General features: G+C 52.0%; 4 protein-coding genes across 12 annotated transcripts in view; 2 read left to right on the top strand and 2 right to left on the bottom strand.

Annotated features, from left to right (window-relative positions):
- Nucleotides 1-2,339: 2,339 nt before the first annotated feature.
- On the bottom strand, nt 2,340-14,662 carry DENND6B (DENN domain containing 6B). Of its 2 annotated transcripts, none has more exons than XM_063134454.1 (20): nt 14,479-14,662; nt 14,307-14,345; nt 14,190-14,232; nt 13,592-13,704; nt 12,885-12,965; nt 11,892-11,997; nt 10,640-10,719; nt 10,448-10,510; nt 9,711-9,766; nt 8,150-8,272; nt 7,812-7,907; nt 7,590-7,684; nt 7,167-7,232; nt 6,927-6,991; nt 6,072-6,161; nt 5,665-5,718; nt 5,188-5,297; nt 4,317-4,419; nt 3,672-3,746; nt 2,340-2,982 (listed from the first exon to the last, which is right to left on the bottom strand). In XM_063134454.1, the coding sequence occupies exons 1-20, from the start codon at nt 14,599-14,601 to the stop codon at nt 2,860-2,862; spliced, it is 1,704 nt and encodes a 567-aa protein (XP_062990524.1). In that variant the 5' UTR covers nt 14,602-14,662; the 3' UTR covers nt 2,340-2,859. The 2 variants fall into 2 exon arrangements, with proteins under 2 accessions (XP_062990524.1, XP_062990525.1); XM_063134455.1 differs by having other exon boundaries at nt 2,892-2,982; nt 3,672-3,769.
- A 1,181-nt stretch (nt 14,663-15,843) lies between these two features.
- PPP6R2 (protein phosphatase 6 regulatory subunit 2) lies at nt 15,844-85,132 on the top strand. 3 transcript variants are annotated; one of them, XM_063134446.1, is made up of 24 exons: nt 15,844-15,882; nt 33,880-34,125; nt 44,746-44,932; nt 45,512-45,649; nt 46,346-46,411; nt 47,237-47,349; nt 48,153-48,266; nt 52,807-52,933; nt 53,741-53,893; nt 54,118-54,321; nt 58,958-59,022; nt 59,914-60,029; nt 63,402-63,487; nt 63,727-63,807; nt 65,888-65,985; nt 66,502-66,559; nt 67,853-67,980; nt 69,969-70,138; nt 70,990-71,152; nt 72,580-72,671; nt 73,836-74,043; nt 77,294-77,317; nt 82,176-82,322; nt 84,927-85,132. In XM_063134446.1, exons 2-24 carry the CDS (start codon nt 33,899-33,901, stop codon nt 84,976-84,978), a joined length of 2,817 nt encoding a protein of 938 aa, XP_062990516.1. In that variant the 5' UTR covers nt 15,844-15,882; nt 33,880-33,898; the 3' UTR covers nt 84,979-85,132. The 3 variants fall into 3 exon arrangements, with proteins under 3 accessions (XP_062990516.1, XP_062990518.1, XP_062990517.1); XM_063134448.1 differs by lacking the exons at nt 15,844-15,882; nt 77,294-77,317 and adding an exon at nt 24,624-24,735 and having other exon boundaries at nt 82,179-82,322; XM_063134447.1 differs by lacking the exons at nt 15,844-15,882; nt 77,294-77,317 and adding an exon at nt 24,624-24,735.
- Nucleotides 85,133-94,017: 8,885 nt separating this feature from the next.
- On the bottom strand, nt 94,018-199,869 carry SBF1 (SET binding factor 1). 5 transcript variants are annotated; one of them, XM_063134439.1, is made up of 42 exons: nt 199,708-199,869; nt 159,203-159,288; nt 139,749-139,886; nt 139,372-139,509; nt 137,671-137,781; nt 135,987-136,092; nt 134,832-134,964; nt 134,479-134,587; nt 133,128-133,241; nt 131,304-131,381; nt 116,806-116,919; nt 115,601-115,729; nt 115,398-115,496; nt 113,916-114,120; nt 113,214-113,326; nt 112,317-112,466; nt 112,129-112,197; nt 111,552-111,710; nt 111,148-111,425; nt 110,745-110,917; nt 110,548-110,621; nt 110,172-110,367; nt 109,469-109,605; nt 109,123-109,301; nt 108,001-108,140; nt 107,612-107,819; nt 102,882-103,081; nt 102,641-102,778; nt 101,794-101,886; nt 101,416-101,493; nt 100,867-101,051; nt 100,556-100,732; nt 98,225-98,326; nt 97,955-98,140; nt 97,711-97,837; nt 97,488-97,618; nt 97,107-97,340; nt 96,142-96,255; nt 95,822-96,039; nt 95,614-95,701; nt 95,378-95,509; nt 94,018-95,235 (listed from the first exon to the last, which is right to left on the bottom strand). In XM_063134439.1, exons 1-42 carry the CDS (start codon nt 199,760-199,762, stop codon nt 95,137-95,139), a joined length of 5,793 nt encoding a protein of 1,930 aa, XP_062990509.1. In that variant the 5' UTR covers nt 199,763-199,869; the 3' UTR covers nt 94,018-95,136. The 5 variants fall into 5 exon arrangements, with proteins under 5 accessions (XP_062990509.1, XP_062990510.1, XP_062990511.1 ...); XM_063134440.1 differs by having other exon boundaries at nt 111,148-111,422; XM_063134441.1 differs by lacking the exon at nt 101,416-101,493.
- Nucleotides 199,870-228,968: 29,099 nt separating this feature from the next.
- LOC134403428 (germ cell nuclear acidic protein-like) overlaps nt 228,969-244,899 on the top strand; it is a 23,670-nt gene continuing 7,739 nt past the window's right edge. Inside the window, exons 1-8 of one of the 2 annotated variants that reach the window (XM_063133582.1) lie at nt 228,969-228,993; nt 229,625-229,662; nt 231,438-231,501; nt 232,457-232,525; nt 236,502-236,921; nt 237,613-237,758; nt 241,843-241,984; nt 242,864-243,002. In XM_063133582.1, coding sequence (XP_062989652.1) covers nt 236,535-236,921; nt 237,613-237,758; nt 241,843-241,984; nt 242,864-243,002 — 814 coding nt within the window. In that variant the 5' untranslated portion in view covers nt 228,969-228,993; nt 229,625-229,662; nt 231,438-231,501; nt 232,457-232,525; nt 236,502-236,534. Of the gene's footprint in view, nt 228,994-229,624; nt 229,663-231,093; nt 231,502-232,456; nt 232,526-236,501; nt 236,922-237,612; nt 237,759-241,842; nt 241,985-242,863; nt 243,003-244,899 lie in introns of those variants that run through there. The other variant, XM_063133583.1, reaches the window with a different exon arrangement.

Genomic DNA, 244,899 nt, shown 5'->3' with positions numbered 1-244,899 from the left:
CAGGTTCAGGCCTCTTCAGGAAGCATTATGGACTGCTGGACCCTTTGGTTCTTGGTGGGAGATCCAGGACAAATAAGACCAAGTACTTCTTCGCACAAGTGCCTAGTTAAATCATGGAACTCACTAACACAAGATGTAGTGATGGCTGCTCATTTGGATGGCTTTAAAAGGGCATTGGATAAATTCCTGGAGGCGAAGGCTATCCATGGCTACTAGCCCTGATGGTTGTGTGCTATCTCCAGTATTTGAGGCAGTCAGCCTGTGTGCTCCAGTTGCTGGGGAACATGGGTGGGAGGGTGCTGTTGCACCATGTCCTACTGTGTTGGTCGCTGGCCGGCCACCGTAGGAACAGAGTGCTGGACTAGATGGACCCTGGGTCTGCTCCAGCCTAAGGGCACTTCTGATGTTCTAATGAGGAAGCCATTAAAATACATCAGTGATGCGTGCATGGCCTGAGCCCCCTGCTCTCTCTTCCCTTTTGGTAGGTTCAAAGGGGCCGTGTGGTCAGACACGGGGCCTGCCTCTTCTGAAGAGGGTCAGGGATTCACCGCTAGCAGGAAGGGGAGGGCACCCTGGATGAGTGCGTGTGGAGCGGGCGCACCAGGACTGTGGCCATGGAACGCTCCCCCGGCCTGACAGGTTCACAGCTGGGCCCGTGCACTGAGGCCTCCCCCTTCAGAGGTTAGGCGGGTGTCAACAGCTGCATGGGACGAGCCTGTCTCTGGGTGCTCTTTCCTGGAGGGGCTCAGCTGGCGCATCTCCCCCCTTTCAGTGCTAGGCAACGGCCGCCTTAAACATCCGCTGAACGTGGTTTTACTCCGACGGTTACCTGCTCTTACGGCCTGGGTGTGGGTGTATGAGAAGCGCTTGTCCTGCCATGGTTTGTTCAGACTGTTCGCTCCCCTGCGAGCATATTATTGAGGGGTGGGTTACAGTTTAATACATTTCTCCAAGCAACAGAATTTGGGGAAATCCCACCCCTCACCCCAGCACTTTGGCTGTTGCTCTCCTGCCCTTAAAGCTCCCTTCCGCCCTTGGCTGGGTCCTAGAGTGCAGGGAGAAGGGAGAAGGGCTGGTGGCACAGGAGAGGAGCAGGGCACGGGCTCTTCGCACGCAGCCACGTATGGACCCAGCATTTTCCTCAGGGCTTCACCGGCAGAGAGGCTGGGGCAGCAGAGGCGCTCACCTCGGATGGCCACAGATGCAGAAGCGGCACGATTCCCCTCTCAGCAAACGTGCTCTTCCCTCACCTCCTCCGGCCCTGACCGCCTCCCTGCAGGGCTTCCCACACAGCCGGCTCTACGACAGAACTTCCGCCCAGGTCTTCAAGCTTGCTGTGACCCCTCCTTGGCCACCTCCAGCCAGGACTAGAGCAGCTGCCCAGACCAGCCCTTGGCGGACCGTAAGTCCCACACCTGCTGCAACGTGGGGCTTCCAAACCCCTCCAAGTCCCAGTCCCAGTTGGGCACCCGGGCCATTTGCTCCATTCTGCAAACCTGCCAGGATCTTGGGAACTGCAGCAAACCCGGCCTTTTGAATTGGAGGAAGAAGAACCCCAAAGCCAAAAGGCCGGCCGGCTTGAGCTGCTCGGAAGCAGCTCCGCGCTGGGTCACACCACAGGCCCTTCAGGCGGACCACCTTCTTTCCACACTGGACAGCCGGGTGCTCCCAGGAAGCCCACAGTAGACCTGTTTGGCCCTAGCAGGAAGGTCCAGTTGAGCTATGGTGGCAAAACAGCTGCTGCTCCACATGTAGAAACCTCAGTAGCCAAAGGAACCCTGAAGCCACTGCCCAGTGGAGTGCTGCCCCCCACCCCACCCCCTTTCCCAACCTGGCCCCCTTCGTCTTCCACAGCCATGCCTGCCTTCAGTGTTGCTGCTGGCCTTGGCTGGAGACCTTCACTATCAGCCCCCTTCCCCAGGACACAGTTCAGCTTGTGAGTTTAGAAACAGCCTTCAGATAAAAACCAGGCAGGCGAGAGCGGACGCCGCCCTCCGCCTTGTCTCTCACTTCACAACCATCTTCCATTTGCATCTGGGCAAGCATGGATTGAGGCAGCAATGGGGGGTGGGGTGAGAACGGATTTGGGTGGAGGTAGGCAAATGGGGCTGCTGAGGGAGGAGGATCCACCGTCAGCTGGACACGGGTGAAGGACCAACTCTTCCCAAGAATCCCTGGGGTGCTCTGGGTGGGCTACTGAGGCTTCCACAAGACAAGCTGGTTTTGTTCTGTCAGCCCTTGGCTGGATCACAAGACTGTGTGTGCCTGAATACATTCTTTTCGTAGATCGGCTTGGACTAAAGTGGTGCAAAAATACAATAAATAAATTGCAAGGCAAAGTTCAGTGGTGAACGCTTCCCAAAACAACATTTACTAGTTGATCATGGGCACATAAAGTGTCACTGCACAGCAGGTCCTTGTATATATATACACACACACACATCCCTCTTTTGGGAGGAGGAAGGCAAAGGGCTGCTCCCCCCCCCCCCACACACACCCTGAAGCAGGCCCAAGGAGTGTACTTGAAGCACAGCAGGAGAAGATGCCAGTCCAAGCAGTGGCCACCCACCCACCCAGGGCCACATGTCCAGTCGAGTCCTCCCTGTTTCTGGGGCCAAGACCTGCTCCGTGCTGAGGCCACCTGGGGCCCGGTCACTGCTGCGAGAGCCTAGGGGCACAGGGGTGACAGCCGCCCCAGAGGCCTAGCGGACAGGAAGCTAGCTGTGGGGAGGACCGCCCCCCTCAGGGCAGCCCTGTCCAAAACAGAATCGCACCAAGCCAGGCGGGGGCTTACAGGGAAAGCCCCCAGCACGACGTGGGCTGCCGCCTTGAGAACCTGGCACTGCAGGCACGGGCTGCTTACTGGTGGCACAGAACAGCCTGGAGATCTTCCGGCAGGGACCCAACGATGGTGCTGATGTGCTGACCCACCCGCTGCAGTGTCTCCCCCTTCACAGGGAGGGAACGGCACCCGGCTCGCACCTGCAAGGGACACGAAGAGTCAAGCAAACCAATGCTTTTGGCAAGAGAACCGGGGCTCCTGGGCACTGAGCCAGGCGGTGAGTTGAATGGCGAGCAGGGAACGAGGTGCCCGTGGCCCCCCAGGCGCCTGCCTTGGCGCTCACAGAGACTCCCTGCTCCTCTCAAGTTTTCACGGTAAATGCTTTTAATTTCTTCCTGGCAGCTGGGATTGCTACAAGGCCACAGTACGTACATCCGCAGAATTAAGCAAAGCCTTTCCACAGAATCCCAGAGTTGGAAGTGAGCTCGGAGGTCATCTGACCCCACCCCTTGCTCCCTGCAGGCTCTGCACTGGGGGTGGGTGGGGGTGCGGCCACCTCTGCTGCATTTGGTGGCCGCCCACAGCCTCTGCTGAAAGACCTCCCCCTCCCCCTCCCCAGGCAGAGCCTGCTCCACTGCTGAACAGGCACTTGCTGTTAGGCGGCTCCTCCTCATGGTGAGCTGAAATCCGATTCCCTGCCTTCTCCACCCCCAGCTTCTCATCCTGCCCTCAGGAGCGACAGGGGACGAGTCTGGCGGCCCGCCTTCTGCACAGCAGCTGCTCAGGCATTTTTCCTTCCAGGCAACAGCGGGCCCAGGCACACACACAGGCGCCCGCACACGCCTCCGGCTGCCCCACAGGCGTCACCGGGCAGGAAGCCCCCGCTTACCAGCTTCTCACGGAGCTTCAGCACAAGGTCGACCACCTCCACTTCTGACTTGTCCTTCCTCCAGGCGCTGATATTCTGGAGAAAGAAAGAGCAGCAGGCTGAGAGGAAAAGCCCCTCGCTTGCCTCTACCCCGGGGAGGTGCAGGCAGGCAGACAACAGGGCCCCGGCCATTTTCTAGTGGGTCACCCAGCACAACCTGCCTGGATATTTAAGAGACTGCTGGGCCTGACCCAGGCAGCAAGGCACGGGGCTTGTTCCTAAGCCGGAGCGCAGACTCACCGCCACCACGCAAGGGTTTGCTACACCTTGCTTCTGAAAGAGATGCCAAGAATGCACTCTGGCTTTGAAAACACGAAAGTGGGCCATGGAAATGCTAGCCCAAAACAAAGCAGCCCACGGAAGGCTTAACATCAGCAGCCGCAAAGCAGCCGTGGGGACGATCCCGTCACAGAGGCTCCGTAATAAGGCGTGGTGGGACACGGCCCCGCCAGCACGCACCCCACCCTACACCCACACCGGGCTACGGAAATGGCACCTGCCCAAAGGCCGCTCTAGGAATGGACTGTCTCCTCTGCCGAGCCGAGGCTGAACATGGCCCCCCTCCCCACGGGCCGGCCCCCTCCCCACTGCCCCTCCCCCACACACCGCCTCAGAGATGGCCTCCAGGTGCAGGGCTTCCAGCTTGTGCATCATCTCCCTGTGCCTCTGGCGGTACCAACCATCGAAGTTGGGAGATCTGAAGAATCGCCTGGCAGAGAGAGAGAAAGAGAGAGAGAGAGAGAGAGAGGTGGGGTGGGTGGGTGGGGCGGAGGGAGGGAGGTGCAAGGGAGGCCCCTTGCTGCCAGCTCAGAGAACTCAGCGTGGGCTGGTCGAGCCCTTGCCTGGCAGTTTTCAACAGCAGCCAGCCGGATGCTTCTGGAAATGGACAAACTAGATGGCCACCCCCACCCCCCTTGCCATCTGGTGGGGGTTCTATCTCTGGCCTGGGAAGCTGAGCCCACTGTCAGTGCTCAGGGCTGGTGACAGGCGCGGCGGTGGGAAGCAGGCTCTGTCGTCAATGGCCACCCATCTCCATGGGGTCCACATGCTAGCAGCTATAGGCACAGGGCTCGTTATGCCTCCAGCACCTTTGTCAAGCCCAGAGAGCAGCACGTGCGGACTAGAGCACCTCTCGCGGAGGCGAAGGCTCTGCGTGTCGCCCAGACAGGAGGCGCCAGCAGCGGCGGCGGCGGCCAGAGAACAGTCCTGCCACTCGAGGTTCCCCCACGCCGCTAGGCGGTTGGGGAGAAATGCTCTGCCCAGCCCTGCTCCTTGGCATGCGAGCTGCCCACGTCCAGGGAACGTCCACGTGGAGGAGGAGGAGGAGGAGGAGCAGCAGCACTGAAATATGGGTGTCCCCCACCTCCCCGATGAAGTGGTACAGCCCCTCCCTGCTGGCACTGCAGCCTCCTGCTTTTTCGGAAGGGCAGCTCAGCTCTGAATCGCCGTCGGATGGCTGCGCAGCACCAGGCCTTACCTGTACAGGCCCATCCAGTCCCCCTTCAGCACACAGGTGAGTTGGGGCCCAGCATGCTCCAGGGTCTTGAGGAAATCCTCCTGGCAGAAAGGACGGATCTGGGGAGGATTCTGTGTGTGTGTGTGTGTGTGTGTGTGTGAGAGAGAGAGAGAGAGAGAGAGAGAGAGAGAGACAGAGAGAGAGAGAGAGAGAGAGAGAGAGGATGATCAGATGCCAGCGTGGACGCGGTGTTCACTGGGGGTGGGGGGGGGGAGGCAGCCTGGCACCTTGGGTCCATCATCCCTCCCTCTACTAAGGGAGGCTCCCCTGGCAAGGGACAGGCACCACAGAGGCCAAGAGCCTTGGGAAGAAACCCAGTCCACAGGAAGTTGTTTGGTCAGCAGACATTGACCCTGCATGCAGAAGGCCCCCTGCCAGCAATGCCCCCGAGGGCTGTGGTGGTAGAGGGGGCTCACAACGGCCTGGGCAGCCACGTACCTTCCACGGGGAGATGGCCCTTTGCAGAGGCATGAGGCTCGCCATGTAGTGCTCCTAGAAAAGCAGAGGAGGAGGAGGAGCGGGGGGCGTCAGAGGCATCCCCCCCTCCAGAGGAGGAGGAGCGGGGGGCGTCAGAGGCATCCCCCCCTCCAGAGTGTCTCTATTCCACCCACAGGGGATGAGGCAGAACCACAAAAGGGCCAGCAGCCCCCCTCCCCACATAAGCAAGGATGGAGAGGCACAAGAGGCACTCTCTCCACAGGGGCAGGAGGCTGTCAGCACCCTGGCACCAGAGGGGCCAGGCAGCCTGCCCTTCCGCCCCCTCCTGCCTCCCCCACACCTTGGCTCTTCCCTTGGGACAGGAGGCCAGGATCCTGCCTCAGAGAGAGGCCATGCCTCCGACTCACCAGCGGGATCACGAAGCTCTGCGTGAGCTCCAGCAGGTGCCGCCTCAGCAGGGCACTCTGGGCCTCCGGCGAACGCTTCTTGCGGATGCCCTGTGGAGAAGGGGCCCCCTCCACACGGGGGGATGGGGGGGAGGCGGTAGCTGCACAAAGCGGTCCTGGCAAAGTCACGATCCAACGCGCCCCCCCTCCCCATGCACGCACAGGACAGCCAGAGCGACTCTGCTGCAGCCAGCCAAGAGCAGGGACGACCCCTCGGCAGCCCTGCCGGCATTTGGATGCAAGCGCTGCCCCAGGGCGCCGCTTCTGAGAGGGCCGGACCGGCCTCCGTGGCTGAAGGGCGGTGGCAGGGAGGGCGGTGGCGCTGTACCGCCACTGGCGCCGCCTGGCCCACGCTGGCTTTCTGTGCACTCCCAAGCGCCCTGCCCTCACGAGGAGGCCTCGGAGCCTGGTCCACCCCTGCTCCTCTTTGGGGCTGGCGTTTCACAGAGCCCAGGCTTGGCACGCAGAAGGACCCGGGTCTCCAGGGAGGGCTGGCCCGAAACCCCGGAGAGCACACTGCCTGTGGGGACCCCGCTTGGGGAAGGCTGCTGTGGGCGCTGCTGGGGTAAGTGGTCTCGATGCGCCCCCCCCCCCGCCCCCGGGTTCCATGGGCCTTTGAGCCAGCCCAGCTGCTCCGGCAGCAGTGCTCCAGAACAGGACCAGAGCAGGCTGCTGGGGGCTGGCCCAAGGCCTCCAGCTGACTGTGCAAGGGAGATTCAGCCGTCCCCCGGAAGCGCTCTGGCGCCAGGCGGGCTGCCGTTCCGCCTCCTCAACCCACGGCCCCTGCACCTCTCCCCGGCTGTGACTTCGGCTCACCTTTAGGAGTCTCTTGATCAGGGTCTTGTCTTTGTGCAAAAACGTTTTGTATGATGTGTAAAGTCCTGCAGGCAGAGCAGGGAGCAACAGAAGGGAACAAGCCGTCATGAGGGACAGGAAGCTCCAGGCCGGGTGGGCAGGCAGGCAGGCAGGGGATCTCCCAGGGTCGGGTGGGGAGGGACGGCAACCGCCCCGGTCTGCCAAGGGAGCTCGAAAGCAGGCCCACACGAAGCCTCTTACCCGGCTTAGCATCCAGTGTTTTCAGCTTCGTGAGTTTCTTCATCTTGACCTGCTTGGGCAAGTCCCCTGCGTGGAAACACAAAGCCGTTGCAGCACCAGCTCCACGCTCATGCGCCCCCCCCCCCCCCCGGCAGCCTGGTTCTGCCTGCGGCAGCCTGGGCCACTGCAGAGATCCTGCCTGAAGATTCGGGCAGCGGGGGGAGGGGGGGATGGAGTGAGGAAGAACAGCTCGGTTCCCCCCACTGGAGAAGGCAGAACCTGCACTGACCCCCAGAGGCTCCTCCGAGGCAACGGGGTCCTCTGCCTCAAGAGCCAGGCTCCCCCCTCCTGGCATTCCGCTGGGCTGCCCATCGCTGCCTGCCTGCCTGCCCACCCCCGGCCGAGTGGCCCCCGGCTCTTCCTAGCCTCAGAGCATCTCCTTACCAGCCATCTTGAGGCCTCCGAGGCGAAGGACGTGGGGCCAGTGCTGCAGCGTCTTGATAAAAAAGGGGTTTGTGACTCCCAGGACAACCCTCGGCCTGAAGAGAGAGAGAGAGAGAGAGAGAGAGAGAGAGAGAGAGAGAGAATAGAGAAGGAGGGAAGCCTCAGCGGACCCCTGCCCATCCCCAGCAGCAGCCCAGGGCTAGTCAGCCGAAGGACACTTACGGGGCCTGGGTTCGAGTAGTGTACTCTTTGAACTCGCTGTCATGGATGGTGAAGTACGGCCGGTAGTCGCAACAGTACTTCAGGGGAGCCAGGCAGCTAGGTGAGGAAGAGGTCGGTCCCCGTTAGAAGCCCCGGCGCTATAGGAAGCCCCCCCGCCCCCAAAGCCAACCAACGGCAGCCGTCTGGTTGGGGAGGGGAGACGCTCGGCTCCCAGGCTCGCCACCTCCAGGCACAGCAGCTGGGCCTCTCCTTTGGCCGAGGCCCTCGTGCAGACCTTGCGCAACACACCGGCCCCTGTGGAGACTCGCTGGGCCGCTGCAGCCATGCAAGCTCCTCACCTGGTCAGGGCAAGCACCACCTCGGAGGAAACGGCTGGCGAGGGGGCCATGACCACCATGGGCTCCCCGAGCAGCATCAACTCCCACAGCAACTGCACGTGGATCAGCACCGACTGGAAACACCTGTCACAAGACCGGAGGCAAGAGTGGGCGAGGGGCAGGGCGGGCTAGGCAAACGGCTCACCGCTCCCGCTGGGGGTCAGGCATGAGATGGGCCAGAGATGGGCTCTCACAAAGCCCCAGGTAGCCAGGTGAGGGCAACTGCAAGCCAAGAAGCAGCCAGGAGGGCCACCGGATGAGGCCCAGGCCACCGCCTGCATTTCTCGGCCACATCGCCAGAAGCGGACGGGATGGAAGAGCTGCATTTCAGCCTCTGGGAGGGAGCTGTACTCCAGAGGTTCCAATGGAGCTCGGCCCCAAGGTCTGGGGTCATGAGATGAGCCCTACATTGCCTTATCAGGGGGAGGGGAGGGGGCTTTGGCTTCTCCCCGTGACTTTTATCCACACAATCCTGTTCTTCCTCCTGCCACATCACCTGCTAAACCTGGGTTGGGAACCTTGGGGCTGGGTGAAAAATGGTGTGGGGGGGGCGGCAGCAGGGGGCTGCAATGTCACAGGGCAGGGCTCTACCCTGACACGGTCAGCTTCTTGGCTGACACGCCCAAAAGGAGCTCCTCTGCCTTGCGCCTCACTCAGGAAGCCTTGTGCCCAGGCAAGCTCAGGCGAACTGCCTTCATCCCTCCTTCGCATTCCCCACAAGGGAACCCAAGGGAGAAACGCAGCAGATTCAGCTATGGCTCAGATGCGCCCCCTCCTTCTACAGGGGCAAGGCTGTGGGCAGGAGGAGGGCCTCATCAGAGACCCACAGGCTCAATGGCTTGGCCACATTTGGCCCACGGGCTGATTTCCCTATCCCTGTGCTGAAGCTGCAATGGGGTCCAGGCCCCTGCCACTGAAATTGGCCCTCACACAGCAAACACAGTGGAGAATCCCTTTTACTGCTGACTTAACACGTTTTACACCTCTTCTAACATTTTAATCTGAGGCTCCACCTGAGGCACCAGGAGCAGAGCCATCCCTGCCATTTCTATTTTAATTCCAGCTGAAAACTAGGATAAGGATGGGGGGCTGGCGCTGACCCTTTTGGCATCTTTTGCTCTAGAAGAAGCCTCATGGGCTATTCCAGCTGGGGCTCAAGGTGGGTCCTTCCTGGACCCCCGTGACCCCCCCCCCCCCCGGTCCTCCCAGCGGAAGGCCAAGGCGGTTCTTGCTCCGGGGCACTGGGAGCAGAACAGGGCCTGGTGGTGGAGACCCATCAACGCAAGTCGTTTCTCAAGCAGCCCAGGCCTGCACAGCCGCCATACTCAACCTCTGGCCACCAAAGCTGGCTCCCCTCGGTGGCTGTGGAGACCCCTGGCCAAGTGGCAGCCAGTCTGCCCTGAAAAGCCTCGAGGGGGGAGGCGCCCCCCTTGCTCACCGTGGGTGCTTGGCAACACTGCTGAGCCGCCTCCCCCTTTCCCTTGCCAGAGCGGCTTTAGGGGACGGAAGGCGGGGCACTCACCCGAAGAGGTCCAGTTCGCAGATGCTAGGGAGGATTAGCGGGGCTGGGAGGAGGTTCTGTGTCGGGAAGGAGAGAAAGGCGGACAATTGCCTAGCTAGAAACACCAAGGGCTGCAAACGCAACAGTATGGCTCCACCCAGATCACACGGCCTCTACCCAGAACACCCTCCGGCTGCGTAAGACATCCCACCAGCTCCAGCAGGACGTAAGCCAGGGAGAAGCGCACCAGGGCTCGCAGCCCAATTGGCATTCAGGGAAAATAGCCAGTGTTCAGCACCTTCACCTTGGGATGGCACAATCTTGCCACAGCAGAACTACCTGTATCCACCCCAAGCAGAAACTAACCCACGGCTACTCAAAGCTAACAGGAAATCGAAGCGCTCTCTAATAGACTCCCATGCCGAGCACGGAGGCCACGGTGGGGCCTGGGCGTGCTCAGGTGGCCTTTGGCCAGCCCCAATGGAGCCACACCATACAACCCCACCTGGGTGCAACGTGGCGTAGCATTACTCTGCAATCTCAGCACAGACTCTCAAGAGCAGAGGGAGCCAGACGTGACCCACTGGCGTTCCCAAACAGGGCTTGCAGGCGCCCCCCAGCGTTCCAGGTAGGCCTTCACTGCATGCTGCAAGTAACGAGGAGAAGGCACCCTCGGTGTCTGGGAGGCCAAGTGGCCCACCTGGAAGAAGAGCACCTTGACACACGCACGCACGCCCCCAATTCCGGATGACCCTTACCTCTTGGCTCAGTGGCTTGACAGGGTCGGAGCCAGGCTTGTCCACCCGGGACGGAATCCTCACCTGCGCCGCAAAGAACAACATGAGCAGTGGGCTTCCTTTTTCTGGGAGTGTGGCAGCACTTGGACAAGCCCCAGAGGACGAGGGCACTGGAGACACACCCACACACCCGCCTTTCCCACCACCAGGTACCTGAATGACAACACCCATCACCGGGAGGTTCAGCATTTGGCCAGGCACAGGAAGGGGCCACTGATCAATCTCGCTGCACACTGAAAGAGGCAGAGAGGTCGGAGAGGGAGGGGCACAGCACTCTTCAAAGCCCCGGACCCTCCCTCCCTCCCTCCCACTCACCCCATTGCAGCTTCTTTCACTCCCCGGTGGAAGAGCCAAACTAAGGTACAGAAGTCAAAGGACTACGAATGAGACCGCTGCCCATCAAGGGGTGCCTCACTGCTACGAGTTGGGACCATCACGCATGCAAAGCCACTGCGCAGAGAGCAGCAACCACATGAGGCAGCCAACCCAACTGATTGACTCTGGAAGAAATGGCGAGGAGTCAGGCGAGGTGTTGAATTAACACAAGTGTCCTGTTGATTAATTGTATACAGGCCTGTTTACTATAGAATAAAGGGCAGTTCTCCTGTTTCTTAAGAGTACACCAGCTTCTGTAGGTTTCTCATAGAGACTCGTACCAAGCTGGCACCAACCCACATACTAACGATTCCAAGTTGTCTGACGCCATTAAGGGTGTAATCCTCGTTTCAGCGGTTACGCAGCTGCCTAATTTCCTCTTTTTGCTTTACCATTTTATCCGAAGAGCTGGAGAGAGTCCCTGTCACCCGCCCACTGCTCCCTTGAAATCCCTTAGTCACAGAAGAGGTAAATTATTACTTTGCCTGCAACATTTTCTGCATGTTCTAAATATCGAAAAAGGGCATAAAAGATTGGGCTGAGGCCTAACCAATTTGGCCTTGCTGCATGGGGGAAATGTGCACAGCCGGCCTGGCAAACGCTGGGTCCAAGAACAATCTCTAATAAATAGGCTGTTAATTAGGGCCACCCAGCATATACCAGCAGTGAGGAAGTTGCCAGCTTCCATCGGTTGAAGAGATGTTCTTTATATTTTTATTCTGTATCTGTTTTCTATCAATAAACTGCCATTCCTTTCATTACTATCCCAGTTTCATCATGGTAATCCAAAGAATCTATTCTGACTGGGCCCCGAAGAGATCCGTCCTCTAGATTAAGACAGACCAGTAGTGTGGGGTGCAGGCAGGGCTGCTGATAGAGGAGCAGCTCACTGCTTCTGAATTTGGGGGAAGGAAGAAGGGAGAAAGAGAGGGAAAAGGTCCTGGAACGGGACCCACAGAGGGGGCGCTTCTCTCAGCGACCGTCCATCCAAGCCGTGCCCCACAGGGCTGCCCAAGGGCACACTCCTCACCTGCCTCCAGGCATGGGTCCAGCTTGTCAAAGTACTCGGGTGCAATGAGCTGCAGCAGAGACTGAAAGAGATTCACGTAGGGGAGGCGAGACACCAGGACCAGGGACTGGAAGAGAGACACAACCCCCGGCCTAAGAGCGGGCCGCCACAGGGCCCCCCCAGACCTTCGCCCAGAAGGACAAAGCCCCCTGGGGCTCTCTTGCAAGCCGATGTGGGCTCAAGGTCCCTAGCAGGGCTTTTGGCTGCCACCACGCCCCATGCACAGCTTTGCCTCGGCTGGGCCAGACTCAGTCGGGTCGCACTGCGTAGCTTGCCCTCTGCGCCCCGCCTGCAGCCAGTATTCTGAGATGGGACGCTGGAAGGGGCATCTCTCTCAAACCACCGGGGATCAGCCAGGGAGAAGAAGGTCAGTGGTTGGCAGTGGCTGCATCCTGCCAGGCTGAGCTTTGGGGGTAACCCGGGTGGTGCTGGGGTGGTGGTAGAGATAATGGAATTCTCTGGCTAGATTAATTTAACTGCTGTCAATCCACGAAGACTCTCCTTTTGAGTGAAGAGCTAGTTCTAGTCTCCTCTCAGTGTTTCGCTTTTTCCACAAGACCCACAAGCCAAACCTATCCGGTCATGTCTAGTGTTTCAGAGCCACAGATGCTTTGCCCATTGGCAGGATCAGGAATCCCCTGTGCAGGGGTAACGGCTTCCCCAGTCAGCCCCAGGACTCGCTTTGCTACACCACAATCTGTGGGCCTCATGCAGGCTTTGGCCGCGAACCCAGAGAAGTTAGTGGAGGAGCGCGGAGAGCAAGAGGCAGCGGCGTTTGCGGTCGGCTGCCTTCTTTCATTCCGCCTGCTCCAGCCAGGGACTTCCCCCCCTCCCTCATTCAACCCACTTGGTGGCCTCCTTTCAAAAGGCCAACTGCAGCCATGCCCAGAAGAGGCCAGGGCAGTCGCTTGGAGGCTTCCATCTAGACATGCCTCGTAGCATCACATCACTCACCTTCTGGAAATAGCCTCTCTTCACCGAGCTGTCTTTGACTTGCCGGAAGTACACGTAGCCGAAGTAATGAGCGGATTCCCGCTGTGTGGGAGAAACACAAATGGCCTTGGAATTCTGCTCATTTCCAGCACCAGTCCTAAGCGCACCTTGGTTCTCATCCCAGGCTGCCGTGTAGGGATGACCCCAAAGCTGCAGCCCTCTGGGGGAACATGGCTTTTGAGAGGGTTACTTTGTGAACTGCCCAGAGAGCTTTGACTACGGGGCGGTATAGAAATGCAGTGAATAAATGAACGAATCCTCATACGGCCCGGCTCACACATCACTGGGCATCTATGGAAGGAGGCCGCTCTCCATGGGATAGAGGGGAGAGGCTCTTCAGGGTTTAGCTGGGACAAGGGCTGCTGGGGCTTGAGAGGCGGTTGCTCCCCACCACGCACGGGCCTGAGCCTGCCTGCTGCACATCATGGGAGGACAGCAGCCGCCGCCAGGCGTGCCCCACCCACTCCTGTCCTGTCACTCTCCGCTGGGCAGCACCGGTCTTTTGCTGGCCGGAGATGCTGCCAGGAAGAACTTCCAGCGGACTGAGCGCCAGGGATGCTCAAAGCCAACTACCACGAATGGAAGGCAAAATTCAGGCCAAGGCCTCCGGAGGGCCAGGCAACCCGCCCCTGCCCTTTGCTCTGAGTTCTGTGCATGCTGCAACTAACCTGTAACGATATTGGGGCTTCCCTGTCGTACTCAAAGTCATCCCCAAACAAAACGCTTCGCTGCCCCCCAGACTGGCGGAAGCGAAAGCTGAACTGGGTGTCTCCTAGGCTACCTGAGACAGACCGTGAAGAGGGGGTGGGGCGGAAGAAGCATGGAGCTGAGGGTTAGCAGCCCCCCCCCCCAGCCCTATCACGGAACATACACGCACCCCAAATCCCGACCATCATGCAGGATGCCTGGCTGTCCTGAGCAGCAGCCGCCAGCCCAGCCCTCCCTCAGCACCCACCAGCCCTGAGGCCTTCCCCAGGGGCCGCCCAGGGTCTTAGGGGGGCCAAAGCGCTTAGGACTTTCCCCCAGGGGGGTGGGGGTGACCCTCCCCCTTCCCCAAGACAGCCTCCTGGGGTGGACCAAAGTCTCCCATCCCCAATTCCCCCAGGGCAGACGCCTCCCCCGCCACCCAGACCTCTCGGCGAGGCGCTTGCCAGGGTCTCCCCTTGGGCCAGGGTCGTGGGGGTTTAGGGTTAGGGTCTCCCCTTGGCCCAGGGTCGTGGGGCGGGGGGGGGGTTCGCGGGGGCTCCTCTCTCTTTCTCTCCCTACCTGAATAGGAGTCCGGGAAGGACAAGTAGCAGATGCTCGTCTTCTGGAAAGAAGCAACAAGGGGCGCGTGAGCCCAGGCCTCAGCGCGGGAGGGGAGGGGAGGGGGGCTGGGCCTACCTCTTTCTCGGCCAGCGCGCAGTCCGGCGGGTACACGAGCTGCAACAGAGCACACGGCGGGCCTTCAGGGAGGGGGGGAGAGGGGGCGCCCCGCGAGGCCATCGGGCCGGGGCCGCCGGCGCCCTCCGCTCCCTGCCCGGCTCAGCACCGCCCCTCCCTCCCTCCTATCTACCTCTATGGCCTGGCCCAGCTCGAGGTCGAAGGTTACGGCGCAGACGCACTCCAGCCAGGCCGAGAGCCGTCCCCAGGGCAGCGCCGAGCGGGGGGACAGCGGGGGGCGGCCGGGAGCCTCCATGGCGACGGCAGCGGCTCCCTCGGCGCGGCCACATCCGCCGCCCCGCCTCTTCCGCCATAGAGCGCTCGGCCTAGAGGGAGCGCAGCGTTGCCCGAGCTGCCCGCAGCGCCCCCAGGGGCGGGAGGGACGCGCGGACAGCGCGGCGACCCCAGGCAGGCGGGGCGGGGCTCCGTCCCGGCCGAGGAAGGCCCCGTGGGGGGGGGGGGGGCGCCGGTGGACCCCCCCCTCCGGAGGCGTCGGACCACGACTCCCAACACACCGCCTGCCTGGGGGGATGCTGGCAACTGTAGTCCGGCGCCTCCGCAGGGCTCCAGGCCGGGGAAGGGGCAGCTGGGGATGCGGAGGTGCCCGCGCAGGCCGAGTCCGGGCGACGCGCTCATCCGCTGTGCGGCGGCGGCGGGGGGGGGGGGACGGGGGCAGGGCGCGAAGCCGCCCTTGATCCGCGCGCCGTCCGGACTCGGCCTGCGTGACGTCCCTGTCGCGCCCCCCTCCGTCCTTCAGGGACCCAGGGCGTGCGGCCCGCCTCCGCCTCCCCATTTATATCCTCGCAGCAGCAACAACAACCCTGCGAGGCAGGCTGGCCCGAGAGTCTGTGGCCGGCTGTCCCAGAGTCACCCGGTGGGATCTCCCGGCTCCCCGTCCGGCCCGGCACTCCACCCACGGCGCCACGCCGACCAGCAGCAGCAGCAGGGCGCAGCCGCTGCGCCCCCGAAGCCGCCGCCTGGGATGGAAGCAGCCCCCGCGGGTGGGCGGGCGGACGGGCGCGAAGGCCGAGCTCCTGCCAGGCGCTCAGCCACGGCGGCCCCCACTGGCTCGGTTCGGAGCCCACGCGAATCCGCTGCGGGGGGAGACTCGGGGCAGGGCGGGGAAGCGCCGTGGACTCGCGCGTCGCCCGGACTCGGCCCAAGGCTCGGCAGGTGGGCCCAGGGCGGCCTCTCCGGCCCGCGGGAGCCGCGTCACGCCCTGCAGCGTCCCCAGCCAGCCGCCCCAGGGGACCAGGCCGCCGAGCTCCCTTGCAGTCCCGGCCCGGCTGCTCGGCCGCACAACCACCCCGCGAGGTAGGCCGCCGCCGCCGCCTTCCCAGAGGCACTGCGCCTGCGCCTGCCTGGCCCCGCCCCCTCCTCTATCGGGGCCGCCGCCATTTCGGAGCCGGAGCCGCCACCGCGGCGGAGCAGCCAATCGCGCGCCCGGGGCCGCCGCCGCCGAGGAGGGCCCGGCAAGCCCAGCGTGCCGCGGCCGGCGCCGAGGGGGCCTCGCGAGGCCAGGTGGGCGGGCGGGCAGGTAGGTGCGCCGCGGCCCCGGGCCCGCTCCCGGCCTCTCCTGCCGAAGGGAGCCAGGCCTTTGCTCCCGCTGCCCACCGGGGAGGGGAGGGGGACTCCGGGGGCGCCGAGGGGGCCGCCTGCAGCGACCGGGACTGGACGGCCGCCGCCTCCGGGCACTCGGGGCTGATGCCCCCCTTCGAGGCGGCCCCCTCGGGCAGCCCCCGACTCCGCGGAGTGTGAGTGTGTGGCGGGGGGCGGAGGCGGAGCCCCCCTCGGATCTGCCCCCCTCGGAGAGAAGCCGCGCTCGCCCCCGTGCCTGTTCTCGGGAGCTAAACCAGCGTGGCGTGCTGGACTGGGAGTCGGGAGATCGAGGTTCTCGTCCCCGCTCGGCCATGGAAGACCGCTGGGTGACTTTGGGCCAGGCACAGACTCTCAGCCCAGCCTACCTCACGGGGTGGTTGTGGTGGTGAGGACAACATGGAGAGGAGGAGGAGGGTTATGTGCGCCGCCTGGGGCTCCTTAAGCGGGAAAAAGGCGGGATAGCGACGCAATAATAAATACAATGAGCCGGCCCGGATCTTGGCAGGAGGGCGGCTTCGTAAGAGCGTCGGAGGAGCCCTGGTGCCGGGTCAGAACAAGGGGTCCATCCAGGCCAGCTCTGTGTTCCCACAGCGGCCCAGCCCCAAGCCCCCACAAGCAGGGCGGGAGCGCAGCAGAAACAGCCGCCGCCTCCTCCCGCCCACGCTTGGGCGGAAAAATGGGCACCGGGGTTGCACACTTCCCCCCAGTGGAACAGGCTGCAGGGAAAAACGCAAATAGGAGCGAGGTGAAACAAGACTGAAACTGCATTTGGGAGGGTTTTTGGTGAGCTGGAGAACTGCTGGCCCTCGGCTGTGTGGAGACTCCGCCTCCTTCCTTTTATCTGTCCCCGTTCTGCCCTAACCCCATTGGATTCTGGAGAGAGGGAGGAACAGGGCGCCCTCTCCACTTCCTCCACGCCAACCCGAATTTTGTACCACTCCGGCATGTCTCCCCTTACCCACCTCTTTTTAAGCTAAATAGTCCCAGGCATTGCAACGTTTCCTCTCAGGGGAGCTGCTCCAGGCCCTTGGGCATTTTAGTTGCCCTTTTTTGCACTTTTCCAATATACTTTTTTTAGGTGTGGTGACCAGAACTGTAGACAGTATTCCAAGCGTGGTCGCCCCATAGATTTGTTTAAGGGCAGTAGGAGTGGTGGCAGTTTTACTTTCAGTTCATTTCCTAATTATGCCTAGCGTCAAAATGGAGGTTTTGCATTTTGGGTCAACATCGGCATTGAATTTATTTATAAAACTACCTGCCTCTACTCTCCACTCGGTTCCTCAGGTATCCTCATACAGCTCAGCCTTTCCCTGCTGCCAGTAGTGAGGAAAGAGGAGTCTGTATAAGGACTGCTGATGTTTGGGAGTGCACGCTCGCGCATGTGAAGTGCCGCCACCCCCGCTCACCCTCCGAGCCATCATCATGTGTGGCTCTCGAGGGCCAAAAGACATTGCACCCCTTGCCTGCTTTAATGGAAAGTTGGCTTTGCAGACCAACAGAAGCCGCCGTTGGGAGCAGTCGCCAGGAGATTTGGGGCATGGGGTCACCAGGATACTGACGACACCCAGCTCTGCTTCGCTGTGACATCTGCGTCAGGAGAGCCTGTGCACAGTCTGAACTGGTGCCTAGATGCAATTATTTAATTCTTCTCACACAGCGCATAGTTAAACTATGGAATTCACTACCACAAGGTCTGGTGGTCGCCAGTTTGGATGGCCTTAAAAGGGGGTTCGATAAATTCCTGGAGGAGAAGGCTTTTCCCTGTTCAACTGCTACTTGGCCACTGTGTGAACAGAGTGCTGGACTAGATGGTGCATGTACACTGATGGTGCTATATAAATAATAATAATAATAATAATAATAATAATAATGGACCCTTGGTCTGATCCAGCATCAGGGCCCTTCTGATGCTCTTATGCAATCTAGTCCTGATGGCTGTGTGCGAACTCCAGGATCAGAGTCATAAAGCCTGTATACACCAGTTGCTGGGGAACATGGGTGGGAGGGTGCTGTTTCACTTGTGTCCTGCTTGTTGGTTCCTTGTTGACAGCTGGTTGGCCACTGTGTGAACAGGGTGCTGGACTGTTCTTGCTCTGATCCTGCATGGCTCTTCAGATGTTTTTATTTATTTTTTATCTTATTTCTGTACCATCCAACAGCTGAAGCTGTCTGGGCACTTCACAAAAATTAAAACTATAAAGTACAGTGTAAAATATAAAATATGGAAGCTTAGTTATGGCTTGAATGAAGGCCAGTAAAATGAATCCCGATAACACAGAGAGCCTACGGTTTGGTAGTTCCCAGGTTCAGGTACCAGGGTGTTTACCTGTTTTAAATCATGTTGCACTCCTGAAGGAGCAGGTTTGTAGGTTAGGGGTGCTCCTGGATAGATCTCTGTCACTGAGGCCCAGGTGGTCTTGGTGGCCCAGAATGGCCATTCATCATCTTTGGTTGGTTTGCCAACTATTTCAGTTCCTGAACTGGGATAGCTTTGCCATGGTGATCCATGCCCTGGTAGCCTCACAGCTAGAGTACTGCAGTGCAATCTGTGTGGGGCTGCCCTTATGCGTGCTTCAGAAGCTGCAGCTAGTGAGAACGCAGCAGCTAGGGTGCTCACTACGACACCCAGCTATGTTCATGTAACATCTGTATTAAAAGAACTGCGCTGGCTGCCTATTAGGTACAAGCCACGTACAACGTTGTGTTACTGGAATACAAAGCTCTAAACAGCTGGGTACAGGGTGCTTAGCAGGCTGCCTTCCCTTATGTATACACAGGCGACCTTTAAGATCAGCCAAGGAGGCCTTGCTGGTCATTCTGGAACGAACGGAAGGTCAGCATGCAGTGCCTTGATTATTATTATTATTATTATTATTATTATATTTATTTGTATCCCGCCTTTTGCCCAATGCTGGGCCTCCCTCATGCAGATCAGGAGGCAGAAAATGTGGCATCTTCCAAACCTCCTGAAAACGTGCTGGCTCTCCCTGGGCTGTCACTAAACTAATCACACTCTTCCATTTTACTGGTCCTTGTAGTTATTGGAATTGGAATTGCTTCTAATATTGTCTTTTAAATGTGATTTTAATATTTGTGAACTGCTTAGGGATTTTGTTATATTTAGTGGCCTATAAATACTGCAAATAAATAAACGGGCATCTTGGAGGCGTCAGGTGCCTTTAATGAGAAGCTCTTGAGTTCCTGTTGGTCTCTTCGTCTGTGTGCTCTTTCTGCGTTCATGCTGTGGGCAAATGCGTGTTGGGAGCCCCGTGACCCTTTGTCGTGTCCTTACAGCTTCGGCTCGTTTCATGTGGTGATGGCCACTCGCCAGTGACATCTTGCGTCCAGTGCAGCGGTGCTTTGGGAAGGGCGCAGGGAAATGCAGCCCACACAGCGCAGCTGTGACTTTTAAACCGAACCAGAAATGGCATTTCAACAAAGGAAGCAGCTGCCTTGCGAGGTCCATCTACTCTGACTTGCAGCCAGGGATCATTCGCATCACCTGTTGTTGTCGTTGTTGTTTTCAGACCAGAGATGCCGAGGGCTGAACTTGGGGCTTCCTGGCTGCAAAGCACGTGAGCTCTGAGCCTGCCAGGGACAGCCCAGCTCTGAATCCCAAGTGCGGGGGAGAAATAGTGTGGCAGGAGGGCTGCTGCTTTCTTCAGGCCTCCCTGGCAGCGCTCCGGAGGCTTCTGGCTGCCCATCCCTTTCCCCCATGTCAGTTCAAGGGGCAGCACAGAAGAGGCAGTGGAAGCAGGTTCAGCCCCACGGTGTGGCGAATGGGTTGGCCGTGGTTTTCTCCTTTTGTGGCGTCTTCTTCCATTCTGACTTTCTTCCTTTGCACTGGGGCTTCTGGTCTGCGGTTTGTTACAGATCTTTCTCCGCTTCGTATTTCATAGCTCCCCTTCCATCCACCACGCAGCTTGACGCTTATTCCCAGCAGCTGACCCTGGCCAGAGGGCTACAGGCTGCTGGGGAAGGTGGAGAGGGCCCTGCTGCTTCCTCCGATGGCAGCGGAAGGGAAGGCTGCTCTGTGGGCTGGAGGGACAGCGTGCTGTGGCTCACCTTGAACCCTTGCAGAGTTTGAGGGATTCTGGAGCAGCAGGTTCCACAGCAGTAGCAAAGCGTCGCCCCGTTCCCCCACCCCTTGCCACTTTGGTCTCCTGTGCGGGTGGGTGGGGGACCTTCCAGAGCTGGACAGAGAGCAGGGCCCCGCCTTGGCCCGGATGTCCCCACATCATGCCAGTTATTTCTGTAGCCTGTTTGGGGGCATGGAATTAATATACTTGGTCAACAGCTGACATCCAAAATTATGTCTAAATGATGAGATGTTTTTTGTTTTGAGCAGCAACTTGGTTTTTCGACCCGTATTTCATAGAATCATAGAATAGCAGAGTTGGAAGGGGCCTACATGGCCATCGAGTCCAACCCCTGCTCAATGCAGGAATCCACCCTAAAGCATCCCTGACAGATGGTTGTCCAGCTGCCTCTTGAAGGCCTCTAGTGTGGGAGAGCCCACAACCTCACCAGGCAACTGATTCCATTGTCGTACTGCTCTAACAGTCAGGCAGTTTTTCCTGATGTCCAGTTGGAATCTGGCTTCCTTTAACTTGAGCCCGTTATTCCGTGTCCTGCACTCTGGGAGGATCGAGAAGAGATCCCGGCCGTCCTCTGTGTGACAACCTTTTAAGTATTTGAAGAGTGCTATCATGTCTCCCCTCAATTTTCTCTTCTCCAGGGCGAAACATGCCCAGTTCTTTCAGTCTCTCTTCATAGGGCTTTGTTTCCAGACCCCTGATCATCCTGGTTGCCCTCCTCTGAACCCGCTCCAGCTTGTCTGCATCCTTCTTGAATTGTGGAGCCCAGAACTGGACGCAATACTCTAGATGAGGCCTAACCAGGGCCGAATAGAGAGGAACCAGTACCTCATGTGATTTGGAAGCTATACTTCTATTAACGCAGCCCAAAATAGCATTTGCCTTTTTTGCAGCCATATCGCACTGTTGGCTCATATTCAGCTTGCGATCTACAACAATTCCAAGATCCTTCTCATTTGTAGTATTCCGGAGCCAAGTATTGCCCATCTTGTAACTGTGCATTTGGTTTCTATTTCCTAAATGTAGAACTTGGCATTTATCCCTATTAAATTTCATTCTGTTGTTTTCAGCCCAGCTCTCCAGCCTATCAAGATCACTTTGAAGTTTGTTTCTGTCTTCCAGGGTATTAGCTATCCCACCCAATTTTGCGTCATCTGCAAATTTGATAAGCGTTCCCTGCACCTCCTTGTCCAAATCATTAATAAAAATGTTGAAGAGCACTGGGCCCAGGACTGATCCCTGCGGTACCCCACTCGTTGCCTCTCCCCAGTTTGAGAAGGTTCCATTGATAAGTACTCTTTGAGTTCGATTCTGTGTTTACAGATTGACTTCTTTATAATCTATTCCAGAATTTTCCCAGGGATGGATGTCAGACTGACTGGTCTGTAGTTCCCAGGTTCCTCCTTTTTGCCCTTTTTGAAAATAGGGACTGTGAAGGAGGGCTGAGTTAATCAGTCCTTCCCCAGGGTATTTTCCCCAACTGCTCCCACCCAAAGAACCAGTACTTCCTTGGAATAAAACACACCAACACCCGCAGTAACCAAGATAAAAAGTTTATTATAAAAGAAAACAGAGAAACAGTCACTAAATAGGCACTTGGTCGGTAGCCGCTACAGACAGGTAAATAAAATAGAAAATAAGAGGGAATAGGGGTAAGGAATGGATAATACAGATACAAGTCATACAAAACCACCCATAAATCCATTCATACAAGAACAAACAGTTTGCCCACTAAATTTCCCTTCCCTGGTCAAACCGACCAACTTGCCTTTAGAGAAAACCAGCTCGCAGCAAATAGCCTCGGGGCTAAAGACCTGCCCCAGCTTAATCCCATCAACCTTTTATCTGTTTGTCTCTTAATGGGGGAGTTGACTCTTTCTTCTTACACAAAGCCCAATTAGCCCAGGCAGGAGATAACCCCCAGGTGTAAAGCCTCAGCCTGACCTCGGTAAGTTTAACTCCCACTTTCCCACATCCCAAAAGCTGGGTCCTGGCGCCGGGTTGCACCATAAACAAGCTGGCCAGATTCCTCCCATAAACATATCAAGTTGGACCCTTCTCTATCCATCACCACTATGGTTTACTGCCTAACAGGAAGGCAAGGTTTATTACCTACAGGAAACAAATTACTTCGGAAACAACTATATTCCAGGGCTTATTGCATTTTATAACTTTCCCAGTCCTTCACAGGGACAACGTTAGCCCTCCTCCAGTCGTCCGGCACCTCACCCGTCTTCCATGATTTTGCAAAGATAATAGACAAAGGTTCTGAGAGTTCTTCCGCTAGCTCCTTTATTATTCTAGGATGCAGTTCATCGGGCCCTGGAGATTTGAACTCATTCAAGGAAATTAGGTGTTCTTTGACCATTTGTTTATCAATCTCAAACTGTAATCCTGCCCCCTCAACTTCTGCTTCACTTTTTCCAGGGGGGTCATAGACCCGCTTTTGGGAGAAGACGGAGCCAAAGTAGGAATTGAGCACTTCAGCCTTTTCTTTGTCATCTGTTATCAATTTGCCATCCTCATTAAGCAGTTGACCACCATTTCTTTCTTCTGTCTTTTACTACTCACATATCTGAAGAAAGCCTTTTTATTTCTTTTAGCATCCCTCGCTAACCTCAGCTCATTCTCAGCTACCTGTCTGTACTCTTCTTTTGTAGCCTGGCCTTCCTTCCACTTCCTATATGTATCCTTTTTTGTTTTCAGGTCATCTCTAAGCTTTTTGTGGAGCCACATTGGTTTCCTCTGTTGTCTTCTATCTTTTCTCCTTGTTGGAATTGTTTATAACTTTGCCTTTAAAATTTCCTTTTTTAAATACTCCCACCCATCCTGCACTCCTTTTCTCATTAGGCTCACTTGCCACGGGACCTTACTTATCATAGTTCTGAGTTTATTAAAATCAGCTTTCCTAAAATCCAGAGTACGTGTATGGCTACACTCAACTTTTCTCTCCTTCATAATCAAGAATTCAAGTATGACATGGTCACTTTCCCCCAGAGTTCCTGTAACTGCCACTTTATCCACTAAGTCATCTCTGTTGGTCAATATCAAGTCAAGGATTGCTGATCCTCTAGTTCCTTCCTCCACTTTCTGAAGGAGAAAGTTATCACCCACACATGTCAGGAATTTCTTGGAAGGGCCGCTTTTGGCAGTATTGGTCTCCCAACAGATATCAGGGTAATTGAAGTCCCCCATCACTACTACATCACACGTCCTTGAAACACTGGCAATTTGTTTCTCAAAAGTTTCGTCCTCGTCTTCTCCTTGATTGGGTGGTCGGTAGTAGACTCCGATTATCATATTCTTTTTATTCCTTGCCCCATTTATTTTAATCCAGATGCTCTCGACGGGGCTCCCAGTCTGATCCTCCTGTATTTCTGTGCAGGGATAGGTATTTTTAACATATAGTGCAACTCCACCTCCCTTTCTATTTCTTCTGTTCTTTTTGAACAAGTTATATCCTTCAATTGCTATATTCCAGTCATGGGAGTCATCCCACCAAGTTTCAGTTATACCTATCAAGTCGTATTTGCCTTCATGTAATAAGAGTTCAAGTTCATTCTGTTTGTTTCCCATGCTCTGGGCATTAGTACATAGACATCGAAGACCATGTGTTTTATCGTCTGGCTTTGTTCCTACATTGTTGCGGACACTATTTGGGGGCACTGTTGGAGCATCCTTCCTTCCTTATATGTGGGTTAAGCGACTTCCCGGGAGGCGCTTCTCCTGGTCCTTTTGCCAGGGGAAGCTTCTTGCCAGGGGAAGCTGCTAGGCAGAGGGGGCCTCGTGCCTGCTGCCTCGTGCCTACTACTTTTTGAAGTAGTATGCTGGGGTTTATTTAATTTCTCTGCTGTTTTATGTTTCTGATTTGTTTTTATTGGAATGTTTTATGCATTTATTGTATTATATTGGGGCGTATTTCGGTCTTCCTTTTTTTATACCACCTTGGTATCATAAGATGAAGATCCTGCCTTAAAATAAATTTAAAAATAACAAATAAAGCATTTGTTAGCTGCTTTTTAGAGCTGCACTCCTACAAAGTGACATAGCCCCCCCCCAAAGGAGTGAAGAAACAAGGTACAATAGATCTAATAGTCAACATTGAAAGAAAAGCCATGAGCCCTACTTTGAGGAAGCCGCCCTGAATGTGCAGGGAGTTTGTGGGCTCAGTTAAAGGTCTCTCCTCTAAATATCTGCTGTAAAGGGGCAAAGTGAAAGTCTGTAAGTAATACAGGAACTTGAAACAATTAGGCCAACTATTGGCTTCCAGTGTGTCCCCATAGTATGGTGATATTAAACTTTGGCTGGCAATCCCAGACACTTCATTAGAATCATAGAATAGTAGAGTTGGAAGGGGCCTACAAGGCCATCAAGTCGAACTCCCCTCTCAATGCAGGAATCCTCCCTAAAGCATCCCTGACAGATGGTTGTCCAGAACTGAACCTGTTGTTAGAAAAGGAGTGGAAGAATGGGGTTAAATTCCTGGAAGGTTAGAAATGCTCTTACTGTGGATTCCTCTGCAGATGCTGCATTCAGATGTGAACACCTTTCTGCATTCATGCTTCTTGGTACTAATAATGTTTTCGTTTTCTTTTATTCCTCAGGAAAAGGCAAAAGGTAAACTGAGTTAAATGGAAGCTAATCTCAAAGTCAAGTGCTCTGCAGAAAGGTCTCATTCTTGATTTGCACAAGAGGTAAGAGCCATTGCTTTCTTCTCTTTACATCTTATTTGGATTGTGGGAAACGGTCCAAGAAGCAGGCTTGGAGATTTATTTGGTACAGAAGAACCCCAAACGTTATGTGAATGGGGTGTTTAAGAGCTGCCTTTCTGACTGTGGCAGCCGACGCTAGGACATGGGTGGGGAGACGGCGGCCCCGGCCTGTAGTTCTCCTGGACCTCTTGGTGGCGTTTCCTACCCTTGCCGTGAGACCCTTCCGGACTGCCTGGCGGGGCGGGGCCTTGGAGGCACGGCATTGTAGTGGTTCCTGTCAGGTTGGTGTTGGGAGAATACTGTTTGGTATTGCAGCCATGAGTCTGCAGTGTCCCACCAGGTCCTGTTCTGCCCCTTCTGATGTTTAACATCTAAATAAGACAGCTGGGAGAGGTCGTCCAGAGCTTTGGAGTGAGGTGCCATCAGTGTGCAGATGCTGCTCGGCTCTGATGCTCTTTGTCATCAGACTCCAAAGAAGCAGTCCCTGGAGTCCTTGAATGTTGCCTGAGTTTGCACATGGGCTGGATGGGGATGAACAAGCTGAGATTTAATCCAGAAAAGGTGGGGGAGAAAAGGGAGTGACTTATCTGCACTGGTTGCGAGTTGTAGTCCAGGCTCAGTTTAAGGTGTTTGTGTTCACTTTTAAAGCTCTAAATGGCTCAGGGCCTGGCTGTCCGAGGGGCTGCCTCTCTTGCTATCAACCTGCTCAGTTACTAAGATCAGCAAAAGTTGCCCTGAAGAGGCCCTCTTGTCAGGCTCACGGGGGGTTGGGCCTGAATTCTGGGTTGTTCCCGAATTCTGGAATGCACCCCCTTTGGAGTTGGGATCACTTCCTATTCTCCCTAGGTTCAGAAAGCAGGAAATACATCACAAGCAGGAAACCAGCTAGGGAAGCAGTTGGACCGTTGGATGACAACGGAGTTAAGGGAGTGCTAAAGGAGGGCAGGGAGATTGCAGAGAAGCTGAATGAATTCTTTGCATTGGTGTTCACTGCAGAAGATACAAGACAGACGTCTGTGCCTGAACTGATGTTTTCAGGAAGGGAGTGTGAGGAACTGAGGCAAATAGTGGTGACAAAAGATGAAGTTCTCAACCTTATTGACAAATTGAAAGTAAGTAAATCACCAGGCCCGGATGGTATCCATCCTAGAGTTTTCAACTCAAATATGAGGTTGCGGACCTTCTCACAAAAACATGCAACATGTCCCTAAGCTCAGCCTCTTTATCAGGGGACTGGAACATGGCCAATGTAACACCAATTTTCAAAAAGGGATCCAGGGGGGATCCGGGAAATTACAGGTCAGTTAGCTTGACATCTGTTCGAGGTAAATTGGTTGAAAGCATTATTAAAGACAAAATTAGTAAGCATGTAGAAGGGCAGGCCCTGCTGAAGAAGAATCAACATGGCTTCCGCAAAGACAAGTCTTGTCTCACTAACCTTCTAGAATTCTTTGGGAGTGTCAGCAAACATGTAGTCAGGGGTGATCTGGTGGACATTGTTTACTTGGACTTCGAAAAGGCTTTTGATAAAGTCCCCCACCAAAGACTCCTGAGCAAGTTTAGCAGTTATGGAATAAGAGGAGAGGTCCTCTTATGGATCAGTAACTGGTTAGAGAACAGTAAACAGAGAGTAGTAAAGTCTCCCGATGGAGGGAAATAAATAGTGGGGTCCCACAGGAATCGGTATTGGGACCAATTCTTTTCAACTTGTTCATGAAAGATCTGGAATTAGGAGTGAGCAGTGAAGTGCCCAAGTTTGCAGATGGCACCGAATCATTTAAGGTTGTTAAACCACAAAGGCATTGTGAAGAGCTCCAAAGGGATCTCTCCAAGCTGGGAGAGTGGGCATCCAAATGGCAGATGCGGTTCAAGATAAGCAAGTGTAAGGTGATGCACGTTGGGGCAAAAAAAAACCCCAACTTCAAGTATAACCTGATGGGATCTGAGCTGGCAGTGACCAAACAAGAAAGAGATCTTGGGGTTGTGGTGGACAGCTCAATGAAAATGTCCACCCAGTGTGCAGCCATTGTAAAGAAGGCAAACTCCATGTTAGGCATTATAAGAAAAGGAATTGAGAATAAAACGGCCAGTATCATACTGCCCTTATACAAATCTATGGTGCGACCACACTTAGAATACTGTGTACAGTTCTGGTCACTACACCTAAAAAATGATATTATAAGAGCTGGAAAACATGCAGAAAAGGGCAAGTGAAATGATTAGGGGGCTGGAGCATCTCCCCTATGAGGGAAGGTTACAACAGCTGGGATTGTTTAGCTTGGAAAAAAGGACGCTAAGGGGAGACATGACAGACATGTACAAAATTATGCATGGTGTGGAGAATGTGGATATGGAGACATTTCTTTCTCAAAATACTAGAACCCAATGGGGTCCTATCCCATGAAGCTGATTGGTGGGAGATTCAGGACACATAAGAGGAAGTACTTCTTCACGCAATGCAGAGTTAAATTATGGAATTCAGTACCACAAGATGTAGTGACGGCCACCAATTTGGACAGCTTTAAAAGGGGGTTGGATAAATTCCTGGAGGAGAAGGCTATCAATGGCTACTAGCCCTGGTGTGCTGCCTCCAGTATCTGAGGCAGTAGGCCTGTGTGCACCAGTTGCTGGGGAACATGGGTGGGAGGGTGCTGTTGCACCGCGGCCTGCTTTGTTGGTGCCTGGTCGACAGCTGTTTGGCCACTGTGTGAACAGAGTGCTGGACTAGATGGACCCTCGGTCTGATCCAGCATCAGGGCACTTCTGATGTTCTGATGTTCTTAAAGGAGGTGAAGACACATCTTTTAAATATGGCTATTTAAATTGTAGATAATTTAATGTTATCCGCTGTTTCCTGTCATGTATCAGCTTTATATATACTATCTATTGTATCCATCGTTGTTATCTAGAGATACATGCTGTTGTTGTTTAGTTTTTTTACAAAGACAAAAAAGTTAGCCTCTATAAGGCTATGCGTGAACAAAAAAAGTAAACTTTCTCTATTTGTACTTAATTTTGGGTTTGGTAGTGGTGTTTTTTCTAAATGTTATAGATAATTGTGCAAGAAGAATATTCCATACTCTTCCACCGGTTTTCCCCTGCATTGTGAAAGGGATAATTGACCCATGCTAAGTGGTTATGGGTTGTTGGATGCCTGCTGGGCTTTGTGTTTCATCAGTTGGGCTGTTCTGTGTTGTGAACAAGCAAACGTCCTTCTTGGAGAGGTGGTTGTTGTTGTTGTTGTTGTTTAAAACTAGGTGAGATTTTATAGGCTGCCTGTGATGAAGGGACCGCTTGACACATTTAGTCCCTTCGACTCTGCTTTGAGGCCGTGTTCGAATCCCTCTCCATTCAGAGGCTTCAAAATGGTTGAGACAAGGCTGCCACCTTGTGGCTTTCCCCCCCATGGGTGGTGTGTGGGAGGAAAAGGGGTGCTGAGAGCACGCCTAGAGAGCTTTCTGCCTCTTCTTTAACAGGAACTCAGAGGGAGGTGATGTTTGCCTCCATCAGACGATGGGAGAGCAAGGCGGTCTGGCATTCGCGATGGCCGTGCTTCTCTGGCAGGCTACTCTTGGCCTGACAGCAGCCAAAATGCAAAGGAGACCATCCTGAGGGGCAGCTTTTGAAATGCTGATTGGGCCTGTGCGAATGGGGACCATGGTGGAAACTTTGCAGGACGTGAGGAGAATTCAAAACGATCTCCCCCAGCCACAGAGACGGTTTCTACAGGTGGGATGTGTTTCTCTGAAGCAGGCTGGGAAATGACCTGAGGCCACTGTCGATGGCTGGCTGAATGTGAGTCAGAAATGGAGGTGAAGAAGATGCAGTTGCATTAAAAGGACAATCATGTGGAAGCTTAATCTGTGTAAACCACCAAGAGAGCTTTGGCTGTTGGGCAGTATATAAATGTAATGAATGAATGAAGGTCTTCTCTTCAGCTCAAGATTGCCGTGTTCCTTTGATCATAGAATCGTAGCATAGTGGAGTTGGAAGGGGCCCCTAAGGCCATTGAGTCCAACCCCCTGCTCATTTAGGCCTAGTGCAGCAGACATAGTCCTGCTGCTCCCTCGGCCAGTGACCCATGAGATGTGTTCATCCGCTTGCCAGCAGTGACTCCCATTTTTAACCCACTGGGCCAGATTCAAGGCCAGGTGACTCTGCGTTTGAGGCTGGAAGCTCAGTCCCATGTCGAGTGAAGTGTACCTCGTTGTGCGTAATGTCAGGTTGTTAGTGGAGCAGCTGGAGGTGGCGGAGGGCCTTTGGCTGTGGACACGTGGGCTTGGGGATGGGCTCAGGAGGGGAGGGACCTTGCGTTGTACAGGTCAGGGGCAGTGGCCAGAGTGGGATCTTGAAAATGCAGCTGTTTGTCGCCTTCCCATTGTAGCCTTTCAATGGAGAAGCTCATCTTACCTTCCGCCCCACCCACTCAGGTCCTCTTGGAAGAATTTACTCCAGTCAACAAAAACAAGGCTGGCAACTATTACCCAGAGGACCTTCTCTTCTGCCACTCCCAGATTGTGGAATGGCCTGCCGGGAGAGATTCGTCAACTTAACAGTCTTCCAGAATTTAAGAAAGCCATAAAGACTGATCTCTTCCAGGAGGCCTACCGAGTTGAATTTTAAGATGCCTTTTAATAATGTGCTGCTTTTAATAAAGTATTTGTTTTATATGTTTTAATCAATTATATGTATTTTATGGTGTTTGCATTTGTGTTGTACCCCACCTTGATCCAGAGGGAGAGGCGGGTAACAAATAAATTATTATTATTATTATTATTATTATTATTATTATTATTATTATTATCTCTTGTCACCACTATTTGCCTCTGTTCCTCAGATATCTGTCCTATCTTCTGCAGTGAAGACTGATGACGATAACGATGATAATAAATTTATTTCTTACCCGCCTCTCCCTCTGGATCGAGCTGGGGAACAACATTAAATACAGTACATAAAATTGGTTAAAAGTGCATATAAAACTGATACAATATTAAAATAACAATCACAACATCTTAAAATTCTTAGGTTTAAAATTCATCTGGGTAGGCCTGCAGGAAGAGAGTAGTCTTATGGCTGTCTTAAAGTCAGAGAGAGTATTAAGCTGACGAATCGCTACCGGCAGGCAATTCCGCAGTCTGGGGGCAGCAGAAAAGAAGGTCCTCAGGGTAACGGTTGACAGCCTTGTTGTGGTTGGCTGAAGGAAATTCTTCCCAGAGGACCTGAGTGTGTGGGGCGGATTGTACGGGAGAAGGCGATCCCATAGGTAACCTGGACCCAAACCACGTAGGGCTTTAAAGGTAATAACCAACACTTTATACTTCGCCCAGAATAAGAGTTCATTCACCTTCTGTGTAATTGTCTTGTCGTCCTTCAATACTCCTTTGACTCCACTGGTCCTGAGAACACGCTAAGCCATGGTTAGGCCTCTAATCCTTTTGCAGCAAAAGGATCGTAACCATGGTGTGGCACCATGGTTACGAAGGGTTCACATGACACGCTACTGTGAGGGGAGAGTCGACTGCCCTGGAAACCCCCACAGTTGCTTAACTTGCTTGATTGCTGACGCTTCATCATCAGTGGGGCTCCTCGCGCTTGGAGGATTGGTTCCCTTGCCAGCGTGCCTCCCTGTGTAGAGAGGCCCAACTGCTACCACGATCAATGTTTGCCACTCTGTGCGTTTAGCCGTTTGCCATGTTCATACCATTGCAGGGGGTCTCCAAACTTTTTGGACCACTGGGCACATTTGGAATTTTGAGAAATTGTCATGGGTGCTGTCAGAAAATGGCTGCCACCATGGAGGGAAGGCCCAGTCACAGTTCTGTGTCCATCCTGGCACACCCCTGCATCTGCATGCGCACTCTCCGAGAGGACTCACCACCTAGGTCTTGGTGCTGTAGCTGGTCTTGCCGTGGGGTTCGAACATCCAGCCGTGGTAGGACAGCAGCAGTTTGAGTGTCTGGCGGCAGAGCAGGATGCCGGAGATCCAGACGCCCGTGGAGAACAGGATGGCGCTCAGCAGGGTTCGGTTGCGGAGGCTCAAGCAGCGACTGCTAGAGAAGACAACAGAAGGAACCAGTGTGGCTCCACAAAAAGCTTAGAGATGACCTGAAAACAAAAAAGGACATGTTTAGGAAGTGGAAGGAAGGCCAGGCTACAAAAGAAGAGTACAGACAGGTGGCACAGAAGTGCAGGAATGGCATCATGAGCTGAGGCTAGCGAGGAATCCTAAAAGCAACAAAAAGGCTTTCCTCAGTTATGTGAATAGTAAAAGACAGAGGAAAGAAATGGTGTTTAAGCTGCTTAATGAGGGTGGCAAATTGATAACAGATGACAAAGAAAAGGGTGAAGTGCTCAATTCCTACTTTGGTTCAGTCTCCAAAAAAACAGGTCTATGACACACACACACACCCCTGGCAAAAGTGAAGTACATGCTGAAGGGGCAGGATTGCAGCTTGAGATTGATAACAAATGGTCGAGGAACACCTAATTTCTTTCAATGAGTTCAAATCTCCAGGGCCCGATGAACTGCATCCTAGAGTAATAAAGGAGCTGGTAGAAGAACTCTCAGAACTCCTGTTGATTATCTTTGCGAAGTCACGGAAGATGGGTGAGGTGCCGGACAACTGGAGGAGGGCTAACATTGTCCCTACCTTCAAAAGGGGCAAAAAGGAGGAACCTGGAAACTATAGGTGGTGGTGGAAATTGCCCCATTGTCATGGTCAGACCACTTCCTCGTAAAGTTTGGTCTCACAGTGCCAGTCACTTCTTGCAGAGGTGAGGGGACCCAGGCGGACTGACGGGATCCAATGGATTTCTGAATGCTTGGGGTGTGCCGTTCTGCCGAGGCACTTGTCATGCTGTGGGATGGCGAGGTGTGCCGGGCTGTTGAGACGATTGCTACTGAGCGCCCACTTCAGCCCCATGGAGCCTGATTTACTGGGGACCGCTGGACAGTGAAACAGGACAGAAGATGGTTGAAGCACAAGTGGCGTGAGACTCATCGCAAAGGTGTTCAAGCACATGAAAGTGCACAGAATCATGCCCGCTGCTACATGTCATTGAAGGTGGCAAAGTAGGCCTCATTTTCTACTTCTGGCGCATCTTCGAGTAGCCGTCCAGCTGAGCCTTTTTGTCCAGAGAGGATCAGATATGGGCTGGTATAGAAATGTAACAAATAAGAATCATCTACCCTTTTGGAACCCGTGCCGGAGCTCCTTGGAGGCTTACTGGGATCAGTTTGCAAAACACTTTGAGGAGAAAACCGCCCACCTTCATGCTGATGTGAATGCCACTGTTGATACAGTTGCCCATTGAGGGGTCCACTGCATTGTCTTGTCCTGTTTGGTGGGATCAGTGTCAGTTTTTGAAGCTGGAGGGTGTAGACAAGGTCTTTGCATCTGTGCCACCCACCCATGCTCCCTGGACCCTTGCCCAGCATAGCTTGTTTGCGCCAGCCACGGGGGATTGAACGGATGGATCGGGGGTATGGGGTGGAGTGGTCCCCGCAGCCTTGAGGGAGGTTGTGGTGCTGCTTCAGTTACAGGGTTACTTCTACTGGGATTTGACGGAATCAGAACCCCAGATCAATACAGGGGCCTTCTCAGTGGCTGCACCCACCCTCTAGGAAAGCCTCTCTCTCCCAGGCACTTTGGGAGGCAGAAAATGTAGTATGTTTCATGAAAATGCAGTTATTCATCCCAGCTTCTCTGGCTTATCAATTAATTGTAATTAATCATATGCTGTTCTGTTACTGCTCCTTGTATTGCTTTTGTTGTTATTGTTGTTGAAATTGGGGAGGGGGTAGCAGAGAAGAGCTAGAGGGTGGATTTCCCAACCAATTGGCTACGTGTGTGGAAGTTATACATCCAAGTTTACAAGAAGGTAAAGGTGACATCTCATGAAAAGCTTGAACTAAATTTCATCTGCTAGAAGCCAAGGAGCCGCTGCTGCCTGTATGCTTGGCCTGAATGGAATCTGGGAGATCCACCCTTGCGGCCGCAGCCCAGGGATTAGGCAGCTGTGGCACAATGATGGTGGCGACGCTCTTACACTGTGTGATGTCTCCAGTGCCCTGCTGCGCTCATGGGGCTTTGCAGGAACACTCCAAGGGGAAAAGACCGGGCTCCGTCCCAAGGAGTTAGGCCAGCAGGAGATGGTGGGAAGGGAAGTCAGGCCAGGCCAAGCCCAGATCGAATGGGAAGCCTACCCCAGGTGCTGCTCTTCAGTTTTACTACAGTTGCAAAATATCACGTAATTAGGTTGCTTCACCAGTATTGTCTTATGAAAAGCTTGTGGCCATAAGAAGATACTATATTAATTCCAAAATTTCAAATTTCATCCTTCTCCTAAGTCCATTAAAGAATGAATGGTGTTTTCGGTATGATTGATCCGAGAATATCTATCAGTTTCATCAGTTTTATGCCCAAACTTCAGTTCACTCTAAAATGTGAATTAAATTGACGGGAAACCCACCCACCCCACTTTAATCACCTTAATTGTGAATAAAACTGCTGACGAGTGATAAAAGGAGCCCCTGGATTGGCACCCTGTGGCCTGGAGTCGGCAGAGTCGTGGGAGGATGATCCATCCTGACTCGGAAGGCCAGGAAGGGAGCCAGGCTCCTCAACTTGCCGTCAGCTCAAGGACTTGCATAGTTCCTGACAAGAGGCCATACGTCACACAGAGGGCGATCTGTCCGCATGCCGAGGTGTGTGTGCGCGCCAGTGTGATGGGATGGAAGTGTTTTGTCTTCCTAGGGAGTGTGACACTAGGAAAAAGCGAAAGCTCTGGGTGTTGGGGCGTCGCGAATCTGGGGCAGGGTTGCCCCATAGGAAGACGTTTCCCCACCACTCGTTTCCCCACCTGCTCTGCAATTGAACCATCCGTTAGTTAATTCTCAGTAATCGAAGGTCCACATCGCTTGAGTTATTGCCCAAGTAGTGAAACCTGGAATTTCTCCAAGGCTGGCTTCCCCTGTGTTCCAGTGTGCCAGGAGCATATCTACTCATGTGAGGATCAGGCGTTGAGCCAAAAGTAGGCAGAGCCTTGCAGGAGGAGAAGGGGATATAGGGAGCTCTTCAGTCATGGCGTGGCCTTAATTGCAGGGCTGCTCTCTCCTCCTTGCAGGTCAGTGTGTGCCCTCATCATGTTCTGGAAGTTTGATCTGAACGCAACGTCGCACGTTGACAAGTTGCTGGAAAAAGAGGGTGTGACTCTGCATGAGTTGATGGATGAAGATGACATCCTCCAGGAGTGCAAAGCGCAGAACCGCAAACTGGTGGACTTCCTGTGTCAGCAACACTGTATGGAAGAGCTGGTCAGCCTCATCACCCATGAACCCCCCGTGGACATGGACGAGAAGGTCCGCTTCAAGTATGTACCTAGCTTCTGGGCAGCTGATTGCAGAAAGTCATGCCAGTGGGGCAGCCGAGGTGGGGTCTCCCCTCTGGTGGCAAGGACGCCCTTCTGTTTGCTTACGGATAGAATGTCTAGGCAACTGGGAGGTACTGTGGGAGAGCGCGCCCCATCGGGCCACTCCGTCATTGTGGTGGCTCCCCACGGCAGAGTTGGCTCCCTGAGATGCCAGCCCGGGAGAGGCCTGCATGGCCCATGACCAGTCTGAGCACCAGGCAGTGGAAGGCGGGACAAGAGCTAGGATGAGCGGAGAAGGATGGCAGCTTCGTAGGGCGGAAAGGAGCGACACGGCTGCAGGGAGAGGCTGAGGGAAGAGGGCAGGGCAGGCAGCAGGCAGGGCAAAACAAGCCCGAGCAGGGCTTTGCCCCCCCCCCCCACTGCTTCTCTGAGGGACGCACAAGACCAGACATGGCCTGGCCAATGGAGTCCCCTCCCCCTCCAAGGAGGGCCCAGTGGCAGCTGAGGGGAGCTGGAAGGCCCCAATGCTGCCAACGAGGATCCAGGAGAACCAGTCGGATTCCATTTCTGAGAGGCGCTCAGTGGCTGCATTGCAGCGGTGGGTGGGGTCACAGGGGAAACGCACACAGCGGCAAATTCAATTGTTTTAGTGCTCAGCCAGGGAAAGCACTTAGAATCATAGAGTAGTAGAGCTGGAGGGGGTCTCAAAGGCCATCGAGTCCAACCCCTGCTCAATGCAGGAATCCACCCTACAGCATCCCTGACAGATGGTTGTCCAGATGCCTCTATAATAATAATAATAATAATAATAATAATAATAATAATAATAATTCTTGCCCGCCTCTCCATTTTGACCAAGGTGGGGAACAACAATAAACGATACAATACATAATACTCAATTAAAACATAATATACATTGTTAAAAACATCCTAAAACATTTTAAAAACATCTTAAAATTCCACTGGGTAGGCCTGCCAGAAGAGATCAGTCTTGATAGCTTCCTTGAATGCTAGTAGACTGTTAAGTTGACGAGTTTCCTCCGGCCGGCAGGCCATTCCACAGTCTGGGAGCAGCAGAAGAGAAGGTCTGCTGGGTAACAGTGGTTAATTTAGTTTTTGCTAGCTGAAGTAGATTTTTCCCAGAGGACCTGAGTGTGCAGGGCGGATTGTACGGGAGAAGGCCATCCCGCAGGTAGCCTGGACCCAAACCATGTAGGGCTTTAAAGGTGATAACCAACACTTTATACTTTGCCCGGAAACCAATTGGCAGCCAGTGGAGTGATTTTAATATTGGGGTAATATGCTCACCTCTAGATGTACCGGTGACCAACCTGGCTGCCATATTTTGAACTAGTTGATGTTTTCGAACTAGGTACAATGGTAGCCCTATGTAGAGCGCATTGCAGAAGTCGAGCCTTGAAGTTACCAGCGCGTGGACTACTGTCTTTAGGTCTTCTAACTCTAGGAAGGGGCGCAGCTGGCGTATCAGCCGAAGCTGATAGTAGGCACTCCTGTCCGTCGCATCTATCTGGGCTGTCATTTGGAACGACGGATCCAGAAGCACCCCCAAGCTGTGAACACAGTCTTTCAGGGGGAGTGTAACCCCATCCAGAACCAGTTGACACACCTCCAAACCCAGGTTGCAGGCTTTGACAGTGAGCACCTCCATCTGGTCTGGATTCAGCTTCAATTTGTTTTTTCTCATCCAGCCCATTACTGACTCCAAGCATTCATTCAGAGGAGACACACTATCCTTAGCTGACGCTGTTATCAAAGGCATAGAGAAATATATTTGGGTGTCATCAGCATACTGATAGCACCCCGACCCATGCCTCCGGATGATCTCTCCCAGCGGTTTCATGTAAATACTAAATAGCATTGGGGAAAGGATGGCACCTTGTGGTACACCACACGGCAGCGCCTTCTTTGAGGAGCAGCTATTATTATTATTATTATTTATTTATTTATTTATTTATTTATTTATTTATTTATTTATTTATTTATATAGCACCATCAGTGTACATGGTGCTGTACAGAGTAAAACAATAAAATAGCAAAACCCTGCCGCATAAGCTTACATTCTAATAAAATCATAATAAAACAATAAGAAGGGGAAGAGAATTCACCAAACAGGCACAGGGTAGAGTAAAACTAACAGTATAAAAGTCAGATCAAAATCAAGTTTTAAAAGCTTTAGAAAAAAGAAAACTTTTTAGCTGAGCTTTAAAAGCTGCAATTGAACTTGTAGTTCTCAAATGTTCTGGAAGAGCGTTCCAGGCGTAAGGGGCAGCAGAAGAAAATGGATGAAGCTGAGCAAGGGAAGTAGAGACCCTTGGGCAGGTGAGAAACATGGCATTAGAGGAGCGAAGAGCACGAGCGGGACAATAGTGTGAGATGAGAGAGGAAAGATAGGAAGGAGCTAGACAGTGAAAAGCTTTGTAGGTTAACAGGAGAAGTTTATATTGGATTCTGAGGTGAATTGGAAGCCAATGAAGAGATTTCAGAAGTGGAGTAACATGGTCAGAGCAGCGAGCCAAGAAGATCATAGAATCATAGAATAGCAGAGTTGGAAGGGGCCTACAAGGCCATCGAGTCCAACCCCCTGCTCAATGCAGGAATCCACCCTAAAGCATCCCTGACAGAGGGTTGTCCAGCTGCCTCTTGAATGCCTCTAGTGTGGGAGAGCCCACAACCTCCCTAGGTAACGGATTCCACCGTCGCACTGCTCTAACAGTCAGGAAGTTTTTCCTGATGTCCAGCCGGAATCTGGCTTCCTGTAACTTGAGCCCGTTATTCCGTGTCCTGCACTCTGGGAGGATCGAGAAGAGATCCTGGCCCTCCTCTGTGTGACAACCTTTTAAGTATTTGAAGAGTGCTATCATGTCTCCCCACAATCTTCTCTTCTCCAGGCTAAACATGCCCAGTTCTTTCAGTCTCTCTTCATAGGGCTTTGTTTCTAGACCCCTGATCATCCTGGTTGCCCTCTTCTGAACATGCTCCAGCTTGTCTGCATCCTTCTTGATTTGTGGAGCCCAGAACTGGACACAATACTCTAGATGAGGCCTAACCAGGGCCGAATAGAGAGGAACCAGTACCTCACGTGATTTGGAAGCTATACTTCTATTAATGCAGCCCAAAATAGCATTTGCCTTTCTTGCAGCCATATCGCACTGTTGGCTCATATTCAGCTTGCGATCTACAACAATTCCAAGATCCTTCTCATTTGTGGTATTGCTGAGCCAAGTGTCCCCCATCTTGTAACTGTGCATTTGGTTTCTATTCCCTAAATGTAGAACTTGGCATTTATCCCTATTAAATTTCATTCTGTTGTTTTCAGCCCAGCACTCTAGCCTATCAAGATCACTTTGAAGTTTGTTTCTGTCTTCCAGGGTATTAGCTATCCCACCCAATTTTGTGTCATCTGCAAATTTGATCAGCATTCCCTGCACCTCCTCGTCCAAATCATTAATAAAAACGTTGAAGAGCACTGGCCCAGGACTGAGCCCTGCGGCACCCCACTCGTTGCCTCTCCCCAGTTTGAGAAGGTTCCATTGATAAGTACTCTTTGAGTCCGATTCTGGAGCCAACTGTGAATCCACCTAATAGTTGTTCCATCTAGCCCACTTTTAGCTAGTTTGTTAATCAGAATGTCATGTGGTACTTTGTCAAAAGCTTTGCTGAAGTCAAGATATATGACGTCCACAGCATTCCCACAGTCTACAAGGGAGGTTATCCTATCAAAAAATGAGATCAAATTAGTCTGACAGGATTTGTTCCTGACAAATCCATGTTGGCTTCTAGTAATCACTGCATTGATTTCAAGGTGTTTACAGATTGACTTCTTTATAATCTGCTCCAGAATTTTCCCAGGGATGGATGTCAGACTGACTGGTCTGTAGTTCCCAGGTTCCTCCTTTTTGCCCTTTTTGAAGATAGGGACAACGTTAGCCCTCCTCCAGTCGTCCGGCACCTCACCCGTCTTCCATGATTTTGCAAAGATAATAGACAAAGGTTCTGAGAGTTCTTCCGCTAGCTCCTTCATTACTCTAGGATGCAGTTCATCGGGCCCTGGAGATTTAAACTCATTCAAGGAAATTAGGTGTTCTTTGACCATTTGTTTATCAATCTCAAACTGCAATCCTGCCCCCTCAACTTCTGCTTCACTTTTTCCAGGGTGGGTCATAGACCCGCTTTTGGGAGAAGACGGAGCCAAAGTAGGAATTGAGCACTTCAGCCTTTTCTTTGTTGTCTGTTATCAATTTGCCATCCTCATTAAGCAGTTGAACCACCATTTCTTTCCTCTGTCTTTTACTACTCACGTATCTGAAGAAAGCCTTTTTATTGCTTTTAGCATCCCCCGCTAATCTCAGCTCATTCACAGCTTTAGCATTCCTGACGCCATTTCGGCATTTCTGCGCCACTTGTCTGTACTCTTCTTTTGTAGCCTGGCCTTCCTTCCACTTCCTATATGTATCCCTTTTTGTTTTCAGGTCATCTCTAAGCTTTTTGTGGAGCCACATTGGTTTCCTCTGTTGTCTTCTATATTTCTCCTTGTTGGAATTGTTTGTAACTGTGCCTTTAAAATTTCCTTTTTTAAATACTCCCACCCATCTTGCACACCTTTTCTCATTAGGCTCCCTTGCCACGGGACCTTACTTATTATAGTTCTGAGTTTATTAAAATCAGCTTTCCTAAAATCCAGATTACGTGTATGGCTACGCTCGACTTTTGCCTCCTTCATAATCAAGAATTCAAGTATGACGTGGTCAATTTCCCCCAGAGTTCCCGTAACTGCCACTTTATCCACTAAGTCATCCCTATTGGTCAATAACAAGTCAAGGATTGCCGATCCTCTAGTTCCTTCCACCACTTTCTGTAGGAGAAAGTTATCACCCACACATGTCAGGAATTTCTTGGAAGGGTCGCTTTTGGCAGTAATGGTCTCCCAACAGATATCAGGGTAATTGAAGTCCCCCATCACTACTATATCACACTTCCTTGAAACACTGGCAATTTGTTTCTCAAAAGTTTCCTCAACCTCTCCTTGATTGGGTGGTTGGTAGTAGACTCCGATTATCATATTCTTTTTATTCCTAGCCCCATTTATTTTAATCCAGACGCTCTCGACGGGGCTCCCAGTCTCATCCGCCTGTATTTCTGTGCAGCGATAGGTATTTTTAACATATAGTGCAACTCCACCTCCCTTTCTATTTCTTCTGTTCTTTTTGAACAAGTTATATCCTTCAGTTGCTATATTCCAGTCATGGGAGTCATCCCACCAAGTTTCAGTTATACCTATCAAGTCGTATTTGCCTTCATGTAATAAGAGTTCAAGTTCATTCTGTTTGTTTCCCATGCTCTGAGCATTAGTATATAGACATCGAAGACCATGTTTTTTATAGTCTGGCTTTGTTCCTACATTGTTGAGGACACTATTTTGGGACACTATTGGAGCTGTTCTCTGTACTGTGATGCATTGGCCTTCATCCATTGTTGCCTCGAAATTTACGTCTCCCGCCCCCGTAAGATTCAGTTTAAAGCCCTCCTGATGAAGTTCTTCATGCTGTGGCCGAACTCATTCTTTCCAGCCCTTGTGAGGTGCAACCCATCCCTTGCCAGCAGTCCATGTTCCAAGTAGCGTAGCCCGTGGTCCCAGAATCCAAAACCCTCACGATGGCACCACCTTCGAAGGCAGTCGTTCAGATGATCTTAGCAGCAGAGTGGTGAACAGAAACCAACGAACTGATGTGAGAAGAAGGAAGGCCAGTGAGAAGAAGGTTGCAGTAGTCCAACCGAGAAATAACCAATGCATGAACAAGAGCCTTGGCAGAAGAGACAGACAAAAATGGTCGAATCCTGGCAATGTTATACAGGAAAAAACGACAGGATTTAGCTACTGCCTCAATATGAGGAATAAAGGAGAGCGAGGAATCAAATATAAAGCCAAGACTACGAGCTTCCTTGACTGGAGTGAGTGTAACATCATTGACAGTAAGAGAGAATGAAAGATGAGGAGAAGGTTTAGGAGGAAAAACAAGCAATTCAGTCTTTGCCATATTAAGTTTCAAACGACGATGAAGCAACCAAGCTGAGATATCTGAAAGACATGCCGAGATACGATCGTGAACATCAGGAGAAAGATCCGGAGATGAAAGATATAATTGTGTATCATCGGCATACAGATGATATTGGAGGCCATGAGATTGAATAAGATTACCCAAGGGCAACATGTATAAAGAAAACAACAACGGGCCAAGCACCGACCCTTGTGGAACCCCTACTGAAAGGGGAAAAGAGGAATTCGAGCTGCCATGAGCCAACACGTTGAAAGAGCGACCCGCTAGATAGGAGGCAAACCAGTTATAGACGGAGCCACAAAATCCGAGGTCATGAAGGGAATCCAAAAGAAGATCGTGATCAACCGTGTCAAAGGCTGCAGTAAGATCCAGGAGAATAAGAACAGAATAAAGGCCTTTAGACTTGGCAATAAGAAGATCATTGGTAATCTTAGTAAGGGCTGTTTCAGTGGAATGCAAAGGACAGAATCCAGATTGAAAAGGATCCAGAGCAGAGTTACTTGAAAGAAAATCAAGCTATCCTCAAGCATCACCATCTGGAACCTGCCCGAAAGGTAGGACTGGAACCACTGAAGCACAGAGCCCCCGATTCCCAATCCCCTCAGGCGATCCAGAAGGATACCATGGTCGATGGTGCCGAAAGCCGCTGAGAGGTCCAAAAGTACCAGCAGGGGCACACTCCCCCCTGTCAATACTCAGGCGTAGATCATCTGCTAAGGCGACCATAGCTGTCTCAACTCCGTATCCTGCTCTGAAGCCAGTTTGAAATGGGTCTAAGGAAGGCCCCCTTGGTCAGGGGTTCCATTTTCGTACTGCTGTAATAGTCAGGAAGTTTTTCCTGATGTCAAGACGGAATCTAGCTTCCTGTAACTTGAGCCCGTTTTCCGTGTCCTGCACTCTGGGAGGATCAAGAAGAGACCCTGGCCCCCTGTGTAACAACCTTTCAAGTATTTGAGGAGTGCTGCTATGTCTCCCCTCAGTCTTCTCTTCTCCAGCTCCTGTTCAGCTTGTGATCTACAACAATTCCAATATCCTTCTTGCTTGTAGTATTGCTGAGCCAAGTATCCCCCATCTTGTTACTGTGCATTTGGTTTCTTTTTCCTAGGTGTAGAACTTGACATTTATCCTTATTAAATGTCATTCTGCTGTTTTCAGCCCAGCACTCCAGCCTATCAAGATCAGTTTGTTTCTGTCTTCTGGGATATTAGCTATCCACCCAATTTTGTGTCATCTGCAAATTGGCTGCACCTCCTCATGCAAGACATTAATACAAATGTTGAAGAGCACTGGGCCCAGGACTGAGCCCTGTGGTACCCCACTCGTTCCCTCCCTCCAGTTTGTGAAGGTACCGTTGATAAGCACTTTTTGATTCTGATTCTGTAGCCAACTGTGCATCCACCTAATAGTTGTTCCATCTTGCTCACTTTTAGCTTGTTTGCTAATCACAATGTCATGGGGCACGTTGTCAAAAGCTTTGCTGAAGTCAAGATATATTATGTCCACAGCATTCCTACAGTCCACAAGGGAGGGTACCTGATCAAAGAATGAGATCAGATTTGTCTGGCAGGATTTGTTCCTGACAAATCCGTGTTGGCTTCTAGTAATCACTGCATTGATTTCAAGGTGCTTACAGATTGACATCTTTATCATCTGCTCCAAAAATTTCCCAGGGATGGATGTCAGACTAACTGGTCTGTAGTTCCCAGGTTCCTGAAGATTGAACCAAAGTAGGAATTGAGCACTTCAGCCTTTTCTTTGTCATCTGTTATCCATTTGCCATCGTCATTAAGCAGTTGAACCACCACTTCTTTGCTCTGTCTTTTACTATTCACATATCTGAAGAAAGCCTTTTTATTGCTTTTACCATCCCTTGCTAGCCTCAGCTCATTCTCAGCTTTAGCCTTCCTGATGCCATTCCTGCACTTCTGTGCCATCTGTCTGAACTCTTATTTTGTAGCCTGGCCTTCCTAACACTTCCTATATGTGTCCTTTTTTGTTTTCAGGTCATTTCTAAGCACTTTGTGGAACCACACTGGTTTCTTCTGTTGTCTTCTATCATTTTTCCTTGTTGGAATTGTTTATAATTGTGCTTTTAAAATTTTCCTTTTTTCAATACTCCCACCCATCTTGGACTCCTTTTCTCATTAGGGCCACTTGCCATGGGAGCTTACTTACCATAGTTCTGAGTTTATTAAAATTGGTTTTCCTGCAATCCAGAGTACGTGTATGGCTACACTCAGCTTTTGCTTCCTTTATAATCAAGAATTCAAGTATGACGTGGTCACTTTCCCCCAGAGTTCCTGTAACTGGCATTTTATCCACTAAGTCATCCCTATTGGTCAGTATTGTCAAGGATAGCCAATTCTCTAGTTCCTTCCTCCAATTTCTGTAGGAGAAAGTGATCACCCACACATGTCAGGAATTTTTTGGAAGGGCCGCTTTTGACAGAATTCATCTCCCAACAGATATTGGGGTAATTGAAGTCTCCCATCACGACTACATGACACTTCCTTGAAACACTGGCAATTTGCTTTTCAAAAGTTTCATCCTCGTCTTCTCCTTGATTGGGTGGTCAGCAGTAGACTCCGACTATCATGCTCCTTTTATTCCTTGCCCCGTTTGTTTAATCCAGACGCTCTCGATGGGGCTCCCAGTCTGATCCACCTGTATTTCTGTGCAGGGATAAGTATTTTAACATATAGTGCAACTCTGCCTCCCTTTCTATTTCTTCTGTTCTTTTTGAACAAGTTCTATCCTTCAATTGCTATATTCCAGTCATGGGAGTCATCCCACCAAGTTTCAGTTATACCTATCAGGTCATATTTGCCTTCATGTAATAAGAGTTCAAGTTCATTCTGTTTGTTTCCCATGCTCTGGGCATTAGTACATAGACATCGAAGACCACATGCTTTGTAGTCTGACTTCATTCCTACATTGTTGAGAACACTATTTTTAGGTGCTGTTAGAGCTGTTCTCTCTGTTATGGTGCATGAGCCTTCATCCATTGTTGCCTTGAAGTTTTCATCTCCCTCCCCCATAGAACTCAGTTTAAAGCCCTCCTGATGAAGTTCTTCATGTTGTGCCCAAACACGTTCTTCCCAGCCCTTGTCAGGTGAAACTCATCCCTTGCCAGCAGTCCATTTTCCAAGTATTGTAGGCCGTGGTCCCAGAATCTGAATCTCTCATGTTGCACCACCTTTGTAGCTAGTCGTTCACCCAGAGTATTTTTCTTTCCTTTTCTAATCCTCTTCCAAGAACTTGGGAGGATGTATGAGAAAACTGTCTCGGCCCCAAAGTTCTTGAGTTTCCTTCCCAGAGCTTCAAAGTCTGTTGTGATTTCTTCGTAGCTCTGCTTGGCAATATCATTTGTTTCCACATGGATGAGAAGAAAAGTATATGTGTCCGTGGGCTTTATGAGCTCTGGCAACCCTTCAGTCATTTCTCTGATCTGTGCTCCAGGGAGAAAGCACACCTGGCGAGTCCATGGGTCTTCGTGACATACTTGGGTGTCAATCCCACGCTGGAAGAGTACTGGCATGATGTAGCCAGTTCCTGTTAACAATCTTGCTGCTGCCCTGTTTTGTACCAGCTAAAGGTTCTGGACTGTTTTCAAAGGCAGCCCCACATATAAAGTGGGGATAAAAGAGTATGGCTTGGCAGGTGCGGAGGACCTGCCCCTGGATCAAGACCTGAAGTGGAGACCAGAGTACAGCTGAGTACAGGGGAACTGGGATGCGGGTGCATTTTGCCCAGGCCGACAGGTGCCAGGCAGGAGATTCCGTGGCCTGGTTGCCCTGGGTAAGGAGGCAGGCGATGCCTAAAAGAGGCTTGGAGGCAACTCTGGCTGATGGCGGCTGAGCCAGGGAGGTGGCCTCAGCCTTCAGGAAAGTTGCCCTGACTGTGGGGCCACCACCACCACCAGCATGCCCCTGGTTCCCTCTCCCTGGGAAACATATTCCAGAGGAATTGCCATTCATAGAATCATAGAATTGTGGAGTTGGAAGGGACCACAAGGATCATCTAGTCTAACCTTCTGCAATGTGCAGGAAAACCAATTAAACCATCTTAAAAACCTCCAGAGATGGAGAACCCGTTCCACTGTTGTACATATCTTATCATCAGGAAGTGCTGTGCAATGTTCGAGGCATCCTCAAGAACGGCTGTGATTCCCAAGAGGCGAGTTTATTTTTGCGGCTTGTGGCAAGCAAAGCCCCATCTCGCCCAGCCGTGCCTGGTGGAGCAGGCTTTTTCGGAGGAGCTGATCCTGAAAGCACCACCGCACCTTTTGTCATGGAGGCATCTTCATTCAAGCGGCTGGCCCGGCTGCCTGTTAGTGGGAGCGATTGGACAGCCCACGCCAGTTCCCTTCGCGTTGCCTGCTTCAAAGCTGGCTGGCTGGCAAGCCTGGCCCTCCTCCAGCCGTGGCGGGTCGTCATGGGCGTGTGGGCTTGTTGCTGCTGGAGGGAGGCCTTCCTGAGCCTGCTTGATGCTGTGGAAGGCTGGACCTACACTCCCCTCCTTGCCTCTGCTTGTGTCCCTGCAGGTATCCCAATACGGCCTGTGAGCTGCTGACCTCTGACGTGCCGCAGATCAATGACCGGCTCGGAGGGGACGAAGCCTTGCTGGACACCCTCTATGACTTCTTGGATCATGAGCCCCCCTTGAACCCTTTGCTAGCTAGCTTCTTCAGCAAGACCATTGGCAATCTGATAGCAAGGAAGACGGAGCAGGTGAGGGTCAGCCGCCAAGCCTTTGACTCCCTCCTTTCGATTCTGTTTCTTCCTCTTTTTGTCTCTTCTCTTGTCAAACAACCTGCTTAGAGGAACTTTGCTCTTCTGGGTGCCATCTTTGGGCTAGTCAACAAAGGGTTAATTGCCAAGGAGAGGGCCTTCTCTCTGGTGGCACCCTGGCTTTGGGAGGAAGAGGCGATTGGGGCCGGCCTTGTTTTCTTTTCAGTGCCAAATTAAAACGATCCTTTTTGCCCCGGCATTTTAAATTCATTTATTTAAATAGGTTTGTTTGCTGTCTAGCTTTTATGCCTCTTGTTTTGTCATGTTGTCGTTGTAAGAACCAGATGCCCCAGTGGGAAGGCCCACAAGCAGCGCATGAGCAGCGCAATCACCCCGTCCCGCCGCCCTCTGGCGATACTGGAGGTAGCGTTGCGCCGTCATGAGTAGTAGCGTTATGATCGTCGTGTTTGTTTTGATAATGCCGTGTACAGTCCTCCTCTGAGATTTGTTGTGGATGATGAGCAGTTTCTAAACTTAAATAGAAGAGCTTAGGCTGTGCTCTTTTCTCCTCCTTTTTAGGTGATTTCCTTTTTGCGGAAGAAGGCCAAATTCATTGACCTGGTTCTAAAGCATATTGATGCGTCTGCCATGATGGACCTCCTCCTGCGACTCGTGAGCTGCGTGGAGCCAGCCCAGCTGCGCCAGGAAGTCCTGAATGTGAGGACTTCCCTTGGGGTGCTTTTCTCTCCCCGGGCTGGTGGGGTCGGAAGGTGTAGCTGAGCCTGGGGTGGGGGTGGGCTTCTGAGGCCAAAGACATGCTCATTGGCCTTTTTACAAATGGCAGCACCGGCCTGGAAGCAGGAAGAGCGCAGGCGTGCTCTTACTGGCTACTTCTGGGGTTGTATCCAATTTTCACACCCTCACTGACTGAGAACGCCCCCTGCCCCATTCCTAAATTAAGCTGGTTAATCGTGTGCCTTCTATTTGCTCTGGCCCTCTTGAGTTCAGGACGGGCTGTCCTCCATCCCCAGTATCACCCTGGGGACGGAGTGCTCCCCTTTGGCTGATACTTAACAGTACCAGGTTGAAGTATAATTTTCTTAGTGGGGTGATTCCATGTTTGGGGCTGGGAAGAGAATCCCATGGAGCTGCTGGTCTTCCCTGCATTGCGTGGTGTGAGTTACCTGGAGCTGCTTGTTCTGCAAGCTCCCTTTCCTACAGTGGGGAGTGCTTGGTTTGTGGCACACCACGGTCCATCAGCTGGGTGGGTGGGGAACTGGAATGCCTTTGTTCTGGCTGAGGTAGGGAATCTCTGTCCACGAGACCTCTGGCCTCTTCCGGGTCTTCGGCTGACCGGGGGAAATAAAGGCCCGAAAGTTCTGAGCAGGGCTGTTTCCCTTCCTGTCCCTTTAGTGGCTGAATGAAGCAAAAGTCATCCAGCGGCTGGTGGGGCTGATCTGTCCCAGCCAGGACGAGGAGGTGAGTGGAGCGGGAACCTGGGCAATGCCACCACCTGGTTCTGTGGTCAGCAAAGGGGGCCGGGCCTCATTTCTGTGCCCTCGCAACAAAGAAGAACGGGTGGCCGGAGGGCCTGCTGTTGCTTGGGGTGGGGGGTGGGGTGGCACAGGGTCCTTAACTCTGGGGGCCTTTTCTTTGTGATGCTTCAGCTGTAAATCCTCCCTGTTGCCCCTGAAACCTCCTCAGCAGCTCAGAGGTGGTCCGTGGAAGGCCTCACGGCCTTGACGTGCTTCTGCTCTCCCTTCCCCACAGTCACGGAGAGCATCTTGACCGGAGCCTTTCCTTTTCGGAGGCCGTAGCGTGTGCTTGGCTCACGTTTACTTCCGAGATAGCCCACCGGAATCCGGGGGCACGTGAGCCTGTCTTTAGAGGAGCTGCTTAGCTGGCTGATGCCAGAGCAGTCCGGAGGCATGTGCCGTGCAGCCCTTCTGGCACACGCCAGGACCTGGGCCCTTTCCACCCGAGGGACCCTTTTTCTTTGTAGAGCAGAGGCCTGGCCGGATGGGTGCAGCAGGCAGAGAGGAGCCCGGGGAATTCGTTGCAGGACTCCTTTGACGCTTGAGATGCCCCCCTCCTGATGATTCTCCTGCTCTGGAGAGAGGGCTGCGGGGATTTAAGTCAGGACTGGCAGCCTCGTTGGTGGAGGGGCTTTCTTTGAGGGAGCCCTGCCGGCTTGCCTCCATGAGCCCCGTGGGCTGGGGTCTTTGCGTTGCTGGCAGCTGTGCTGTCTTCTGACGGTCAGAGGAGGCCCCTTCTGCCATGGCTGACTGGTCTCCTTGTTGGCAGAGGCAGTCAAATGCTTCCCAGACCTTGTGTGATATCATAAGGCTAAGTAGAGACCAGAGCAACCAACTCCAGGAGGTGGCTGAGCCTGATCCTCTCCTTGCAGCGCTGGAGTCGTAAGTACTGCTGGCCAAAGCCTTGTGGGGGTGGGGGGTGGGGCAGCAGCAGCTGCTCAGTGATGCAGCCGGGGTGGGGTGGGGTGGGGTAGGGTGGGGTGGGGGTGGAGAAGCTACTGTCGCCTTGTGACGTCTCTCAAAACGGATGCTCTGAGGGCTTCCACAGCCGGGCTGGGCAGGCTGAGAACTGTGCCGCTGCTCCCCTGCCAGGCCTGGCCAGTTGGCGGCCGTGACCAGCAGAGCTTCTGGGCACGGACTTGCTGCCCTCGCTCAGCCCCATTCGTGTGGCTGCCCCATTGAAAGGCGGTGCGGTGTTATGGTTAGAGAGTTGGGCCAGGACTGGGGCGACCCAGGCTCCTGCCTTTCCTCAGCCATGAATCTCCCTGGTTTGCCTTGGCTCTTCCTTTCACACTAACCCTCCTCACAACGTTGTTGGTGAGGATGACACGGTGGGGTGGGGAGTACCATGCGCCTCGCCTTCAGCTCCTTGGAGGAGGAGGAGGAGCAGGAGGAGGAGGAGCAGGTAGCAAATGCCCTTTGCTACCCGTGAAGAGGCTGCTGGCGGCTCACCTGCCACCAGAGGACCCAGAGGAAGAGGAGAACAGCTACTGGGGGCATTGGGCGCATGTGGGTGGCCCGCCCCAGAGGCTTCCATCGCTCCGGGGTTGGGGGCAGGGGAGCAGGAGGCAGGCGTCTGTTTCTGGGGAGTGTGTGGAAAGGCTGCTGCATCCTTGTTTGGGAGGTTTCCTGCATGGGGATAGGGAAACCCAAAGGCCACTGTAGCTGGGACGTGGTGTTCTCAGGCAAGAATGTGTGGAGCAACTTCTGAAGAACATGTTTGATGGAGACCAGACGGAGAGCTGCATCGTGAATGGAACCCAGGCTCTGCTGACACTACTGGAGCTGAGACGTGCCGGGTAAGCAGGGCGGCTTTGCAGGGGCCTCCCATTGTTGTTTTGCTTCATGTGGGGCAGGTGGTGGTGGTGGGGAGGCAGGTCCTCCTGCCGCGCTTCTCAGCAATTGTTTGCCCAAGCCAACCGGACCCAAGGCAAACGTCAACAAATAATTCTAGCTATTGGGCCTTTGCCCCTGTGCTTTGTAGATACCTTCTACAAAATAAATGGGTGAAGTGTACAGAATCCTGTAGGTGCTTTGTGAAAAATCCTAAGTGGAAGCACTTTCGCTTCCTCCCGAGGGGTCATTTGTCAAACGCTGTGTCCTTCGTCTGTTCTGTAAGGGCTCCGGCGGAGCCCTCTGGCTGCATCCGCCCAAGATGGGGCCCTCTCACCCAGGATCGTGTTCCTCACAGTGACCAGGCCAATGACACCGAAATGTTCCCAAGCAGGGCGTGGAAGTGATGGCCTCCTGGGGTTCTTATCTCCAGCATGTAATCTGAGGTAGACGTCCTCTGAACAGGAGGCTCTGCCTTCATTGTTACCATAGAATCATAGGATAGTAGAGTTGGAAGGGGCTACAAGGCCATCAAGTCCAACCCCCTGCTCAATGCAGGGATCCACCTTAAAGCATCCCTGACAGATGGCTGTCCAGCTGCCTCTTGAAGGCCTCTAGTGTGGGAGAGCCCACCACCTCCCTTTGTAACTGGTTCCATGGCCATACTGCTCTGCTCTTGTTATGGGCAGGAGCTGTGGTATCTCGCTCTGTAGGCCCGATGCAGTGATTGCCTTTGTCGTGTGGGACGCAGAGGCGCTGTATCCCGCAGAAGCACGTCCACAATTTTTAGTCCACAACAGTAGTTGCTGCTCCAGATTTAGTTTGGCCTTGGCCAAAACGTTTCACATATTCATGGCTAATATGTGACCCTCCACATCCACAGATGAACAAGAGAAGGATCTTGGAATTGTTGTAGATTGCAAGCTGAATAAGAGCCAACAGTGTGATATGGCTGCAAGAAAGGCAGATGCTATTTTGGGCTGCATTAATAGAAGTATAGCTTCCAAATCATGTGAGGTACTGGTTCCTCTCTATTCGGCCCTGGTTAGGCCTCATCTAGAGTATTGCGTCCAGTTCTGGGCTCCACAATTCAAGAAGGATGCAGACAAGCTGGAGCGTGTTCAGAGGAGGGCAGCCAGGATGATCAGGGGTCTGGAAACAAAGCCCTATGAATAGAGACTGAAAGAACTGGGCATGTTTAGCCTGGAGAAGAGAAGACTGAGGGGAGACATGAGAGCACTCTTCAAACACTTAAAAGGAGGGCCCGGATCTCTTCTCGATCCTCCCAGAGTGCAGGACACGGAATAACGGGCTCAAGTTAAAGGAAGCCTGATTCCGGCTGGACATCAGGAAAAACTTCCTGACTGTAAGAGTGGTACAACAATGGAACCCATGACCTAGGGAGGCTGCGGGCTCTCCCACACTCGAGGCCTTCAAGAGGCAGCTGGACAACCATCTGTCAGGGATGCTTTAGGGTGGATTCCTGCATTGAGCAGGGGGTTGGACTTGTTGGCCTTGTAGGCCCCTTCCAACTCTGCTATTCTATGATTCTATGGTCTTGCCGGCCAGTCCTTGTTAGTTAGCAAACGGGCTGCCCTGTTTTGTACCAGCTGAAGTTTCCGGACCATTTTCAAAGGCAGCCCCACGTATAACGCATTGCAGTAATCCAAACGAGAGATTATCACTTTCCCAATACTTTGTACATGTTTGAAATATCTCAGGCAGGCAAATAAATGCATTACCTGTCCCTGTGACTAATAAATTCCAACTCTCCAACATGGAGGGTGGGGAGAGAAATCCTCCTCATTACCTCAGCGTGATAGAAAAGCAAAGCAAACAGAGGAAATTAGGTAGATGCTTAACGTGAGGATTGAACCCTTGTCAGCGCCAGACAGCTAGCAATTGTTCGCATGTGTGTTGGTGCCTGCTTGTTGGATACCCATCCCTCTCTATGAGAAGCCTGCAGAGTTGCCCAATATATCTGTGGCCTACTCTAAGAAACAATAGAACCGTCCTTTAAACAGTCTTTATACATTTAATAAACAGCCTATAGGACAACTGTGTTTGTTCAATACCAGACCTGACTCCTCGCCATTTCTGGGGTCACACTCACTACCTTAGAATACGATGACATTAACCTTATTGGTTAATTGCTAGGGGCGGGGTGGGTGGGGTGAACCTATTTAGGCTTGGGAATCCTGGTGCTGGGAGGGGCCACGGCTAGCTCTTGGAGCACTTGCTTTGCATGCAGAAGTTCCAAGGTTCACACCCAGTATCTCTAGTTAAAGGATCATAAGTGACAGGGGTGGGGGAGAGATACCACCACCACCATCCAACCGCCTGAGGACTCGGGAGAGCTTGCTGCTGCTGCCGCCATTTAGAAGGGGAAGAGTACCAGCATGGACAGCCCATTATTCAGTCTGGCTTGGTACAAAATTTTCTTTTTAAATCATGCTACGCAATCAGCACTTCTTCTTCCCAAACGTCACGGAGTTCCCAGAACTCATCTGTGTTGTAGCCGTTGTTTTCTCATTTCCCGTGGAAGCTCTGGCTCCTGAACGCCCCCAGCTTCGTGGTTCCCTTTTTTGATGGGCAGGGCTGGATAGATGGGGTGCTCAGGTAGCTTCCATCCCATCCCTTTTCTCTCCTTCCAGTACTCCTCTTCTGTGTGCTGACCAACTCCTCTTTCAACCGCACCACGGCAGTTGCGTTTGTGTACAGCTCCCCATCTCCTCTCAGAGCACAGACGCTGGGCAGCTACCTGGGGTCGGCCGTAGTGATGTAGTAGTGATGGGGGACTTCAGTTACCCTGATATCTGTTGGGAGACCAATACTGCCAAAAGCGGCCCTTCCAAGAAATGCCTGACATGTGTGGGTGATAACTTTCTCCTACAGAAAGTGGAGGAAGGAACTAGAGGATCAGCAATCCTTGACTTGTTATTGACCAATAGGGATGACTTAGTGGATAAAGTGGCAGTTACGAGAACTCTGGGGGAAAGTGACCACGTCATACTTGAAATCTTGATGATGAAGGAGACAAAAGTTGAGTGTAGCTATACACTGGATTTTAGGAAAGCTGATTTTAATAAACTCAGAACTATAATAAGTAAGGTCCTGTGGCAAGGGAGCCTAATGAGAAAAGGAGTGCAGGATGGGTGTGTGTATTTAAAAAAGGAAATACAGTTACAAACAACTGCTTAATGAGGTTGGCAAATTGATAACATGACAAAGAAAAGGCTGAAGTGCTCAATTCCTACTTTGCCTCAGTCTTCTCCCAAAAGCGGGTCTATGACCCCCCTGGAGAAAGTGAAGCAGAAGTTGAGGGGGCAGGATTGCAATTTGAGATTGATAAACAAATGGTCAAAGAACACTTAATTTCCTTGAATGAGTTCAAATCTCCAAGGCCTGATGAACTGCATCCTAGAGTAATGAAGGAGCTAGCGGAAGAACTCTCAGAACCTTTGTCTATTATCTTTGCAAAATCATGGAAGACGGGTGAGGTGCTCTCAAGAGGCAGCTGGACAAGCATCTGTCAGGGATGCTTTAGGGTGGATTCCTGCATTGAGTAGGAAGTTGGACTTGATGGCATTGTAGGCCCCTTCCAACTCTGCTGTTCTATGATTCTATGAACGTTTCTTGCTTTTGTGCTTAAAGAGTGGCGCTGAGTTGCTGACCAGTCTCTGGGCACCATCCGAAGTGGTGGCTACTGCCTCTAAAGTGCCAGGCTGTTTGGGAGCTGGCTGTTCGAAGGACCACTTCCTTTCACACGAGCCCTTCCGGAGCCTCCTGTTCCTCCTCTGAGGCCCTCCCACCACCCAAGGGCCTTTTTAGTTGTGGCACACCCACACACACCCACACTCTGCCTTGTGAAGTGCCCTCCGTAGAGAACTTCTCCTGGCACCAAATGTGCCCTTCTTTGATCTGTTTGTGTGCTGGCACACTGTAGATCGCTGGAGGCACAAACAACGGGGGTCAGTGACGGGCATGTGGGGTGGCACAGTACAGGGGCCGGCCGGCCGGCCGGCCAGCCTGCCTGCCTGCCTGCCTACCACGTGAGACAGTCATGCCTGGTTGTTGGTGCTGGATGAACCAAAGCAGAGAAAAGCACTTTTTTTTAAGAAAGGAAAAACCACACGCGCAGCCTAAGTTTGTGTTAATTTGCAAACATTTGTTGAAAAAAATTACACTGTTTGCATTCAGTATTGAAAACATATTTTCGGATGAATTATGAATGTAAACTACTCGTTCATCCCTAGTGCTGGATTTTATTGGTTTTAATGTCACTGTTTCTGTGCTGTATACTTGTTTTTGTTTTTTTATACTGTTTCTTGTAATTTTATTATCAATTGTAATATTTCCCTGGAGTTCTATACTGTAGGGCAACCTAGAAAATACGTAAGGAAACTGGAATGTGTCTCAGAAAGTGAAGCGGTTTGGGTCTGGCTCTGGGCAGGAGTTGGCCTGTTTCATTCCTGTCTTGATCATGGTTTGTTTTTCCGCCCACAGCGCGGAGGGGCTGGTGGACTCCTTCTCTCAGGGATTTGAAAGGTCTTACACTGTCAGTGGCAGCATCTTGTGTGGCATTGAGCCACGGCTGAATGACTTCCACCTGTTGCTGCTCCACCCTCCCAAGGTATGGAGAACCTGCACTGCCTTGGCTTCTCCTGGCAGCCACAGGCCTTTCCGCTTTTCCTCTTGTGGCTGGGAGGTGGGATATATACGAATCCAGTACGTGCTGTGGAGGCTTTGTGATTGGGAGGCTGTTTTGCTAACATTGGGGTTCCATTTGTGGAAGACTGAGGTTTAACCTGAGGCTGACACTGGGCCAGTTTGCATGACACAACAGCCCATCGTGGGTTAATTTACTCTTGAGGAGCCGCGGTGCAGGGCATCCACTATTGTGAATATGGAGTCCTCCGATTGGGGGTTGTCATGTGCAAATCGAGCTGGTGAGAGTTAATTGAGGGTTAAACAACCTCCACATAACCCACGGTCTGTAACGGAGTAACTTAACCCACGATGGGCTGTTGAGTTGTGCGAACCAAGTCTCTGTGGATGAAAAGAAGCCAAACAAAGTGGCCTCGTCTGTTGTTTCGCAAGGGCATGTAAGCTTTTGAGTTGCACCAAACTCTTCATCAGGTGGAAATCTGAAAGTTTGCAAACTTCTACAGCAGTTGAAATGAGTACCCTATTTCATGACTTGGACCAGCCTGGATGAAAGGACGCGCTTTGGTTCTGTGCAGGCCGGTGGCTGCCCCTGCCCTGCTGTAGGCCATGGCTTCTGTCCCATTGGAATCTTCCTGCCAAGAAGGATCCCTGCAGCTGTGTGCTTCACGTACTGTGATCACCAGCTGCCTTGGTGGGGGCAGGAGGAGCGCTGGTGTCATGCTTCGGCTTAGTCTGGCCTGTAAAGCCGGTTTTCCTCTCTCGCCCTTGACAGGCGGCCTCTATTCTGACTACCATCGGGGTCTTGGAAGAGCCCCTAGGCAACGCCCGCCTTCACGGAGCCCGCTTGATAGCTGCCCTTCTCCACACGAACACACCCAGCATTAACCAGGAGTTGTGCCGGCTGAACACGATGGACTTGCTCCTGGTGAGTAGTGTTGGTGGTGCCCTCCTTTGGACGAGTGCCGAGAAAGGGCGCTCGTGTGCCTTTCAGCCTCCCTCAAGGCACCCCACTGGGAAGGGCGGGCTCCCTGTCCTTCATCCTCCTGGATCTTCCGAGAAGAATCTGTGCGGAGGGAAATAACCTTCCACCCCTGCAAGGACTGGTCATGTCCTGAGTCAACATTGGTGTCTTCCTTCCTTTTGTTCCAGGACCTGTTTTTTAAATACACTTGGAATAACTTTTTGCATTTCCAAGTGGAATTGTGTATCGCAGCGATCTTGGCACATTCTGTCAATGAAAGCAAATTGGCCCCGAATGACATGGAAACAAAGGAGGGGACGGCTGGGAACCCGTCCTCGGAAAACTCTGACGTGCCAGAGAACGGCAGCCCTGAGAACCTCATGGTGACGCATGTAAGGACCTTCACGTTGCTCAGCTGGAGCTGTGGATTGGGTCTTCAGGGGGGAAAGGAACGCAGCCTGCTCTGAGGCCCACAGGACCCCTCTCAGCACACCCCGAAGGAGCCCCCCTAGGCGCCTGGTCGGCCCTGTTCTGCATCCCCTGGCAAAGGCCAAGGGCCACCTCTGAAAAACGCCTGCAGGATGACTCCGGTCACCTCTTGTCTTCCTCCAGTCCTGCCCAGAGAAGCCAATGAGAGCCAGGATCCGAGGCAGTCAGCCTGGGTGCCCCAGTTGCTGGAGAACCTGGGAGGGAGGGTGCTGTTGCACCATGTCCTGCCTTGCTGGTCCCTGGCCAACGACTGGTTGGCCGCTGTGTGAACAGAGTGCTGGACGAGGTGGACCCTTGGTCTGATCCAGCCTCAGGGCCCTTCTCACGTTCTTGGTGTGGCATTGGTGGCTGCTTTCCCCCTGTGGCCCAGGAAGTGCTGCGCTTACTTTGCCTTTCCTAGGAAGCCATTGAAAGAGGATAGACCCCCTCCCCACCCACCCCTTTGCGCCTGAGACACGTGGTCTGCCAAAGCAGCGATGTCACAAAACACGTGGTTGTCTCCATCGCTGCGTGGAGGAAAGGAGGGGTTCTGCGCTGCTGCTGCGTCATCTCTTGGGACCTCTTGCCCGGCTGATTCATTTGGTAGTGCAATGACTTTAGGTGGTCAGCATAATAGGAAGATAAAAGAGAATAAGTCTGAGTCAGGTTATGGGATGATTCCCCCCCCCCCCCACAATTCCCTTTGGATTATAATGATACAATTAGTCCCAGGCTGAGTCAAGATCCAAACCACTATTCTTGGCCTGTTGCATCACAAACTAGGTATGTTAAATTACGAATACACAATTTTTTCCAGGCAGGAAGATTATCATAGTGAGGTAGAATAACCATTTTAAACTTGAAATTGGAATCCAGTGAATTTACATCTCATAGAATCATTGAATAGCAGAGTTGGAAGGGGTCTCTAAGGCCATTGAGTCCAACCCCCTGTTCAGTGCAGGAATCCACCTTAAAGCAGACCTGAGAGATGGCTGTCCACCTGCCTCTTGAAGGCCTCTAGTGTGGGAGAGCCCACAACGTCCCTAGGTCACTGGTTCCATTATCATCCAGAAGCTTTTCTTACAGTCAGGAAGTTTTTCCATGTCCTGCACTCTGGGAGGATGGAGAAGAGATCCTGGCCCTCCTCTGTGACAACGTTTCAAGTATTTGAAGAGTGCTATCATGCCTCCCCTCAATCTTCTCCAGGCTAAACATGCCCAGTTCTTTCAGTCTCTCCTCGTAGGGCTTTGTTTCCAGACTCCTGATCATCCTCGTTGCCCTCCTCTGAACGCTCCAGCTTGTCTGCATACTTCTTGAAGTGTGCAACAGTATCCTCCCACCCATATTCCCCAGCAACTGGTGAATATAGGCTTTCTGCCTTCTGTGAGGCAGGGACAGAGGGAGTGCAACCCTCTTCATTCTGTTTGATCTCTCATCAGCTTTGAGACCATCAACCATGGTATCCTCTTGGATCGACTCCGTGGGATGGGCATTGGAGGCGCTGTGCTACAGTGGTTCCAGATCTGGCTACGGGGTTGTTTTCAGAGAGTCGCATCGGGTGACCACTCCTCGGCCCCTTGGCAATTGAGCTATGGGGTGCCGCAGGGCACCATCTTGTCCCCAATGTTATTTAACATCTATATGAAGCCACTGGGAGCAGTCATTAGGGGATTTGGTACTAAATGCCATCAATATGCTGATGACATGCAGCTCTATCTCCCTGTGACAGCTGAATCAGGTGAGACTCTGCAGGTCCTGGACTGGTGCCTAGGCTCTGTAATGGGCTGGATGAGGGCCAATAAACTGAATCCTGGCAAGACGGAAGCCCTGTGGTTGAGTGGTTCCCGAGTCCGGGAGACAGGCTCATTGCCTGCTTTGGATGGGGCTTCACTCCCCCCCAAAGATCAAGTTCATAATTTGGGGGTACTCTTACATCCATCTCTGTCGCTGGAGGCTCAAGTGGCCACGACGGCTCGGAGTGCCTTTTACCAGCTTCGCCTGGTTCGCCAACTATGGCCTTTCCTGGACAGGGTCAGCTGGGCCACGGTGCTATAGGCATTGGTAACCTCAAAGCTGGATTACCACAATGCGCTCTATGTGGGGCTGCCCTTAAATCTGCTCTGGAAGCTGAAGCTAGTGCAGAATGCTGCAGCTCAGCTGTTGTCTGGAGCTGCCCCTTTCCAGCATGTAACTCCTCTGCTGAGGGAACTGCACTGGCTGCCTATTCGCTACCGGGCCAGGTTTAAGGTTCTTGTACTTGTGTACAAAGCCCTAAACAACTTGGGACCAGGATACCTGAGAGAGCGCCTTTTCCCTTACCAACCTGCCCGGTCACTGAGGTCATGCGAAACCCTGACCAGGGCGCTCAGGTGTCTGGAAACAAAGCCCTATGGAGAGAGACTGAAAGAACTAGGCATGTTTAGCCTGGAGAAGAGATGATTAAGTACATGATAGCACTCTTCAAATGCTTAAAAGGTTGTCACCCAGAGGAGGGCCAGGATACCTCCAGAGTGCAGGACACGGAATAATGGGCTCAAGTGATAGGAAGCCAGATTCCGGCTTGACATCAGGAAAAACTTCCTGACTGTTAGAGCAGTATGACAATGGAACCAGTTACCTAGGGAGGATGTGGGCTCTCCCACACTAGAGGCCTTCAAGAGGCAGCTGGGCAACCATCTGTCAGGGATGCTTTAGGGTGGATTCCTGCATTGAGCGGGGTGGGGGTGGTTGGACTCAATGGCCTTAGAGGCCCCTTCCAGCTCTACTATTCTATGACTCTATGTTCCTCATGGTTCCACATGGACCTATGGCCCGACTGGAGTTTACCAGAAGAGCCTTCAGTGTGGTGGCCCCTTTCTTTGGAACTCCATGCCCATGGAGGTCAGGGAAGCGCCAACACTGCGTTGATTTCAGCGCCTCCTGAAAGCAGCTCTATTCCAGGAAACATTCCTTAACTGACAGCCATGGCTTTTATTGATATTCTGTTTTCAAAAGTATCATTTCAATATGGTGTTTTAATCTTTTGGTTTTTTTTACTGTTTTACTTGTGTTCGCAGCTCTGGCAACTGTTTTAGATATGGCGCAGTATACCAATGTTGTAAATAAAATTAAATAAAGAATGAGTCAATAAAGCAGAATGCTGCAGCTCCCTCCAGTGCACCTGTAACCAGGCTTTGCCCTGTGGAGCTGCAGAGAGAAAAGGTGGTAGGAGGGAAATGGTGGCCGTGGAAGGGGGAACGAGGCAGCCCCCCGCTTCCCCTCAATCGGGACTCCAGAAACTGACGGGAGCCCGGGGGTGGGGGTGGGGCTTAACCCCGGTGAGAGCTCCGTCTCCTCCCGGCCCTTCCATGCTTTCCGGGCTGCCTGCTGCTCCCCTGCTCTTCTTCCCTCTTGCTGACCCTGAACGTGGCAGCCACACACACACACACACCCCAGCTCAGCCTGGCTCCTTGCACTCTATCGCATCTCTGTGCATCGTGTTGGGCAGATTGTGATACGTTGGCTTGCTGGCTCCATGGACTCTGTGGTCCTTGGGGGCCTGGATGCCAGCCCGCCTGCCCCTCGGGGGAATGGGACTAGAGACCTCCTGTGGTCCTTGGGGGCCTGGATGCCAGCCCGCCTGCCCCTCGGGGGAATGGGATTAGAGAGCTCGGGGGGGGTGTCTCAGGCTTGAGGAGGGGCTCCTGGGGGTTGGGGCTGGGCCCAGGGGAGGTCTGTGTCCAGGTAGCAGCTGGAAGTTGGAGTCATGAGCAGGGCTGTGGAGTCAGCACATAAAACCTCCGACTCCGACTCCTTTATTCATGGCACCTCCGACTCCTTTTATTATATATCGATATAGGAAATAAATTTCCTATATTTTTCCTACATCAACTGCAAGCACACAACTTTTTAGAACCCTGACCTGTTAAAGCCCGGGTCTAAAGGCTATAGCTAAGACATTCTGGTTTTTTTAAATTTTATTAAAGAAGCCCAAAAATGAAAACAATGGGGTTATATTTTTATTTATTTATTTAATTGCATTTATATCGCCCCACAGCCGGAGTTCTCTGGGCGGTTTATCAAAAGACTATAGAGTATAAAGTAATAGGATATGAAACTATAAAAAAAAAATCAGGAACAACTTTCTCTACTAGTTCAGAAATCTAAAGTATATACTTTGATATCAAAGCCAAAACTACAAAAAAGTAAAAAACAATTGAACACCTAAAACAACTTAACAAATGACCATTTTAAAAGAAATGAACTCAGGTACATAAGTAACATAAACCTTTTTCAAGATTAAAGTATCATTTGAATATAAAATTCAAGTGAATATACATATCGCAATTCTATATACAATTTAAATTTATTAGGAGTTGGAGTTGTTACATTTTTATCAACTCCGACTCCAGTAACCCAAGAATTGCTTCCGACTCCGCAGCCCTGGTCATGAGAGCCAGCCGCTGTGCTGCGTTGTTGTTGTTATTATTATTTATTTATTTATTTATTTATTTATTTATTTATATAGCACCATCAATGTACATGGTGCTGTACAGCTTGTCCTCTCTCTTCCCCCGCCAGCTGTTCCAAAAGTGCTGCCTGGTGCAACGGATACTGGACGCCTGGGAGGCCAATGACAAAATACAGTAAGGCTCCTGACCCTTGTGCAGAGGCCCTCGGCATCCCCAAATGCCCATTTTTGGGCCCGTTAGCTGTGTTAGAGCAACATGCTAGAGATGCAAGTGTTTTCCTGCACAGCATCAGCCCCCAAATGTCTGCTCAGGTGGGTGGTGGTCTTCCCCTGCCGTGCTCTCTTAGGCAGGTGTTCATCCTGGGGCCACCCACAAAGAGCCCGCTGCTGCTGCTGCTGCTGCTGCTGCTGCTGAAGAATCCTGAAAGTTCCCTGTTTCCTGCCCAGTTTAGTGGATTTGGGGAGGGACAAAAGAGGAGCAGAGTGGCATGAAGAAGAGGGTGGGCTTGGGATGGGAGGGTATGGTTAGGGCAGGGGGCTTCTGGACTTACGGAAAAGCAGTCCCTGGATGTTTAAAACAAGGGTTTTACTTTCGATTCAACTGTCCCCTTGTCCCGGACAGATGTCTGTGTGGTGACATTGAGGCTGAACAGGGTTTCCACGTCTCTGCAGGGGTGGGGGAACAGCTAGGGAGTTTCCTGCTGACATGGCTGCTGACACTCCAGGCGAAGCTGTGGCTGAATACCCGGAGCCGAGGGCGCCTCGGTCCGCCTCGCTCGGTGTTGCCTCCGCTGGCGGACGAGGCTCTGGGCAGGCGTCCTTCCCGTCCCTCGCTGGCTGTGCTGCCGGATGTTGCTCCCCACTTCTCTGCGGCCCCTCCCAAGGCGGGAAGGGCCTGGGCAGTGGCGCTTCGTCTGGCCTGAGCGCCCTCCCCCGCTGCCTCAGAACGCCTCTGCTCCGTGGAGCGGAGGGTCCTGGTGGCTTCCTGCTGCCCAGGCTGCGCGCCAGTGAAAGCCCTAGTTTCACTTTTGAGCATGGCGCTGCCCTTCACCATTTCTTTTTCCAGGGCAGAAGGCGGCATGAGGCGAGGCAACATGGGCCACCTCACGCGGATTGCCAACACGGTTGCTCAAAACATGGAGAAAGGTCCCGTGCAGACCCAGATCTGCGAGTTCATTAAAGGTAGGAGAGCTAGGGAGGGGGAACCATGGTTCTGCTGGGATCTCTTCCGAGAGCTCTGACGTAGGCAGACGCTAGGCAAGACGGAGGGGCTGTTGGTCGGGTCCAAGTGGTTCTTGTGGATGGGGCCGCTCTCCTCCTCCAGGATCCCATTTGCACTCGGCGGGGTGGGGGGTTTCTTAGACTTTGTTCTGCCTTTGGAGGTCCAGGTGGCCTCTCAGACGCAAAGCATTCTGGGGCTGCCTTCCTGAATGGGAAGAGCGCTGGGCCGCCCATGCCCTTTGCGATGCCTGCCACGCCTTGCACCAGGCACTGGGAGGTTGCATTGGTGCGAAATGCTGCCGCTGGATTATTGACTGGGCCGCTCAGAGCAATTCTGTCCCGTTTTCAAACAACTGCACTGGCTCCTGGTCTGCTTCCTAGCCCAGTTCACAGTGCTGGTTTGTCCTTTTCAATCCTTTTGCATCTCAGGGCCAGCCTATTGCAGGGCTGCTTGCTCCTTCATGAGGCGGGCTAGAGGAGATCTTCCCTGAGTGCCCGCCTATGGGTCTTCCTGCTGTTGGAGGTGAGGCAGGTGGAGAGCAAAGGCAGGGCCTTCTTGGTAGTGACTCCCCATCTCTGGAATGCCCTCCTGATGAGTCTCACCTGGCATCAACTTTCATTAATGTCTCAGTGCCTGGTGAATATCTTTTTATTTGCTCAGGCTTTTAAGTGACTGACCCTGTTCAGACAACACGCTAATCCACGGTGGTTAAGCATTTTGAGCTAAACGTTATGGCTTAGCGTGTCATGTGAACCATGACTTAGCATGTCATGTGAATCATTCCTAACCATGGTGGCTATGTAGCCACAGTTTAAACACACTCGCTAGCCATTTTCTGCAAAAGGGTTGGCAGCCTAACCAGGGCTTAGTGTGTTGTTGAGCAGGCCCAATGTTTAAATATGTTTGGGGGTGGTTTTATACTTGGTCCTTCTGTTGTATGAATCCGAAACGTTGCCCAGGCATACAGATGTACCCATGGACATGTCCTTTGTGCCCACCAGCCTCCCTGCCGCCTCCTGATTTTTACTTCTATTTTATTAAGGTTTATTATAATTAACGAGGATGAAACTTTTGATAAGCCAATTGCCAGTATTTTAGGGAAATCCCATGTAGTAGTGATGGGGGACTTCAATTAACCTTATATCTGTTGGGAGACAAATTCTGCCAAAAGTGGCCCTTCCAAGAAATTCCTGACATGTGTGGCTGATAACTTTCTCCTAACCAGGCCTGACCCTGCTTAGCATGTTCAGGGTAGTATGGCCGTACAGAAAGTGGAGGAAGGAACTGGAGGATCAGCTATCCTTGACTTGATACTGACCTATAGTGATGACCAGCAGCATTGAGAAGGCCTACGAGAAGATCCTGCTCAACGAAGCCACGCGGATGCTCTCCTTCACCCCCAAGAAGTTGACCGACTCTGCCAAGAAGCGTGGTTGGATTCTAGGCCCGAACAACCACTGCTGTTTCACAGGCCAGCAGCAGCAGCCAGAAGGTGCCACCATCCCCTCGACGGAGCGAGCCAAACAAGTGATTGAATACGCTCAGCAGCTGGAGATGATGGTCTAGCAGGGTGGGACTGTAGGCTGCTGCTTTCCCTCGTCTTAGTCTTTTTACTCCAATTTCCATCCAGCTGGTAGTCTTTTTACTTATATGAGAAGGATTCTTTCCTTTTGTCTATTTCTCCTGGGATGTCAGAGCAAACATTGCAAGCTGGACCTATCCCTGTGTCGTTAACAGTTACGTTGTTTGTTAGTCCCAGGTGGAAAGCTGTTCTGGATCCAGAAGGGAGACTGGTTGATCTTCTCCGGCCTCAAAAGGAGTGGAAACTCCCTTTTATAGGGGAGTCCGTACATGTCATGCACCAGCTTAACTTTGTTAACGTTCAGAAATAATTGCAGGAGCTTCTGGTTTCACTGGAAACAGATTCTCTCTGCTTCCCGGTCAGCACAGGCTTAAACAGGCCTGCCAGAATTATGATCAGACGTTTTGGGTTTTTAAAAAAATATTATTTGGTACCTTGCTGTCCTCTATTTGTGCAAGCCGCTTAAAGGGATGACTGTAGGTTAAGTAAACACAATTTCTTCAAAACAAAATGATGCTTTAGGGTGGATTCCTGCATTGAGCAGGAGGTTGGACTCGATGGCCTTATAGGCCCCTTCCTACTCTACTATTCTATGATTCTGTGACTTAGTGGATAAAATGCCAGTTACGGGAACTCTGGGGGAAAGTGACCACATCATACCTGAGTTCTTGATTTTAAAGGAAGCAAAAGCCGAGTGTAGCCATATGTGTACTCTGGATTTTAGGAAAGTCGATTTTAATAAACTCAGAACAATGATAAGTAAGGTCCCATGGCAAGAGACCCTAATGAGAAAAAGAGTCCAAGATGGGTGGGAGTTTTTTGTTTTTTGTTTTTAAATAAAATAAATAAATAAAAGGACATTTTAAAGGCTCAGTCTCCTCCCAAAAGTGGATCTTTGACCGCTCTGGCAAAGTAAAGTACAAGCTGAAGGGGCAGGATTGTAGCTTGAGATTGATAAAGAAATGGTCAAGGAACACCTGATTTCTTTGAATGAGTTCAAATCTCCAGGGCCCGATGAACTGCGTCCTAGAGTAATGAAGGAGCTGGCAGAAGAACTCTCAGAACCACTGTTCATTATCTTTGCGAAATCATGGAAGACGGGTGAAGTGCTGGACTACTGGAGGAGGGCTAATGTTGTCCCTATCTTCAAAAAGGAGGAACCTGGGAACTACAGACAGTTAGCCTGACATCAATCCCTGGGAAATTTTTTTGGAGCAGATTATAAAGAAGGCAATCTGTAAGCACCTTGACGACAATGCAGTGATTACTAGAAGCCAGCAAGAGCCAATCCTGCCAGACTAGTTTGATCTCATTTTTTGATCGGGTAACCTCCCTTGTGGACTGCGGGAATGCTGTGGACGTCATATATCTTGACTTCAGCAAAGCTTTTGACAAAATGCCCCATGACATTCTAATCAGCAAACTAGCTAAAAGTGATTTGCCTAGCTAAGCAGCCTGGGTAGGTGGAAGTCTTTTACTGAACAGTCTCAGCCTGTATGCCAGAGTTCTCTCTCCAGCTTCGTGAGGGATAGGAAATGGCCACCCTCCACTTCCTGCAGACGTCCTGGGCGGCCGCCTGCCGTTCCAGTGAAACCTAAGCGCCATTTCTTCCCCTCAATGTTGGGTCTTCCCCTCTTGGCTAGGCTGGGGTGTTGGTCCCTTCTGGGCTTGGGAAGCCCAGCCGCCCCAGTGGGAGGGGGCTCATACCTTGCCTGGCCACCTGGCCCCACGGCCTGCTTCTTCTTTGCAGGGCTTCCTGAGGATTGCCGAGGGCGGTGGGAGAGCTTTGTGGAGGGGGCCTTGACGGAGGCCAACCGGAGGAATACCGTCGACCTGGTGAGCCTGCCTGGGCCTGCCTCTGTTGTGGGACCGTTTCTTTCCTCGGCTCTCTCCGAACCCCCTGCTCCGGGGGTGTGTGTGTGTTTAGAATGCCCCTCCCCCCATTTGGAATGTGCAGGAGAGCTGAGTGGGGTGGTGGTGGTGGTCTTCCCAGTAAACGTAGGAGAGGGGAGTGAGGAGCGCGTGGCGCAGGCCTCTCACCTGGCTGCTGATCTGCACGTGGCTTTTCTTCTCAGGTGAGCAGCCACCACCTGCACTCCTCCAGCGAGGACGAAGACGCAGAGTCCGCCTTCCCCAACGAGCTCTCTCTCCAGCAGGTAACCCTCCTCGTTGGCCCCTGCTCGGGCATCCTCTTGGCTGCAAAGCCGACCGCCTTGCAGAAGACCTTTGGAATGCCAGCCTCCGAGGGCGGGCTGGGCTGGGCTCTCTCAGGGGGCCTGTTGAGGTGGGCCGTTGCAGCCAGCCTTCCTCCAGGGCTGCTGTGGGGGCCTCGGTGCAGGGTGGAGCATTTGCATGTTTGCTCGCAGGCCATTGTGTGGAGATGCCACGATGTGGGTTTGGGGAAGCCAGGGGGGTCTCTGGAATGTCTTGCCCTGTGGGCTGGAGGGAAAGGACCTGCAGGTGTTCTCTGTCTGCTAGCATGCATGCACAGGATGGGCGAGAGGCCCGCATCTGCCACCGGGGACTGACTGGTGCCAGTAGGAAAGGCAGAGAGGCCTGGATGGAGCAGCAGGCTGATTGGGCATGGCTCCCATGCTTCCTGCGTCTGTGGCCGAGCATGTGTCTGGGAAGGGGAGCGCATCCCGGCTGCGGCCCTTGGCTTGATCTCTGCGGGAGAAGAGCCCAGGGAGCTCAGCTGCAAGAGACTCCCCTCCGCCTGGGAACGCGGGGAGCCACTACCTGTCGGAGTAGGCAGAACGGGTCTATGTGGAACCCCCCTGCCCCCCAGAGCAGTGCTGCCATTTCACCTCTAAAGTGCTGGAAGTTGGTAGTCAGGAGCCCCCCCCCCAGCCCAACACAACCCCACACAGCTACTCGCCAAGGAGAGAAAATCCAAGGTGCACCAGAAAGGGGGTGATGGCTATAAAACCTCGAAGGGGTTGCAGGATCAAGACCAAACTTTGCACACAGCCTCTCGTAATCAAGAGGCACCCGATCCAACAGCAGAACCTGCCTGACTACTCACCAAGGAGAGAAAACCCCAAGTCAAGGGCACCAATCCCAGCACCTTGTAGATACACACAGGATCCCCCCCTCTCCCCGCTCCCACGTGTAAATGTACAGGGGGCTTGAGGGTGAATCGGGTTTCTTCCAACCGGGAGAGGCTCTGGGTGCACTTTGGAGCCCATCCTGCAAACCACTACGGAGTTATTGGTCCCAGCACCTTGCAGTTGCACTCTGGGTTTCCCCTCCTCAGCGTGCTTGAGGGTGAGGGGCTTTCCGTGCTCGGCCAGCGGCAAGAAGTTCTTTCCTCGCAGTGCGAAGCAGAGCTGGAGGTGTGGGGAGGAACGGGGGAGATCCCATGTTGCCAGGAGTGATGAATCCGTGGTGGTGGTGGAAGTGCGCATTTCCCTTCACTGACGGTGTTGCCTCGGTCACTATGCCAAGTGAGCCGTTAGGCGACCAAATTAACCCACAGTGCCCACCAGATGACACAATAACCCACGGTGGATTAAATAAACCCTACTGCAGACCATGGGTTTCAAAGTGGGTTAGCTGGGCAAAATAAGCTACCGTGGTTTAAAACAACCTTGACAGATGACACGTTAACCCATTGTGGTTTAATTAATCCATTGAGGCTTGATTAACCCAACACGGATTATCGTGATGTCTGAACCCATTCAGTATGTAACTCTTCAGTGGTGCCATTCCAAGAGTTGGTTTTGCAGCCTACAGCGCCCTGAATGGCTTAAGGCCCTGGTTGTTTCAAGAACCACCGTTCCGAATGGAACTTGCCTGGCTGTTATGAACTGCCTCTGGGTTCAGCCACTTGCTCGAGTGAAGTGGGCCATGCTGCATGTATTATTTTATCTGTGGTTCGCTATTACATTGTAAGCTGCTCTGAGGGTCTTCATGACATGGGCTGGGAAATGGGCCTAGCGGAGCGCCAGGCAGGCTGGCACCCTCCCTAGAGCAGGCCGCTTCACAGTGGCTCAGGGGAGCCACCTGCTCCTTGGCTCCGGGCTGGAGTGTGTTGCTCTTTTTGGGAATGGCCTGCGAGGAATGTGCAGGTCACGTGAGCTTTGATGGGGGGCGGCGGTGCCTGTGGCGCGCTTGCCTCAAGGCCCCCTGCCATGGTCCTGGCTGGGGCTTGTGGAGCCCTGTGAGGGGGAGCTGGGGCGGACAAGAGCCAGGCTGCAGTCAGGGTTCTCCTCCTCCTCCTCCTCCTCTTTCCAGGCCTTCTCGGAGTACCAGATTCAGCAGATGACAGCTAACTTCGTGGATCAGTTTGGCTTCAATGATGAAGAGTTTGCTGGCCAGGATGACGGTATCAAGTGAGTCCTGCCTCCCCCCCACCGCCCCTCCAGTGCAAATTCACCACCTCATTCGGGAGAGGGAGGCACGGCCTTGCTCAACCCAAGGAGGCTTCTGGGGGAGGGCGCCGATGGACCTTCTTGCACCCCTGCCGAGGGAGTGGGCAGCTATGGCATGCCAGAAGCTCTGAAGCTGACTCGGTAGCCTTGGCAAGTCCAGCCCCACACGATTCTTGTGAGGATAAAGAGGCAGAACCCCCCTGTGACCCCTGCCCTGTGCTCCTTGGAGAAAGGATCCACGGGGTGAAGACGTGATCCGGACTGGGTGGGTGGGCCAGAGCCTTCCTCCTCTCCCCCTGCCCGCCCGCCCACCTGCCTGCCTTCCTCCTCTCTGCCCTGCTGTTCCAGCCTGGCTTCCCCCACCACGGTGCTCTCCAAAAGCCAGTGGAGCTGTCCTGCTCATTCAGGAGTGGGGGGCTGGGGGGCCCTGTTGGGGAGGCCCTGCCTCACAGGCTTCTCCCTTTATGTCTGTTCCAGTGCGCCTTTTGACAGAATCGCAGACATCAACTTCAACATTGACGCTGATGACGACAGTGTAAGTAGCCGCACTCCGTGTGCCTTTGAAGCCCAGGGTCACCAATCCTGCCGCGGTTGCTGCTTGAACTCTCCTTCTGGCAGCCGGCAAGGAAAGCCTCCACAGGAGCTCTGTGCCCGTTTAGAAACCCCCCAGCTCCGCGGGGAACCTGGGAGCCGTGCCATGCCGTGTGCTGCTGGGACACAGCACCGTTGTCTGTCTGAGATGGCAGGGGAGGGCTCCTCCAGGTGCACGCGGCGCTCACTGCCCCTCCCGCCTGGGCCGTGGGTGGAGCAGTGCGTGAGACTGGAAGCAGGGAGTGGCTACAAAGGATTTGTGGGTCCCTGTTTGAGCTGCTGACTCTAGAACCTTTGCAAATAAGTTAAAAAGCAGTGGCCTGTACGAGAGCCTGCCCTCTTGTCCTGTGCCGCCTGCAGCGACGTAGGAGTCTTGGGCGAGGGGCTTTCGGAAGGGCAGAGCCTCCCCAGACTTCAGCACAGCAGGGCTCGGCTTCCTCTCACGTGGAGTTCGGCAGCTGGCAGCCCAAGGGCTCAATTTGGCCCCTCATCCCGCCATGTGGACTGAGAGATGGCTGAAGGGCGTTTCCACACTCTTTCCCCCAGAAATAGCAGCCGCTGCCGCCAGTGCAGGGCGTCGGGTGAGCTCTGCCCTTGAGAGCCCCCTGGCGAGGACCCTTGCCCCAAGGTTCATGGGCTCTTGGGGAGCGGTCGCGGGCCGCCGTTTCTCATCTCAGAGCTGGCAGTTCCTGGTTTAGGCGGCAGTTGCTGGCCAGGCAGGGCTCTCTAGGGAAGAGGGCGGTGGGTCCCAGGCCGCCTGCGATGGTGGAGACCCAGCGTTGCTGCGGAAAAGGCCCCAAGAGACGCCTGCCCACAAACGACGTGCATTTACTTTTGTCCCAGCTTCCCACTTTATGACGCTGCTCCAAGCGTACATCCAAAACCAGAGAAAAATCTAGGTGGAAAGACGTTCTAGCTGAAAGAGAAGAGTTAGGCTGCGTCTGTTTGTCTGCCAAATAGGCGTGAGCAATGATACTCACGGAGAAGGCTATCAGTGGCTACTAGCCCTGATGGTGGTGTGCTGCCTGCAGTGTCCGAAGCAGTGTGCCTTTGTACACCATTTGCTGGGGAACATGGGCGGGAGGGTGCTGTTGCACCGTATCCTACTTGTGGGTCCCTGGTCGACAGCTGGTGTGACAGAGGGCTGAACTCGATGGACTGTTGGTCTGATCCAGCATCAACGCTCTTCTTAGGGTCTTATCTCCTGAATCCTAACCTGTGTCAACCTTTGCTGTAGCCCAATGCATCCTTGTTTGAAGCCTGCTGCAGTGAACGCATCCAGCAGTTCGATGATAACGAGGAAGAGGAAGATATCTGGGAGGAGAAAGAAATAAGCTACACGACCCAAGTCAAGTCAAGGACACGGTAAGGCGGAGGGCAAAGCCCACGCCCCCTCTCCTGGATTCCTCCTCCTCAGATGCTGGTCCCGGGGCTGCAGGGAGGCCCTCGCAGAGCGGGGGCATTTCCTGATGGGCAGCTGTGGTGAGGCCAAGACTGGGGGCGGGGGGGGGGGGCAGCCATGGGCACAGGTCCTGTTGGCTGAAGAGCACGAGGGGCCCCTCCCCTCCGAGGGACGGCAGCTCTGAAGAGGGCTTGGCCACGCCGGTGGGACGAGGGTCTCGGGCGGGGACTCGCTGCTGAGCCAGGCTTTTGGGAGGGGGGGGGGGCTTCCAGGATTGCTTACCCCCAAACACAGAGTGCAGGCCGCAGCCTTCCGCCTGGGATCCTGGCCTTGTGGGCAATCTGAGGGGTCTCCTAAGCTCAGCCTGGCCCACAGCCCTGGCGGGCCCGTCTTCCTCCCTGCCACCGCTGCCTGCTTTTGGGCCTGCTCCGCGTGTTCTGCCTCGCTCCCAATGAGCAGGCACGGAGGAAGGGCAGCTGCTGCTGTTGCCTCGTTAGGCCTTGAGCGAGACGGGTGTTGCCTCCATCTCCCTTGTTGAGGCGGAGGCGAGGGGAACGCCTGTGCTTCTGGGTTCTGGTCGAAGTTGTGGCCTTCCTCTTGCCCCTTTCTCTTGCTGACCTTTCAAGGCCCCTTTGACTTGACTCGCAGGCAGTGCCCATCGCAGGTGGCCTGGCCCAAGCGTTGCAGGCGCAGGGGCGTTTGGGGACCCAAGGCGGAATGTCCGTGGTCACTCAGAGCACATAGAAGCTTAAAGCATCTACTCAGACTTAAAAATTAAAGGCATTTTAATAAAGAAAAGTGGAAGTTTAACACAGGCACAAATCTTTTGCTCAGGCAAAGAAAAACAAAACTCACACCCACAAACCTTGTGGCCGCATTCTCCCAAACACTGCCCCGCTTGTGCTAAATGAATTTCCCTTCAGAGCGGAGCAGCTAAGAAACGACTGTGAACGGGCTGGATGTTCAGGCCGGCCCCCAAGGCAGAGCTGTTTTCCAGAATGGACCGTTCTCTCCTCTCATGTGGGCATTGTTTGCAAGGAACGGGGCCGCTGGAGTCTCTGCCAAGGAGATGGGGCGTGTGGTGGCCTGGGCCCTCACGCCCCCTTCTTGCCACCCAGTAGTTGTATGGGGCTGCACGTCGCTGTGTACGTTTCCCCTCTTTCTGCATAGAAATGCTCCTGTACAGCGATGCTTTAAAAGCCACAGGCGGAAGAGCTCCCAGCCGCCCCCTCTTTCCCCAAGGGAAGGCAGCGCGTGGCAGGTTGGCCCCCGCTTCTTCCCTGGCTTGCCTCGGGGCAGGGGGAGGCAGCTGTTGGCTTGGCCCGGGGCAGCTGAGCTGCTTTGGGCCCCTTGCCGAGGCCGCTGGCAAGCAGCCCCTGTCGCCCTCCCGCCTCCGGAGCCTGGGGAGGGGTGGGCGTTGCCGGGCAGCAGCTCAGGTGGCCCCGCCCACCTCTTCCGGCTGGCCGCTGGTCATGCTCATCCGAGGGTCGGTTGCCACCAGGAGCACGTTGGTGAAATGTGTTTAGTTATCACATTTCTATGATCTCTGGGTGGATTACAAATAGTTAAGAACACTAAAGAGCAGATAAAAATATAAACTTACGAATTAAATTCTTAAAAGCATAACATGTAGTATAATGCAAAACAATAAACAGCATAGGAATCAACTATACAAACCAGGAACAAATGTCTCTAAAATGCCTGGGACTAAAGAAGGGTCTTTGAAAAGATAGCAGCGTAGGCGCCAGGCAGACTCTTTGGGGCATTCGTTCCACCCTTGGGGTGCCACAGCTGAGAAGGCCCTCTCGCTGCCACCCATCTAGCTTCCTTGGGTGGGGGCACCTGAAGGAGGCCCTCTGAAGACGAGCTCAGGGGCTGAGCAGGGTTGAGTGACCGATCGGGCAGCCCTGCCTCTGAGGAGCCTCCAAGCTCTTCTGCTTCTGTGCTTCAGATTTGGAGCATCTCATACCTCGGAGGGTTCCTCCAAAAGCGACCTGGAAAATGGAGATGGTGGCAGCAGTGTGGACTCGGGGGAAGAGGAGGCCCAGGAGGAGGAGGCCGGCCACGCGGATGACACGGGCAGCCCTTCAGTGAACCCAGGCGCAGAGCCCTCCCTTGAAGGTAACGGGGAAGCCGGCTGTGGTGCAGGGCGCTCTCCTTGAAAGTCCAGCCCCCTGCTCAGTGCAGGAATCCGCCTCAGAGCATCCCTCTTGAAGGCCTCTCGGGTAGGAGAGCCCACCACCTCCCTAGGTCGTGGGTTCCATGGTCGTACTGCTCTAACCGTCAGGAAGTTTTTCCTGATGTCCAGCAGGAATCTGGCTTCCTGTCACTTGAGCCCCTTTATTCCGTGTCCTGCCCTCTGGGAGGATCGAGAAGAGATCCTGGCCCTGCTCTGTGTGACGACCTTTCGAGTGTTGGAAGAGTGCTGTCATCACATCTCCCCTCAGCCTTGTGGGTTGGTGCATCCTTTCCCTCCGTGCTCTGCAGCATGTGGCCATCTAGGGGGTGGCACCTTCTGTTTTTCTCTCTCCCACTTCGGTTTTGGGGGGGAGGGGTATTTAGGAGGCTGTCCAGGCATGGGCCACTAGCATTCCCATCCTTGTCTCAAAATAGGATGGGTGCTCCTCTGTTGTGGCTGTTGTTGACTGTGGGGGTGGGGGGAGCAGGATAATGAAAAGCCATCTGCCTTCCCTTCCGTGGAGCGCTCAGGTCTTCACCTCCTCCCCCCCCTCCCCACTGCTGCTTCTGAAGCCTTGGAAACCTCCTCACGTATCCGTCCGTCCCCTGTGCACGGGAGCAGGTCTTGGGCCTCCTGAGCAGCAGAGAGGTGGGCGAGTAGGTGGGTGGGCAGCTGTCAGTCGAGGGCCGCCGCCGGTGCCGCTGGTTTGCCCCCTCCTTAGGGTTGTGCCGGAGTTTCACATCCAGGCAAGCTGCCCACTCCTGCTGCTGCGTTGTCCTTTGCCTCCCCAAAGGGTCTGGATGGACGGCTGCGTTTGAGCCAGTGAACGCCAAGCCCCCAGCCTCATGCGTGGCCGTGGACGTCGGATCCAGCGTGTGGGACTCGTCAGCCCCAGGCACGAAGGCTTCTGAGGAGAGAGGCTGGGCCAAGTTCACCGACTTCCAGCCCTTCTGTTGGTAAGCGGGGCTGGGGTGCCAACCGAGGCGGCCTGCTGCTGAGGCCTGGAGGAGCGGCTGCCGGGCTCCGGGAGAGGAGATCTGCCCTGCTGGGCCAGATCCGAGGTGCCTCCAGCCCACCCCTTTGCATCCCAGGAGCCAGGCGGAGCTCCCAAGCGGAGCGTGGTGGAAGCCGCCTTCTGGTGCGCTCAGTCCCGGCCTTGGCCAGGGGATCCCACCCGAGCTGCTGCCATGTGGCCCGTTGGGGGAGTGCCTGAGCGCCTCTGTGGCTCATCTCTGCACGCTTTTCCATGGAGTCTCAGCTGCTGCTCATCGTATCCATTTGGAAGACGCTCCCTGGAGCGCCCAAGGAGCTGGCTGCTCCTATTCATAGAGGAGGCGGTGCTGGCCTTCAGTACAGGCCCTTGTGGGAGTGAGCTTCTGGGGGTGCCTGCCAGCGCTTGCTCCCCCGGGGGCCCCCACAGGTGGCTGCAGTCCTTGCCCGGAGGCTCTCCCATCCAGCTGGGTGTTGAACGTTCCTCTTGTGACACAGCCAGAGGGCCAGGGAGTCCCCAGGGCCCCTTTGCCTGGCCAGTGTTTCAGAGAAAGGCGGTGCGGGGGTGGCATGATGTCGAAACGGAAAAGTCCCTCCGGGTTTCTAGGGCTCCGTAAAGGCCCTTGTCTCCACCCCGCTTGTCCGTGCAGTAACCTTTTGGACTGGAGCCCAGGGCGCCTTTCCTTTCTCTCTAGGGCTGGTCTGCCCAGTATGTTCCCCGCCCCCCATGCCAGAGTCCCTGTCGTTCCCAGCTGTTTTCTAGCTGTTCTTGCAGTCCTGGGAACGATGACTGAGTCCTTCTGGGTCCTGTCAGCATATACATGCCGCTTTTCTTCATGGGTGCACGTGGCTGGGGCAGGCGAGCGGAGCGTGCCTGGTGAGAGCCCGTGGAAGGAGGCCGCGGCCCGGTTTGAGCAGAGGGTTCAGAGCCGCTTTCCCTGGGAGCTGTCTGCCACCAGAGCCCTTGTGGAGCTGGGGCTCTGGGTGGGGCTCCTCCCTGAGTTGTGTTTGTGTGTGGCCCGAAACGGGTGGCTCCGGCCCAGCGTGGCTCCGTACACGCGTGCACCCACAGCCGCCTTCCTTGGTCGTTTGCCACCTGAGTGTTTGCGTTTTGATGAGTGCCCCCGTCCCAGCCAGGACGGTGGGCTTTTGACCCTGAGGGCCGGAGGAGAAGGCCTCCCCCAGGGCCTCGTTGGTGCTTTGGGGCAAGCGTCTCTTCTGCCGGCACCATCCCTGCCCCAGCCACCTCCCGCGCTCATGTGCTCATGGTCCCCTTTGGGCTTTATGCAGGTGGGTCCCCTGCAGCCACCCCGGGCGCAAGGCCCTAGAAACATAGGACGATATTGGAGAAAGCGAGAGCTGGCTTGAGGCTTGCGTGCCTTTTCCCTTCCAGCTCCGAAGCGGGTCCCAGGTGCAGTTCTCCCGTGGACACAGAGAGCAGCAGCGACTCGGAGGGGAAAGCCAAGCCGAGCCAAGGCAAGAACTGTGAGTGGCCCCACTGCCCCCGTCTGTCCAGGTGGAGAAGGGAAGCGAGCAGCTGGGGCCGGCTGGGCCCTGGGCCCGGAGGAGGGGCCTTGGGGCGGGCAGCTGCTCCTCTGCCCGCCCTCCTGCCCACTCCCGCTCCGGGATGCTTTGCCCTGGAGGCTGGAGATGGTGCCGCAGGAGCCTGCCTCAGGGGGTGGGGGTGGGCTCTTCCCCTTGCCCGCGTGGCCGTGCAGGGGGCAGCTAGCGCCAGCTTCCCCTGTCCAGTCTCCTGTGCTCCCTTCCCTGTCAGCAATGCTTGGGGGAGCGGCCGTCCCCTCTGCCTGCCTGCCTGCCTCCTCCGGTGTCAGCATCTGGAGGAGGCCGGGGGACCCTGCCCTGGAAAGGGGGGGCTCTTCCCTGTATCTAGCTGGCTGCTTGGAAATGAAACTACATTCCAATGATACAGATGTATTGGATGGCTTGATTGTAAACAAGCAGAAGCTATGGGGGGGGGGTTGCTTTTACAACCTCCTTAAAAGGGCCTTGGGAGTCGGCAAAGGGAAACTGAGCCAGTCTGGGCTTGAAAGGAAAGAGATTCCAGTGCTGAGCAACGCCAGAGGCGTCACACCCGCGAGCAGGTGGGTGGTGGCTCGCTTGCTCGTGCTTCGGGACAGGCGCTGCCCCACCTGTGTGGCGGCTGTTTCCCTTGAGAGCAGGGGGCCGTCATGCTGCCCGGATCATATAGCTGATGCACAAGTACTTCAATGGTTGCTCTTTTTATTGCGTTTTTGCCATTTTTAGTACTACATTGGTTTTTATTCCATGTGTTATTGTTGTTACGCCACCTTGGTAGGGCTGCTAATTAAACAAATGAATAAACTTTCTGAAGAAAATTGCCAGCTAGCAAAGAGATCTCATCCCCCAAAGGGAGTTGCAGCGGCCCAGAAATCTGCTTGGAGCCCTCAAGCCTCCCGATGCCCAGCCTTGAGGATGCCCGTTGCAAGAGCGGAGCCCGCCCAAGGGTGGGGTGGGTGGGGGAGCAGCAGCTTCCGACATCCTGGGCCCTGGAGAGACTCGTTGCCTTTGGGGAGGGGTGGGTGGGGGGACGACACACAACGGCATGCTCCCCCAAGGCAGAGAGTCCGACACGGCGGGCCCCTCACGTGACGCTCTCTCCCCGTGCAGTTAGTGCTGCCTCCCCGTGCGTGTGGAATGTCTGCGTGGCCCGGAAGGCCCCCCTGGTCGCCTCGGACAGCAGCTCATCCGGCGGCTCAGACAGCGAGGAAGAGGAGGAGAAAGCTGGCGTCGTCACGGAAACCATCAGCACAGGCTCCGGCCAGGAAACAATCAAGCTGACGGTGGATGCGAAGAATGAGAAGGCCCTGTTCACCAGGTGCGGACGGAGTCAGCGGGGCTGGGGCGATGCAGGACGGGGGCCGGATCTCTCGGGGGGGGGAGGAAGAGGAGGAGGAGGAGGAGGAGGGGGCTCAAACCTGGGCTGCATCCGTGCCTGGGGAGTCTTGCAGGGCCTTAGTGACAGCTCGCCGCCGCTCTTGGCAAGGCTGCAGGCCCAGCATGGCCTGGCCGGTCTGCTGGCACACGGGTGGGGGTGGGGGCGGGGGCGGGCACTGACCGTGTCCACGTCCCATGTTGCTGTAGGTGGGCGCGGAAGGTGCCTTCCCTCCATGCGCATTGCTCACCGAGGAGAAGCTTTGCGTACTTAAACATTTCCATCCCGCTCTCCCTCAGCAGAGCTCAGGGTGGCTAACGATAAAATTGAAAGACGTAAAACAATGATAAATGAGGACAAAGCACTAAAAGCAATGGGATAAAACAGTGGGGCCTAAAACCAGCTACAGTGGGGCTATAACCCGTTCCATGAAGGCCGCTTCCAGCAGGTGAAGGAACAATTGATATGAAACGTCCCGGCCCAAAGGAGCATCTAGCAGGTCTGGGGGAGGATGGAGTGCGGCGCGTTCTTTTCCTCCCGAAATGGATGAACTGCTGTGTACTTCCAGCCCTGCAGATCTGGAGGCTCCGGCTCTCGCGGCTGCAGGCATTCTGGAGGAGGTGTTTTGGCAGGGCTGGTTGGGACCTGGGTCCAGAGAGGAGGTAGGGTCTGAGGCAGGGGGTGTCGAAATGCCTCCTGCACGTCTCTCCCTGCCGCCTGCCCCCTTTCTCCAGAAGCGCTTCCCCTCTGGCGCACGCAGGCGCACGCCCTGAAATCCCCCCACCCCCCCGGTGGCTTCGCCGGTCTCTTGCGCAGCAGCCTAGAGGTTCATGAGGGGCGTTTTTGCTGAGACGACAGAGCTGTAGAAGAAAGCGCCTTCCGTGGAGGAACGGAACTGCTGACTGGCTGCATTTGTGGTTTCTAAAAACCACTTTTCGTGACTCCGTTCATGAGCGAAGGCGTCACGTGGTGCCTTCAAGAGGAATGGTTTTATTAAGGCATCAGCCTGGATGCTGCACACCCCCACACCCCCACCCCGGTGGCCTTGCCTGAGCAGCTGTGGGGACCCTGGGCGCGCTGCAGGCTCCAGTCCTTGCCTTTGTGTTTCCATGAAGCGGCGGCCTGGGGAGCATCGTTCCCGAGCCAGCTCCGCCTGGCCACCCGAGGCCGGAGAAGAGAGGGAAGGGCCCAGCACCTCGGAGCTGTAGGCGGCCGCAAGACGGGGGCACTGGGCTCTTTGCCTCTTGGTCTGGGTCCGTCCTGCCGGAGGTTGTTCCTGGGTGCCTGCCTGGCCAGTGGCCCGGCTCGTCTGCACGTTTGCGTCATTGGGGGTGGGTGTTTTGTGATGTGAATCCTTTGGGTGTGAGTCCCCATCGTCCTGCAGGCTGAAAGAACAGGCTCCAGGGAGCTGGTCTTCTGGCCTGCTCTGGGGGCAGAGGCTGGGAGCTGCCGAGAACGTGGGGCTGTCGGTGGCCTTCTGGGCTCAGGGGGGGCTCGGGGGGCCACCGCGGAATGGTGCAGCCATCTCCAGAAAGAGCCCCTGCTGCATGGCCTGGTCTCAGCCCACGTGGGTGGTGTGGGAGAGGGCTGGGGGGCACTGATGGAAGTCCTGCTGGAAGCCCCCGAAGGGCTTCATGCCTGTGAACTCCTTGAATCCCGGGGCTCCGCCGCCAGCCTTGTGACGTGCCACAGAGGCCACGGCTGTTCTCGGCCCTTTCCTTCCCTCCCCCGTTGCTGTCGGCACAGCCACGTTGCTTCTTTCGTCTTGGGCGCTCTGATGGCGGCGTCAGCATGGCCGATCCCAGGAGGGTCTTTCTGCCTTGCAGTTGACAGGGAGGGTTCTCTGCCTGGAGTCTGTGCCATATAGCATGCCGATCAAGCTAGCCGGAGCCGTGACTGAGGATGGCTTCTAAAATGGCCCTGGCTCTGGGCGTTGAGGGCAGTTCTAGGGTGAGAACAACGGCGAAGGAGGTGGTGCTGCCGCCTGGTTCTACCGGAGCTGAGCTTTGCCTCTGTTGGGAGTGAACTCTCCTCTCTGTTGTAGCTGGCCGCGCGGGGGAGAGGCAGCCCTCCCAGCAAAGGCACCCTCGGCCGGGGCTTTGGCCTGCTTCAGAGCACTGGGGCCCTCCCGCTTCACCAGGCTTGGGGAAGTCCCTGCCTTCCGTCTCCTGATCATAGAAGTGGCCCAGAATCGCAACAACCGTTTTTGCGGCAGGGTGGGCGCGTGGGCAGGAGGGGCCGTGTGAGTCTGTAGAAAGGCGCTCTGAGCAGCAGCTCTGTTTGCTTTTGATGAGGGGCCCAGGGCCGCCGAGGGCGGTTGGGGGAGTGGGAGCCGGTGCGCTCAGGTCTCGTCACGGGGAGCCACGGAAGCTCCCCTCCATCTCCCTCTGCTGCCGACACGGGCTGTGGCTTGGCACCCAGGGCGGTCCTGCTCCCTCCCAGGAGCCCTTTCAGGTCGGAAGAGGGCTTTGTGCCCTCCTGATCCCGAGGGAGATGGACCCCGTCCCTGCTGTGGGCCAGGGGACGTGAGGTGCTGCTGTCAGCTCTGGAGGCCCGGCTCCTTTGAAGCGTGTTTCTGCCGCTGCCTCCTGTGACACGCCGGGGCAGCACCTGTGCTTAGTTTCCGTGGGCTCCCTTTGTGCTGTCTCACCCGCTGCCAGGCCTCTTCTCCAGGGCAGCCCCTTCATAAAAACCCCGGACCCGAGGCCTCTCTGGCCCAACCTCCTGACCCCGAGGGTGGCCAAAGAGGAGCCCGTGAGCAGCGCAAGGGCAGCACCTTCCCCTCAGCCGGCGTGCAGAGGCGCACGGCCCCTGCTGCTGGAGGGCAGCTGAAACTGCCGTGACCGGTAGCCACGGGGGCCCCGATCCTCCCTAAACGGGCCTCAGTCCCTTCTGCAGCTGTCCACACAGGTGGCAGCGGGTTTTTCCTTCCTCGGAGGGTCCGCAGGTCGCGCTTCTGGCTGGGGGCCTGTTTAAGCCATTGAGCTTCCAGGTCGGTGTGTTCTCTGAAGGTCTGGAGCTGGCCAGTGGAGGTGGTGGCGGCGGCAGGGCGGCGGCGGCGGCACTCTGGGCAGCTGGGCAGGGAGGGGTTCTCTTTGGTTGGTCAGCAATCCCCAAGCGAGGAGCGGCGGCATTGGCAGCAGTTTTTACCTCTCTCTCTCCCTTTCTCTCTCTCTCTGTCTCTGTCGCTCAGAATAATTAGACGCACAGCTGGAGGGTACGTATATCAGCAACTCTGCAAGGGTTCCAAACATCCACCTGACAATTAGTCGCTCTTCTGATGAACTACAACTCTGGCTCATCCAACTAGTCTAAGATTTGGAAAAAAAATTTCTCTTGCTGCCCAGTTCAGTCTCTTCCCCTCGCCCCCCACCCCACGCACACACACCAGAAAGAGAGGTCTGTTCTCGTGGGGCAGGAACACGTCCGTGCAGCCGCGCGCATGGCCCCCTGTGCTTTGGACTTGGCAGGGCGTGGGCCTGCGCCTCTTGTGGAGCTCTTTCTACAAGGAGGGATCTGCCGGCAGGAGGGAGCGGAGAGCCCCTCGATGCGGTGGGATCCCTCACCTCAGTTGCTGGTGACTTCTGGCTCCCGGAAGGCCTCTCCCAAGTTCAGGCCTAATGAGAGACAGGCGCCCTTGCCCTGTGGGTGGTGGGCAGGGGAGCTCTTTAAAGGAGGTGTTAAAGAAACACCCCATGAACGCCGTGCCTCGGAAATCCTGCGGGCCCCTCCCTGTGGCTGAAGTGGGATGAAGCTCGTGATAGGAGCAGTCCGCCTTCGACGCTCCCGTTTTAGCCTGAGGGTGCTTCCAGGGAGCTGACGAAACAGCCAGGCGCCTGCGGTGGAGCAAACAGCCTGACCTTGCGAGGGGAGGTCCCGGCCGGGGCCTGGGTGCAGGAGGCCCCTCGCTCGACGTGAAGCAGCGCTTGGCTCAAGCGATGGCTGAGGCGACTCCTGTGGGCGCCTGGCGCCTGTGTCTCTCTGGCTCACCCTCCTCCTCCTCCTCCTCACTAGGGATGGGGATCTGGCCCCATCAGAATTCGCTCCCCAAGCTGCACCCATCGCGGGTTTGGAACACTCTTTGCTACTATTATGACATCCTGAAGCAGTAATAGGAGGTGATTCGAGAGCTTTCATTTCCTTCTAACTTCTGCCAAGGCAAATGCCTCCCTGAGAGGCTAAGAAGCCTATAAAGTCTGCTGCACGCTTCCAAAATTGGGCGGGGGGAATTGACCCTGGAAAGGGCACTGTGCGACCCCATAACATTGTTTCCAGATTGGGGGGGGGAGGGATTGCTGCCCCCATGGCATGACTTCTCTGTGTGTGTGTGTGTGTAGCGATAACCCCATCGTCATCGCCATCATGGGCTCTCAAGCGGACGTGTATCCCTGGCTTTGGCAATTGGCCTGGTCTGAGGCACCTCCTGCTTTTTCAGTCCTCTTGACGAATTGTGCAGGAGCTTCATTGCGCATCTGAGCTGCCTCCTTGTTGAGCGGCATGAAACACTTGGAGTTCCTTTGCCTGAAATAGCCCTTGAAGCAGGCGTTTGGAGGGGCCCTTCCCAGGGGATGGCAGCGGGGGGGGGGGGGCAGCGCATGAAAGAGCCCTGCACGTGGCACAGGGGCAGGAACCGCACCAAGGCATGTGTGGCATCTCACAGCCTTGTGGGTTGGGTTGTCCCCTATTCCCACTTCGGGACCTGGGCAACGGAGCCGTATTGTCACCGTGGATGTTTAGAGCTCTCCCTTTGGGGCACTGCCTGCCCCTCTCCATGCTTGCTCAGGACTAACCCTGCATGACACGTGGATTTCTCATCTTTCCCACCGCGCCAACCCCCCCCCCCCGCCCGCGCACATTGAGCACGCAGCATGATGCCCGAGCCAGCTCTCCTGTCCGCCCCAGCTGAGCCCCTGAGGCCGTGCGTTTGCCAGGCAACCTCCATCAGGAGTTCTCGGGCGGACGAGCCCCGCTGGGAGGGACGTACCCCCTGTGGCTCAGAGTGGCTCCAGTCTCCGCCCTCCCCTCCTCTCACCGGGGCCAGGCGTAGAAGGGGCAGCCCTCACCAGCGGCTTGCGGCCTGGTCCGTGCGCAGGGCTTGGTGGGTGGGCAGGAGCCTCTCTGGTGGGTGGGGAGGGCGTGGCGGAGCTCTGCCTCACCTGTCGCGCTCCCCTTGAGGCCGGCTTAGCAGCCTTGGCTCTGGGTTGAGAAGCCTTCGCTTGGCTTGGCTTAGGAATGGCCTTTGCACTGGTGGGGGTGGAGGGGGAGGCTGTTCTTCATCCTGCTCCTTGCATGTTGCTCCCAGGGCTCGTCCCTCATCACCGCTTCTGCTTACTGCGCCTCTGAAATCAGCCATCTATTTGTCGGAGCGCGGGGGTGGGGGGTGGAGTCAGAGCAAAGAGCCGTGCCGGGGGCTGCAGGGCCGGGGGCCCCGTTGACGCCAGGGCCCTGCTCGGCCCCCTTCCCTGGTGGAGCTTCCTCCTGAGGACACCGTGGGAGGGGAGGACCGAGTCCTTTCCTTCATGGTTCAGTGAGCTACAGACATGGCATGTGCCCGTGCCACCGCTGTCCAGGAGAGACGCCAGGCCAGCCCACACCGTAGCAAGCTGAAGTGATTCTCCTGGCTGGAAGGGGGCTGTAGCCCCTGCTGACCCCAGAGGGGCAAACCCACCTTGCCAAGGAGGCTAGAGAAGCTCCCAGGCACAGCAGCAGCAGCAGCACCGTGCGGGAGGAGGCCGTTGTGCTCCTGCCTCCTTGGAGGAGCCGGGAGCCTCCAGCCACACAGGTCCAGGCCAGCCAGTGAGTCCTTGGGCAGGCAGAGGAGACTTTCCTTTGAGGAGGAGCAGCAGCGGCCGTGCTGAGCTCAGGCCGCCTGCCGTAAGCTCTTGCGTCAAGGCAGAAATCAGTCCTGCCGTGGGCAGGCGTTTTCCTAGCGGGCGGGCGGGCTTGCGAAATGCCGATTTGGTCCAGGCTCTTCAAGGCCCCGAACTCCCTCCCTTCTGTAGCAAAGTTAGACGTTGCATTGGAGGCCTCTGTCTCAACAGACAACAGGAGCTTCAGTCTCCAGCTGCTGGGCTGGGGCAGGCAGACATCCAGGCAAAGCTCAGCAGCTGCTCGACTGAAGGCGGAGGGGAGCAACGGAGCAGCCGGGCTCCGCCCTCGGCCCCCTTGCTCAGTCTTGCCTGCAGCGATGACCCGCAGCTCTCCAGCCGAGAGTCTTCCCCAGCTGCCCCTGGAGATGCCGCCAGGGATCGGTCCCCACGGCAGCACTGGCTATGTAGCCGGCTCCTGGCGCTCTTGCACGGCTTGCCCGACTCCTTCCGTCCGGGGCTCTTCCTCAGAGTCTCGTTGCTAGACAAAATCCACGTCCTTTGGAAAGGAACTTGGCAAAAGGGTGGCCATTCAGGTTCTTTTAGCTGGTGTGTAGACTGGTGAAATGCACAAAAGATCCTTCGGCACCGGAAGGCCACCGTTGGGACGCTGTCATGCCAAAGGGCCCCTTTGTGTGTGTGTGTGTGTGTGTGTTTGCATCGTCTGCTCACGCTACTTGGCCGTGGGCCAGAGGCTTACTTGCGAATTTGTCCTCCCCAGTGCAGTTAAAGGTGTCCTAGCAATCCCTTGGGGAGGGAGGGAGGGAGGCCCGGGCTGCCTCCAATCAGAGGGGGGACCGGAGGGAGCCCGCATCTGCCCCCACTTCTCTCTCCCGGGACAGCTCAAGCCCTGGGAAGCCCCAAAGCCGGGCCTCTTCCTGGGATGGGAAGGGTTTCAAGCGGAGCCTCGCTCACCCCTCGGGACGCCTCCCAGTAACGGCTTGTCCAGCTGGTTGCGGGTAGCAACATGGCTGCCTTTGCTCCCCGTTCATCTTTCACAGCGGCGCCCAACGGAGGCAGCGATCAGCCCTTTCCTTCGTGGAAACACGGCTCCTGCGAGAGGACTGAGCGCCTGGCTCTCTGAAGGGGAGCTGTGGAGCAGCCTGGAAGTGGGCAGTGTTTGGGGCATGACCAGAGGGCCACCGGGCTTTGCTCCAGTTCCAAAGGCTCAGCAGCTCCTGACCTTTTGTAGCCTTGGGGGGGGGGGACGCATCGCTGTGTCCAGGTAGTTGCTCCAGCAGTGGAAAGGGCCACCTGTTCTCTTGGGAAAGGAAGAACTGGTGAAGGCTGGGGAGGCAGATCCAGGGAATCCCAGCGAGTGGGAAACTGGGTGGTTGGCCGGAGTACTCAGGCAATGCATTTCAGGGGCTGGCATGTTGTTGGCGTATGGAAGACGGGCAGGGCAGAGACCCGGAGGGTGGCTACGGCCTCCAGAACTCTGGCCAAAGCCAAAAGGCCTGCAGGTGGGGAGGGGTGGCAGCTGGCCGGTTCTCCAGCTGGCCTGCGGGCCCTGGAGACGGTGGGCTTCCCTGCCCAGGCCTCTCTGAGGCCATTCCCAGCATCCTGCCTTGGCCAGAGACTGTTGGGATCTCCTCCCCTGTGTCACAGGGATGGTGGAGGGGAGAGCAGGCTTCTCTCTGCCAGGACCCAGGCGGCGCAGCGGGGCAGCCGTCACCAGCTTCGCAAGGGCAGCAGTCAAGCGTCAAGGAACCCATAGCGTGCACACATGCACGCAGCTCCTGCTGTTGGCCCCTGCGAGGGATCCCGGCTCTGTGCGTGGCCCGTGGCTGTGGCCTGGAGGGGTTCCCCAAGCAGAGAGGAACATCCGAAATGCCCCGGTGCTGGGTCAGAGCCAGGGTCGCCGGCCACGACGGGCCCTTGGCCTGATCCCGCAGCACCAGGGGCTCTTTGGAGGCCCTTCCCCTCTTCTCCCCTGGCCAGCTCCCTGCCAGGGGGTGCGACTGCCTGGTTCAGCCACGTGCGGGGTTTCCCCACCTGGAATGGCCTCGTAGTGCTGCTGCCATGGCAGGCTGTTCTCCATGGGTCGGGCTCTTGCCGGTGACGATGCCATGCTGGCACCCTGGGGATGAGGGGCAGGGGGCAGGGCCTCCCCTTTCCCATGTAGAGCTGAGTAGGTTTCCCTCCTGTAAAATGGCATTGCGTGGCCCCAGGGTTAGCAGTTTAACGTGAGCTTCCGGTCTCCTTCAGCAGCAGTGACTCGGTGGCTGCGGACAAGCTGACCGGCGTCCCGGAGACTGCGCCTGCTCAGGCCCCGGGCAGCAGCCAGGCCCGGTGCCAGGACAGCCTCCCGCCTCCCGCTGCTCCCGCTGTTGCCCCGGAAGCCAAGAGAGACCGGTGAGTGGGGTGGGTGGGTGGGGGTGGGCAGCCTCTGCCCCAAGTCCTGGCTTTGCCCCTGCCGGCCAACCTTTCTGAGGTGCCCTTGGCCGGGGCCGGCCTCCGGATGGAGGGACTCACAAGACTTCTTGCCCTTTTGGCATGTGGCAGCAGGATTTGGGTCTCCGCAGCTCACCCACCTGAAAAAGGAGCTACCCCACCGCAGCCATGGCGGTGGCGCTTCTCTCCTGGTCCACGTGTGGCTGGTGGGGCTTGCAGGACGCTCTGGAGGTTTCCCTGAGGGCCACCACCACCACCCCCGCGCTTCAGGCCCTGCAATGGGCTTGCTCTCGGCCACACGCTGTGAAGCGGAGCCTCTGGCTTGAAGCCCGCTGGGATTCTGTGTCAGAAAGAAGCCCTTGAAAGCTGGGGTCCATTTCTGCTTGCCGGCTGAACGGTGATGGGAGCGCATCCCAGGGGGGTGGGCCTGTCCTGTCGGGGATCCAGCCTCTGCAGCCGCTGCTGCTGCCGCCTTGACACGCCTCCTGCATCGGTGGCTCCACGTTGATGCTCCCGGCCCCGTCGTGACCCCCCACTCATGCCAGCGGTGTCTCTTACTTAAAGGAACCCACCGCTTTGGAGAGGACGGAGCCGGGAGAGGCAGAGGCCCTCTGCTACAGCCTGGAAGACACAGGAGAGAGACCTTTGCATGCACAGCCCTGCCCGTTCTCCACCACTTTGTGTGGCGCAAGGGGGGCGGGGTGGGGGCGACAGATGGGTTTTTTCCGTGGCGGGAAGCCGCGGGAGAAGTCCATCCGTGGTCGGGCACTGCAGACGCAGGAGAGATCCTTACACCCCTCCGCCCCGATTCTCCATTTGTGCCCGTCCTGGGAAGCGCATGGAGAGCTGCAGATTGCAGCGCCCCACCCAGCCGCGGTGTGATGGGTAGCGCCCCACCCAGCGCTTCCCGGGATGGATGAAGCGTGCCGACAGGACCCCGCTGGGCAAGAACGGGGGGGGGGGGGAGGGTGTGTGTTTCTGCTGCTGTCGCCTTGCGACTCTGCAGGCGCATGAAAGAGCCGGCGGAGACCACCACACGATACCACGGCCAACGGTTGGGCAGATAGTCCCCGCTGCAGAGCGCTGATTATTTGCGCGGGTGATTTCTGGGAAGTGGCCCACTGTTGCACGGAGAAGCCTTCGCCAGGTGACACAACAGTCAGCGGTGGACCATTTAAGCAACGGTGGACTATTGCGTCGTCCGAACCCAGTCTTTAACTCTCACTCCCCAAACTCTAATTCTCCTCCAAGAGCCGTCTCCTCCTACCTCTCTCATCTCGCCCCGCCTCGTCTCTCCTCCTCCTCTCCTCCCTGCCTCCCTCACACAGCCACAGAACCCAGTTTATTCAGCACACGTGCGCCCCCTCCCACCCCCTGCTACTCGCCAATCAGCTCACACTGACACATTCGCGGTTCTTGCTCTAGAGAGACTTATGAGACCATAGATCTATATCACAATTACCCAGTTATAAACATAAACTCATGTGGACCGACGGGTAATGACACCAGACTGATTCCTAGTGCTGGGAGGGCACCTGCAGGAAGTCTGGGGCCTGTTTTCACCTCTTTCCCCCTCCCCCCCCAGCATGGGTTGCACATGCGTCCTCGCAGGTGCCGGGAACAAGATGCTGAAAAGGTCAGGGTTAGTTAAACTTGACTCTCTTGGTGCGCCTTAGTGGCTACAGTGTGCTAAAAGGGTCAAACTTCGCTTGCACCCTGCAGTTGCTCTGGGTACCATTCCCCCCCCCCCCTTTTCTTTCAGGAGCCACCTGTGGTCTGTGTGTCACCCACCCCTTTAAATTGCACCAGCTCCCCATTGGTTCCCCCTGCTGGTTATTATCTGTGACGGCCTGGACCACTTCCTCCCATGGGCACCGGCCTGTCAATTGGCAGCCATCACTTCTGAGGCCTGCTCTGTGATTGGCAGGGGAATGGGACGGGGCCTTTTCAGCGTCAGCCCCCTGCTTGAGGAACTCTTTCTTCTTTGACATCTTTAGGCAGGTGGTTAAGACGTTTCATTCCTCCAGGGTTTTATTATGCCTGTTTGGGCCTGTTATTGATTCTTAAGCCCTGGTTTCAGTTTCAATGTTTGCAAAACCAAATATCCCCAGGAGGCCTCCAGCCAATTCACTTCAGTCACCTGCTTGTTTGGAGATGAAGAAGTTCCTGGATTGAGGATTAGATTTCATATGCTAAGTGCTGAATTCGTTTACGTGTATATGGGGTGTTTGGTTTTGTGTGCTACCTGGAGTAAATGTCTGTTCAGGTTGCCTGCCTGCTGGGGAAACCGAGTTTGACAAGCCAGTGCTGCCTGGGGCGGGGGGGGGGGTGTCTCTAGCCCACCACTGGGGCATTCCCCTCCCCCCATTGCTGGCAGAAGGCAGAAGGCAGGCAGCCCCCACCCCAAAGGCATCGCTTTGCAAACCACCTCGTCCCCCGACTTGGCTGAAAGGGGGCGGGGGGCGGCCAACGGCAGCAGCTGCTTCAGAGCAATGTGGGAGGCCCCCCCCCCTTCCCTTGGCCCAACCCCTCACCGCCCCGTCCGCTCTGTTTCCACCTCTGCAGGAAAGAGGAGCTGCTTCCAGGTGCCGACGCCACGCTCAATGGCCCGGCTTGACGGAGGAAGAGGCCCCTCGCAGGTGCCTGACCCGGGCTGGGCGGCCTCCGCCGGGCGACGCAGCTTTGCCCTCTGGACAGTTTCGTTTTATTTTAATAAATGCTGCACTGATGAGAGAGACGGCATCCGAGAGCCACGGTGCCATTTCAACGTCGCTGCTCCGTTCCGAAAGATTCCTACCTTGTTGCCGTGTGGCCTTGGCCCGTTGTCATCCCGGTGTTGTGACCGTGGCCCCTGCCTCCCGGACGGACGGACGCCGGCAGCCAGCTTTGCGGCGTGATCTCTGCCCCCTTTCTGGTTTTGCTTGGGGGAGGGGGCAGGCGGGTCCTGTGCCCTCGCCCTCCCGCCACCAGGATCCAGCTTCTCTTCAGGCAGGAGGCGGCCACGTGGACAGTGCCCCAGGCACCGTGGGACCAGACCTCTGGATGCAGCTGCTGTAGCAATAATGCCTCCTCAGAAACATTGGCTGGCGAGAGGAGGCAGATGGGGGGGGGGCGCGGAGAGGCCGGCCGGCCAGCCGGCTGGAACCCGTGGCCTGAAGGCGGGAGCTTCTGGCCACCTCTCACTGTTTCAGGGAAGGAGCCCCCCCCCCCCCCGCGTGGGCGTTTCCGCCCAGTCTCATCCCCTTTCTTCCTTCCTGAAGCCACCGCTGCCAGCCGTGCGCCAGGGTGTCTCTGGCACTCAGGTTTGCAGCAGGCAAAGAAAAGAGGAGAGTGGCCGGACGCCTCGTGGGATCGGGCGGGCGCCTGGGGCCTTGTGCGGTTTTTCGAGTGGAGATGGGTTCTTCTTCTTCTTCTTCTGGTTTGTTTTCCTTTGTAAATGTTTTTCATGGATGCAGGAACTGCAACACTTTGCACTTTGGACCTAATGGCAGCCAGGGAGGTTGGAGGAGACGGCTGGACCTGTTGGGGCACCACCTGGCGGCAGCTCTGCCCAAGCACTGCGCTCCCTCCTGCCAAGCAGGAAGCTGGCCCCCTCTCTGCCCCCTGGCTGTGCTCCTGCTGGAGGGCCGAGGAGGGAGGGGGAAGCCCTCCCTGGGCGCTGCTCTGTCAAGACCCTCGTGAGAAAGCAGCGTGCAGTCCTGGAGCTTCTAGGCTGGTTTCAGCAGGCACCAGAGGCCCCGGCCCAGCCGCTGCCCAGACCCTGCGCATGCACGACTTCTGCCTGTGTGACCCCTTGTTCTGCACATGAAATGTTTCCTGTGAGGCTGGAAAGGGGAGGAGCCCGACGCCGGGGCGGCTGACCCTACTGCTTAGGCTGGCTTAATTCGTGGCCTCCATTCTTTCAGGCTAGCTATGGTGTGGCCTTGGGGAAGGCAGCCTGCTTTGTCCTGGGCCTGTTGTGAGAGCATGAGGCTCACGTGGCCCCATCATGCCAGCTGGCCGAGGGGCAAAAGCTGTTGAAAGCAAGGCGTGGCCTTGAGAGGCCAGCCGGGGGTGGGGGGGCAGACCCCTCTCCTGCTCTAGGAGAGGGCTGCTGTGCCATCAGGAAGGGGGCCTCAAGAGGGCAACTGGGGCAATCAGGCCTTTTCTTCATCCGGGATGGGGGGGGACCTGCTCACAACCGTCCCCAGCCTGGTGCCTTCCAGATGTTTGGGGGAAGGCTGCCACAGAGAGGTTTATCCAATTACATTTGGCACAAAGGGAGGAGGGGGAGTGTGGCCTCCCTCTGAGATGATGTGGTGCGCAGGAGGAGGGCGACGCCCTTCGCGCCACTTGCACAATGACCTGTTGCAGGGTGTGTGATGCGGGGCAGGGGGGAAGCTAGCAGCTTGGGCCAGGACAGGTGGAGGATGAACCAGGGTGGCTCAGGGGAACCTCCCAGCCCTGCAGGGGCAAAGACCTCTCCATGCCATGGGTGGGGGGGCGTGCTGGCTGTGTGGTGGAAGCCCCCCCCTTGGTGGGCTTCCCAGAGGCCTGTGCCTGCTTGGCCAAACTTTGAAATCTGAACTAGGTGGACAACTGCTCTCTCCCCCCCACCCGCTCCCCATCTGACCGAGCAGAGCCTTTTTTACATCTCCCCCCTCAGTGCAGTCAGTGCTGGAGGAGGACACTGCAGGGCGCGTCCAGGGCAGCCTTTTGAAAAGAGCGAAGTGGGAGGGCCCCCCCTCCGGCGCTCTGGCCACTCTGAGGCAGCAGCTGGGGTCTTGCCTGCAGCTGGGGTCCTGCCTCCTCCTTGCCTGGGGTGGGCTTGCCACAGAGGGGCAGGGTGTCGCTCTGCAGCGCCTTGTGAAGTCCGTGCACTCAGTAAAGGCCTCTGGCCGCTCTTTGGCTTGGACCAGAGTGCCCCAGGGACCCCCCGGCATACGACCCCTGCCCCTCCCAGGGGCTGCGGACACCTGTGCCCGCTCACGTTGCCAGTGAGAGGGCGGGCTGTCCACTCCTTCAGGCTGCCTTCCCCAGCCGGTGCTCTACAGGCGTCGACTGCGTGGCCACTGGCCAGGGACAGTGGGAGTTGCAGGCCCTTGCCCTTGGGGCCGGACTGCCCTTCTCTTCTGCTTGGGGGGGTCCTGGCCTAGCAGAGCCTGGAAACTCCCACCGCCAGGGCTGGAGGTCAACTCCAGGCCCACTGGACCCTGGGCGTCTCCGCCTCCTTGTGGTCCGTGTGTGGACGCGCCTGTCCTCGGGGCCAGGGAGTGAAGGGGGGAATATTCTTCCTCAAGGCTTTGCCCCTGCTCTTGAGCAGCGGCAGTGAGCGTGGAAGGCCCAAGGCTGGGGCGGGGGGAGCGGCTCCTCCCAAAGTCACGTTTCACTCTCCGCTGGCTGGCGGAGGGTTTTGGGGTTGGTAGCTCTGCAGAGGCAACGGAGCTGTGGCCCGTCTGACTGCTCCCTGGCCAGCCTGTTCTTGTTGGAGATGGAAGGGCTGTGAGGGACATCAGGACCAGCTTCTTCACACACACACCCCTTGCTGTCACCCATCACTGTCCCTCAATCTCCAACAAGAACCGGCTTGTTTCAGAGGACAGAACCACACAGATGGTGTTGAAAGAAAGACCCACGAACCGCCGCAGCAGCAGCGAGAGACGGTGGCTCTTGGGTATGGCGGCCTTTTCTTGGGAGACCGTGAATTGGGCCAAATCCCAGCAGCAGCCTCCCCAAGTTGAGATAGTGATCCGTGTCTTCCAGCCTCCAGCTTCTCTCGGTGGTCAAACAGCTGCCTCCGCCCAAACCCACCATCAGGGCATGAAGGCCACCACATCCCTCAGCGTCCAACGCTGGACCTTAGAGGCTCATTTGAGCCAGTGCAGCTTTTGATGGGCTCTCTTCCATGAATGCATCTATTGCTCTTCGGGGGGGCAGGGGGAGAGACGAGGTGGCACAGAGCCCTCCTGGGCAGCCATGTCTTGGGGGGGAGGGAGGGGGGAAGAGGCCCGCACCTCGCCTTCTCTTCCTCCACCCTGTGAATTCCTTGCTTCATGAGCAGGACCCCCAGGTGAGCCCCCACCCCAGTTAAATGCCGCCTAGCCAGTCATGCCAGAGCTCCCTGCCTCTTGCCCAGTGCCCGGGACTCCAGGGAGGCCAGAGCTGCGTCATTCCACACTCAGCCCTTGGGGGCACCAAGGCCCACGGCTGCTGTGGCTCCCTGTGCTTGCAGGGCCTTTAGCCATCTTCCTTGCCCACATGGCCCCTGCCCGGGGAATGGGAAAGGGGACTTCTGCTGCCACCATCTCGCGTGTCCATCACCCCAGTGCTTTGACAATGAATGCCACAAATTAATTAAACGTGATGCAAAACGTGGCTTCCATGGAATGAAACAAAGGGTGGCTTGAGGAGGGCTCGTTCCAACCAGGACTTCCCCTGAAGGCGGAGACCCTCTGAAGGAACTTAAGATTTCCCTGCCCCGTAAGACATTCTTCAAGAATGCTCAGCCCAGGATGTGGTACGGGGGCATTCTTGCTGCCCCCAAAAGAGTTCTAGAGTGGGCAGTGCTGGCTGGGCATGCACACATGGTCCAGAGCATTCCCTCAGAATGCCTGTTGGCTCTACTGGTCTCGCTTAGCTGTTAAGAGCTGGCACGTTTTGCTATTGCATCAACAGTAATTTTTGAGAGAAGGCACCTTGATGTCACCTCAAGGAGGAGGAGGGAGTCCCCTCCCCATGTCCAGGAAAGAACTTCCATGCTGTTTCTGCTGCCTGATTCCCCAAGAAGAGAGGCATCCCCGTGCTGAAGAAAGATGCACTCTTGCCACATCTCTGGATAAAAGGTCATGTGCAAAAGCTGGCCTTGGGTTGGGCCAACTGGCTTGACATTTCCCGTTGAGGGAGACTTGAAATTTGAAAGAGGGAGCACAATATATTTCCTCTTTTGGGTGGGAAAGGATGTGGCATATCACATGGCCAGGGCTGACCATGTGCTGCCCTTACGTGACCCCTGACCACAGCAGGTGCCGCCCCTCTGCTGCTGACCGTGAGAAAGGCAATGGAGTTGCATCCTAGGGCTCGGCAGCATGACGCCTGCCTATGCCCACCCACCAGCCTGTGGAAAGCTCTTGGTACGGGGGGGGGGGGGCACCCGAATGAGGCACAGCTGTGCTAGTGTCACACGCCCCGTCGATGGCATCCTAGGGCAGGAAACCTTTTGTGGCAGTTCACGAGACTGCAATAGCAAATGTTGCTGGCCAGTGGAGTGCTGAGCGCCTGGCCTGGTCCCTGGTTCAAGAAGGCCTAAGTACAGTTGCTGTGCCTTGCTGCCTGTGTGTGTGTACATGTACAGAGAGAGACGTGCAGAATCCACCGCTTGTGGGCAGCAAAAGACACCGAGCAATGGCTGCCCAGATGCAGCCTTGCTGAAGTGAAGCTGCACCTGTCCCACTTTGCCTTCAAGCCCTGTGTGTATCTGCAAGGCACAGCTGGTGAGGCCCCTCGGGCTCGGGGCAGGCAGCAGCACTTGCACAGCCTGGCAGGGATGCCCTTGCCCATCTAAGCCCTGCTGGGGGGCTGCACCAGGAGATAGCAAGCAATGGCCTTGGCGGCGGTGGTGGTATTACAGCCTTTTAGGAGTGGGGAACTTGTAGCCATCCAGCTTCCTTCAGCTGTAGCCATGCTGAGGGATGATGTGAGCTGTAAGCCAAACTTTGGGAAGGACACAAGTTGCCCACCATGTTTTATAGCATGGGTTGCTGCAGAAGGAAGCAGTCTTTTCTAGTTAATAGTACACCTCACTACCATCCCTGGCAGAAGGATGAAAACCCTAACCTTTATGGTTTGGTTGACTCACATGCCTTCACTTGACACACACCCAAAAAAGAAAAAAAAGAAGTCTCTGTTGAATAGTGAACCGCCCAGAGAGCTTCAGCTATTGGGCGGTATAAAAATGTAATAAATAAAAAACAAATAATTGAGGCATTTCAGATGTTCTTCCAGGCAATAAGAGCACAGTTGGGTCACCCATGTAGTGCAGCATGAAGATCTAGGGCGATCTATCCTGAGGGCTACCTTCAGTAGTGGCAGCAGTATGGCTACAGATGCAAGGGTGCTTTTCCACTCCTGTCCTGCTACTTGTGGATTTGCTGCACGCAACTGGTTGACGACGGTGTGAAGAGAAACGTTGGGGGGGGGGGCAGTTGTGCCAAAGGCTCCTGAGACTCCCACTCTTGTGAGTAGAATTGGAAGTGCTTCTGCTGAGCAGAGTCCCGGCCATTTCACTTCTGTACTAGATATGGTTTGTGATCGCAGCCCAAGCAGTAATCTAGTATGGCTCACAAGTTGGATGGAAATTAGCTGGTGCACATTAACATAATTCTTTTTGCTCACTGAGCATGTGTTTTGCCTTGCAGCAAGCCCATTAAAGTCTGGGGTGTCTTCTCAGCAGCAGGAGGGGCTTACTCTGATCCCTAGAAGGTGTGTGTGTGCGTGTGTGTGTGTCTCCTTCCCTACAGATGCTCCACTCCTACAAGTACTACTGCCAGACGTCCTTTAGCAAGCGCTCTGGCCAGGAGGGGCTGCTCCTTCCTTCAGAGGCAGATGGCTCATTGAGTAGGCCTCGGATCTCCCCCACAAGGTGGATCCAGGGCTGCCCTGCCTCCAGCTGCATCCCCTTCTGGCAAGGGACCAGTGCAACCTTGCCTGGAAGTAGAGGAGGAAGCTGCAGTGGGTGGCTGGACGCTGCAGTTCCATTGTCGCTGCAGTGTGGATCGCTTTACGCTGTGCTGCATCAGCGAGAGGGGAGAGAGTTTGCCTGCTAACGGAGATGGGACATTTTTTCTTTATGTGTGTACCTGTAACAATGGCCTCCTTTTTCTCAACTGCCAAATGTAAACCCACATTTTCAAACTCCTATTTCACCAATTTGCAGTTAGAGCTATTACAATGGGTACTATTACAACTTTTTTATAAAACAAAATGAAGTATGTTTTGTGTCTTGGGTCATTTTTGTTCAGTTACATTGATTGGTTTATTAAATAAGTTTTAGTTTGGCCACCTCTTTTCAGCTCCTAATCCAAGGTTATTAATACTATATTTTGGGTCTCATGTTAGCCCTACAGTTAACCGCTAAAGTAACTTAATGTCCTATACCAGAAACATTTGAGTTTCTGTTTATTAACATGCAAAGCTAGTCCTCTAAGCACTGCACACCAGAATTCACAACAAATCATTCAAATCCAGACCAGCACAAAAAATTCAATAAGCAGATCCCAATGGAGCACAATGAAATGCAATACAAAAAACAAAGCTAAAAGTCTGTTTGGAGTTAAAGGCAACTTTTCCCTTAGAGTTGATGTAAAAACCAAGGTTTTCCCATGTCTGATGATTCCTTAGATATGCATATTTACACACTGCCCATCAGATAGGGGCACTGCATTTCCACCTGATGAACTATCCTGCTCCAGGCAGGTCAGTGACTATCGGGCCTTACTTCTAACTATCAACCAGAGGTATTGCATTTTTATTTGTCATTTTTGTAAGGATGGAGCTAGCTATGACTGAGTGAAGCAGAAACGAGCAACACTGGGAAGAAAAAAAGCCAGTGGCCCAGAGCCCAGGATCATATATTCTCAAACCTCAACTCACAGACTGTCATGGCTGCTGATCATGACCAACCCTACATGGCACGAATGAGGAACATGCAGCCTTCAGAGGATGTTGGACCACAGTATCTGCCAGCCACAGCATGATGAATGGAGGGGGATGATGGCCATTGTAGTCCAATGGCATCTGGAAGGGCACCAGTTGACCCCTCCTTCATATGGGAATATTTTAAAGACATTAACCACTTTAAATTAATTTTTAAAAATGTGTACAGTGCAAGCTCTTGCAATAAGAATCACCATAGCTGATACACAATGTAAATTAGCATGGCTTGGTGGTCAGATTTATTATTATAATACTCCTATCCATTTTATCCTCACAACAACCCTGTGAGGTAGGCTGGGCTGAGAGTCTCTGACTGGCCCAAAGTCACCCAGTGGGTTTCCATGGCTGAGTGGGGACTAGAACCCGGATCTCCCGACTCCCAGTCCAGCACCTTCGCCACTGTACCACACTGGCTCTTTTTTGCAACATTGTTTAGGACATATATGAGGCAGCATCAATGGGAAGAAGCTTGATTTAGATCAATGACTTGCGTGCCCTTTCCTCTAAATGATTTAAGTGAATCCACTCTGCCTTGGGTCCATTAACAAATTAAAAATTGACAAGTAACTAGGTCTGCAGAGCATCCATCAAGTATTCTTTAAGATGTCAACTGTGCAATTGTTGATCTTACCTCAAAAATAAGTAGAGTCACTAAGCGCCTTTCTCTTCTCCCAGGCATTTAACAGCGTTTAACAACATATGCTGAGTTTGTTTGTTTTTAACGGATCCCAGAATAGCTGTTTTTATAAGAATACTGTGTTTTTATGCTTTCTATGTTTTTAAATTTTACTTTTGTAAACTGCCCAGATAGCTTCAGTTATGGGGAGGTATATAAATGCAATAAATAAATAAATGTAATACTGGAACTTGCATCACCCGAAGAAATTCAATGGATGAAGACGGAGGGCACAACACACAATGAACGTACGAGGACCAGGCAATGGCACATGCTCAAGAGCGACATCTAGCCCGTGCGAACACAGCACCATCGCCTGCAAGAAGGGGAGGAGCCAGATCCCGACTCCTAGAGAAGGGCAGGGGGGCACCATGGAGAGCACACACACACACCCCCGAGCGGGGAGGAAAAACTAGGAGCCTCAGGAACCATTGGATCCCGAGATGGGAGGCGGAGATCAGAGCTACCTCCCCTCACCTGTAGCATCGCCCCACTTCTGCCGCAAACAGCCTTTGCTACCAGGTTGGAGTCTGTGCAGAAGCCCCCTTCCCCCTGCCCCCATATCTGCTTACGTCCACATGGAAGCCCCTCCAGGCCATGGTCAGCAGCCAGGGCAAGAGGCAACTGGAACCTCCCCATGCAATAGCAGGATCCCTGCTAGGTCATGCCCAGCAAAAAAGCTCCCCTCTCCCTTTCTCCCTACTGCCCACCCTGCATCTCTCCCAAGGCAATGGAGTGAGGCTGTTTCCTTGGGGAGCCAGACTCCCTGTAGGCAGGAAAACCTGGACTCGTGTCCTGAGATGCCCTTTTGGACGAAGGAGCAGGGGTAACTGCAGTTGTTCCAGCTGCCAGGGCCATCTTCCCAGTCAGTCCAGATCCTTCTCCGCCCTACTCAGAGCCAAGGAAAGTGTCTCAACAGCTGAGCATCACAGCTCTATGGGGAGGCAACTTCAAGTGTTCCTTCTCAAAGGAAGTCAACTCTCTTATAACACACACAGAGCTCTCCCCCCCACCCCCACCCTCTCTCTCTCTCACTCTCTCACACACACACACACACACACACATGCTGTTCTCCAGGTATCCAGATAAAGTGCAGCAGAACGGGCTGCCCAAATCCAGTCTCCAAACACAGCAAAAGTTTCTTGCACTGCGTAGCAAGGGCATGGTGTGTGTGTGTGTGTGTGCGCGTGTGCGTGTGCGTGCATGTGTGCCTGAGGCACGATGGGCCTTTGGCAACGGGGTCCACCTGCACCGCAAGGCAGTGAGTTCCACCCAATCAAACACATGCTGTGGGTGTTGGTGTTGTTTTTTATTATTAAATTCAATTAGTTTTTCTCTTCATATATTTTTTCCTCTAGGCACAATACAATACAAGGACTCTGTAGCTTTGACACAATGTACAGAAACTTCAATAATCTACAACTGCTTAAGGAAGTTACAAAACCCTCCAATTCACACCAGCCACAGCCGTTATTGTACAAATAAAAAATGGGGGGGGGGGGGGGGAGAGTTGTGCTCCAGGCTATTTACAATGTCTCAGGGCTTGAAATAACACTCCTTACGCCTTTAAAAGGGGGTGGGGGGGGTGATAGCTGGGGAGGCTGTCAGACCAGACTTGGGCTCCAGTGGAAGTTGGCCACCGTCTGACCTGTGAGGAGAGCAGGTCACATGATTTGCTTTGGGATGGGGGGCGGGAGGCTTAGCTTCGGGGTCATTAGCTGCGTCCGAGAAATCATTCCCAAGCACATGACCATCTCCGATGACGCCACAGGAGGTGGCAGCCGGGCAAGCCCCTCCCCCCTCCCCCAACCTGGCTCTGGGCTTCCTGCCCAGGACAGAGTGCCCCTAGCCAGCCCTCAGACAACCGTATGAGACCAGAGGGCAGAGGCCAGGAGGGCCAACGAGGCGCCCCCCCCCCTCTCCCCAGAGCCCCTGGCTCAGAGGCCACAGCGCCCTCGCCTGCTAGACCCCGGGCTTGAAGGCGGTAATACTGTTTGCAACGCCAAGGACACAGCTGAGCTTCTGCCGCCTTCCCTGGCGGAGCCGACGGCGCTCTCGGTCAGGAGAACAGCCAGAGGCGGCAACACGGAGGTCTTCCGGCTACGCCTATGCTTAGGGAAGAACAGAGCGCAGGCCAGACCCAGACCCGTTTGGGGCTCCTCCTAATCACTTTGCTCCGTCAACCGAGCCTGAGCTGCCCTGGCAAGACATAACAGTAGGCAGGCTGCGACTTTCCCTGCCGAGCACGGTTTGCAGAACACCTTGGGAAGCCAGGCGGAGGTCACAGGGAAGGGAGTCCGTCCCACCACACCTCACACCCCCAGCGTGCGCCTCCTTCTGGCACGGCGCGGCACAGGCACAGCCCTGCTCTGCTTGCGGAGGCCCAGAAGGGCAGCCTTGGCGGCCGCCTCACGCATCCGACAAGCAGCTCTGGATGCGGTCAACCCACTGCTGGGCCAGCTGCACGTCCTGGGCACAGAAGTTGTAAACACGCTTCGTCGTCTTCACCTGCAAGGGAAGGGGAGAGGAGAAGAGCTAGCCAGGCGACCAGGGGCTGAAGCCTGCCTGCCTGCCTGCCTGCCTGCCTGCCTGCCTGTGCGAAGGTTCCGCCCAAAGGCAGGCGGGCGAAGGCGAGACAACCCCCACTTACGTCAAAGAAGGCCTTTTCATCCACCGTCTTGGGAGCGCCCATGGTGGGGGTGCCCGGAGTGATGGACTCGACCTCGGCCAGGTCAATGACCCCTTTGCACTCCGTGTCCAGGCGGCTGTCGTAGTACCGCAGCTGCAAGAAGGGAGAGCAAGAGTCACCAGCCCCAGAGCCAGCCGGCCCCCTGGTCAGGACAGGCCCCCCCTTCCCCTCCCCTGCCCGCCCCTGCCCCAAAATACCTGGTGCTTGGTCTTATCCAGCACAAACCAACGTGGCTTCCAGGGCTTCATGAAGGCTCCCTTCTTATAAAGAGACCCCTCATATGAGCTGCAGAGGGCAAAAGGGACTTAGTGAGCAGAGAAAGAGAAAACAGGCAGGCGGGAGGGAGGGACTCTCCCTTTCCAGGCGTTTCCCCTCCCTCCCCCCCGAGCGCTGCGCCTCTCGCACCGGTTCTCGCTTTCGGCTGGCTGGAACTGGCTGTAGAGGGTGCTGGTACTTTTGCGGCCCCCTTGCTTCCCACTGGAGGGCGTGGAGGCTCTGCTGGCGTCGCTGTCCAGGCCCAGATTGATGGTGGAGCTGCCACCGCCCCCCTCCTGCAGGTAGACGCCCAGGGAGCGCCGCTGGTGGGACAGGCTGGATGCCATCAGCAAAGAGCTGGCCGCCACCTGTGGGCGGAAGACCATGGGCATCAGCAGCGGGCAGGCAGGCAGGCAGGTGGCCAGGAAGGAGCAGCCCCGGCCCTCGCCACCCCGCTCAAGAGCCCTTACTCTGCCGCCGTGGTCTGCCTGGGCCTCCGACCGCTGGGAGGCCTTCGCCTTGTCCCATGTCTCCTTCCAGCGTTCCGGAACCTGCCCCAGCTCCATCTCCAGGTTTTGCAGCTCCTGCAAGGTGGAAGTTGCCGTCAGCATAGCTCCCAGGACCAAAGGGACGCGCCAAGGCCGGCCCGCATCAGCACAAGAGCAGCCCTGGACCCGGGTGCTGAGGCAAGCTCCGTCCAGCCACTGCTCCTGTGTTGCTGTTCTCCCACTGCTATCGGCCTGCACGGTTTCAAGCTCCTTCCCATGACCCACGATGTGGACTAGAAGCCTGCCGTTTTATAAATGAAAGTGGGGCTGGTGGCGGTTACCACCAGCCACGGCACACCCATGGACTGCTCTGGGGCACGGGGGCTCACGCTCGCAGTGGGGTTCCACGGGGAGGGATCTACAACGCCTTGCAGTGTCTCCCGCTGCTGCTATAACCCTACTACAGATGGCAACGGTGGTGGTGGGGACCTAACACGTCCCCAAAATTTAGTGGCCCAGAGAATGGAAAGCCTTCAGGTTGGCTTTAGCCAAAAATGAGCTGGAAGGAGTGAATCCGTCTTAAGAGCCACGAATGTATGAATTCAAGGAACTTTCTTCGGATGGAAGCACTCAGGAGCGGTGTAACGTGGGGCTGACCTTACTTGCGTTTAAGCAAGATCTCTTCCAGAGGGATTCGTGGGGGTGGTGCTGATGCCTAACACACACGCACCCTCCTGTATTCATACCCCAAAGATAATGGAATTCAAAGCCAACCTAGGAGTCTTGAGATCTATCCAAAGGCCAAACTCAGAAACGCAGCGCCCACCCCGGCGACACACCCACGACAGGTCGCCTCTCCAGGGGCTGGCAGAAAGCTGGCTTACCGTGCGGCCCCCTGAGCAGAGCCTCCTAGGACACTGCCCTCGCGGGTCGGGACCCAGACTCACCTCCAGCAGCCGGGAGATGGCGTCCGGCTCCGTGCGGCTGCGGTTGTCATAGCAGGGCCAGACGATCCTGCGCCGGCTCTGTGGGGCGCCCGTGTCCTGCTGGCCGTCCCCCTCCAGGGACTCCACTTGGCCCTGCACCAGCTCCCAGTCGTAGGAGGGGCCCTCGGACAGGGTCTCTTGCGTGTAATAGTCCCACACCTTCAGGTTGGAGATGTTGCTGTAGGGACGCAGCACCTACAGACGCGGGGAGACCGCCACCGGGTCACACATTGAGCGCCGCAGCGGGGCTCCCACTGGCCCACAAGGCTAGCCACTGGCCCTGCTGAGTGCCCCCCCCCCGCCAAAGCATGCCCCTCCCCCACCAACTGGGCCCGCACTCACCTCCCCGTCCTCGGGGGCGTACATGTAGTTGAAGAAGGCCGGCGTCTTCTTGTTCAGGCGGTCCATGTAGTCCCAGATGGATCGGAAGAGCGGGGGGGCCTTCCGCTCGGCCTTCTCCTCGTACAGGAGGCCTGGCACAGAAGAGCAAACACTGTGGCTCATGCCCGCCCCCTCCGGAACTGCCCGGCTGCCCCCCCCCCCCCGGGCCTGTGCTGCTCTTTACCCAGCTCTAGTCGCTCGTAGTCAGAGTCCAGCAGGAATGTCCGGAAGCGATTGGACACGTAGTGGTAGCCGAGGAACTTCAGGTAGTACTGGCTAAATTCAAACTCCATGGGGAACTGTGAGTGGATCTGCAGGGCCGGGCAAAGGAGGCCAGAGGGTAAGGAGGGTGGCCGGGCTGGCTGGCACGGCCACGGCTCCCGCCCCCCCTCCCCCTCCCTGACCGGCTGGCGCTTGGCTGCCCTCACCTGGTGGACGCAGTCGAGGAACTGCAAGAAGACGGGCGCGAAGCCGCTGCTCTGGCTGGCCAAGGCCTGGGCGCCCCGGTGGCTGAAGCGGTGCCCAAACGACAGCCACTCCTTCTCCACGAGGAGCCGGAAGCCCTCCACCGTGCGGTAGTAGGGGTCGGACAGCAGCTGCACGAGCGACACGACCTGGGCGAGGGGAGGGGGGCATCAATGCCAGCCTGTGGGCATGATCCGGGCACGGGGCGGGAGGTGGCAGCAGCGCACCCTTACCTGGGTGGTGATGTCCCAGCCATCCTCCAGGCTGACCAGCACGGAGGAGCCCGTGTCCAGCAGCTCCACCACCAGCACGGACATCTGCAGGATCTTATGGATCTGCCAAGAGAAGGAGGCCTCTGGTGAGAGCGGCCGCCATGGCCACGACACAGCAGGTGCTCTTTGCCGACGTGCATGCCAGGGCCCCCCGCCTCCCCTTGGCCACTGGCCCTATTGGTCTTTGGCCCTGGGCTCCAGGGGAGAAGCATCGCCTTGGCACGTGCAGCAGCTAACGGCCAACTACCGGGCTGCTCCGGGTGCCGAGAGCCGCCGTTGTACGTGGAAGTGGCAGGGCTTCCGGGAAGATGGCGCGTGCCTGTCTTGTGGCCTCACTGGCCTTGGGGCTGCATAGCTAAAACCTCGTTGCCGCATCTGTGCTAGCAGGTCGATTCCCAGAGAGAATTCCTCCAGCGTGTCATTCTCACAAGCCTGGTGTAGCAGCCAAACCCGAAGCCTGCCCGCTGCCCTTCGTGCCCTGGGCAGGTGTCCGTGATCGCTCGCTTTCTCCCCTCCGGTCCCCCTCCCTGAGTTTCCAAAGCTCTTCCTCCCCTCGCCCGGCCAGGGTGCCCCCGGGCTGCTCTCCTCTACTGCCTCTGAGAAAGCTCCGCACACCCCCGGCTGCCTCCCCCCACCCCCGGCTGCCTCCCCGGGCTTAGAGGATACACCTGTAGATCATGACCAAACGCTGCCTCTTTCCTCCTCTCTTCCTGACCTCATCCACCACGTTGACCGGGCAGGGAGCTTTGGCTTCCCTAGTGGACTCCTCGGCTCTCCACAGGCAGCAGTTCATGGCCAGATCGCGCTGCTGCTGCTCCCTTGCAGCCTTGCAGACGCGTGGCCCTTCCCCGCTGCCCTCCTCAGGGAAGACGCCGGCCCAGGCCCAGGAGAAGCCTCCGGCCAAGCGGCTGCACTCTCTTCCTGCCCGCTTTGCCCGGTCTCACCTCGTGTCACTCCCATCTATTCAGCACCCTGCTGCCAACATGGCTGAACCCTCTGATGGTTTCTGACTCCGGGGCTCTCCCTCCTTGAACCCTGAACTGGCCTCCTGCCTCCTCCTGGGTCCTGCACAAGCTGCTGATCCAGTCCGTACCTTAAAACCCCTCCAAGGCCTGGCTCTCCCCGGCAATCTCTCCCCCTTGCTATTCAATGTCTTTGCCTCAGGGCCCCCGACCCGGTGGCTCTGCAGTTGCCATTTGGCCTGGGAAGGGAGGCTCAGCTGGGCCAGGCATCTGAGCTGGCAGCCTCAGCGGCGCCTCACGGCCGGGCACACCGAGCCTCCAGCCTCTGGAGGGGCCTTACTGAGGCCCTCGGGCCATCCAGGCAAAGCCGTCAGCTGGCTTGCAAAGAGCCCTGCATGGGATGCCGGGGAACCCCGTGGCCGCCCATCGGCTGAGGGCCTGCACCCCAAATGCGCACACGGCCCTCCTCTTGCGCTCTGCGCCTGCATTAGACGCCCCGGCGGGAAAACCAAGCGCTCCTCTCATCTACGTCCCCACACCCATCTTTTGAACCCCAGGAAAAAACCCTCCTGCACCGCATGGATCCGCCCCAAGGGAACCAACAACCTGACCCCTCCTTTTCCCGGGGAAAAGCTCCCCTCCCAGGAGAAAGAGCAGGGCTCCTTCCTCTCCCAGCCAGCCGCCCACCTCGCCGTGGGGCCCGCTATTCACAGCCTGGTCTCTGCCTCCAAGCCAGCGAGGCCCCTCCTTGGCCTCCCCAGCGAGGCCCCTCTTCCCGCTGCCTGCTTTCAAGGGGCCTGGCAGTCGCGCTGTCTCTCGCTCGATCCCAACCCCGCGGTTCAGAATTCACCACAGAGCTGCCAGGCCTACTGGGATGCTGCCCGAGAACATGGCAGTTTCTGCTTCCACTGGACACCGCGGCTTCAGTCACTTCGTCCTCTGGCTGATCGACACCCTTCCCGTCTCCTCCTGCCTCTTCTCCTCCACCCCCCACCCTGGTCTTCCTGGTGCCTGTTTCTGGACTGAAAGTCCCTTGGGGCAAGGGCTGCCTTCTTGCTCTCGGGAAAGGACCATGCTGAAGAGAAGGAAGCGGCGGTGGCTGGAGAGCTCGGACTGCGACACCGCTCAGGACAAGGTCAGCCGGGCTGCTTGCAGCGGCCGGGGGGAGGCGGGCAGGCAAATGCCACAGACGAGGCCACAGGTGTACGACGCGGAGTGGGTGGCCACTGTCAGAAGAGCCACAATCCCTAGGATGCGCCCGCCCCTCAGGGCTCAGCCCCAGCAGCCAGGCAGAGAGGCCCGCCGTGCCGGCCCCTTCCCCACCACTGACCTGTGTCAGCCATTCAGACTCTTCGAGGGAGCGGAGGTACGTCAGGCCAGGCTCTGTGGAGGGGTTGCTGGGCACACAGGCCTTCATCAGCTTCTTGAAGCTGGTCTTGACCTGCCGGGCGTCAAACACCTCGATGGGCACCAGCTCCCAGTGCTGCAGAGGGTCCGGCTTCACTCCCTGGAGAGGCAGAAAGACACGCTCAGCGGGCAGCCAGGGACACTCCCTGCCGCTCAGCCGGGGAGGGTGGCGTGCCGGCTGTGGGGCAGGCATGGAGGGAGGGGGAGGCGTCTCCCGGCCCCACGGGACAGTACCCTGAGCTGAGACTTGTCGCCAATGATGTAGAGTGACGCACGGTGTTGGCGCAAGAAGCTGGCCTCAGACAGGGAGCCATTGGGCTGCGCGCTCAGCAGCTCCTTCCCCGCCAGCCGGGAGCCAATGTCCATATTGAGAGCATAGCTGCTCATGCGCCCGCTGGCTCGGATGCTGCCCCATTTGCCTGCAAGGAAGAGGACATCGGATGGGGAGGCGATGGTGCCCAACACCCCACTTTCCAGCTGGCCCCCAGATGTTTCAGGCTGGGACACCTGGCTGGGTGAAGCCCCTCCCTCTGGCTGGGGGCCACAGACCGGCTCACAGCCCCAGCATCACTCCGACGGAGCAGGCACCCCCAGGCCAGCCAATCCTTACCTAAGAGGGGCGGGCGGGCCAAGCCAGGCAGAGCATGCGGTAAGGCTGCGGAGTGGTTAGCGCGGAGTGGCAGATCAGTCAGGCTGCCTGACTGTCCAGGGGCAACCGTGGGGGGGGGGGGGAAGTTAGCAGTGTGAATGTCGCACCGTGGGAGTTAGTGCCCTGTACGGTACCTCGGGGGGAGTCCCATCCCTTTGCTGCCACGCTCTTGGGGCTGGAGAGGGTGATTACCCTAGCTCTGTGACCTAGGGCTGAGAGAGGACAGGACGGAGAGGGATCTCAGCAAGGGGTGTGTGGGGCCAGGGGGGGGGGGAGAGAAGAGGATCAGTGATGACATGGCAGGTGGCTGCTTGCTGGGGTGGGGAGGGGGGGGTTTGATGGTGGACAGACGAGACGGATGGACAAAGCAACCAGGAGCCCTGGGGTGCCCCCCTCCCCTGCCCCCTCCCAGGAAGCTCGGCCTCACCCCAGGTCCAGCCTCGCCTCCGGGAAGCAAAAACTACGGAGCTGCTCTACTCTACGTGCTGCCGCCGCCGCCGCAGGCCTCTCACCTCCACGGCTCACAGGGCCGGCCCCTTCGTCCTTCCCTCCCATCACCTGCTTCATAAGAGATCCCAGCTTGGGCTGCCGCTTCTCAGAAGAATCTGTAGCACCAATACAAGGTGGAAGTGAGCCGACCTCTTCCCACCCAACGTTCAGCAGGGCCACGGCCCTTGTGACTCCCTGACGCCCGCCCCAGAATGCTCTGTGTGTGCGTGAGTGAGTGTGTGCGTGTGTGTGTGCGTGCCAGAAAGCCCAGAGCCAACGTCTCCCCCCACTTCCACTCTCACTCCCCCCCCCCAGTGGGGACTTGCCCTGGGGCTCCTCATGACTTGGTTTGGGAAGCGCTCGGATGCCTCAGGGGGCAATTCCCCTCCCTCCCCGGGGACTGAACGTAAGAAGAGCGTTCCTGAAGCTGGATCAGACCGAGGGCCCCTCTCGCCCAGCATTCCACTCAGGGGCCGGCCAGGAACCCAGAAGCAGGACACGGGTCAAACAGGGCCCCTCCCTCCCCGCCCATGTTCCCCAGCAGTTTCCTGCCTCTTATCCTGGACTGGGCCCTGTTCTCCAGGATGACTCATCGGACAGACAATGAATGAAAGCGGAGATGTGCTGAGCAAATGACAAAGGGAATCGGGGGGGGGCCTCTGCTAGCAAGGGTGGGGCGGGGGGGGAGAGACGCAACGGCTGCTCAGGGCACAGGACTCACCTGGCGGCGGCAGCGGCTCCTTCGCCCCCTCCTCCTGCTCCTCAGGGCCAGGCGGTCCTGGCGGATGCCCCCCTCCCACCCCTGAAGGGCTGTTGCTGCTGATGCCCAAGCCCCCCTCCTCCCTTGGGCTCGCTACGAGGCCCCTTTACCTGAGCTGCTCATGTGGGCGGAGGTGAAGCCGCTGAGGGTGTTCCGGCCACTGGCATCCGCGTAGTGGGGCATGGAGTTGATGACCGCCTGCAGGTACTTCTCTTGCTCCAGGCTGGTGGAATCCGCTTGGGAGGGGCCTGCAAGGATAGGCACAAGGTGGGGGGGGTCATTCTCAGGGCTGTGCTGGGAGCGGGGCGGGGGGGTGGAGCAGTGGGGGGGGGGCCCTCCAGCCAGTCATACCTCCAGCGGCAGGAGCGTTTTGAGACTTGAAGAGGCCCACCACGCCCTTGCCGTGCAGGCCACCCGAGCGCAGAAGGACTGCCTTGGTGCGTGAGTTCCGCCAGCAGACGACGGGGAAGCGGTTCTGGCGGTAGCAGCGCGAGATCCGCTGAATGGTGTTGTCTTGGATGCTCTGCGGGACGATGAGCAGCCCAGGGTAGCTGTGGGGAGGCGAAGCAGAGGCTGCGGCCATGGGGGGGCGGAGAGAGGGAGAGCCCCGCATGCACGGACGCAGCGCCCCGGGACACCCCCCCCCCCGCAGTACACATGGCCCAGAGGGCAGAAGCCCTGGGCCTTCTCCTCAAGAGGCACGACGGAGCCTCTTGCCTAGACGCTGCTGCAGTGGCAGTGCTTTCCCCTGCGAGAGACGGCAGGCCCGTTCCGGCATTTGTTCACACAAAGTGTTTGCATGCCCACCTTCCGCCCCCAAACGGCTGACAATCCCAGTTAAAATACTGAAATGGTCCACATAAAAGCACAACACAAATAGAACCAGGGAAACCAGCAGCCGCAACAGACGACGGATCGTGACGTTACTCGGAGACCGTTTTCCTCCGCTCTTGAAAGGAGAGAATAGTAAAGGCCGCCGTGTGAGTGTCTCTGGGGAAGGTGCCGCCAGAGAGAAGGCCTGGCTTCCTAAGCCCTGGATCAGAGGGAAGGCACAAGGCCCTTCAGGCGCCTGTGGAGATGGTATAGTACTGTATCTTTAAGAGAGCAAGGATTAGATCCAGCTGGAGGCTGGGCAATCTATAAGGGGAGACTGGGAATAGCATTTGAGAGGGCTTAGTCAGGCATACGGCTATGCTGCCGGCCTTGCAAGGCATACTTTAAATAAAGGGTTTATATTTGTACTTTTACCTTGCCTCTTTTTGGATACAACATTTTGGCCACGAAGAATGGCTCTTTTATCATTGAACCCACCAGCACCTTTTCTTCAGAGCCCAGGTGAGCCTCCAATTGCGTTCCCTGCCTGGATTCGGATGTTTGAAAACTACTTGTTGGCAGTCAGCAATGAGGAACTTTCTCAAGCAAGTAAATGTGTGTTGCTTACTCATTGCTTGGGAGTTGAAGGACAACAGATATTTTACAATCTTCCACTTGCTAACAATAAATATGAGACTGCATGTATCGCTTTAAAGAACTTTTTTGTGCCAAAACTGAATGTGGTAGTTAACTGCTACAAATTTCATCAGCGTGAGCAGAAACTGAGGGAGTTGGTGTTACAGTATACTGCTGCTTTGAGACTTAATGAGCTCGTGTAACTTTGGAGATATGGCGGAAGAGATGATTAGAGACCAGCTAATTGAGAAAACATCTTTGCCTCGTATACGAGAACGCTTACTCCTAGAGACAGATCTCACATTAGAGGAAGCAATAACAATTGCAACTCAAACTGAGGCAGCCCTGGCAGAAGCTAAACTCATGAGTTTGGACAAAGGGGGCGTGGTGCAAGCAGTGGATCCATGGCATAAGCGTTCAAACAGAAGGCAGATAGAGGAGGATGAAGAGAAAGCTGGTCAAAAGCAATTAAATCAGCCGAGTCAAATTAAATACTGTCTTCGTTGTGGGTCTTCACAACATCTTGCAAGTCACTCAGGATGTCCGGCTAAGAACGTTCAGTGTAATTATTGCAAAAAAACGGGACATTTTGCTAAAGTATGTCATCATAATAACCAGCAAGTACATGTAGTTACAATACCAGACGTTACTATTTTGAGTGTGGACATATGAAATGGAATATAGACCAGGGACTAAAAATGTGACTGATTGCTTGCCCCTCTTGCTTCTGTCATTGTCTGAGAATTCATTGGAAAGTGATGAAGAAGTAGTTGCTATCATTACTAGTGCACTTAATGCAGTTACAAAAGAGCAATTCTTAGCTGCATGTATGACATGTCCAATCCAACAAAAGTAACGGGAATTTTTGACAGGTAGATGGCCTAGTAATTAGAAAAAGCTTGAACCTGTTTTGTTGCCTTGTTTTAGAATACGTGACGAACTCTCTTTCCGTGATGGGTATGTGTTACGGGGAGCACACCGTTTACTTGTGCCAGAGGAACTGCAGTCTATATTTATATGTTTGGCCCATGAGACCCATGAAGGGATTGTTAGAAATAAGCAAAGATTGAGAGATTTGTATTGGTGGCCAGGAATGGACTCTCAAACGGAAGCAGCTATAAAAGCATGTGTTACTTGTCGATTACATGATCAGACAGCAATAACACCTGCATCACCATTACAGCCAGTTCCACTTCCAGATGCTGCGTGGGAAAAGGTTGCAATTGATATTGTAGGACCTTTTGATGCTGCTCCAATTGATTGTGGTTATGCTATCACTTTAATTGATTATTATAGTAAATGGCCAGAAGTAGTATTTACATCTCTACCTCAGCTAGTTATTAGTTTCCTCTCCACTGTTTTTAGTAGAGAAGGAAATCCAAAAGAACTGGTTTCAGATAATGGAGCTCAGTTCACTTCAGTGGAATTTGAAACTTTCTTAGAAGAACGTAATATTATTCATTGGAGATCATCTGTGTATTACCCCCAAACTAATGGGGAGATTGAAAGGTTCAACAGAAGCCTGAAAGAGACTTTACAAACAGCGAAGTTAGAAGGGAAAGCATGGAAAACATTCACCACTGACTTTTTGCAAGTGTATAGAGCTACACAGCATGCAACAACACAGAGGTCACCTGCAGAGTTATTGCATGGCGGAGAGATGCATACAAAATTGAACGTGGCTGGAGTGTTAAACTCTAGACCAGATAGACCTTTGGAATCCGATATGAGAGAGAAAGTTAAAGAGAAACAAAGGAAATCTAAAGTATATACAGATGGACATCATGGTGCTAATTAACAAACATTCCAGTGCAACTCCTTTGTTTGAGTTAGGAAACCTGGGATTTTACGAAAGGGAGAACAAAGTTTCACATCTCCTCATAAAATTATTGGGGGGAAAGGACCTTGTACATATAAACTTTCGGATGGACGTGTGTGGAATGCTTCTTATCTTGCTCCAGTAGACCATCAAGATGATGAAGATACCCAATTTGGGTTAGAGGATTTGCCTTTTTCACCCACAATAGAGACTAGGCCAGCAGCTGAATCTGACCAACCGGGAGGTGAACCAGGAAGACGGCCAGTCCGTGTCAGACACCCACCTGCTTGGACTAAGGATTATGTTATGTAGTGTTGGGATGTGGGATTATGGAGGTTTCTTAAGAGGGGGAGAAATGTGAAGGTGGCATAGTACTGTATCTTTAAGAGAGCAAGGATTAGATGCAGCTGAAGGCTGGGCAATCTATAAGGGGAGATTGGGGATAGCATTTGAGAGGGCTTAGTCAGGCATACGGCTATGCTGCCGGCCTTGCAAGGCATACTTTAAATAAAGGGTTTATATTTGTACTTTTACCTTGTCTCTTTTTGGATACAACAATGCCCTCAGATGCCAAGGAAGACCTTGGCACGACAGGTTCCATTCAGCCGGCACCAGGCGGGGCTCCAGCCGGTCAAGGTGCCCAGATGCTCTCCAAAGGCAGCCCTGCCGAAAGGAAGAGAGGGCGGGCACGCCAACCGAACAGCGGGCGGCACCAGGAGCTGGGCACCTTTGGGCATCGAAACGGAGGACTGAACTGTGCAGCTACGGTCTGCAGAAGGATGACAGCCTTTGTGCGGGTGGATGGACGGGGCATCTAGATTTGACAGCCACAGTTGCAGGGGGGGGGGCAGGGCAGAGGCGTCTCCCCACCCCCAGGAATTCCTTGAATGGAGGTCCACAGCGCCCCTGCAGAAGCGCCAAAGAGCACACGTGTCCACGATGGCTCAGCCTGGGCAACGCGTCAAGCCGCCAGGGCCAGAGACGTCTGCCACTGGCCCGCCATGGTGATCTCGCATCCAGCCGCGATGAGCCCAGGGGCCTCCTGCTGGCGGGAGCACCTTGAGGCCCAGCATCGGGCAAAAGGCGGGATAATACTACGAATAATACTTGTGCTGGTCATTGGGCCGAGTGGACAGAGTTTGTTCTCGGATTGCCTCAGCTCAGGGCTTCACAAATTGTTTTGAGATAGAGGTTGTCTCTGTGGTCTTAGGCAAACACCCTCCCTTTTTGTATTTTGTATAAACTGCTTTTCATGGCTTCCAATTTTTGTAAACTGCCCAGAGCACTTTGGCTAGAGGGCGGTATAAAAATGTGATGAATGAAACGGCAATGAATGGATGCCAAGCTCTCCGTTTTTAAAGGACCCTGATCTTTCACATGGAAGGCTCCCAGGGCAATGTGCAGGCAGGCAGGCAGGCAGCCGGCCGAGGCTCCCAGGGGTTGTGGCTACAGAGTGCCCAGGGCAGGCGGTCACACCTGGTGGCGTTTCCCTTCTGGCTCAGACTGTCCAATGAAGGAGAAGCAGCCAGATTACTCCTTGGGGGAAACGTAGCTTTCAAAGCTATTTCGTTAATATCATTTAAAATGCAGTACATTTTAGCGCAATGAGACTGGGTGCCTCCCCCATCCCCCCCGCCAGGGATGGGGGATGGACAGCCCCGGGCACCGCCCTTGCCTGGCATGCCCCCCTCCGTCTAATCCCGCTGTCTAGCATTCGCGCTCTCCAGTTTGGCATTCATGACGACGATACATGACCTGCCCACCCTCCCGAATGCATGAAGGGGGGGGGGTCTCATCCCTGCGCTCCACCCACCTCCGGCAGATGGCGTACATCCGGTTGACGGTGGAGATGCGGAAGGGCTCATTCTTGGAACGGGTCAGGCTGTTGCTCAGCGTGCCCAGGCCCAGGCGCTGGTAATCCCGGCAACAGGCCCGTTCCACCAGATGGCTCATGGTCATCTTGTCTGCGGGCCGGATGGCAGCGGACGGGGTCAAGGTGCTTCTGTCTACATCTTCGGACACTGCAGAAGCCCAGGCAGAGTCAGGCCAGGCACAGGAAGGGTCCCCCGGCCCTCCCTTCAAGGTGCCAGGGCAGCTCGGCCACGGGCAGGCAAGAGCGTGTGTCACCCAGCCTCCAGGCACAGCTGCACAAGGGGCGTGCACATGCAGCTGGCCGTCCGTCCGTCCAGGCAGCCATCATACCTGAGATCTCGTCCTCGTCCTCCGGGACGTGCTGCTGGCTGCCACGGTGCTCCCAGGGAGGGGGCGTGTATTTCCTGCGTGTCACGTACTGGCGGCCAATCGTCTTCTTGGCATTCTTCACCAGGTTCTTGGAGATGGTCCTATAGCGGAGAAAGAAGGCACCAGCCAGTCAGGCTTGGAGACGGGGAACAAGACACCCTCCGCCTGGGGGCACAGGGGAAACCTGACCAGCTCAGCGGCCCCACGGCCAGGGAAAGAGCGGAGAGCCAGCCATGGGGGCCTTCGACATGAAGGCCACACACACACACACACACCGGCACCCTGGCACCAGGAAATGCCACCGCCGGGCCCCAGGGAGCAGGGAGAGAAAGGGCCCCAGGGGAGCAGCAGGGAGATGAAGAAGACCGCTCCCACACCCACATCTGGGGAGGGCAGGGAAGGCCGGAGGCACAGACACTGGAGCACCCTCAGTGGAGGCAGAAGCCGCGGCAATCAAAAGGCCAGCCGGCCAGGCTCAGATGCCTGCCTGGCCTGGGAAGCCGGAGCAACAGTGAACCGCAGCAGGAATAAGCTGCTCTGCTCAGCCCCTTGGTCAGCATGCGGCCCACAGCCCCAACTGCGCACTCGGGCTCCCCAGGGCTGCCGTGGCCTGCTGCAAGGGAGCACCCTGGAGGAATGGGAGCCACCGCCTGAGGCACGTGCCACCTCCACAGCCCCTGCCTCCTTATGCGGTTGAGAGGCCAGGCTTCCCAGGAGGAAGGGCGCCCATCGCCAGGCCTCACCACACGTCCGTCCCCTGCCAGGAGCTGGTCACACACAAGAAACACAACCCGTGGGGGGAGGGGGAAGTCATGATTCCAGCACCTGGGAAGCCCTCCCCCTCCCCCCCCGTCCCGTGTGGGTGCCAGGGTTTGCCAATCGCCCCTAGCCCCCGAACAGAGGCCCCTCGCAGCCACGGCAGAATCCTGAAGCGCAGGCCGTTTGGATCCCGGATGTGGCCGCGCAGGAGGCCTTGCTTCACTGGAGCAAGGAGGGCGGGGGCGGGGGCCCCCAGCACCGCTGCCTTGCCAAGCAGAGCTCCGTGAGCAGACGGTGCACTGGTCCCAGGGGCTCTGTCTGCACCTGAGCGATGGGTTCTTCTCCTTTGCTTTGGGCTGCAGGGCTTTGGGCCGGCTGGACTGGCCGGCGGTGAAGGCGAAGGTGTCGGACACGTGCTGGGGGTAGCGCAGCTTGTTCAGGTGTTTCCGGAAGGTCTCTGCACTCTCCGAGGCCACTTCTTCATCAAAGGCAATGCGCAGCAGCTGTGGAGCAGGCCAGCCACGCTCAGGGCGTCTTGTGCCGGAGGCCCCTCGGCGGCACGCCAGCCGACTGCGCCCCCTCAGCAGGGGGTGCCCACCCCAAACCGCCCCTCCTCTCGGGAGGAGCCCCTTCCGGGCCCCGGGGGCTCTGGACAGTGGCCAAGGCTCACCTGGAATGTGCAGGAGCGGAGCTGGAGCTGAGCACAGCCCTCCTGGATGAACTGATCTACCTGCGCCTGGACTGTGATCTTCTCCTCTTTGGTCAGGGAAGCGATGGGGAAGGAGCGGACCACCACCTGCTCCCCCACTGGAGAGGGGCCAGGGAAGGAAGAGCACGCGTGAGCCACGGGCCAGGCAGCGGCGGCAGCACAGCCAATGCACGGCGGGGCCCCGGGAGCTCTGCGCAAGGGACCCTGAGGCAGAGGCCTGCTCCGGCCAGCCGCCCGCCCAGAAACGTGCACCAGACCCGCAGCAGAGCCCTGCAGCCAGCGCAGCCCCACCGGGGGCATTTCTCCTGGCATTCTGCTCCCGCGGGGCCTGGCCAGGGAAGCCTTCAAGCGGGTCGGGAAGGCAAAACGTCCCCCGGCCACTGGCACACAACGGGCGCCGGCGAGCCACCCGGAAGTGCAGCCGCTCGTGCAGCCTTTCAGCTGAAGGATGCGCTGTGCGCCACCGGCCCTTTCGCGCGTGGGTGCTGAGCCTGTCCGCCGCACTCCGCTTCCTCAGGGGACCCAACTGAGTTCGCACACCGGCTGCGTCCCCCACACGCCGCCCCGCTCTCTTTTTCCAAAGTTAAGGCCCCCACCCCACCCATGAGGCGGCCTTCCCCCCCCCCGGGCCACTGCTGCCCCTCCCCCCGGGCCAGGCTCGTACCCAACGGGTCCGTCGGGGTGCCCTTGAAGATGACGCGGTAGGTGGTGAGGAAGACAGCGCCTTCCGCCGGGAGCAGAGGAGGGCCGCCAATGTTGCCCCCCGCCGCTTCTTCCCTGCCGTCTGGCATGAGGTAGACGCGCAGCCCGTCCATCACGCCCTCTTCACCCAGCAGCAGGCTGGGCCGGAGAAGCTTGGGCTGCAAGAAGCAAGAGGGACGTGGAGGATTGGGCCCTTCCAGCCCCGGGACCCCCATGGCGCTCCCCCTGCCCTCTGGAGGTCTCGGGCCCAGGGAGGAGGAGGCCGGCCGGCCGGCCCCCGCTCCCCCGGGGCTCTCCGCCCCAGAGAAGTTCCCCGCTTGCCCCCGCAGGCCGCTCACCTTCTGGATCGGAGGCAGCCTCTTGCTCTCCCTGTGCACGGCGTCCAGGGTCTCAATGTGCATCTGGACAATGTCTAGGGAGAGGGGGCGGGAAGTGTCACCCTCCAGGCAAAGCCCACTCCCAAAAACGGCGCCCCCCCCGGCCCCAATCCATCTCACCCCAGTGTGCCGCAGGGGAGGGGAGGGGGGGCACCTACCCGGGATCATGAAATGCAGCCCCTTGAGGTGCTCGTTGGTGACGCCACTCTCTGTGCAGACCTTGTCCACGAAGCGGTTGATGAAGCGGACCACGTAGTTGGCCACGTCAGAGCTTTCGGCCTCCTCAAAGCCGCTCTCGGTGTCATAGCTGTCCGCCACGCTACCGGCAATACTGGCAAAGGAGCGAACGGCTTGAGCCCTTTGGGGCCTGGACCGCCCCGCCCCCAGGCACACACACCCCAACAGCAGGCCAACGGAGGCGGTGGTTGCTCACCCGCCGCATGAGCTGGTGGCCACGGGCCCTCTTCTTCCCCAGGCAGGCAGCTGCTGCCCCACAGAGAGCCACAAAGCGGCCGCCCCTGCCCCCTGCGCAGCCCGGCCCCCGGCCCCCGGCCCTACTACCTGTTTGTGATGAAGCTATTGCTGACGCTCTCCGCGTCCCCGAGGCCAGAACCCCGCAGGAGCCGGTTCTTGCTGGTGTCCAGGGGCAGCAGGAGGTAGCTCATGCGGTTGGCGTAGTGGATCGCTTGGCTGAAGACGGTGCTCTCCTCCTTCTGGATCAGCTCCTGCTGCTTCTCGCGGCTCATGGTGGGCCACAGGCGGCACTGCCCAGCCGCAATCTCCAGGACTGACTCCTCCTCTTCCTCCTCCTGCCCTGCTGGTGCCTCCTCACCCACCTGCTGGGCCAGGGAAGAGGATCAGCCAGGAGACTGCGGGGCCCCGTGAGCACCCTCTCCTCGCTCCCCAGGCAGCCAAGCGGCGCCCTTCACTTCTCGCAGCTGCACCCGGGGCCTGCCTTGCCTTACCTCCCCCACGTGGTTCTCCTCATTGCCCTCCAGGTACAGGGCCCGGATGTGGTTCTGCACGTCGCAGTAGAACATCGCCTCCCAGAACTGGAGGTTGGTCCACACCAGGTGTTCCTGCACGCAGCTGTAGGCAAACTGGGTGATGCCGGGGCTGAGTTTCTGGGGGCAGCAAAAGAGGAAGGAAGTCCCCTCATCCGATCCCAATTTTAGGAACACAGGGAGCTGCCTTATACTGAGCCAGGCTGTGGGCCCACCTGGGGCCAGTACTGTCGGCACGGGTCGGCAGCCCCTCCAAGGGGTTTCAGGCAGGAGCCTTTCCTGCCCTCCCTGGAGAGGGCTGCCGGGGATCGGACCTGGGGGCTCCCGCCTGCAGAGTGGGGGCTCCGCTGCTGAACAGCCCCGGCCCTGGCCCCTCCCCTCTCTGGGACCCAGCGCCTGCCAGCGCAGCTCGATGGCTGGACGGCCAGCCGGCCGCCTTGGCCCAGCCCGGCTCCTCCTGGACCCCGAGGCATCAGCGGAGCCCGGAAGAAGAGGCCCCTCGGGGACCCACCCGGCCCGGAGCTCCCAGGCTACTTACACGGCAGAAGGCGGTGACCAACGGCAGAAGCGCTGCTGCGACCCCGTGCTCGTCTGTGGCACTGCAGTCCTGGGGGGGGGGCAGAGGGGGGCTGGTCAGCGAGGGCGAAGAGCTTCGCTGTGGGGCGCCCCCAAGGACCCCCCGAGAGCCGGAAGAGGCTGCTCCCGCCCCAGCCCCTGGCTCCACACCTGCAAGCAGCAGTTCATCATGCGCACAATGAAGTCGAACTGCTGGTGGTCCAGCATGGCCCTGTTCTGCTGCACGTGGAGGTTCAGCTCCTGCGTCAGGCAGTGCCGAGCAGCCCGGCTCTTCATGGCTCGCAGCACGGCGGGGAGCAGCTGCAAGAGGGCAAGAGCCGCGCTTACTGGGGGGAGACCCACATCTCCACCCAACGCCCAGGCAACCACCAGCCCCAGGGACCCGGCAGAAGGGGGCGCCTCGCCCTGCAAGGCCACGGCTGGGCCAAAGCGGCTCCCCGCACACCTGCCCACCCGCTGCCAGGGCCAGCCATCTCCCAGCCCCCGCTCCAGGGCCCGTCTTTGCCATTGGGCCTGTCTGGAGTGCTGGGGCAGCATCTGAGAAATGGTTTTCATCGATAAATCTCAAAGAAAGAAAGAAAGAAAGAAAGAAAGAAAGAAAGAAAGAAAGAAAGAAAGAAACAGCACTTTCTGAAATTGGATTTCACGTTTTCTAAGGTTAAATAACCACCTCTGGGTTTTTGGGAGTAATGCTAGAAGCGTAGACGGCGCTTTCTAGTATGTATTTTCTGTTATCAATGTTTTTCAAAGATTTCTATCTAAATTACATTTCCATTTCTATGAAAATATCATTCAGCTTTTAAGAATGCAGACTTGGGAAGTCTTTCAAAACGCATCAGCGTGGGAGATCCGCCGTTGCCAGGAGCATCTTGAGCGAGGAGCACTTGCTGCTCAGGTGACTTCAGAGGAGTGCCGGGAGCATCCCGCGAGGCCTCTCCGTGGCCAGGGGAGCGGGCCCTCCGACTCAGGGGGAGACATTCCCCCCCCTTCCCCCCCACCCCCACCCCAAGGGAAGAGGGGCTGGACGGGGCCCCGAGGGTCTCCTACCTTTTTGGCCTCCAGCATCTTGCTCTCAAAGACGTAGGAGATGCAGTTCCGGACCACCTCCAGCCGGCGGGCGCTGTTGGCCAACACAACGCCGTGGCGTTCCATGAGAACCCCTGCAAGGGTGGGAGGAGGGGGAATGTCTGCCTCGGTCTGCAGAAGGCTGACGCACCTTCTCTGCCCTTCCCCCTGCGTGGGGGCCTTCACTGGCCCACCGTGGACACACGCCATGGGGCAGGAAGAGAAGGGAAGATGGGATCACCCAAGGGCATGGCAGGCCAGAGACCTCGGCAGGGCCAGAGCTGGCAGGCCTGCTCCGCCAGGTAGCAGGAGAAGCATCGCCCTCCAGGCATCCCTGCTTCATTAGCCTCTGGGATTCTGCAAGCCCACTTGCCAACGAGGAGACCAGACCAGGCCCCCAGGAGGGGGCCCAAAGCATGCAGGGCTTGTGCCAGCCAACCACACCTTCGTGAGCCAGGAGCCCTTTGCCACAAGGCCTTCCAGGCTAGGCTAGGCTAGGCAGTCCGAGAGTGATGGGCACCCTGGAATCCAGTTCAAGAATGCCCTGAAGCAGGGAAGGCATCCTTTGGCACTTCTGATCAACGCACCCAGCGGAATGGACAAAACCAGCAGAAACCAAGGCAAGCTCAAGGCAACACCGCCCATAGCAGCAGCTGCAGCATCCCCCCCCCCCCAACGACATACCCAGGGGAGGCCCCGATGGCACCATGCATTTCTTTTCCGCCTTTACAGCAGGGGGGGCCGTCTGCAGTTTGGCTGTGGCTTGGTCAACGATCCACTGGATGGTCCCCTCGTCCAAGCGGGGGAAAGGCCTCTGGTGCAGGCGCAGGTGGCAGCCTTCGGTGGGCTTCTGCACTTTGTGCATGGTCACGGCAGGGTAGGGGTTCTCCTGGAACAACAAAGCCAAAGACAGGATCATCGAGCCGCAAGGACCACCTCGGAGGTCACTGAGCCCACCCCCCGTCCCCGTCCCCCCGCAACACCTGCCACGCAGGGTGCAGCAGCAGCATCCCTGAACGGTTGGCCATCCAGCCCCCGGTTCAAACCCTCCACCTCGCGAGGCAGCTTGCCCCACAGGGAAACATTCCCCTAACGTATAGCCAGAACCGGTTTCCCTGAGATTTCCACCCACCGGCTCTAGCCCTGCCTTTCAGAGCCACGAGAACAGTCTCTGTCTTTGGAGCCCTGGGCCCCCAATCAGCTCTTCTGCAGCTAAAACAGACCCAGCTTTTTCAACTGTTCCTCAAAGGACTTGGTTTCCAGACCCCTCACCATCCCGGATATTCTTCTCAGGGCACGCTAAAATTCGTCAAGTCCTTCTTAAAACGGGACACCCAGAAATGGACACCGTTTGCAGCCTGACTGGTACAGAATATACCAGAGCGATGACTGTGATCGGGACTCTCTGCTTCTGTTAATGCAGCCCCAAACTGCATTAGCTTCCTGAGCTGACGCCTGGTCCTTCTTGAAATGTGCCCAGAGCTGAACACACAACTACAGTGTGGCCTGGCCACCGCAGGACAGGGTGGAATGATGACTTCCCGTGACCCTTAATGCAGCCAAAACTGTATTGGGTTTTTTTAGCCACCGCACTGCAAGGCTGGTCATGCGGCTTGTGACCCACTAAGACCCCCAGGTCCTTTTCACCAGCACTGCTGTCCAGGCAGGTCATCCCCTTTCTTATACTTGTGCCTTTAATTTTTGGTACTAAAGGCAGGACCCAACCTTTGCCCCTGAAAGTCTCCATTCTACCTTCTGTGTGTTAGCTATCCCTCCCAGAGTGCCGTCTGCAAATCTGATAAGAGTTCCAGCTTTGCCCTCACCCAAATGATTTAAAAAATGGTGAGCGCGCAAGGGAACAGGGCCTCGGGGAAGGCCAGCAGCACTCCACGTGAGAGACCGCGCCCGGCTGGCGCAGAGCCAACACCGAGCACTTGATGTTCCACCAACTATGGATTCAGCAAACAGGAGAATCCACCAGCCTGAACGTTCCCATCACGAGAGAGGGTCACTGCCTCCGGCTGAGCAAGCAGGCCTAAGGCACGCCTCGAGAACACTCCAGCCCTGCTGGTGGACAGAGCAGCACCCCTGGCCTTCACAGGAGGAGGAGGAGGAGGAGGAGCAGCCTGCTGGGTGCTCCGGTGGCCCATCCCGGCAGACACCTACGTTCTTGTACAGCTGCTCCGCAAGTTCCTTGATGTGGCGCAGAACCCGGGCCTTGCTGCCTTCCTCGGCCTGCATCCGCCTTGCTTCATTGGCCACCAGCTGAGAGGAAGGAAGGAAGCAGAGAAGGGTGAAAGGGCGGCTCCAACCTCTGCCCCCAGGCACAAATGCTAGGGCCAAGCCGGCCCCCTCCGACAGCCTCTCACCTCATCGAACAGGTCAGTGTCCCGGTACGGGGCCCCCCTCTCCGTCACGAAGCCGGCGAAGGCCATGCCCTCCAACACCTTGGGAAGGAAGTCGTCTTCCACCAGTCCCCGCTGCCCAAGGAAGGCTGCCTAGACCAAGAAGGAGGAGGCGCCCCAGTCACCGAGGGAGGCCACTGGCTCAAGGGCACGGACCCCTTGCAAACAGCTTCCTGAAGCACGTGTGCCAGGTGGCCCAACCCAGGTGTGAGCAGGCCTTGGTCAGAGTCCAGAGCCAGCCTGAGAAGAGACTGACCCTAGAGGGAAGGGCTAGCAGCTGGCGACCCACGGCACCAATGCCCCCACTGAGCTGCAGACAGACACACGGCGCTGACCTGCTTCAGAGGCACATGCCACAACTACTCCCGTGGCACTGGGCATAATCCTGGAAGAGGAGCAGCAGCAGCAGCCAACCAACCAACCAACCAACCAACCACATGGGCTCTGCAGAGCAGGCCAAGTGGTCCAGCACCCACAGAGATGGAGCAGAAGCCCGAGCTTCACAATTAAGGGGCCACCACCCCGAATCAGCAGCCCCACTCCCTAAGACCCAGAGGACCTTCTTGGCGTGCCTCCTCCAGCGGAGGGAGGCCCAAGAGGAAGAGGTTGGGTGACGGCCTGCCGTGCCCATGAGGCCCCCAGGCTCCGGACTTTTGCTGCTTTCTGGGCAGTAGCAAAAGGCTTTTCTCTCGCTAAGGACGTGATGCCTGGAGTGGTGACCCCCAACCCCACGTCAGATTTCTTATCATCTCCTGAGCCAGTCTTCGTTTCCATATGATGTGGCTTTCTTTAGATTATTGCTTTAGGGTATGATTGTGGTATCTTAACTTTTACAAGATGCTATAAACAATGAGTTCTCATTGGGAAGGTGGGATATAAATCTTTTTAAATAAAAAAATACATAAAATCTGCCCTGTCCCCTAAAGACAAGATCTGAAAGCATGTTAAGAGGTTTGCTCTTTGCGAACGGCTCCCGGGGGCAGAAGCCGGCCACGGCACACAGTAGCCACGCCTGCCTTGCCCTGCCAGCTGAGCCCCAGCGCCGAGCAGCCTTATCATAGAATCCTAGAAGAGCAGAGTTGGAAGGGGCCTCTAAGGCCATCGAGTCCAACCCTCTGCTCAATGCAGGGATCCTCCTTGAAGCAGCCCCGACAGGCGGCTGTCCTTACCTTGTGGAAGCGAATGACTGGCTCCGGGTGGATGCGGATGATGTGCAGGCACCAGCGGTAGCCCTGGAGCAACTGGGCAAATAAGCGGAGGAAGACAGCCCGGATCTCCTTGTCCTGCAGCCCAGGGAGGGAGGGAGGTAGGTTCAATCACTGGGAGCTGGCTGAGGAGGGCAAAACCAGAGCCCAGGGCAATGGGCTCTGGAGCACCAGCCACAGCCTCTGCACAGCCTCCTTCCTCTCCAGAAAGGACACACGGACACACACAGACATCTGCACCACCCTCTGACAGCCCTTCCTGGCTGCAGCAGCTCTGCCTGCAACTCCCCTGCGGAGGAAGACGCCCCACCAATCCTGAAGCTTCCCAAAAGAGAGTGTCCATTCCTCTGACCCAACCCACCCCCACACTCCGGCTTCTCTCAGCAGCACAGCACCAGACCCATGAATACCAGCCACGTGGAAATGAATCATAGAATTATAGAATAGCGGAGTTGGAAGGGGCCTACAAGGCCATCGAGTCCAACCCCCAATCTAATACAACAATCTAATTGGGAGCAGTTGAGAAAGTCTCTATTCACTCTCTCTACCTTATTCATAACTTTATAAATTTTATTCCCCAACTGTCAAGTTGTCTTTTCAACAAACTAAGAAGCTCCATTGTTCCTGAATGCTTGATTTGGACTGGAACGAGAGGCCTCCACTGAAAAAGAGAAGGCCCCATTCCAAACAGGCGAAAACTGCCACATCCCTTCAAGGCCTGTCCCCATGATCCTCATTACGCCACCCGTGGCTGAGTCTTTGGGTGGCCATCGCCTTACTCTGCGATGTCCTTCTCTTCCTTCCTTGACATTATTCTTTTGCCCAAACCCACTGAAAACTTAGAAAGCCGAGTCCACCTCATAAGAACTTAAGAAGATTCACGCTGGACAAAGGGTCCAGCCAGCCCAGCGTTCTGCCCACTCCGTGGCTAATCAATGACCTGCGGGAAGCCCATAAATAGGACAAGAGCACAATGGACCCCTCTGACGCTGGAGTTAGCATATAGGCATCGGGACGAGTAGCCATTGGATGGCTTTATCCGCTATGAATTTGTCCAATCTCTTTGACGCCATCCAAATTCATGGCTGTCATTACATCTTGCAGTAGTGAATTCCATAGCTTAGCTATCCATTTGTGAAGAAGTACATAAGAATATAAGAGCCCTGATGCTGGATCAGACCAAGGGCCCATCTAGTTCAGCATGCTGTTCACACAGGGGCCATCCAGCTGTTGACTAGGAAACCACAAGTGGGACACGAGTGCAACAGCACCCTCCCACCCATGTTCCCCAGCAACTGGTGTACATAGGCTTACCGCCTCTGCTCCTGGAGGTAGCACAGAGCCCTCAGGGCTAGTACTTCCTTTTATCTGTACTGAATTTCCCACCAATCCTGCAATGACTCCACTGCGTTCTAACATCATGAGAGAGAGAGAGAGAGAGAGAGATGCCTCTTTCTCCACACCAGGCCTAATTTTGTCCACCCCTATCATGTCTCCCACTATTTCCCCTTTTTCTAATCCAAACAATCCCAGATGTTGTAACCCTTTCTTCATAGGGGAGATGCTCCACTGCTCCAGCCCATTGATCATTCTGGTTCCCCCTTTTCTGCACTTTTTCCAGGTCTACAATATCTTTTTTAGGTGTGGTGACCAGAACTACACACAGTATTCCAAGTCTGGACACGCCAAAGAGTTGTATAAGAACTGTAGGATGCTGGCAGTTTTATTTCTGATTCCTTAAGTTATGGTGCCGCCTTTAAAACTCATTTTAAATGTAAGATTCGACTGGACACTGGGCCTGGAGACATTCCCATTGTCTAAATTTTAATTATTAAAATCAGAACTAGGGAGAAAAGGTGAAGATGGGAGCCACCAAACCTGAGGAAACCACACATACTGAAGGGCAGATGTGTCCCTTTTACCAGCCCACATCACTTCTCCAGCGCTGGCACATTTCTCTGCTTCTCCTCAGTACTTCAACCATGCTTTTGTCAGCTCCGGAGAGGTTTGTCCACCTACCCAATCCTCACCTTTTGGAGAATGGCTGCATTCTCAAACACCAATACAGAGGGCATGTTTGAGCAGTCGTGGTTTTGTTGTCTTTTGGAAACTGAAGAGAGCGGCAGCAACCACCGCTGCCCCTTGTTTGGGCAACTTGAGAACGCTTTTGGAAGGCAGTGTCCTCTGCCTCGGTAGCCCGAGAAGGGAAGCGTTCTGCAAAGCTTGAGCGCAGAGGCACTTAGTAAATCTGAACTCGTCCTGGAAAGGTTCCCAGGACACTCTTTCCTTTGCCCTGAAAGCTCTGCCCCTTTGGCCTCAAAGTTTTGCCTTTATGCACCCCAAACCCACACTCCTAACTGCACTACTCACACCTCCATAGAACCCACTCGTCCGCAACACCCCCACCGCAAGACCCTCTCATTGGTGCATGAGGGTGTCCTTCCTCTTCCTTCCCATCCTGCCCTTCCATATTTGGATCAATACACACACAAGAAAATTATACAACACGGGTTTTATTTTTTGGTAGCTGCCGTCTCACATTTACTTGCTAAACTAACATCTATAGTTGGACTTTTGTAAAGCATTAAATGCCGGTTCTCTCTTAGACTGCTTTACTTTTTCGATATTTTAATTCTTAATAAATGATTTATATTGCTTTTTCAAAATCCTCGCCTCAATAGATGCAAATCTTTCAGCTGGATTAAAAGTATTATGGGAAGATTGTATTGGGATAACAATAGAGCAAAATGTATGGGATAAATTATGGATCTCAAAGAAAACTGTATCAATAATCCTTAGGGAGAATTCATAAAAGTTATCACACCAACGGCAGTGCATCTGGCAAAAGCAGCAAAACAAACTAGAGGATCGGCAATCCTTGACTTGGTATTGACCAACAGGGATGACTTAGTGGATAAAGTGGCAGTTACGGGAACTCTGGGGGAAAGTGACCACGTCATACTGGAATTCTTGATGATGAAGGAGACAAAAGTTGAGTGTAGCCATACACGTACTCTGGATTTTAGGAAAGCTGATTTTAATAAACTCAGAACTATGATAAGTAAGGTCCCCTGGCAAGGGAGCCTAATGAGAAAAGGAGTGCAGGATGGGTGGGAGTATTTAAAAAAGGAAATTTTAAAGGCACAGTTACAAACAATTCCAACGAGGAGAAAAGATAGAAGACAACAGAGGAAACCAATGTGGCTCCACAAAAAGCTTAGAGATGACCTGAAAACAAAAAGGGATACATTTAGGAAGTGGAAGGAAGGCCAGGCTACAAAAGAAGAGTACAGACACGTGGCACAGAAATGCCGAAATGGCATCAGGAAGGCTAAAGCTGTGAATGAGCTGAGATTAGCGAGGGATGCTAAAAGCAATAAAAAGGCTTTCTTCAGATACGTGAGTAGTAAAAGACAGAGGAAAGAAATGGTGGTTCAACTGCTTAATGAGGATGGCAAATTGATAACAGATGACAAAGAAAAGGCTGAAGTGCTCAATTCCTACTTTGTCTCAGTCTTCTCCAAAAAGCGGGTCTATGACCCCCCTGGAGAAAGTGAAGCAGAAGTTGAGGGGGCAGGATTGCAATTTGGGATTGATAAACAAATGGTCAAAGAACACCTAATTTCCTTGAATGAGTTCAAATCTCCAGGGCCCGATGAACTGCATCCTAGAGTAATGAAGGAGCTAGCGGAAGAACTCTCAGAACCTTTGTCTATTATCTTCGCAAAATCATGGAAGACGGGTGAGGTGCCGAACGACTGGAGGAGGGCTAACGTTGTCCCTATCTTCAAAAAGGGCAAAAAGGAGGAACCTGGGAACTACAGACCAGTCAGTCTGACATCCATCCCTGGGGAAATTCTGGAGCAGATTATAAAGAAGTCAATCTGTAAACACCTTGAAATCAATGCGGTGATCACTAGAAGCCAACATGGATTTCTCAGGAACAAATCCTGTCAGACTAATTAGATCTCATTTTTGATCAGGTAACCTCGTGGACTGTGGGAATGCTGTGGATGTCATATATCTTGACTTCAGCAAAGCTTTTGACAAAGTGTCCCATGATATTCTGATTAACAAACTAGCTAAAAGTGGGCTAGATGGATTAAGTGGATTCACATTTGGCTACAGAATTTATCAATGGAACCTTCTCAAACTGGGGAGAGGCAACGAGTGGGGTACCGCAGGGCTCAGTCCTGGGCCCAGAGCTCTTCAACATTTTTATTAATGATTTGGACGAGGAGGTGCAGGGAACGCTTATCAAATTTGAAGATGACACAAAATTGGGTGGGATAGCTAAAACTCTGGAAAACAGAAACAAACTTCAAAGTGATCTTGATAGGCTGGAGTGCTGGGCTGAAAACAACAGAATGAAATTTAATAGGGATCATAGAATCATAGAATAGCAGAGTTGGAAGGGGCCTACAAGGCCAAGCGTTCCCTGCACCTCCTCGTCCAAATCATTAATAAAAATGTTGAAGAGCTCTGGGCCCAGGACTGAGCCCTGCGGTACCCCACTCGTTGCCTCTCCCCAGTTTGAGAAGGTTCCATTGATAAGTACTCAATTTTGTGAACCGCCCAGAGAGCTTCGGCTATTGGGCGGTATAAAAATCTAATAAATAAATAAATAAATAAATAAATAAATAAAAATACTCTTTGAGTCTGATTCTGTAGCCAACTGTGAATCCACCTAATAGTTGTTCCATCTAGCCCACTTTTAGCTAGTTTGTTAATCAGAATGTCATGTGGTACTTTGTCAAAAGCTTTGCTGAAGTCAAGATATATGACGTCCACAGCATTCCCACAGTCCACAAAGGTTACCTGATCAAAAAATGAGATCAAATTTGTCTGGCAGGACTTGTTCTTGACAAATCCATGTTGGCTTCTAGTGATCACCGCATTGATTTCAAGGTGTTTACAGATTGACTTCTTTATAATCTGCTCCAGAATTTCCCCAGGGATGGATGTCAGACTGACTGGTCTGTAGTTCCCAGGTTCCTCCTTTTTGCCCTTTTTGAGGATAGGGACAACGTTAGCCCTCCTCCAGTCGTCCGGCACCTCACCCGTCTTCCATGATTTTGCGAAGATAATAGACAAAGGTTCTGAGAGTTCTTCCGCTAGCTCCTTCATTACTCTAGGATGCAGTTCATCGGGCCCTGGAGATTTGAACTCATTCAAGGAAATGCCAAGTTCTACATTTAGGAAACAGAAACCAAATGCACAGTTACAAGATGGGGGATACTTGGCTCAGCAATACTACAAAAGAGAAGGATCTTGGAACTGTTGTAGATCGCAAGCTGAATATGAGCCAACAGTGCGATATGGCTGCAAGAAAGGCAAATGCTATTTTGGGCTGCACTAATAGAAGTATAGCTTCCAAATCACGTGAGGTACTGGTTCCTCTCTATTCGGCCCTGGTTAGGCCTCATCTAGAGTATTGCGTCCAGTTCTGGGCTCCACAATTCAAGAAGGACGCAGACAAGCTGGAGCGTGTTCAGAGGAGGGCAACCAGGATGATCAGGGGTCTGGAAACAAAGCCCTATGAAGAGAAACTGAAACAACTGGGCATGTTTAGCCTGGAGAAAAGAAGATTGAGGGGATACATGATAGCACTCTTCAAATACTTAAAAGGTTGTCACACAAAGGAGGGCCAGGATCTCTTCTCGATCCTCCCAGAGTGCAGGACACGGAATAACGGGCTCAAGTTAAAGGAAGCCGGATTCCAGCTGGACATCAGGAAAAACTTCCTGACTGTTAGAGCAGTACGACAATGGAATCAGTTTCCTGGTGAGGTTGTGGGCTCTCCCATGCTAGAGGCCTTCAAGAGGCAGCTGGACAACCATCTGTCAGGGATGCTTTAGGGTGGATTCCTGCATTGAGCAGGGGGTTGGACTCGATGGCCTTGTAGGCCCCTTCCAACTCAGCTATTCTATGATTCTATGAAACAATACAAAATGGTGTGTGTGTGTGTGTGTGTGTGTGTCTATATATTCATATTCCTATGCGGCAGTCATGCTCTGTCGTGTTATAGGTTAGGAACATGATCTTTCAGAAATTGCAAATATTATACATCGATCTACACACCTGACTTCAGCATTGGCTGTATTAACAAAATGAGAAGAGTGAAGCCTGAGGAATCATTCTGTGTTCAGGCTGGCGGCAGCTCGCAGGGGAACAGCCAGATGCCGTTGCAAACCTCCCAGGCAGCTTCAGTTATTTGGGCAGTATAGAAATGCAACAAACAAATAAATAAGTAAAAGTTGGAAAACCGAAGGAACATCTAACACTGAAGACTTGGTACATGGAGCTGGTGGCAAGTAGCAACGGCAGCAAAATTAATTTACCAAGTGAAATTAGCTGAAGTCAAAGTATCTAATTTTTATAAAATATGGCATGATTTTATTGTGAATATAAATCCAGGACATACACAGCAATATGTGTATGTCCTGGATGTCCAAAAGAGACTACATATAATTTGTTATTATGAAGAACCGTAATGAAATCTCCAAGCAGCCAATCAATTCTATCTACATTTTATCTGTAAAGTGAAAGGAAAAACAAATTAGCTGTACTACCCTCTCCCAACAATTAGTTTTACATTTGATGCAGGCTGGTTTGTCATTGTAAAATTTTTTTTAAATAAAATATCCTTGCCTCCGGCTTCTTGATTCCTTTAGTGCCAAGTTGCCTGTTTTCTGCACTGCTTAGGGCAGGAACATGTGTTCAGGGTGCACATCTGAATGTGCGCATGTGTGGTGTTAGCCAGTACACCAGTGAACACCAGGCAGGGAAGAGCACCACTACCTCTGGCCAGCAATAGATGCCCCTCCCTCCCTCCCTCCCTCCCTCCCTTCCTCCCTTCCTTCCTTCCTTCCTTCCTTCCTTCCTTCTTCACATCTGGCAACAGAAGGCATTGCAGCACCCCCACAACCCTGAGCCTCCTCTCTGTGCTGGTTTATTTATTTATTACATTTTTATACTGCCCAATAGCCAACGCTCTCTGGGTGGTTCACAAAAATTAAAACCGCAATAAAAACAACCAACAGGTTCCCGTCATGCTGCTGCCAAGTGAGCGTTACACAACAGCAGAGAATCCAACCTGGCAGCTGCCACACCGGTCCTGATACCAAAACGTCATCTGCAAGGTCAGCTACCTCACTCTTCATCCCAGATTCTATCATTTACAAACAAGTTAAAAGCAGACCTCTCCCAATCCAGATCTTTGAGGAATCCCACTGTTCGACTCCCCAACTTGCGAAGGCCCATCTTGTTTCATCGATAGGACCTGTTTTATGAGGAGCCTTTGTCAAAATCTGTCTAGTCCCCTTTTAAAGCCCTCTGAATTGGTGGCCATCACTTCATCTTGTGGGTGCAAATTCCATAATTTAACTATGTCCTAAGTGAAAAAGGACTTCCTTTCCTCTGTCCCTTTTTTTTTTTTTTTTATTAAATTTTTATTCATTTTCAACACTATATAAACATAGATAAACATTACCAAAATATAACTGAAACAAAACACAATAAGAAAAAGAAAAACATCAAATATCTGCTGCATACATATTGAATGATTGTTGAGTACAAATATCAAAAACTATTACATATACCTTATCATACTACAACATCTTCGTTCTTAACATAAAAGTGCACCCCCCACCTCGGGATCATTCTTGAGTCCAAAATCTAATCGTTTCTTCTGCTGGTGGTTTCCCACTTCCCTTAGTAAACACAAACACTAGGAACTGTTTCCAAATTCCTTCGAACTCATTTATTTTAGTTACGCCTTTTCTCCACTTAATATTACATGTCAGTTTATCATTAATGGCTATGTCCCATACTTCTTTGTACCATTCCTCAATAGAATATTCCCCTTGGATCTTCCAGTTCCTAGCTACCATCAATCGTGCTGCAACCAACAAATTCGATATCAGCTCTATAGTTCCTTTTCCACACTTTATATCTTCAAATAGTGAAAGCAATGCTATTTTGGTGTTTGTTCTATTTTCATTCCCACTATTTCTTCAATTTCTGAGAACACCATCTTCCATAATCTTTGTACATATTTGCATTGCCACCACACAACCTCTCCAACAATTTGCTGAATGTTGATCACTTATCTTATTCAATCTAACCGGGGTTAGGTACCACCTCCATAGGATTTTAAAATAATTCTCCTTTATTCTTACTGATAAACTTCTCAACACTCTTTGTTTCCATAGTCCCTCCCAGCTCTGTCGCCCTATTTGTATCTTCAAATCTGATTCCCAAACCATTTTCTCTGTATTCTCTCTAAACTCCTTCTCTAACAATATTTTATATATTTCACTCATTAATCCTTTTGAAACTATACTCCCTCCTTTCCCTTCCTCCTTACTTACTACTAATTCTTCAAACCTCGTCATCTTTCTGCACATTCTATTATCTTTAATCCACTTTTTATTCCATTGCTCTAATTGACCATATTCTAGCCAAGATAGCTTCTTCTCCTTTAACAAATTTTCCATATCCTCTCTTGTTTTAATATCTCTTACCCAATCCTTTAATCTTATTTTATTTTTCTCTTTTAATATTTTACATAATCTACCCTTTAGATCCTCTGGGAAATTCTTTAACATTATTATCGGTGCTAAGGGAGAGTTGCTCGGAAGCAGCTTCCCTTTAAATTTACTCCAAATTTCCCATTGAGTCCTCAGGAGTGGATTATCTATACTTCCAACCCACTTTCTTCCTCCGTCTTTAAAAAAAACATTCTCCAAATTCATCTCTACCTTATTTATGGTTTTTTCTTCCATCCAATATAAATCTCCTACTCCCATAATTGCTTCTATAACATGTCTTAATCTATTTGCTACGTAGTATAATTTTATGTTTGGTAGACCCATTCCCCCCTTTTTTTGGCTTAGGTACCAATTATTTTTATTCACTCTTGCTCTCTTTTCTCCATTACAATATTTATTAATAATATTTTGCCAACTTTTTATCTCGGTTTCTGATATTTTTATAGGTAACATTCTAAATACAAAATTAATTTTAGCTAATATCTTCATTTTTATTAAGGCTATTCTTCCGAACCAAGATAAATTTAATCTTTTATATTTCTCCAATTTCTCTAATACCTCTTTCTTTAACCTCGTTAAATTTCCCTTTTCAAGATTCTCTAAATTTTTTGTAATTTTAATTCCCAAATATTTAATCTCATTCTTAACTTTCAATTCCATTCCCTTAAATTCCCAATCCTTTTCTTCCTTCTTGGTATAGTTAAACAACATCATCTCTGATTTAGACCAATTTATTTTTAACCCTGTAATTTCCTCAAATTCCCTCAACTGATATTTAATTCTTTCTAACTTTCTTAATGGATTCTTAATGGTCAGTAAAGTGTCATCCGCAAACATGTTTAACTTTATTTCCCTTACCTCTCCAATTCCTTCTAACTCTTCATCCTCCCTTAGTGCCTTCGCCAAAACTTCCATAACCATTACAAACAGGACCGGCGAGAGCGGACATCCTTGTCTTGTTCCTCTGGCTAGTCGTATCTTTTCAGTAAGTCCGTCATTTACCACCACTACCGCCATATTTTGGGAATATAGCTGTTCTATTACATTTTTAAATTTATTTCCAAATCCCAATTTATCTATAATACTCTTTAGTGCCTGCCAGCTCACACAATCAAAAGCTTTAAAAATATCTAATGCCATAATACCTGCCTTAATATTTGCTTTTTTTATTACATTTATTACATTTAAAACTCTACCCACTAAATTATGCATATGCCTTCCCACCACAAACCCACATTGATCTGCTCCTATATATTCTGCCAAAAATTTATTTAGCCGTTTGTCCATAATAGATGTAAAAATTTTAGCATCCTGATTTATTAAAGAAATAGGTCTATAAGAATCGGGATTAGTCAAATCTTTATCTGGTTTTGGGATCAGAATTATCACTGAATGTTCCCATGATTCAGGTATCTTCTCTCCTGATAATATCCTATTATAAAGTTCCATTAATTTTGGAACTAAACAGTCTTTGAAGACCTTATAATATTCTGGACCCAAACCATCTGCTCCCGGTGATTTACCAACTTTTAACTTATCAATAACCTCTTCAACTTCTCTTTGAGTTATTACTGACTCCATTAACTCCTTATATTCTAATTTTATTCCCTTCTTTATAAACCTTCCAATATACTCCTCCACCTTTTCTTGTTGACTTTCTTTACCCTTATACAATTCCTGATAGAATTCCTGAAAAATTTTTATTTTAGCTTTCATTGCATGACAATAATTCCCTCGGCTATCTTTCAACGTTTCTATCCCATTCCTCCCTTTTTCTTTTTGTGTGAGCTTGGCAAGCAACCTCGAGTTCTTATCACTGTTTTCAAAATATTCCCTTTTCATATACATTAAATTCTTTTGAATCTCTTCTATATTTAAATTTTCTAATTGTTTCTTCTTAGCTTGTATTTCCACTAATTTATATTTATCTTTAACTCGCCAATATCTTTCCTCCAAGTTTTTAATTTCTATCTCTAACTTTTCCTGTTCTGCACGTTGTTGTCTTTTTAAACTACATGTTTCTCTAATACAGATTCCTCTTGCTACAGCCTTCATGGTGTCCCAAATGACTGACCCAGCTGTTCCTCCTTTTTCATTAATTTCCCATGACTCCGACAGTTCCTTCCGAATTTTATCTACTATTTTATTATATTTCAATATCTTTGTATTCAGCTTCCATCTATATGCCTCTTTATAATCTTTCTTAACTGTAAATTCTAGACTTAACAAGGCATGATCAGTTACTTTTATTACCCCCATTTCCATTTTACAAATCCTCGTTGCAAAATCTTTTGAAACAAATATATAATCTATCCTGGAGTATGTATGATGAACTGGGGAAAAGTATGAAAATCCAGGCCTATTCCCGTTAAGTAAACGCCACGAATCTAAATAATCATTTTCTTTTACTAATTTATTCAATATAGTCATATTGTTCCTCTTTTCAGCATTAGTGGGATTTGACCTGTCCCGTTTATTATCCATAACCATATTAAAATCCCCAGCTAATATAGCATACCCCTCCTTAAATTCTTCTATTTCTTTAAACAACTTTATAAAAAACTCTCTATGCCTCTCATTTGGGGCATAAACATTAATCAAAGTATAGACCTTTCCCTCAATTTTACCTTTTAACATAAGATATCTGCCCTTATCATCCTTTTTTACTTCTTCTAATATAAACCCACTTTTTTTTGAAATCAAAGTGGCCACTCCATTTTTTTTCGATGTCCCTAATGACTTTTCATAATAGGCTAACCACTTTAATTTTATCATATTCGAATTCTCGGAGCCTTGGTGTGTCTCTTGGACCATTATAATATCTGATCCCTCTTTATTAAGCATTTGTTCTATTCTCTTCCTTTTCACGACTGCCCCCAAACCTTTAACATTGAGTGTTGATACCTTTATCTTTTTATCCATAATCACCCTTTTGAAATCTCTTCCGATCCCTTGTGCTCAGCAGTTCAAACTTGCTTACATAAAAAAACAAACTCCATACATAAAACCCCCACCCTCCTACCCCAATCCCTCCTCTCCTACCTTCCCCCCCTCCCCACCCCCCCACTCTAATCCCCCCCCATATCCCCGTGAGTCTAGTACTCCAGCCATCTACTTTAAAGGGGGGGGGAGGCAGTGCTGCGCCTGGCCGGCAGGTTTCTATATTAGCATTTCTATTTGCAATTATCTCCAAACATAATTAACAATTCTCTTACTCTCCAGATGTCCCAGCCTCATTCCCTCCCCCACCCACTCCAGCCCCATTTGCTTCCCCATCCAGACCCAGCCTCTTCAGCAATTCTTTACCTTGATCCAATGAGGTTACTCTGTGTTCCCTCCTCCCATATGTAAATCTTAAGAAAACCGGGTAACCCCATGCGTATGGAATTTTGTTCTGCATTAACATTCCAGTTATTGGTTTAATACTCCGTCTCCAATTTAATGTATGTTGAGAAAGATCATTATAAATTTGCACTGCTTTGCCTTTATATTGTAACTGGGTCAAAGATCTCAATTCTTTCATGATTTGCTCTTTTTTATAATAGTTACCAAATTTCACCAAAATATCTCTAGTCCCTTTGTAGTTTTGCCCCCCCCACGCGGTGGACTCGGTCCAGATCCGATCCATCTATTGGTATGTCAGGCATCAGCTCTTTGAACCAGTTCAGAATGATTTCTCTAAGATCTTCTCCTTGTATCTGCTTCAGCTGCTTTATTCGAATTGAAGATCTACGAGATTGGTCTTCCAAGGCGATCAGACGTAATTCCCATTCCTTAAATTGAATATTTGTTGATTTTTCAAAAGCCTCTTGCTTCTTCTGGTCCAATTCCGCTTTTGCCTCTATCTCTTTGATCTTATCCGAGTTTTCTGCGGTCTTATCCGAAAGAACACGCATTTGTTGTCTAAATTCATTCATTTGCAGATCCATTTTTTTAAAAATGATGATATTATTCTCTACAATAACTGCCTTAATTTCTGCTAGGGAGGGAAAGTTGCTGTCCATTGCTTTTCCCCCTTCAGCCATATTCTTTTCTTTATTTGGTACTGTATCCAAAGAAACTGGGTCTATAACTTCGTCTTCCTGGTCTGTTCCAGGGGCTGTATCTTCCAGGTGGGAGAGGTGGGTTAAATTATGATTTGAAGGTTTCTTTTTTTGTATATTCAACTTTTCCCACTTCTTAATCTTTTTTTTAATGTTGGACATAGGACCCTTCTGAGTAGGGCATAAATCTTAGAGCCCCCACTTCCTTAGCAACTTTTACTGGCTTCTCTTCTATGTGCCAAACACACCACCTTCTTCCCGAGGGGGAGGAAATATATTCAGTTCACAACAGCATTCACTAGAGGGGATCAGATCCAATCATTCACAGTTTCTCAAAATCCCACATCTCCCTCACAGAATGCTGTTTCTTCCCCTTCACCCCCCCCTTCTCGGCACACCGCAAACAGCTTCCACTTTCCACTTTACAAAGATTACAGCAAACAACTTCAAAGCCAGTATTTCAATCTTTCCAACTTAAGATAAAGGATGAGAAGTGAGGATCGCTGTAAATCAGATCAACGTCTAACAAGCATAAGTTCTTTCTTTTCAAACTGCGACATCAATCATGTTACTTTACTTTCGGTTTTGCCTCTGCAGTTTATAAAGACATTCCGTCAAGCTCACCTCATCCCATCGGCTCTTCTCAACACTTTCCAGCTCCGATAGCTTTTATAATCATTTCCTGTCGTTTGCTCAAAGATTTATGCCCATTAAAAAATAGATAATTGCTTTTTCCGGCAACGCCGCTCAGAGCCTCAGAAGAAACCTGCCACCGCCATGGCTGCCAAGCTCCGCCCCCCTCCTTTTGCAGCACCCCCACAACCCTGAGCCTCCTCTCTGTGCTGGTTTATTTATTTATTACATTTTTATACTGCCCAATAGCCAACGCTCTCTGGGCGGTTCACAAAAATTAAAACCGCAATAAAAACAACCAACAGGTTCCCGTCATGCTGCTGCCAAGTGAGCGTTACACAACAGCAGAGAATCCAACCTGGCAGCTGCCACACCGGTCCTGATACCAAAACGTCATCTGCAAGGTCAGCTACCTCACTCTTCATCCCAGATTCTATCATTTACAAACAAGTTAAAAGCAGACCTCTCCCAATCCAGATCTTTGAGGAATCCCACTGTTCGACTCCCCAACTTGCGAAGGCCCATCTTGTTTCATCGATAGGACCTGTTTTATGAGGAGCCTTTGTCAAAATCTGTCTAGTCCCCTTTTAAAGCCCTCTGAATTGGTGGCCATCACTTCATCTTGTGGGTGCAAATTCCATAATTTAACTATGTCCTAAGTGAAAAAGGACTTCCTTTCCTCTGTCCCGAACCTCCCACCAATCACCTTCATGGGATGATGACCCCACTGGGCTCCAGCATGAGAGAAAGAGAAAAATGGGAAATTTTGCCCCTCTGTCTTGCCTCCGATGTGGGTTGATAAAATGGAAAAACGTAAAAGGTTTCTAATGTACTGCGTTCAGAGCAGCCCTGCCCCAAGTGTAACCCTGCTCTCCTTTCTACAGAGGGCATGTGCAAAATTAACTGCACCTCACTGAGTTTTACCCATCACCACCACCACCACCACGTCTACATTCCCTTAGTACCAGGGCGCTCTAACCCCCGTGCACACTCACACGCACACCGTGGCTTTGAGGCTTCTGCCATTGGCCTTTCACCACCTCTGAACTGGGGCACTTTTTCTCCTACGTCACTTTGCCTACAGCGCTTCAGTCTTGATTGGCTGTCGAGAATCAGCTGTGCCTGCTGTCCACTGCAATCCTACCCACCCCTCGAGGACACACAGCACTGAGAACATCTCTAGGAAAGGAGGAACCCAGTCACGCCAGGCGCTCTTCAGTAGCTGCCCCCTTACCTGCATCTTGAGGGAGGAAGCCGAGATGGTGGACGGGGGGAAGGCCAGGTCTGCGATCTCCAACTCTGGGTCCAAGACCTGCACAGAGAGACCACAGTCCGCTCAGCAGAGAAGTGGCTCCAGCCACACCTCCCCTGGATGGGCAACAAGCAAGCATCCAAGGTGGATAGAAAACAATGGTTTTTTAAAAAAACCAAAAAGCCAGATTTTTTAAAATTTAAATCAGATTTTTTTATTTAAATCGGATTTTTTAAATTTAAATTGGATTTTTTTAATAAAATACTTTTTGAGGAAAAATCTGTCTCAAGATAGTTTTCTATTTATTTCTTTGAGTTCAGTGTGTGATTCCGAATGAGTATGTGAGGATGGGTATTGCATAGGTGTTGATGGCTTTGGATATGTTTTTAGAGTTGTGTTAGCATTTTAGGATTCGTGATAGACGGGTTTTATATTGCATTCTTAGCTGAGTTTTTACTGTGGAGTGGTTGATTTTTGTGTTTTGTTCAAATTCTAAATATTTGTATGTTTCATTTTCTTCCATGATAACTAATACTTCGTTATTTCATGTTTCTTCCATCTCTTCTTCTTTCCATTTTCCTCTTTCTATGTGGAACATCTTGCATTTTCCTGTCCTGAATTCTATTTTCATGCCTGTCATCAGTTCTTCAGTAATTCACATTATTATTATCGCATTCCTGCAATGAGCAGGGGGTTGGACTAGATGGCCTTATAGGACCCTTCCAACTCAATGATTCTATTATTATTGTTGTTGTTGTTGTTGTTGTTGTTATTATTATTATTTCAATTCATATCCCACCGACATACAAACACCCTCGGCGGCACCCTAGTTCTTAACCTTACCCTGGAGTCTCCCTCTATTTGTCATTAATGGGCTGCCTTTGGGGCTTCCCCCCACAGGGAGTAGCTGTGTTCACCTATGGCAGCAAAACGGCATGGAGTGTCTTATTAGAGTTTCAGGTTTTATACACAGTACATTGGGGTGAGCGGGGTGGGGTAGAATTGTAAACAGTGAGGTCAGAAGGAAATTAAACACAGATCACATAACCACCACTTTCATTAGCAGTAGCCATTCACAGTGCAGTTAGTTGCTGCTGATGACGGGATGTTTGTATTATCAGCAACAACTGGACTGCAAATGACCACTATGGACAATGTGGTTCTGACCTCACGGTTTACAATCCTCGCGCATGCGCACGCACACACACACAGACTCTAATCTACTCTACATAAACCTGAACCACTCTGTGACACTCCATGCATCTGATGAAGTGGGCTGTAGTCCACAAAACCTTGGTGTCAGAATAAATGTTCTTTTTGCTTTGGTTGCAACAGACTAACCGGCTCCTCTTCTGGAATTTACAAGTATTCTTAAATATTTCAAGAGGATATGGGAAGAACCAGACCACATGAATTGAGGCTTTCTTACCTGCATGCTCGTGTACGTTACCCTCTTGGGTTAGTAATTCCCCTGAGGCTACAACTTCCAAGGACTCCCAGGCTCTTTTCCTCCCTTCCTTCCTCCTACAGTGCTAATGTGACAGGAGAGGATTTCTGTGCTCCTTCAGCCCTACCCTCTTCTTCACCCGTGCTTAAATCTGCAACCACTCTAGTGTCCAGGGCAGCCCTCTGGCCTCGGCGCAGGGTCACGGCCACCACAAGGGCAAAGCATCGCCTCAGCTGTGGCAGAGCCTTGTGTGACAGGTGGCAAAAGGGTCCCCGGCTTCCATTTACTGGCTGCAACAGGCGAGCTAAAGTTCTCCGAGCGGCCTCTGTTGCGGGAAGCAGGAGCAACGTGCCACTTACCATGGAGAGGGCTTCGCGTGTCTGATGAAGAAGTGGTTCAGGCAGCAGAGAGATATGGATGCACTCAGGGATGGTGACCGTCCCACCGTCCAGATCCGCCACGATCACATCCAGCTGGGAAAAGCAACACGGATCTTGCAGAGTCTCCAAGGGAAAGAGCACAGACCTGAAGGCCAGCAACTCGCCTCTGGGCCCAGCCAGGCCCTCCTCGCACGCCGGTGGGGAACTCCTGGCCCATGGGCTGAATCCACTCAAAAGGCTGCCCCCCTCCTCTCCCTCCGTGGGGAAGACGAGCGGGGCTAAGCACTGCAAAGCGGTGGTGCCCGAGGAAATGGGATCTCCGTGCCCCCTCCCTTCATTCACTCCTTGACTGGGGGGGGGGGGCGCGGAAGGGGAGGTGCGCACAGAGCCAGCTCCACACCCCCGTGAGGTTGGATGTGGTGGGAGGGCATCTGCCCCACCCGCAGGACGTGGGAGCAGCAGCAGCTTCCCGCGCCTGTTCCCCTGCAACTGGTGCACAGAGGCACCCTGCCTCAGATCCCAAGGGTGACGGGTAGCCATCCTGGCGGGTAGCCACAGGTTGCCTTTATCCTCCCTTGATCCAGCTCGTTCCATGTTAAAACCATCCAAATTGGTGCCCCGCGCCGCCTCTTGCGGTCGGAAATGCCGCGGTTTAACCCTGCGCTGTGTGAAGGAGACGCCCTTCCTTTTACCTGTCCTGAATCTCCCATCATTCACCTTCACAGGATCCACCACCACCGGGTTCTAATATTATGGAGGAGGGGGAGAGAACCACCTCCCTACCCACTCCCTCCACGCTGCACGTAGTTTCACAGGCCTCTGTCATGTCACTGATCACCCCTTGCCCATCTTTTTTCTAAACTCAGTAGCAGCAGATGTTGCAACCTTTCCTGCCAGGGAAGCTGCTCCACTCCAGCCTCTTGATAGTTTGGGTTGCCCTTTGCTGCTCCTTTTCCAGCTCTGTGACACCCTTCAGAGGGGCGGTGACCAGAAGCATTGCCCCACGCATTGCAAGGGAGGTTGCACCGCTGGTCCGCCTATTGGCACTTTGGCCTTAGGTCCCTTCCCTCATGACCCCGGCAGGGAATGTTGTAGCATTTCAGGTTTTATACACAGTACATTGGGGTGAACGGGAGGTGGGAGGAGGGACCTGTACACCGTGAGGCCCTCCTGTTGGGAAGGGAACGGACGCCTGCCATGGATCAGGCCGCAAGCACGGGTGCTGTGGCTCCTTCCCATGCCTGCCCTCCACCGCCCAGTTCCTACTCAAAGGCCCGTTGAATCAGCCTTGAGCCGGGTCGCTCGCTCTCAAATGAGCCCCAGGACTCACCAGCTCCTGCGTCTCTGACTGGAAAGTGGAGCTGACGCCAATGATGAAAGGTGTAGGTGTGCTGAGGACTTCCAGGAGCTGAGCTGGCAGGATGGGCACGTAAGTGAAGCTGTAACCAAGACACCACCAATGCAGACGCCTTCAGGGGCGGCTCCCCCACTGCTCTGCAGGCAGCAGGCCGGCCGGCCAGCCTGCCCGCTTTCCTCCATCTGTCTGTCCTCCCTGGGAGACTCAACGGGGCCCTTCCCACTGAATAAGCAGCAGGCGGAGGCTGTGCCACAAGCAGAGGCAGGCGAGCCAGCTGCCGGTCCTGACACCTGCAGGTCCAGGTGCTCCTGGTGCCGCTCACTCACCTGTACTTCAAGGGAAACAGGAGGGCAAGCAGGCCCCGGCAGGCATCCGTCAGTCTCTGGTAGCTGCTGGACAGAAACAGGATCTTGTGCTCGGTGAGGGCCGCACAAAAGAGACACAGCACATTGGTGATCCCTGGGGAAAGAGTTGAGGCGGCTCACAGGCGGCACCCCTCTGCTGCTCACTGCCAGGCCGGCCATTTCCGCAGCCCATCCCTGGGTCCGCTCTGAACGAGGGGGCGCGGGGGCCGTCAGAATCGGGAGGGGGGGCTCTGGGGCAGCTCCAGCATGGAGGAGGCCTAGGGGAGAATGGAGGCCCAATCCAAACAATCCACCCCAGCGCTGGGCCCCTCTTAAAGTGGGGTGGAGGGAAGCTGCCTGCCAGGAGCTTCTCCCACGTTTCTCCTCTTGCAGCTTGAGATCTCCAAAAACAACGGCTGCCCTCAGCGGACAGGAGAGAGAGACTGGCGAATTCAAGCAGGAGGAGGAGGAGCCAAGGAGGTGGGGGCTGGCCCTCTTCCACGGAAGACGTGGAGCCTTCTGCCCACCAGTGGGTGGGCACCCAGCAGACCTTTGCCGCTTGCAGGAAGAAGTCTGGGGGAAAGGACCTGCCTCAGGGACCGCAATACCTGACAGAACGCCTCTCCCGACATGAACCTACCCGTACACTGCGCTCAACATCTAAGGTCCTCCTCCGAGTGCCTACTCTGAGGGAAGCTCGGAGGATGGCAACAAGGGAGAGGGCCTTCTCAGTGGTGGCCCCCCCGACTGTGGAATGATCTCCCCGATGAGGCTCGCCTGGCGCCAACATTGTTATCTTTTCTGCGCCAGGTCAAGACTTTTCTCTTCTCCCAGGCATTTTTAACAGCATTTTAACAGCATTTAACAACGTTAAGTTTGTTTAATGGACCCCACAATTGTTGTTTTTAAATGGATACTGTTGTTTTTATACTGTTTTTTATGTGTGTGTGTGTGTGTGTGTGTGTGTGTGTGTTTTAAAATTGTATACTTTTAATGTTTACTATTTTAAAATGTTGTAAACTGCCCAGAGAGCTTCGGCTGTGGGGCGGTATATAAATGTAATTAAATAAATAAATAAATAAATTCCACAGGGGGGACAAGCAGGGGACACGGGAAGGGCTGAGCCAGGGGTCTCACCGAGCTGTCGGAAGAGAAGCGCCACGCTGCAGTTGCTGATGGGAAGGGAGTCATTGATGGGCGTCTGGATCACCTGCCTGTCGCCCGCGCCCAGAGAGATGGTCCTCTGCAAGAGACAAGTGACAAGGCCCACAGGCAGGACTCAGCCGTGGCTGCCTGACAGGCACAGAGAAAGCAGCAGGCACTTGCTCTGGAGCCGGCTCCTGGGAAACAAGCCCCTTTCCTCCATCTTGCCAGAGCAGCTGGGCTCCGAAAGCCATCTAGCAGGACTCCAGCAGGAGAGCGGAGGCGGGGCGCATCCCTCGCCCAGTGGCAGGCACCACGGGGAAGCTGCCTGCCTGCCTGCCTGCCTGCCTGCCTGTTGGGCCAACCATCAGCTGCTTGGAAAGGCCTCTGGCGGCTTGATCGACAGAGCCCTTGCACCAAGGGGAGGCACGCACATATACACAGAGAGAAAGAGAGGGCTCGCGCAGTCGCCCGGTGCTTCTGGGCACTGCTGCTGCAGCAGCAGCAACTCCCGGCCTCATCACCCTACAGCTCAAGCACCCTCTGTCCTCAGGAAAGCCCGGCTAGGAAGCAGGGCCCAGGGCCCTCCTGGAGACCCGTCCCCAGCCTCAAGCACGTAAGGGCCTCCGCCCTCTCTGCCTTGCCTGACTTTGTCCTCTGCCGCTCATCCGCTCCCTCCCTAACGCACGGGCCCCGCCACACATGCCATGTCGCGTGCGGAGCTGCACACTGGCCACTCCTGGGAGGGGCCACAGAAGTGTCTCAAGCCCCCAAAGCCTCCTCCCACAGAAGGAGGCAGCCCCGAGGAGAGAAAAGTTGTGCATACCGCTCCTTCGTCCTCCATGTCAGGCTGAGATAGAGACAGACAGAAACAGCACATCAATTAGAAACACGGAGCAGCACAGACAGGCGGCCGAGCAAGGGAGAGAGGCAAGCACGGAAAGCGGAACGCAGCAAGACAGCAGGACAGACGGCAGACGCCACAGAGGAACAAGGAGGGGCCGCCGGGCGGGCAGCCAGCCTGACTGCCACTGGGAAGGCAGGATCCACAAACCCCAAACCCTCCCCTCCCCCATTTCGCTCCCTCTCCCCACCCACAGTGCATCTTCTCTCCTTGTGGCCAGGAAGGGGCTGAGATGGCTTGCCAGAATGCTTCAGGCTTGGGAGAAGGCAGAGAGGGCATGAGAGGTGGGCAGGTGGGGGGGAGGCTGGCAAACCAAGCTGGCCAGCCTCTGGGACGGTTGGATGGAGCTGCTGGGAAATCCCTGCCATTCTCGCACCCTGACAGCCTTTGCCTGAGCCTCCCGTCAGACACTTGGGCAGCACTAGAGAACACTGTGCCAAGAGGAGGAGAGGAGGCGGAGGAGGAAGAGGAAGAGGAGGAGGAGGAGGAGGAGGAGGGCTCCTTCCCGGGCAGACCCAGCCTACAAGTGAGCTGGCCGGCCATTTCCCCACAGCCTCCCGTACTCAGCTGATCCTGCCACATCACGACTCTCCACTGAGCGCTCAAACCTTCCGGAACCTGAGCAAAGCCAGCCAAGGGGCCTGGAGGTGCCTGCCTCGGGGAGGGGGCAATGGAAGCCCCCCCCCCAGCACCCACAAGGCTCCACCTACCCTGGGAGCCCCCATGGCCCTAACGACATCCCGAATGAAAAGCAGCATGGAAAGCGGAACCCACCTGGGCGCCCCCAGTGATGGGGATAGTGCAGGTCAGGAGGTTCCCAATGACAGTCTCCAGGGAGGTGCCCAGTCCGTCCACGTAGATGGTATAAATCAGCCCCAGGCAGTTCTGCGGGTGGAACAGGACGATCTGGATTCAGGTGGAGCCATTTGCCATCAGCCCAATGGGCAGAACAGCAGTGGCAGCAGGTCAAGAGGAGAGGAGCCCACTAGCAGAGAGCCCCAGGCACACCCCGGAAGATGGCCTGGTCCCACCAGCTGCGGCAGGAGGCAGCCAGTCCCTGGCCTGGGGCCACCAGAGCCTCTTCTGCGAACCACGACTCAGACCCAGCAGCCAGAAGACTAAGGGAGCCGGTCTGGATGGGAGAAGAGGACCTTGAAAGAGAGGGGCTGGGAGGGAGGCGTGTGTTTCGCTGCTCTGCTAGGTGGAGGTTCAGGTGAGCCAATGGCAAAGAAAAGAGCTGATCGGCCAGAGGTCAGGTGGGGCTTCAGCTCAACATTTCAGCCCTCTGGGCTGGGAAGAGAGGCGGAGAAACCCCAGTGGGAGCAGGAGTCCTGCAGCCTCAAGCAGCCACCACAAGGGGGCACCCAAGCCATTTTCTGGGTCACAACCCGGTCAAGCCAACGAAGGCAATGCAGGCAGGCCAGGTCACCCGTCGGTCTCCTTGGCCCGGGCCGTGGGTTGCGCTGCTGCAAAACGAAGGCAGCGCAAGAGGGCTGGGCCCGAGCCACTCCTATGCAACTCTCAGGGTCGCTATGAGGCTGGGGCGGGCGGGGGGGCAGGGCAGGGGAGGAGCGAAACAGCTCTGAGCCACGTTTGGAAACGGGGGGGGGGAGTGTGCCCCCAACAAACGAAAAGGCTAGCCTGCTCGGGGTGCCTGTGCCCTCGAGGCCTCTTCTGGCTCTGAACCGGCCTCCGAGGGCCCCGGCTGGAGTCATTGCTGCTCGAAGGAGCTTCAAGTCAGAGTAGGACTTCCTGGTAATGGGGGCGGGGGGCAACGCTGATGTTCATCAAGTACCTGAAGACCCAGGACAGGTTTACCAAACCGTGATTTGCATTCCCACGAAAGAAAGGAAAGGAGGAACCCAAGACAGCAGCAGGCATCTGCATGCAAAGAGCAACAACACCCCATACGACAGTACAGGAGTACAAAGGATTCAAAAACGGAAGTGCCCAAAGGCTCTGGGATGATCTAAACCCAGAAGCGCCCCAATTCCCACGGAATGACAGCCTCGATCATAGGAGCCGGATGCTGAACGTTGAAAGGGAACGTGCTCTCCGCTGCTGGAAAGCGCCGCTGAAGCCTGGCCCAAGGCAAAGGAGTTCCCCGTGAAACTCCCACGCGTGGCGTAAGCCAGGGTCATATTCAGCCTCTGCCCAGAACTACTGCGTGAAACCAACACTAAGCGTAAGACGCTTTCAGTTATAGGCCATCGAAGCTGGGGGTGGGGGGCACCAGACTCCTCCCTCCATAATGCCCCAGCTCACAGAACTGGCACTTCCAGGGTGCAACCAGGACAGGCACTCGTAAAGAACGTTGCCTCAAGTGGTTCTGGAAACGCTGCCGCTCCGAAGCAGCAAGGCCAGAAGGGTGCTAGTGGCAGAGGCAGGCGGAGGCGGAGGCAGAGGCTTCGGTGGGAAATGACTGTGCTTCCCCACCCCTCTGCTCCCTCCCTCCCCGCCCCCCGCCCCCCTTACCCGGAAAACCTCGGCATGGTCCAATCGAGACACAAGCACCAAACTCTTGGGGGCAAAGAGCTGCGCTGGCTGGATGAGAGCGGTCACCATCTCCTCCTCCTCCTCCTCCTCCTCGTCCTTCCTCAAACGGTGCTGAAGCTGCTGGGAGAGAAAGGGGCCAGGTACTCATTCCGCAGCTGTCCACGCCAGGCTCGTGCCAGGGCTGAGAGGCAGGACCCTGCAGGAGAGGCCCTGCCCCCTTGCGGGGGGAGCAAAGGCCTCTTCCTTCCCATACACACCTGGCGCCCTACCAGGGCTGGCTAGAGGCCGAGGGAAGGGCCCCGCCTGCCCAGTCGATACGGTAGCCTCTCCTGCCTGCCCCCCCCGCCCCCGTTTACCTGGGCACTCTCAACGGCCTCCCAGAAGGTGAAGCAGGCGCAGTAATGTCGCTCCGAGTTGATGTCAGTCAGGACAGCAATGAAGAAGGTCGGAGGGTTCCTCTCGTTGAAAAGCTGCCATCCGCTTGGCTGGCAAAACTGCAACATGACAGACAGGCAGAAAGCCCAGGGTCAGCCAGGGCAAAGTGCCCACGTCCAGTGGAGCCAACAACACACACTCCTCCCTTGGGGGCCTGAGGATTCCCCGGTGGAGGCCCCAGCCAGCGACAGCAGAGCCCTCCGAGCCACCATCTGCCTCCAGCCAAGGGGTGGAGCGGCCGCCAGGAGGAGCCAGGCATGCGCGCACCACCAGCCCGGACGGAGCGTTAGACCTGGGAAAAGGGGCAGCCTCAGGCACTCTTGGCTTTCTCTCCTTTTCCTGCAGAGCTCCCAAGGGACGCTGGACCCAGTCCACAGCCACACGGTCCAGTCCCACGGCGCTGCATGAGCCGTCCTGCTGCCCTGACCCAAGACTCTCCTGCACTGCCTCTCCCTGACGGCAAGGCCCCACGACCGCCAGGGCGCGGCACAAGCTTAACCCGAAGGAACAGAGGGATGAGGACCGACTCCCGACCTCCATCTGATGCGTGCCACTGCCCCCCTCCTCCCATTAAAGCAGAGGTGGCCAAACTAGGCCCGGCTGCCTCCATGTTGTACCACCAATAAAGGAAGGGTGGAGTAGTGGTCTGCCACTGAATTTTGGTGTCAATTTATTATGGAGACTGAGAGCAAACAAATTTAGCTTGAAAACAAGCAGACTTTGTTAGTTCTAAAGTTCAGTAGCGGCTCTGGAGGCTTCAGAGAAATAGAGCTGTTTCAATCTAATTTTGTCTGTTCTAAGCCTCCGTAGTCATCTGCCACTGAATTTCAGCTGCTGCCCCCCCTCCCCTGGGCCCAGTTGCCCTCTCCTGCTTTGCGCAAACTAGCCCTAGGAACCAGCAAGCCAAGATGAGCCAGAGGGGATGTTGCTGAGGCGGCCACAGGGCCTCGCTCTGGAGAGAAATTCATCCCACCATGTCTCCAGCTAGCCAGGGGTGAAGGGAGGCTGTGAGGGCAGGAAGCTTCCCTGTCCACTCAGATGACCCAGCAGAACAGGCTTCGGCCACGCATGGGACTCCTCACTGCCACCCAGGACTCGTGGGGCTGCTCCTTCCAACTTTGGCTGGCATGTGACCCATTTCCAACATGTAACTCTTCAGGCCGCAAGAGCGCATGCCAAGGTGGCCAGGCCCCACATCTCAACCGCCCTTCACTGCAGCTGCATGAGCCAACATGCCCAGGCCGGCTCAGCCTGAACAAAAGCAGCCGCTAAAAGAAAATGCCCAACACTGCACTAATAAGCCGCCATTTATTAGTAGATCTATTACATTTATGTTTTTAATTGCCTTAAAACCAATTTCTATGCCACCAGTCCTCTTTTTTGGATTTCAAAGTGATCATCATAGCAAAAATACAGTAATACAATACTGAGCAAAATCTGTGAAAATTAACTTCCAACACATTGAAAGGGTAAACGAAAAATGCTTTTGTCTGGAGCTGAAAAGATCGTACATTTGGGGCCCAGTGGACTTCTCTAGGCGGGACGTTCCAGGTCCTGGGTTCCACCCCTGAGAAAACCCCTTCTCTTGCTGCTGAATATGGCACCTCCAAACAAAGAAGGCTCCTGAAGGAGGACTTCACCAGAGGATCTCCACACACAGGCAGACTGATGCTCCTTTAGGTATTCAGGTCCCAAACCCTTAGGGCTTTGAAGGACTAACACCTTGAACTGGGCCCAGAAACAAGTAGTGTCAAAATGGGGGTTCTAGGCATGAACCTACTCATGCCTGTCAACAATCGAGTGGCCACAGTCTGCCCCAGCTGAAGTAGTCTTCAAGGGCAGCTCAATGTATAATGCATTGTAGTAAACCAATTGTCAGGTTACCAGAGCATGAATGACTGTGGCCAGATTATCCCTGTCCAGGAATGGCAGCAGCTGGCAAACCATGCCACTGGGGTCACTTGATCCTACTCCACTTCTTTATGAAGATGGGGTCAAGCAGCAGTCTGTCAGGGTCAGGATCGTTCTCCCTAGTGTGGGGGACTGGGTTTCAGACTGTGAATCAGACTCAGAGGCTTTAGTGGAAGAACCAGACGTACGCCACGCTAGACAGGAAGTGGAAGGAGGAGATCCTCCGAGACTCTCCAGGAGTCAAGCAGGAATCTTCCCAGGAGCTTATCAGATAGGACACCCAAGCTCAGAGATCACTTCCTCCTCCCCACTGGGAACTCAGTCTCTGCTGGACAGGGAGGGAACATGGGAGTTGACAGACCCCAAAGCCTGCCACAGGGTCAAGAGGGTGAAACTGAGAGGAGGTGGTCTACTTGGGTGGCCACTCAGCAGAGGCTTCAATTTAAGGACCCTCCCTGAAGGAGGGACTCAGAAGAAAGTCTGACGGGCACTGCGGGGAAACTGTCTAGTCAGTTGATAGGCAACTGCCTTGCCTTGTTAAGCTAATTAAGCTCAGCATTCACACTGACTTCAGGTGTGAAGAGGTGTTTATTTACTGAATAAAGCTCTGTGGATTGCACCGCAGACTTCTTTATCATCTCATATCTCTGTGGGGAGGCTTAGGATCACAACACAGTCCGTCCACAGAACCAGTCTTGCAGGCCAGAGCAGAACCATCATATCATCACTATGCTTCCTACTCCCAAACTCATGAAGTCACTCCAGAGGGATGCCAGGGCCAATGGTATCACAAAACACTGAGAGATCAAGGAGAATGAACATGGTCCCCTGTCTAGGGTGGCCATATGAAAAGGAGGACAGGGCTCCTGTATCTTTAACAGTTGCATAGAAAAGGCAATTTCAGCAGGTGTCATTTGTATATATGGAGAACCTGATGAAATTCCGTCTTCATCACAGCAGTTAAAGCTGCAGGAGCTATACTAGAGTGATCAGATTTAAAAGAGGGCAGGGCACCTGCAGCTTTAACTGCTGTGATGAAGAGGAAATTTCCCCAGATTCCCCATATATACAAATGACACCTGCTGAAATTTCCTTTTCAATACAACTGTTAAAGATACAGGAGCCCCGTCCTCCTTTTCATATGGTCACCCTACCCCAGTCCCTCTTCTGATGGAGGTCATCCTCAGGCTGTTTCAGTGCCAAATCCAGGGCTAGAACCAGACTGAAATGGATCCAGATAATCCGTTTCATCCCTGAGTGTCTCAAGTAAAACCAGCAACACCTTAGGCACTTTTCCAAAAAGAGGGGTATTTGAAGTGTACTCTAAGGCCCTGGTCCTGAGAGTGGGAAAGCATAGTTTGGGGGTGGGGGGGGCGGCGATGAGCCCCAACCTCAGGAATTGATTGTAGCCTGAAAAGAAAACCATCACCAAATGCATGTGACTATGAACTGGGAAAAGGAGGCACTACTAACCACACTCCTGGGGCACTAGAAGCTATAACAATCTGCTTACTGGCCAAAGCATATTAAGCCAGCAAGCCACGAAGGAGCTATACATCCTAAGTACAGGACACTACCATGCTACAATCTGGACTGGCTGCCATTTGGTTTCTTCAGCCTGGTGGGATTCCTATCGAAGGCTTTAAATGGAGTAGAAGAACCACCAGGGAAACGGTCATGCCAAGGACCAGGTTTGAAAACACAGAGGCAGCATTTTTTGTGGAGGAATCGGGTTGATAGTGGAAGTAATACTTTGGATCAGTTAATAGGGTCAGATGACGGCTGGGTTCAGACAACATGATAACCAACGGTGGGTTAAATAGTTAACGGTGGGTTATTGTGTTGTCTGTCAGGACTTTTTCACACCACAGTTGGTTATTCGGCTGAAATAACCAATGTAAATAACCAACGTTGTGCAGAGTTGATTATTTTAACAAGAACAGGTTGCTTACCTATAACTATGGTTCTTCGGGTGGTCATCTGTGCAGTCGCACATCTGTGCAGTCTCACACATATTGTTTCGGGAACTTTCTATAGCTGAGAGAGTTTTGGGCAGCAACCCTCCCCGACCAACCTACTGCGCATGTCAGGAGGGTTCCCGCCCGTCTCCTCAGTTCAACGGAGACCCCATTGCGGCCTCAGGACTGAGGATGAAAAAAACCACCAACCTCAATGTTCAACTAAAATTTAGACACCAAGTGGGGAAGGAGGGTGGGTTGTGTGACTGCATGGATGACCACTCGAAGAACCATAGTTACAGGAAAGCATCCTCCCCCTCCCCCCCTCCTCCTCCTCCTTTTCTTCTTCTTCTTCTTTGTGGTCTCTGTGCATCACAGATATGGGCGATCAACAAGCTGACTTGCCAGCAGTGTCTTATTGCAGTGTAGCTGAGAGGAACGCTCTTCCAAAGAGCAACCTGCCCTTATCAGGCACTATCCAGTCTATAGTGTCCGATAAACGTGGTCGGTCTAGACCATCTTGCTACCTGACCCATCTCCGAAACAGGCACACCTCAGCCAAATGCTGTTGATGTCGAGACAGCCCTGGTGGATTCAGTTTAGCCAACTTATATGCTAAGCAGATTGTCTGCACCAGTCATGAAGAGAGCCTTGGCACAGTCACCGGCTGTCCCTTTTTATGCTCTCCATAGCAGAGGAACAGGCGGTGAGACTGTCTAAAAATCTCAGTACGTGCCTTGTAAAAGGCAAGTGCACACCTGACGTCCAGTGTAGGTAGAGCAGACTCTACAGGTGTAGAAGGGGAAGGAAAAACCGTTGGCAGCACCAGATCCTGATTTATATGAAAATCTGATATCATTTTCGATAAAAATTAAGTATCTGGACGTAACACCACTTTATCACGATGAAAAGTCAGATAGGGTTCATCAACCCTGTAAGACTATTTCTTCATTTGAAATTTTACTAATTGTGTGTAAGATTGGGGTTATAAAGGTTCGCTGGCATAACACAGAGAAAGAAGTTTTGGGGGCATAGAATGGGGTTGAATGGGTGTACAAGTGATAGGGTAATGCTTTTAATATTAAGGGAACAAGTAGGCATACACACACAGAACACTGTATCAAGGGTTTACATGATTTAATTTGGGTAAGGCCTGATAGAAAATGATTTGGAAATATGGTTTGATATTGCTCAATGATGTTACTCATAAAGACTTGCAACTTGGTATTGCTCAAGAGACATGTACTAACTAGGGGAAGGGTCCAAGGTGAAGGACAGGTGAGGTTGTGGTTAGAAAAACAAGAGCCAGATAACCACAAAGCTCAGCAATACTACAAATGAGAAGGATCTTGGAATTGTTGTAGAACACAAGCTGAATAGGAGCCAACAGTGCGATATGGCTGCAAAAAAGGCAAATGCTATTTTGGCCTGCATTAATAGAAGTATAGCTTCCAAATCGCATGAGGTACTGGTTCCTCTCTATTCGGCCCTGGTTAGGCCTCATCTAGAGTATTGCGTCCAGTTCTGGGCTCCACCATTCAAGAAGGATGCAGACAAGCTAGAGTGTGTTCAGAGGAGGGCAACCAGGATGATCAGGGGTCTGGAAACAAAGCCCTATAAAAGAGAGACTGAAAGAACTGGGCATGTTTAGCCTGGAGAAGAGAAGATGGAGGGGAGACATGAGAGCACTCTTCAAAGACTTAAAAGGTTGTCACACAGAGGAGGGCCAGGATCTCTTCTCGATCCTCCCAGAGTGCAGGACACGGAATAACGGGCTCAAGTTAAATGAAGCCAGATTACGGCTGGACATCAGGGAAAACTTCCTGACTGTTAGAGCAGTATGACAGTGGAACCAGTGACCTAGGGAGGTTGTGGGCTCTCCCACACTAGAGGCCTTCAAGAGGCAACTGGACAACCATCTGTCAGGGATGCTGTAGGGTGGATTCCTCCATCTTCTTGGCAGTCGTTTTAGCTTTCTGTACGGAGTCCATGGCCTCATCTGTCTTAGCGTTAAACAAACCTATGCCATCGAAAGCTAAGTCCTCAATCTGGGACCTAGCAGCCCACAGCCCAGCGTGCCGCCTTAAAGCAACTGTGCCTTAACCATCAACTTCGCACCATAACCGGCTTGGTGTCGAGCGGTGTTTATTTGCTGTTTTGCAAAATACACCAGTTCCGTTTGGAAGAATCCGGCCAGTTCCTTGTGATCCTCACTCAGGTGGCCACACACATTTTATCCCATAGGAAGAGCTGATATCTGGTCATAGTGACCTGGTAATGAGACAACTTTAAACTCAAGGATGCAGACGAATGTCTACGACCCATTAAATCTAATATACAACCCTCCTTATCCACCAGAGCTGTATGTGGACGTTGGGAACGACCCTGTGCTGATTCAATAATTATCAAATTTGGCTGTAGGTGTACAAACAGGAATTCTGCATCTTTTTCTAACACTTTGTACATGCTTTCGAGCCGCTTAGAGGTAGGCGCTAGAGACGCTGGAGATTTCTAAGATTGCTGTATTGTCTGCAGTAAGATGGGTATCAGCGGAATCGCAACTGGCATCACAGTCTCCTTTTGTACAGTACCAAACACTGGATCGGTGACCTTTTGCACCAAGTGGTGGGTCTCTGTGCCTAAGGACTGTGTCATTCTTTGAATCTGGTCAGAACATGGGAAAATGGCTGCGGCCTCCCTTACCAGGTTGTTCTGAAAAGACCCTTCGTTTTTGCAGACAGTTAAGCCTTGCCAATAAACACCACCTGGGCCATTATCAGAAGCTGCTGGAAGGGCCAGGCTTCAAGGCCATCAATTATGAGAACATGGACTTCAGCTGAGGATGGTGAGAACTGTCTCCCCTTGGGACGGAGGGAGGGAGGGGGAAGCCAAGGAGCAGACTGTTCTCAGATTGGTGGAGCCAATCACCCCACCCACCTGAGTTAGGGGGATAAAGAAGAGTTAGTATCACAGAATCATAGAATCGTAGAGTTGGAAGGGACCTCTAAGGCCACCGAGTCCAGCCCCTTGCTCAATGCAGGAATCCACCTTAAAGCATCCCTGACAGATGGCTGTCCGGCTACCTCTTGAAGGCCTCTAGCACCCACGACCGCCCTAGGCCATGGGTTCCATTGTTGTACTCTAACAGTCAGGAAGGTTTTCCTGATGTCCAGCCAGAAACTGGCTGTTACTTGAGCCCATTAGTCCATGTCCTGCACTCTGGGATGACACTGCAAGATGGTGGCACTTTTGACGAAGTGCCCCATGATATTCTTATTAACAAACTAGCTAAATATGGGCTAGATGGAACAACTATTAGGTGGATTCAAAGTTGGCTACAGAATCGGACTCAAAGAGTACTTATCAATGGAACCTTCTCAAACTGGGGAGAGGCAACAAGTGGAGTACTGCAGGGCTCAGTCCTGGGCCCAGTGCTCTTCAACATTTTTATTAATGATTTGGATGAGGAGGTGCAGGGAACGCTGATCAAATTTGCAGATGACACAAAATTGGGTGGGATAGCGAATACCCTGGAAGACAGAAACAAAGTTCAAAGTGATCTTGATAGGCTGGAGTGCTGGACTGAAACCAACAGAATGAAATTTAATAGGGATAAATGCCAAGTTCTACATCTAGGAAATAGAAAACAAATGCTCAGTTGCATGATGGGCAATACTTGGCTCAGCAATACTACAAACGAGAAGGATCTTGGAATTGTTGTACATCACAAGCTGAATAGGAGCCAACAGTGCGATATGGCTGCAAAAAAGCAAATGCTATTTTGGGCTGTATTAATAGAAGTATAGCTTCCAAATCACGTGAGGTACTGGTTCCTCTCTATTTGGCCCTGGTTAGGCCTCATCTAGAGTATTGCGTCCAGTTCTGGGCTCCACAATTCAAGAAGGAAGCAGACAAGCTAGAGTGTGTTCAGAGGAGGGCAACCAGGATGATCAGCGGTCTGGAAACAAAGCCCTATGTAGAGAGACTGAAACAACTGGGCATGTTTAGCCTGGAGAAGAGAAGATTGAGGGGAGACATGATAGCACTCTTCAAACACTTAAAAGGTTGTCACACAGAGGAGGGCCAGGCTTTCTTCTTGATCATCCCAGAGTGCAGGACACGGAATAATGGGCTCAAGTTACAGGAAGCCAGATTCCAGCTGGACATCAGGAAAAACTTCTTGACTGTTAGAGCAGTACGGCAGTGGAACCAGTTACCTAGGGAGGTTGTGGGCACTAGAGGCCTTCAAGAGGCAGCTGGACAACCATTTGTCAGGTATGCTTTAGGGTGGATTCCTGCACTGAGCAGGGGATTGGACTCTATGGCTTTATAGGGCCCTTCCAACTCTACTATTCTATGATTCTATGGAAAATCTTTAGTAGACATTGGAAGAGGGTTAAAGAGGGTTAAAGACCTTGCCTACTTCAGGAAGCAGGCAAGGTCCTCTATAGTCTGGGTGCGCCACAGAGGATGCCGGAACTCTTCTCACAGCGTGCCATGCTTCCACCCCAGGCAGGGCACAGAGAAGGGCACTCCACCAGGTCTTGGGCAGTGGGCACAGCAGCCCTGCTCAACTGCATCTGCTGCCTTTGATCCTCCAAGAGAAGGGAAGCAAATGCTGCAGAAGGGAAATGTCCCAAGCACTTACTGGGATGGAGACCTGGCCGCTGTGGCTTGTTGAGCTGAGCAAAGCAGCACAGAGGCCTTGCCCGTGCTTCCTCTCACCAAGGCACTCAATGGGGAGGGGGAGGGCAGCCAGAGGCAGAGCTGAAAGGGTAAACTGTCTCACAAGGAGAAATATGGAAAGCTTTGATCAGCAGGGAACTTCATTGGCACAAAAGTTTACAGCCGCCAGCCCATAATCAGAGACTCTGGAAATAGGACTCGGGTATATCTGGCATCTCACATGGAATCTAGCCACTTGAAAAGAATGCCAAAGACCTCAGCTGTCAGCAAAATATTTATTTATTTCTGTATTTATAGGCCGCGTTTCAGGGTTACCTCTCTCAAGGCGGTTTGCAACATATCTGAACAATCTATAACATGTTATAAACCATAAGTTAAAATACACATCTAAAAATCATACAGCCGCAGCAGCAGCAGAGAAAAGTAGCAGCAGAATAAAAGAGATAGCTAAGAGCCTGTTTCCTAGAGGGGCACATAGTAGCTCAGCGGTAGAGCCCTGTCGTGACACCAAGCCCTCCCGCCAATGCAAGACAATAAATACCTCTGCTGTGACTATTCCATCCCAATAAACATCGCTTCACACCTGAAGGGAGTGTGGATGCTAGGAGCTGTCCTCTAAGGTTTAATTCGGCTCACAAAGCAGTTGCCTTCAACTGAAGCAGGGCCGTTTCCTGCAGTCTAACAGGCACTTTATCTCAGAGAAGGTCTTTTGGGAGAAGCGTCTCTCTCGCGAGCCTCTACCCTAAGGGATCGCCTCCCACCTCCTCTCAATTCCGCACGCTTGCCCCTGAGGCGGACTCTGGGGTCTATCAACTCCAATGTCCCCTCCCCCTCCAGCAGAGGCTGAGTTCCCAGGAGTCGGGGGGGGGGGGAGGGAAGAATGGTCTCTGAGCCTTCGTCATTCGTGGCAATAAGCTCCTGGGGAGATTCATCCTTGACTCCTGAAGAGTCTTAGAGAATCTCCTCCCCCCACTTTCTGTGTTGACTAGTGAGCTTCTGCTTCCTGTGATTCTGAGTCCGCATGATCCACCCAACCCCGTTCCCTGACACTAGGGAGAACAGGACTGATCCTGACAAGCACCTGCTTTGCATACAAAAGGTCCTAAATTCAATCCATGGCATACCCAGGCAGGACTGGAAATACTCTTGCCTGAAACACTGCTTTCTTCAGTTCATTCCCTGTGCCTGTCTCTCAAAAAAAGCAAACTGGACTCTTGATTTTATTTTTAGGACTCTGCAACTGCAGTAAAAAAAGAAAGTGTTCTGGCCAGCTATGCTCCAGGGCTAGAAAGGAGCCAAGAGAAAGTTCAGATACAGGAAACTGCAGGTTGGTTAGCTTAACATATGTTCTAAGTAAATTAAGAACATAAGGGCCATGCTGGATCAGACCAAGTGTCCATCTAGTCCAGCACTCTGTTTGCACAGTGGCGAACCAGCTGTCAACCAGGCACCCACAAGCAGGACACGGTGCAACAGGACCCTCCCACTCATGTTCCCCAGCAACTGGAGCACACAGGCGTACTGCCTCGAATACTGGAGATAGCACACAACCATCAGGGCTAGTAGCCATTGACAGCCTTCTCCTCCAGGAATTTATCCAAACCCCTTTTAAGGCCATCCAAACTAGTGGCCATCACCACATCTTGTGGTAGTGAATAGTTTAACTATGCACTGTGTGAAGAAATATTTCCTTTTATTAGTTCTGCATCTCTCACCAATCAGTTTCATGGAATGACCCCACTGGGTTCTAGTATTATGAGAGAGGGAGAAAAATGTCTCCCTATCCACATTCTCCACACCATGCATAATTTTGCACACTTCTATCAGGTCTCCCCTTAGCCTCCTTTTTTCCAAGCAAAACAAGCCCAGCTGTTGTAACCTTCCCTCCTTGGGGAGATGCTCCAGTCCCTTGATCATTTTAGTTGCCCTTTTCTGCACTTTTTCCAGCTCTACAACATCTTATTTTTTAGGTGTGATGAACAAAATTGTACACAGTATTCTATGTGTAGTTGCACCGTAGATTTGTATAAAGGCAGTATTTTACTGGCAGTTTTATTCTCAATCCCTTTTCTAATAATGCCTAACATGGAGTTTGCCTTCTTGACAGCATCCACACACTGGGTTGACATTTTCATCAATCTGTCCATCACAACCCCAAGGTTTCTTTCTTTGTCGGTAAACACCAGCTCAGATCCCATCAGGTTATACTTGACGTTGGAATTTTTTGTCCCAACATGCATCACTTTACACTTGCTTACACTGAGAGTTCTTCTGCCAGTTCCTTTATTACTCTAGGTTGAAGTTCATTGGGCCCTAGAGATCTGAACTCATTCAAAGAAAATGCTGGTTACTTATCTGTAACTGTAGTTCTTCGATTGGTCCTCTGTGCATCACACTTTATGGGCTCTGCACCTGCGCAGAGCCTCAATTTGGGAATCTTGTAAGGCTGAGAACTGTTTCAGCAGGGACCCCACCCAACCTGCCATTAACTGCGCATGTCCAGCTGGGTTCCTGCCTCTCCTTCAGTTCTGAAGACTGCTGAATGTGCCCTCAGAGCCGAAGGAGGATGTGGTCTGACTTCGGAATGGAGCTGTCGACACCAAAGCAGGGACAGTGGGTGTGTTGTGTGAGTCCACAGATGACCACTCAAAGACCTACAGTTATAGGTAAGACAGCACTTCCGAACTGGCAGTCTTTTCTGGCATAGACATCAAATCTGTAGTGGGAGATGATGTAGACGTTCTCATCCACATTGTTGCCTTGCACAGTTCAGTTAGTGGGACTGTTTTGCGAAAAGCCATTGAAGCAGCAATCCCTCTTGTGAAGTGTGCTATGATCCCTGATGTGTTCGAGATGTGCTACTTCATATGCCAGGTTAAAAGTACTTACTACCTATGAGACAAGTCTCTGAGCGGGGTCTGGGAGGCCTCTCTTAGAGCCTCCGTAGCATAAGAAGAGACGTTGAGATTTACGGAACGATTCAGTTCTAGCCTTGTAGAAGGCCAACGCTCTTCTCACATGCAGCATAGCTTCCAATGGGGACGATTTTGGGGGGGGGGGGAGAGAACGCTGGCAGAATGATGTCCTGATTGATATGGAAGTCTGACACTAACTTAGGTAAGAACGCAGGACAGCCTTATCCCTCTGGAAAGCAAGGTATGGGGGGGGGGGTCAACTCTTAGAGCACATAGCTCTGACGCCCGTCTTGCTGATGTGATTGCAATGAGGAAGGCAACTTTGAATGACAGAGGACGAATGTCGGTGGTAGCCATGGGTTCAAACGGTTTTGTGGTCAGAGCATTGAGATCCACTGAGAGACTCCAGGTGGGGACTGGAGATGGTGTTGGTGGGGGCAGATTTTTTATTCCGTGGAGGAATTGGCGGGATAGCGGATGTGTGAAGACTACAGAGTTCTGGATTGGAGTATGGTGTGCCGAAATGGCAGCTAAGTAACCCATACTGATGAAAGTTTTAGGCCTTTCCTGAATAAGGAATGTAAAAAGAGTAGAACAGTCTCGATGAGCCCTGTAATAGGGTCGAAGTTATGCTTACTGGCAAATTTGGTGAACAATTTCATTTTATTTCCATAGGACCAGTGAGTCGCTGGCTTCCGGGCTACTTCTAAGACAGCCTGTAGGTCATTTGCAATGACTACTGAGTGTGCTATGAGCCCTGCGGTACCCCACTCATTACCTCCCCCAAGTTTGAGAAGGTTCTGTTGATAAGCACTCTTTGAGTCCAATTCTGTAGCCAACTGTGAATCCACCTAATAGTTATTCCATCTACCCAGTTTTAGCTAGTTTGTTAATCAGAATATCATGGGGAACTTTGTCAAAAGCTTTGCTGAAGTCAAGATATATGACGTCCACAGCATTCCCACAGTCCACAAAGGTTACCTGATCAAAAAATGAGATCAAATTAGTCTGACAGGATTTGTTCCGGACAAATCTATGTTGGCTTCTAGTAATCACTGCATTGTTTTCAAGGTGTTTACAGATTGACGTCTTTATAATCTGCTCCAGAATTTTCCCAGGGATGGATGCCAGACTGACTAGTCTGTAGTTCCAGGTTCTTCCTTTCTGCCCTTTTTGAAGACAGGGACAATGTTAGCCCTCCTCCAATTGTCCGGCACCTCACCCGTCTTCCATGATTTTGCGAAGATAATAGACAAAGGTTCTGAGAGTTCTTCCGCTAGCTCCTTCATTACTCTAGGATGTAGTTCATCGGGCCCTGGAGATTTGAACTCATTCAAAAAAATTAGGTGTTCTTTGACCACTTGTTTATCAATCTCAAACTGCAATCCTGTCCCCTCAACTTGTGCTTCGCTTTTTCCAGGGGGTCATAGACCAGCTTTTGGGAGAAGACGGAGCCAAAGTAGGAATTGAGCACTTCAGCCTTTTCTTTGTCATTCGTTATCAATTTGCTATCCTCATTAAGCAGTTGAACCACCATTTCTTTCCTCTTTTTATTACTCACGTATCTGAAGAAAGCTTTTTTAATTGCTTTTAGAATCCCCACCTGTCTGTACTCTTCTTTTGTAGCCTGGCCTGCCTTCCACTTCCTAGCTTTTTGTGGAGCCACATTGGTTTCTTCTGTTGTCTTCTATCTTTTCTCCTTGTTGGAATTGTTTGTAACTGTGCCTTTAAAATTTCTTTTTTTAAATACTCCCACCCATCTTGCACTCCTTTTCTCATTAGGGTGACTTGCCAAGGGACCTTACTTATCATGGTTCTAAGTTTATTAAAATCAGCTTTCCTAAAATCCAGAGTGCATATATGGCTACACTCAGCTTTCGCCTCCTTTATAATCAAGAATTCCAGTATGACATAATTGCCTTCCCCCAGAGTTCCCATAACTGCCACTTTATCCACTAAGTCATCCCTATTGGTCAATATCAAGTCAAGGATTGCTGATCCTAGTTCCTTCCTTCACTTTCTGTAGGAGAAAGTTATCACCCACACGTCAGGAATTTCTTGGAAGGGCTACTTTTGGCAGTATTTGTCTCCCAACAGATATCAGGGTAATTGAAGTCCCCTGTCACTACTACAACAGACTTCCTTGAAACAATGGCAATTTGTTTCTCAAAAGTTTCATCCTCATCTTCTCCTTGATTGGGTGGTCGGTAGTAGACTCCGATTATCATGTTCTTTTTATTCCTTGCCCCATTTATTTTAATCCAGATGCTCTCGATGGGGCTCCCATTCTGATCCGCCTGTATTTCTGTGCAGGGATAGGTATTTTTAACATATAGTGCAACTCCGCCTCCCTTTCTATTTCTTCTGTTCTTTTTGAACAAGTTATATCCTTCAATTGCTATATTCCAGTCATGGGAGTCATCCCACCAAGTTTCAATTATACCTATCAGGTCATATTTGCCTTCATGTAATAAAAGTTAAAAGTTCATTCTGTTTGTTTCCCATACTCTGGGCATTAGTATACAGACATCGAAGACCATGTGTTTTATAGTCTGGCTGTGTTCCTACATTGTTGCGGACACTATTTTTGGGCACTATTGGAGCTGTTCTCTGTACTGTGGTGCATGAGCCGTCATCTCCCACCCCTGTAAGATTCAGTTTAAAGCCCCTCTGATCAAGTTCTTCATGTTGTAGCCAAACAGATTCTTTCCAGCCCTTGTGAGGTGCAACCCATCCCTTGCCAGCAGTCCATCTTCCAAGTAGCGTAGCCCGTGGTCCCAGAATCCAAAACTCTCATGTCGGCACCACTTTCGTAGCCAGTCGTTCACCCAGAGTATTTTTCTTTCCCTTTCTAATCCTCTTCCAAGAACTGGGAGGATGGATGAGAAAACTACCTGGGCCCCAAAGTTCTTCAGTTTCCTTCCCAGAACTTCAAAGTCTGTTGTGATTTCTTCGTAGCTCCGCTTGGCAACATCATTTGTTCCCACATGGATGAGAAGGAAAGGGTATGTGTCCGTGGGCTTTATGAGCTTCGGTAACCCTTCAGTCACATCTCTAATCTGTGCTCCAGGGAGACAGCACACCTGGCGAGTCCATGGGTCTTCACGACATACTTGGGTTTCAATCCCACGCAGCAGGGAGTCTCCCATGACTATTACTCTTCTCTTCTTCTTGCTTGACCAACCTTCTGCCTCTTGTTCACTGTTGCATGGTGTCTCCTGTAATTCTTCCTCTGCAAACTGTCCTCCAGTCTTATCCTCCAGTAGCTGAAAGCGGTTGCTTAACTTTAATGGTTCCACTAGTGCAGAATGCCTTCTAGTTCTTCTGCTCCTAACTGTCACTCTTTTCCAGGGAGTGTCACCATGCCTCTCAATGCCTGCTTAAACATGTGCTGAGGACTGGCGAGTCAGTACCCACAGGTCTCCATAGTCAAAGGCAATGCCTTCGTCCGTCATTATGTTTCTGACATTATTGTTGTCTGTACCAAGAAGAAGGCAAGGATCATTTGGGCTGCTGCAGTGCTGCAATCTCTTCTTTCAAAGGAGCAATCACCAGAACAATAAGCCAGTTCAGGCTGGCACTGAGGCCTATTCCACAGCCTAGAGTGAGAGCAGTAAGTTTGCTGTGTTGTACCAGCACCCATCTTCTTTGCTGAGGGCTTTATCTTATAGACATGACCTAAAGTATCGCCTATCATTGAGTTGAGTAGAGCCTATCTTCTATATGGGATCAAGCTTCTTTGCTAAGGCCTAAATTGTAACCATACATGCCCTGACAGGGTGATTGCCCCCACCACAGACTTTGCCCTGCAGTGTGCTATATGCTTAGCTAAGTTGGCTTGTTGCTTGGCTAAGGCAACAGCTTCATTCTGAAAGAGGTGGACAATTTCCTTCTTGTCATCTCACAAGTATTTAGAGAGGCAGACTTCTGCCACAAAAACAACCGGTATCAACCCATACATGCTTGGCCATTTGCGATGCTGTAGAATAATTTCTGCATCACATCACATCCAGTCCTGGTCAGTCGAGGCTGTGTGAGGCTTTGAAGAAGCCTTATTGTGGTGAAACCCAGTGACAATAGATGTTGGGGGTAGATGTTGGAAAAACGTACAGTATTATTATTATCTCTTTTCTTGCTCCTGGCGGTTTTTCAAGAAGGACATGATGGGCTTTACCAGGTCATGCTGTATTTAACTGATTCAGGAATTTCCTGGCAATTGAGCATGTTTTAAGTATGTCTGCTTTCTGAATGTTAGTGTGGATGTATTTGGGTAGGCCCAGTTTCTGAAGGTTTTCTGCATAGATTTTTGATGTTATGCTGGTGACTGATGGAAGAACTGTGACCTTTTCCTGTTGCCATAGTTCTTTAACTTCCATGGCCAGTGATGTATATTTTCCTCTCTTTTTCTCTTCCTTTTCTACAACATTTTTGTCATTAAGTATTGCTATGTCAATGAGTTATGTGTGTTTTTCTTTTTTGTTTATAACTGTTATATCTGGTTGGGATGGAGAGCAAGAGTATTGACTGTTGTGACTTGAGTAATACAAGTCGGGTGAGACCCTTCTAGAATCTGGCAAACAACTGTACTATGGTGTTTGTATACATGACACCGACTCGAGGCAGTTCTTGACGCTTAACAGGGGGAAGCAAAGATTCACTCATTTCACCTTCAGATGCAGAACCAGCAATATGGACCCAATCTGATGCGACTGGAGAAACCCATGGAAGATTTAGCCACACGGGGATCGGTGAAATGAAGAGTGGCAGTGGCGGTAGCTGAAGTGGTTCCTGCTGGGGAACGGGACTATCATCCTGCAAAACAGGGTAAAGCAAAGGGTGTCGGCGAACATACATTTCTGTCCAACACCTTTGACTTCTTTTTCTTTTTTGGCTCAGCTGTTAAATCGAAAGCTATAGAATGTTTGGATATGCCCTTCTTCAGGGTAGAGCAGCCTGGTGGTGACGACAGGTCTTGAGGAACAAGCACCAGCTGTTGCAATGCTGATGGGACCATGGTGGCAGTTGGAACCAGGCAGTTGGAACAGGGCTCTCCCACACTAGAGTCATTCGAGAGGCAGCTGGACAGCCACCTGTCGGGGATGCTTTAGGGTGGATTCCTGCCTTGAGCAGGGGGCTGGACTCGATGGCCTTGTAGGCCCCTTCCAACTCTGCTATTCTATGATTCTATGAACAAGGATGGTACTGAAGCCAACAACGATGACAGAGCCATCGTTTAGAGAGCCATCATATTCGGGAGGATTAAGAGCATTGCCAAAGCACACATCTGGGGGGAATCTCTGAAGCAAAAAAAGATGTTGGATGGGCTGAGGCTTTATGAGGAGACAGGAGCAAAACTTAACATTAATAAGGTCCGCCTGGCGCCTACACTGTACTCCTTTCGTCGCCAGCTGAAGACCTTTTTATTCACTCAGTATTTTAACACTTAATTTTAACTTAAATTTAAATTATACTGTTTTAACTCTGTATTTTAACCTTATATCAATTTTGCTGCGTGGTTTTATACTGGTTGTGCTTTTTATATTGTATTTTGTATTTGTATTTTTAACTTGTTGGTTGTTTTATGATGATTTTAATTTTTGTGAACCGCCCAGAGAGCTTCGGCTATTGGGCGGTATAAAAATGTAATAAATAAATAAATAAATAAATAAAATAAGTCCTAGAGCAGCAAGAGGAGGAGAGCTTCACAGAGTTTGGCCCTGGAGACTTCAGACCAAGAGCTCTGCCAGAAAACATTGTGCAGCTATTCAGACATTTTCATAGAATCATAGAATAGCAGAGTTGGAAGGGGTCTACAAGGCCATCGAGTCCAACCCCCTGCTCAATGCAGGAATCCACCCTAAAGCATCCCTGACAGATGCTTGTCCAGCTGCCTCTTGAAGGCCTCTAGTGTGGGAGAGCCCACAACCTCCCTAGGTAACTGATTCCATTGTCGCACTGCTCTAACAGTCAGGAAGTTTTTCCTGATGTCCAGCTGGAATCTGGCTTCCTGTCACTTGAGCCCGTTATTCCGTGTCCTGCACTCTGGGAGGATTGAGAAGAGATCCTGGCCCTCCTCTGTGTGACAACCTTTTAAGTATTTGAAGAGTGCTGTCATGTCTCCCCTCAATCTTCTCTTCTCCAGGCTAAACATGCCCAGTTCTTTCAGTCTCTCTTCATAGGGCTTTGTTTCCAGACCCCTGATCATCCTGGTTGCCCTCCTCTGAACACGCTCCAGCTTGTCTGCATCCTTTTTGAATTGTGGGGCCCAGAACTGGACGCAGTACTCTAGATGAGGCCTAACCAGTGCTAAATAGAGAGGAACCAGTACCTCACGTGATTTGGAAGCTATACTTCTATTAATGCAGCCCAAAATAGCATTTGCTTTTCTTGCAGCCATATCGCACTGTTGGCTCATATTCAGCTTGTGATCTACAACAATTCCAAGATCCTTCTCATTTGTAGTATTGCTGAGCCAAGTATCCCCCATCTTGTAACTGTGCATTTGGTTTCTATTTCCTAGATGTAGAACTTGGCATTTATCCCTATTAAATTTCATTCTGTTGTTTTCAGCCCAGCACTCCAGCCTATCAAGATCACTTTGAAGTTTGTTTCTGTCTTCCAGGGTATTAGCTATCCCACCCAATTTTGTGTCATCTGCAAATTTGATCAGCGTTCCCTGCACCTCCTCGTCCAAATCATTAATAAAAATGTTGAAGAGCACTGGGCCCAGGACTGAGCCCTATGGACAGAAAATATTTGTGGAAAGAAGAAAGACAGAGGGGTGGGAAAACACAGGAAGGTTGCAAGTGAAAGACGACGTTATCTGGATACTTGAACAATTCTGTGAAGCAACACGATACAAGCCTTGTCTGGAAGCCTGATCTGTTTAATTTATGTGCTATTCCATTTTCTCTTCAATGCAATACACTGGGATGAGAAAGGAAGGAACTGGGAAAGCCAATAACTTTTGACCAGCAACCGCCTAGAGATGTGAAGGGCCGGAAAAAAATTCAGGGGGGAGGGGGAACGGGTTTTTTCAAAAGGCTTTTTGGGGGCGTTTCTGAAAAAGTGGGGGGGAAATGGATTACGGGATGTTTTATTTTAGCATGATGAATAAGATGTTCATGTCAAGGTGTTCAGATATTTTTACTTCTCCAAATGATTTCTAAAAACAGTATCAGATTATTAGAATTTCTGTGAACTGAGGTCAAGCAAGTCCTAGGTTGCAAACTGAGACTACAACTCTCATATGCAAGAGCAAGATGCATTTCTGCCTCTAGGGGGCAGCACTGCCACTGAAGCAGAGACTGGAACTGATAGTGATGGCTATAGCTCAGGAAATGAGTCTGATTAAAATTCATGCGTATTCATTGAATCTTGGTCCCCCCTTTTTCTCAGTTCTTTTTATGGCAATGGGTGCTTTATGTCACTTGACACTGTGGAGGACTAGCGGAGACATAAATAATTTTCTTTGTTACTAATGTTGGTGGTTTCTTCTGTTGTTGTTGTTTTAAATTGTTTTTGGCCTGCTCCTCATAAACTGGCAGAACCAAAGAGGTTCAGGAGCTTGTAGCTCCATTTGTCACCATTTTTTTAAAAAAATAAAAAATAAAAAATAAAAAATTAAATTAAATTTGTAATAATTGTTTGAATACACTGTACTTTTAATATAACAAATGTAATAATTTTATGCTGAACCAACTTGGACATAATTACATTTTATGTTCCTAAAGTAACAAAGTGACTTTCAATCTGTAAAAAGTGCTAATATTGCATTATTTCAATTTTTCCAAAAATTTCAGTCCCCGCCCCCCGAAAAAACAGGAAAAAAGTTGGGTTTTTCCATGGCTTCAAAATTTCTGTAAATTTTACGTCTCTACGACTCACACTCAGCAGCCTACTCACCAGTTCAATGCCCTGTGGAAAAGGGTTGTCCTCCCAGTCCTTCTCTGGAAAGCGTTGAAGTATTTGCCCCTGACCATCTCCGCTCCCTGCAGGTGAAGAGGCAAGCAACAAGATTCAGATGAGAGCCCTTCAGCCTCCTGTCTCCTAACTACCAGATTCACTGACTCCCCATGAGCAGTACCAGGGCACCTAAGCAGCTCTGAGTGGCACGACCCACCCTGAAAGCGAGGGCTCCTGGCCTGGGGCACAAAAGGCAAGGCACGCTCGGCTAGCTGGAATGATTCACTTTTATTTGTTACGTATTTGTTTGTTGCATTTATATCCAAAGAGATCAAGGCTGAGAATCAGTTACCAAGCGGACTTCAGGGCTGACTGGGGACGTGAACCGGGTTTCCACAGTCCCAGTCCATCGCTCTAACCACTACTCTAACCTCTCTCTGCTTTGTAACCTCACAGAGTACAAGCCCAACAAGGAGGGGCCAAGGCAGAAGACAGAGTGTAGCCAGAGGGCCAAATCCTGCCATTGCCACCACTTATCCGCCCCTAACACTGCCCCTCACAACTTTCTGGAACACAGCAGAGTGGCAAAGCCTCTGCCAAGGCAAGACCGCAGAGGCATGACCCAGGGAAAACATTTCCACCTCCACAAGACAGGTTCAGTTGCTACACCACGCGCACCCCCTGGAGGGATAGAAAAGCAAGCAAAGCAGAAGATGTGCTGACCACCTGCTCATGGGCACCTGGCTCATTGGTGTCCTCACCTACCAGCAGGTTAGGACATCCAGCACAGTGAGTATATCCAGACTCAGACAAAGGGGTTGCTCCCCACCACTGTATCTGTAAAGGCACCCACCCTCAAGAGCAGTGGTGTGCAACATCACAGCCCATGTAGCTACCAGGTTCCCAGGGCCAGGTGACTGTCGACTATAATTACTGGGAAAGCCAGCACGTGATCAGTAGGGTTCATCTCAGCCAGGCATGCATCCAAAGCTTGTTGAATTTGGAAGGGCTACTGATGTAATAACTTCCCCCAGTAGAAGCCCTGGCTGGCAAAGGCTCTCGTGCATGAAGAGGCTCCTTGATTCGTTCTGGCCTACTAACAGATGGCACGTCCTCTTACAGAAAGTATCAAGAAAGTCTCTTGAAAACCCACCTTCACTCAATCTAGAAAATATTCTTGAGTCAGCACTGACATAAAGCACACCAATGTTATGTTTAAACAGGAGAGAATGCAGTTAAACCACAAAGAACGGTGAACCACCCAGATGCACACTGGCAACTGCTATTCATTCTCATCCGGCGGACTTCCAGAATTTAGAGACAGCAGTTATCTTTTCTTGTCTTTCATAGAATCATAGAATAGCAGAGTTGGAAGGGGCCTACAAGGCCATCGAGTCCAACCTCCCGCTCAGTGCAGGAATCCACCCTAAAGCATCCCTGACAGATGGTTGTCCAGCTGTCTCTTGAATGCCTCTAGTGAGGGAGAGCCCACAACCTCACTAGGGCCGGATCTACACTATTGCTTTAAAGCGCTTTATAACAGTTTTATAGCGCTTTAATGCAATTAAAGCGCTTTATAACTGTTATAAAGCGCTTTAAAGCAGTAGTGTAGATCCGGCCTAGGTCATTGGTTCCATTGTCATACTGCTCTGAGAAAGTTTTCCTGATGTCCAGCCGGAATCTGGCTTCCTGTAACTTGAGCCCATTATTCAGTCCAGTGACCTTGAGCTGCCTTGAGCTCCCTATGGACAGGCAAAGCAGAAAAGCTGACCTAGGTGAGGGAACACGTCTTCCTTCCATAACTGAAACGCAGTGGTCCCACTTCAACTCCAGGTCATTCCAGGTGGAACCTCCACCTGGCTGCTTTCAGCAGTCCTCCCACCCTTCCTACAGTCTCCCTATTGCCCCCATATAGATTTTTCTTTTCTTTCTCCCCAGTAGCCTGTCTTAGATGATTACTCACCTAGCTAAGGCTGGTATGTTTACCTACAAGTGTGTTTTTATCACCTTTTCTGATATGCAAACTGACCCCTATTTCCTTTGCTTAACAATATCTGTTCCTTTAAATAATCTCCCTCTTCAATTAGCTGTTTTAGCTCCTCAAAAGCTGTGCTTTTGAAATCAAATGCCGTAAGTTGTGCTTCTCCTTCTTGCTACCCTTCCAGTTCTATGAAACACGCTTAACTCCCAAGCACTTGAGCCAGTGACTGTTTCATTCATTATGTCTCATGACTGAAATATCTTGGCCTGGCACAATCATCCACAATACATGAGGAGGCACTTAGCCAGCAAGTCCTGTACAAACCAGGTCAACAGACAACTTAGTGGAAGCATTTATAACCCAGCATAGCCCAGGAATAGCTGGGGCACACCACTGGCTGCAGCATTTAATGCCCAGCCAGCCTGTGGCAGGGAAATTAAAGTGCCCTATAATTATGTACCAGGTCCAGAAACCAGGATTTACATGAAAACAAGTCCATCCACCCACCCAACCAAAGGAAGTCGCCTTTCCTCAATCTTCACAGTGGCCATGTTCACAATCCACTAAAGAGAATTAAGCTGCCGTTTGGGCTTGGGGTACCAGAGCCAGTGGCCAAAGCCCAGACCACCAAAGCCAGCAACAGATGGGCCAGCTGTCTTTAGGATTTGCAGCCTGAGGAATGGAGTGTCTCCGCCGGCAGGGCTATTTTGGGCAACAAGGCTGGCTTCCACCACCCCTCTTTTTGCGAGCCACCCAAAGATCTATTTCAAGGACTGAGCAAGCAAAGATGCTACTTTTAGGCTCTCCAGGCCCAAAAGGGAAAGCCACCACCAGCAGACATAAACAAAACCCAATCCAGCTGGATGCTGGCAAGGCCTCTCTGCCTGGAGACTCCCAATCTCCAACATGGTCCTGTGTGCCTGCTGGGCAGAGTCATCAGTGATAACAATGGGAAGCAATGCCTCTTTATTAAAATGCTACGTTGTACACAGAGCTTGGACTTCCCTCTTTCAATATACTTCACAGTTTAAGAACATAAGAAGAGCCCTGATGCTGGATCAGACCAAGGGTCACACAGTGGCCAACCAGCTGAAGACCAGGAACCTACAGAAGCAGACATGAATGGAACAGCACCCTCCCATCCATGTTCCCCAGAAACTGGTGTATATAGGCTTACTGTCTCTGACATGTGGAGGTAGCACATAGCCATCAGGACTAGCGGCCATTGATAGCCTTCTCCTCCATCCAAATTGGCTGCCATCACTAAATCTTGTCTTAGTGGATTCCACTTAACTGAAGAAGGACTTCAATCTATCTGTGCTGAATATCCCACCCATCATCTTCATGGGTGACCCCATTGGGTTCTGGTATTATGAGAGAGGGAGAAAAATGTCTCCCTATCCACATTCTCCACACCAGGCGTCATTTTGTACACCTCCATCATGCCTCCCCCTAGCCCCCTTTTTTCCAAGTTAAATAATCCCAGCTGCTATAGCCTTCCCACATAGGAGAGATGCTTCAGCCTCTTGATCGTTTTAGTTTCCCTTTTCTTCACTTTTTCCAGGTGACCAAAACTATTTCTATAGGTAACTACACTATGGACACATTCCAGAAGAGCTAGAACCCTTTCTGGCCAGGTCTGTTGCAGCAAACGCACAGTCCTCCTGTAGCACCTCATAGGTGGCTCTATGAGTGTCCACAAGCAAGAGCCCACCGTATCGCAAAAGATGCGGTTGGAGACCTGGAGAGCTGACAGTGGCTCAGGGCAAGGGGCGCAGCTCAGTGGCAGCGCCCTTGCTCTGCCTGCGGAAATTCCCAGGTTCCGCCCCTGGGGGGCATCTCCAGATAGGGCTGGGAAGACTCTGACCTGGAACCACAGCCAGCCAGCACAGGCAGGGAGGGGGGTGCTCGAAGGACCAATGGCACGACTCAGTATGAGGCAGCTTCCTTTGTGAGGTTTAAATCTCCCGGCACAAACCTTTATCAGCCATCTTTCTTTAACACCGACAGTGGAATCATCTAGGGAAGCGAACATATCCAAGAGTCCCTCATTGACAACAGCGGCTCACAGAGCAAAGCCCACATCTTTCCGTACACACAGCAATCCACAATCCTGCTTCTGGCCCGGGGGTGGGGGTGGGGTGAGATGCGCGAGTTCTGGATTTGGGAGGATTGCACAGACCTCAACTCAAGACCCTCCAATTTGGATCATGTCAAACTGTAAGCACAAAGTCACCAGCGCTTCGCACTTGTCAAGTACCAGAAGTTACTCTCCTGCTATCTGCTCGGTAGTCAAATAGGACTGGCAGTGCCTGCAAATGCATAGTTTAAAAATCATTTTTCCTCAGGCAGAACACTTTCTGCATTTATGACAGACGCTACCATTAAAAACATAAGAACTCATGATGTTAACGTTCACAAAAGGTTATTGGAATCCATCCCAAGTGGCCCCTAGACAGCATCAGGGGTGGGGTGGGGAATAGGACATGTCGGATTCACAGATCCAACATCACAGACAGTGCACCAACCTCAGGGCCGGGAATTCTTGCTTCCCACCCACTCCTCCTCCCCGCCAGCGTGGCGAGAACTGTGCTAGCTGCCTCTCCCAGATCGCAACTTTGGAATGGGGGTAAAGGAGGCGTTCTGATGGGCGGGGAGGGGACTGGAGAGGCCAGGTAACGCTGCATCCCCAAGCTCTCCAGCCTCCTTCCCTCCCCCTCTGCAGCGCCCCAGCTAGAAGGGCAAAAAAGCCCATCTAGCTAAAATGCAGAGCGGGTTGTACGGCAGAGGCGATGATCGCCGCCTCTGCACCTCCCACTCTGCAGTGGATGCTCATAAGCCCCCGAGTTGGGAGGCTTACAAGCATGGGGGGGGGGCGCAATGGATAGGACTGCACTCCAAGGAAGCCTTTGAGCTGGAGTGTTGGGAAATACGAAAGAACCTGAGCCAGGCTGGACTCCAACGTCAGCTTGAGTCCTCCCTATTTTAGGGGTCTCTACACAGGCACAGCATTAGAATCAACCCCAAATCCAATCCAGTGTCCACCACATCGATCTTGTCACTGGCCCCTCTATATCTTCCAAAGTGGTGCAAGGCTCCCCACGGAAGCAGCGTCATGAACTACGCAGACAACCGGCCATAGCAGCGACTGGGCTGTCTCACGGAGGCAGTAGCTGATACACTGTTCTGTACTTAAAGAGTATCTGCTGACTTCATGACCCGTCAGGGCAGCAAAATGAGCACGCTGAACACTCTTAAGGCTTGCACGACCTTATGTGTATTTTGTGGATGACCACAGAAGAGCCTACTTTGCTCCCCAAACAAGAAGCCAAGGGATAAAGCCCAAAAAATGTACACGCAACCCAGGTTGCCTTTACACTTCTTTGCACACTGATTTGATGCTCCATGTAAAGATAAATAGAGAAAGCTCTGTGAGAGTCCTTCCCGAAAGGGTTCCATTCAACACACTCATGGAACCCTACAGCACGCTCCACAACCTGGCACTCTGGAGGATTTCCCAAAGTCACTGGCAATGGGCACAGCCATTGCTCACTACAACAGCCAACCCTTCCTTCGGAAGGGTCTGTACCTCAAGCCACCATTCCTCCCCATGGCTTCTGAAGGAAGGTGTGGGGGGGTGGGGGGGTTGGAAGGGCTGCAGCTCAGTGGCAGAACACCTGCTTTACAGGCAGAAGGTCCTGGGTTCAATCTCTGGTATCTCCAGGTGGGGCCAGGAAACCCCTGCCTGAACCCCTGGAGAGCCGCTGCTGCTGCCAGTTAGTGCTGACAACACTGGGCTCGATGGACCAAGGGTCTGGCTCAGTACGAGGCAAATTCCTACGTTCCTAAGGAGGAGCTTCTTCAAATGAAGCTTCGCTGCTGGCTGCAGTCCAGCTCTCAGATATGACGAGCTTCACTTGCCCAGCCCAGCCTCAACAGCCCAGTATGCAAATGCACATCTGAGGCCTGGCAGTCAGAGCGTCTCAGTGATATTCTTAACTAGTGCAACCAGTGTCAACAACTCAGACAATGCCTGCTCTATTCCCTCCTTGCCTAGCGATGGAGTGGACCGAACGCCCTGCCTATAGGAGAACAACAAGTATGCTGTGAGCCAAGTGGCGGATCTGGCCCACTTGTCCCTCAACAAAACTGGAGTGAGTCCAGCATGTCACTGCTGCAAATGTTATTATTAAAGCAAACCAAGTCTTGGCCACGCTTGTGGGCAGCCCTCCCCAAAAAGGTGGCAGCGGCTGCTGCTGCTGCTGCTGCTGTGCTATTATTATTATTATTATTATTATTATTATTATTATTATTATTATTGTTGCCCAATAGCCAAGGCTCTCTGAGCAGTTCGCAACTGAAACTATAAATACAACAAAACAGATCGTAATATAAACTATAAAAGTTTTTTTAAAAAAACCATATAAAACCAAAATAAGCTACAGCCCAGAGAAAGCCTGTGTGAAAAGGTACGTCTTCCAGAGGCATGTAAAGGACATTACGTTTTCTGCCTCCCGAACTGCACGAGAGAGGGTCCTCCAGAGGGTGGGGGACACTACAAAACAAGGCCCTGGCCATCGAGGTTCTTCATGCCGACACTGTATTCGTTTCGGAATGGCCAGCAGGACCTTCTCCAGCTATTGTAAATGTCATCTGGATGTATATAAGGGAAGGCAGTCTGCTAGGTATGCTGGTCCCAAGCTGTTCAGGGTTTAATGGCTAACATAACATCACCTTGGTAGCTCACAGGCAGCCAGTACAGTTCTTTTACACACAGGTTTTACGTGGCCAGAGCTAAGTGTCCCCGTGAGCACCCCAGCTCCTGCGTTCTGCTGCAGCTTCCGAACCACGCACAAGGGTAGCCCCACACAGAGCGCATTACAGTAGTCAAATTGTGAGGTTACCAGTGCATGAATGACCGTAGCTAGGCCATCCCTATCCAGGAACGGGCATAGATGGCCTACCAACCAAAGTTGGTAATGGGCGCTCCAGATCACCAAGGCCACCTGGGCCTCCAGTGACAAAAATGGATTCAGGAGCACCCCCACATTACAGACCTGCTTCTTCAGAGGGAGTACAACCCCATCCAGGACAGGCAAACACCCCAATTGCGGGCCTAGGAACCGCCAACCCACAGGGTCTTATCCAGATTTAACTTCAGTTTATTGGCCCTCATCCAAGCCAGAAATGTATCCAGGCATCAGTTCAGAACGTGCACGGTCTCTCCTAATTCAGATGTCACAGCGAAGTAGAGCTGGGTGTTGTCAGCATATTGGTGACAACTTACCCCAAATCTCCTGATGACCACTCCCAACGGCTTCATATAGATACTGGGTACAAGATGGTGCCCTGTAGTACCCCACAATTAAGTTGCCATGGGACTGAACTGTAGTCACCGAATGCTATTCTCTGGGAACAAGAGTAGGAGTCGAACCACTTTAAAACAGTGCCTCTATCTCCCAGCTCATGTAGGTGGTCCAGGAGGATACCGTGGTCAACAGTATCAAAAGTCGTTGAGAGGTCAAGTAGAAGTAACACGGTCGCACTCCCCCTGCCTCTCTTCCAAACCATCCATCAGGGCAACCAAGGCCAATTCTGTCCCAAAACCAGGCTTGAATCCCAGACTGGGATAGATCCAGATAATCAGTTTCCTCCAAGAGCGCCTGCAGTTGAGCGCCTGCACCACTCTCTCAAGCACCTTATTCAAAAACTGGGGGCGGGGGGTTGCAACCAGACGATAGTTAGCGTAGTTCTCTGGATCAAGGGAAAGGGGTTTTCCAGCAGTGAACACACTGAAGGAAAGAGCTCCAAAATGAGCTATCCGAACGGAGCGAATGTGCAACAAAGTGGCCACCTGCTAGGAAGTAGGAGCAGGGGAGGGACCCTTCCAACTCTACTACTCTATGATTCTATGATTCCTGCGCTACTTGTGGGCTTCCCATTTGGGCGTCTGGGCAGCCACTGTGAGAACTAGAAGGCGCACCTTGGTCTGATCGAGCAGGACTGTTCTTGTGTTCAAAACTAAACTAAGCTCAACTTCTCTGTCCATCCTGGTCAGTTCAGTGCTGGCCATGTGCAAAGTAGTGTTATTTCTGGCATAACGGTAGTAGATCGTAGGGATGTGCTCTGCTTCTAATCGGACCCAATCGGACTCAAATCGGTGAGTTGAGGTCTGTGCAATCCTCCCAAATCCAGAACTCACGCATCTCCCTCCCCCCCCCCCCCCGGGCCAGAAGCAGGATTGTGGATTGCTGTGTGTACGGAAAGATGTGGGCTTTGCTCTGTGAGCCGCTGTTGTCAATTGAGGGACTCTTGGATATGTTCGTTTGCCTAGATGATTCCACTGTCGGTGTTAAAGAAAGATGGCTGATAAAGATTTGTGCCGGGAGACTTAAACCTCACCGCACTTGCGGCCCAGACTTCCTGGTTGAACCGCGGGCTCAATTGAAGAAGCCGACGGACCGTGGACGGAGGCAGGTAAGGCCCCCCTCCCCTTGGTCCCTTACCGGGCTCTGCCACCGTCGCCGCATGGACGGCGACAGCGGCAGGGCCTGGTAACCCCCCCCGCCCTTACCTGGCACCACTCCCCTCCACTGCGGAGCTCTGATTCGGAGCCGGAGCTCCGCGGCGAAGAGGAGCGGATTATGGGCGGAGCAGGCCAATCCGAAATTTTCGGATCGGCCCGTGGGGCGGAGCGGGGGGTCCATGCACACCCCTAGTAGATAGGGCAAACTCAAATGGGTTTGTTGACAAGTTGTTGAGAAGATCCACCTAAAGAGTTTACATAGATTTTCTACTACGTGAGCAACTTATTTACTGCACCACTTTCAGAAACTCTGTAGAATTTGCCGAGTGGTTGCCTACAGGTCACAGAATGCATTGTACTTGCCAACCTGATCACAAACCAGAAAACACTAGTGAGGCAATGCAGGTCAATGCCTGAGCCACTGCAATGCGCCCCTGACCTCTCTCACTTGAAGGAGGTGGGCATGCCTTCATTCCTTATCAAAGGGTGGGTGACTTGTTGACACCCTCCTGATGCTTTAGCCTACAACTCCCATCATCCCTCACCATTAGCTAAGCTGGCTAGGGCTAGAGGGAACTGTAGGCCAAAACACCTGGAGGGCCACAAGTTGCTCACCCTTACCTTATGGAGACACCGCCTTTTGGCTCTCCAAGCAGCTTTGTCCTGCTAGGAAGGGCCCTTCAAAGACAAAGGTCATTATTCAATGTGGTCACAAGTGAAAGTGGTAAACCCACGATTCCTGCAAAACTAGACAGCAGCAAGCCCTCACCCCTGCCTTGGCTGTGAAGTGACATGATGATGGAATTAAACTGGAAGGACCAAGAACGTTCCAGGCATCATGGGATATTTGACCAAGGCAACATTATCAAACAACAGCCAGCCAGCTGGCAACGTTGGCTGGAGCTCCCTCAACATGAAGAGAAGTGACATTTGTCAAGAATTATGCCTGGGAAGTTATCCAAAAGACAGGCTTCCTGTGCTTCCCACTGCCACGGTGTGCTCCTCGTACTGGAGACCAGGCTGACTGCCAAGGCGAGAGGGGGTAGGCGGACGCTCCGAGCTGACTCAAGCCCACGTCACCAGCTGGCTTAGCTGCCGAAGCAGCAGCCTGCTGCACGCCATTCCCCACATATTCGGACCATGTCACTTAAAACCAAAGACTGGTGAGGGGCCCCAATGAAGCAGCAAAGCTGCGGAGGGTGGAGGAGGGGTGGCACGCTGAGCTTTACTTAAAAGCAGTGCGCTGCTTTCTCCCTCCAGAGGAACCACTCATGAGACACAGGCACCAGGAAAACCAGCTGCATCTCTCCCTGAACATAGCAGGAGACAGGTGGAAAAAACTGGGCTGTAGGCACATCTCTACTCTTGTCCACTGAAAAACCACACAAGCAGCTCCAGCTCCAGGAGAAGCTGAACAAAGCCCTCCACCTGGGCCACTGGCTAAGCCGCAGAGAAACGGTGCCCAAAGGCTCTAAGACACTCACCTATTTCCATTTCCCCAATGAAATGGAAGTTCTCTGAGGTGCCTGAAACCTACACAGGTGTGTACACTGGCTAAGTGCCTTCATAGGGGTTTCCACATACCCCTACAGAGTGGGCTGGCTTAGGCAGTGCAAGTCACGGGCTCTACCAACTGAGCACTGGCCAGGAGCTCTGCGCTCTCTCTCTCTAGCTGCATGAAAGCCAAGCTCCACCCTCCTGTAGCCGTTTTGAGCATTGCTCTTCTGACAGCTCCAGAGGAAACTGATCCTGGGGTTTCTCTCAGCTGTGCCCGCCTCAACACTTGTGCAAGTAGAAGACAGACATGAGGAGCCCAAACCGATGCAGCCTGGCTGGATCCGCAGCTACTTTCAGAGGTGTTAAGAGCAGACCGTATTAAGTAGATTAGAGATGGTCACCTTGCCAAAGAAGCAGCTGGAGGCTCAGGTCATGCAAGCCCTTCAAAGACCACATAACAAATTAGAAACCGAGTGCAAGGGACAATCCTACCACTGGGTGGCATGAAGAGAGAGTCTCTCTCTCTCTCTCTTCTCTGAATACTTGTCTCACAATTACTGTGCAAGTGAGAATAAGGAAGTGTGCTGCATTTCATCTCTTCAACTCTCCCTGAAACACAATGCAGATACAGCGACTGTTCTGCTGTCACGCAGGCTTAATGAGAAGTCTAAAGCATTGGTCTTCAATGCTCCCCAGCAATACCTGGAGGCTACGCAACTCCAATTTTGACTCCGTCTTCTCAAACAAGGGGAGTTGTGTTCAACCTGGGACAAGTAATACAAATTACATTAAGCGGGACTTTCAGCCCAGGGCAGGTGAGGAGACAGTTAGAGAACACATATGCTCCACTAAATGAGCTCAAGGCTCTAGGGCTGGATAAATTCCATGCCCGGGTGCTTGTGGCTATCACTTCAGAGCTGTAACAAAAAAAGTCAGAGTCTGCAACTTTGGAAATTCCTGGAGAACAGTCGAGGTGTAGGAAGATTGGAAATAGGCAAATGTTGTCCCCATCTTCAAGAAGGGGAAAGAGATGAATTCAGGAAAATATAGACCATTCACTGACATCAATATCAGACAAAATTCAAGAACAGATTATTAAGCAATCAGTCTGTCGGTCTCCAGAAAATAATGCATTCATTACTAGGAGTTACAATGGGTTTGTCAGGAATAAGTCATGCCAGACCAACCTGATCTCCATTTTTGCTAGTTTGGTAGCCTATGGGAATGCTGTGAACATAGTATATCTTGATTTCAGCGAAGCAAACGACAAGGTTTCCTATGACATCCTTCTCAACAAGATGGCAAAATGTGGGTAGGACACTACGAGTGTTAGCGGATCCACACCTGGTTGAGCGATGATATTCAACAAGTGCTCATTAATGGCTCGATGTCCTCCTGTAGGGAGGTCTTGATTGGAGTGCCACAGGGCACAGTCATGTTCAACGTGTTTATAAATGACGTGGATGAAGGTGTACAGAGGTTGCTTTTCAAATTTGCAGATGAGACAAAACTAGGAGGAGCAGCCAGCACAACAGAAGACAGGATCAAGATTCAAAAGGATATTGACAGCCTGGAACACTGTGCCGAAACTAACAAGACGGAATTCAATGGAGAGAAATGTAAAATCTTGCATGTAGGAACCCCCCAACACACCCAAAAACCAAAGGCATGATGAGTATAGGATGGGGGAGATCTGCCTTGGCAGCAGTGCAGGTAAAAAGGACCTGGGGTCTTAGTAGGCCACAAGCTGAATCAGCCAGCAATGCAATGCAGCTGCTTAAGAAGCTGATGCCATACAGGCTGCGTTAATGGAAACATCAGGTCACAGCAAGTAGTAATGCAATGGAGTAAGAGGAGAGGTCCTCTTATGGATCAGTTACTGGTTAAAGTGCAGAAAGCAGAGAATAGGAATAAATGGTCGATTCTCCCAACAGAAGGAAGTAAATAATGGGGTCCCACAGGGATCAGTATTGGGACCAATATTTTTCAACCTGTTCATCAATGATCTGGAATTAGGAGTGAGCAGTGAAGTGCCCAAGTTTGCCGATGACACCAAATCATTGAAGGTAGTTAAAACACAAAGGGATGGTGAAGAGTTCCAAAGGGAACTCTCCAAGCTGGGAGAGTGGGCGTCCAAATGGCAGATGCGGTTCAATGTAAGCAAGTGTAAGGCGATGCACGTTTGGGCAAAAAAACCCAATTCAAATATAACTCTATGGGATCTGAGCTGGCGGTGACCAAAAAAGAAAGAGATCTTGGAGTTGTGGTGGACAGAGCGATGAAAATGTCCACCCAATGTGCAGCCGCTGGAAAGAAGGCAAACTCCATATTAGGCATTATAGGAAAAGGAATTGAGAATAGAACTGCCAGTATCATACAGCTTTTATACAAATCTATGTTGTGACCACACCTAGGACTGTACATACTGTGTACAGTTTTGGTCACTACGCCTAAAAAAGAGTATTATAGAACTGAAAAAAGTGCAGAAAGGGGCAACCAAAATGATCAAGGGGCTGAAGTACCTCCCCTATGAGGGAAGATTACAACAGTTGGGATTATTCACCTTGGAAAAAAGGAGGCCCAGGGGGAGATATGATAGAGGTGTACAAAATTATGCATGGTATGGAGAATGTGGATAGGGAGACATTTTTCTCCCTCTCTCATAATACTAGATACTAGAACTCAGTGGGGCACCCCATGAAGATGACTGGAGGAAGATTCAGGACAGATAAAAGTACTTCTTTACACAGCACATAAACTATGGAATTCACTACAAGGGCCAGGCAAAGCTAGTAATAGGTCCGGGCCAGATGGAAAATGTAGGCCCCATTTCAAACTGCTCATTAAGTATTTTTTTAATCAGTTCTAAATACATATGAACTAGAATTATTTATAAAAAAGGTAATGGCAAGCACTTTTATTCAAGATGTATATAAGACATCACTCCTTCACATTCAGAAATACTTTACGTGCTTTTCTTTGGGCAAATTCATCACCAACAGAAAAATCAAGCAACTTTGCCTTGTCAGTGTTAATGTTCAAAACTGCTAATCCATTCAAACATTATTGCACCATTGCAGACTGAAAGTATGACTTGATTCATTTTAGGACACTGAAGCTCCTCTCCTTATAGGCCACTGTTGCTGGCAATGACAGAAAAATGCACAACACGATGAGGACATTTGGGGAAATATTGCCCAATCTCAAGTTCAATATTTGACCATAAATTCCCTTCGGTGAAACAGCATTGAGTTTGAAATTCACATCATATCTAGCACTGCACTACTAGATATCACTCTTGCTATCCAGCATTCATATTCTGCTTAATTTTATCTCCCATCTTTGCCTCTGGAGAATGCATTTTATGAAGTCTATTAGGAACTGAATCGCTTGATCTAGCCTTTTGTGATTGCTCTCAGCCACATTCATGTGCTTTTGTCTCATCTCTGCTGGAGATGGGGGGTGAAGAGACCTTGGCTTTTTGGCTATCTCAAAATGGAGTCAGAACTGCTCACTCACAGGAGAGCTACTTTGTAACAAGTCTTTACCAAAGGGTCCCTAGGGGGACTCGGAGCAGGCCCCCTCAAAATCGTAGGCCCATGCCAACTGGCCCCACTGCCCCACCCCAGCCCTGTTCATTACCAAAAGATGTGGTGATGGCCACCACTTTGGATGGCTTTAAAAGGGGGTATGTTTAGCCTGGAGAAGATAAGATGAAGGGAAGACACGACAGCAGCCTCAAAATATCTGAAAGGCTGTCATGCAGAACATGAATGTCTGTCGCTAGTGAGGGCGGGACTAGAACCAGTGGGTGGAAATTGCAGGGAAGTAGATTTCGGCTTACCATGACTATGGGAGACAAACAGAACGAACTTGGAACTATTAATACATGAAGGCAAATGCGACTTGATAGGTATAACTGAAACTTGGTGGGATGACTCCCATGAGTGGAATACAGCAATGGAAGGGTACAATGTGTTCAAAAAGAACAGAAGAAATAGAAAGGGAGGCGGAGTCGCACTAGATGTTAAAAATACCTATCCCTACACAGAAATACAGGAGGATGAGCCTGGGAACCCCATTCAGAGCATCAGGATTAAAATAAATGGGGCAAGGAGTAAAAAGAACATGACAGTCGGAGTCTACTACCGACCACCCAGTCAAGGAGAAGACAACGATGAAACTTTTGAAAAGCAAATTGCCAGTGTTTCAAGGAAGTGCAATGTAGTAGTGATGGGGGACTTCAATTACCCCGATATCTGTAGGGAGACAAATTCTGCCAAAAGTGGCCCTTCCAAGTAGAGATGTAAAATTTCTGGAAATTTTGAAGTCACAGAAAAAACCTGGGTTTTTCCAGGTTTTTTGGGGGGAAATGGATTTTTTTTTAAAAATTGAAATAATGCAATATTGGCACTTTTTACAGATTGAAAGTCACTTTGTTACTTTAGGAACATAAAATGTAATTATGTCCAAGTTGGTTTGGCATAAAATTATTACATTTGGCATATTAAAAGTACAGTGTATTCAAACAATTATTACAAACTGAATTTACTTTAAAAAAACACACAACCTTTTTGGTAACAAATGGGGCTACAACCGGCTGAACTGTTAGGAACACCTGAACTGTAAGGTACCTCTTTGGTTCAGCCAGTTTATGAGGAGCAGGCCAAAACTATTTTAAAACACCACCACCAGAGGAAACCATCAACATTAGTAACAAATAAAATTATTTATGTCTCCGCTAGTCCTCCACAGTGTCAAGTGGACATAAAGCACCCATTGCCATAAAAAGAACTGAGAAAAAGGGAGGGACCAAGATTCAATGAATATGTATGAATTTTAATCAGACTTATTTCCTGACCTATAGCTTATCATTATCAGTGTCAGTCTCTGGTTCAGTGGCAGTGCTGCCCCCTAGAGGCAGAAATGCATCATGCTCTTGCATTTGAGAGTTGTAGTCTCAGTTTATTTATTTATTTATTTATTTAGAATATTTATATACCGCTCCTCATTGAAAAAATTTCGGAGCGGTGTACAAGGTAAAATGAAAATAAAAACAGAATAAAACAGTTAAAACAAAATTTAAAAAGAAGCAAAACAACAACAACACAGAAATCCAAGGCTGCATGTTAAAGAAAGGCTTCTTGGAATAAAGATGTTTTCAGGAGGTGCCGAAAGGAGTACAAGGTTGGAGCCTGTCTGACCTCCAGGGGCAGGGAATTCCACAGGAGGGGTGCCGCCACGCTGAAGGCTCTTCCCCTGGTGGATTCCAATTGGAGGATGGATCTAGGTGGAACCACCAGGAGCAGGCCCTCGGATGACCTCAGTGACCGGGCAGGTTGGTAAGGGAGAAGGCGCTCTCTCAGGTATCCTGGTCCCAAGTTGTTTAGGGCTTTGTACACAAGTACAAGAACCTTAAACCTGGCCCGGTAGCGAATAAGCAGCCAGTGCAGTTCCCTCAGCAGAGGAGTTACATGCTGGAAAGGGGCAGCTCCAGACAACAGCCGAGCTGCAGCATTCTGCACTAGCTCCAGTTTCCGGAGCAGCTTCAAGGGCAGCCCCACATAGAGCGCATTGCAGTAATCCAATCTTGAGGTTACCAATGCCTGTACCACCGTGGTCAAGCTATCCCTGTCCAGGAGAGGCCGTAGTTGGCGAACCAACTAAAGATGGTAAAAGGCACTCCGAGCCGTGGCGGAGTTTGCAACCTAGGACTTACTTGTCCTCAGTGCACAGAAATTGTAATAATCAGATACTGTACATAGCTTTTAGAAATCATTTGTAGAATCATAGAATAGCAGAGTTGGAAGGGGCCTACAAGGCCATCGAGTCCAACCCCCTACTCAATGCAGGAATCCACACTAAAGCATCCCTGACAGATGGTTGTCCAGCTGCCTCTTGAAGGCCTCTAGTGTGGGAGAGCCCACAACTACCCTAGGTAACTGATTCCATTGTCGTACTGCTCTAACCGTCAGGAAGTTTTTCCTGATGTCCAGCTGGAATCTGGCTTCCTTTAACTTGAGCCCATTATTCCGTGTCCTGCACTCTGGGAGGATCGAGAAGAGATCCTGGCCCTCCTCTGTGTGACTACCTTTTAAGTATTTGAAGAGTGCTCTCATGTCTCCCCTCCATCTTCTCTTCTCCAAGCTAAACATGCCCAGTTCTTTCAGTCTCTCTTCATAGGGCTTTGTTTCCAGACCCCTGATCATCCTGGTTGCCCTCCTCTGAACACGCTCCAGCTTGTCTGCGTCCTTCTTGAATTGTGGAGCCCAGAACTGGATGCAATACTCTAGATGAGGCCTAACCAAGGCGGAATAGAGAGGAAATGCAGGTTGCTTACCTGTAACTGTAGTTCTTCGAGTGGTCATCTATGCATCACACATATGGGCTTTGCGCCTGCGCAGAGACCAGACCGGAACCTTCTATAGCTGAGTGGAACGTTTTTGGCGGGAACCCCTCCCCCACGCTACCGCGCATGTCCATGGGGTTCCCGCCCTTACCTCAGTTTACAGGAGTCCGACATTGTGCCCCCATAAACATGAGTATAAAATAAAATAAAGAAACATTCCACATAAAACTGAGTCATACGTAAGATTCACACCACCAAGAGGGGATGGTGGGTGGGTTGTGTGAATGCATAGATGACCACTCGAAGAACTACAGTTACAGGTAAGCAACCTGCATTTCTTCTTCGTGGTCTCTATGCATCACACATATGGGCGAGTAGCAAGCTGACATATCTTTGGAGGTGGGTTGGTGCATCATCTGAAGATCTCCGAGAGCACTGTCCTTCCAAACGAGCAGTCCTGCCTCGCACGGGTGTCCAAACTGTAGTGCCTAACAAACGTGGATGAAGTGGACCACGTTGCAGCTCTACAGACTTCTGTCAAGGGAACACCTCTGCTGAAGGCAACAGATGTTGCGATGGCCCTGGTAGAATGAGCTGTCACAGGTTTCACAAGCTCTAGTTTAGAGATAGAGTAGGCAAGTTCAACTGTCTCTACAATCCAGCATGACAGTCGCTGGCATGAAACAGGGAGTCCCTTATAAGGCTCACCATAACAAATAAACAATTGCTTTGTTTTCCTAAAACTCTCTGTCCTAGCCTTGTAAAAGGCAAGAGCTCTCCTTACATCAAGTGTATGTAAAGAAGACTCAACAGGTGTTGTTGGATTCGGAAAGAAAGCTGGTAGAGTGATATATTGGGACAGATGAAAGGTTGACACTACCTTAGGCAAGAAGGCAGAGTTTGTGCGTAACACAACCTTATCTTTGTGAAAGATAGTGTAAGGAGCATCTATCCTGAGAGCTCTAAGCTCACTTGCACGTCTAGCAGAAGTGATGGCTATTAAAAAGACCGTCTTAAATGTCAGAAGCCTAAGGTCAGATGAGGCCATGGGCTCAAAGGGCTTCTTTGTCAAAGCCTGTAACACTACTGACAGGCTTCATGGTGGAACGATACACTTTACTGTTGGTATCGCATTTTTAAGTCCTTTTAGAAATTTCCTTGATGTTGGATGTGTAAAAGGTGTAAAACCATCCATGCCTCGATGAAAAGACGTAATAGCCGCTAAGTGAACTCTGATGGAAGTGAGTTTGAGTCCCTGCTGATAAAGTGCCAATAGGTATTTGAGAATCAATGACAAAGGGCAAGATTCAGGTGCTTGATCGTTTTCCAAGGCAAAAGTTTGAAATCTCTGCCACTTTGCCGCATAAGATTTTCTTGTTGAAGGCTTTAGTGATGCCAACAATATATGGTCTACAGTTAAATCTTTGATACGAGGGGAGGAGTGGATGATATCCTCCATGCCGTCATCTTGAGGGTCGACAGGTTTGCGTGTCGAACCCTGCCCTGGTGTCGAGACAACAGTGTCGGTATCGACGGGAGTCTGATGTAATTCCCGTCCGACAGTCGAAGGGCGTGGGAGAACCACGTCTGTCGAGGCCACCACGGTGTGACAAGGATGCAGTCCGACCTGTCCGACTGGATCTTGGCCAGTACCTTCATCAACAGTGGAAACGGTGGAAAGATGTAAAGGAGATTTCCTTTCCAGGTCCTGTTGAAAGCATCTCCTAGCGAGTGCTTTCCTCTTCCTGCTCTGCTGCAGAACCTGGAACAGGCTGCGTTTTCTTCGGTAGCGAAGACGTCGACAGCAGGGAGGCCCCAATACCGAAAGAGATCGTCCCTTACTTCGGTATCGAGCTCCCATTCGTGGTCGATGTGGAAAGACCTGCTGAGGGCGTCCGTGATGATGTTTTCCTTGCCCGCTACATGGATCGCCGTCAGGTGAGTATTTCTCTTTATGCACCAGTTCCAAATCCTGAGTGCCGATCGATTCAGAGGATGAGACCTTGTCCCACCTTGTCTGTTGATGTACGCCACTACCGTGGTGTTGTCCGTCGCGATTAGGACGTTTCGGCCCTTGATCATTTGTGAAAAAGTTTTTATTGCATTCTCCACCACTAGCAGTTCTAGGTGGTTGATATGATGTTCCCTCTGGGAAGGAGGCCAACGACCCTGAGCTGTGAAGGAGTCGCAGTGTGCTCCCCATCCGATCAACGATGCATCCGTCATGATCGTTACCGAAGGAGTTTCTTGCTGGAACGGAACCCCTTCTAGGAGCGTCGACTTCGAAAACCACCATTTCAGGGATGCCCTTACTTGCGTCGGGATCGACAGATAAGTTCGCCGGGCATCGTGTCGAAGATCGAAAGTTCTTAAAAACCAGGCCTGCAATATTCTCATTCTGAGTCTTGCAAACCTGATGACTGCAGTTGTAGCTGCCATCAAGCCTAATAGCCTCTGAATTGTCCATGCCGAGACCTTTCGGCGGCTATCGATAGCGATGGCTAACTCTTGAAGGATGCTTGCTCTGGTTGAGGGCAGGTATGCTCTCCCGTCCCGAGACGATAGGGTTACCCCTATGAAGTCCAGCTTCTGATGTGGGGTCAAGATGGATTTCTCCTCGTTGACCCACAGACCCAACGAGTCCAACAGGTTGAGGGTGGTTGAAATATCCTTCTGAAGCGTGTCGCTGTTGTCTGCTACCAGAAGCCAATCGTCCAAATATGGGTATATGTATATTCCTTCTTGTCTTAGCTGGGCGCACACTACCGCCATCAGCTTTGTGAAGACCCTCGGTGCCATGGCGAAGCCGAAGGGAAGAACGGTGAGCTGGTATTGAGATGTCCCGATCGAAAAACGAAGGTAAGCTTGATGCGACTTCCTGATGGAGATGTGGAAATACGCATCCTTCAGATCCACCACAGCGAACCAGACTCTTTTGCGTAGGAGCTGTAGAATAGAAGTAACCGTTACTTTCACCCCCGAAGAAGGAGGAAGGACATCGAGCTCGATGGCATACCCCGAGTTGATGATAGTGAGCACCCAGGAGTCCGATGTTATTGACTCCCATTGATGGTAATGTGGTGCTAGGCGGTTCGCAAAGGGAAGTGGATCTGGGATAAAGAAGTCAAACCCGCTGCTTCTTAGAGAAGTCGGGCTGACGTTTGTCCTGCTGGTATCTGCCCTGGTAAGGTCGCTTCCTTTGGAGCTGTTGTTGTTGCTGCCTCTGCTGACCTTGATAGAATGGCCGCTGCTGTCATTGTTGGGAAGGTGGTCTTGACCATTGCCTTGGTTTGTATTGCATAGGAGGCGCAGCGAACCCCATCTTCTTGGCCGTTGTACGAGCCTTGTATATAGAGTCCAAGGTCTCGTCCGTCTTACCATTAAATAAGCCCTCGCCATCGAAAGGCATGTTCTCAATCCTGGCTTTGGTGTCATGAGCCAGATTGGCGGAGCATAGCCAAGCATGTCTCCTCAAAGACACGGCCCCAATCATCGACTTGGAATGGCAGTCAACTTGGTGTCGCGCTGTTGACAATTGTTGCCTGGCTATGGCTGAAGCTTCACTTTGGAAAACTCGTGCCAGCTCTTTTTTGTCCTCTGGGAGATGTTCACATAGTGATCCTATTTTCTCCCAGAGGAAGAGCTGGTATCGTGCCATGGTAGCCTCGTAGGCTGATGCCCTGATGCCCAAAGAGGCAGAGGAGTAAATCCTCCTGCCCGTATGGTCCAACTTTCTGCCCTCTCTGTCCACGGGTGCAGAATGTGCCTTCTGTGAGTGGCCTTGAGCCGACTCCACTACGATCGAATTAGGTTTGGGATGTTGGACCAGAAACTGTACATCTTCCTCTTGGACGCGATAGAGGGTCTCTAGCCTTTTCGATGTGGCTTGAGTCATAGTCGGTGTTTTCCAAGATAATTGAGCCGTTTGCTTTAAAGCATGTGGAATAGGGATGGCAAGTCGTTGGTTGGTTGTGGACTGGAAAACGTCGTAGATTGGATCGACGACCGATTCATCCGTTTGCTGGATCCCCAGTCCTAATGCCTGAGCCATTCTAAGCATATGGTCAGAAAATCTGACCATATCGTCGGAAGGGGAAGAAGGGTCCTTGTCATGAACCTCATCTTCTGGTGAAGGCATCGATGGAGTAGCCGACAACCCCGACTCAGAATCCGATGGGTAATTATCCTCAGGCGAGGATACTGTAACCACCTGGCGGTCTACATGCTCCGTCGGTACCGTGGTAACCGCGGCAGCCGATGCCGATGGGTGCGTACGGTGTCGAGGCGTCGACACCGTGGACATTTGGTGGGTGGGCGGTGGAGGCAGCGGTAGATGACACACCCTCGATGTAGGCGGAGGGTGCGCATAATATTCTTCTTGAGGATACTGGTGGTCACCCTGGAAGTATCGTTGTGGGCGATATCGATCCCATTCATAGTCGCCACATACTGATTGGGGATAAGAGTATTGAGAAGCTCTTTCCCATTGACGCCTTGGAGTGTGCCTTGGCGAAGGCGGTAGAGGGATTAGTCCATGAACTTCTTGCGGCCTGGCAGGCTCTCGGAAAGAGGCCGCTGAAGCCGAATCCCGCAACTCGCCCTCCGATAGACTGGGAGGGTGTGTCGGTACTGTAGCCGTCGGTACCGACTGGGATCTCAATACCGAGGGAGGCCTCGGTATCGAAGCGGTCGGTATGGCAGAAGGAGTAGAGTGACTCCTAGCCGGTTCCGCTGTGCGGGATGACCCTAACGAGGGTTCTTCCGCGTCTCTTCTTCTTCTTCTTCTTCTTCTTTTTCTCCATTTCAGAAGAAGATTTGGGAGTCCGGGCCTTTTTAGAGATTTTCCTGGCCGCGGAACTCGCCAGTGACCGTCCAGGCGTTAGGGGTATCTGAGCCCTATTAGCCGCTCTGGAATGTTCAGGCACCTCAGTGCAATGGTCATCAACGGACTTACTGGTTGCCGTTTTGTCCATCGTTGTGGCCCGTCAGTTGGAGGGAGCTTAGCTCCACATTTCACACATTTGCGAAAAGGGGCCTTAACTGCCATACGGCTAGGCACCGCGACTGAAGTCACTGAGGAAAATCTAACTACTATAATATATATATATATATATATATATATATATATATATATATAGGATAGAATAGAAGAAAAGACGTTAAGAAGCGAGAAATGAGCGAAAAGAGGAAAGATTTAAAGTAAAAGAAGGATTTTAAAGAGAAAAACGCTAAGAGGTTTTGGTTCTATGGTCTAAGCACAATGGCGGACGACGAAGAACTGAGGTAAGGGCGGGAACCCCATGGACATGCGCGGTAGCGTGGGGGAGGGGTTCCCGCCAAAAACGTTCCACTCAGCTATCGAAGGTTCCGGTCTGGTCTCTGCGCAGGCGCAAAGCCCATATGTGTGATGCATAGAGACCATGAAGAAGAACCAGTACCTCACAAGATTTGGAAGCTATACTTCAATAAACCGCCCAGAGTGCTTCCGCTGTGGGGCGGTATATAAATGTAATAAAATAAATAAATAAATAAATAAATAATGCAGCCCAAAATAGCATTTGCCTTTCTTGCAGCCATATCGCACTGTTGGTTTATGTTCAGCTTGTGATCTGCAACAATTCCAAGATTCTTCTCATCTGTACTATTGCTGAGCCAAGTATCCCCCATCTTGTAACTGTGCATTTGGTTTCTATTTCCTAGATGTAAAACTTGGCATTTATCCCTATTAAATTTTATTCTTTTGTTTTCACCCCAGCACTCCAGCATATCAAGATCACTTTGAAGTTTGTTTCTGTCTTCCAGGGTATTAGCTATCCCACCCAATTTTGTGTCATCTGCAAATTTGATAAGCGTTCCCTGCACCTCCTCGTTCAAATCATTAATAAAAATGTTGAAGAGCACTGGGCCCAGGACTGAGCCCTGCGGTCCCCCACTCGTTGCTTCTCCCCACTTTGAGAAGGTTACATTGATAAGTACTCTTTGAGACTGATTCTGTAGCCAACTGTGAATCCACCTAATAGTTGTTCCATCTAGTCCACTTTTAGCTAGTTTGATAATCAGAATATCATGGGGCACTTTGTCAAAAGCTTTGCTGAAGTCAAGATATATGATGTCCACAGCATTCCCACAGTCCACAAGGGAGGTTACCTGATCAAAAAATGAGATCAAGTTAGTCTGACAGGATTTGTTAATGACAAATCCATGTTGGCTTCTAGTAATCACTGCACTGATTTCAAGGTGTTTACAGATTGACTTCTTTATAATCTGCTCCAGAATTTCCCCAGGGATGGATGTCAGACTGACTGGTCTGTAGTTCCCAGGTTCCTCCTTTTTGTCCTTTTTCATGATAGGGACAACGTTAGCCCTCCTCCAATTGTCCGGCACCTCACCCGTCTTCCATGATTTTGTAAAGATAATAGACAAAGGTTCTGAGAGTTCTTCCGCTAGCTCCTTCATTACTCTTGGATGCAGTTCATCGGGCCCTGGAGATTTGAACTCATTCAAGGAAATTTGGTGTTCTTTGATCATTTGTTTATCAATCTCAAACTGTAATCCTGCCCCCTCAACTTCTGCTTCACTTTTTCCAGGGGGGTCATAGACCCGCTTTTGGGAGAAGACGGAGCCAAAGTAGGAATTGAGCACTTCAGCCTTTTCTTTGTTGTCTGTTATCAATTGGCCATCCCCATTAAGCAGCTGAACCACCATTTCTTTCCTCTGTCTTTTACTATTCACGTATCTGAAGAAAGCCTTTTTTATTGCTTTTAGCATCCCTCGCTAATCTCAGCTCATTCACAGCTTTAGCCTTCCTGATGCCATTTCGGCATTTCTGTGCCACGTGTCTGTACTCTTCTTTTGTAGCCTGGCCTTCCTTCCACTTCCTATATGTATCCCTTTTTTTGTTTTCAGGCCATCTCTAAGCTTTTTGTGGAGCCACATTGGTTTCCTCTGTTGTCTTCTATCTTTTCTCCTTGTTGGAATTGTTTGTAACTGTGCCTTTAAAATTTCCTTTTTTAAATACTCCCACCCATCCTGCACTCCTTTTCTCATTAGGCTCCCTTGCCAGGGGACCTTACTTATTATAGTTCTGAGTTTATTAAAATCAGCTTTCCTAAAATCCAGAGTACGTGTATGGCTACACTCAACTTTTGCCTCCTTCATAATCAAGATTTCAAGTATGACGTGGTCACTTTCCCCCAGAGTTCCCATAACTGCCACTTTATCCACTAAGTCATCCCTATTGGTCAATAACAAGTCAAGGATTGCCGATCCTCTAGTTCCTTCCTCCACTTTCTGAAGGAGAAAGTTATCACCCACACATGTCAGGAATTTCTTGGAAGGGCCGCTTTTGGCAGGAATGGTCTCCCAACAGATATCAGGGTAATTGAAGTCCCCCATCACTACTACATCACACTTCCTTGAAACACTGGCAATTTGTTTCTCAAAAGTTTCATCCTCGTCTTCTTGATTGGGTGGTCGGTAGTAGACTCCGATTATCATATTCTTTTTATTCCTAGCCCCATTTATTTTAATCCAGACGCTCTCGACGGGGCTCCCAGTCTGATCCTCCTGTATTTCTGTGCAGGGATAGGTATTTTTAACATATAGTGCAACTCCGCCTCCCTTTCTATTTCTTCTGTTCTTTTTGAACAAGTTATATCCTTCAATTGCTATATTCCAGTCATGGTAGTCATCCCACCTAGGCTAGAGCGCTAGGCTGAAAACAGCAGAATGAAATTTAATAGGGATAAATGCCAAGTTCTACACCTAGGAAAAAAGAAACCAAATGCGCAGTTACAAGATGGGCAACACTTGGCTCAGAAATACTATAAACAGGAAGGATCTTGGAACTGTTGTAGATCACAAGCTGAATATGAGCCAACAGTGCGATATGGCTGCATGAAAGGCAAATGCTATTTTGGGCTGCATTAATAGAAGTAGAGCTTCCAAATCACGTGAGGTACTGGTTCCGCCCTGGTTAGGCCTCATCTAGATTATTGCGTCCAGTTCTGGGCTCCACAATTCAAGAAGGATGCAGACAAGCTGGAGCATGTTCAGAGGAGGGCAATGAGAATGATTAGGGGTCAGTATGCAACTGAAAGAACTGGGCATGTTTAGCCTGGAGAAGAGAAGGCTGAGGGGAGACATGATAGCACTCTTCAAATACTTGAAAGGTTGTCACAGAGGAGGGCCAGGATCTCTTCTGGATCCTCCCAGAGTGCAGGACATGGAATAATGGGCTCAAGTTAGGGTGGAATGTTAGGAATGTTTTAAGGTGGATTCCTGCACTGAGCAGGGGGTTGGACTCCATGGCGTTGTGGGCCCCTTCTGACTCTACTATTCTAGGATTCTATGAGGAGAAACTGCCCAACAGTGAGAGCTGTTCAGCAATAGAACAGACTGCTTGGGGAGGTGGTGCATTCTCCTTTGCTTGAGGTAGTTAAGCAGAGGCTGGGTGGCCAACTGCCATGGATGCTGTAGCTACATCCTCCAGTGCAGAGCCTGCATTGAGCAGGGGACTGAACTAAATGATCTCTGAGGTTCCTTCCAAGTCTTAAGATTCTATGGCAATGATTCTAGCGATTGAACCTGAGGCATTTTGTATACAAAGCATGCGCTCTACCACTGAATGAAAGCCCCTTCTTTATGGCCTTTCTTGATGCTGTGGTGGTGCTCTCTTTTTAAGAGGAAACGCGTATGATGCAAAGGGAATGATAATGGAAAGGGGCATATAAGGTTAAAAGAGGTGGTTACATTGCAGGTTGAGGTTACAAGGTGGGTCTCAAGTATGAAAAGAAGTTGACAACTACTTCCCTCAAGAACAACCCCAAACCATTTCTCATCCAGACCTCCCAGAATGCAGCAAAGATCCCAAGTGAGTCACAATAACCGCAGCCAAGGGAGGTACAAAGCATTGCTTCTATATAAGGAAAAGACTGACACGCCATGCCTACCTCAGAAAGCCTCAGCTTCCTCATCACTGTGCTCCCCACAACAACAACGCAGTGGTGAGACAAGCAGCATAACAAAACAGACACTGGCTCAAGTCATCGGTTGCACTCATTCTATTCACAGGAGCACTTCACAGGCTAATACATGAGAACATAACAAGAGCCCTGAGGTTGGATGAGGCCACTGCCCCTCAATCCAGCATTCGGTCCTCACACTGGCCAACCGGCTGGCCCAACGCGACACCCACGAGCAGGACAGGAGCATAGCAGCAGTGTCCTACTCATGTTCCGCAGCAACTGGTCTTCAGAAGCAGATGGCCTCTGACAGTGGAGACAATATACAGCCATCAGGAGCGGTAATCACTGGTTCCTTCTCCTCCTCCATGAATTGGTCCAAGCCCCCTTAAAAGCTATACAAGATGACAGCCATCACTACATCTTACGGCAGCTTTCCCCAATCCAGTACCTTCCAGACATTTTGAGAACACGACTCTCTCTATAAAACACTAAGGGAACACGCAGCACGGAACTTTGCATGCTGGAGGTTCCAAGCTATGAGAAGAACTTTGTGTTGCTAAGCAACAAAATATATAAACACAGCTGGGAGTGGCTGGGAAGGAGTGGGGGGGAGCAGCGCCATGGAAACATCCTTACTGAAGCGGTTTGCGCAGAAGCCTTAGGCAAGTGGGTAGGCGAGTGGGAGGTCAGCAGCTGGGAGGGAGCAACTGGAATGGGGGAGCCCAGAGAGAAGGAGGGGCAGGCAGCTCACTGGTGCATGTGGAAGCCTCAAGCAAGTCCCACAGGTTGCAGGAAAGTGGGGGGAGGGTGCAGCTGGGAGGGGGGAATCCAATGGACTTCTGGTTTGCCTCATGCCCAACTATTCTCAGATCCATCTCTGTCGCTGGAGGCTCAAGTGGCCACAGCAGCTCGGAGTTCCTTTGACCAGCTTCACCTGGTTTGCCAGCTATGGCCTCTCCTAGACAGGGACAGCTTGGCTACAGGCACTGGTAACCTCAAGGCTGGATTACTGCAATGCACTCTATGTGGGGCTGCCCTTAAAGCTGTTCCGGAAGCTGGAGCTAGCGCAGAATGCAGCAGCTCAACTGCTGTTGGGATCTGCCCCTTTCCAGCATGTAACTCCTCTGCTGATGGAACTGCACTGGCTGCCTATTCGCTACCGGGCCAGGTTTAAGGTTCTTGTTCTTGCGCACAAGGCCCTAAACAACTTGGGACAAAGACACCTGAGAGCACCTTCTCCCCTATCAACCTGCCCGGTCACTGAGGTCATGTGAGGGGATGCTCCTGGTGGTTCCACATGGACCTATGGCCCAACTGGAGTCCACCAGGGAAAGAGCCTTCAGGGTAGTGGCCCCCATCCTATGGAATTCCCTGCCTCTGGAGGTCAAGCAGGCGTCAACTTTGTATTCTTCCAGTGCCTCCTGAAAACATCATTGCCTCCCTTTAATGACTAGCCAGTTTTATTTTATTTGCACTTTGTTTCTTTTTAAAATGTATTTTTAATGTACTTTTATTCTTTTATTCTATTTCTCTACCGCTCCAAAACTCCTGAATGGGGAGTGGTGTATAAATATTTTAAATTAAACAAATAAACAAACAATATACTGTGCAATAAAGAACTAGTGTGGAGATGCTCTGCGTGAGTCAAGCTAGTTGTTGTTGTTATTATTATTATTAGTAGTAGTAGTAGTAGTAGTAGTATTTCTATACTGCCCCAGAGAGGAGGCCATGCTGATAGAAGTTGAAGTCCGAAACATCTGAAGGACACCGGTGGGAGAGGGCTGCCTTTGGAGCAATGAATTCCATAAGAACACAAGACGAGTCTTGTTGAATCTGACCAAGGGTCCGTCTAGTCCAGATTCTGTTGCCGGCAGTTTGATCATGTCCTGTGTGAAATAATACTTCCTATTGTTTGTCCTGGATCTTCCACCATTCAGTTCACTGGGTGAGCCCACTGGGTTCCAGTATTAAGAAACAGGGGAAGCGCCTCCCCATTGACTTTCTCCACACCATGCATAATTGTATATCCCTCTATAATGCCCCCCCTTACTCGTCTCTGTTCTAAGCTAAAAAGTCCCAAATGCTGTAACGTTCCCCCACAGGGGAATGATGGCTCCTGCCCCTTGGTCATTTTGGGTAACAACTTTTCCAGCTCAACAATATCTTTTTTGAGGTGCAGTGACCATATCTGATGCAAGATGCCCTAAGACAGGGGTGACAAAAAGAAATGAGGAATGAAATGAAAGGGAAAGGATCCACCAACGCTCCTAAAGTTAAGTGCACTATGCCTGGGAAGCTCAGTGTGTTGTATAAATACCAAAAGCCTCAATATAATTTATCTAAACTGGAGAAGTTAGAACTCATATAATAAATATTTAATAGACATTTGGCAAACATTTAATTAACATTTATTAAACATTTAACAAACATTTAAAAAACAATGTGCGTGAATCACAAGGTTACAAATGTGTGCTTGGATGCAAATATCTCACAGCTGTGGGATCATAACCCTCCAGTCTCTAAGCCACAGAAATGTACATCGCCACGTAATTGGCAACCATAACATACATGCACAAATAGAAGTTTAGAGAGTTACTGGTGATAAACAAGTACAAAAACATGTCACAGACATGAAAGGTTATAAGCAAGAGAAAACGTATAAATATTGTATTAAATGATGATTCCAGACAGTATACACCGTTTCCACCTTCGTCAGTAATGAATGTTTTCAATTTACAAAAGTTAGGAATTCACCATAACATAAAAATATAAGCTTGGTATAATGGCTGCGAGTTCTAACCCCTGTGGTAGACTGTTTGCTGAAATAAAGACAAATACATGGATGTTGATAAACATTAAACTCAACTATAATTCCTATGGGATTTACCCTTTATAAAAGTGATAAGAAAACCCTAAGGAAGCAATGAAAATTGTAACCTGGACTCTATGTCCAAGAGTATATGGAGTAATTTCAAATTTGCAGGAGTAAAAATAATAAATTCAGAATCACTGTTCCCATTATATATCAGGGTCTGACAAACCATACAATTCAGTAGGATGTAAATACATGTAATTAACAGCTTCTGCAGATAGCATAAGTCTAAAGTGATGAGAAGGCAAGAAAATGGAGTTGATGTAAAATCTAGAACGTCCATTTCCCGTCACGCAGACACCCATTCAGACACGCATGTACACACACGTGCCCCAGTAAGAACTCCATTCACCCCCATGCAAGCAGCACGTAGGCACACATCAAGCCCCTTAGCCTTGTCAGTCCCAGAGGACACTGATTAAGTTAATCCTGCCGAATCCACTCCACCGGCTAGCTGCCCAAACATCGCCATATAAGGGAAGGGTTACGAGCAGGTGTGCGGTGCAAAGCACATCTGGGAACAGGTATTTCGCATGTGGTGATGGCGGTGGCCAGATGTTTTCTCTGCTGCAGTTCCTTTCTTGGCCACCGCTTGAGCGCAGCTGCGCATGCCTGAGTGATGTAACAGATGAGGTGGACCAATCAGATGTGGGCAAATAACATGTAACATCTGGACTATATATGCTGTGGTTTGAATGTAGCGCACCGTAATCCTGCCTTTGCTGCGTGAGTGCCAAGTCTTCACCCTATTCTCGAGAATAAACATTTGGAGCTCAATGCCTTGCCTGTGATCTTTCGCGAGTGTCTCAATATTGGATTTGAACACACGGATTGGCATAATTTTATGCAACAGAGTGGGTAACAAACTCATTAAAAAGTGCCTCATGGGAGATAATTACCCACTTAGGAGATAAGTAACAACTGTAACTAGTAGGCGGATCCTCGTGAGAAGGAATGACTTATAAGGAGAACAAATAGGCAATCAAATCAGGTAAATGATGTGTAATACGAGAAGAATTAGGGCTCTAAGAAAGGAATACATCCAAGAGAGCCAGGTTAAAGGAACACTGAGAGGCCAAGTTTTTCATTGAGTCCCACAGGAGTAAGAAACTTTAATTCATGTGTCCAAAACACCTCTCTTTTTAACAATACTTTGTTGATGTCAGAGCATAAGAGCCGCATCCGCAACAAAATCATGGAGGCTCCTTTAACAGTTAGTTTTCTACAGTTTTCGCACTCAGCAGACTCTTTTGACTTTTTTGCTCTGGAGCACATTACAAACAAGCCTTGACCTCTCAGTGTACCTTTAACCTGGCTCTATTTTCTTGCCTTCTCTTCATCAGTTTAGACTTATGCTATCTCCAGAAGTTGTTAATTACAGGTATTTGCATCCTACTGAATTGTATGGTTTGTCAGACCCTGATATAAAATGGGAGCAGTGATTCCAAAGCGTTCCAAAGAAAGTAGCTGTGTTCCTCGGTAACGGCACAATGAGCCTATTACTGCGGCCCCCAGAGGCAACTACTGGCAGCAGCTTGGGACAAAAGCCTCATCGTGCAAGGAGGGCTTTATTAAAAAGTCAACAGCTAAAGGCCAGAGCAGCAAAAGACAAAAACAGCACAAGCCATGGAGAAAAATAGGAACTACCACAGAGGCTGATTCCACATTTACAAACTATAGCCCTCTATATGCTGAATTGAGCGCAAGGCTGTCATTACCTGTGTTATTTTAGGGACTATATTAAGCAAATATACAAACTTTTGTGAAACAGACACAACAACAGTAGGGGGAAAACAATTCATTTCTAAACAATTCATTTCTAAACAATTCATTTCTAAACAATTAATTTCTAAACAATTCATTTCTAACCCTCACCACTAGGGAATGGTGCCTCAGGTATAAAAACTTTTAACCTCCCTACCTAAAAGCCCGGTTCCTGCTGCGTAAGCATGGAATTGTCACTCCCACTATGAATGCGACCTCCTTTTCTAAGCCTAATTGTCATCGAGGGGGCAGTTTATGGGGGGCCAGCCCCATGGGTTGCCACCCACTGAAAACCCATTTGCACAAATGGGACCCCTTTTTCCCTATCCTAACAGCTGCACAAGGGAGGAAAGGGGAGAGGAGAAAGAAAAGGGGCTGGCAACTAGAACATTAAATTCTATTGAACTTAATGGGAATTATTTCTGAGAAAACATATCAACCTCTAACAACTGAATCTATAACATTTACCAAACAAACTGATTTAAAGGCCGCAGTTCTATGTAGAAGAATGATCGGGGCCCAAATCAGCATCGTAAGTAGTGTATCACAATTATTACCGTACAAACTGTGACTGTTTGCTGCATCTGACGAAGTGGACAATGTCCATGAAAGCTTATGTCAGAATAAATGCGTTAATCTTTAAGGTGCCACAAGACCCTTTGCTGCTTTCTGCGGCAACAAACTCACCCCACTGTGACTCCTCTGAAAACTGTGGCTGTTTAGATACTGTCAGCCAAACAGCACACACACACTGACCCAGTCTTATTTATTTATTTCATTTCATTTATATAATGCCCCATAGCCAAAGTTCTCTGGGCGGTTTACAAAGATTAAAAGACTGAACATTAAAAATCAATATACAAAATTTTAAACCATAAAATATAAAAACACCTAACATTTAAAACAATTTTTAAACTCTCAGCCAGGCCAAAGACAGTTTTGGAGTCAGTTAAAACTCAACATATACTACTGTTAAATTCCTAGGATCAAAGAAAAGACTTGACCTGGTGCTGAAAAGATAACAATGTCGGTTCCAGGCGGGCCTCATTGGGGAGATTGTTCCATAACTGGAGGGCCATCACAGAGAAGGACCTCTCCCTTGTTGCCGTCCTCCGAGCTTCGGAGTAGGGCCCCGAAGGAGAATCTTGCACTTCACAATGGCAATTTGTGGGTTTCCACTGGGGCATCCCTTTCCTCCCTTGCCCCACACCTCCCTACCACCAAAGAAGCCATTTCCCACCGATCAGGGGGAAAGGATTTCTCACGGGGCTTGACTTTTAAACATTAAGCCATGGTAGAAATCCTTTTCCCTGATCTGTGGAATAAAGCTTCCTTGGAGGTAGGGAGGTGTGGATCGGGGTCAGGAAAGGGGTGCCCCAGTGGAAACACCCCTTTGGGTGTTCTCCCACCCAGCATGAAAAGGATCCAGATTTTTTTATTATTTTCCTTCTAAGCCCATTTACGCAAAAGGGCTTATAACAAAAAAAGCAGGAAATTGTGGGGGGAATACTCCCCCTCTGCCAAAGACTGGCGGCCCCCCACAGTCGTTGGCAGGGAGGTCATTTTCACACACACCTTTCTCACTTTTTAAATTTTCCTTGTTAGCCCAAATGGGCTTATAAGGAAAATTTAAAAATCATAGAATAGCAATGGAATCAGTTCCCTAGGGAGGTTGTGGGCTCTCCCACACTAGAGGCATTCAAGAGGCAGCTGGACAACCATCTGTCAGGGATGCTTTAGGGTGGATTCCTGCATTGAGCAGGGGGTTGGACTCATGGCCTTGTAGGTCCCTTCCAACTCTGCTATTCTATGACTCTATAATTTTTAAATTTTCCTTATAAGCTCATTTGTGCAAATGGGCTAACAAGGAAAATTTAGAAAGTGAGAAAGGGTGTGTGTGAAAATTACCCCTCTGCCAATGATACACACACACACCCAGCCACCAGTCCTTGGCAGGGAGGTCATTCCCTCCCCCCAATTTCCTGCTTTTTTGTTGGTGGTGTGCTTATAAGCCCATTTACGCAAATGGGCTTACAAGAATAATTTTAAAAAGCGGGAAATGGGGACGATGACAAATTCCTTACCAAGGTCTTTGGTGGGGCACAGTCCTTGGCAAGGGTGTCATTCCCCCCCCCCCCGATTTCCCACTTCTTTTATTGCTTTTGAATACCATTTCCCCATATGCACAAGTATGAAGCCCCATTTACACACATGGGGAAAATTACAGGGATGTGTCAACAAGGCCCCCAGACCCACTTGTTTTTATACTGTTGTTTTTATGTTTCTGATGATTTTTAAATTTTGTATACTTTTTAATGTTTACTGTTTTTAACTTTTGTAAACCACCCAGGGAGCTTCAGTTATGGGGCAGGATATAAATGCAATAAATAAATAAATAAAAACAGGACAGGGAATATAAAAGGGGGGGACCCAACGCGATTGCAACTGTAATCTGAACCAGGAAGGCGAGTAAGGGCAGTGGCCTGGACATGCTGGCAAATGGCAATGGCGCCCTTCTGGACAAGAGCGGCAGGGGGGTTTGCCGCTCTTGCCTTGAGACTATAGGAACGGGAATTAGTCGATGGTGCCCACCACATGACACAATTTTTATTTATTTATTTATGACATTTTTATAGTGCCCAATAGCCGAAGCTCTCTGGGCGGTTCACAAAAAATAAAACCATAATAAAACAACCAACAGGTTAAAAACACAAATACGAAATAGTATAAAAAGCACAACCAGGATAACACTACACAGCAAAATTGATGTAAGATTAAAATACAGAGTTAGAACAGTAAAATTTAAATTTAAGTTAAAATTAAGTGTAAAAATATTGAGAGAATAAAAAGGTCTTCAGCTGGCGATGAAAAGAGTATAGTGTAGGCACCAGACGGACCTCTCTGGGGAGCTCATTCCACAGCCGGGGTGCCACAGCGGGGAAAGCCCTCCTCCTAGTAGCCACCTGCCTCACTTCCTTTGGCAGGGGCTCACGGAGAAGGTGGTTCAAATAGTCAACTTTGCTTAGGGTTGGGTTATTTGTATTGGGTATTTTGGCCAAACAACCAACTGTGGTATGAAAAAGTTCCAACAGATGACACAATAACCAATCATTTACTATTTCTGCAGCTGTTGACTATTTAATCCACAGTTGACCATCTTGTTGTCCAAAACCAGTCTATATGAACTCGATGGCCTTATAGTCCCCTTCCAACTCTACTATTCTATTATTCTATGATCTCAGGGGAAAATACTCAACTGCCCATTAACTATCAACTCTTGCTTCTAGATAGTCTTCAAATGAGTGATCCTGCAGCATAACGTCCTTGTTTAAGTTATACAGACAGTGCCAAATGGAAATCCTCTTCTCGATACAGGAAATGTAATATCTATGGAGCAAAAGGCTTGTGGGCCGCATGTCTGGTGACGTTGTATAATGTTCCTAGGTATTATAAAAGCTTTATGTACTTGCAAGCCAGTATTTTAATTGTTATAGCAACCAAATAGCAACCAAGCTTGTTCAGAAAATAAATGAATTGCAAAATCAACCCACTCTGGTGGTAGCCTCTCTCTCCTTGGAGGTTTTGAGTCCATGACTAAGGAAGCAGGTCTCAAGCTTTAGCTAGGAGGCAAACCTGTCTGGGAATTGGGTTGGAATAAATGACCTACGCCATTTACCTGAAGCATCCTTAACCCATAACGGTTCATTCTTTCCTTGAATACCTCCCTAACTAGCAAGGCAATCTGAGTGATGGGACCTTAAATGTGAAAAGCACTCATTCAGAGTCTCCACGTCATCCATTCTAAAGGCGTGAGAGAGCTTTTGAGCACTCCGTGACATTCACAATGCTCAGTGCCAACTGGGAACTGAGCCCCAATTCAGAAAAGCAGCAGCAGGCTCACCAGTTCAGCCTCGAGCACATGCCAAGACCTGCCTTTCTACCCGCTGACTCACCTATTAGGTAGCAAAGGCAATCCCTGAGCGGAAGAGACAAACTGCCAAGCCTCAGGTTGAAAAGCGTAATTGCGGAGGCAGAATTTGGGCTCCACTGGAGAATTACTCTGCCTGCTTTGCCCAGCCACAAGCCTGCAACTCCTCCCTCTCCTCTGTGTGGTTAGACAGCATCTCCCCCACCCCCCAGCAGCGACACAGCCACCTCCTGCCCACGAGCTTCCTGTCCTCCCTCCCCAGGCAGGAAGGGAACCTGCAGCCCAACATTTATGCAGCACACACCAGCCGTTATTTATCACACCTTTTGAATCACACTCCATTTCAAAAGAGCTCAGCGTGGTGCTTGTGCTAGGTAGCCTCTTTAATTCCCACAACTACTTGTAGATTAGGTTTATGGTATTATTTATGAAAAGGATGTAAATACCATTTAAGCCAATAGCAGACAGAATGTAGACTGGAATCTACAGGTAGATATCTGGGTGACTTGCAGTAGATCAGAAAGACTTTCTAACTAGGGTGACTTGCAGTAGATCGGCAAGAACAAATCCTGCCAGACTAAGCTGATCTCATTCTTTGATAGGGTAACCTCCCTTGTGGACTGTGGGGAAGCTGTGGACATAATATATCTTGACTTCAGCAAAGCTTTTGACAAAAAAAAACCATGACATTCTGATCAACAAAGTAGCAAAAAATGGACTAGAAGGAACAATTATTAGGTGGATCCACAGTTGGCTACAGAACCAGAATCAAAAAGTGCTTATCAACGGTACCTTCTCAAACTGGGGGGAGGGAACGAGTGGGGTACCGCAGGGCTCAGTCCTGGGCCCAGGGCTCTTCAACATTTTTATTAATGTCTTGCATGAGGAGGTGCAGCCAATGCTTATCAAATTTGCAGATGACACAAAATTGGGTGAATAGCTAATATCCCAGAGGACAGAAACAAAGTTCAAAGTGATCCTGATAGGCTGGAGTGCTGGACTGAAAACAGCAGAATGACATTTAATAGGGATAAATGCCAAGTTCTACACCTAGGAAAGAGAAACCAAATGTACAGTTACAAGATGGAGGATACTTGGCTCAGCAATACTACAAGCAAGAATGATCTTGGAATTGTTGTAGATCACAAGCTGAATATGAGCCAACAGTGTAATGTGGCTGCAAAAAAAGTGAATACTATTTTGGGCTGCATTAATAGGAATACAGCTTCCAAATCATGTGAGGTTCTGGTTCCCCTCTATTTAGCACTGGTTAGGCCTCATCCTGAGTATTGCATCCAGTTCTGGGCCCCACACTTCAAGAAGGATGCAGATAATTTGTTTTTAACTGTGCATATTTATTGTTTTATACTGTATGCTTTTATCTGTACGCCGCTCTGAGATCTTAATGTTATAGGGCGGGATATAAATGTTTTAAATAAATAAATAAATAAAATAAGCTGCAGTGTGTTCAGAGGAGAGCCACGCTGATGATCAGGGGTCTGGAAACAAAGCCCTATGAGGAGAGACTGAAAGAACTGGGCATGTTTAGCCTGGAGAAAAGAAGATTGAGGGGAGACTTGATAGCACTCTTCAAATACTTGAAAGCTTGTCACACAGAGGACGGTTCTCTCACACTAGAGGCCTTCAAGAGGCAGTTGGACAACCATCTGTCAGGTTTGCTTTAAGTTGGATTCCTGCATTGCGCAGGGAATTGGACTCGATGGTCCAATAGTAGAGTTGGACCCTTCCAACTCTACTATTCTAGGATTCTAGGATCTCTTCTCAATCATTCCAAAGTACAGGACACGGAATAATGGGCTCAAGTTACAGGAAGCCTGATTCCGGCAGGACATCAGAAAAAACTTCCTGACAGTTAGAGCAGTATGACAATGGAACCAATGACCTAGGGAGGTTGTGGGCTCTCTCACATGAGAGGTCTTCAAGAGGTAGCTGGAGAACCACCTGTCAGGTATGCTTTAAGGTGGTTTCCTGCATTGAGCAGGGGGGTTGGATTTGAGGGCCTTATAGGCCCCGTCCAACTCTACTATTCTATCATTCTAAGAGTTTAACAGCAGCAAGCAAAACTGACTGTTTAAAAATAACTCTGTCATGGCTGACATTGTGTTAATCACTTATCTCTTAGCCGTACGGGTTTTAATTCAACTTCATTTAAATCAACATAGGTTATCTCCCATCTCCATAAAGTGCTGTTACCATAGTCAAAGAATATAAATAGAAATTACATAAATAGTATTCATTATATCTTTGACTTAAGCTTTTTTTAATTGTTTTTTAAAAATATTCAAAATCCTTTTTTTACACTTTTTAAAAAAATCATTGATTTTTTTATCACCCTTGTCTCTTAGCCTCATTGTTTCTCATCTGCAAAATCTGAGGATTAACTGCTTACCTTTGACTAGACCTTTGTGCAGCACTCCTGGCCACCCTGAGAGTTCTGTGTAAGAACACCTGCTCGTTACTGATTCGGATGTAGATCTGCAGGTGCATATACAGCGTATTGCAGCTCATGAGGTACAACAGGTAATTGACTCCATCACCACCGTTTTGTCCCTGGCTCCTTTTGCACCTATTTGCAGGGTGTCAAAAGATTGAGCGTTCACTGTTTGAAGCTACACCTCTTTGGCTCTTGATCGCATTGCCTGCAAGTGGAGACCTTTCTACTAGATGGTGCCAACCTTATTCTAGAACCTGACCATCTGCAAGAAAATCAATTTGCGTGGCAAAGCAGGGGACAGGCCACACATGGTGCTTTGCATGTGCAAGAACCCATGCTCTGCATGCAGCAGGTCCCCGGGGATCTCCAGTTGAAAGTGACAGAGTAGATAGAGGAGTGGGCTACATGGACAAAGAGTCTAACCTGGTATCAGGAAGCTTCCCAAAGTACATTTCTGGTGCCAAGACTACTACCTGCAAAGCACAGAAACTGACGGGAGTGCACCACACTGGCTCTCTCAATAACCAGTAAAGCCTTTTAATGGCACCTGAACTGCCATCATACGGGTTTCCTTTGCTTATAGTTCAACTGCAAAAAGGACACAGCATATGTCAAATGTGCCATTACCCAATAAGGTGCAGCACAGACCAACACTTGTTGCTGAAGATACCCAACGACTGGAGCTCAGGAATGTTTCCATTTGAAGGACCACCACAATATATCCATGGATCATGTAGAAGACACTGCAATAGCTCTTGCCACAGCCACATTCCAGGCCAAGATACTGTATTCCTCCTACAGCGTCTCCAGAACTTTCTGCCATGGATTATCAGTGGCTCAGTTCAGACAACACGTTTCTCAATGGTGGTTTTAGAACTCCACTGTGGAGTTTTTACACCACTGTTGAGAAATGTGTTGTCTGGTGGGAAAACTCCACACCACGGAGTTTTTTTGGAAAACACTCCATGCTAAATATCCATGCTGTGCAGAGGAGCGTTCTTGCACAACCATTGTGTTGCATGTTGTGTGGAGTGTTTCATGGAGTTTTCAGGTGTGTTTAGTTGACTTTTCCCACTGGCTACAGAGTTCCCAGGGAAGGGCGGCAAAAGAAGCGAGTGCCACTCTAGGAGAGCTGCCGGGATTGGGTTGTCGTTTTTTTGCAGCGATGGCTCATGGGATACCATTGGGAGGACTGGGGGAGGAGAGAGGGCAGAGGTATCGTCAATCAAACATCGCAATGGATTTTACTCAACTCCAGGAGAGCCCACAGCCACACAATGGTGGAGTTTGAACATGTTATGTGGGGAGTACCTCCTAAAAACTCAACCTTTGAGTGAAGTTTTCACACTGCGTAGAGGAATGTGTTGTCTGAACTGGGCCACTGTCTGTCTTTCACCTCAGTGGCGGTGCTTTATGTTTCAAAGTTATTTTACAAATAGCTAACATACTGTAATTCAGAAATGCAGAAAAATCTCATTTTTCTACTCTTAGTTTTGTTTATTTATCACTTATTTACAATATTTATATACTGCTCCCCATTCAAAACTTCAGAGCGGTGTACAAGATAAAATTCAATAAAAACAGAATAAAACACCTTAAAATATATTTTCAAAAGCAAAATTAAAGGTGAACCGTGAACTGTGGCTGGTCATTAAGGAAAGGCTTCTTTGAACAATGACGTTTTCAGGAGGCGCCAAAAGGAATACAAAGTTAGCGCCTGCCTGACCTCCAGAGGCAGGGAATTCCACAGGAGGGGGGCCACCACGCTGAAGGCTCTTCCCCCGGGTGGACTACAATCGTTTTTCTGGTGCCATCCATCTCTAGGTCACAGCTCTGCAGCAGAGCACAAAGTATGAGACAAGACAGTGAAATGCCAAAAACCGCTATACATGCTAAGGAAAGCAAGGAAAAGATCAGGTGTAAGGCAACCCTGTGGAAGCTAGAAGGACCTTAGGTGCAACAGGAGCTGCCAGCCTCTTGTGGGAAACACATGGCTAATGACAATTAGCATGAAGGACCCAGCAGCTTCCCACACACCAAACCTAAAGCACCTCCTGCCTGGGAGGAAAACAACAACCAACACACTGAACATCCTGCAGCAGAAGTAGACAAAATGACACTATTTGAAACCGAAGCCAACCGGCATCTCTCTCAGACAGGCCAGAATGATCGCACAGTAGTCCTGCAACTTTCATGTTCTTTCAAAAAGTATTTGGGCTTTTAATTGCCAGAATGAACTCCCACAATGTTTCCACAAAACCAAGCCAATGACATGATACCCCAGACAATATCAATTTCCCATTTCTTTATCCCATTTCTGCTCTCTTGCTCTATGTTGCCTGAGAGTCACAATACAACCATCACAACAATAGCGAATAAAACATACAACTGCACCAACGTCAAAAGCTCACCTCCTTCTCTGCCAGCAACACCAAGCCACCAGCCACAAACTTCTCAGCTTCCAAAAGTTAGCCCAAAGCAACAGCCTTACCAGAGCTTCCTGAACCTCAACAGGGAGAAGCAACGACACGACCCCCCAAGCAATTTATCCCAAAGCCTCAGAGCCACAGCAGGAAAGGGCCCTGCTCCTCCACGCTGCTGCCACCGTCTTAACCCCTTTGGGCAGGACTGAGCAGAGCTCTACCTGTCAACCTTCACCAGCCATAGCGGGGACAGTTGACATCAGGAGAGGCGTTCCCAAATGCTATACAGAGCCAAAGCGACGGAGGGTTTTTAAAGGTCAAAACTAACCCCTGTTTTTGTTTGTATTTTATGCGTTTTATGGTTTTAAATTTCGTATATTTCTTTTTAATGTTCACTGTTTTTTAACTTTTGTAAACCACCTAGAGAGCTTCAGCTATGGGGCAGTATATAAATGATGATAATAATAACAATAATAATAATAATAGGGCCTGGAAGCAAGTTGGTAGCCAGTGGAGCCCCCACTGCACTGGCTGGAGATGCTGAGGGGCCATGGCTCAGCCGGAGAGCCCCCACTTTGCATGCAGAGGGTCCCAGGCTTCGACCCCGGCAGCCTCTCCAGGAGCTGCTGAAAGAACTCCTGCCTGGAACTCTGGAGAGCTGCTGCCTGCCAGTGTCAGCCATACTGTCCTAAGCATGGCCAAAGGCCTGGCAAAGCAGCGGGCCGTGTTCCTGCCTCTCTCTCCCTTGCATAGAAGGGCCGGTTACAGCCTTCAGCAGCAGGTTCATCCGCCCAGGAGACATCAAAGGGAAGTGTTGATTTGGATGGCGGTGGTCAGATCCCTACTCTCCCGGAGGGAGCGCAGGAATAATCGGAAAGAGGAGCCCCCGGCACAACTTGCTAGGGCAGTAAGCCGTGCCTAGCTTGGGCCAGCCCCGCACACCTGTTCCGTCGAAGAGAGGGGCTAGGAAGGGGCCCTAACCCTCTCCTGAAGAATCAGCATCGCTTCCATTTTGCTCGGATTCAGCTTTAGCACACAAGAACACCAGCATCAGCACCCAGCCTGCGCGCCGCCGGATGCATCCCTAGCAAACCGCGTATTCGTTGAGGCGCCGCTCCTGGCCGACGCCGAAAGCGGCCCGGCACTCTAGCCCCCACCCACCCGCAGCATCCCCGTGTCCCGGCAGGAAAGCCGCCCTGGACGCGGGACGAGGCCAGGCCGACGGGATGCTGCCAACGCGGGGCTTGGGGGGGGCAGCGGCTCGGGGGGGGCTTCCGGTGCGCGGGAGAGGAGGAGGAGGAGGAGGCGCCCCCCACCCCCGCCTCCCCCCAGGCAGGCGCTGGACTGCGGCTGCCAGCACTCGGCCCGGCCTTTGGCCCTGCCGCCGCCGGGGGCTTCCCGGAGCTGCAGCCCGGAGCACACCGGGCCGCCTCCCTCCTGCCCACCCTCCGGAGCGGGGCCCTCCTTCCGCCGGCACCTGCCACGGCCGGGGCGGGGCAGAGGGGAGGGCAGCGAGGCCAGGAGGCGGAGGAGAGGCGGCCAGGCCTCGCCCGCCCCGTAGCAGGATCCGCATTCGCGCCCGCGCCCTCCCGGCGGGGTGGGGGTGGGGGTGGGGGGGGCGTCCAACAGCCGCCGCACCCAAGGCGGAGGCCTGAGGCGCGCCGGAAGAGCCGCCCGCCCAGCCCGGCGGCCCCTCCGCGCCCTCTGCCGCCCGCCTGCCTGCCTGCGGGACGCGCTGACTCACCGCGCTTGCCCGGGGCGAAGGAGACCACCACGAAGTAGTCCGCGAGCCGGGCCATGGCTGCGGGGCGGCTTGTGCTGCTGCTGCTGCTGCTGCTGCTGCTTCGGGCGCTCCGTCCCGGCTCAGCCCCGCCGGGGCCCCGCCGCTGCCCCGCCGTGCCTCGCCGCCGCCACTTCGGCCGCCCCGTCTCCCGCTGCTGCCGCCTCCGCCGCCGCCTCAGCCGCCGCCATCTTGCCTGGGCGGCAGGACGCGGTCCAGCCGGGGCGGGGGCGCAAGCGCGGCGCGGCAGGCAGGCGGCCAATGGGAGTGGGCCCCGCTGCCGGAGGCCACCCCGATTGGCCCTGGGTACTCTGCGCGCCCGCCTCTTCCGCCTATCGCAGCCGGGCCGCCGGGAGGAGCCCCCGCTCGCCCGCCGGGTCCTGCCGCCGACCGCGCACTCCGCCCGCGTCCCGCCAGCGCCTCTGTTTTTGTGGGCGGGGCTCCGAGGCGGCTGGCGGCAGCTGAAGGCGGGGCCGGTTTGCAGGAGCGGGCGGGGGGCAGGTGGTCCCTCCCTCCTTCCTTCCTGCTGCAGGGCCGCCTCCGCCCCTGGGTCCGGCTCCTGCTCCCGGCCACGGCGGGGCTGCCCGACGGCGGATGCTGCAGAAGGCGGAGGGCTCCCTTCCCGGCCCCCCTCCCGCGGAAGGCGTCCCTGCCAAGGGGAGGGGGCCCTGGGGGCGTCCCCGGGGAGGCACCAGACCGTCCCCGGAGTGCCGCTTCCTTCCGCGGAAAGGGGGGGTGCTGCGTCGCTGCCGCCCTCTCCGGCAGCCAGCGCGGGATCCTGGGGGCGTTGGGGGTTGGCGGCCCCCGCCCTGCCAGGCGCCGAGGGGGGGGGGACGGGACGGGCGCCCCGACCGGTCTCCCAGGCCCGGTGCTCCCCCGCCTGTCAGCCCGGCCAAGGGCTCTGGCGGGCTCCGTGGCCGGCAGCGCCAGGCGCCCCCTCGCCCGTAGGGCGCTTGGGACGGAGCTCCCGCGGCGGCGGCGGCCGTGGCCTCGGCCCGCTCGGCTCCGGGCGCCCGCCTCGCTCTAACCCTCGCCCGGGCCCTGCTCCGGCCGGCCAAGTCCGCACCGAGCAGCTGCCGAGGGGGCTGGCGGAGGCGCGTGGCGGGGCGTCCCCGGGGGAAGCGCTGGCCTGCGGGGCGCGTGTAGCCCGGGCGCGCCCAGGCCCCGCGGGCGGCGAGGCGGCGTCTTCTTCCCAGCGCCTGGACTCGCGCCGTCGAGGAGCCGGGGAGGGGAGGGGAGGGGAGGGGAGGGGGCCGGCCTCCGCGGGGTCTGCTGCTGCTGCTTTGTGCTGCGGGGGATCCTTCTCTTTTGCAAACCGCCCAGAGAGCTTCGGCTGTGGGGCGGTATATAAATGAAATCAATCTCGTACAGCGCCTGCCGCGCACGTGCCCCCTGGCGCCGCCGGCATGGGCTTGGGAGGTTGGCCCCGCTCCCTCCCGCAGAGGCCGGGGCTGTCCACCTTGCCAAGGCAGCGGTGTCTGGCCATGACCAGCAACCAGCTGGTCAAGGCTCTGGGAGCTGCCTTAGATCAAGACGGATCTTTCCCCTCCTCGACCAGAGTACTTGGGGCCTTGGGCACATTTGGAATCATGAGTGAGTGTCAACAAAACGGCTGTTGCGGGGCCTTTACATGCCCCTCCCCCCCACGCACACCCAGGTCCAATTCAGCTGCAGCATCACAGACCTGGTACTTGGGCAGCACCGCTACAACGTCACAAAAAGCCACTGGTGCTCATGATTTTTACATGGGATGACAACAGAATGACCATCAAATCGCAGAGCACATCTGTAGACACCGAAGGGACCTCTATGATTTAATGGCGGGTTTTTGAGAGAGGTGTGTGTGAAAATCATGCAAATACAAGACGATCTGTTTTTTCTTCCTTGTGGAAAAGAGAAATGCCCCCAACTAACCACGTGCGATCTTCCCCCTCCCCCGCTCTCTCGCTGCTGCTTCTCTCTCTCTCTCTCTCTCTCTCTCTCTCTCTCACACACACACACACCTTTTCGGTTTTGTCTGTTTGAAAATAGAAAGCACTGGGAGAGGGAGTGGGAAGAGCGTCACCCCTTTTAGCAAATAAATGCTAATTATAAATAAATATAAATGTTAATTATGAAAGACTAAGCAAAGGGGACTTTCCACAGGTGTCATTGCGTTCACAGGTGCAGATGTCAGGTGTCAAACAGGAGTCTTTTCCGGCTCCACCTAGAGGCAGTAAGATTCCAGAACAAAATGTTCTTGTTTGCCAGATCCCAGCGGGGAAACCACTTGCCCCCATGTATCTGCCTTTCGCACAGGTCTGGCTCGGATGGCCAGGCTCGCTCCCCTGGCCTGTAATGACCTCAGCAGGTCCAGCTTATCCAGAGGCTTCATAGGGCGCACCCCCACCCCCACCCCATGGCAGGGGCCGGCCTGGCACGCCCTTATTTGCTTGCGTGCAAGGAATGGCCTCTAAAGCCTCAGCGAGCACACAGGAGCCGGTCACGCCCTGCCTGCGGTCCCAGACAGAAGCGACAAGGGCCCCCGTTGGAGTGCCTGGCGTCTGCCTTTTGTGCCCATCTTGATACAAAACTCCCAGTTTCCCCAAGGTTCTGGGTTCTGAAATATGGCTTTGCTTTCTAGGTGGTTTCTGCAGGAAACACAAGGTCTTCTATGTGGGTTTTTACCATCCCAGCACATGCCGGGGGGGGGGGGGGGCTTCACCATTCAAGGGTTCTGCAGCTGAAGAGGATTGGCTGCCCGCGTAAGTGTGGCGCACACAAGCTGTTTGCCCTGTGTTGTCACTGTTTCATTCAGCCTGTTAGCTCATAGAAACAGAAGCAAATAGTTGTTATACTTAAGTCTAAAATGGAAAATTGGCTGAAAATTGTACTTTCGATTCCATGTGAGGACTCTTTAGCTGGACCTTGTTTTTAATTGCAGCACTGATGTTCATGTTTAGGCTATGCATTCCATTTTTTGTTTAATCTCTATAAAGGCATGACACTTGCTAATGATTTTGCTTCTTGTGTGCGACTGGCACAAGTGTTCATCTTGGCTCTTGCATTGTGGGTGGATGGATGGACAGCTCCTACGCCCATGCCTGGCTCCCAGCTCCAGTGATCTGTGCAAGGTCTAGTGCGTGCCATCACATGCAAGGCCTGAAGCTGCCCATAGTGATGCTGCCACACAGCCTGTTGGCATCCCAATTCCTGCCAAGCCCCACTGCCCCTCAGGCTGGCCCGTGGGCTGCTATTGCCATCCCCTAGGCAGAAAGCCTCTAGACACCAGCAAATGTCTAGAGGCAGTTGGACAACCCTCTGTCAGGGATGCTTTAGGGTGGATTCCTGCATTGAGCAGGGGGTTGGACTCGATGGCCTTGTAGGCCCCTTCCAGCTCTAATATGATTCTATGAGTGCACCTACCAGCCAGACATTTCCCCTCTGGGGTCTTTCTACTTCTCTCAGCTGTTCCCTCTTAGGCTTGGTGTGCCAGCAAATTCCAGGGCCCATCCAAGCATTGGCTGTGGGTGCCAGGCTTCATCAGCCTCTATCCCTGAGCACGTAGCTTTCTGGGCTCCCTTGAGCTCCACGGCCTGGTTGGCTGCCTGGCCTCTGCCTGAGTCATTTGCCAGCACAGTCCGTGGCTTAAAGCCCAGCTGCTCATCCCTCTGTTTAATCAGCTGGGGGTGGAGGAAAAGTGGCAGTGTGTGTGTGTCAGCCAGTCACAGTTGCTGGTTGCATCATCCTTCTCCAGGCCTCGCTAAGGCCAGAGGGGGCAACGGTGGGACCAGAGTGGCATTTGGCTGGGTATCTTCTAAGGTACACCTTCAAGTGCACCATTAGGACCCTGGAGTTCCCACACCTTTGGGATCCTCTTGGCAAAACTGGAAATGGGCAGGGGGGGGGGAGATCACAGTAGCATCCCACAAAATGGCTGCCAGGGGATGTGGGGTGGGGGGTAGACTGCCAGTTGGGTCAAGTGAATAGAAAAATCAGTCATCACGGATCTGCAGGAATTTGCTTGAGATCTCCAACCCACCACCATCAAATTTAAGCTTGCACTGGTGTCCACTAAAAACCACAGACCCAGTGCCTGCCTGTAGAGATGGATGAATCAGCCAATGTCAGCCTCTCATTTTTCCAGTCTTAAAAGTTGGTTCAACCTTGAGAATTTTATTTTTCAAGTTTGCACAAAAACCCTCACTCCTTTCTCTTTCCATGTACTGCTGCCAGGTCTTCTGAGGTGAGGCTCAAATCTGAGCTTGGTTGGGAGCTGCCAGACGGTCACGGAGGGAGCCAGGCATTACTGGGCGATTAGCAGGGGGTGGGGGAGAAAATAAAGAATCTCAAGCCTCTCCTGGATCATCTTCCATGCAGGATTATGGTCCTTGAGCCAGGTGTTTCCAAAACGTCTTCATTATGCCTGCTTTGGCACCTGTTTCTCCATCATCTGGCCTGCAGAAAGAGAGAAGAAGAGGCTGGATAAATTCAGTAGGGGTGGGGGCTCTGATGGCATTGTTTGGCAACCCCACCCCCAAACCATCTGCATATATACTGGTTACCAGGTAACACTTCCTGCATCTGATGAAACGGACTGTGATCTGCGAAAGTTTCTGCCACAGAAAATGTGTCAGGCAGTGCTCTGCTCTTTGTTATTTAGGCTGGATCAAGAGATGGAGCAGAAAGTTGGAGATGGGCCTGTGGAGGGCAGGTTTCCTCCCCCCACTTCCCACCTCCATTTCCTCCTTCCTTCTGGCTCTCACTATTTCTCCTGGAGAAGGAGACTAAACCCAGGGATCTGGCAACCTGACCCCCAGCCTGAGCTCTTAGCTGGTGGGAATGTCTCCATCTGCCCCGTCCAGTGTCTGCATTGATCTCTGCCTTGCTGTCATGCATGCGGGGACTCTGGCTGTCGCCAAGGGAGCCCCAGAGCAGTTGAAGAGATGTCTTCGTTTCTGCCCCCCCCCCCCCGGGGCTGGAGCTTCCCTCCCAAGCAGAAACCTTGGCCTGTGTATGCTAGTAATCAGGCACAGTTGTTCTTTGCATAAGCAGAGCTTCTATTAACCTGATTTTGGAGATCATCTTACTGGGATAAGATTGAATTCATTACCTTATTGGGATAAGATTGAATTCCTGGACTGACCTGCCGAGAGCCTGCCTAAAGTGTATATTACCTGAATTGTATATAGATGAAGTTTTATAGCTGGTGACCACAGATGTCAAGGCACATTTTGATTTACAAACTACAACACACATAACACATAACCTGATATAGGGCACGACCCCCTACTGCCCTTCTTCCCAGGCTGTTCCAAACCCATAGAGCAACAGTTGTGAAGGCAGAGGGGTAAAGAGGGCAGGTGGGGTGGAATCAAAAACTTTCTCATTTAGGGCCAGAAAATGTGGGTGAAGCACATGGGAAAATAAAGACAGCTTCCTTTCACAGGCCTCCCTAGACCAGCTTCCCCAACTCCGGTGTCATCCAGATGGGTTGGACTGGAGGAGAAAGCTATCCATGGCTCCCTGTCCTGATAGCTATGGGCTACCTCCAGTATCTGAGGCAGCAAGCCTATATACAACAGTTGCTGGGGAACATGGGTGGGAGGGTACTGTTGCACCGTGTCCTGCCTGCGGTTCCCTGGTCATAGAATCATAGAATAGCTGAGTTGGAAGGGGCCTACAAGGCCATCGAGTCCAACCCCCTGCTCAATGCAGGAATCCACCCTAAAGCATCCCTGACAGATGGTTGTCCAGCTGCCTCTTGAAGGCCTCTAGTGTGGGAGAGCCCACAACCTCACCAGGCAACTGATTCCATTGTCGTGCTGCTCTTGACCCAACCAGGTCGACAGCTGGTTGGCCGCTTTGGGGTCAGAGTGCTGGACTAGATTGATCCAGCATCAGGGCTCTCTTCGTGGACTTATGTTCATCTACCAACTCTCGATGTCAGTACCTGGAAAGGTTCTGGAAGGAGCAGATAATTAAACACTCAGCCTGTGAGCATTTAGAAAAGAATACTGTGGGTAGAAAGAGTCAGCACAGGTTTCTCAAGAACAAGTCATGCAGGCTAACCTTATCTCCTTTTTTATAGCATTATTAGCTTTGGTAGATCAAGGAAATGCTGTCCCCATAATGAATTTTGATTTTAGCAAGGCTTTTGACAAGTTCCTCCATGATATTCTTGTTGGCAAGGGATATACTGTGGGCTGTACAATGCCACCATCAGCTGGATTTGTCACTGGTTGGTGGACCAGACCAAAAGAGCGATCGGGAACAGCTCCTTGTCAACCTGGACAGAAGTGACAAGTGGGTTTTGCCATTGGGTTCTGTCCTTGGCCCAGAGGTGTTCAGCATTTTTATAAATGGCTTGGATGAAGGAGAAGAGGGGAAGGTCATAACATCTGCTGGTGACACAGAACTGAGTGGGGCAGCTAATATCTTAGAAGACAGAAACAAGCTTCAATGTGATCTTGACAGGGTGGAGAAATGGGCCAAAACAAACAAAATGAATTTCAACACAGATAAATGTTAAGTTCTGCATTGATGTAGGAAAAATCAGATGTACAAATATAGAGTGGGTGATCATTGGCTTGACAACGGTATCTGTAAAAAGGATCTAGGGGGTTCCAGTAGGCCACCAGCAAAACATGGGTCACCAGGGCAGGCTAAGGCAATTCTAGGCTGCATCCAGACTGTGAAGAGTAAAAGTACCCCACAGTTCTGCTTTGGTTAGGCAAATTTTGACAGTGAAACATTGCCGTGGAAGGTGGCATGCAATCAGATTAGGTACATTTGATCTGGACTTCACTCATTCATGTAATCAACCTAGAAGCATCCTCTTCAATAGGTGAAAAACAAATTTCCAATTGGGGTTTTTTAAAAGCACAATTTTAACATTAAAATCCTAACTGAAATGTGAAAATGTATCACAAATGGGACAGGGTGCCTTTTGTCATATGGAGTATTATGTGGTATGTTGTCCCAGGTGTCTACTGGCAAGTGTCTGTGACAGCACCGATTATGAGTGGCACAAGCCCCTCCTCCATCCCACATGTCCACACCACGCTAGGAGACCAGGCTAATGCCAGCCAGTGCTCCACACAAAGAAGACACATAATGCATGTGCACATGGCCTACACTGAGGAGGCTCCTCCCCAAGCAGTGGGGGGTCCTCCCATGAGAGTCGAGGTCATCCAGGGGAAACCCCTCCTCCGCACAGGGTCAGCCACTCCAGCTGCATCTCCAGCACACTGGAAATGGGAGTGCAGAGGGGGAATACCCCCCCCCCAAGTGCACATAGGATGGCTGCTGCACAGAGGCGCTGTTCAGCCTAGACCCAAGAAGCCAACTCCGGATCTCTTCCCCAGAGCCCCAGTGAGCCTTCCTGCCAATGGAAGGCCTTTTTCTCAGCTTCATGGCCACGCAGGGCAGGGGCGATTTCCAAGGAGGGTTACAGCTGGGCAGGAAAGGGCTGACCCTCCCCTGCTCACTTACTGCAACCCCCCACCCCCACCCCACCCCACCATCTTTCCCTGCCTGACAATTAAACTTAGTAAAAAAACCAATAACCCCCACACATAACTTTTGCCCATCGATTTAAGATGATCTGAGGCAAGTGCAATTTAATTAGGCTGTCTTTGCCCCCTGCGCAATTTTAAGTAAATCGTAGTAACAATTTCTACATTTGTATAGATTAATATAAACCATGTTTTTGTGTCCTATGAGGGCTGCCCGCCCCCACCCCCACCCCCGCGCAATCTTTTAAGAGCCTAGCAACACCCTGGGTGCCGCGCCGTATTGACCCTGCGTGGATCGGGATCAGCTCGGAGCTGCTAAGGAGCCGCCAAACGGGAGTGGCCGATGGATACCCTCCTTCCCCCAACCAATGGGTCGCACTGACGGGACGGGAGGCGGCTGCTGCTGCTGCTGCTCTCGCCGCCTTTGACTGTCCCGGCGGCGGGGCGGCTGCTTCTTCCAACCAGCAGCTTCCCGACGTGCAGTTTCACGCGCAACTCGCCAGGGCGGCCTGGAGCAGTGCTGCCCTCTGTTGGGCAATGCGTGCACCGCACGCCGGGAACCCGGTGGGACTTCGCGAGCGAGCGATGAATGGACAGCAGACCGGACAGGAGGCAGGGGAGGGGCTCTTGCCTCTCTCTCCCCCCCTTCCTGTTTCCCTGCTCACACAGAGCCCGCTCGGATAGGGAGGCCTCAGCACCTGCCAGCAGGGTGGTTTTTTAGTGTGCATTTGGACACAAAATGTGCAGTTGGGGGGGGGGGAATGTGCAGTTGGAAATCTCATAATGTGCAGTTGAAAAAAGTGGTGAAAAAATAAGACACGTGAACTTAACAATAGACAAAGTCAGAGGTGGCATGTAACACAAATTCTATAAGAGAGCCCTTGATGACTGGTGGTGTTGGGTCCTGTGACAGCGTTGCCTGAATAGATGTGGGGGCGGAGTTGGCCCTTGAGTCTATTGCATGGTCTGGTCCCTCTGCCTGTGTCTCTGTCCTGTGTACTGCTGCTGGTTAGCATCTGCTTCAGGTTGGGAGGTGGTCTGGAGGCCAGGACTGTGAGAGAGAAGCGACTGTGCTGATGATGGGTTGGAGTTCTCTGAGGATCCGTTGCAGTGCTTTCAATTGGGGGACCTACAGGTGACCACCAGTGGTGTCCTTCTCTTGGCCTGTCGTCCTTCCTGGGTATCCGCATGGCCCTGTCAATCCGTCTTTAAGTTTAAGGTGCTGCTAGTGTTGGTGATAATCTGTCCCGTCGTGAAAATCATGTGTTTGGCTGGGGCAGCGGGGCATTTGTGCAGCTGGAAAATTGGCTTTTAACCCCCCCCCCTGCCTGCCAGCCTTCACCCGGAACAGCCTCCGCGTTCACACGTGCGTTTGCCGCCTTCTTCGGCCTCCTCGGCGGTTCTGCGAGGCGCCGCCGACCTGTTCGGACGCCCCGCCCCGTCGGTGAAGAGCCGGAGAGGCCGGGCCGGACGGGGCGGCGACCAGCGGGGTACTTAACCCGCCGCCAGGCGCGCGCGGCACAGACCGGCTGAAGCCTCGACGACTCTCGCCCCGTTCAAGCTTAGCGGGCGGCCCACTGCCCCACGTCGACGGCGAGCCCGGAGATCCCCCGCGGACCGGGGAAGGCCGCTCCCGCCGCGAGTCCGGAGCTGCGGGGCCTGCAGGCGCGGCCTCGTGGAGCCAGGCAGAGCCCCGATCCCCGCCAGCCGCCCCGGGCCGCCATGAAGCGCCCGCTGCTGACGGAGCCGCGTTGCATCAGCCGCCTCCTGCCGCTGCCGCTGCCGCTGGCGGCGCTGCTGCTGCTCCAGCTGTCGGGCGCCGAAGCCCCGCCGCCCTCGGCCGCTCCGTCGGGCCGCAGTCCGCTGCCCGCGCCGCCCAGGTGAGCGCTCCTCCTCCGGCAGCCCTCCTCCGCGCGACCCGCCGCCGGGCACGCGTCCCAGCGCGTCCCACCTTCCCTGGGGCCGGCCGGGGGGCCGGCCGGCGAGTGTCGAGCGCCCAGGGCCAGGCGAGGGGCGTGTCCGAGTCCCCCACCCAGACGCGCGGCCCCGGGCGCGGTGGCTGCAGGGCCGGGGGGCGCGGGGGGAAGAAGAGCGGCGGCTGGGCGCGAAGGGGCGCCGGGGCAGAGCGCCTGCTTCCCCGAGCGGGAGGGGCCTCTTTCCCGAGCTGCCCCGGGAAGGACGGCCGGACTCCCAGGGCGGAGAGGCCCAGGGGCTGGCCCGAGAATCTGGGGGCGTCTCTTCGCAAGCCCTCCGGGGAGGGAGGCAGGCTTCTGGCGGGCAGGGCGGGCAGGTGCCGAGCGCAGGGGCCGGGGTCGGTGGGTGGGTGGCGCTGGTCGCCTCGCTCAGGGGGCGATTCGTGCTGGGCCTGCCTAGGGCGCCTTTCACCGGGAGGGTGGGCCTCGTGGCCAGGATCTCTACCATGGGAGAAAGTGGACTAAGGCTGGAAGGGTTCCTTCTTTTAAGAGGGCCCTTTGCCTGCCCCCACCCACCCCCGCCTTCCATTCGGAAGAGGTGTGTGGGGGGTGTTCCTTAAGGAGGTTCCTTGCACCTAGGGTTGAAAATGCCCACCTACAGCTTGCCCCTTAACCAAGCTCTGTGTGTTTGGTGGGGGAGGGGGGAGAGAAAGAACCAGGAGACCCCCAGATATGCGTGGATGGGTAAATATGGGCTGGCTCCTGCATTGTGCATTCTGCCACATCCCAAAACCTGGCTGCAGGCCCTTCAAGTCCCTTGAAATCAGTTGGATTGAGCTTGCTTAACTCTGAGCAGAGTGCTGAGGCCCAGATTTAACCCAGGCTACCATCCTATATGCCCCTCCCCCGGGAATTAGCCCCAGTGAGCCCAGTGGGACTTACATCTCAGAAACACTCACCAGAACGCACTGGCTGCCTCCTGAGCCACGCGCCGGGGACGGCTGGTCCCAGCCACCCGGATTCCAAGGCCACAGGTATTGCCCACATCTCCTCTGGCAGAAGGCTGGTTTGTAGCTTCTCAGCACAGCGTTAGTCATGGATTTTGGAGCACCAGTCATCTAATGAAATATCCAGTGTACAAATAATTACAAACCTTAGACACCAAATAAGGTGAAATCTCTGTCATAGTTGACAGAATGGTGCGTCTACAGAGAGAGCTACTGCTGAACTTCCATCAGTGAAAGGTTTTGGTAATGGAAGTCCTAGAAGAGCTCCATTCATTCCTACACTCTAAAACTGAATATGCTGCCTGGGGAAATGTCTGCCGGTTGAGAGAGAGGAAGACAGAGGTGGCTCAAAGGAGCAAGACAAGCTGCATCTTGCAGGGGGGTGCGCTGCCATGTCAGCAGCCAGTCCAAAGAAAGCCCTGCCTGACCTCAGACATGGCAGTGCACCTAACGTCCTGCAGGCGAACCACCTCTGCCCACCCACGACTTCCCAAGGGGAATGTCTGGGGCACAATTTGATCATGCCCGAATTATTCGAACCTGGTTGTGACAGGTCAGGCTGCCTGCGTTCTTGGTCTGAACGGAGAGGCACCGGAGTGGAAAATCCTTCATGTATATCCAACTCGGATCTAGTGGGATCTGGTGGTGTTCTCTGCTGCTGCTGCCTCAGCTGGGGGTGGGTGGGAAGAGAGAACATCCCCGTATCTTTACACCCCCCTTGTTGCTTCTCTTCTCTCCCCCAGCCCAATATACTCGTATTGCCAGTTCTGAGCAACCTGTGGGGCTTCTTCTGCCCCTCCCCTCTCCCACCTCCTGAGCTGCATGCTCTCTCTCTCTCTCTCTCTTTCTTTCTCTCTCTCAGCATCTCCATCCCTGTGTATGTCTGTCATTCAGCCACTTTTGATGCTTCTAAAGGAAGGCAGGTGACACTTGGCGATGCTGGCACAAGCCATCTGCTAACAGCCTTGAATGATCTTCTGGCTCTCATTGCGTTGGTCATGGCTGGGAGCCTGCAGGCAAGCTCTCCGAAGGGGTGGGTGGGGGTGGAGGGGCTGCCCTCTGCCTCTGCATGACTGCCTGCCCCTCCCTCACGGCCTCCAGTTACGTTTGCCTCTTCAGATCCTCCTCTTGCCAGTCACTTGCATCAGCGTCTTCGGTTGTTAGCTGCTACTTTTCTGGCATGGAGCCCAATCTCTGTGTGGGAAAAGGACGTGTTTTGTAATGTATGCAGGTTAGTGAGCACCTAATTGACCATGAAACTCTGTTGCCAGAGTGAGAACCTACTTCAAACGAGCCAAAGATCCGCCCATCACAGCGGTCTGCATTCCAGGTTGGATGACTGAGAGGACAGGGTCCTACCGGACTTCTCTGCTGACCTGTGGCTTCCTGGCATGGCCCGCTTACCCTCAAGCATTATCAAAGGCAAGCCCCCCCATCTCATGGCCAAGGGCTGACGCCCTGCTCCGGCCTCCTGGTGGAGGGCAGAGGCAGAGCCAGCAGCTGGCACACACGGAGCGCTCTGGCTGAGTGGTCGCAGGATGGAGGGAGCTGCTACACTAGAGGCATTCAAGAGGCAGCTGGACAAGCATCTGTCAGGGATGCTTTAGGGTGGATCCCTGCATTGAGCAGGGGGTTGGACTCGATGGCCTTGTAGGCCCCCTCCAACTCTGCTGTTCTGTGATTCTATGATTCTATGACTGTGGAGTGCTGGCTTGCCCCTGTTTGGCAAACTGGCAAAAAGAAGGGCAGGGGCTTACCAACGAGGGTGGCCAGTGGAAGGGATGACCCCAGGCAGCAAAGCTGGAGGTTGCTTGGTCCAGCTGGGCTGGATACCGCAAAGAGGACAGCGGGTGATGGACCTGCACAGTGAGGCGAGGGAGATGTGCCAGAGGCCCTTCCCCACTTGGCATGGACCTTCCTGGGGCAGGGGGGTGGGGGCACAGTTGAGGTTCCACCTTGAACTGGGCCTACAGGCTGAACAGGCCACATGCAGGAGAGCAAGTGAGCAACTAGATTCTTGGAGGAGAAGGCTATCAATGGCTACTAGTCCTGATAGCTTCATCTTCATTCATCTTCTTGGCTCGCCGCTCTGACCATGTTACTCCACTGCTGAAATCTCTTCATTGGCTTCCAATTCACTTCAGAATCCAATAAAAACTTCTCCTGTTGACCTACAAAGCTTTCCACGGTCTAGCTCCGCCCTATCCCTCCTCTCTCATCTCACACTATTGCCCTGCTCGTGCTCTTCGCTCCTCTGATACCATGTTTCTCACCTGCCCAAGGGTCTCTACTTCCCTTGCTCGGCTTCGTCCATTTTCTTCGGCTGCCCCTTACGCCTGGAATGCTCTTCCAGAACATTTGAGAACTACAAGTTCAATCGCAGCTTTTAAAGCTCAGCTAAAAACTTTTCTTTTTCCTAAAGCTTTTAAAACTTGATTTTGTTCTGACTTTTATACTGCCTGTTTGGTGCATTCTCTTCCCCTCCTTATTGTTTTATTATGATTTTATTAGAATGTAAGCCTTTGCGGCAGGGTCTTGCTATTTATTGTTTTACTCTGTACAGCACCATGTACATTGATGGTGCTATATAAATAAATAAATAAATAAATAAATAAATAATAATAATAATAATAATAGCTCAGTGCTACCCTAACCTTGGTTGGCCCCTGTGTGAACAGAATGCTGGACTAGATGGACCCTTGGTCTGGTCCAGCCTCAGTGCTCCTCTGGTGTTCTTATGTCCAGGGAGAGCCCCTGGAGCCCCTGGGGTTCAGGGGGAGCCAGTCCAGTGTAACTGGCAGACTGGGTGAGGTTCATGCAGAAGGGCAGGAGCAGGAACGGATTGTCCCATGGCTCGTCACCTGACAGTTGGATTGCTGGGGGGAAGTGAACCAGAACCACTGTCTTTGAGCCAAGTGCTCAGAAGGGGCACGAGACAGTGGCTGGCAGGCCAGGAAGGGCAGACATCTGGATTCAGCAGAACCAGAAGCCAGGAGGCTGGGCAGGCCCTGTTGCTACCTGCACTGTGCGCTATAGCACTCCTGTTAGCAGGACTAGAATCTTTGGTCTGGGCCAGTGGGCAGAGGCCTGTGGCCCCTGCAAAGAGGAGCAGCGCCTTCCAAAGCTCTAGCAAAAGGCACCTCTCCCTGATGATGCCAGCGCTCAAGGGAGCATGACTGAGCTGTGGCGGGAGGCAGCCCGGGCCCTGCAGAGCCACCCGATTCCAAGCTGTGCATTGCCCCCTGCTGCTCAGGCTGCGCGGAGGGGAGTGGGCGGGAGAAGAGGCCTTGCAAGGGTCCATCTTCTCAGTGGGCTCACCTGTTGGCCTGGGCCCACACCTGGGCAGTGAACCGCTCCCTTCTGCTGCGGCTAGTCCCTGCTCCTGCCTGACATGTGGAGAGTAGCAGCTGCAGGCCCAGGCCTGTGCCTCTTGAAGACAGGGGCTGAAGAGGCTGGGTCCAGCGGGAGCCCAGTTTTAAGAGCCCTTAAGCCACGTGGAATCCGGAAAAGAGAGAGCAAGCAAGACTTTGAATAAGGAATGAGCAGGAATTCCCTGAAGCAAGGGAAAGAGGAGGTGGTCGCTGCAAGCTTCTGACGCCTCATGTCCAGCTGATCAGTGGCAGACACGGTGCAAGCGCTAACGGTGGCACCGCAGAGGTGGCTTCCCACACAAAGGATCCTTGCTTGGTGTGCACCGTGACATTAGCGCCATGAATGGATTGCATTTCTCCCCCACCCCTTCCTCTAAAGCAGATGCCCCCAGCCAGTGTAGTCAGCGCTAGTGAATACGAAGAGTTCACGCCCCAAACTTCTGGTGATCCACTTTCTGCCCACCCAACTCTAAGGAGCTCTGTGGCATAACCCCACCCCACCCCACCCCACCCCCACAACTTATCCTCACTACAGCCCCATGAAGACAAAGCTAGGGGATGACTGGGTGGAGCATGCTTTGATGGGGTTGTGCTGTCATGCTGGACATAGAAATGGGCACCCTGTGCCTTTCAGCATGGCTCTCCGCCCCCTGCTAAGGCTCCTGCATAGGAAGAGTGAGGAGGGGAGGGGAGAGGCGTGCAACAGGCCAAGCAGCCTTTCAGTGTGGCACAGAGGCCAGGGGGGCTGAGCCAAGGTGGGTGCGTGCTCGGCTGAGGCTCTGTCCCATGCGGAGAGGAGAGGCTGGAGAGGACGTCTGCCCCCTCCCAAGAGCAAGCAGGGCATAACCTGCAAAGCCAGGCCACGGGGTCAAGCAGCCATCGCAGCCAAATGCATCTGTGCCAGCCCAGCCCTCCGCCCCTGCCCAGTGGCCTTGGGGGTGAGAGCTCAGCTCCCTCCGGCCTGCTACGTGAAGCTGGTGACTGTTCTGAAAAACACTCTTTAAATGGGGCTGTGTGTGGGCTCGGTGCCTCTCATACAGCTGGCCTCCTTGTGTACGTGTACACACACACACTCTCACTCACTCACTCACTCACTCATTCCCTGGCTGGCTGTAGTGTGTGACTCTACTGGCGTACGTGTCCTGTGGCAGGTAGCTCCTTCCTCCGCACGTGCTCCTCCCTCCTTGCCTCTGGGCTATCTCCCAGTTTCTCCCGCCTGTCTCTTCTCTCTCTAGCATCCATGGGCCTGTGGTACAGACCCCCTGCCAGGGATCCAGCAGTGCCCTGACCCGCTTCTCTTGGAGGAGAAAGTCAGTCAGTCCCTCTCTCCCTCCTCCTCACACACACTGCCCTGGTCTGAGATTGTCTGATCACTCCCCCCCATGCCCCCTCCTTTCCCCGCCCTGCTTTTCCAATTACAGAAGGTGGCTCAGCTGGTTGTATCAGTGCCAAGCCACAAATTGTCTCTTGTGGTCTGGAAGAGATAGCTGGAGCCACCCAGACACGTGTGCCTGCCGTGAAGCTTCTTCCTGCAGCAAAGGAGGCAGAGAGGACCATCCCAACATGGGGCTGAGCATCACCACAGCCTCGCAGAGACCCCAGGGGGAAATCCCGTTGGTCCCAGTGAGAACGTGGGGGTCCACCCCAAGACCCTCTTCAGAGCTGGTGCCCCTCCTGGCACCACTTCTCAGGAAGCTGCAGGTGCTTTCTGTAATGGGCTGGCCGGCTGGCCAGTCTGTCTTCTCTGTCTATCTGCGTTTGTGGTCAGAGTCACCAAGGCCAAGATCCAAGCTTTGTAAAAGTACGCCCTAAAAGCAAAATATGAGAGCTTGAATTCTGTACATGTCAAAGAATTCAACTTAGGGTAATGTGAAGTTTGAGCATTGTCTTGTTTCAGCTTCAGCTCTGATTGCACCAGAGCTTGGGCATGCTGCAGTTTCTCTGTATTGGGGCCCGGGTCCTAGGCTTGGAGCAGCTCATAGTCCCTCACAGAAGGACAGCACTGCCTCTGCATTTCCAGCACCACTGCCGCAGTCAGGCTCTGGGTTCCCCGCAGAAAGCAGCACACCATGAAGGCTCGGGAAGGTCTTCCTAAAATTGTCTTTATTCATGTTTTTTTTAAAAAAAGGAAGTCTAAATACAGTTCTTAAATGAGGAAGAATAAGCAACAGAAGAGCTATATAGCCAAATGAGATTTGTAGCTCTTTTTAATGATGCACTATGCATTCATTTACTGACTGTACTGAGCCTTGCACCAGGATCCTATTTTTGCTTACTTGCAAGCCAACCCACTTTACTCAACAGGGCTTACTCTCAAGAAATTGGGCATAAAATTGCAGCCCTGGCTGTCTTGCCTATAGAAAGTCTTCTCTGCTTTACAGATAGTGTAAGTGTGACAGTCTGGCATGGTGGGAGGAAGCTGATGAATGCATATGTGAGTGTGCCTAGGAGGTGCGCTCTCTCCCCTCCATGTGTAGTCTTCTTAGTGATGCTGTCAGCAGAGAGAGGCCTCTCCTTGGGGCATTCTCAAAGGGAGCTGAAATGGCCAAGGGACCCTCAGGACAGCCCAGCAGTGTCAGGGACTGGGCTGCAGCTCAGTAGCTACTGGTCCGCCTCAGAAAAGCAGCCTGGCCAGACTCTAGGCAGCTGAACTCCTCGCGAGGAGGTGTGGTGGAGGCAGCAACTGACTATTCCTCTATTCTGTGTGTTTGTTACATTTATAGCCCATCTTTTTTCCTCTTGCAAGGAACCCAAGGCAGCTTACACAGTGGCCCTCCCCTCCATTTTATCCTCACAGCAACACTGTGACGCAGGTTAGATTGACAGTCTGTGGTCTGGTTTACATGTAACGACAAGCCGCCATAGGTCAATTTTCCCATAGGGCTTGTTGTGGCACAAGGGACCACTCTTGAAATGTCAGCCATGAAGGGGTGCACACCGTTGCTTGTCGTGACATGCGACCCTGGTCAGGCTGGGATATTGGGGAGGTTAACAAGTCACCCAGAATCCATGGTCTGTTTTAGCATTGTGGGTGGTTTGTTAACTGCCCCAACAGCCCACCCTGGCAATGTGTGTGCAAAACAACAAGCCACAGTATTCCCCCCCCCCCAATGCCGCTTGCGTTTTAAAAATTGCAGCCTGTGTGCAGTGAAAAACTCTGGGAGAAAATTAACCCACAATAGTCTGTCCTGATGGGCGAACTGGTCCAGTGACTGGCTCAAAGTCACCTGATGACTTTCATGGCCAAGTGGGGCCTTAAATCCGGGTCGTCCCGTCCAACGCTCTAGCCACCACACCATGCTGGCTCACCATTTAAGTGTGGGAAATGATCCCAGATTGGTTTGAGTTGCACTTGTCACTAGTTACCTTCTTTAAGTTCTTGTGTGGGGTGTGACAGGCCAGAGACCTCTGAGTTGCCTCGGGCACGTTCCCAGGTCTGCTGGCGGTTGCATGTTACTCCTGTCCTCCTCTGGTGCTTGGCAGTGGTCAATGCTGCAGCCTACGGTCTGGCTAATCCCGCAGAACCACGCCTGAGCCTCTTCTGGGTGTGTTTGGCGAGAGTGGTCTGTGTTTTCTCTCCAGCTCCCCTGAGGACCAGGAGGTTACTGGGGAGAGCTGGAGGGGCCTGGCGTCTGTCTGCATTGCCGTCAAGCAAGGACAGATGTGCCGGTGTTCACTTAAGAGTTCAGCAGCCAGCTCCCTGCATGCCTCTGTTGGGTGCTTTTCTTTCCAGGTTTCTCACTGGCAGCTAAGGTCACTTGTGGCTCACCTAGCTGCACCCTAAAAGTGAATAAGGCTAGTGATTAAAAACAGCAGATTATAACAAAACCCTCCACTTAAAAATCTCAGGAGAACAAGATGTCTTTGCATTGTGCCATATGAATAGCAAAGTAGGTGCCAGGCAAGCCTCTCTAGAGGGAATTCCTCTAATGGTGTGCTGCCACTGTCAAGATAATCTCCCCAGTCTCCATCAACCTTCCCTCAGATGACATGGGCACCCAGGGGAAAGGTTCTTATCAGGGATTCCAACACACAGGCAGTTAGTTGTGAGAAGAGGTCGTCAATGAGATATTTCAGTCCCAAACCATGTAGAACTTGAAACTGCTAGAGGCCAATTAGTTCAATGTCTTGTTACCAGGTAACTTGGTAGAAAACATTATTAAAATATAATTTTATCAAGCATATAGAAGAACAAGTCTTGCTGAAGGAGAATCAGCACGGCTTCTGCAAAGGGAAGTCCGGCCACAGTGACCTTTTCAGAGCTCTTTGAGAGTGTCAATGATCATGTAGGCAGAGGCGATCAGGTTGGCATTATTAACTTGGACTTCCAAAAGGCTTTTGACAAAGACTTTCAAACTTAGCAATCATAGGATAAGAGGAAAGGTACTCTTATGGATTGGTAATTGTCAAAGAACAGAAAGCAGAGAGTTAGAACAGACTGACAGTTCTTGCAATGAGGAAAGTTAACACTGGGGTTCTTCAATAATTTTTATTGTGACCAGTGTGTTTTAACTTAATTTTGTTTCTTTAAACTATTTTAACTTGTTCAAAAATGGTCTGGAGTCCTGAACGTGACATGTCAAAATAGATATATAACGCATAATTAATTTTTGGATTTCGCTGCCAGGAGGCCTTGCAGTCTGATCCAGGAGACTCCTAGGTATGCGCTACTATCCCATTATGCCCATCTTCACTCGCTACCAGTTACTTTCCAGCCCCTTTTTGAAGTGCTGGTGTTGAATGATAAAGCACGCCACCAGCTGGAGCCATCATCAGAGCCTGGCTCTGAGTGCCTTCGCGTGCAGTCTTGTGGCAGGTGGCTACTCGGGAGAGGGTCTTTTCAACAACAGCCACCCCAGAGAGGTCCACCTGGCACCTACCTACGCAGTTGCATGAAGTCCTTATTCCTTTCTACTTGGCACTAGTGAGAACACACCTGGAGTACTGAGTACGATTCCAGGCACCACATTTCCAAAAGGACATTGACAGGTTAGAACAGGTTCATAGAATAGTAGAGTTGGAGGGGGTCTATAAGGCCATGGAGTCCAACCCCCTGCTCAGTGCAGGAATCCACCCTAAAGCATCCTTCAGAGGAGGGCAACAAAGATGATGCAGGGACTTGAGGACAGGCCCTGTGACAACAGGCTGAAGGAACTTGGAATGTTCAGTCTGGAGAAAAGAAGACTGAGGGAAGACGTGTGAGCAGTGTTCAGGTACATAGAAGGGTCCCACAGGGAGGATAGTCAAGGACTATTTTCCACGGCCACAGAAATTAGGAACTGAAAGTTACAGCTACCTGGATTTCAATTAAATGTAAGTAAAACCCTCATGATGGTAAGATCTGTACAACAGTGGAATAGTCTACCTACGGAGGTTGTGGGCTCTCCATCTCTGGAGGTTTCTAAGAAGAGGCTGGAGAGCCACCTCTCATGGATGGTTGAGTTGGGTTTCCTGCACATTGCAGGGTTGTATTAGATTATTCTTGTGGTCCCTTCCAATGCAACAGTTCTATGATTTTTGATGCGAAGTGACAATCTCTTTATTTTCTCAAGCTGTTTAATCATGTGTATATTTCTGCTGCTACCTTAAGTCTTCCAAGTAGTTTTACCTTTGATAATTTTAGATCTCCTTGTGGTGCCTCTTTTAGATTCTTCTGCTTTTAGCTGATTTTTTGTTGTTGTTGTTTACTGTTTCTGTTTATAGGTGAATGTTGTGTTTTATTGTACATCACCCCAAGAGCTATTAGCTATAGGGCGACTAATTAATCTTAGAAATATGGCCTAAATGTATAACAAATTGTCAACACACAATTTGGCAGGAGCAGTGCGGTGCACGGGGTTGATGCTCTTTGCCTGGCTATGCTTCCTCCTCCTCCTCTATGCTTCCCTAACCCTAACCCTAACCCCTAATACAGGAACGCCCCCTCCCAATACTAAATGCGCAGCTCTCCCCCTCAAAGGGAAGGACTGGGTGCTCCAACCAGGGGTTCCCCTTGGAGCCATTCTCTGTAGGGATCCCGCCATCTCAATCAAACTAGGTTGGATGAAACTGAAAAGGGAAGGGGTGGAGATCCAAGGCCAAGGTGAAACATAAGAGAGTAAATGTTAGCTAAGGAGGTGATGCTGCAGATCACACACAGACACTTCTCACACCTTTCTTTTTCCCTCCACAAGATTCTTTTAAGCTCTGAAGTCTCTGGTAGAGATGGGCTTTCCTCTTTGGTGTGGAGATGCAAGCCCTGAAGGAAACTGAGAGGACTCTTGAGAAGACACGAAACATCGGAAGCTGCCTTACACGGAGCCAGACCCTTGGTCCATCTAGTCCAGTATTGTTGACACAGACTGGCAGCAGCTCCAAGGAGTTTCAGAGGTTTTTCCCCGTCCTCCCTGGAGGTGCTGTCAATCGAACCTGGGACCTTCTGCGTACAGAGCAGGGGCTCTATCAGGCCGTGGTTTGCTCCCCACCCATTGCCCCACATACTGGCATAGATGTGACAGGTTCATCCCGACAGAACTTTTTTCCTGCTTGATTTAAGCTAGTGTGGCACCTGCTGTGGTGCTGCTCACCTGTCCCCTGCTGCGCTCCTTCCCTACCAGCTCCACGCAGGGCCCTGGTTCTCCCTGAGGGGGCAAACCACTGCCTGGACTATTCCTTTTGAGCGGTAGAGTCCAGGGGCTGTCATGGTAGAATGCTCCCCCATGAAAAAGGATTCCTGTGCATAGAGAACTGAGGGTCAGAAGAAAGGGGCATTCTGTGGGGTGTGGCCCTCCCACCTGTAATCTGAAGTGGTTCATCCCAGGCCACCCGAGCAAGCACAAGGCCTTTGTGGGCCCGCTCTTACCTGCCTGTTCCCTGCTGCCGTAGGAAGGGTGGGGGCTGCAGCCATGTAACACCTGTCCCATTCTCTTGCTGCAGGACGCCCTCTGCCAGAAGCCACCAAGCAGCCCGGCTTGAGAAGAAGCTCAATGCAGTCGTGCTTTCTGACAACGCTGGCACAGCATGGCTGTCCAGGAAGCCGCCCACAGTGACACCAAGCAGCCGGCGGTATCTCCGTGCCCTTCCCAAACATGGACTGGCGCCCCGTCAGCTTGGCAGTGGCCCCCGACGCCAGATCTCATGGACCGCAGCCCTGCGGCGGAGGCGCCACGCAGGTGCCCGGCCACACCATGCACAACTGATGCGCGTTGGCTGTGCTTTGGGCACCTGCCAAGTGCAGAACCTCAGCCATCGGCTTTGGCAACTGAAGGGCCAGTCAGGACGCCAGGACTCCTCCCCCATGAACCCCAATAGCCCCCATAGCTATGGGTGAAGGAAGAGAACCCCAGCACGGCGGAGCATCGGCTGCCTGCCTTGAGCCCTTCAAACAGCAACAGCACCTCGAGGGACTTCTAGCCCCCCCCCCCCCCCGCAATTACCTCTCATCTTTCTGCTGATCCTACAAAACAGCTCCTGGATTGAGGAGCTCCCCCTGCTGGAGGGGCTGGGAAATGAGCACAGTCCTATCCCTGGACATAGGAGCAGGAAGCAGACCTGGCTTGTGGGGTGATGGAAGGGCTTGGGGCGGCTGCTGTCCCAGCCTACACCCAGTTGCAATGTTTTGGGTGTGCCTATGAGGTGGGCTTGCCTTTATAATAGTGAGGGGATTTGGAAGGGCTTGTTCACCAACTCCACACTTCCTCTGCACTCATTGTGCAAAGTAATAAAAATTTAAGCAATGACTCTTCTTTTGCATAAACAGGTTCAATGTGCGTTTGGGCTGAGCCTTTCCAGGGACCCAGGGGGCCTTGCCTATTTCTGACAGGGGGCATCCCCCAAACTGAGGCATGCAAGATTCTTCCACTCCGAGAATGTCTCATGAGGTCAGAGGAAGGGTTGTTATTGTGCCTGCCGGCCTGTTTCACACACACACACACACACACACACACACACACACACACCTGCACCAAAGTAACAGATCTGCGCTGGAAAACTTGAATTCTGAGCCTCTATAACACATCTGTGGCAAGACATTTGCATACACAGGCTTCTTCTGCTTGTACTCACTAGGGGGGTGGGGAGGCAGAAGGCCCCTGCCAGTATCTTGGGTTGACCTTCAACTGTATAAGCTGCTTTTGGGCCCAAAGGTCCCTTGAAGCAACACACGACAGAATAAAATACAGCATTTAAAGCCACTGTGATAAAAAGTTAAATAGCACAACAGAAGTAGTATTCAGTCAACCGCAGAGCAAAACAGCAATCTGAGCAACAGGAATCCATTATCCAGTTGAAGGCTGTTGGATGGAGCAGGAAGGAAGTTGTAGCATCTGGACTCACAACCAAGGAGATCCTGTCCTGTGTACTCAACGACCACACTCCAGAAATGTCTCCAAAGCTCTCACTTGATCTTGGGGTCCATTGAATATCCTGTACCCAAACTATTTAGAGCTTTAAAGATGCTCACCAGCACTTTGAATTGGGAGCCAGGACCCAACACAGATCAAATAACGGATTCATAGGACACAAATAAGACACACACACACACACCCCGTCAGCAGCATTCTGCTCTAGCACTAATCCAAAGCACCCTTAGATAATTGTGAACTGCCCAGAGATCCTTGGCTGTTGGGCAGTATAAATATGTAATGAATAAATACACTGCAATAGTCCAAGCTGGATGTGTCCAAGGCCCGTGTGACAGTGACCAGATCTGCCCTCTCTGGGAAGGGTGGAAGTTTTTCAGAGCTGTGCAAGATCACAAGTTCTATTCTGGCTCAAATGCTCAGAGGATCTGCCGCACCCTGCCCACAGCATCTGTTGGGCACTTGCATGTGAGGCACTAAACCTACAACTAGGACAATGAGTCTGACTGGTGGAGGGAGAAGCCAAAATGGACAGAATGGCCAGTTGGGAACAAAAGGCAGGTGTGTCTTGGGAGACAGAGGCACCCTGTGGGAGATTGAACCCAGGTCCAAGGGCCACTGGCACTGTGCTGGCTAAGGGCTTTAGGCAAGCAGTCAGCAAAACAAACTAGCTGGGTCCTGAGTCAGCTATTTCCTTCAGGGAACTGAAAGGTATTCAGAGTCTGACTCTTGCCAGAGAGCAGAGAATGTGTGCGGGGTGGGGCAGGGTGAGGGAACGCACCCCCAGTCTCAGGGGCTGTGCCAGCAGGAGGCTTCCCTTGAAGCCTACAACCTCCCTTATTCAGGGGGCCTTCCAGTCACTCGCCTGGCCACTGACTGGACTTTGCAATCTCTCTGCCGCTCCTTCTCCCCCCACCCTCCTCCTTATTGCCCAGGCCTGCAGAAAGGCCCAGTTGATTTGCTGGCCAAAAGCATGGAAAATGAGTCCCTGACTTTGCCCCAATGGGCGAGTGAGAGTGTAATCAGAGCTGACCCAAGGCAATTTAAATGTTCAGCATATATTTGAAAATGAATTTTAAAACATAAGTAGGAAAACAGTAAATGCCCTTACACTTATGAAAAATAAAACACGCCACACCGGAAATATTAAAGTATGAATTATTTGCAGAGAAAAATAAATGCAAAAGAACATCACATGCAGATGTAAAATGACAAACATGCAATGATTACAGGAAAACACAATTGTATCCATGAACCACAAAGCTTGTGTGACTGATACATGCAAAAAATAGATCATGCAAAGTAAAGTACAGTTCAGTTCTTGCTGATACTTATTTGAAAACACTATTGGAAAAACTGTATTAGAGTATTAAACGAAATAGCTATGGCACAAAATAGTTATAGTGGTCAAACTAGAGGCAATTTGAATTGCTACTTAGCTCCATTTAGACTCCCTCCAATCCAAACTAGTTAAATTAAAGCTTCTAGCAATATGACAGCATAGTCTGAACTTTTAGGGCGAAGGAAAATTATAGTTGTGTATCCTAAGCAGAGATCTAAGGAACAGGCTTTTGTGGACCCAAAGGAAGATTGGAGGAGACCTCTCCCAGAGTCTAAGGTGTAGGACTCAGAGAAGTCCAGATAAGGAAATTAATCCAGGAAGTAAACAAGATGATTTAAAATGAAAAAGTTGGTGAAGCCGAAGCCTTGCTAACAAGTAAGATAAAATATTGGGGGGGGGGGGGAGAGAATGCACGTGTTTCAAGTTACTCCGGAGCCAAACATCTAGCCCCCAAAAGTTAGTTCTGAAACAATGGCTAGCGGCCGCCATAAAAGCTGACCAACGGACAAATAAATTCCTGGTTCTCTCAAACTATGGCCCCAAAGGCCACAAAACTAGCAAAATCTATTAGGAAAAAATGGAGCAATGCAAAAAGGAAAACGAAATAACACAAGGGAACAAAGTTGTGTTGGAGTTTGATTCACCGACTCCCTAAATCTTTCCTGCCTTGAGCAGGGGGTTGGGCTCCATGGCCTTATAGGCCCCTTCTAACTCTACTCAATTTGGGTGAAGCAGAAACCTACACACACACAAAAAAGGGGGGGGAGTCTTTCCCCACATACAGTAGCTTCAGACAGCTGTTGTTACCCGAGGAACACGCTGGAATCATGAACCTGTTGGCTGCAGGGAAGAGCGGACATCATGACTTTTCCCTATACTGGCTCGCTGTGCCACAATTTGACCACAACTTTGTCAGCTTAACTGCCTGCATCTCAGACTCCAGGCAATAAAACCCTTTTGCCCTCAAGGAAAGGCAGGGCTGCTTGTGAACCAAAATTCTACTCCTGTTCTGTGGCTTCCTTACGAGCCCTTGGTTCCCAGCACCTGACCCCAAAAGGCACCCGAGTAACAAGCAGGACCCCCTCCCCATGGTCTCCGGTGAGGAAACCTGCAAGGGGCTGGAGAGAGGACCGGGCCACCTCAGTTTGGGGGTTGCTGCTATTTCCAGCTCAGGGGGAGTGGTTTTCCCTCTCCCCGCTCCCGGGGTGGGCGTGATGCAGTCTGCTGCTATTGGGTTCTTCCTTCCTTCCCACTTTGTGCCTCTCTGCAGAGGGTCTCCTTCCCTTTCTGCTCGCAGCAGGAGCTTCCTTCAGCAAACTTGCGTCATCGGTTTTGTGGTAGTGCTTGAACCAGATTATCTACCTGCTTCTTCTCTGCTCCAAAGTGTCCCCTCCTGAAACTGCATTTCTTTTAAAATGGTCCCTCATGACGCGTGCTTGCATACCCATTAGCAAAGTGCCCAGCTATTGGTCGTCCTACATTTTTCTAACTCCCCCATAATACTAGAACCCAGTGGTGTCATCCCAGGAAGATGATTGGCAGGAGATTCAATACAGATAAAATAAAATACTTCTTCACACAACACACAGTCAGTCTATGGAATTCGCTACCACAAGATGTGGTATTGACCACCAATTTGGATGGCTTTAAAAGGGGGTTGGATAAATTCCTGGAGGAGAAGGCTATCCATGGCTACTAGTCCTGATGGCTAAGTGCAACCTCCAGTATCCGAGGCAGTAAGCCTGTGTGCACCAGTTGCTGGGAAACGTGAGTGGAAGGGAGCTATTCCACTCATGTCTGCTTGTCGTTCTCTGGTCAACCACTGGTTGGCCACTAATAGAATAGAGTGCTGGACTAGATGGACCCTTGGTCTGATCCGGCTTGGCTGTTCTTAGCAGTAAAGCAGTGATCACAATAGCACACGGTGCTGTCTACCTGCCAGATTTTTTCGTCACAGAGGCTGGAGTTTTGGGGAGGCCACCAGACAGGGCTTGCACCTGTTCTAGATCCATTTCAATTGGGGTTTAGGCCCTATGAGACAGAGGGATTAGAACAGCTGATTCTCTTACATCTCCCAGTGGCTTTCAATACCATGGACCAGAGCATCTTTCTTGGGAAGTTGTCTTGAGTTTGGAGTAGGAGGTACGGCACTGCAACAGTTCTGGTCAGATCTGGATAACTCTTTCCAGAAGGTGGTGCTCTGTTCAACCCTGTGGCCCTACTGGACGCCATTTAACACGAAACCACTGGGTGGGTTAATTGAGGGAGAGCGCACAGCGCCATCAGTGTTCTCTTCCTTGTTTAAGGGATCCAGATGAGCCAATAAGCATGCCTGGCTGTGATATCGGACTGGAGGAAAGCCAATTAATTGAAGCTCAAGCTAGGTGAGATGGAAATAGTGTTGGTAGGTGGTTCATTTACCTGGCACAGTGGTGTCCAACCTGTTCTGGAAGAGGCTACACTCTCCCTAAAGGGTCTTCATACTTTGGGGGTGCTTGTGGATCCACCTGTCAACTGTAAGGACGAGTCATAGAATCACAGAATAGCAGAGTTGGAAGGGGCCTCCAAGGCCATGGAGTCCAACCCCCTGCTCATTGCAGGGATCCACCCTACAGCATCCCTGACAGATGGTTGTCCAGCTGCCTCTTGAAGGCCTCTAGTGTGGGAGAGCCCACAGCCTCACCAGGCAACTGATTCCATTGTCGTACTGCTCTAACAGTCAGGAAGTCCAGCCAGAATCTGGCTTCCTTTAACTTGAGCCCGTTATTCCGTGTCTTGCACTCCGGGAGGATTGAGAAGAGATCCTGGCCCTCCTCTGTGTGACAACCTTTTTAAGTATTTGAAGAGTGCTATCATGTCTCCCCTCCATCTTCTCTTCTCCAGGCGAAACACAGAGAAACAGTCTCTTCTGTGTCACTGAGTGCCAGTTCATTGGCTCTCATCCAGCTGTGCCCCTACCTGGATGGAGACTGCTTGGATTCAGTGGTCCATGGTAACCTGGTAACTTGCTGTTGGATTAACACGATGGGTTGTTTCTGGGGCTCCGCCTTTGAAGGAGGTCTGGAAATGCCAGTCGGTACGGAAGAAGGCGGAAGGGGCCCTGGCCAGGACTGCGCCTATTATTATTATTATTATTATTTATTTATTTATATAGCACCATCAGTGTACATGGTGCTGTACAGAGTAAAACAGTAAATAGCAAGACCCTGCCACATAGGCTTACAATCTAATAAAATCATAGTAAAACAATAAGGAGGGGAAGAGAATGCAAACAGGTACAGGGTAGGGTAAGCAGGCACAGGGTAGGGTAAAACTAGTAACAGTAGAAGTCTGCACAACATCAAGTTTTAAAAGCTTTAGGAAAAAGAAAAGTTTTTAGTTGAGCTTTAAAAGCTGTGGTTGAACTTGTAGTTCTCAAATGTTCTGGAAGAGCGTTCCAGGCGTAAGGGGCAGCAGAAGAGAATGGACGAAGCTGAGCAAGGGAAGTAGAGGCCCTTGGGCAGGCGAGAAACATGGCATCAGAGGAGCGAAGAGCATGAGCGGGGCAATAGTGTGAGATGAGAGAGGAGAGATAGGAAGGAGCTAGACCGTGAAAAGCTTTGAAGTTCGACAGGAGAAGTTTATATTGGATTCTGAAGTGAATTGGAAGCCAATGAAGAGATTTCAGAAGCGGAGTAACATGGTCGGAGCGCCGAGCCAAGATCGCCTCCTGCGATCTTATGGTGGCACCTTCACTGCGCCTCCTTCACCGGCTCCCGCTTCATTCCCAAGCCCACCGGCTGTTTTCACACTGCGAAGCCCTTCGCGGCTCGGGCGGCGGTGTCGGCGAGGGCTGCCCCGCCCGTCCCTTCCCCGCCCTCCCCTTCCCACGGATTTCTACCTGCGCCCCGAGACCGGCGCCTCCTCTCTCCCTTTGCTACACTGCCCGAAAGCTCTCTGGGCGGTTTACGAAGATTAAAACCTGAAGCCGCAGCATCCTAACATCATATAAACGCAATTTACACACCAGACATAAACAAGACATACAAGTAGCAAAAAGTGGCTGCCGGGTGGCGGCGGTGGCGGCGGCGGTGGGGGGGGGGGGGAAGCGCGCGGGGCGGGGGCTACTAGCCCCCACCGCCCCCAGCAGGCCTCGGGGAGCTGCCCAGGCCAGACGGAGCCGGGCCGGGCCGGGCCGGGGCGGGGCGGGTGGGCGAGAGGCACCTTCGGGCCCCAGGCGTCCGCCCCCTGCCTCCCCCCCGGGGGGCTCGCCCCGACCCGGGCTCCCTCCCCCCCCGCTCCTCCTGCTCCGCAAGCGCCGACCCGGGGGAGGGCCCCGACCTGCGGCCGTGAGCGCGGAGCGGGCCTGACGCCTTCGGGCCCCGAAGAAGCGCCTGGGCTCCGTCCTCACGGCCCCGGGACAAGCGTCGGCTGGAGCCCCGGAGGGCCCGCCTTCGCCGCCACTACGACGACGCGGAACTGGCGGCCAGGCCCCCCCGGCGGCGGAAGACGAGGCGGGCCGCTCCTTCCCGTTACCCGCCCCTCTCTCTATGGTCCAGCCTTGCCGGAAGTGCGTCATCATCGCCCGCGCAGGCGGGCATTTCGAATCGGGTGCGTCGTCCGAAAGGGAGGCCGCGTGTCGGGGCTGGGCTGGGCTGGGCCTGCGCTGCCACGGCCTCCCTCCGTCCCTCCGGCCGCGGAGCCCCCGCCTTCTGCCTCTGGCCGGCGGGCGGGGCGCTGGTGCGGAGCGGGCGCCCCTCGCCTGGCCCTGATCCTGGGGCCCTTGGGCTGAGCAGCCTCGGCGGGAGGCAGGGCGGGCGGGGGGGGACGGGAGGCTTTGGCCCGGGGGTGGTGGTGGTGGTGGTGGAAGAAGAGGAAGAGCTGCCCTGTCCTGGCCCGGGGTGGTGGTGGTGGAGGAGGTGGTGGTAGAGGAAGAGCTGCCCTGCCCTGCCCTGGGTGGTGGTGGTGGTGGAAGAAGAGGAAGAGCTGCCCTGCCCTGTGCAGCACTTGGCGAGGTGAGGGCCCAGCCAGGCGCCGCCTCTGCAGCCCCAGGCCTAAGGAAGCCCCGGGTTCGAGGTCCTGCCTTTGCCCGCAGCCGCCCTTCAGAACGTCTCTCCGTATTGGAGCAGATCAAACAGACTCAAGGGTCGGGACGATGATGACGGCAAGAAGCAGCCATCGCAAACGTTTTAGTACTAACGAACAATGGCACATATACGGAAGTAGATTTACCCATACAGGTTCAGTTCCACTGATTTTACAGGAACTTACTTTATTGTTTTATTGTGGTTTTAATTTTTGTGAACCGCCCAGAGAGCTTCAGCTATTGGGCGGCATAAAAATGTAATAAATAAATAAATATTTTGGGCTCCTGCTCGCTCGGAAACAGGCTGAAGAAGGGAAAGGTGGCCAAACATAAATATATTCAAGGCAGATGAATTGGCTGAATTAGTCCGTGTCGTCAGCAGCGACTTATAAATTGTGCTCCTGTTGGACCAAGTTCCCCCAGCCGAATTTGGGGAGGGGACAGATACTGGTGACAGAGCTGCTTCTTGGTATCCAGAAGGTCCCGACTCCAGCCGTTGGCACCTGATGTTTACAGGGGCTCATGGGCATCTGGGTGGGCAAGAATTCCTTTGGCTCCCCAAGGCTTCGGGCAATCGGCACACAGGGCTGGACGAGATGGACCAATGGGTTGGTTCAGCATAAGGCAGTTCCTTACATCCTTACTGCTTATTTCTTTGTTAGGTCCAATGGCCCAACAGAAAGTGTCCGTGGGATGCATACTGCAAAGGACCAAATGGTGAGTAGTTCTTAAAAGAAAAGGCAATGAGTTCTTTCGTGGTTTACAAGCCACTGTGAGGCCTCTGATGTGAGGTAGCCAAGTTGTCGCGCTCTGTCCTGTCTTAATGTGCTGACATCCATTAATGTAGGATTTCCCCTTAACGCTACTCCTTTGGATAGATGACCAACTAAAGAAACCTGTGGAGGGTAGATCTGTGAGCCAGCCTTAGCCAACGCAGCGCCCTCAGGCATGTTGGGCTACGCTGCTGGAGAGTGATCTTGCAGTCTTGATGAGAGATTGATCCTCTGCAACACAGGACACTAACCTAGCTCAAAAACAGCCGCTTTTCTCTACTAAATTTTAAATGTTTGAACGTGACGCACCCACTGCTATATACCACTGTAGAGAAGAATTTTGATTTAAACTCTCTCTCCCCCACATAGTTAATCCTACATAGAGTAGGTGCATTGAAATGAACAGGACTTATTAGTCGTGACTAACATAAAGTTCATTCTACATAGGGTTCTACCCAAAGTGCCCACTTCACTTTTTTGGTGAGGTTTTAATTATCAGAGCGGAGCGCCACAAGTGATTAGCCGCAAGCTGCTGCTGCTAATAGTATTGTTTATACCGTTGTTTGTTTTTGCAGCTCAGCATCTTCAGACACTGATGATGAATTTGAGAAATGTAAGTAAAAGCAAAGATATGGAAGGGTTTACGTGCTTTCTGAATGCAGAACTTTCAGCGTGCTGGGTGTCTATTCTACATTTCTTACTACCCACTTCCATTAATTGTTGGGGATATTTATTGATTATTTAAGGTATTTTTGCCCCACACTTCAGCCAAAGAGAGTCCCACATCCCAAGAGATGTGACACAAAGGAAAACAGGGTAAGCAGGAAAGAAGAAAACAAGCACACTTTGGCACCAATTCTTAAATGTTACTGGATGTGTTTGCTCTGAAATGCATCTTCCTTGTTATCTTTCCCCACCGCCTAAAAAAAAAGGATGAGGTGTCATCAGTGCTTCGTATGGCTCATGCAGAATTAGCATCACTCAAGAAATGCCTGGCTCCTCCACCCTAATTTGTTGAAAGGTGGTCCAGATGCCCCTTGGGTGCCGGCTCTGCCAACACCCCCAAATGCCAAACCTGATCTTTCCCACTGCTGCACTTGAACAAGCCATTAACTAACAACACCTCTCCTTCATCTGGATAGAGCTGCCGTTTAATAGCCCTCATCCGGCCCACGGTCCCCTGTTCAGCACATTCTGAGCCATGTGTGGGCTAGACGAAAGGGGGGAGGGAGAGAGAGTTGGGAGCCCTCTGCATTCCCTCCCGGCCCCAGGCAGCCTCTCACAGCAACTTCATATTGATGTTCAGAGCATGGGGGATAAGAGAGAACCCTGCCGCCTCCCGCCCCCCAGTAGCCATTTCATGCTCACACTGACCACTGGTAGTTTGCTCAGCATTGCTTGATCTCCTCAACCTTTAGATAGTGAGCGAAAGATGGCGCTTGCCATCTGTCTGTGCAGCCCACCCCCACCCTGTGATCTCCAATGCCCCCAGAGTGTAGGTCACAGAATCCTAGAAGAGTAGAGTTGGAAGGGGCCTCTAAGGCCATCGAGTCCAACCCCCTGCTCAGTGCAGGTGCTCCGTGCCTCCACCAGCTGCCCTCAACCCACTTCTGCCAGACTCCATTGGCCGGCCTGGGCTTGCACTGCTCCCTGTAGGTTCCCATGTTACCGGCCCTGCCAGCCCAGTGTGTCTTGCCCTACTCTCAGCCTTGACCGCCCTAGTTCTCCTCACATTCTGGGGAGTTTGAAATCGTAGGCCTCACGAGGGGGTCGACTCAGATCCAGGTTTATTGTAAAGGCGTGGAGGGGGACCCTTCTGATGTGTTAAAGGACCTTAGTGCTGAACGGGCAGCTGGACAACTATCTGTCAGGGATGCTTTAAGGTGGATTCCTGCATTGAGCAGGGGGTTGGACTCAGTGGCCTTAGAGGCCCCCTCCAGCTCTACTCTTCTATGATTCTATGAACAGTGGGGACTCCTGAACTTCAGGAGGGGCTGTTGGGACTTTGGGGGCTGGATGAGCATTCTGCATGCTTTTCACTCAGCTTTGGTTGATAATTAATATGACACAACACCATTTTTGTAAAGCCTTGAAGATGATGCTGTCTCTGATGGATACTTGTGGGTCACCAAGAGGGCTGCTTAAAAGCAATAAAATGCCATTTTTCAATGATCAACCACTTTGACTAAAAGTGAAGTTCTCAGTCTATCTGCTGTCAAGCAGTTTTATGCTTAGATTTGAATCCTTTCATTCCTTCAGCCTAGCAAACTGGAGAATTTTGGCTCGTTTAAACGTTAATTTGTTTTCTACTTGTCACCTTTGCAGAAATTGTGAGAATTGCTTTCAGGAAAATAACAATGCTTTCCCCCCTTTCATTATCTGACTTAGTTTTATCTAAAATGAAGACCCCCAAATCTGCATCATGTTGCACTCCAAGGAGACAAAAGAATAGGTGTGTATTAATTTGCGGTGTTTGCCTTTGTAATAATGTGGGTTTTCTGGAAAATGTAGAACAGGCGTTTTTCCCACTGCCCTGAATTGAACATGGGGGTGGCTGGGTTCAGCTCTTCAAGAGATGCTTTAAGAAAGATTGGCAGATGAGTGCCGGTGTGGTGGTTAGAGGGTTGGACTGGGTCTCGGGAGATCCAGGTTCTATCCCCCACTCAGCCATGATGCCTCACTGGGGGTTTGGGGCTGGTCATGGACTCCCAGCCTAAGCTGTCCCACAGGGTTGTTGTGAGGAAAAAATGGAAAGCAGGCGGAGGGCTTAAGTGAACTGCTCTTGGGTTCCTTGCAAGAGGGGGAAAAGCGGGATATAAATGCAATAATGAATAAATAAACTGCTGCACTGCAACTTGATGGGAAAGAGCTGGTCCTTAGGAATATCTAGGATACCAATGGAGTGCTTATTCCAATTTGAGTTGCTTTACTTGGTTGTTGTGGTAGTTTTATTAATAAACATTTATCTTTTAAAGAAAAAAAAACGAGCCTGCATGGACCTCTGCAGATACTACCCTACTGCATAGTAAAGGGGGGAGGAAGAAAACCCTTCCGCGGTGTTGTTGTTGCTCAGCCCAAAGAATGTGTCCCAAGTTTTGAAACTTCTGACCTTTACGGGGAAGTTGTCCCGAGGCAGGAACCTGGACCAAGGTGTTAATTGGAGGCTAACTTTGTATGGTTATGTAACCCATTTTACCAGAGAAGTGGGCATGTTAACCCATTTTGTCGCACTAATAAATATGTTTTGGGTTTTTTTCAAATTGGGGCTAGCCCATGACTGCGAACTTTGGGGGAGCCTCTTAACAGCAGGCCAGATGTGCGCCTTCGGGCTGCTTCTTTGTTGGCTTTTGCCCACCCTTCCTTGCCTTTTGTCCTTAACTCAGTTGGCTTTGTGTTTTATTTCCTAGTTTGAATGATTCCAAGGATAATTTCTTCTCCTATCTCACAAGCAAGTATGGATCTGCCAAAAAAGGCAAGTGACTAGAAGAGGGGAGGCAGTGCTGGCCCGGAGGAGCAGCCGGCGCTCTGGCTCTGCCTTATGGCAGGTTTCTGTCTGGATCGGGGGGAGGGGGGAGGGGGCTCCTGGAGGGTTGCGTCCGTTTCCAGGGGCCTCTTCCCCTCTGCCCTCCCTCCAACTCAGAAGTCTGGGTGGTTGTAGGCTTTGCAAGGAGTCTTTTTAAAAAAAACTTTTATTTATTTACCACAAAATAACCAAAACAAGGACAAAAAACAGATACATAAGGAAAAGGAAAAAGAAACAGTATACAGTTTACAACACAAACATCTACTAAAATAAACACAGTTACATAAGGCTATAAATCATTTGAAGCGATCATCAAGCTGGACAGCAGACATCAATTATCTCCAGTTTACCAGAAACGACTTTCATCACAGCAAGCTAGTATATATTGTCGGGGTAATCACTGAACTTAAGCGTGCTGTACAAAACAGACTCAGTGATAGCAGAGTAAACAGCGGCCCTTAACTATGAATACAGTAAAGACTCAAGAAATATAAGGCAGAGAATTTTTGTTTGTAGTGTACAAAAATAAATACTTTACTGGCACAAAATAATTTAGTTATGGCAAGGCAATGTACAATTAATACTCACACATGGTCACAAGATATACAGCTTACAACAGGCTTCACAGCAACTAGAGTGATCATTTAATCTGGTTACAGTGATTCCAAACACTCTTTATATACACTTTTCAGTACAAATGATGCAATACATAATTGGCACTAATAGAAAAATTAACACTCTGTCATAGTCCAATTATTCAATCAATCCCATCTGCAAAGTTGACCTTTCAGTGATTGTCTTTTGCTGACTCCACACTTTATCCAGGATTTGCAGATCAGTCCAGAAATATGGAAAAAGGAAAATCGGAGTCCAGTCCAGGACTCAACATATATATCATAGGCAAAATTACAAATTATACGTAAAACCCACAAACAAATAAGTCACCCTTTTGCAGCTCTTGTATATAGTCAATAAAAGGTTTCCAATCCATTACATATGAGTCTATTGTTCTTTCATTTACTAACACTGTTAATTTCGCCATCTCCGCCAATTCCAACACCTTAAGTAGCCATTCTTCCGTTGTTGGTATTTGCATTTTCTTCCAATATTGGGCATATAGTAGTCTTGCTGCTGTCCCCATATGTTGAACTAACAGTCCTTTTGCTTTTCATTGATCATCCTTGAATCCAAGCAAAAACATTTCTGGTTTAATTTCTATATTTGTCTTTAAAATTTTTTGTATTAATGCATGTATTTTAACCCAGTATACTTTTGCTCTTTTACAAGACCACCACATGTGATAAAACGTACCTTCTTGTTCTTCACATTTCCAACAGTCCCCCAGGCAACCACTGTACATTTTTGCTAACTTTGAAGGAGAAATATACCATCTATACATCATTTTATAAAGGTTTTCCTTTAATCTGGCACTTAATGTATACTTTAAGCCTTTTGACCACATAGTCTTGCATAGTTCAATTGGAATCTTATGTCCCACATTATTATCCCATCTAACCATACAATCCTTCATTTGTTCTCCAACTTTAACAATTTATATACTTTACCAATAAGATGTTCGTCGTTAGTACATAATACTTTTTCAAACCTTGACTTTGACCCTTCGAATCCCCCAGCTTTAACATCACGCTTAAACTTCTCCTGAATCTGTAAATACGAAAACCATTTGCACATATGTCCCTCTTTTAACAACTCTTCTCTCGTTTTTAATTTACACTCTCCTTGGGATGTCTCCGAGACATCTCTATATTTTAACCATTTATGTCCGCTCGATAGTTCTCTTCTGAAAAAGGCCTCTTGAGTCGACGCCCACATTGGAATCTTCTGATATAATTGTGGTTTGTATTTCTTCCATACATTCAGAATAGTACATCTAACAAAGTGATTATTAAAATCTACATTGACCTTTGCTTTCTCATACCACAGGTATCCATGCCACCCAAATCTTATATCATGCCCCTCCAACTCTAATAGCTGTCTATTCTCCATTCTTTCATCCATACCAAGCAACAGGCACAGAAATATAATTTCAGATCTGGTAATCCCAAACCTCCCCTTTCTTTAAATTTTTATCTTGTAAATTTTTAATTTTTATTCTTGGTTTTTTTCCTTGCCAAATGAATCTAGAAAGATCTCTATGCCATTGCTTGAATTGTGCATCGCCTTTCACAATAGGCACTGTTTGAAACAAAAATAACATTTTCGGCAATACATTCATTTTTATCGTGGCAATTCTTCCCAGCAGGGATAACTTCAATTTCTCCCATTTAGCCAGATCCTCTTTAATTTCATTCCACACTTTCACATAGTTGTTGGCATATATCATACAATTCATATTTGTCAGCACAACTCCCAAATATTTAAACTTTTTCTCAATTTTAAAGCCCGTCTTCTCAATCAGCTTTCTTTGTTCTTGTAATTCCATGTTCTTGGTTAGTATTTTCGTTTTCTGTTTATTAACCCTAAACCCTGCTACTGCACCAAACTCTTTCAATTTACTCATCAGACTATCGACTCCTTTTAGAGGGTCCTCCAATGTGAGCACCAGATTGTCTGCAAAGGCCCTCAACTTACATACCTCTTTTTTAATTTTTACCCCACCGATTCGTTCATCTTGTCTTATGTCCCGGTCCAAGGCCTCCACCATAATGAATAACAGAGGGGGATAAGGGGCAGCCTTGTCTTGTCCCTCTTTCTATATCACATGATCTGGTTAAGTCTCCATTAACAATAATTTGCGTTTTCTGATTATTATAGATTGACTTCACCCATCTTATAAAATTCTCTCCTGAATCTAGTTGTTCTAAAACCCTGAACATAAACTCCTAGTTCAAATTATTGAAGGCTTTCTCCACATCTAGAAATATTAGTGCTGCTTGTTTTTCAGGATGTTTTTCTAGATATTCTATTATATTTAGCACTGTTCTCATATTGCCTCTCAGTTTCTTTTTGGTAGAAAGCCACTTTGGTCTTCATGGATGTAATCCTGTAAAATCGTTTTAAGCCTCTCTGCCAAAATGCTGCAAACAACTTGTAATCATTATTGAGCAACGATATTGGCCTATAATTTTTAGTCATCGTTAAGTCTTGTCCTTCTTTTGGTATCAATGTTATGTACGTTGAGTGCCAAGACTCTGGTATCTTTCCGCTCATCAATATAGAGTTCATTGTCATTTGTAATGGCTGTAACAGTTCTTCACATTTCTTATAATATAGCCCCGATAGACCATCCGGTCCTGGAGCCTTCCCCAATCTGTTTTATTTTCTCCACCATTTCACACACTGTAATACGTCCATTCAATCTCTGGTTTTGCTCTGCCGTAAATTTTGGGAGATTTTGTTTTTCCAGATATTTGTCCATCAGTTCTATTGAAACTATCTGTTTCTTAAATAGGTTGGTATAGTAAGAATAGAAGATTTTCTGAATGGCCTTGGCCTCTGTAAATTCTACTCCACTGTCTTTTATTTTGATTATTATTTTCTTTCCTTTTTCTTTTCTCAACTTATAAGCCAGCCATTTCCCTGGTTTGTTTGCCGAGTCCTTGATGCTTCTGGGTGTTACCCTGTCTCCGCTCGTTTCCCTGAGGCCTAGGCAAGGAAGTGCGCTGTGGGCCTGAGCACTGCAAGAACACGCGCTTTCATAGGCCACTGGGCGGGTGGTGGCGGCAGATGGCCCTCCTTGCTCCCGCGGGACTGCTGAGGTTTTGGCACCTTCCTGGTTTAAATTAGTGTGGTGGGCGCTTGTAGAACATTGCAGTTGTTCTGAGGAAGAGCGGAGGGGGGGCTACAGCATGCTTGGTCTTGGGGCGCCATCCTACTCTTAAGTAAAACAAGCCTCACGGACATGTGCAGTCTGACTTATAGGAAGCAATTTCTGAAACTGAATTTTTAAAACGTATTGCATTGCAGAGCCGAGGTTTGCTCACGCAACGAAAGTCCCAGGAATGCCAGGAGAGGAAGCCGCTCGCTCAGCACCATTTCTGTCTCCATTTGTGTTTAGCGACAGTGATGATGATTCAGTCTTTGTCAAAGGTACGCCGAGGGGTCTGTGGCAGCCGAGCAGTCAGGAGTGGGCGTGGAGGAGCACACCCGCTCCTGCTGCTCCCGGGGACAGCCCAGATTCTTCCCAGAGCGAGGCAGAACGAGGTTCTGCGAAGGCGCATGTGAAAGGCACAGCCCAGAGCCGGCAGCCCAGATCAAAGGCCGTGTTGGGATCAGACAGCTCAGATGAGGAGGTGGACAGTCTTCTGGTACGCCTGCAGCAAAGAGGGCTCTTTCCTGCAAACAAGAGGGTCACAGCCCGAAAGACCCCCACTGGTAAGAGGTGGCTCCTCTCCATGTTAATACGGGAAACTGGCTGTGCCGGGAGAGAGTAATAGAGCTCAGCGGTGTGTGCAGTGGGGCTGCTGCTATGCTCTTAAAGAACTTCCCCACCTCAAACCAGGGCCCTGTTGGAACGAGGACTGTTACCTCAGATGCTGCAGAGACGAAAGGTCTGCTAAATGAATGGAACTGATAGGTTTGTGCCCTGAGAGGCTTCTTAAGCGTACCTCTGAAGATCAGGTGCAGGCAGCCAGCAGTGGGGGAGGCCTACAGCCTTTCTGGCCTCCTGTGGGTGATGGGGTGCTGGTTTCGAGGGTTCGTCGGCCTGCCCGGCAGGGCTGCTCCATTATTTAGCTTTTGTACTCCCGTGAGGGTGGGACTGTGGATATAGGCCACCAGGTGTGCTTGGACTGTAACCTCCATCAGCTCTAGCACACATAGCTGATGGGAGGCATGACGGGAATTGTGTTCCCACAACATCTGGATTGCCACACTCCCCTTCCCATCCCTGGGTCAGGGGGATGGGATGGACAGGACAATTGTTTTGGTCATGAAGCCAGGCAAGATAGATTGCCAGGCTGCCCTGGGTGGCTGTTCACTCGTGAGCCAGCCTGAGGTTCAGCCGGAACTTCTGCTTTGATTTGGGGTTTGGTTAGTCTGTTCTGAACATTTTGTTTGTGACTGGTAGAACGGAGAAACCAGCCTTCCCTCGAAAGCCTCCGCCCAGCTGTGGAGAGTGAGAGTGCCCTTCCAGCATGGCAGCCCAGGTCTCCTGTTCCTGACACCACACCGATTTCTGCTCGGCTTCCCAACAGCAAGGTGCTTGTTGATGTTGGCCAGATGAGGTACGTCCTTGTTGCCTCCTCCTCCTCCTCCTCCTTCTGTAGGGTGGCCAGGCTTTGCCTGCTGACAAAGGATCTGGCCTGTGCACAGGGTGAGCCTGAAGGGCTGCAGACCCAGCTTCCACGCCTGCAGAGGGTGGGAAGGTCGCTGGGCCCTGCGGGATCTTGCCATTCTGGAGAACGCTTGGCTTGCTTTTTAAAATGTTTTTTCCGTTTTTATCCAGTCTTTCCTCCAAAATGCTCCCTCCCCCCCCCCCAAATACTAGGACCCAGTGGGGTCATATCCCATGAAGCTGATTGGAGGGAGATTCAGGACAAATAAAAGGAAGGACTTCTTCATACTGCGCAGAGTTAAATTATGGAATTCGGTACCACAAGGTGTGGTGATGGCCACCCATTTGGATGGCTTTTAAAGGGGGTTGGATAAATCCTGGAGGAGGAGGAGGAGGCTATCAGTGGTTGTGCCCTAACCGTGCCCACGGAGTGCTCCTCAACTGCCAGGCGCCTGTGCTGTTCACACATCCGTCTGTACAGGCACCTCGGGTGCTGGAGTAATGCATCGCTTTGGTGGAAGGGAAGTGATTCACCATGTGCTTGTTGATGGAAACCAAACGTACCATAAATTGGGGCTGGGGGGGGCGGGAATTCCACACTCTGCCGCTCCTGGAAAACCCACAAGGGTCTCTCTTCCCAAGTGCCCCCTTCATGTTTTCTTCGTTCTGTTTTCTCGCCTGAGCTTTCTAGCCTGGCACGGGTAAAACTTGACTGGGAGACGCTATGTCTGAAGTTTGGACATGGCCCAGCAATCCTTCGCAGAGATATAAGCATCACCCCTTTTTCCCGGCCATCCACCATCCTTCTGTCTCTTCCAGAAGAGGTGCAGGGGTTTCTCACTGCCGCCGCCTCCTCCTCCTGCCCCCCCCCCCGCAAACTCTGAGCACGGTTCTGTCAAGTGAGACGGAAAGATCATGGGTGGCCAGGAAGAGGGTGGGGTGAGTCAGCGGTGCGCTTTTCAGGGCCGTGCCCAGACTTGCCCCACTTGCTGCTCAGGCAGGCAGAGCTGCAGCGGCTGCAGCGCAAAAACGCTGCGACCCAACAGGCAGGGAGGGAAGGATTGCGGCAGCGTTGAGAATGGAATGGGAACCCCCTACCCCCATTGCAAGTGGCAGATCCCGGCAGAGACCAGAGGGGGACGGGAAAACCCACGGCCCAAAACGAGCCCATCGCGGAGCAGTGGTGATGTTTTTGGATCACGAGGGCCTCCGGAACAGATTTTGGCCAGTAATGGCTGATGGGATGCCAGCGGGAGGACTGAGGGGGTGGGGAGAGAGGGCTGGGGACATGTCAATCAGACACACTGTTGACTAATAGTCAACTCAACTCTGGCCTTAATCCGCTCCACGGTTGACTGTAAGCGTGTCGTGTGGGGAGTAATCCCTCAATAATCAACTGTGTAGTTGACTATTAACCCACCGTTGACTGTTGTGTTGTCCGAATGTGCCCGTAGTGATGGCCATTTGGATGGTTTTAGTCTAACCCCATTTTAATCTCCTTTTAGCGAAGTGAAATGACTTCTATGCAACAAACACTTCCCAAAATTCACTTTGGTTCTATGCACCTATCTTGAACCAGTCTTTGATCTTCTTAGCTACCCCTCCAATTCCTATCTATGCCATCCTGTGCTATCTGTTCTCTTCTTAGATGTGAGCAGAACCTTGGGGCAGGTTGACATAAGCCTTCTGCCTTAAGCTCAGTTACAATCCTTTTAGACCGCTTAAACTGGGGTAACATAACCTCATGCGGAATAAGTGCGTCCCCAGCCTGTTGGTTTAACAAACCCCACCCCACCGGCCACTCCATCTCACCTGGACTGAACTTCGGTGTGTGACACTCTCATCCAGGCTGTTAATGACCTTAAGCAGGCATAGAGCTCTATACAATCAAAACCAACCTGAAAGGTAAGAGCAGAACAGTTCAAATAGTGCCCCCAATTCCCAGCCCCCTGCCAGTGTTCTAGAAAAAGGTTATAGTCAATAATATGTTTTTATTGATGTATTTAGAGTATTTTTATCCCGCACCTCAGCCCAAAAGGCTCCCGGAGCGGCTCACAATCCATCAGTGAAGAAGACCGCCCCTCCCTCAGGCTGACATTCTAAAAAGGACACGCAACACAAGGAAAAGAGGAGGGAAGCGGGGGGAAAGAAAAAGAAATTAAAGAGGCTGTTCAGCAGGGCTGGTGGGAAGGCCCTGCTCCCCCCTCTCCTCTCCCGGTGGAGGGACAGACCCACAGCTCCTTCTCCCCCCCCTCCCCGCACAGGGTCATGCTGTCAGTTAGCCCTTGGTGTGTGTGTTCAACTGAAGCAGGCCTTGACGGTCTCTGCCTGCTCCTGTCAACGGCAGTGAGAGGTCCAGATAAGTCTGTGGGGTTGTGAGTGCCCCTGTCTTTCTTCTGACCTAGATCATCATCAGGACAGCCAAAGTTATTTCTGAATGCTTCATATTGGAAACAGACCGAATCGCAACGTTAGTGTTGGCACTGAGCTCTATCTGGCTATGAGTCGTGTGCAACCTGTCCCAAGCGCTGTCTGGCTCACTTCCACCTGACTTGAGAAGGCTCTGGGGCTCTGACTCCCAGCTACAAAAACTCACTTTGCTGACTAGCCCAGAATGTTTTTATAACTTTTAGAAAATATTCTGGAGGACTTAATTTGGAAAGCCAATATTCACTGTAGGCTGCTGTTGAACCCAGTAGTTCATGAGCTTTAGAGGTGGTGGAGTAGTCCAAAGCTCACTCTGGCAAGGGACTTTGGTGTGTAAAGATCCTGGAGCTGCCAAAGCAACACATGAGACCTTGGACTTCAGTGTGATCATTGCACCAGAGAGCACGAAAGGCTCTTATTGATTGATTGATTGATTGATTGCATTTCTATACTGCCCAATAGCCAAAGCTCTCTGGGTGGTTCACAAAATTAAGACCATTCAAAGTATAAAACCATAATATAAAATACAATATAAAAGCATAACCAAGATAAAAACAGCAGCAATGCAAAAATACAAATTTAACATACAAATTTAAAACAGCAAAGTTAAAATTAATTTATAGACTGTTAAAATACTGGGAGAATAAAAAGGTCTTCACCTGGCGTCTAAAAGGATATAGTGTAGGTGCCAGTCGAACCTCCCTAGGGAGCTCATTCCACAGCTGGGGGGCCACAGCAGAGAAGGCCCTGCTCCTCCTGGTAGCCCCCCGCCTCACTTCCTTTGGCAGGGGCTCACGGAGAAGGACCCTTGAGGATGACCTCTTTCGATACCATGGGCCACGGCCTCTTCCTGGGACGGTGGTCTGAGCTGGGAGAGGGCAGGTCGGTGGGACTGCCCGGCAGTGCCTCTGCTCCTACTTAGATGGGGGGGGGTCCAGAAAGTGGTGCTTGGAGGGTGTAGCTGAGCCCCATGGATTCTTTTTGTGCCGGCTGTGAGGGGTCGGATTCCTGACTCCCCTTTCCAAGGACCTCGGAGAAGGGAAATCCCCACTATCTTGTGGCCCCTCAGTCACTGTCCGGGGGCCATGGGGTTGTTTCCTGATAATATCAGCATAATGATTGGAAGTTTCCATGTTTTTAAAGCATGTAGAATCACATTACTAGTTCTTCATTCAAGAAATTAGCAATAATTGGGAAATACAACAATACGTGAACTTTGCAGTTGTTGTTTTTTCAAAAAAATGAGGAAGAGCAGATGGTGCCAGGTGCGTGGAAGGCATCACCTGCTGAGTCAGCAGCCCATCTGATAGGTCATGTGAAGTCCGTTTGTTGGACATGTCTTTAGATTTTATGGCCGTTTAAATATATTTTATATTTATTCCTGGGCTGGCTGTTTTGTATCGTATTGTATTTTCCTCTGTTTTTGAAACCTTTCAAGCCTGCCCAGCTGCAGACGGCTGCCTGCTTCCATGCTTGTTCTGTGCCGTCCACCACGGACAGAAGTGTGCGTCGCCCTTGGTCTGTCAGGGTGGCCTTCAGGGGGCTGGCGCTCCTGGCCAAGACCACAGCAGTTTCTTTGCTTTACTCATTGACCTTTGTCTCTTCAGGAATTTGTGCCAGGTCGAGGGCTGCTTCTTGCAAGAGCTGTCGGACCCAGAGTCCCGGCAATCCAAGCATTTCCGGAGCCGAAAGGAGGAGCTGGCGCAGAACCTGTACGCTTTTTATAACCGTTCTGTGTTTGAGCAAAAGGTATTGCGTTTCAACAGGTTTGCTTCCCCATCAGTCCTTGCCATTTGCGGATGCCCACAGCCCTCCCCATGTGGCCTTTGCAGAGGAGGCGGGCAAGGGCGGGCTCCTGGCTGCGGAGTGGGGCTTTCGCCGAAGGCACAAGCCGCACCTGGCTTCTCTCCCTTGCAAAGAAAGCCCAGCAGGACTTGGAATCAAAGCCTCTCTTCCTCCAAGGAGAACCTGAGGGAGGAAGGAGCTTGGGTTGGTTTCTCTCCCTCGAGCCGGGCTTTTGCCAGCCATGCAGAGAAGGCTGCTTGCCCTATTTGCTATGTTTAGAGCCCCGTCTTTAATTTCTAGTGACAAAAGAAAGCAGGGCCATTGGGCCTCTGGCAGCCAGCCTCAGGGGCTCTCCCTGCCGTTGTCACTGGGAGGCAGTGGCTGCTCCTCGCCCTCTTTCTTGCCATTGCCGCTGCCGCCTGCTTGCTTGACAAAGAGCCAGTGAGCAAGGAGGCAAAGGGGCCTCTCCTGCTCCTGCTCCTTCCCACCTTGCTCACAAGCTTAAAAGGAAGGGGATGCGGTGGTTCTTTGCAGAGCCACCGTGCCTGAGCACTGTGTAGCATATGCGCTCCTTCCTGTGGCTCTGGCTGCCCCCGGTGGAGTCAGTGGGGCCTGCCCTCACCTTCCCCTGCTCTGGGGCAGCAATGAGGAAGACCGCGGAGCAATGTGAAAGCCCGCCCGCCCGCCTGCCCGCTCCTTGCCTCTGGCCAGCCTTCTCGGCAGCTCAGGGGCTGTTTTTAACAGCTGTGCTGTAACACCAGAAGGCTGCTCACGCCTGCCTCTGTTTTAACGGGAAAAGGAGCTGAGCTCTTGCTCACACTCTCTCTCTGCCATTTCTTTCAGTTGCCGGAGAAAATGGAGATTATCTGGAATAAGAAGATGCGGAAAACAGCAGGGTGCTGTGTAACTGGCCAGCGGAAGGACCCTAAAGGGCAGCGCTATGCTCGGATAATGCTTTCGGAAAAAGTCTGTGACTCTGCAGGTAAGTGAGAAAAGGAGTGTGTGCGTTTGTGATGGGGAGGTCAGTGTTAAGCAGTGTGAATGCTCCTCCAGGATGCCTCTTCCTCCTGGGCTTGGAGCAGAATTCCACAACACAGAAGGCCATAGAAGCAGGTCATAGAAGCATAGAATAGCAGAGTTGGAAGGGGCCCATAAGGCCATTGAGTCCAACCCCCTGCTCAATGCAGGAATCCACCCTAAAGCATCCCTGACAGAGGGTTGTCCAACTGCCTCTTGAATGACTCTAGTGTGGGAGAGCCCACCACCTCCCTAGGTCACTGGTTCCATTGTCATACTGCTTGAACAGTCAGGACGTTTTTCCTGATGTCCAGCCAGAATCTGGCTTCCTTTAACTTGAGCCCATTATTCCGTGTCCTGCACTCTGGGAGGATCGAGAAGAGATCCTGGCCCTCCTCTATGTGACAACCTTTTTAGTATTTGAAGAGTGCTATCATGTCTCCCCTCAATCTTCTCTTCTCCAGGCTAAACATGCCCAGTTCTTTCAGTCCTTCTTCATTGGGCTTTGTTTCCAGAGCCCTGATCATCCTGGTTGCCCTCCTCTGAACACGCTCCAGCTTGTCTGCGTCCTTCTTGAATTGTGGAGCCCAGAACTGGACGCAATACTCTAGATGAGGCCTAACCAGGGCCGAATAGAGAGGAACCAGTACCTCACGTGATTTGGAAGCTATACTTCTATTAATGCAGCCCAAAATAGCATTTGCCTTTCTTGCAGCCATATCGCACTGTTGGCTCATATTCAGCTTACAATCTACAACAATTCCAAGATCCTTCTCGTTTGTAGTATTGCTGAGCCAAGTATCTCCCATCTTGTAACTGTGCCTTTGGTTTCTATTTCCTAAATGTAGAACTAAATGTAGAACACTTATCCCTATTAAATTTCATCCTGTTGTTTTCAGCCCAGCACTCCAGCTTATCAAGATCACTTTGAAGTTTGTTTCTGTCTTCCAGGGTATTAGCTATCCCACCCAATTTTGTGTCATCTGCAAATTTGATAAGCGTTCCCTGCACCTCCTCGTCCAAATCATTAATAAAAATGTTGAAGAGCACTGGGCCCAGGACTGAGCCCTGCGGTCCCCCACTCGTTGCCTCTCCCCAGTTTGAGAAGGTTCCATTGATAAGTACTCTTTGAGTCCGATTCTGGAGCCAACTGTGAATCCACCTAATAGTTGTTCCATCTAGCCCACTTTTAGCTAGTTTGTTAATCAGAATGTCATGTGGTACTTTGTCAAAAGCTTTGCTGAAGTCAAGATATATGACGTCCACAGCATTCCCACGGTCCACAAGGGAGGTTACCTTATCAAAAAATGAGATCAAATTTGTCTGACGGGACTTGTTCTTGACAAATCCATGTTGGCTTCTAGTGATCACCGCATTGATTTCAAGGTGTTTACAGATTGACTTCTTTATAATCTGCTCCAGAATTTTCCCAGGGATGGATGTCAGACTGACTGGTCTGTAGTTCCCAGGTTCCTCCTTTTTGCCCTTTTTGAAGATAGGGACAACTTTAGCCCTCCTCCAGTCGTCCGGCACCTCACCCGTCTTCCATGATTTTGCAAAGATAATAGACAAAGGTTCTGAGAGTTCTTCCGCTAGCTCCTTCATTACTCTTGGATGCAGTTCATCGGGCCCTGGAGATTTGAACTCATTCAAGGAAATTAGGTGTTCTTTGGCCATTTGTTTATCAATCTCAAACTGCAATCCTGCCCCCTCAACTTCTGCTTCACTTTTTCCAGGGGGGTCATAGACCCGCTTTTGGGAGAAGACGGAGCCAAAGTAGGAATTGAGCACTTCAGCCTTTTCTTTGTCGTCTGTTATCAATTTGCCATCCTCATTAAGCAGTTGAACCACCATTTCTTTCC

This window comes from Elgaria multicarinata, chromosome 9 (assembly GCF_023053635.1).
Source record: "Elgaria multicarinata webbii isolate HBS135686 ecotype San Diego chromosome 9, rElgMul1.1.pri, whole genome shotgun sequence".
NCBI classification, from domain to species: domain Eukaryota; kingdom Metazoa; phylum Chordata; class Lepidosauria; order Squamata; family Anguidae; genus Elgaria; species Elgaria multicarinata.
Note: the sequence above shows the minus strand (reverse complement) of the source record. Positions and strands in the feature narration are given on the sequence as shown.

Coding starts and splice junctions, on each gene's coding strand:
- DENND6B (XM_063134454.1), bottom strand. CDS start 14,601: ATGGAGGCTCCCGGCCGCCCCCCGCTGTCCCCCCGCTCGGCGCTGCCC. Junction 14,346..14,478: donor AGCTGGGCCAGGCCATAGAG/GTAGATAGGAGG, acceptor GCTCTGTTGCAG/CTCGTGTACCCGCCGGACTG. Junction 6,992..7,166: donor AACACTGGATGCTAAGCCGG/GTAAGAGGCTTC, acceptor CTCTGCCTGCAG/GACTTTACACATCATACAAA.
- PPP6R2 (XM_063134446.1), top strand. CDS start 33,899: ATGTTCTGGAAGTTTGATCTGAACGCAACGTCGCACGTTGACAAGTTG. Junction 45,650..46,345: donor TGCGCCAGGAAGTCCTGAAT/GTGAGGACTTCC, acceptor CTGTCCCTTTAG/TGGCTGAATGAAGCAAAAGT. Junction 66,560..67,852: donor TTGACGCTGATGACGACAGT/GTAAGTAGCCGC, acceptor CCTTTGCTGTAG/CCCAATGCATCCTTGTTTGA.
- SBF1 (XM_063134439.1), bottom strand. CDS start 199,762: ATGGCCCGGCTCGCGGACTACTTCGTGGTGGTCTCCTTCGCCCCGGGC. Junction 139,887..159,202: donor TTCCACAGGGCATTGAACTG/GTGAGTAGGCTG, acceptor GTCATGTTGCAG/TTTTGCCAGCCAAGCGGATG. Junction 111,426..111,551: donor AGGAGAACCACGTGGGGGAG/GTAAGGCAAGGC, acceptor TCCCTGGCCCAG/CAGGTGGGTGAGGAGGCACC.